At 48.5% G+C, this 270,424-nt stretch overlaps 3 protein-coding genes and 1 pseudogene across 3 annotated transcripts; 1 reads left to right on the top strand and 3 right to left on the bottom strand.

Annotated features, from left to right (window-relative positions):
* Positions 1-126,200: 126,200 nt before the first annotated feature.
* Positions 126,201-249,943, bottom strand: LOC137458933 (zinc finger protein 84-like). The gene is made up of 3 exons (XM_068170217.1): positions 249,323-249,943; positions 126,601-127,157; positions 126,201-126,519 (listed from the first exon to the last, which is right to left on the bottom strand). Exons 1-3 carry the CDS (start codon positions 249,941-249,943, stop codon positions 126,201-126,203), a joined length of 1,497 nt encoding a protein of 498 aa, XP_068026318.1.
* LOC137458934 (zinc finger protein 345-like) lies at positions 142,892-144,434 on the top strand (annotated as a pseudogene).
* On the bottom strand, positions 182,382-183,314 carry LOC137458931 (olfactory receptor 14A16-like). The gene has a single exon (XM_068170215.1). It carries the CDS (start codon positions 183,312-183,314, stop codon positions 182,382-182,384), a length of 933 nt encoding a protein of 310 aa, XP_068026316.1.
* On the bottom strand, positions 237,458-238,360 carry LOC137458932 (olfactory receptor 14J1-like; the record flags this gene model as incomplete). Its single annotated transcript, XM_068170216.1, has 1 exon — positions 237,458-238,360. A coding segment is annotated over exon 1 (903 nt), but the record flags the coding sequence as incomplete, so codon positions are not given.
* Positions 249,944-270,424: the final 20,481 nt, after the last annotated feature.

Here is a 270,424-nt window from a genome sequence, read left to right as displayed (position 1 = left end):
CTCGAAAATCAAGCATTTTACAGCAGGTTGGAGCAGCCTGTATCTCAGCACAGGAATAAGGTAGGGAAGAATTCTAAGGCTCATTTTGACTGCCTCCAGAAGTTAGATCAGATGGCAAATTGGATTTGGTGCTAGGTCTTTCCCTTTAGGTTTTACCCCAACAATGTTTTCATTAGTTTCGCTCACTCTCGAAATCAAGCATTTTACAGCAGGTTGGAGCAGCCTGTATCTCAGCACAGGAATAAGGTAGGGAAGAATTCTAAGGATCATTTTGACTGCCTCCAGAAGTTAGATCAGATGGCAAATTGGATTTGGTGCTAGGTCTTTCCCTTTAGGTTTTACCCCAACAATGTTTTCATTAGTTTCGCTCACTCTCGAAATCAAGCATTTTACAGCAGGTTGGAGCAGCCTGTATCTCAGCACAGGAATAAGGTAGGGAAGAATTCTAAGGATCATTTTGACTGCCTCCAGAAGTTAGATCAGATGGCAAATTGGATTTGGTGCTAGGTCTTTCCCTTTAGGTTTTACCCCAACAATGTTTTCATTAGTTTCGCTCACTCTCGAAATCAAGCATTTTACAGCAGGTTGGAGCAGCCTGTATCTCAGCACAGGAATAAGGTAGGGAAGAATTCAAATACTCATTTTGACTGCCTCCAGAAGTTAGATCAGATGGCAAATTGGATTTGGTGCTAGGTCTTTCCCTTTAGGTTTTACCCCAACAATGTTTTCATTAGTTTCGCTCACTCTCGAAATCAAGCATTTTACAGCAGGTTGGAGCAGCCTGTATCTCAGCACAGGAATAATGTAGGGAAGAATTCAAATACTCATTTTGACTGCCTCCAGAAGTTAGATCAGATGGCAAATTGGATTTGGTGCTAGGTCTTTCCCTTTAGCTTTTACCCCAACAATGTTTTCATTAGTTTCGCTCACTCTCGAAATCAAGCATTTTACAGCAGGTTGGAGCAGCCTGTATCTCAGCACAGGAATAAGGTAGGGAAGAATTCTAAGGATCATTTTGACTGCCTCCAGAAGTTAGATCAGATGGCAAATTGGATTTGGTGCTAGGTCTTTCCCTTTAGGTTTTACCCCAACAATGTTTTCATTAGTTTCGCTCACTCTCGAAATCAAGCATTTTACAGCAGGTTGGAGCAGCCTGTATCTCAGCACAGGAATAAGGTAGGGAAGAATTCTAAGGATCATTTTGACTGCCTCCAGAAGTTAGATCAGATGGCAAATTGGATTTGGTGCTAGGTCTTTCCCTTTAGGTTTTACCCCAACAATGTTTTCATTAGTTTCGCTCACTCTCGAAATCAAGCATTTTACAGCAGGTTGGAGCAGCCTGTATCTCAGCACAGGAATAAGGTAGGGAAGAATTCTAAGGCTCATTTTGACTGCCTCCAGAAGTTAGATCAGATGGCAAATTGGATTTGGTGCTAGGTCTTTCCCTTTAGGTTTTACCCCAACAATGTTTTCATTAGTTTCGCTCACTCTCGAAATCAAGCATTTTACAGCAGGTTGGAGCAGCCTGTATCTCAGCACAGGAATAAGGTAGGGAAGAATTCTAAGGATCATTTTGACTGCCTCCAGAAGTTATATCAGATGGCAAATTGGATTTGGTGCTAGGTCTTTCCCTTTAGGTTTTACCCCAACAATGTTTTCATTAGTTTCGCTCACTCTCGAAATCAAGCATTTTACAGCAGGTTGGAGCAGCCTGTATCTCAGCACAGGAATAAGGTAGGGAAGAATTCAAAGGCTCATTTTGACTGCCTCCAGAAGTTAGATCAGATGGCAAATTGGATTTGGTGCTAGGTCTTTCCCTTTAGGTTTTACCCCAACAATGTTTTCATTAGTTTCGCTCACTCTCGAAATCAAGCATTTTACAGCAGGTTGGAGCAGCCTGTATCTCAGCACAGGAATAAGGTAGGGAAGAATTCAAATACTCATTTTGACTGCCTCCAGAAGTTAGATCAGATGGCAAATTGGATTTGGTGCTAGGTCTTTCCCTTTAGGTTTTACCCCAACAATGTTTTCATTAGTTTCGCTCACTCTCGAAATCAAGCATTTTACAGCAGGTTGGAGCAGCCTGTATCTCAGCACAGGAATAAGGTAGGGAAGAATTCTAAGGATCATTTTGACTGCCTCCAGAAGTTAGATCAGATGGCAAATTGGATTTGGTGCTAGGTCTTTCCCTTTAGGTTTTACCCCAACAATGTTTTCATTAGTTTCGCTCACTCTCGAAATCAAGCATTTTACAGCAGGTTGGAGCAGCCTGTATCTCAGCACAGGAATAAGGTAGGGAAGAATTCTAAGGATCATTTTGACTGCCTCCAGAAGTTAGATCAGATGGCAAATTGGATTTGGTGCTAGGTCTTTCCCTTTAGGTTTTACCCCAACAATGTTTTCATTAGTTTCGCTCACTCTCGAAATCAAGCATTTTACAGCAGGTTGGAGCAGCCTGTATCTCAGCACAGGAATAAGGTAGGGAAGAATTCAAATACTCATTTTGACTGCCTCCAGAAGTTAGATCAGATGGCAAATTGGATTTGGTGCTAGGTCTTTCCCTTTAGGTTTTACCCCAACAATGTTTTCATTAGTTTCGCTCACTCTCGAAATCAAGCATTTTACAGCAGGTTGGAGCAGCCTGTATCTCAGCACAGGAATAAGGTAGGGAAGAATTCTAAGGATCATTTTGACTGCCTCCAGAAGTTAGATCAGATGGCAAATTGGATTTGGTGCTAGGTCTTTCCCTTTAGGTTTTACCCCAACAATGTTTTCATTAGTTTCGCTCACTCTCGAAATCAAGCATTTTACAGCAGGTTGGAGCAGCCTGTATCTCAGCACAGGAATAAGGTAGGGAAGAATTCTAAGGATCATTTTGACTGCCTCCAGAAGTTAGATCAGATGGCAAATTGGATTTGGTGCTAGGTCTTTCCCTTTAGGTTTTACCCCAACAATGTTTTCATTAGTTTCGCTCACTCTCGAAATCAAGCATTTTACAGCAGGTTGGAGCAGCCTGTATCTCAGCACAGGAATAAGGTAGGGAAGAATTCTAAGGATCATTTTGACTGCCTCCAGAAGTTAGATCAGATGGCAAATTGGATTTGGTGCTAGGTCTTTCCCTTTAGGTTTTACCCCAACAATGTTTTCATTAGTTTCGCTCACTCTCGAAATCAAGCATTTTACAGCAGGTTGGAGCAGCCTGTATCTCAGCACAGGAATAAGGTAGGGAAGAATTCTAAGGATCATTTTGACTGCCTCCAGAAGTTAGATCAGATGGCAAATTGGATTTGGTGCTAGGCCTTTCCCTTTAGGTTTTACCCCAACAATGTTTTCATTAGTTTCGCTCACTCTCGAAATCAAGCATTTTACAGCAGGTTGGAGCAGCCTGTATCTCAGCAGAGGAATAAGGTAGGGAAGAATTCTAAGGATCATTTTGACTGCCTCCAGAAGTTAGATCAGATGGCAAATTGGATTTGGTGCTAGGTCTTTCCCTTTAGGTTTTACCCCAACAATGTTTTCATTAGTTTCGCTCACTCTCGAAATCAAGCATTTTACAGCAGGTTGGAGCAGCCTGTATCTCAGCACAGGAATAAGGTAGGGAAGAATTCTAAGGATCATTTTGACTGCCTCCAGAAGTTAGATCAGATGGCAAATTGGATTTGGTGCTAGGTCTTTCCCTTTAGGTTTTACCCCAACAATGTTTTCATTAGTTTCGCTCACTCTCGAAATCAAGCATTTTACAGCAGGTTGGAGCAGCCTGTATCTCAGCACAGGAATAAGGTAGGGAAGAATTCAAATACTCATTTTGACTGCCTCCAGAAGTTAGATCAGATGGCAAATTGGATTTGGTGCTAGGTCTTTCCCTTTAGGTTTTACCCCAACAATGTTTTCATTAGTTTCGCTCACTCTCGAAATCAAGCATTTTACAGCAGGTTGGAGCAGCCTGTATCTCAGCACAGGAATAAGGTAGGGAAGAATTCTAAGGATCATTTTGACTGCCTCCAGAAGTTAGATCAGATGGCAAATTGGATTTGGTGCTAGGTCTTTCCCTTTAGGTTTTACCCCAACAATGTTTTCATTAGTTTCGCTCACTCTCGAAATCAAGCATTTTACAGCAGGTTGGAGCAGCCTGTATCTCAGCACAGGAATAAGGTAGGGAAGAATTCTAAGGATCATTTTGACTGCCTCCAGAAGTTAGATCAGATGGCAAATTGGATTTGGTGCTAGGTCTTTCCCTTTAGGTTTTACCCCAACAATGTTTTCATTAGTTTCGCTCACTCTCGAAATCAAGCATTTTACAGCAGGTTGGAGCAGCCTGTATCTCAGCACAGGAATAAGGTAGGGAAGAATTCAAATACTCATTTTGACTGCCTCCAGAAGTTAGATCAGATGGCAAATTGGATTTGGTGCTAGGTCTTTCCCTTTAGGTTTTACCCCAACAATGTTTTCATTAGTTTCGCTCACTCTCGAAATCAAGCATTTTACAGCAGGTTGGAGCAGCCTGTATCTCAGCACAGGAATAAGGTAGGGAAGAATTCTAAGGATCATTTTGACTGCCTCCAGAAGTTAGATCAGATGGCAAATTGGATTTGGTGCTAGGTCTTTCCCTTTAGGTTTTACCCCAACAATGTTTTCATTAGTTTCGCTCACTCTCGAAATCAAGCATTTTACAGCAGGTTGGAGCAGCCTGTATCTCAGCACAGGAATAAGGTAGGGAAGAATTCTAAGGATCATTTTGACTGCCTCCAGAAGTTAGATCAGATGGCAAATTGGATTTGGTGCTAGGTCTTTCCCTTTAGCTTTTACCCCAACAATGTTTTCATTAGTTTCGCTCACTCTCGAAATCAAGCATTTTACAGCAGGTTGGAGCAGCCTGTATCTCAGCACAGGAATAAGGTAGGGAAGAATTCTAAGGATCATTTTGACTGCCTCCAGAAGTTAGATCTGATGGCAAATTGGATTTGGTGCTAGGTCTTTCCCTTTAGGTTTTACCCCAACAATGTTTTCATTAGTTTCGCTCACTCTCGAAATCAAGCATTTTACAGCAGGTTGGAGCAGCCTGTATCTCAGCACAGGAATAAGGTAGGGAAGAATTCTAAGGATCATTTTGACTGCCTCCAGAAGTTAGATCAGATGGCAAATTGGATTTGGTGCTAGGCCTTTCCCTTTAGGTTTTACCCCAACAATGTTTTCATTAGTTTCGCTCACTCTCGAAATCAAGCATTTTACAGCAGGTTGGAGCAGCCTGTATCTCAGCACAGGAATAAGGTAGGGAAGAATTCTAAGGATCATTTTCACTGCCTCCAGAAGTTAGATCAGATGGCAAATTGGATTTGGTGCTAGGTCTTTCCCTTTAGGTTTTACCCCAACAATGTTTTCATTAGTTTCGCTCACTCTCGAAATCAAGCATTTTACAGCAGGTTGGAGCAGCCTGTATCTCAGCACAGGAATAAGGTAGGGAAGAATTCTAAGGATCATTTTGACTGCCTCCAGAAGTTAGATCAGATGGCAAATTGGATTTGGTGCTAGGTCTTTCCCTTTAGGTTTTACCCCAACAATGTTTTCATTAGTTTCGCTCACTCTCGAAATCAAGCATTTTACAGCAGGTTGGAGCAGCCTGTATCTCAGCACAGGAATAAGGTAGGGAAGAATTCTAAGGATCATTTTGACTGCCTCCAGAAGTTAGATCAGATGGCAAATTGGATTTGGTGCTAGGTCTTTCCCTTTAGGTTTTACCCCAACAATGTTTTCATTAGTTTCGCTCACTCTCGAAATCAAGCATTTTACAGCAGGTTGGAGCAGCCTGTATCTCAGCACAGGAATAAGGTAGGGAAGAATTCTAAGGATCATTTTGACTGCCTCCAGAAGTTAGATCAGATGGCAAATTGGATTTGGTGCTAGGTCTTTCCCTTTAGGTTTTACCCCAACAATGTTTTCATTAGTTTCGCTCACTCTCGAAATCAAGCATTTTACAGCAGGTTGGAGCAGCCTGTATCTCAGCACAGGAATAAGGTAGGGAAGAATTCTAAGGATCATTTTGACTGCCTCCAGAAGTTAGATCAGATGGCAAATTGGATTTGGTGCTAGGTCTTTCCCTTTAGGTTTTACCCCAACAATGTTTTCATTAGTTTCGCTCACTCTCGAAATCAAGCATTTTACAGCAGGTTGGAGCAGCCTGTATCTCAGCACAGGAATAAGGTAGGGAAGAATTCTAAGGATCATTTTGACTGCCTCCAGAAGTTAGATCAGATGGCAAATTGGATTTGGTGCTAGGTCTTTCCCTTTAGCTTTTACCCCAACAATGTTTTCATTAGTTTCGCTCACTCTCGAAATCAAGCATTTTACAGCAGGTTGGAGCAGCCTGTATCTCAGCACAGGAATAAGGTAGGGAAGAATTCAAATACTCATTTTGACTGCCTCCAGAAGTTAGATCAGATGGCAAATTGGATTTGGTGCTAGGTCTTTCCCTTTAGGTTTTACCCCAACAATGTTTTCATTAGTTTCGCTCACTCTCGAAATCAAGCATTTTACAGCAGGTTGGAGCAGCCTGTATCTCAGCACAGGAATAAGGTAGGGAAGAATTCTAAGGATCATTTTGACTGCCTCCAGAAGTTAGATCAGATGGCAAATTGGATTTGGTGCTAGGTCTTTCCCTTTAGGTTTTACCCCAACAATGTTTTCATTAGTTTCGCTCACTCTCGAAATCAAGCATTTTACAGCAGGTTGGAGCAGCCTGTATCTCAGCACAGGAATAAGGTAGGGAAGAATTCTAAGGATCATTTTGACTGCCTCCAGAAGTTAGATCAGATCGCAAATTGGATTTGGTGCTAGGTCTTTCCCTTTAGGTTTTACCCCAACAATGTTTTCATTAGTTTCGCTCACTCTCGAAATCAAGCATTTTACAGCAGGTTGGAGCAGCCTGTATCTCAGCACAGGAATAAGGTAGGGAAGAATTCTAAGGATCATTTTGACTGCCTCCAGAAGTTAGATCAGATGGCAAATTGGATTTGGTGCTAGGTCTTTCCCTTTAGGTTTTACCCCAACAATGTTTTCATTAGTTTCGCTCACTCTCGAAATCAAGCATTTTACAGCAGGTTGGAGCAGCCTGTATCTCAGCACAGGAATAAGGTAGGGAAGAATTCAAATACTCATTTTGACTGCCTCCAGAAGTTAGGTCAGATGGCAAATTGGATTTGGTGCTAGGTCTTTCCCTTTAGGTTTTACCCCAACAATGTTTTCATTAGTTTCGCTCACTCTCGAAATCAAGCATTTTACAGCAGGTTGGAGCAGCCTGTATCTCAGCACAGGAATAAGGTAGGGAAGAATTCTAAGGCTCATTTTGACTGCCTCCAGAAGTTAGATCAGATGGCAAATTGGATTTGGTGCTAGGTCTTTCCCTTTAGGTTTTACCCCAACAATGTTTTCATTAGTTTCGCTCACTCTCGAAATCAAGCATTTTACAGCAGGTTGGAGCAGCCTGTATCTCAGCACAGGAATAAGGTAGGGAAGAATTCTAAGGATCATTTTGACTGCCTCCAGAAGTTAGATCAGATGGCAAATTGGATTTGGTGCTAGGCCTTTCCCTTTAGGTTTTACCCCAACAATGTTTTCATTAGTTTCGCTCACTCTCGAAATCAAGCATTTTACAGCAGGTTGGAGCAGCCTGTATCTCAGCACAGGAATAAGGTAGGGAAGAATTCTAAGGATCATTTTGACTGCCTCCAGAAGTTAGATCAGATGGCAAATTGGATTTGGTGCTAGGTCTTTCCCTTTAGGTTTTACCCCAACAATGTTTTCATTAGTTTCGCTCACTCTCGAAATCAAGCATTTTACAGCAGGTTGGAGCAGCCTGTATCTCAGCACAGGAATAAGGTAGGGAAGAATTCAAATACTCATTTTGACTGCCTCCAGAAGTTAGATCAGATGGCAAATTGGATTTGGTGCTAGGTCTTTCCCTTTAGGTTTTACCCCAACAATGTTTTCATTAGTTTCGCTCACTCTCGAAATCAAGCATTTTACAGCAGGTTGGAGCAGCCTGTATCTCAGCACAGGAATAAGGTAGGGAAGAATTCAAATACTCATTTTGACTGCCTCCAGAAGTTAGATCAGATGGCAAATTGGATTTGGTGCTAGGTCTTTCCCTTTAGGTTTTACCCCAACAATGTTTTCATTAGTTTCGCTCACTCTTGAAATCAAGCATTTTACAGCAGGTTGGAGCAGCCTGTATCTCAGCACAGGAATAAGGTAGGGAAGAATTCTAAGGATCATTTTGACTGCCTCCAGAAGTTAGATCAGATGGCAAATTGGATTTGGTGCTAGGTCTTTCCCTTTAGGTTTTACCCCAACAATGTTTTCATTAGTTTCGCTCACTCTCGAAATCAAGCATTTTACAGCAGGTTGGAGCAGCCTGTATCTCAGCACAGGAATAAGGTAGGGAAGAATTCTAAGGATCATTTTGACTGCCTCCAGAAGTTAGATCAGATCGCAAATTGGATTTGGTGCTAGGTCTTTCCCTTTAGGTTTTACCCCAACAATGTTTTCATTAGTTTCACTCACTCTCGAAATCAAGCATTTTACAGCAGGTTGGAGCAGCCTGTATCTCAGCACAGGAATAAGGTAGGGAAGAATTCTAAGGATCATTTTGACTGCCTCCAGAAGTTAGATCAGATGGCAAATTGGATTTGGTGCTAGGTCTTTCCCTTTAGGTTTTACCCCAACAATGTTTTCATTAGTTTCGCTCACTCTCGAAATCAAGCATTTTACAGCAGGTTGGAGCAGCCTGTATCTCAGCACAGGAATAAGGTAGGGAAGAATTCTAAGGATCATTTTGACTGCCTCCAGAAGTTAGATCAGATGGCAAATTGGATTTGGTGCTAGGTCTTTCCCTTTAGGTTTTACCCCAACAATGTTTTCATTAGTTTCGCTCACTCTCGAAATCAAGCATTTTACAGCAGGTTGGAGCAGCCTGTATCTCAGCACAGGAATAAGGTAGGGAAGAATTCTAAGGATCATTTTGACTGCCTCCAGAAGTTAGATCAGATGGCAAATTGGATTTGGTGCTAGGTCTTTCCCTTTAGGTTTTACCCCAACAATGTTTTCATTAGTTTCGCTCACTCTCGAAATCAAGCATTTTACAGCAGGTTGGAGCAGCCTGTATCTCAGCACAGGAATAAGGTAGGGAAGAATTCTAAGGATCATTTTGACTGCCTCCAGAAGTTAGATCAGATGGCAAATTGGATTTGGTGCTAGGTCTTTCCCTTTAGGTTTTACCCCAACAATGTTTTCATTAGTTTCGCTCACTCTCGAAATCAAGCATTTTACAGCAGGTTGGAGCAGCCTGTATCTCAGCACAGGAATAAGGTAGGGAAGAATTCTAAGGATCATTTTGACTGCCTCCAGAAGTTAGATCAGATGGCAAATTGGATTTGGTGCTAGGTCTTTCCCTTTAGGTTTTACCCCAACAATGTTTTCATTAGTTTCGCTCACTCTCGAAATCAAGCATTTTACAGCAGGTTGGAGCAGCCTGTATCTCAGCACAGGAATAAGGTAGGGAAGAATTCAAATACTCATTTTGACTGCCTCCAGAAGTTAGATCAGATGGCAAATTGGATTTGGTGCTAGGTCTTTCCCTTTAGGTTTTACCCCAACAATGTTTTCATTAGTTTCGCTCACTCTCGAAATCAAGCATTTTACAGCAGGTTGGAGCAGCCTGTATCTCAGCACAGGAATAAGGTAGGGAAGAATTCTAAGGATCATTTTGACTGCCTCCAGAAGTTAGATCAGATGGCAAATTGGATTTGGTGCTAGGTCTTTCCCTTTAGGTTTTACCCCAACAATGTTTTCATTAGTTTCGCTCACTCTCGAAATCAAGCATTTTACAGCAGGTTGGAGCAGCCTGTATCTCAGCACAGGAATAAGGTAGGGAAGAATTCTAAGGATCATTTTGACTGCCTCCAGAAGTTAGATCAGATGGCAAATTGGATTTGGTGCTAGGCCTTTCCCTTTAGGTTTTACCCCAACAATGTTTTCATTAGTTTCGCTCACTCTCGAAATCAAGCATTTTACAGCAGGTTGGAGCAGCCTGTATCTCAGCACAGGAATAAGGTAGGGAAGAATTCAAATACTCATTTTGACTGCCTCCAGAAGTTAGATCAGATGGCAAATTGGATTTGGTGCTAGGTCTTTCCCTTTAGGTTTTACCCCAACAATGTTTTCATTAGTTTCGCTCACTCTCGAAATCAAGCATTTTACAGCAGGTTGGAGCAGCCTGTATCTCAGCACAGGAATAAGGTAGGGAAGAATTCAAATACTCATTTTGACTGCCTCCAGAAGTTAGATCAGATGGCAAATTGGATTTGGTGCTAGGTCTTTCCCTTTAGGTTTTACCCCAACAATGTTTTCATTAGTTTCGCTCACTCTCGAAATCAAGCATTTTACAGCAGGTTGGAGCAGCCTGTATCTCAGCACAGGAATAAGGTAGGGAAGAATTCTAAGGCTCATTTTGACTGCCTCCAGAAGTTAGATCAGATGGCAAATTGGATTTGGTGCTAGGTCTTTCCCTTTAGGTTTTACCCCAACAATGTTTTCATTAGTTTCGCTCACTCTCGAAATCAAGCATTTTACAGCAGGTTGGAGCAGCCTGTATCTCAGCACAGGAATAAGGTAGGGAAGAATTCTAAGGATCATTTTGACTGCCTCCAGAAGTTAGATCAGATGGCCAATGCAATTTGGTGCTAGGTCTTTCCCTTTAGGTTTTACCCCAACAATGTTTTCATTAGTTTCGCTCACTCTCGAAATCAAGCATTTTACAGCAGGTTGGAGCAGCCTGTATCTCAGCACAGGAATAAGGTAGGGAAGAATTCTAAGGATCATTTTGACTGCCTCCAGAAGTTAGATCAGATGGCAAATTGGATTTGGTGCTAGGTCTTTCCCTTTAGGTTTTACCCCAACAATGTTTTCATTAGTTTCGCTCACTCTCGAAATCAAGCATTTTACAGCAGGTTGGAGCAGCCTGTATCTCAGCACAGGAATAAGGTAGGGAAGAATTCAAATACTCATTTTGACTGCCTCCAGAAGTTAGATCAGATGGCCAATGCAATTTGGTGCTAGGCCTTTCCCTTTAGGTTTTACCCCAACAATGTTTTCATTAGTTTCGCTCACTCTCGAAATCAAGCATTTTACAGCAGGTTGGAGCAGCCTGTATCTCAGCACAGGAATAAGGTAGGGAAGAATTCTAAGGATCATTTTGACTGCCTCCAGAAGTTAGATCAGATGGCAAATTGGATTTGGTGCTAGGTCTTACCCTTTAGGTTTTACCCCAACAATGTTTTCATTAGTTTCGCTCACTCTCGAAATCAAGCATTTTACAGCAGGTTGGAGCAGCCTGTATCTCAGCACAGGAATAAGGTAGGGAAGAACTCTAAGGATCATTTTGACTGCCTCCAGAAGTTAGATCAGATGGCAAATTGGATTTGGTGCTAGGTCTTTCCCTTTAGGTTTTACCCCAACAATGTTTTCATTAGTTTCGCTCACTCTCGAAATCAAGCATTTTACAGCAGGTTGGAGCAGCCTGTATCTCAGCAGAGGAATAAGGTAGGGAAGAATTCTAAGGATCATTTTGACTGCCTCCAGAAGTTAGATCAGATGGCAAATTGGATTTGGTGCTAGGTCTTTCCCTTTAGGTTTTACCCCAACAATGTTTTCATTAGTTTCGCTCACTCTCGAAATCAAGCATTTTACAGCAGGTTGGAGCAGCCTGTATCTCAGCACAGGAATAAGGTAGGGAAGAATTCTAAGGATCATTTTGACTGCCTCCAGAAGTTAGATCAGATGGCAAATTGGATTTGGTGCTAGGTCTTTCCCTTTAGGTTTTACCCCAACAATGTTTTCATTAGTTTCGCTCACTCTCGAAATCAAGCATTTTACAGCAGGTTGGAGCAGCCTGTATCTCAGCACAGGAATAAGGTAGGGAAGAATTCTAAGGATCATTTTGACTGCCTCCAGAAGTTAGATCAGATGGCAAATTGGATTTGGTGCTAGGTCTTTCCCTTTAGGTTTTACCCCAACAATGTTTTCATTAGTTTCGCTCACTCTCGAAATCAAGCATTTTACAGCAGGTTGGAGCAGCCTGTATCTCAGCACAGGAATAAGGTAGGGAAGAATTCTAAGGATCATTTTGACTGCCTCCAGAAGTTAGATCAGATGGCAAATTGGATTTGGTGCTAGGTCTTTCCCTTTAGGTTTTACCCCAACAATGTTTTCATTAGTTTCGCTCACTCTCGAAATCAAGCATTTTACAGCAGGTTGGAGCAGCCTGTATCTCAGCACAGGAATAAGGTAGGGAAGAATTCTAAGGATCATTTTGACTGCCCCCAGAAGTTAGATCAGATGGCAAATTGGATTTGGTGCTAGGTCTTTCCCTTTAGGTTTTACCCCAACAATGTTTTCATTAGTTTCGCTCACTCTCGAAATCAAGCATTTTACAGCAGGTTGGAGCAGCCTGTATCTCAGCACAGGAATAAGGTAGGGAAGAATTCTAAGGATCATTTTGACTGCCTCCAGAAGTTAGATCAGATGGCCAATGTAATTTGGTGCTAGGTCTTTCCCTTTAGGTTTTACCCCAACAATGTTTTCATTAGTTTCGCTCACTCTCGAAATCAAGCATTTTACAGCAGGTTGGAGCAGCCTGTATCTCAGCAGAGGAATAAGGTAGGGAAGAATTCTAAGGATCATTTTGACTGCCTCCAGAAGTTAGATCAGATGGCAAATTGGATTTGGTGCTAGGTCTTTCCCTTTAGGTTTTACCCCAACAATGTTTTCATTAGTTTCGCTCACTCTCGAAATCAAGCATTTTACAGCAGGTTGGAGCAGCCTGTATCTCAGCACAGGAATAAGGTAGGGAAGAATTCAAATACTCATTTTGACTGCCTCCAGAAGTTAGATCTGATGGCCAATGCAATTTGGTGCTAGGCCTTTCCCTTTAGGTTTTACCCCAACAATGTTTTCATTAGTTTCGCTCACTCTCGAAATCAAGCATTTTACAGCAGGTTGGAGCAGCCTGTATCTCAGCACAGGAATAAGGTAGGGAAGAATTCAAATACTCATTTTGACTGCCTCCAGAAGTTAGATCAGATGGCAAATTGGATTTGGTGCTAGGTCTTACCCTTTAGGTTTTACCCCAACAATGTTTTCATTAGTTTCGCTCACTCTCGAAATCAAGCATTTTACAGCAGGTTGGAGCAGCCTGTATCTCAGCACAGGAATAAGGTAGGGAAGAATTCTAAGGATCATTTTGACTGCCTCCAGAAGTTAGATCAGATGGCCAATGCAATTTGGTGCTAGGCCTTTCCCTTTAGGTTTTACCCCAACAATGTTTTCATTAGTTTCGCTCACTCTCGAAATCAAGCATTTTACAGCAGGTTGGAGCAGCCTGTATCTCAGCAGAGGAATAAGGTAGGGAAGAATTCTAAGGATCATTTTGACTGCCTCCAGAAGTTAGATCAGATGGCAAATTGGATTTGGTGCTAGGTCTTTCCCTTTAGGTTTTACCCCAACAATGTTGTCATTAGTTTCGCTCACTCTCGAAATCAAGCATTTTACAGCAGGTTGGAGCAGCCTGTATCTCAGCACAGGAATAAGGTAGGGAAGAATTCTAAGGATCATTTTGACTGCCTCCAGAAGTTAGATCAGATGGCAAATTGGATTTGGTGCTAGGTCTTTCCCTTTAGGTTTTACCCCAACAATGTTTTCATTAGTTTCGCTCACTCTCGAAATCAAGCATTTTACAGCAGGTTGGAGCAGCCTGTATCTCAGCACAGGAATAAGGTAGGGAAGAATTCTAAGGATCATTTTGACTGCCTCCAGAAGTTAGATCAGATGGCAAATTGGATTTGGTGCTAGGCCTTTCCCTTTAGGTTTTACCCCAACAATGTTTTCATTAGTTTCGCTCACTCTCGAAATCAAGCATTTTACAGCAGGTTGGAGCAGCCTGTATCTCAGCACAGGAATAAGGTAGGGAAGAATTCAAATACTCATTTTGACTGCCTCCAGAAGTTAGATCAGATGGCCAATGCAATTTGGTGCTAGGTCTTTCCCTTTAGGTTTTACCCCAACAATGTTTTCATTAGTTTCGCTCACTCTCGAAATCAAGCATTTTACAGCAGGTTGGAGCAGCCTGTATCTCAGCACAGGAATAAGGTAGGGAAGAATTCTAAGGATCATTTTGACTGCCCCCAGAAGTTAGATCAGATGGCAAATTGGATTTGGTGCTAGGTCTTTCCCTTTAGGTTTTACCCCAACAATGTTTTCATTAGTTTCGCTCACTCTCGAAATCAAGCATTTTACAGCAGGTTGGAGCAGCCTGTATCTCAGCACAGGAATAAGGTAGGGAAGAATTCTAAGGATCATTTTGACTGCCTCCAGAAGTTAGATCAGATGGCCAATGTAATTTGGTGCTAGGTCTTTCCCTTTAGGTTTTACCCCAACAATGTTTTCATTAGTTTCGCTCACTCTCGAAATCAAGCATTTTACAGCAGGTTGGAGCAGCCTGTATCTCAGCACAGGAATAAGGTAGGGAAGAATTCTAAGGATCATTTTGACTGCCTCCAGAAGTTAGATCAGATGGCAAATTGGATTTGGTGCTAGGTCTTTCCCTTTAGGTTTTACCCCAACAATGTTTTCATTAGTTTCGCTCACTCTCGAAATCAAGCATTTTACAGCAGGTTGGAGCAGCCTGTATCTCAGCACAGGAATAAGGTAGGGAAGAATTCAAATACTCATTTTGACTGCCTCCAGAAGTTAGATCTGATGGCCAATGCAATTTGGTGCTAGGCCTTTCCCTTTAGGTTTTACCCCAACAATGTTTTCATTAGTTTCGCTCACTCTCGAAATCAAGCATTTTACAGCAGGTTGGAGCAGCCTGTATCTCAGCACAGGAATAAGGTAGGGAAGAATTCAAATACTCATTTTGACTGCCTCCAGAAGTTAGATCTGATGGCCAATGCAATTTGGTGCTAGGCCTTTCCCTTTAGGTTTTACCCCAACAATGTTTTCATTAGTTTCGCTCACTCTCGAAATCAAGCATTTTACAGCAGGTTGGAGCAGCCTGTATCTCAGCACAGGAATAAGGTAGGGAAGAATTCAAATACTCATTTTGACTGCCTCCAGAAGTTAGATCAGATGGCAAATTGGATTTGGTGCTAGGTCTTTCCCTTTAGGTTTTACCCCAACAATGTTTTCATTAGTTTCGCTCACTCTCGAAATCAAGCATTTTACAGCAGGTTGGAGCAGCCTGTATCTCAGCACAGGAATAAGGTAGGGAAGAATTCTAAGGATCATTTTGACTGCCTCCAGAAGTTAGATCAGATGGCAAATTGGATTTGGTGCTAGGCCTTTCCCTTTAGGTTTTACCCCAACAATGTTTTCATTAGTTTCGCTCACTCTCGAAATCAAGCATTTTACAGCAGGTTGGAGCAGCCTGTATCTCAGCACAGGAATAAGGTAGGGAAGAATTCAAATACTCATTTTGACTGCCTCCAGAAGTTAGATCAGATGGCAAATTGGATTTGGTGCTAGGTCTTTCCCTTTAGGTTTTACCCCAACAATGTTTTCATTAGTTTCGCTCACTCTCGAAATCAAGCATTTTACAGCAGGTTGGAGCAGCCTGTATCTCAGCAGAGGAATAAGGTAGGGAAGAATTCTAAGGATCATTTTGACTGCCTCCAGAAGTTAGATCAGATGGCCAATGGAATTTGGTGCTAGGCCTTTCCCTTTAGGTTTTACCTCAACAATGTTTTCATTAGTTTCACTCACTCTCGAAATCAAGCATTTTACAGCAGGTTGGAGCAGCCTGTATCTCAGCACAGGAATAAGGTAGGGAAGAATTCTAATACTCATTTTGACTGCCTCCAGAAGTTAGATCAGATGGCAAATTGGATTTGGTGCTAGGTCTTTCCCTTTAGGTTTTACCCCAACAATGTTTTCATTAGTTTCGCTCACTCTCGAAATCAAGCATTTTGCAGCAGGTTGGAGCAGCCTGTATCTCAGCACAGGAATAAGGTAGGGAAGAATTCTAAGGATCATTTTGACTGCCTCCAGAAGTTAGATCAGATGGCCAATGCAATTTGGTGCTAGGCCTTTCCCTTTAGGTTTTACCCCAACAATGTTTTCATTAGTTTCGCTCACTCTCGAAATCAAGCATTTTACAGCAGGTTGGAGCAGCCTGTATCTCAGCACAGGAATAAGGTAGGGAAGAATTCTAAGGATCATTTTGGCTGCCTCCAGAAGTTAGATCAGATGGCAAATTGGATTTGGTGCTAGGTCTTTCCCTTTAGGTTTTACCCCAACAATGTTTTCATTAGTTTCGCTCACTCTCGAAATCAAGCATTTTACAGCAGGTTGGAGCAGCCTGTATCTCAGCACAGGAATAAGGTAGGGAAGAATTCTAAGGATCATTTTGACTGCCTCCAGAAGTTAGATCAGATGGCCAATGGAATTTGGTGCTAGGTCTTTCCCTTTAGGTTTTACCCCAACAATGTTTTCATTAGTTTCGCTCACTCTCGAAATCAAGCATTTTACAGCAGGTTGGAGCAGCCTGTATCTCAGCACAGGAATAAGGTAGGGAAGAATTCTCAGGATCATTTTGACTGCCTCCAGAAGTTAGATCAGATGGCAAATTGGATTTGGTGCTAGGTCTTTCCCTTTAGGTTTTACCCCAACAATGTTTTCATTAGTTTCGCTCACTCTCGAAATCAAGCATTTTACAGCAGGTTGGAGCAGCCTGTATCTCAGCACAGGAATAAGGTAGGGAAGAATTCTAAGGATCATTTTGACTGCCTCCAGAAGTTAGATCAGATGGCCAATGGAATTTGGTGCTAGGTCTTTCCCTTTAGGTTTTACCCCAACAATGTTTTCATTAGTTTCGCTCACTCTCGAAATCAAGCATTTTACAGCAGGTTGGAGCAGCCTGTATCTCAGCACAGGAATAAGGTAGGGAAGAATTCAAATACTCATTTTGACTGCCTCCAGAAGTTAGATCAGATGGCAAATTGGATTTGGTGCTAGGTCTTTCCCTTTAGGTTTTACCCCAACAATGTTTTCATTAGTTTCGCTCACTCTCGAAATCAAGCATTTTACAGCAGGTTGGAGCAGCCTGTATCTCAGCACAGGAATAAGGTAGGGAAGAATTCTAAGGATCATTTTGACTGCCTCCAGAAGTTAGATCAGATGGCAAATTGGATTTGGTGCTAGGTCTTTCCCTTTAGGTTTTACCCCAACAATGTTTTCATTAGTTTCGCTCACTCTCGAAATCAAGCATTTTACAGCAGGTTGGAGCAGCCTGTATCTCAGCACAGGAATAAGGTAGGGAAGAATTCTAAGGATCATTTTGACTGCCTCCAGAAGTTAGATCAGATGGCCAATGCAATTTGGTGCTAGGTCTTTCCCTTTAGGTTTTACCCCAACAATGTTTTCATTAGTTTCGCTCACTCTCGAAATCAAGCATTTTACAGCAGGTTGGAGCAGCCTGTATCTCAGCACAGGAATAAGGTAGGGAAGAATTCTAAGGATCATTTTGACTGCCTCCAGAAGTTAGATCAGATGGCCAATGGAATTTGGTGCTAGGTCTTTCCCTTTAGGTTTTACCCCAACAATGTTTTCATTAGTTTCGCTCACTCTCGAAATCAAGCATTTTACAGCAGGTTGGAGCAGCCTGTATCTCAGCACAGGAATAAGGTAGGGAAGAATTCTAAGGATCATTTTGACTGCCTCCAGAAGTTAGATCAGATGGCAAATTGGATTTGGTGCTAGGTCTTTCCCTTTAGGTTTTACCCCAACAATGTTTTCATTAGTTTCGCTCACTCTCGAAATCAAGCATTTTACAGCAGGTTGGAGCAGCCTGTATCTCAGCACAGGAATAAGGTAGGGAAGAATTCTAAGGATCATTTTGACTGCCTCCAGAAGTTAGATCAGATGGCAAATTGGATTTGGTGCTAGGTCTTTCCCTTTAGGTTTTACCCCAACAATGTTTTCATTAGTTTCGCTCACTCTCGAAATCAAGCATTTTACAGCAGGTTGGAGCAGCCTGTATCTCAGCACAGGAATAAGGTAGGGAAGAATTCTAAGGATCATTTTGACTGCCTCCAGAAGTTAGATCAGATGGCCAATGGAATTTGGTGCTAGGTCTTTCCCTTTAGGTTTTACCCCAACAATGTTTTCATTAGTTTCGCTCACTCTCGAAATCAAGCATTTTACAGCAGGTTGGAGCAGCCTGTATCTCAGCACAGGAATAAGGTAGGGAAGAATTCTAAGGATCTTTTTGACTGCCTCCAGAAGTTAGATCAGATGGCAAATTGGATTTGGTGCTAGGTCTTTCCCTTTAGGTTTTACCCCAACAATGTTTTCATTAGTTTCGCTCACTCTCGAAATCAAGCATTTTACAGCAGGTTGGAGCAGCCTGTATCTCAGCACAGGAATAAGGTAGGGAAGAATTCTAAGGATCATTTTGGCTGCCTCCAGAAGTTAGATCAGATGGCAAATTGGATTTGGTGCTAGGTCTTTCCCTTTAGGTTTTACCCCAACAATGTTTTCATTAGTTTCGCTCACTCTCGAAATCAAGCATTTTACAGCAGGTTGGAGCAGCCTGTATCTCAGCACAGGAATAAGGTAGGGAAGAATTCTAAGGATCATTTTGACTGCCTCCAGAAGTTAGATCAGATGGCCAATGGAATTTGGTGCTAGGTCTTTCCCTTTAGGTTTTACCCCAACAATGTTTTCATTAGTTTCGCTCACTCTCGAAATCAAGCATTTTACAGCAGGTTGGAGCAGCCTGTATCTCAGCACAGGAATAAGGTAGGGAAGAATTCTCAGGATCATTTTGACTGCCTCCAGAAGTTAGATCAGATGGCAAATTGGATTTGGTGCTAGGTCTTTCCCTTTAGGTTTTACCCCAACAATGTTTTCATTAGTTTCGCTCACTCTCGAAATCAAGCATTTTACAGCAGGTTGGAGCAGCCTGTATCTCAGCACAGGAATAAGGTAGGGAAGAATTCTAAGGATCATTTTGACTGCCTCCAGAAGTTAGATCAGATGGCCAATGGAATTTGGTGCTAGGTCTTTCCCTTTAGGTTTTACCCCAACAATGTTTTCATTAGTTTCGCTCACTCTCGAAATCAAGCATTTTACAGCAGGTTGGAGCAGCCTGTATCTCAGCACAGGAATAAGGTAGGGAAGAATTCAAATACTCATTTTGACTGCCTCCAGAAGTTAGATCAGATGGCAAATTGGATTTGGTGCTAGGTCTTTCCCTTTAGGTTTTACCCCAACAATGTTTTCATTAGTTTCGCTCACTCTCGAAATCAAGCATTTTACAGCAGGTTGGAGCAGCCTGTATCTCAGCACAGGAATAAGGTAGGGAAGAATTCAAATACTCATTTTGACTGCCTCCAGAAGTTAGATCAGATGGCAAATTGGATTTGGTGCTAGGTCTTTCCCTTTAGGTTTTACCCCAACAATGTTTTCATTAGTTTCGCTCACTCTCGAAATCAAGCATTTTACAGCAGGTTGGAGCAGCCTGTATCTCAGCACAGGAATAAGGTAGGGAAGAATTCAAATACTCATTTTGACTGCCTCCAGAAGTTAGATCAGATGGCCAATGCAATTTGGTGCTAGGCCTTTCCCTTTAGGTTTTACCCCAACAATGTTTTCATTAGTTTCGCTCACTCTCGAAATCAAGCATTTTACAGCAGGTTGGAGCAGCCTGTATCTCAGCACAGGAATAAGGTAGGGAAGAATTCTAAGGATCATTTTGACTGCCTCCAGAAGTTAGATCAGATGGCCAATGGAATTTGGTGCTAGGTCTTTCCCTTTAGGTTTTACCCCAACAATGTTTTCATTAGTTTCGCTCACTCTCGAAATCAAGCATTTTACAGCAGGTTGGAGCAGCCTGTATCTCAGCACAGGAATAAGGTAGGGAAGAATTCTAAGGATCATTTTGACTGCCTCCAGAAGTTAGATCAGATGGCAAATTGGATTTGGTGCTAGGTCTTTCCCTTTAGGTTTTACCCCAACAATGTTTTCATTAGTTTCGCTCACTCTCGAAATCAAGCATTTTACAGCAGGTTGGAGCAGCCTGTATCTCAGCACAGGAATAAGGTAGGGAAGAATTCTAAGGATCATTTTGACTGCCTCCAGAAGTTAGATCAGATGGCAAATTGGATTTGGTGCTAGGTCTTTCCCTTTAGGTTTTACCCCAACAATGTTTTCATTAGTTTCGCTCACTCTCGAAATCAAGCATTTTACAGCAGGTTGGAGCAGCCTGTATCTCAGCACAGGAATAAGGTAGGGAAGAATTCTAAGGATCATTTTGACTGCCTCCAGAAGTTAGATCAGATGGCCAATGGAATTTGGTGCTAGGTCTTTCCCTTTAGGTTTTACCCCAACAATGTTTTCATTAGTTTCGCTCACTCTCGAAATCAAGCATTTTACAGCAGGTTGGAGCAGCCTGTATCTCAGCACAGGAATAAGGTAGGGAAGAATTCTAAGGATCTTTTTGACTGCCTCCAGAAGTTAGATCAGATGGCAAATTGGATTTGGTGCTAGGTCTTTCCCTTTAGGTTTTACCCCAACAATGTTTTCATTAGTTTCGCTCACTCTCGAAATCAAGCATTTTACAGCAGGTTGGAGCAGCCTGTATCTCAGCACAGGAATAAGGTAGGGAAGAATTCAAATACACATTTTCACTGCCTCCAGAAGTTAGATCAGATGGCAAATTGTATTTGGTGCTAGGTCTTTCCCTTTAGGTTTTACCCCAACAATGTTTTCATTAGTTTCGCTCACTCTCGAAATCAAGCATTTTACAGCAGGTTGGAGCAGCCTGTATCTCAGCACAGGAATAAGGTAGGGAAGAATTCTAAGGATCATTTTGACTGCCTCCAGAAGTTAGATCAGATGGCCAATGGAATTTGGTGCTAGGTCTTTCCCTTTAGGTTTTACCCCAACAATGTTTTCATTAGTTTCGCTCACTCTCGAAATCAAGCATTTTACAGCAGGTTGGAGCAGCCTGTATCTCAGCACAGGAATAAGGTAGGGAAGAATTCTAAGGATCATTTTGACTGCCTCCAGAAGTTAGATCAGATGGCAAATTGGATTTGGTGCTAGGTCTTTCCCTTTAGGTTTTACCCCAACAATGTTTTCATTAGTTTCGCTCACTCTCGAAATCAAGCATTTTACAGCAGGTTGGAGCAGCCTGTATCTCAGCACAGGAATAAGGTAGGGAAGAATTCTAAGGATCATTTTGACTGCCTCCAGAAGTTAGATCAGATGGCCAATGGAATTTGGTGCTAGGTCTTTCCCTTTAGGTTTTACCCCAACAATGTTTTCATTAGTTTCGCTCACTCTCGAAATCAAGCATTTTACAGCAGGTTGGAGCAGCCTGTATCTCAGCACAGGAATAAGGTAGGGAAGAATTCTAAAGATCATTTTGACTGCCTCCAGAAGTTAGATCAGATGGCAAATTGGATTTGGTGCTAGGTCTTTCCCTTTAGGTTTTACCCCAACAATGTTTTCATTAGTTTCGCTCACTCTCGAAATCAAGCATTTTACAGCAGGTTGGAGCAGCCTGTATCTCAGCACAGGAATAAGGTAGGGAAGAATTCTAAGGATCATTTTGACTGCCTCCAGAAGTTAGATCAGATGGCAAATTGGATTTGGTGCTAGGTCTTTCCCTTTAGGTTTTACCCCAACAATGTTTTCATTAGTTTCGCTCACTCTCGAAATCAAGCATTTTACAGCAGGTTGGAGCAGCCTGTATCTCAGCACAGGAATAAGGTAGGGAAGAATTCTAAGGATCATTTTGACTGCCTCCAGAAGTTAGATCAGATGGCCAATGGAATTTGGTGCTAGGTCTTTCCCTTTAGGTTTTACCCCAACAATGTTTTCATTAGTTTCGCTCACTCTCGAAATCAAGCATTTTACAGCAGGTTGGAGCAGCCTGTATCTCAGCACAGGAATAAGGTAGGGAAGAATTCTAAGGATCATTTTGACTGCCTCCAGAAGTTAGATCAGATGGCAAATTGGATTTGGTGCTAGGTCTTTCCCTTTAGGTTTTACCCCAACAATGTTTTCATTAGTTTCGCTCACTCTCGAAATCAAGCATTTTACAGCAGGTTGGAGCAGCCTGTATCTCAGCACAGGAATAAGGTAGGGAAGAATTCTAAGGATCATTTTGACTGCCTCCAGAAGTTAGATCAGATGGCAAATTGGATTTGGTGCTAGGTCTTTCCCTTTAGGTTTTACCCCAACAATGTTTTCATTAGTTTCGCTCACTCTCGAAATCAAGCATTTTACAGCAGGTTGGAGCAGCCTGTATCTCAGCACAGGAATAAGGTAGGGAAGAATTCTAAGGATCATTTTGACTGCCCCCAGAAGTTAGATCAGATGGCAAATTGGATTTGGTGCTAGGTCTTTCCCTTTAGGTTTTACCCCAACAATGTTTTCATTAGTTTCGCTCACTCTCGAAATCAAGCATTTTACAGCAGGTTGGAGCAGCCTGTATCTCAGCACAGGAATAAGGTAGGGAAGAATTCTAAGGATCATTTTGACTGCCTCCAGAAGTTAGATCAGATGGCCAATGCAATTTGGTGCTAGGTCTTTCCCTTTAGGTTTTACCCCAACAATGTTTTCATTAGTTTCGCTCACTCTCGAAATCAAGCATTTTACAGCAGGTTGGAGCAGCCTGTATCTCAGCACAGGAATAAGGTAGGGAAGAATTCTAAGGATCTTTTTGACTGCCTCCAGAAGTTAGATCAGATGGCAAATTGGATTTGGTGCTAGGTCTTTCCCTTTAGGTTTTACCCCAACAATGTTTTCATTAGTTTCGCTCACTCTCGAAATCAAGCATTTTACAGCAGGTTGGAGCAGCCTGTATCTCAGCACAGGAATAAGGTAGGGAAGAATTCAAATACTCATTTTCACTGCCTCCAGAAGTTAGATCAGATGGCAAATTGTATTTAGTGCTAGGTCTTTCCCTTTAGGTTTTACCCCAACAATGTTTTCATTAGTTTCGCTCACTCTCGAAATCAAGCATTTTACAGCAGGTTGGAGCAGCCTGTATCTCAGCACAGGAATAAGGTAGGGAAGAATTCTAAGGATCATTTTGACTGCCTCCAGAAGTTAGATCCGATGGCCAATGGAATTTGGTGCTAGGTCTTTCCCTTTAGGTTTTACCCCAACAATGTTTTCATTAGTTTCGCTCACTCTCGAAATCAAGCATTTTACAGCAGGTTGGAGCAGCCTGTATCTCAGCACAGGAATAAGGTAGGGAAGAATTCTAAGGATCATTTTGACTGCCTCCAGAAGTTAGATCAGATGGCAAATTGGATTTGGTGCTAGGTCTTTCCCTTTAGGTTTTACCCCAACAATGTTTTCATTAGTTTCGCTCACTCTCGAAATCAAGCATTTTACAGCAGGTTGGAGCAGCCTGTATCTCAGCACAGGAATAAGGTAGGGAAGAATTCTAAGGATCATTTTGACTGCCTCCAGAAGTTAGATCAGATGGCCAATGGAATTTGGTGCTAGGTCTTTCCCTTTAGGTTTTACCCCAACAATGTTTTCATTAGTTTCGCTCACTCTCGAAATCAAGCATTTTACAGCAGGTTGGAGCAGCCTGTATCTCAGCACAGGAATAAGGTAGGGAAGAATTCTAAAGATCATTTTGACTGCCTCCAGAAGTTAGATCAGATGGCAAATTGGATTTGGTGCTAGGTCTTTCCCTTTAGGTTTTACCCCAACAATGTTTTCATTAGTTTCGCTCACTCTCGAAATCAAGCATTTTACAGCAGGTTGGAGCAGCCTGTATCTCAGCACAGGAATAAGGTAGGGAAGAATTCTAAGGATCATTTTGACTGCCTCCAGAAGTTAGATCAGATGGCAAATTGGATTTGGTGCTAGGTCTTTCCCTTTAGGTTTTACCCCAACAATGTTTTCATTAGTTTCGCTCACTCTCGAAATCAAGCATTTTACAGCAGGTTGGAGCAGCCTGTATCTCAGCACAGGAATAAGGTAGGGAAGAATTCTAAGGATCATTTTGACTGCCTCCAGAAGTTAGATCAGATGGCCAATGGAATTTGGTGCTAGGTCTTTCCCTTTAGGTTTTACCCCAACAATGTTTTCATTAGTTTCGCTCACTCTCGAAATCAAGCATTTTACAGCAGGTTGGAGCAGCCTGTATCTCAGCACAGGAATAAGGTAGGGAAGAATTCTAAGGATCATTTTGACTGCCTCCAGAAGTTAGATCAGATGGCAAATTGGATTTGGTGCTAGGTCTTTCCCTTTAGGTTTTACCCCAACAATGTTTTCATTAGTTTCGCTCACTCTCGAAATCAAGCATTTTACAGCAGGTTGGAGCAGCCTGTATCTCAGCACAGGAATAAGGTAGGGAAGAATTCTAAGGATCATTTTGACTGCCTCCAGAAGTTAGATCAGATGGCAAATTGGATTTGGTGCTAGGTCTTTCCCTTTAGGTTTTACCCCAACAATGTTTTCATTAGTTTCGCTCACTCTCGAAATCAAGCATTTTACAGCAGGTTGGAGCAGCCTGTATCTCAGCACAGGAATAAGGTAGGGAAGAATTCTAAGGATCATTTTGACTGCCTCCAGAAGTTAGATCAGATGGCCAATGCAATTTGGTGCTAGGTCTTTCCCTTTAGGTTTTACCCCAACAATGTTTTCATTAGTTTCGCTCACTCTCGAAATCAAGCATTTTACAGCAGGTTGGAGCAGCCTGTATCTCAGCACAGGAATAAGGTAGGGAAGAATTCAAATACTCATTTTGACTGCCTCCAGAAGTTAGATCAGATGGCCAATGCAATTTGGTGCTAGGCCTTTCCCTTTAGGTTTTACCCCAACAATGTTTTCATTAGTTTCGCTCACTCTCGAAATCAAGCATTTTACAGCAGGTTGGAGCAGCCTGTATCTCAGCAGAGGAATAAGGTAGGGAAGAATTCTAAGGATCATTTTGACTGCCTCCAGAAGTTAGATCAGATGGCAAATTGGATTTGGTGCTAGGTCTTTCCCTTTAGGTTTTACCCCAACAATGTTTTCATTAGTTTCGCTCACTCTCGAAATCAAGCATTTTACAGCAGGTTGGAGCAGCCTGTATCTCAGCACAGGAATAAGGTAGGGAAGAATTCTAAGGATCATTTTGACTGCCTCCAGAAGTTAGATCAGATGGCAAATTGGATTTGGTGCTAGGTCTTTCCCTTTAGGTTTTACCCCAACAATGTTTTCATTAGTTTCGCTCACTCTCGAAATCAAGCATTTTACAGCAGGTTGGAGCAGCCTGTATCTCAGCACAGGAATAAGGTAGGGAAGAATTCTAAGGATCATTTTGACTGCCTCCAGAAGTTAGATCAGATGGCAAATTGGATTTGGTGCTAGGTCTTTCCCTTTAGGTTTTACCCCAACAATGTTTTCATTAGTTTCGCTCACTCTCGAAATCAAGCATTTTACAGCAGGTTGGAGCAGCCTGTATCTCAGCACAGGAATAAGGTAGGGAAGAATTCTAAGGATCATTTTGACTGCCTCCAGAAGTTAGATCAGATGGCCAATGCAATTTGGTGCTAGGTCTTTCCCTTTAGGTTTTACCCCAACAATGTTTTCATTAGTTTCGCTCACTCTCGAAATCAAGCATTTTACAGCAGGTTGGAGCAGCCTGTATCTCAGCACAGGAATAAGGTAGGGAAGAATTCTAATACTCATTTTGACTGCCTCCAGAAGTTAGATCAGATGGCCAATGCAATTTGGTGCTAGGTCTTTCCCTTTAGGTTTTACCCCAACAATGTTTTCATTAGTTTCGCTCACTCTCGAAATCAAGCATTTTACAGCAGGTTGGAGCAGCCTGTATCTCAGCACAGGAATAAGGTAGGGAAGAATTCTAAGGATCATTTTGACTGCCTCCAGAAGTTAGATCAGATGGCCAATGGAATTTGGTGCTAGGTCTTTCCCTTTAGGTTTTACCCCAACAATGTTTTCATTAGTTTCGCTCACTCTCGAAATCAAGCATTTTACAGCAGGTTGGAGCAGCCTGTATCTCAGCACAGGAATAAGGTAGGGAAGAATTCTAAGGATCATTTTGACTGCCTCCAGAAGTTAGATCAGATGGCAAATTGGATTTGGTGCTAGGTCTTTCCCTTTAGGTTTTACCCCAACAATGTTTTCATTAGTTTCGCTCACTCTCGAAATCAAGCATTTTACAGCAGGTTGGAGCAGCCTGTATCTCAGCACAGGAATAAGGTAGGGAAGAATTCTAAGGATCATTTTGACTGCCTCCAGAAGTTAGATCAGATGGCAAATTGGATTTGGTGCTAGGTCTTTCCCTTTAGGTTTTACCCCAACAATGTTTTCATTAGTTTCGCTCACTCTCGAAATCAAGCATTTTACAGCAGGTTGGAGCAGCCTGTACCTCAGCACAGGAATAAGGTAGGGAAGAATTCTAAGGATCATTTTGACTGCCTCCAGAAGTTAGATCAGATGGCAAATTGGATTTGGTGCTAGGTCTTTCCCTTTAGGTTTTACCCCAACAATGTTTTCATTAGTTTCGCTCACTCTCGAAATCAAGCATTTTACAGCAGGTTGGAGCAGCCTGTATCTCAGCACAGGAATAAGGTAGGGAAGAATTCTAAGGATCATTTTGACTGCCTCCAGAAGTTAGATCAGATGGCAAATTGGATTTGGTGCTAGGTCTTTCCCTTTAGGTTTTACCCCAACAATGTTTTCATTAGTTTCGCTCACTCTCGAAATCAAGCATTTTACAGCAGGTTGGAGCAGCCTGTATCTCAGCACAGGAATAAGGTAGGGAAGAATTCTAAGGATCATTTTGACTGCCTCCAGAAGTTAGATCAGATGGCAAATTGGATTTGGTGCTAGGTCTTTCCCTTTAGGTTTTACCCCAACAATGTTTTCATTAGTTTCGCTCACTCTCGAAATCAAGCATTTTACAGCAGGTTGGAGCAGCCTGTATCTCAGCACAGGAATAAGGTAGGGAAGAATTCTAAGGATCATTTTGACTGCCTCCAGAAGTTAGATCAGATGGCAAATTGGATTTGGTGCTAGGTCTTTCCCTTTAGGTTTTACCCCAACAATGTTTTCATTAGTTTCGCTCACTCTCGAAATCAAGCATTTTACAGCAGGTTGGAGCAGCCTGTATCTCAGCACAGGAATAAGGTAGGGAAGAATTCAAATACTCATTTTGACTGCCTCCAGAAGTTAGATCAGATGGCCAATGGAATTTGGTGCTAGGTCTTTCCCTTTAGGTTTTACCCCAACAATGTTTTCATTAGTTTCGCTCACTCTCGAAATCAAGCATTTTACAGCAGGTTGGAGCAGCCTGTATCTCAGCACAGGAATAAGGTAGGGAAGAATTCAAATACTCATTTTGACTGCCTCCAGAAGTTAGATCAGATGGCCAATGGAATTTGTTGCTAGGTCTTTCCCTTTAGGTTTTACCCCAACAATGTTTTCATTAGTTTCGCTCACTCTCGAAATCAAGCATTTTACAGCAGGTTGGAGCAGCCTGTATCTCAGCACAGGAATAAGGTAGGGAAGAATTCTAAGGATCATTTTGACTGCCTCCAGAAGTTAGATCAGATGGCAAATTGGATTTGGTGCTAGGTCTTTCCCTTTAGGTTTTACCCCAACAATGTTTTCATTAGTTTCGCTCACTCTCGAAATCAAGCATTTTACAGCAGGTTGGAGCAGCCTGTATCTCAGCACAGGAATAAGGTAGGGAAGAATTCTAAGGATCATTTTGACTGCCTCCAGAAGTTAGATCAGATGGCAAATTGGATTTGGTGCTAGGTCTTTCCCTTTAGGTTTTACCCCAACAATGTTTTCATTAGTTTCGCTCACTCTCGAAATCAAGCATTTTACAGCAGGTTGGAGCAGCCTGTATCTCAGCACAGGAATAAGGTAGGGAAGAATTCTAAGGATCATTTTGACTGCCTCCAGAAGGTAGATCAGATGGCCAATGCAATTTGGTGCTAGGTCTTTCCCTTTAGGTTTTACCCCAACAATGTTTTCATTAGTTTCGCTCACTCTCGAAATCAAGCATTTTACAGCAGGTTGGAGCAGCCTGTATCTCAGCACAGGAATAAGGTAGGGAAGAATTCTAAGGCTCATTTTGACTGCCTCCAGAAGTTAGATCAGATGGCAAATTGGATTTGGTGCTAGGTCTTTCCCTTTAGGTTTTACCCCAACAATGTTTTCATTAGTTTCGCTCACTCTCGAAATCAAGCATTTTACAGCAGGTTGGAGCAGCCTGTATCTCAGCACAGGAATAAGGTAGGGAAGAATTCTAAGGATCATTTTGACTGCCTCCAGAAGTTAGATCAGATGGCAAATTGGATTTGGTGCTAGGTCTTTCCCTTTAGGTTTTACCCCAACAATGTTTTCATTAGTTTCGCTCACTCTCGAAATCAAGCATTTTACAGCAGGTTGGAGCAGCCTGTATCTCAGCACAGGAATAAGGTAGGGAAGAATTCTAATACTCATTTTGACTGCCTCCAGAAGTTAGATCAGATGGCCAATGCAATTTGGTGCTAGGTCTTTCCCTTTAGGTTTTACCCCAACAATGTTTTCATTAGTTTCGCTCACTCTCGAAATCAAGCATTTTACAGCAGGTTGGAGCAGCCTGTATCTCAGCACAGGAATAAGGTAGGGAAGAATTCTAAGGATCATTTTGACTGCCTCCAGAAGTTAGATCAGATGGCAAATTGGATTTGGTGCTAGGTCTTTCCCTTTAGGTTTTACCCCAACAATGTTTTCATTAGTTTCGCTCACTCTCGAAATCAAGCATTTTACAGCAGGTTGGAGCAGCCTGTATCTCAGCACAGGAATAAGGTAGGGAAGAATTCTAAGGATCATTTTGACTGCCTCCAGAAGTTAGATCAGATGGCAAATTGGATTTGGTGCTAGGTCTTTCCCTTTAGGTTTTACCCCAACAATGTTTTCATTAGTTTCGCTCACTCTCGAAATCAAGCATTTTACAGCAGGTTGGAGCAGCCTGTATCTCAGCACAGGAATAAGGTAGGGAAGAATTCTAAGGATCATTTTGACTGCCTCCAGAAGTTAGATCAGATGGCAAATTGGATTTGGTGCTAGGTCTTTCCCTTTAGGTTTTACCCCAACAATGTTTTCATTAGTTTCGCTCACTCTCGAAATCAAGCATTTTACAGCAGGTTGGAGCAGCCTGTATCTCAGCACAGGAATAAGGTAGGGAAGAATTCTAAGGCTCATTTTGACTGCCTCCAGAAGTTAGATCAGATGGCAAATTGGATTTGGTGCTAGGTCTTTCCCTTTAGGTTTTACCCCAACAATGTTGTCATTAGTTTCGCTCACTCTCGAAATCAAGCATTTTACAGCAGGTTGGAGCAGCCTGTATCTCAGCACAGGAATAAGGTAGGGAAGAATTCTAAGGATCATTTTGACTGCCTCCAGAAGTTAGATCAGATGGCAAATTGGATTTGGTGCTAGGTCTTTCCCTTTAGGTTTTACCCCAACAATGTTTTCATTAGTTTCGCTCACTCTCGAAATCAAGCATTTTACAGCAGGTTGGAGCAGCCTGTATCTCAGCACAGGAATAAGGTAGGGAAGAATTCTAAGGCTCATTTTGACTGCCTCCAGAAGTTAGATCAGATGGCAAATTGGATTTGGTGCTAGGTCTTTCCCTTTAGGTTTTACCCCAACAATGTTTTCATTAGTTTCGCTCACTCTCGAAATCAAGCATTTTACAGCAGGTTGGAGCAGCCTGTATCTCAGCACAGGAATAAGGTAGGGAAGAATTCTAAGGATCATTTTGACTGCCTCCAGAAGTTAGATCAGATGGCAAATTGGATTTGGTGCTAGGTCTTTCCCTTTAGGTTTTACCCCAACAATGTTTTCATTAGTTTCGCTCACTCTCGAAATCAAGCATTTTACAGCAGGTTGGAGCAGCCTGTATCTCAGCACAGGAATAAGGTAGGGAAGAATTCTAATACTCATTTTGACTGCCTCCAGAAGTTAGATCAGATGGCAAACTGGATTTGGTGCTAGGTCTTTCCCTTTAGGTTTTACCCCAACAATGTTTTCATTAGTTTCGCTCACTCTCGAAATCAAGCATTTTACAGCAGGTTGGAGCAGCCTGTATCTCAGCACAGGAATAAGGTAGGGAAGAATTCTAAGGATCATTTTGACTGCCTCCAGAAGTTAGATCAGATGGCAAATTGGATTTGGTGCTAGGTCTTTCCCTTTAGGTTTTACCCCAACAATGTTTTCATTAGTTTCGCTCACTCTCGAAATCAAGCATTTTACAGCAGGTTGGAGCAGCCTGTATCTCAGCACAGGAATAAGGTAGGGAAGAATTCTAAGGATCATTTTGACTGCCTCCAGAAGTTAGATCAGATGGCAAATTGGATTTGGTGCTAGGTCTTTCCCTTTAGGTTTTACCCCAACAATGTTTTCATTAGTTTCGCTCACTCTCGAAATCAAGCATTTTACAGCAGGTTGGAGCAGCCTGTATCTCAGCACAGGAATAAGGTAGGGAAGAATTCTAAGGATCATTTTGACTGCCTCCAGAAGTTAGATCAGATGGCCAATGCAATTTGGTGCTAGGTCTTTCCCTTTAGGTTTTACCCCAACAATGTTTTCATTAGTTTCGCTCACTCTCGAAATCAAGCATTTTACAGCAGGTTGGAGCAGCCTGTATCTCAGCACAGGAATAAGGTAGGGAAGAATTCAAATACTCATTTTGACTGCCTCCAGAAGTTAGATCAGATGGCAAATTGGATTTGGTGCTAGGTCTTTCCCTTTAGGTTTTACCCCAACAATGTTTTCATTAGTTTCGCTCACTCTCGAAATCAAGCATTTTACAGCAGGTTGGAGCAGCCTGTATCTCAGCACAGGAATAAGGTAGGGAAGAATTCTAAGGATCATTTTGACTGCCTCCAGAAGTTAGATCAGATGGCAAATTGGATTTGGTGCTAGGTCTTTCCCTTTAGGTTTTACCCCAACAATGTTTTCATTAGTTTCGCTCACTCTCGAAATCAAGCATTTTACAGCAGGTTGGAGCAGCCTGTATCTCAGCACAGGAATAAGGTAGGGAAGAATTCTAAGGATCATTTTGACTGCCTCCAGAAGTTAGATCAGATGGCAAATTGGATTTGGTGCTAGGCCTTTCCCTTTAGGTTTTACCCCAACAATGTTTTCATTAGTTTCGCTCACTCTCGAAATCAAGCATTTTACAGCAGGTTGGAGCAGCCTGTATCTCAGCACAGGAATAAGGTAGGGAAGAATTCAAATACTCATTTTGACTGCCTCCAGAAGTTAGATCAGATGGCCAATGGAATTTGGTGCTAGGTCTTTCCCTTTAGGTTTTACCCCAACAATGTTTTCATTAGTTTCGCTCACTCTCGAAATCAAGCATTTTACAGCAGGTTGGAGCAGCCTGTATCTCAGCACAGGAATAAGGTAGGGAAGAATTCAAATACTCATTTTGACTGCCTCCAGAAGTTAGATCAGATGGCCAATGGAATTTGTTGCTAGGTCTTTCCCTTTAGGTTTTACCCCAACAATGTTTTCATTAGTTTCGCTCACTCTCGAAATCAAGCATTTTACAGCAGGTTGGAGCAGCCTGTATCTCAGCACAGGAATAAGGTAGGGAAGAATTCTAAGGATCATTTTGACTGCCTCCAGAAGGTAGATCAGATGGCCAATGCAATTTGGTGCTAGGTCTTTCCCTTTAGGTTTTACCCCAACAATGTTTTCATTAGTTTCGCTCACTCTCGAAATCAAGCATTTTACAGCAGGTTGGAGCAGCCTGTATCTCAGCACAGGAATAAGGTAGGGAAGAATTCTAAGGCTCATTTTGACTGCCTCCAGAAGTTAGATCAGATGGCAAATTGGATTTGGTGCTAGGTCTTTCCCTTTAGGTTTTACCCCAACAATGTTTTCATTAGTTTCGCTCACTCTCGAAATCAAGCATTTTACAGCAGGTTGGAGCAGCCTGTATCTCAGCACAGGAATAAGGTAGGGAAGAATTCTAAGGCTCATTTTGACTGCCTCCAGAAGTTAGATCAGATGGCAAATTGGATTTGGTGCTAGGTCGTTCCCTTTAGGTTTTACCCCAACAATGTTTTCATTAGTTTCGCTCACTCTCGAAATCAAGCATTTTACAGCAGGTTGGAGCAGCCTGTATCTCAGCACAGGAATAAGGTAGGGAAGAATTCTAATACTCATTTTGACTGCCTCCAGAAGTTAGATCAGATGGCCAATGCAATTTGGTGCTAGGTCTTTCCCTTTAGGTTTTACCCCAACAATGTTTTCATTAGTTTCGCTCACTCTCGAAATCAAGCATTTTACAGCAGGTTGGAGCAGCCTGTATCTCAGCACAGGAATAAGGTAGGGAAGAATTCTAAGGATCATTTTGACTGCCTCCAGAAGTTAGATCAGATGGCAAATTGGATTTGGTGCTAGGTCTTTCCCTTTAGGTTTTACCCCAACAATGTTTTCATTAGTTTCGCTCACTCTCGAAATCAAGCATTTTACAGCAGGTTGGAGCAGCCTGTATCTCAGCACAGGAATAAGGTAGGGAAGAATTCTAAGGATCATTTTGACTGCCTCCAGAAGTTAGATCAGATGGCAAATTGGATTTGGTGCTAGGTCTTTCCCTTTAGGTTTTACCCCAACAATGTTTTCATTAGTTTCGCTCACTCTCGAAATCAAGCATTTTACAGCAGGTTGGAGCAGCCTGTATCTCAGCACAGGAATAAGGTAGGGAAGAATTCTAAGGCTCATTTTGACTGCCTCCAGAAGTTAGATCAGATGGCAAATTGGATTTGGTGCTAGGTCTTTCCCTTTAGGTTTTACCCCAACAATGTTTTCATTAGTTTCGCTCACTCTCGAAATCAAGCATTTTACAGCAGGTTGGAGCAGCCTGTATCTCAGCACAGGAATAAGGTAGGGAAGAATTCTAAGGATCATTTTGACTGCCTCCAGAAGTTAGATCAGATGGCCAATGGAATTTGGTGCTAGGTCTTTCCCTTTAGGTTTTACCCCAACAATGTTTTCATTAGTTTCGCTCACTCTCGAAATCAAGCATTTTACAGCAGGTTGGAGCAGCCTGTATCTCAGCACAGGAATAAGGTAGGGAAGAATTCTAAGGATCATTTTGACTGCCTCCAGAAGTTAGATCAGATGGCAAATTGGATTTGGTGCTAGGTCTTTCCCTTTAGGTTTTACCCCAACAATGTTTTCATTAGTTTCGCTCACTCTCGAAATCAAGCATTTTACAGCAGGTTGGAGCAGCCTGTATCTCAGCACAGGAATAAGGTAGGGAAGAATTCTAAGGATCATTTTGACTGCCTCCAGAAGTTAGATCAGATGGCAAATTGGATTTGGTGCTAGGTCTTTCCCTTTAGGTTTTACCCCAACAATGTTTTCATTAGTTTCGCTCACTCTCGAAATCAAGCATTTTACAGCAGGTTGGAGCAGCCTGTATCTCAGCACAGGAATAAGGTAGGGAAGAATTCTAAGGATCATTTTGACTGCCTCCAGAAGTTAGATCAGATGGCAAATTGGATTTGGTGCTAGGTCTTTCCCTTTAGGTTTTACCCCAACAATGTTTTCATTAGTTTCGCTCACTCTCGAAATCAAGCATTTTACAGCAGGTTGGAGCAGCCTGTATCTCAGCACAGGAATAAGGTAGGGAAGAATTCTAAGGATCTTTTTGACTGCCTCCAGAAGTTAGATCAGATGGCAAATTGGATTTGGTGCTAGGTCTTTCCCTTTAGGTTTTACCCCAACAATGTTTTCATTAGTTTCGCTCACTCTCGAAATCAAGCATTTTACAGCAGGTTGGAGCAGCCTGTATCTCAGCACAGGAATAAGGTAGGGAAGAATTCTAAGGATCATTTTGGCTGCCTCCAGAAGTTAGATCAGATGGCAAATTGGATTTGGTGCTAGGTCTTTCCCTTTAGGTTTTACCCCAACAATGTTTTCATTAGTTTCGCTCACTCTCGAAATCAAGCATTTTACAGCAGGTTGGAGCAGCCTGTATCTCAGCACAGGAATAAGGTAGGGAAGAATTCTAAGGATCATTTTGACTGCCTCCAGAAGTTAGATCAGATGGCCAATGGAATTTGGTGCTAGGTCTTTCCCTTTAGGTTTTACCCCAACAATGTTTTCATTAGTTTCGCTCACTCTCGAAATCAAGCATTTTACAGCAGGTTGGAGCAGCCTGTATCTCAGCACAGGAATAAGGTAGGGAAGAATTCTCAGGATCATTTTGACTGCCTCCAGAAGTTAGATCAGATGGCAAATTGGATTTGGTGCTAGGTCTTTCCCTTTAGGTTTTACCCCAACAATGTTTTCATTAGTTTCGCTCACTCTCGAAATCAAGCATTTTACAGCAGGTTGGAGCAGCCTGTATCTCAGCACAGGAATAAGGTAGGGAAGAATTCTAAGGATCATTTTGACTGCCTCCAGAAGTTAGATCAGATGGCCAATGGAATTTGGTGCTAGGTCTTTCCCTTTAGGTTTTACCCCAACAATGTTTTCATTAGTTTCGCTCACTCTCGAAATCAAGCATTTTACAGCAGGTTGGAGCAGCCTGTATCTCAGCACAGGAATAAGGTAGGGAAGAATTCAAATACTCATTTTGACTGCCTCCAGAAGTTAGATCAGATGGCAAATTGGATTTGGTGCTAGGTCTTTCCCTTTAGGTTTTACCCCAACAATGTTTTCATTAGTTTCGCTCACTCTCGAAATCAAGCATTTTACAGCAGGTTGGAGCAGCCTGTATCTCAGCACAGGAATAAGGTAGGGAAGAATTCTAAGGATCATTTTGACTGCCTCCAGAAGTTAGATCAGATGGCAAATTGGATTTGGTGCTAGGTCTTTCCCTTTAGGTTTTACCCCAACAATGTTTTCATTAGTTTCGCTCACTCTCGAAATCAAGCATTTTACAGCAGGTTGGAGCAGCCTGTATCTCAGCACAGGAATAAGGTAGGGAAGAATTCTAAGGATCATTTTGACTGCCTCCAGAAGTTAGATCAGATGGCCAATGCAATTTGGTGCTAGGTCTTTCCCTTTAGGTTTTACCCCAACAATGTTTTCATTAGTTTCGCTCACTCTCGAAATCAAGCATTTTACAGCAGGTTGGAGCAGCCTGTATCTCAGCACAGGAATAAGGTAGGGAAGAATTCTAAGGATCATTTTGACTGCCTCCAGAAGTTAGATCAGATGGCCAATGGAATTTGGTGCTAGGTCTTTCCCTTTAGGTTTTACCCCAACAATGTTTTCATTAGTTTCGCTCACTCTCGAAATCAAGCATTTTACAGCAGGTTGGAGCAGCCTGTATCTCAGCACAGGAATAAGGTAGGGAAGAATTCTAAGGATCATTTTGACTGCCTCCAGAAGTTAGATCAGATGGCAAATTGGATTTGGTGCTAGGTCTTTCCCTTTAGGTTTTACCCCAACAATGTTTTCATTAGTTTCGCTCACTCTCGAAATCAAGCATTTTACAGCAGGTTGGAGCAGCCTGTATCTCAGCACAGGAATAAGGTAGGGAAGAATTCTAAGGATCATTTTGACTGCCTCCAGAAGTTAGATCAGATGGCAAATTGGATTTGGTGCTAGGTCTTTCCCTTTAGGTTTTACCCCAACAATGTTTTCATTAGTTTCGCTCACTCTCGAAATCAAGCATTTTACAGCAGGTTGGAGCAGCCTGTATCTCAGCACAGGAATAAGGTAGGGAAGAATTCTAAGGATCATTTTGACTGCCTCCAGAAGTTAGATCAGATGGCCAATGGAATTTGGTGCTAGGTCTTTCCCTTTAGGTTTTACCCCAACAATGTTTTCATTAGTTTCGCTCACTCTCGAAATCAAGCATTTTACAGCAGGTTGGAGCAGCCTGTATCTCAGCACAGGAATAAGGTAGGGAAGAATTCTAAGGATCTTTTTGACTGCCTCCAGAAGTTAGATCAGATGGCAAATTGGATTTGGTGCTAGGTCTTTCCCTTTAGGTTTTACCCCAACAATGTTTTCATTAGTTTCGCTCACTCTCGAAATCAAGCATTTTACAGCAGGTTGGAGCAGCCTGTATCTCAGCACAGGAATAAGGTAGGGAAGAATTCAAATACACATTTTCACTGCCTCCAGAAGTTAGATCAGATGGCAAATTGTATTTGGTGCTAGGTCTTTCCCTTTAGGTTTTACCCCAACAATGTTTTCATTAGTTTCGCTCACTCTCGAAATCAAGCATTTTACAGCAGGTTGGAGCAGCCTGTATCTCAGCACAGGAATAAGGTAGGGAAGAATTCTAAGGATCATTTTGACTGCCTCCAGAAGTTAGATCAGATGGCCAATGCAATTTGGTGCTAGGTCTTTCCCTTTAGGTTTTACCCCAACAATGTTTTCATTAGTTTCGCTCACTCTCGAAATCAAGCATTTTACAGCAGGTTGGAGCAGCCTGTATCTCAGCACAGGAATAAGGTAGGGAAGAATTCTAAGGATCATTTTGACTGCCTCCAGAAGTTAGATCAGATGGCAAATTGGATTTGGTGCTAGGTCTTTCCCTTTAGGTTTTACCCCAACAATGTTTTCATTAGTTTCGCTCACTCTCGAAATCAAGCATTTTACAGCAGGTTGGAGCAGCCTGTATCTCAGCACAGGAATAAGGTAGGGAAGAATTCTAAGGATCATTTTGACTGCCTCCAGAAGTTAGATCAGATGGCCAATGGAATTTGGTGCTAGGTCTTTCCCTTTAGGTTTTACCCCAACAATGTTTTCATTAGTTTCGCTCACTCTCGAAATCAAGCATTTTACAGCAGGTTGGAGCAGCCTGTATCTCAGCACAGGAATAAGGTAGGGAAGAATTCTAAAGATCATTTTGACTGCCTCCAGAAGTTAGATCAGATGGCAAATTGGATTTGGTGCTAGGTCTTTCCCTTTAGGTTTTACCCCAACAATGTTTTCATTAGTTTCGCTCACTCTCGAAATCAAGCATTTTACAGCAGGTTGGAGCAGCCTGTATCTCAGCACAGGAATAAGGTAGGGAAGAATTCTAAGGATCATTTTGACTGCCTCCAGAAGTTAGATCAGATGGCAAATTGGATTTGGTGCTAGGTCTTTCCCTTTAGGTTTTACCCCAACAATGTTTTCATTAGTTTCGCTCACTCTCGAAATCAAGCATTTTACAGCAGGTTGGAGCAGCCTGTATCTCAGCACAGGAATAAGGTAGGGAAGAATTCTAAGGATCATTTTGACTGCCTCCAGAAGTTAGATCAGATGGCCAATGGAATTTGGTGCTAGGTCTTTCCCTTTAGGTTTTACCCCAACAATGTTTTCATTAGTTTCGCTCACTCTCGAAATCAAGCATTTTACAGCAGGTTGGAGCAGCCTGTATCTCAGCACAGGAATAAGGTAGGGAAGAATTCTAAGGATCATTTTGACTGCCTCCAGAAGTTAGATCAGATGGCAAATTGGATTTGGTGCTAGGTCTTTCCCTTTAGGTTTTACCCCAACAATGTTTTCATTAGTTTCGCTCACTCTCGAAATCAAGCATTTTACAGCAGGTTGGAGCAGCCTGTATCTCAGCACAGGAATAAGGTAGGGAAGAATTCTAAGGATCATTTTGACTGCCTCCAGAAGTTAGATCAGATGGCAAATTGGATTTGGTGCTAGGTCTTTCCCTTTAGGTTTTACCCCAACAATGTTTTCATTAGTTTCGCTCACTCTCGAAATCAAGCATTTTACAGCAGGTTGGAGCAGCCTGTATCTCAGCACAGGAATAAGGTAGGGAAGAATTCTAAGGATCATTTTGACTGCCCCCAGAAGTTAGATCAGATGGCAAATTGGATTTGGTGCTAGGTCTTTCCCTTTAGGTTTTACCCCAACAATGTTTTCATTAGTTTCGCTCACTCTCGAAATCAAGCATTTTACAGCAGGTTGGAGCAGCCTGTATCTCAGCACAGGAATAAGGTAGGGAAGAATTCTAAGGATCATTTTGACTGCCTCCAGAAGTTAGATCAGATGGCCAATGCAATTTGGTGCTAGGTCTTTCCCTTTAGGTTTTACCCCAACAATGTTTTCATTAGTTTCGCTCACTCTCGAAATCAAGCATTTTACAGCAGGTTGGAGCAGCCTGTATCTCAGCACAGGAATAAGGTAGGGAAGAATTCTAAGGATCTTTTTGACTGCCTCCAGAAGTTAGATCAGATGGCAAATTGGATTTGGTGCTAGGTCTTTCCCTTTAGGTTTTACCCCAACAATGTTTTCATTAGTTTCGCTCACTCTCGAAATCAAGCATTTTACAGCAGGTTGGAGCAGCCTGTATCTCAGCACAGGAATAAGGTAGGGAAGAATTCAAATACTCATTTTCACTGCCTCCAGAAGTTAGATCAGATGGCAAATTGTATTTAGTGCTAGGTCTTTCCCTTTAGGTTTTACCCCAACAATGTTTTCATTAGTTTCGCTCACTCTCGAAATCAAGCATTTTACAGCAGGTTGGAGCAGCCTGTATCTCAGCACAGGAATAAGGTAGGGAAGAATTCTAAGGATCATTTTGACTGCCTCCAGAAGTTAGATCAGATGGCCAATGGAATTTGGTGCTAGGTCTTTCCCTTTAGGTTTTACCCCAACAATGTTTTCATTAGTTTCGCTCACTCTCGAAATCAAGCATTTTACAGCAGGTTGGAGCAGCCTGTATCTCAGCACAGGAATAAGGTAGGGAAGAATTCTAAGGATCATTTTGACTGCCTCCAGAAGTTAGATCAGATGGCAAATTGGATTTGGTGCTAGGTCTTTCCCTTTAGGTTTTACCCCAACAATGTTTTCATTAGTTTCGCTCACTCTCGAAATCAAGCATTTTACAGCAGGTTGGAGCAGCCTGTATCTCAGCACAGGAATAAGGTAGGGAAGAATTCTAAGGATCATTTTGACTGCCTCCAGAAGTTAGATCAGATGGCCAATGGAATTTGGTGCTAGGTCTTTCCCTTTAGGTTTTACCCCAACAATGTTTTCATTAGTTTCGCTCACTCTCGAAATCAAGCATTTTACAGCAGGTTGGAGCAGCCTGTATCTCAGCACAGGAATAAGGTAGGGAAGAATTCTAAAGATCATTTTGACTGCCTCCAGAAGTTAGATCAGATGGCAAATTGGATTTGGTGCTAGGTCTTTCCCTTTAGGTTTTACCCCAACAATGTTTTCATTAGTTTCGCTCACTCTCGAAATCAAGCATTTTACAGCAGGTTGGAGCAGCCTGTATCTCAGCACAGGAATAAGGTAGGGAAGAATTCTAAGGATCATTTTGACTGCCTCCAGAAGTTAGATCAGATGGCAAATTGGATTTGGTGCTAGGTCTTTCCCTTTAGGTTTTACCCCAACAATGTTTTCATTAGTTTCGCTCACTCTCGAAATCAAGCATTTTACAGCAGGTTGGAGCAGCCTGTATCTCAGCACAGGAATAAGGTAGGGAAGAATTCTAAGGATCATTTTGACTGCCTCCAGAAGTTAGATCAGATGGCCAATGGAATTTGGTGCTAGGTCTTTCCCTTTAGGTTTTACCCCAACAATGTTTTCATTAGTTTCGCTCACTCTCGAAATCAAGCATTTTACAGCAGGTTGGAGCAGCCTGTATCTCAGCACAGGAATAAGGTAGGGAAGAATTCTAAGGATCATTTTGACTGCCTCCAGAAGTTAGATCAGATGGCAAATTGGATTTGGTGCTAGGTCTTTCCCTTTAGGTTTTACCCCAACAATGTTTTCATTAGTTTCGCTCACTCTCGAAATCAAGCATTTTACAGCAGGTTGGAGCAGCCTGTATCTCAGCACAGGAATAAGGTAGGGAAGAATTCTAAGGATCATTTTGACTGCCTCCAGAAGTTAGATCAGATGGCAAATTGGATTTGGTGCTAGGTCTTTCCCTTTAGGTTTTACCCCAACAATGTTTTCATTAGTTTCGCTCACTCTCGAAATCAAGCATTTTACAGCAGGTTGGAGCAGCCTGTATCTCAGCACAGGAATAAGGTAGGGAAGAATTCTAAGGATCATTTTGACTGCCTCCAGAAGTTAGATCAGATGGCCAATGCAATTTGGTGCTAGGTCTTTCCCTTTAGGTTTTACCCCAACAATGTTTTCATTAGTTTCGCTCACTCTCGAAATCAAGCATTTTACAGCAGGTTGGAGCAGCCTGTATCTCAGCACAGGAATAAGGTAGGGAAGAATTCAAATACTCATTTTGACTGCCTCCAGAAGTTAGATCAGATGGCCAATGCAATTTGGTGCTAGGCCTTTCCCTTTAGGTTTTACCCCAACAATGTTTTCATTAGTTTCGCTCACTCTCGAAATCAAGCATTTTACAGCAGGTTGGAGCAGCCTGTATCTCAGCACAGGAATAAGGTAGGGAAGAATTCTAAGGATCATTTTGACTGCCTCCAGAAGTTAGATCAGATGGCAAATTGGATTTGGTGCTAGGTCTTTCCCTTTAGGTTTTACCCCAACAATGTTTTCATTAGTTTCGCTCACTCTCGAAATCAAGCATTTTACAGCAGGTTGGAGCAGCCTGTATCTCAGCACAGGAATAAGGTAGGGAAGAATTCTAAGGATCATTTTGACTGCCTCCAGAAGTTAGATCAGATGGCAAATTGGATTTGGTGCTAGGTCTTTCCCTTTAGGTTTTACCCCAACAATGTTTTCATTAGTTTCGCTCACTCTCGAAATCAAGCATTTTACAGCAGGTTGGAGCAGCCTGTATCTCAGCACAGGAATAAGGTAGGGAAGAATTCTAAGGATCATTTTGACTGCCTCCAGAAGTTAGATCAGATGGCAAATTGGATTTGGTGCTAGGTCTTTCCCTTTAGGTTTTACCCCAACAATGTTTTCATTAGTTTCGCTCACTCTCGAAATCAAGCATTTTACAGCAGGTTGGAGCAGCCTGTATCTCAGCACAGGAATAAGGTAGGGAAGAATTCTAAGGATCATTTTGACTGCCTCCAGAAGTTAGATCAGATGGCAAATTGGATTTGGTGCTAGGTCTTTCCCTTTAGGTTTTACCCCAACAATGTTTTCATTAGTTTCGCTCACTCTCGAAATCAAGCATTTTACAGCAGGTTGGAGCAGCCTGTATCTCAGCACAGGAATAAGGTAGGGAAGAATTCTAAGGATCATTTTGACTGCCTCCAGAAGTTAGATCAGATGGCAAATTGGATTTGGTGCTAGGTCTTTCCCTTTAGGTTTTACCCCAACAATGTTTTCATTAGTTTCGCTCACTCTCGAAATCAAGCATTTTACAGCAGGTTGGAGCAGCCTGTATCTCAGCACAGGAATAAGGTAGGGAAGAATTCTAAGGATCATTTTGACTGCCTCCAGAAGTTAGATCAGATGGCAAATTGGATTTGGTGCTAGGTCTTTCCCTTTAGGTTTTACCCCAACAATGTTTTCATTAGTTTCGCTCACTCTCGAAATCAAGCATTTTACAGCAGGTTGGAGCAGCCTGTATCTCAGCACAGGAATAAGGTAGGGAAGAATTCTAAGGATCATTTTGACTGCCTCCAGAAGTTAGATCAGATGGCCAATGGAATTTGGTGCTAGGTCTTTCCCTTTAGGTTTTACCCCAACAATGTTTTCATTAGTTTCGCTCACTCTCGAAATCAAGCATTTTACAGCAGGTTGGAGCAGCCTGTATCTCAGCACAGGAATAAGGTAGGGAAGAATTCTAAAGATCATTTTGACTGCCTCCAGAAGTTAGATCAGATGGCAAATTGGATTTGGTGCTAGGTCTTTCCCTTTAGGTTTTACCCCAACAATGTTTTCATTAGTTTCGCTCACTCTCGAAATCAAGCATTTTACAGCAGGTTGGAGCAGCCTGTATCTCAGCACAGGAATAAGGTAGGGAAGAATTCTAAGGATCATTTTGACTGCCTCCAGAAGTTAGATCAGATGGCAAATTGGATTTGGTGCTAGGTCTTTCCCTTTAGGTTTTACCCCAACAATGTTTTCATTAGTTTCGCTCACTCTCGAAATCAAGCATTTTACAGCAGGTTGGAGCAGCCTGTATCTCAGCACAGGAATAAGGTAGGGAAGAATTCTAAGGATCATTTTGACTGCCTCCAGAAGTTAGATCAGATGGCCAATGGAATTTGGTGCTAGGTCTTTCCCTTTAGGTTTTACCCCAACAATGTTTTCATTAGTTTCGCTCACTCTCGAAATCAAGCATTTTACAGCAGGTTGGAGCAGCCTGTATCTCAGCACAGGAATAAGGTAGGGAAGAATTCTAAGGATCATTTTGACTGCCTCCAGAAGTTAGATCAGATGGCAAATTGGATTTGGTGCTAGGTCTTTCCCTTTAGGTTTTACCCCAACAATGTTTTCATTAGTTTCGCTCACTCTCGAAATCAAGCATTTTACAGCAGGTTGGAGCAGCCTGTATCTCAGCACAGGAATAAGGTAGGGAAGAATTCTAAGGATCATTTTGACTGCCTCCAGAAGTTAGATCAGATGGCAAATTGGATTTGGTGCTAGGTCTTTCCCTTTAGGTTTTACCCCAACAATGTTTTCATTAGTTTCGCTCACTCTCGAAATCAAGCATTTTACAGCAGGTTGGAGCAGCCTGTATCTCAGCACAGGAATAAGGTAGGGAAGAATTCTAAGGATCATTTTGACTGCCTCCAGAAGTTAGATCAGATGGCCAATGCAATTTGGTGCTAGGTCTTTCCCTTTAGGTTTTACCCCAACAATGTTTTCATTAGTTTCGCTCACTCTCGAAATCAAGCATTTTACAGCAGGTTGGAGCAGCCTGTATCTCAGCACAGGAATAAGGTAGGGAAGAATTCAAATACTCATTTTGACTGCCTCCAGAAGTTAGATCAGATGGCCAATGCAATTTGGTGCTAGGCCTTTCCCTTTAGGTTTTACCCCAACAATGTTTTCATTAGTTTCGCTCACTCTCGAAATCAAGCATTTTACAGCAGGTTGGAGCAGCCTGTATCTCAGCAGAGGAATAAGGTAGGGAAGAATTCTAAGGATCATTTTGACTGCCTCCAGAAGTTAGATCAGATGGCAAATTGGATTTGGTGCTAGGTCTTTCCCTTTAGGTTTTACCCCAACAATGTTTTCATTAGTTTCGCTCACTCTCGAAATCAAGCATTTTACAGCAGGTTGGAGCAGCCTGTATCTCAGCACAGGAATAAGGTAGGGAAGAATTCTAAGGATCATTTTGACTGCCTCCAGAAGTTAGATCAGATGGCAAATTGGATTTGGTGCTAGGTCTTTCCCTTTAGGTTTTACCCCAACAATGTTTTCATTAGTTTCGCTCACTCTCGAAATCAAGCATTTTACAGCAGGTTGGAGCAGCCTGTATCACAGCACAGGAATAAGGTAGGGAAGAATTCTAAGGATCATTTTGACTGCCTCCAGAAGTTAGATCAGATGGCAAATTGGATTTGGTGCTAGGTCTTTCCCTTTAGGTTTTACCCCAACAATGTTTTCATTAGTTTCGCTCACTCTCGAAATCAAGCATTTTACAGCAGGTTGGAGCAGCCTGTATCTCAGCACAGGAATAAGGTAGGGAAGAATTCTAAGGATCATTTTGACTGCCTCCAGAAGTTAGATCAGATGGCCAATGCAATTTGGTGCTAGGTCTTTCCCTTTAGGTTTTACCCCAACAATGTTTTCATTAGTTTCGCTCACTCTCGAAATCAAGCATTTTACAGCAGGTTGGAGCAGCCTGTATCTCAGCACAGGAATAAGGTAGGGAAGAATTCTAATACTCATTTTGACTGCCTCCAGAAGTTAGATCAGATGGCCAATGCAATTTGGTGCTAGGTCTTTCCCTTTAGGTTTTACCCCAACAATGTTTTCATTAGTTTCGCTCACTCTCGAAATCAAGCATTTTACAGCAGGTTGGAGCAGCCTGTATCTCAGCACAGGAATAAGGTAGGGAAGAATTCTAAGGATCATTTTGACTGCCTCCAGAAGTTAGATCAGATGGCCAATGGAATTTGGTGCTAGGTCTTTCCCTTTAGGTTTTACCCCAACAATGTTTTCATTAGTTTCGCTCACTCTCGAAATCAAGCATTTTACAGCAGGTTGGAGCAGCCTGTATCTCAGCACAGGAATAAGGTAGGGAAGAATTCTAAGGATCATTTTGACTGCCTCCAGAAGTTAGATCAGATGGCAAATTGGATTTGGTGCTAGGTCTTTCCCTTTAGGTTTTACCCCAACAATGTTTTCATTAGTTTCGCTCACTCTCGAAATCAAGCATTTTACAGCAGGTTGGAGCAGCCTGTATCTCAGCACAGTAATAAGGTAGGGAAGAATTCTAAGGATCATTTTGACTGCCTCCAGAAGTTAGATCAGATGGCAAATTGGATTTGGTGCTAGGTCTTTCCCTTTAGGTTTTACCCCAACAATGTTTTCATTAGTTTCGCTCACTCTCGAAATCAAGCATTTTACAGCAGGTTGGAGCAGCCTGTATCTCAGCACAGGAATAAGGTAGGGAAGAATTCTAAGGATCATTTTGACTGCCTCCAGAAGTTAGATCAGATGGCAAATTGGATTTGGTGCTAGGTCTTTCCCTTTAGGTTTTACCCCAACAATGTTTTCATTAGTTTCGCTCACTCTCGAAATCAAGCATTTTACAGCAGGTTGGAGCAGCCTGTATCTCAGCACAGGAATAAGGTAGGGAAGAATTCTAAGGATCATTTTGACTGCCTCCAGAAGTTAGATCAGATGGCAAATTGGATTTGGTGCTAGGTCTTTCCCTTTAGGTTTTACCCCAACAATGTTTTCATTAGTTTCGCTCACTCTCGAAATCAAGCATTTTACAGCAGGTTGGAGCAGCCTGTATCTCAGCACAGGAATAAGGTAGGGAAGAATTCTAAGGATCATTTTGACTGCCTCCAGAAGTTAGATCAGATGGCAAATTGGATTTGGTGCTAGGTCTTTCCCTTTAGGTTTTACCCCAACAATGTTTTCATTAGTTTCGCTCACTCTCGAAATCAAGCATTTTACAGCAGGTTGGAGCAGCCTGTATCTCAGCACAGGAATAAGGTAGGGAAGAATTCTAAGGATCATTTTGACTGCCTCCAGAAGTTAGATCAGATGGCAAATTGGATTTGGTGCTAGGCCTTTCCCTTTAGGTTTTACCCCAACAATGTTTTCATTAGTTTCGCTCACTCTCGAAATCAAGCATTTTACAGCAGGTTGGAGCAGCCTGTATCTCAGCACAGGAATAAGGTAGGGAAGAATTCAAATACTCATTTTGACTGCCTCCAGAAGTTAGATCAGATGGCCAATGGAATTTGGTGCTAGGTCTTTCCCTTTAGGTTTTACCCCAACAATGTTTTCATTAGTTTCGCTCACTCTCGAAATCAAGCATTTTACAGCAGGTTGGAGCAGCCTGTATCTCAGCACAGGAATAAGGTAGGGAAGAATTCAAATACTCATTTTGACTGCCTCCAGAAGTTAGATCAGATGGCCAATGGAATTTGTTGCTAGGTCTTTCCCTTTAGGTTTTACCCCAACAATGTTTTCATTAGTTTCGCTCACTCTCGAAATCAAGCATTTTACAGCAGGTTGGAGCAGCCTGTATCTCAGCACAGGAATAAGGTAGGGAAGAATTCTAAGGATCATTTTGACTGCCTCCAGAAGTTAGATCAGATGGCAAATTGGATTTGGTGCTAGGTCTTTCCCTTTAGGTTTTACCCCAACAATGTTTTCATTAGTTTCGCTCACTCTCGAAATCAAGCATTTTACAGCAGGTTGGAGCAGCCTGTATCTCAGCACAGGAATAAGGTAGGGAAGAATTCTAAGGATCATTTTGACTGCCTCCAGAAGTTAGATCAGATGGCAAATTGGATTTGGTGCTAGGTCTTTCCCTTTAGGTTTTACCCCAACAATGTTTTCATTAGTTTCGCTCACTCTCGAAATCAAGCATTTTACAGCAGGTTGGAGCAGCCTGTATCTCAGCACAGGAATAAGGTAGGGAAGAATTCTAAGGATCATTTTGACTGCCTCCAGAAGGTAGATCAGATGGCCAATGCAATTTGGTGCTAGGTCTTTCCCTTTAGGTTTTACCCCAACAATGTTTTCATTAGTTTCGCTCACTCTCGAAATCAAGCATTTTACAGCAGGTTGGAGCAGCCTGTATCTCAGCACAGGAATAAGGTAGGGAAGAATTCTAAGGCTCATTTTGACTGCCTCCAGAAGTTAGATCAGATGGCAAATTGGATTTGGTGCTAGGTCTTTCCCTTTAGGTTTTACCCCAACAATGTTTTCATTAGTTTCGCTCACTCTCGAAATCAAGCATTTTACAGCAGGTTGGAGCAGCCTGTATCTCAGCACAGGAATAAGGTAGGGAAGAATTCTAAGGATCATTTTGACTGCCTCCAGAAGTTAGATCAGATGGCAAATTGGATTTGGTGCTAGGTCTTTCCCTTTAGGTTTTACCCCAACAATGTTTTCATTAGTTTCGCTCACTCTCGAAATCAAGCATTTTACAGCAGGTTGGAGCAGCCTGTATCTCAGCACAGGAATAAGGTAGGGAAGAATTCTAATACTCATTTTGACTGCCTCCAGAAGTTAGATCAGATGGCCAATGCAATTTGGTGCTAGGTCTTTCCCTTTAGGTTTTACCCCAACAATGTTTTCATTAGTTTCGCTCACTCTCGAAATCAAGCATTTTACAGCAGGTTGGAGCAGCCTGTATCTCAGCACAGGAATAAGGTAGGGAAGAATTCTAAGGATCATTTTGACTGCCTCCAGAAGTTAGATCAGATGGCAAATTGGATTTGGTGCTAGGTCTTTCCCTTTAGGTTTTACCCCAACAATGTTTTCATTAGTTTCGCTCACTCTCGAAATCAAGCATTTTACAGCAGGTTGGAGCAGCCTGTATCTCAGCACAGGAATAAGGTAGGGAAGAATTCTAAGGATCATTTTGACTGCCTCCAGAAGTTAGATCAGATGGCAAATTGGATTTGGTGCTAGGTCTTTCCCTTTAGGTTTTACCCCAACAATGTTTTCATTAGTTTCGCTCACTCTCGAAATCAAGCATTTTACAGCAGGTTGGAGCAGCCTGTATCTCAGCACAGGAATAAGGTAGGGAAGAATTCTAAGGATCATTTTGACTGCCTCCAGAAGTTAGATCAGATGGCAAATTGGATTTGGTGCTAGGTCTTTCCCTTTAGGTTTTACCCCAACAATGTTTTCATTAGTTTCGCTCACTCTCGAAATCAAGCATTTTACAGCAGGTTGGAGCAGCCTGTATCTCAGCACAGGAATAAGGTAGGGAAGAATTCTAAGGCTCATTTTGACTGCCTCCAGAAGTTAGATCAGATGGCAAATTGGATTTGGTGCTAGGTCTTTCCCTTTAGGTTTTACCCCAACAATGTTGTCATTAGTTTCGCTCACTCTCGAAATCAAGCATTTTACAGCAGGTTGGAGCAGCCTGTATCTCAGCACAGGAATAAGGTAGGGAAGAATTCTAAGGATCATTTTGACTGCCTCCAGAAGTTAGATCAGATGGCAAATTGGATTTGGTGCTAGGTCTTTCCCTTTAGGTTTTACCCCAACAATGTTTTCATTAGTTTCGCTCACTCTCGAAATCAAGCATTTTACAGCAGGTTGGAGCAGCCTGTATCTCAGCACAGGAATAAGGTAGGGAAGAATTCTAAGGATCATTTTGACTGCCTCCAGAAGTTAGATCAGATGGCAAATTGGATTTGGTGCTAGGTCTTTCCCTTTAGGTTTTACCCCAACAATGTTTTCATTAGTTTCGCTCACTCTCGAAATCAAGCATTTTACAGCAGGTTGGAGCAGCCTGTATCTCAGCACAGGAATAAGGTAGGGAAGAATTCTAATACTCATTTTGACTGCCTCCAGAAGTTAGATCAGATGGCAAACTGGATTTGGTGCTAGGTCTTTCCCTTTAGGTTTTACCCCAACAATGTTTTCATTAGTTTCGCTCACTCTCGAAATCAAGCATTTTACAGCAGGTTGGAGCAGCCTGTATCTCAGCACAGGAATAAGGTAGGGAAGAATTCTAAGGATCATTTTGACTGCCTCCAGAAGTTAGATCAGATGGCAAATTGGATTTGGTGCTAGGTCTTTCCCTTTAGGTTTTACCCCAACAATGTTTTCATTAGTTTCGCTCACTCTCGAAATCAAGCATTTTACAGCAGGTTGGAGCAGCCTGTATCTCAGCACAGGAATAAGGTAGGGAAGAATTCTAAGGATCATTTTGACTGCCTCCAGAAGTTAGATCAGATGGCAAATTGGATTTGGTGCTAGGTCTTTCCCTTTAGGTTTTACCCCAACAATGTTTTCATTAGTTTCGCTCACTCTCGAAATCAAGCATTTTACAGCAGGTTGGAGCAGCCTGTATCTCAGCACAGGAATAAGGTAGGGAAGAATTCTAAGGATCATTTTGACTGCCTCCAGAAGTTAGATCAGATGGCCAATGCAATTTGGTGCTAGGTCTTTCCCTTTAGGTTTTACCCCAACAATGTTTTCATTAGTTTCGCTCACTCTCGAAATCAAGCATTTTACAGCAGGTTGGAGCAGCCTGTATCTCAGCACAGGAATAAGGTAGGGAAGAATTCAAATACTCATTTTGACTGCCTCCAGAAGTTAGATCAGATGGCAAATTGGATTTGGTGCTAGGTCTTTCCCTTTAGGTTTTACCCCAACAATGTTTTCATTAGTTTCGCTCACTCTCGAAATCAAGCATTTTACAGCAGGTTGGAGCAGCCTGTATCTCAGCACAGGAATAAGGTAGGGAAGAATTCTAAGGATCATTTTGACTGCCTCCAGAAGTTAGATCAGATGGCAAATTGGATTTGGTGCTAGGTCTTTCCCTTTAGGTTTTACCCCAACAATGTTTTCATTAGTTTCGCTCACTCTCGAAATCAAGCATTTTACAGCAGGTTGGAGCAGCCTGTATCTCAGCACAGGAATAAGGTAGGGAAGAATTCTAAGGATCATTTTGACTGCCTCCAGAAGTTAGATCAGATGGCAAATTGGATTTGGTGCTAGGCCTTTCCCTTTAGGTTTTACCCCAACAATGTTTTCATTAGTTTCGCTCACTCTCGAAATCAAGCATTTTACAGCAGGTTGGAGCAGCCTGTATCTCAGCACAGGAATAAGGTAGGGAAGAATTCAAATACTCATTTTGACTGCCTCCAGAAGTTAGATCAGATGGCCAATGGAATTTGGTGCTAGGTCTTTCCCTTTAGGTTTTACCCCAACAATGTTTTCATTAGTTTCGCTCACTCTCGAAATCAAGCATTTTACAGCAGGTTGGAGCAGCCTGTATCTCAGCACAGGAATAAGGTAGGGAAGAATTCAAATACTCATTTTGACTGCCTCCAGAAGTTAGATCAGATGGCCAATGGAATTTGTTGCTAGGTCTTTCCCTTTAGGTTTTACCCCAACAATGTTTTCATTAGTTTCGCTCACTCTCGAAATCAAGCATTTTACAGCAGGTTGGAGCAGCCTGTATCTCAGCACAGGAATAAGGTAGGGAAGAATTCTAAGGATCATTTTGACTGCCTCCAGAAGGTAGATCAGATGGCCAATGCAATTTGGTGCTAGGTCTTTCCCTTTAGGTTTTACCCCAACAATGTTTTCATTAGTTTCGCTCACTCTCGAAATCAAGCATTTTACAGCAGGTTGGAGCAGCCTGTATCTCAGCACAGGAATAAGGTAGGGAAGAATTCTAAGGCTCATTTTGACTGCCTCCAGAAGTTAGATCAGATGGCAAATTGGATTTGGTGCTAGGTCTTTCCCTTTAGGTTTTACCCCAACAATGTTTTCATTAGTTTCGCTCACTCTCGAAATCAAGCATTTTACAGCAGGTTGGAGCAGCCTGTATCTCAGCACAGGAATAAGGTAGGGAAGAATTCTAAGGCTCATTTTGACTGCCTCCAGAAGTTAGATCAGATGGCAAATTGGATTTGGTGCTAGGTCTTTCCCTTTAGGTTTTACCCCAACAATGTTTTCATTAGTTTCGCTCACTCTCGAAATCAAGCATTTTACAGCAGGTTGGAGCAGCCTGTATCTCAGCACAGGAATAAGGTAGGGAAGAATTCTAATACTCATTTTGACTGCCTCCAGAAGTTAGATCAGATGGCCAATGCAATTTGGTGCTAGGTCTTTCCCTTTAGGTTTTACCCCAACAATGTTTTCATTAGTTTCGCTCACTCTCGAAATCAAGCATTTTACAGCAGGTTGGAGCAGCCTGTATCTCAGCACAGGAATAAGGTAGGGAAGAATTCTAAGGATCATTTTGACTGCCTCCAGAAGTTAGATCAGATGGCAAATTGGATTTGGTGCTAGGTCTTTCCCTTTAGGTTTTACCCCAACAATGTTTTCATTAGTTTCGCTCACTCTCGAAATCAAGCATTTTACAGCAGGTTGGAGCAGCCTGTATCTCAGCACAGGAATAAGGTAGGGAAGAATTCTAAGGATCATTTTGACTGCCTCCAGAAGTTAGATCAGATGGCAAATTGGATTTGGTGCTAGGTCTTTCCCTTTAGGTTTTACCCCAACAATGTTTTCATTAGTTTCGCTCACTCTCGAAATCAAGCATTTTACAGCAGGTTGGAGCAGCCTGTATCTCAGCACAGGAATAAGGTAGGGAAGAATTCTAAGGCTCATTTTGACTGCCTCCAGAAGTTAGATCAGATGGCAAATTGGATTTGGTGCTAGGTCTTTCCCTTTAGGTTTTACCCCAACAATGTTTTCATTAGTTTCGCTCACTCTCGAAATCAAGCATTTTACAGCAGGTTGGAGCAGCCTGTATCTCAGCACAGGAATAAGGTAGGGAAGAATTCTAAGGATCATTTTGACTGCCTCCAGAAGTTAGATCAGATGGCCAATGGAATTTGGTGCTAGGTCTTTCCCTTTAGGTTTTACCCCAACAATGTTTTCATTAGTTTCGCTCACTCTCGAAATCAAGCATTTTACAGCAGGTTGGAGCAGCCTGTATCTCAGCACAGGAATAAGGTAGGGAAGAATTCTAAGGATCATTTTGACTGCCTCCAGAAGTTAGATCAGATGGCAAATTGGATTTGGTGCTAGGTCTTTCCCTTTAGGTTTTACCCCAACAATGTTTTCATTAGTTTCGCTCACTCTCGAAATCAAGCATTTTACAGCAGGTTGGAGCAGCCTGTATCTCAGCACAGGAATAAGGTAGGGAAGAATTCTAAGGCTCATTTTGACTGCCTCCAGAAGTTAGATCAGATGGCAAATTGGATTTGGTGCTAGGTCTTTCCCTTTAGGTTTTACCCCAACAATGTTTTCATTAGTTTCGCTCACTCTCGAAATCAAGCATTTTACAGCAGGTTGGAGCAGCCTGTATCTCAGCACAGGAATAAGGTAGGGAAGAATTCTAAGGATCATTTTGACTGCCTCCAGAAGTTAGATCAGATGGCAAATTGGATTTGGTGCTAGGTCTTTCCCTTTAGGTTTTACCCCAACAATGTTTTCATTAGTTTCGCTCACTCTCGAAATCAAGCATTTTACAGCAGGTTGGAGCAGCCTGTATCTCAGCACAGGAATAAGGTAGGGAAGAATTCTAAGGATCATTTTGACTGCCTCCAGAAGTTAGATCAGATGGCAAATTGGATTTGGTGCTAGGTCTTTCCCTTTAGGTTTTACCCCAACAATGTTTTCATTAGTTTCGCTCACTCTCGAAATCAAGCATTTTACAGCAGGTTGGAGCAGCCTGTATCTCAGCACAGGAATAAGGTAGGGAAGAATTCTAAGGATCATTTTGACTGCCTCCAGAAGTTAGATCAGATGGCAAATTGGATTTGGTGCTAGGTCTTTCCCTTTAGGTTTTACCCCAACAATGTTTTCATTAGTTTCGCTCACTCTCGAAATCAAGCATTTTACAGCAGGTTGGAGCAGCCTGTATCTCAGCACAGGAATAAGGTAGGGAAGAATTCTAAGGATCATTTTGACTGCCTCCAGAAGTTAGATCAGATGGCCAATGCAATTTGGTGCTAGGTCGTTCCCTTTAGGTTTTACCCCAACAATGTTTTCATTAGTTTCGCTCACTCTCGAAATCAAGCATTTTACAGCAGGTTGGAGCAGCCTGTATCTCAGCACAGGAATAAGGTAGGGAAGAATTCTAAGGCTCATTTTGACTGCCTCCAGAAGTTAGATCAGATGGCAAATTGGATTTGGTGCTAGGTCTTTCCCTTTAGGTTTTACCCCAACAATGTTTTCATTAGTTTCGCTCACTCTCGAAATCAAGCATTTTACAGCAGGTTGGAGCAGCCTGTATCTCAGCACAGGAATAAGGTAGGGAAGAATTCTAAGGATCATTTTGACTGCCTCCAGAAGTTAGATCAGATGGCAAATTGGATTTGGTGCTAGGTCTTTCCCTTTAGGTTTTACCCCAACAATGTTTTCATTAGTTTCGCTCACTCTCGAAATCAAGCATTTTACAGCAGGTTGGAGCAGCCTGTATCTCAGCACAGGAATAAGGTAGGGAAGAATTCTAAGGATCATTTTGACTGCCTCCAGAAGTTAGATCAGATGGCAAATTGGATTTGGTGCTAGGTCTTTCCCTTTAGGTTTTACCCCAACAATGTTTTCATTAGTTTCGCTCACTCTCGAAATCAAGCATTTTACAGCAGGTTGGAGCAGCCTGTATCTCAGCACAGGAATAAGGTAGGGAAGAATTCTAAGGATCATTTTGACTGCCTCCAGAAGTTAGATCAGATGGCAAATTGGATTTGGTGCTAGGTCTTTCCCTTTAGGTTTTACCCCAACAATGTTTTCATTAGTTTCGCTCACTCTCGAAATCAAGCATTTTACAGCAGGTTGGAGCAGCCTGTATCTCAGCACAGGAATAAGGTAGGGAAGAATTCTAAGGATCATTTTGACTGCCTCCAGAAGTTAGATCAGATGGCAAATTGGATTTGGTGCTAGGTCTTTCCCTTTAGGTTTTACCCCAACAATGTTTTCATTAGTTTCGCTCACTCTCGAAATCAAGCATTTTACAGCAGGTTGGAGCAGCCTGTATCTCAGCACAGGAATAAGGTAGGGAAGAATTCAAATACTCATTTTGACTGCCTCCAGAAGTTAGATCAGATGGCAAATTGGATTTGGTGCTAGGTCTTTCCCTTTAGGTTTTACCCCAACAATGTTTTCATTAGTTTCGCTCACTCTCGAAATCAAGCATTTTACAGCAGGTTGGAGCAGCCTGTATCTCAGCACAGGAATAAGGTAGGGAAGAATTCTAAGGATCATTTTGACTGCCTCCAGAAGTTAGATCAGATGGCAAATTGGATTTGGTGCTAGGTCTTTCCCTTTAGGTTTTACCCCAACAATGTTTTCATTAGTTTCGCTCACTCTCGAAATCAAGCATTTTACAGCAGGTTGGAGCAGCCTGTATCTCAGCACAGGAATAAGGTAGGGAAGAATTCTAAGGCTCATTTTGACTGCCTCCAGAAGTTAGATCAGATGGCCAATGCAATTTGGTGCTAGGTCGTTCCCTTTAGGTTTTACCCCAACAATGTTTTCATTAGTTTCGCTCACTCTCGAAATCAAGCATTTTACAGCAGGTTGGAGCAGCCTGTATCTCAGCACAGGAATAAGGTAGGGAAGAATTCTAAGGATCATTTTGACTGCCTCCAGAAGTTAGATCAGATGGCAAATTGGATTTGGTGCTAGGTCTTTCCCTTTAGGTTTTACCCCAACAATGTTTTCATTAGTTTCGCTCACTCTCGAAATCAAGCATTTTACAGCAGGTTGGAGCAGCCTGTATCTCAGCACAGGAATAAGGTAGGGAAGAATTCTAAGGATCATTTTGACTGCCTCCAGAAGTTAGATCAGATGGCAAATTGGATTTGGTGCTAGGTCTTTCCCTTTAGGTTTTACCCCAACAATGTTTTCATTAGTTTCGCTCACTCTCGAAATCAAGCATTTTACAGCAGGTTGGAGCAGCCTGTATCTCAGCACAGGAATAAGGTAGGGAAGAATTCTAAGGATCATTTTGACTGCCTCCAGAAGTTAGATCAGATGGCAAATTGGATTTGGTGCTAGGTCTTTCCCTTTAGGTTTTACCCCAACAATGTTTTCATTAGTTTCGCTCACTCTCGAAATCAAGCATTTTACAGCAGGTTGGAGCAGCCTGTATCTCAGCACAGGAATAAGGTAGGGAAGAATTCTAATACTCATTTTGACTGCCTCCAGAAGTTAGATCAGATGGCAAATTGGATTTGGTGCTAGGTCTTTCCCTTTAGGTTTTACCCCAACAATGTTTTCATTAGTTTCGCTCACTCTCGAAATCAAGCATTTTACAGCAGGTTGGAGCAGCCTGTATCTCAGCACAGGAATAAGGTAGGGAAGAATTCTAAGGCTCATTTTGACTGCCTCCAGAAGTTAGATCAGATGGCAAATTGGATTTGGTGCTAGGTCTTTCCCTTTAGGTTTTACCCCAACAATGTTTTCATTAGTTTCGCTCACTCTCGAAATCAAGCATTTTACAGCAGGTTGGAGCAGCCTGTATCTCAGCACAGGAATAAGGTAGGGAAGAATTCTAAGGATCATTTTGACTGCCTCCAGAAGTTAGATCAGATGGCAAATTGGATTTGGTGCTAGGTCTTTCCCTTTAGGTTTTACCCCAACAATGTTTTCATTAGTTTCGCTCACTCTCGAAATCAAGCATTTTACAGCAGGTTGGAGCAGCCTGTATCTCAGCACAGGAATAAGGTAGGGAAGAATTCTAAGGCTCATTTTGACTGCCTCCAGAAGTTAGATCAGATGGCAAATTGGATTTGGTGCTAGGTCTTTCCCTTTAGGTTTTACCCCAACAATGTTTTCATTAGTTTCGCTCACTCTCGAAATCAAGCATTTTACAGCAGGTTGGAGCAGCCTGTATCTCAGCACAGGAATAAGGTAGGGAAGAATTCTAAGGATCATTTTGACTGCCTCCAGAAGTTAGATCAGATGGCAAATTGGATTTGGTGCTAGGTCTTTCCCTTTAGGTTTTACCCCAACAATGTTTTCATTAGTTTCGCTCACTCTCGAAATCAAGCATTTTACAGCAGGTTGGAGCAGCCTGTATCTCAGCACAGGAATAAGGTAGGGAAGAATTCAAATACTCATTTTGACTGCCTCCAGAAGTTAGATCAGATGGCAAATTGGATTTGGTGCTAGGTCTTTCCCTTTAGGTTTTACCCCAACAATGTTTTCATTAGTTTCGCTCACTCTCGAAATCAAGCATTTTACAGCAGGTTGGAGCAGCCTGTATCTCAGCACAGGAATAAGGTAGGGAAGAATTCTAAGGCTCATTTTGACTGCCTCCAGAATTTAGATCAGATGGCAAATTGGATTTGGTGCTAGGTCTTTCCCTTTAGGTTTTACCCCAACAATGTTTTCATTAGTTTCGCTCACTCTCGAAATCAAGCATTTTACAGCAGGTTGGAGCAGCCTGTATCTCAGCACAGGAATAAGGTAGGGAAGAATTCTAAGGATCATTTTGACTGCCTCCAGAAGTTAGATCAGATGGCAAATTGGATTTGGTGCTAGGTCTTTCCCTTTAGGTTTTACCCCAACAATGTTTTCATTAGTTTCGCTCACTCTCGAAATCAAGCATTTTACAGCAGGTTGGAGCAGCCTGTATCTCAGCACAGGAATAAGGTAGGGAAGAATTCTAAGGATCATTTTGACTGCCTCCAGAAGTTAGATCAGATGGCCAATGCAATTTGGTGCTAGGTCTTTCCCTTTAGGTTTTACCCCAACAATGTTTTCATTAGTTTCGCTCACTCTCGAAATCAAGCATTTTACAGCAGGTTGGAGCAGCCTGTATCTCAGCACAGGAATAAGGTAGGGAAGAATTCTAAGGCTCATTTTGACTGCCTCCAGAAGTTAGATCAGATGGCAAATTGGATTTGGTGCTAGGTCTTTCCCTTTAGGTTTTACCCCAACAATGTTTTCATTAGTTTCGCTCACTCTCGAAATCAAGCATTTTACAGCAGGTTGGAGCAGCCTGTATCTCAGCACAGGAATAAGGTAGGGAAGAATTCTAAGGCTCATTTTGACTGCCTCCAGAAGTTAGATCAGATGGCAAATTGGATTTGGTGCTAGGTCTTTCCCTTTAGGTTTTACCCCAACAATGTTTTCATTAGTTTCGCTCACTCTCGAAATCAAGCATTTTACAGCAGGTTGGAGCAGCCTGTATCTCAGCACAGGAATAAGGTAGGGAAGAATTCTAAGGATCATTTTGACTGCCTCCAGAAGTTAGATCAGATGGCCAATGGAATTTGGTGCTAGGTCTTTCCCTTTAGGTTTTACCCCAACAATGTTTTCATTAGTTTCGCTCACTCTCGAAATCAAGCATTTTACAGCAGGTTGGAGCAGCCTGTATCTCAGCACAGGAATAAGGTAGGGAAGAATTCAAATACTCATTTTGACTGCCTCCAGAAGTTAGATCAGATGGCCAATGGAATTTGGTGCTAGGTCTTTCCCTTTAGGTTTTACCCCAACAATGTTTTCATTAGTTTCGCTCACTCTCGAAATCAAGCATTTTACAGCAGGTTGGAGCAGCCTGTATCTCAGCACAGGAATAAGGTAGGGAAGAATTCTAATACTCATTTTGACTGCCTCCAGAAGTTAGATCAGATGGCCAATGCAATTTGGTGCTAGGTCTTTCCCTTTAGGTTTTACCCCAACAATGTTTTCATTAGTTTCGCTCACTCTCGAAATCAAGCATTTTACAGCAGGTTGGAGCAGCCTGTATCTCAGCACAGGAATAAGGTAGGGAAGAATTCTAAGGCTCATTTTGACTGCCTCCAGAAGTTAGATCAGATGGCAAATTGGATTTGGTGCTAGGTCTTTCCCTTTAGGTTTTACCCCAACAATGTTTTCATTAGTTTCGCTCACTCTCGAAATCAAGCATTTTACAGCAGGTTGGAGCAGCCTGTATCTCAGCACAGGAATAAGGTAGGGAAGAATTCTAAGGATCATTTTGACTGCCTCCAGAAGTTAGATCAGATGGCAAATTGGATTTGGTGCTAGGTCTTTCCCTTTAGGTTTTACCCCAACAATGTTTTCATTAGTTTTGCTCACTCTCGAAATCAAGCATTTTACAGCAGGTTGGAGCAGCCTGTATCTCAGCACAGGAATAAGGTAGGGAAGAATTCTAAGGCTCATTTTGACTGCCTCCAGAAGTTAGATCAGATGGCAAATTGGATTTGGTGCTAGGTCTTTCCCTTTAGGTTTTACCCCAACAATGTTTTCATTAGTTTCGCTCACTCTCGAAATCAAGCATTTTACAGCAGGTTGGAGCAGCCTGTATCTCAGCACAGGAATAAGGTAGGGAAGAATTCTAAGGATCATTTTGACTGCCTCCAGAAGTTAGATCAGATGGCAAATTGGATTTGGTGCTAGGTCTTTCCCTTTAGGTTTTACCCCAACAATGTTTCCATTAGTTTCGCTCACTCTCGAAATCAAGCATTTTACAGCAGGTTGGAGCAGCCTGTATCTCAGCACAGGAATAAGGTAGGGAAGAATTCTAAGGATCATTTTGACTGCCTCCAGAAGTTAGATCAGATGGCAAATTGGATTTGGTGCTAGGTCTTTCCCTTTAGGTTTTACCCCAACAATGTTTTCATTAGTTTCGCTCACTCTCGAAATCAAGCATTTTACAGCAGGTTGGAGCAGCCTGTATCTCAGCACAGGAATAAGGTAGGGAAGAATTCTAAGGCTCATTTTGACTGCCTCCAGAATTTAGATCAGATGGCAAATTGGATTTGGTGCTAGGTCTTTCCCTTTAGGTTTTACCCCAACAATGTTTTCATTAGTTTCGCTCACTCTCGAAATCAAGCATTTTACAGCAGGTTGGAGCAGCCTGTATCTCAGCACAGGAATAAGGTAGGGAAGAATTCTAAGGATCATTTTGACTGCCTCCAGAAGTTAGATCAGATGGCAAATTGGATTTGGTGCTAGGTCTTTCCCTTTAGGTTTTACCCCAACAATGTTTTCATTAGTTTCGCTCACTCTCGAAATCAAGCATTTTACAGCAGGTTGGAGCAGCCTGTATCTCAGCACAGGAATAAGGTAGGGAAGAATTCTAAGGATCATTTTGACTGCCTCCAGAAGTTAGATCAGATGGCCAATGCAATTTGGTGCTAGGTCTTTCCCTTTAGGTTTTACCCCAACAATGTTTTCATTAGTTTCGCTCACTCTCGAAATCAAGCATTTTACAGCAGGTTGGAGCAGCCTGTATCTCAGCACAGGAATAAGGTAGGGAAGAATTCTAAGGCTCATTTTGACTGCCTCCAGAAGTTAGATCAGATGGCAAATTGGATTTGGTGCTAGGTCTTTCCCTTTAGGTTTTACCCCAACAATGTTTTCATTAGTTTCGCTCACTCTCGAAATCAAGCATTTTACAGCAGGTTGGAGCAGCCTGTATCTCAGCACAGGAATAAGGTAGGGAAGAATTCTAAGGCTCATTTTGACTGCCTCCAGAAGTTAGATCAGATGGCAAATTGGATTTGGTGCTAGGTCTTTCCCTTTAGGTTTTACCCCAACAATGTTTTCATTAGTTTCGCTCACTCTCGAAATCAAGCATTTTACAGCAGGTTGGAGCAGCCTGTATCTCAGCACAGGAATAAGGTAGGGAAGAATTCTAAGGATCATTTTGACTGCCTCCAGAAGTTAGATCAGATGGCAAATTGGATTTGGTGCTAGGTCTTTCCCTTTAGGTTTTACCCCAACAATGTTTTCATTAGTTTCGCTCACTCTCGAAATCAAGCATTTTACAGCAGGTTGGAGCAGCCTGTATCTCAGCACAGGAATAAGGTAGGGAAGAATTCTAAGGATCATTTTGACTGCCTCCAGAAGTTAGATCAGATGGCAAATTGGATTTGGTGCTAGGTCTTTCCCTTTAGGTTTTACCCCAACAATGTTTTCATTAGTTTCGCTCACTCTCGAAATCAAGCATTTTACAGCAGGTTGGAGCAGCCTGTATCTCAGCACAGGAATAAGGTAGGGAAGAATTCTAAGGCTCATTTTGACTGCCTCCAGAAGTTAGATCAGATGGCAAATTGGATTTGGTGCTAGGTCTTTCCCTTTAGGTTTTACCCCAACAATGTTTTCATTAGTTTCGCTCACTCTCGAAATCAAGCATTTTACAGCAGGTTGGAGCAGCCTGTATCTCAGCACAGGAATAAGGTAGGGAAGAATTCTAAGGATCATTTTGACTGCCTCCAGAAGTTAGATCAGATGGCCAATGGAATTTGGTGCTAGGTCTTTCCCTTTAGGTTTTACCCCAACAATGTTTTCATTAGTTTCGCTCACTCTCGAAATCAAGCATTTTACAGCAGGTTGGAGCAGCCTGTATCTCAGCACAGGAATAAGGTAGGGAAGAATTCAAATACTCATTTTGACTGCCTCCAGAAGTTAGATCAGATGGCCAATGGAATTTGGTGCTAGGTCTTTCCCTTTAGGTTTTACCCCAACAATGTTTTCATTAGTTTCGCTCACTCTCGAAATCAAGCATTTTACAGCAGGTTGGAGCAGCCTGTATCTCAGCACAGGAATAAGGTAGGGAAGAATTCTAAGGATCATTTTGACTGCCTCCAGAAGTTAGATCAGATGGCCAATGCAATTTGGTGCTAGGTCTTTCCCTTTAGGTTTTACCCCAACAATGTTTTCATTAGTTTCGCTCACTCTCGAAATCAAGCATTTTACAGCAGGTTGGAGCAGCCTGTATCTCAGCACAGGAATAAGGTAGGGAAGAATTCTAAGGATCATTTTGACTGCCTCCAGAAGTTAGATCAGATGGCAAATTGGATTTGGTGCTAGGTCTTTCCCTTTAGGTTTTACCCCAACAATGTTTTCATTAGTTTCGCTCACTCTCGAAATCAAGCATTTTACAGCAGGTTGGAGCAGCCTGTATCTCAGCACAGGAATAAGGTAGGGAAGAATTCTAAGGATCATTTTGACTGCCTCCAGAAGTTAGATCAGATGGCAAATTGGATTTGGTGCTAGGTCTTTCCCTTTAGGTTTTACCCCAACAATGTTTTCATTAGTTTTGCTCACTCTCGAAATCAAGCATTTTACAGCAGGTTGGAGCAGCCTGTATCTCAGCACAGGAATAAGGTAGGGAAGAATTCTAAGGCTCATTTTGACTGCCTCCAGAAGTTAGATCAGATGGCAAATTGGATTTGGTGCTAGGTCTTTCCCTTTAGGTTTTACCCCAACAATGTTTTCATTAGTTTCGCTCACTCTCGAAATCAAGCATTTTACAGCAGGTTGGAGCAGCCTGTATCTCAGCACAGGAATAAGGTAGGGAAGAATTCTAAGGATCATTTTGACTGCCTCCAGAAGTTAGATCAGATGGCAAATTGGATTTGGTGCTAGGTCTTTCCCTTTAGGTTTTACCCCAACAATGTTTCCATTAGTTTCGCTCACTCTCGAAATCAAGCATTTTACAGCAGGTTGGAGCAGCCTGTATCTCAGCACAGGAATAAGGTAGGGAAGAATTCTAAGGATCATTTTGACTGCCTCCAGAAGTTAGATCAGATGGCAAATTGGATTTGGTGCTAGGTCTTTCCCTTTAGGTTTTACCCCAACAATGTTTTCATTAGTTTCGCTCACTCTCGAAATCAAGCATTTTACAGCAGGTTGGAGCAGCCTGTATCTCAGCACAGGAATAAGGTAGGGAAGAATTCTAAGGATCATTTTGACTGCCTCCAGAAGTTAGATCAGATGGCAAATTGGATTTGGTGCTAGGTCTTTCCCTTTAGGTTTTACCCCAACAATGTTTTCATTAGTTTCGCTCACTCTCGAAATCAAGCATTTTACAGCAGGTTGGAGCAGCCTGTATCTCAGCACAGGAATAAGGTAGGGAAGAATTCTAAGGATCATTTTGACTGCCTCCAGAAGTTAGATCAGATGGCAAATTGGATTTGGTGCTAGGTCTTTCCCTTTAGGTTTTACCCCAACAATGTTTTCATTAGTTTCGCTCACTCTCGAAATCAAGCATTTTACAGCAGGTTGGAGCAGCCTGTATCTCAGCACAGGAATAAGGTAGGGAAGAATTCTAAGGCTCATTTTGACTGCCTCCAGAAGTTAGATCAGATGGCAAATTGGATTTGGTGCTAGGTCTTTCCCTTTAGGTTTTACCCCAACAATGTTTTCATTAGTTTCGCTCACTCTCGAAATCAAGCATTTTACAGCAGGTTGGAGCAGCCTGTATCTCAGCACAGGAATAAGGTAGGGAAGAATTCTAAGGATCATTTTGACTGCCTCCAGAAGTTAGATCAGATGGCCAATGGAATTTGGTGCTAGGTCTTTCCCTTTAGGTTTTACCCCAACAATGTTTTCATTAGTTTCGCTCACTCTCGAAATCAAGCATTTTACAGCAGGTTGGAGCAGCCTGTATCTCAGCACAGGAATAAGGTAGGGAAGAATTCAAATACTCATTTTGACTGCCTCCAGAAGTTAGATCAGATGGCCAATGGAATTTGGTGCTAGGTCTTTCCCTTTAGGTTTTACCCCAACAATGTTTTCATTAGTTTCGCTCACTCTCGAAATCAAGCATTTTACAGCAGGTTGGAGCAGCCTGTATCTCAGCACAGGAATAAGGTAGGGAAGAATTCTAATACTCATTTTGACTGCCTCCAGAAGTTAGATCAGATGGCCAATGCAATTTGGTGCTAGGTCTTTCCCTTTAGGTTTTACCCCAACAATGTTTTCATTAGTTTCGCTCACTCTCGAAATCAAGCATTTTACAGCAGGTTGGAGCAGCCTGTATCTCAGCACAGGAATAAGGTAGGGAAGAATTCTAAGGATCATTTTGACTGCCTCCAGAAGTTAGATCAGATGGCAAATTGGATTTGGTGCTAGGTCTTTCCCTTTAGGTTTTACCCCAACAATGTTTTCATTAGTTTCGCTCACTCTCGAAATCAAGCATTTTACAGCAGGTTGGAGCAGCCTGTATCTCAGCACAGGAATAAGGTAGGGAAGAATTCTAAGGATCATTTTGACTGCCTCCAGAAGTTAGATCAGATGGCAAATTGGATTTGGTGCTAGGTCTTTCCCTTTAGGTTTTACCCCAACAATGTTTTCATTAGTTTTGCTCACTCTCGAAATCAAGCATTTTACAGCAGGTTGGAGCAGCCTGTATCTCAGCACAGGAATAAGGTAGGGAAGAATTCTAAGGCTCATTTTGACTGCCTCCAGAAGTTAGATCAGATGGCAAATTGGATTTGGTGCTAGGTCTTTCCCTTTAGGTTTTACCCCAACAATGTTTTCATTAGTTTCGCTCACTCTCGAAATCAAGCATTTTACAGCAGGTTGGAGCAGCCTGTATCTCAGCACAGGAATAAGGTAGGGAAGAATTCTAAGGATCATTTTGACTGCCTCCAGAAGTTAGATCAGATGGCAAATTGGATTTGGTGCTAGGTCTTTCCCTTTAGGTTTTACCCCAACAATGTTTCCATTAGTTTCGCTCACTCTCGAAATCAAGCATTTTACAGCAGGTTGGAGCAGCCTGTATCTCAGCACAGGAATAAGGTAGGGAAGAATTCTAAGGATCATTTTGACTGCCTCCAGAAGTTAGATCAGATGGCAAATTGGATTTGGTGCTAGGTCTTTCCCTTTAGGTTTTACCCCAACAATGTTTTCATTAGTTTCGCTCACTCTCGAAATCAAGCATTTTACAGCAGGTTGGAGCAGCCTGTATCTCAGCACAGGAATAAGGTAGGGAAGAATTCTAAGGATCATTTTGACTGCCTCCAGAAGTTAGATCAGATGGCAAATTGGATTTGGTGCTAGGTCTTTCCCTTTAGGTTTTACCCCAACAATGTTTTCATTAGTTTCGCTCACTCTCGAAATCAAGCATTTTACAGCAGGTTGGAGCAGCCTGTATCTCAGCACAGGAATAAGGTAGGGAAGAATTCTAAGGATCATTTTGACTGCCTCCAGAAGTTAGATCAGATGGCAAATTGGATTTGGTGCTAGGTCTTTCCCTTTAGGTTTTACCCCAACAATGTTTTCATTAGTTTCGCTCACTCTCGAAATCAAGCATTTTACAGCAGGTTGGAGCAGCCTGTATCTCAGCACAGGAATAAGGTAGGGAAGAATTCTAAGGATCATTTTGACTGCCTCCAGAAGTTAGATCAGATGGCAAATTGGATTTGGTGCTAGGTCTTTCCCTTTAGGTTTTACCCCAACAATGTTTTCATTAGTTTCGCTCACTCTCGAAATCAAGCATTTTACAGCAGGTTGGAGCAGCCTGTATCTCAGCACAGGAATAAGGTAGGGAAGAATTCTAAGGATCATTTTGACTGCCTCCAGAAGTTAGATCAGATGGCAAATTGGATTTGGTGCTAGGTCTTTCCCTTTAGGTTTTACCCCAACAATGTTTTCATTAGTTTCGCTCACTCTCGAAATCAAGCATTTTACAGCAGGTTGGAGCAGCCTGTATCTCAGCACAGGAATAAGGTAGGGAAGAATTCTAAGGATCATTTTGACTGCCTCCAGAAGTTAGATCAGATGGCAAATTGGATTTGGTGCTAGGTCTTTCCCTTTAGGTTTTACCCCAACAATGTTTTCATTAGTTTCGCTCACTCTCGAAATCAAGCATTTTACAGCAGGTTGGAGCAGCCTGTATCTCAGCACAGGAATAAGGTAGGGAAGAATTCTAAGGATCATTTTGACTGCCTCCAGAAGTTAGATCAGATGGCAAATTGGATTTGGTGCTAGGTCTTTCCCTTTAGGTTTTACCCCAACAATGTTTTCATTAGTTTCGCTCACTCTCGAAATCAAGCATTTTACAGCAGGTTGGAGCAGCCTGTATCTCAGCACAGGAATAAGGTAGGGAAGAATTCTAATACTCATTTTGACTGCCTCCAGAAGTTAGATCAGATGGCCAATGCAATTTGGTGCTAGGTCTTTCCCTTTAGGTTTTACCCCAACAATGTTTTCATTAGTTTCGCTCACTCTCGAAATCAAGCATTTTACAGCAGGTTGGAGCAGCCTGTATCTCAGCACAGGAATAAGGTAGGGAAGAATTCTAAGGCTCATTTTGACTGCCTCCAGAAGTTAGATCAGATGGCAAATTGGATTTGGTGCTAGGTCTTTCCCTTTAGGTTTTACCCCAACAATGTTTTCATTAGTTTCGCTCACTCTCGAAATCAAGCATTTTACAGCAGGTTGGAGCAGCCTGTATTTCAGCACAGGAATAAGGTAGGGAAGAATTCTAAGGATCATTTTGACTGCCTCCAGAAGTTAGATCAGATGGCAAATTGGATTTGGTGCTAGGTCTTTCCCTTTAGGTTTTACCCCAACAATGTTTTCATTAGTTTCGCTCACTCTCGAAATCAAGCATTTTACAGCAGGTTGGAGCAGCCTGTATCTCAGCACAGGAATAAGGTAGGGAAGAATTCTAAGGATCATTTTGACTGCCTCCAGAAGTTAGATCAGATGGCCAATGTAATTTGGTGCTAGGTCTTTCCCTTTAGGTTTTACCCCAACAATGTTTTCATTAGTTTCGCTCACTCTCGAAATCAAGCATTTTACAGCAGGTTGGAGCAGCCTGTATCTCAGCACAGGAATAAGGTAGGGAAGAATTCTAAGGATCATTTTGACTGCCTCCAGAAGTTAGATCAGATGGCAAATTGGATTTGGTGCTAGGTCTTTCCCTTTAGGTTTTACCCCAACAATGTTTTCATTAGTTTCGCTCACTCTCGAAATCAAGCATTTTACAGCAGGTTGGAGCAGCCTGTATCTCAGCACAGGAATAAGGTAGGGAAGAATTCTAATACTCATTTTGACTGCCTCCAGAAGTTAGATCAGATGGCCAATGGAATTTGGTGCTAGGTCTTTCCCTTTAGGTTTTACCCCAACAATGTTTTCATTAGTTTCGCTCACTCTCGAAATCAAGCATTTTACAGCAGGTTGGAGCAGCCTGTATCTCAGCACAGGAATAAGGTAGGGAAGAATTCTAAGGATCATTTTGACTGCCTCCAGAAGTTAGATCAGATGGCAAATTGGATTTGGTGCTAGGTCTTTCCCTTTAGGTTTTACCCCAACAATGTTTTCATTAGTTTCGCTCACTCTCGAAATCAAGCATTTTACAGCAGGTTGGAGCAGCCTGTATCTCAGCACAGGAATAAGGTAGGGAAGAATTCTAAGGATCATTTTGACTGCCTCCAGAAGTTAGATCAGATGGCAAATTGGATTTGGTGCTAGGTCTTTCCCTTTAGGTTTTACCCCAACAATGTTTTCATTAGTTTCGCTCACTCTCGAAATCAAGCATTTTACAGCAGGTTGGAGCAGCCTGTATCTCAGCACAGGAATAAGGTAGGGAAGAATTCTAAGGATCATTTTGACTGCCTCCAGAAGTTAGATCAGATGGCAAATTGGATTTGGTGCTAGGTCTTTCCCTTTAGGTTTTACCCCAACAATGTTTTCATTAGTTTCGCTCACTCTCGAAATCAAGCATTTTACAGCAGGTTGGAGCAGCCTGTATCTCAGCACAGGAATAAGGTAGGGAAGAATTCTAAGGATCATTTTGACTGCCTCCAGAAGTTAGATCAGATGGCAAATTGGATTTGGTGCTAGGTGTTTCCCTTTAGGTTTTACCCCAACAATGTTTTCATTAGTTTCGCTCACTCTCGAAATCAAGCATTTTACAGCAGGTTGGAGCAGCCTGTATCTCAGCACAGGAATAAGGTAGGGAAGAATTCTAAGGATCATTTTGACTGCCTCCAGAAGTTAGATCAGATGGCAAATTGGATTTGGTGCTAGGTCTTTCCCTTTAGGTTTTACCCCAACAATGTTTTCATTAGTTTCGCTCACTCTCGAAATCAAGCATTTTACAGCAGGTTGGAGCAGCCTGTATCTCAGCACAGGAATAAGGTAGGGAAGAATTCTAATACTCATTTTGACTGCCTCCAGAAGTTAGATCAGATGGCAAATTGGATTTGGTGCTAGGTCTTTCCCTTTAGGTTTTACCCCAACAATGTTTTCATTAGTTTCGCTCACTCTCGAAATCAAGCATTTTACAGCAGGTTGGAGCAGCCTGTATCTCAGCACAGGAATAAGGTAGGGAAGAATTCTAAGGATCATTTTGACTGCCTCCAGAAGTTAGATCAGATGGCAAATTGGATTTGGTGCTAGGTCTTTCCCTTTAGGTTTTACCCCAACAATGTTTTCATTAGTTTCGCTCACTCTCGAAATCAAGCATTTTACAGCAGGTTGGAGCAGCCTGTATCTCAGCACAGGAATAAGGTAGGGAAGAATTCTAAGGATCATTTTGACTGCCTCCAGAAGTTAGATCAGATGGCAAATTGGATTTGGTGCTAGGTCTTTCCCTTTAGGTTTTACCCCAACAATGTTTCCATTAGTTTCGCTCACTCTCGAAATCAAGCATTTTACAGCAGGTTGGAGCAGCCTGTATCTCAGCACAGGAATAAGGTAGGGAAGAATTCTAAGGCTCATTTTGACTGCCTCCAGAAGTTAGATCAGATGGCAAATTGGATTTGGTGCTAGGTCTTTCCCTTTAGGTTTTACCCCAACAATGTTTTCATTAGTTTCGCTCACTCTCGAAATCAAGCATTTTACAGCAGGTTGGAGCAGCCTGTATCTCAGCACAGGAATAAGGTAGGGAAGAATTCTAAGGATCATTTTGACTGCCTCCAGAAGTTAGATCAGATGGCAAATTGGATTTGGTGCTAGGTCTTTCCCTTTAGGTTTTACCCCAACAATGTTTTCATTAGTTTCGCTCACTCTCGAAATCAAGCATTTTACAGCAGGTTGGAGCAGCCTGTATCTCAGCACAGGAATAAGGTAGGGAAGAATTCAAATACTCATTTTGACTGCCTCCAGAAGTTAGATCAGATGGCAAATTGGATTTGGTGCTAGGTCTTTCCCTTTAGGTTTTACCCCAACAATGTTTTCATTAGTTTCGCTCACTCTCGAAATCAAGCATTTTACAGCAGGTTGGAGCAGCCTGTATCTCAGCACAGGAATAAGGTAGGGAAGAATTCTAAGGATCATTTTGACTGCCTCCAGAAGTTAGATCAGATGGCAAATTGGATTTGGTGCTAGGTCTTTCCCTTTAGGTTTTACCCCAACAATGTTTTCATTAGTTTCGCTCACTCTCGAAATCAAGCATTTTACAGCAGGTTGGAGCAGCCTGTATCTCAGCACAGGAATAAGGTAGGGAAGAATTCTAAGGATCATTTTGACTGCCTCCAGAAGTTAGATCAGATGGCCAATGCAATTTGGTGCTAGGTCTTTCCCTTTAGGTTTTACCCCAACAATGTTTTCATTAGTTTCGCTCACTCTCGAAATCAAGCATTTTACAGCAGGTTGGAGCAGCCTGTATCTCAGCACAGGAATAAGGTAGGGAAGAATTCTAAGGATCATTTTGACTGCCTCCAGAAGTTAGATCAGATGGCAAATTGGATTTGGTGCTAGGTCTTTCCCTTTAGGTTTTACCCCAACAATGTTTTCATTAGTTTCGCTCACTCTCGAAATCAAGCATTTTACAGCAGGTTGGAGCAGCCTGTATCTCAGCACAGGAATAAGGTAGGGAAGAATTCTAAGGATCATTTTGACTGCCTCCAGAAGTTAGATCAGATGGCAAATTGGATTTGGTGCTAGGTCTTTCCCTTTAGGTTTTACCCCAACAATGTTTTCATTAGTTTCGCTCACTCTCGAAATCAAGCATTTTACAGCAGGTTGGAGCAGCCTGTATCTCAGCACAGGAATAAGGTAGGGAAGAATTCTAAGGATCATTTTGACTGCCTCCAGAAGTTAGATCAGATGGCAAATTGGATTTGGTGCTAGGTCTTTCCCTTTAGGTTTTACCCCAACAATGTTTTCATTAGTTTCGCTCACTCTCGAAATCAAGCATTTTACAGCAGGTTGGAGCAGCCTGTATCTCAGCACAGGAATAAGGTAGGGAAGAATTCTAAGGATCATTTTGACTGCCTCCAGAAGTTAGATCAGATGGCAAATTGGATTTGGTGCTAGGTCTTTCCCTTTAGGTTTTACCCCAACAATGTTTTCATTAGTTTCGCTCACTCTCGAAATCAAGCATTTTACAGCAGGTTGGAGCAGCCTGTATCTCAGCACAGGAATAAGGTAGGGAAGAATTCTAAGGATCATTTTGACTGCCTCCAGAAGTTAGATCAGATGGCAAATTGGATTTGGTGCTAGGTCTTTCCCTTTAGGTTTTACCCCAACAATGTTTTCATTAGTTTCGCTCACTCTCGAAATCAAGCATTTTACAGCAGGTTGGAGCAGCCTGTATCTCAGCACAGGAATAAGGTAGGGAAGAATTCAAATACTCATTTTGACTGCCTCCAGAAGTTAGATCAGATGGCAAATTGGATTTGGTGCTAGGTCTTTCCCTTTAGGTTTTACCCCAACAATGTTTTCATTAGTTTCGCTCACTCTCGAAATCAAGCATTTTACAGCAGGTTGGAGCAGCCTGTATCTCAGCACAGGAATAAGGTAGGGAAGAATTCTAAGGATCATTTTGACTGCCTCCAGAAGTTAGATCAGATGGCAAATTGGATTTGGTGCTAGGTCTTTCCCTTTAGGTTTTACCCCAACAATGTTTTCATTAGTTTCGCTCACTCTCGAAATCAAGCATTTTACAGCAGGTTGGAGCATCCTGTATCTCAGCACAGGAATAAGGTAGGGAAGAATTCTAAGGATCATTTTGACTGCCTCCAGAAGTTAGATCAGATGGCAAATTGGATTTGGTGCTAGGTCTTTCCCTTTAGGTTTTACCCCAACAATGTTTTCATTAGTTTCGCTCACTCTCGAAATCAAGCATTTTACAGCAGGTTGGAGCAGCCTGTATCTCAGCACAGGAATAAGGTAGGGAAGAATTCTAAGGATCATTTTGACTGCCCCCAGAAGTTAGATCAGATGGCAAACTGGATTTGGTGCTAGGTCTTTCCCTTTAGGTTTTACCCCAACAATGTTTTCATTAGTTTCGCTCACTCTCGAAATCAAGCATTTTACAGCAGGTTGGAGCAGCCTGTATCTCAGCACAGGAATAAGGTAGGGAAGAATTCTAAGGCTCATTTTGACTGCCTCCAGAAGTTAGATCAGATGGCAAATTGGATTTGGTGCTAGGCCTTTCCCTTTAGGTTTTACCCCAACAATGTTTTCATTAGTTTCGCTCACTCTCGAAATCAAGCATTTTACAGCAGGTTGGAGCAGCCTGTATCTCAGCACAGGAATAAGGTAGGGAAGAATTCTAAGGATCATTTTGACTGCCTCCAGAAGTTAGATCAGATGGCAAATTGGATTTGGTGCTAGGTCTTTCCCTTTAGGTTTTACCCCAACAATGTTTTCATTAGTTTCGCTCACTCTCAAAATCAAGCATTTTACAGCAGGTTGGAGCAGCCTGTATCTCAGCACAGGAATAAGGTAGGGAAGAATTCTAAGGATCATTTTGACTGCCTCCAGAAGTTAGATCAGATGGCAAATTGGATTTGGTGCTAGGTCTTTCCCTTTAGGTTTTACCCCAACAATGTTTTCATTAGTTTCGCTCACTCTCGAAATCAAGCATTTTACAGCAGGTTGGAGCAGCCTGTATCTCAGCACAGGAATAAGGTAGGGAAGAATTCTAAGGATCATTTTGACTGCCTCCAGAAGTTAGATCAGATGGCAAATTGGATTTGGTGCTAGGTCTTTCCCTTTAGGTTTTACCCCAACAATGTTTTCATTAGTTTCGCTCACTCTCGAAATCAAGCATTTTACAGCAGGTTGGAGCAGCCTGTATCTCAGCACAGGAATAAGGTAGGGAAGAATTCTAAGGATCATTTTGACTGCCCCCAGAAGTTAGATCAGATGGCAAACTGGATTTGGTGCTAGGTCTTTCCCTTTAGGTTTTACCCCAACAATGTTTTCATTAGTTTCGCTCACTCTCGAAATCAAGCATTTTACAGCAGGTTGGAGCAGCCTGTATCTCAGCACAGGAATAAGGTAGGGAAGAATTCTAAGGATCATTTTGACTGCCTCCAGAAGTTAGATCAGATGGCAAATTGGACTTGGTGCTAGGCCTTTCCCTTTAGGTTTTACCCCAACAATGTTTTCATTAGTTTCGCTCACTCTCGAAATCAAGCATTTTACAGCAGGTTGGAGCAGCCTGTATCTCAGCACAGGAATAAGGTAGGGAAGAATTCTAATACTCATTTTGACTGCCTCCAGAAGTTAGATCAGATGGCCAATGGAATTTGGTGCTAGGTCTTTCCCTTTAGGTTTTACCCCAACAATGTTTTCATTAGTTTCGCTCACTCTCGAAATCAAGCATTTTACAGCAGGTTGGAGCAGCCTGTATCTCAGCACAGGAATAAGGTAGGGAAGAATTCTAAGGATCATTTTGACTGCCTCCAGAAGTTAGATCAGATGGCCAATGGAATTTGGTGCTAGGTCTTTCCCTTTAGGTTTTACCCCAACAATGTTTTCATTAGTTTCGCTCACTCTCGAAATCAAGCATTTTACAGCAGGTTGGAGCAGCCTGTATCTCAGCACAGGAATAAGGTAGGGAAGAATTCAAATACTCATTTTGACTGCCTCCAGAAGTTAGATCAGATGGCAAATTGGATTTGGTGCTAGGTCTTTCCCTTTAGGTTTTACCCCAACAATGTTTTCATTAGTTTCGCTCACTCTCGAAATCAAGCATTTTACAGCAGGTTGGAGCAGCCTGTATCTCAGCACAGGAATAAGGTAGGGAAGAATTCTAAGGATCATTTTGACTGCCTCCAGAAGTTAGATCAGATGGCAAATTGGATTTGGTGCTAGGTCTTTCCCTTTAGGTTTTACCCCAACAATGTTTTCATTAGTTTCGCTCACTCTCGAAATCAAGCATTTTACAGCAGGTTGGAGCAGCCTGTATCTCAGCACAGGAATAAGGTAGGGAAGAATTCTAAGGCTCATTTTGACTGCCTCCAGAAGTTAGATCAGATGGCAAATTGGATTTGGTGCTAGGTCTTTCCCTTTAGGTTTTACCCCAACAATGTTTTCATTAGTTTCGCTCACTCTCGAAATCAAGCATTTTACAGCAGGTTGGAGCAGCCTGTATCTCAGCACAGGAATAAGGTAGGGAAGAATTCTAAGGATCATTTTGACTGCCTCCAGAAGTTAGATCAGATGGCAAATTGGATTTGGTGCTAGGTCTTTCCCTTTAGGTTTTACCCCAACAATGTTTTCATTAGTTTCGCTCACTCTCGAAATCAAGCATTTTACAGCAGGTTGGAGCAGCCTGTATCTCAGCACAGGAATAAGGTAGGGAAGAATTCTAAGGCTCATTTTGACTGCCTCCAGAAGTTAGATCAGATGGCAAATTGGATTTGGTGCTAGGTCTTTCCCTTTAGGTTTTACCCCAACAATGTTTTCATTAGTTTCGCTCACTCTCGAAATCAAGCATTTTACAGCAGGTTGGAGCAGCCTGTATCTCAGCACAGGAATAAGGTAGGGAAGAATTCTAAGGATCATTTTGACTGCCTCCAGAAGTTAGATCAGATGGCCAATGGAATTTGGTGCTAGGTCTTTCCCTTTAGGTTTTACCCCAACAATGTTTTCATTAGTTTCGCTCACTCTCGAAATCAAGCATTTTACAGCAGGTTGGAGCAGCCTGTATCTCAGCACAGGAATAAGGTAGGGAAGAATTCTAAGGATCATTTTGACTGCCTCCAGAAGTTAGATCAGATGGCAAATTGGATTTGGTGCTAGGTCTTTCCCTTTAGGTTTTACCCCAACAATGTTTTCATTAGTTTCGCTCACTCTCGAAATCAAGCATTTTACAGCAGGTTGGAGCAGCCTGTATCTCAGCACAGGAATAAGGTAGGGAAGAATTCTAAGGATCATTTTGACTGCCTCCAGAAGTTAGATCAGATGGCCAATGCAATTTGGTGCTAGGTCTTTCCCTTTAGGTTTTACCCCAACAATGTTTTCATTAGTTTCGCTCACTCTCGAAATCAAGCATTTTACAGCAGGTTGGAGCAGCCTGTATCTCAGCACAGGAATAAGGTAGGGAAGAATTCTAAGGATCATTTTGACTGCCTCCAGAAGTTAGATCAGATGGCAAATTGGATTTGGTGCTAGGTCTTTCCCTTTAGGTTTTACCCCAACAATGTTTTCATTAGTTTCGCTCACTCTCGAAATCAAGCATTTTACAGCAGGTTGGAGCAGCCTGTATCTCAGCACAGGAATAAGGTAGGGAAGAATTCTAAGGATCATTTTGACTGCCTCCAGAAGTTAGATCAGATGGCAAATTGGATTTGGTGCTAGGTCTTTCCCTTTAGGTTTTACCCCAACAATGTTTTCATTAGTTTCGCTCACTCTCGAAATCAAGCATTTTACAGCAGGTTGGAGCAGCCTGTATCTCAGCACAGGAATAAGGTAGGGAAGAATTCTAAGGCTCATTTTGACTGCCTCCAGAAGTTAGATCAGATGGCAAATTGGATTTGGTGCTAGGTCTTTCCCTTTAGGTTTTACCCCAACAATGTTTTCATTAGTTTCGCTCACTCTCGAAATCAAGCATTTTACAGCAGGTTGGAGCAGCCTGTATCTCAGCACAGGAATAAGGTAGGGAAGAATTCTAAGGATCATTTTGACTGCCTCCAGAAGTTAGATCAGATGGCCAATGGAATTTGGTGCTAGGTCTTTCCCTTTAGGTTTTACCCCAACAATGTTTTCATTAGTTTCGCTCACTCTCGAAATCAAGCATTTTACAGCAGGTTGGAGCAGCCTGTATCTCAGCACAGGAATAAGGTAGGGAAGAATTCTAAGGATCATTTTGACTGCCTCCAGAAGTTAGATCAGATGGCAAATTGGATTTGGTGCTAGGTCTTTCCCTTTAGGTTTTACCCCAACAATGTTTTCATTAGTTTCGCTCACTCTCGAAATCAAGCATTTTACAGCAGGTTGGAGCAGCCTGTATCTCAGCACAGGAATAAGGTAGGGAAGAATTCTAAGGATCATTTTGACTGCCTCCAGAAGTTAGATCAGATGGCCAATGCAATTTGGTGCTAGGTCTTTCCCTTTAGGTTTTACCCCAACAATGTTTTCATTAGTTTCGCTCACTCTCGAAATCAAGCATTTTACAGCAGGTTGGAGCAGCCTGTATCTCAGCACAGGAATAAGGTAGGGAAGAATTCTAAGGATCATTTTGACTGCCTCCAGAAGTTAGATCAGATGGCAAATTGGATTTGGTGCTAGGTCTTTCCCTTTAGGTTTTACCCCAACAATGTTTTCATTAGTTTCGCTCACTCTCGAAATCAAGCATTTTACAGCAGGTTGGAGCAGCCTGTATCTCAGCACAGGAATAAGGTAGGGAAGAATTCTAAGGATCATTTTGACTGCCTCCAGAAGTTAGATCAGATGGCAAATTGGATTTGGTGCTAGGTCTTTCCCTTTAGGTTTTACCCCAACAATGTTTTCATTAGTTTCGCTCACTCTCGAAATCAAGCATTTTACAGCAGGTTGGAGCAGCCTGTATCTCAGCACAGGAATAAGGTAGGGAAGAATTCTAAGGATCATTTTGACTGCCTCCAGAAGTTAGATCAGATGGCAAATTGGATTTGGTGCTAGGTCTTTCCCTTTAGGTTTTACCCCAACAATGTTTTCATTAGTTTCGCTCACTCTCGAAATCAAGCATTTTACAGCAGGTTGGAGCAGCCTGTATCTCAGCACAGGAATAAGGTAGGGAAGAATTCTAAGGATCATTTTGACTGCCTCCAGAAGTTAGATCAGATGGCAAATTGGATTTGGTGCTAGGTCTTTCCCTTTAGGTTTTACCCCAACAATGTTTTCATTAGTTTCGCTCACTCTCGAAATCAAGCATTTTACAGCAGGTTGGAGCAGCCTGTATCTCAGCACAGGAATAAGGTAGGGAAGAATTCTAAGGATCATTTTGACTGCCTCCAGAAGTTAGATCAGATGGCCAATGCAATTTGGTGCTAGGCCTTTCCCTTTAGGTTTTACCCCAACAATGTTTTCATTAGTTTCGCTCACTCTCGAAATCAAGCATTTTACAGCAGGTTGGAGCAGCCTGTATCTCAGCACAGGAATAAGGTAGGGAAGAATTCTAAGGATCATTTTGACTGCCTCCAGAAGTTAGATCAGATGGCAAATTGGATTTGGTGCTAGGTCTTTCCCTTTAGGTTTTACCCCAACAATGTTTTCATTAGTTTCGCTCACTCTCGAAATCAAGCATTTTACAGCAGGTTGGAGCAGCCTGTATCTCAGCACAGGAATAAGGTAGGGAAGAATTCAAATACTCATTTTGACTGCCTCCAGAAGTTAGATCAGATGGCAAATTGGATTTGGTGCTAGGTCTTTCCCTTTAGGTTTTACCCCAACAATGTTTTCATTAGTTTTGCTCACTCTCGAAATCAAGCATTTTACAGCAGGTTGGAGCAGCCTGTATCTCAGCACAGGAATAAGGTAGGGAAGAATTCTAAGGATCATTTTGACTGCCTCCAGAAGTTAGATCAGATGGCAAATTGGATTTGGTGCTAGGTCTTTCCCTTTAGGTTTTACCCCAACAATGTTTTCATTAGTTTCGCTCACTCTCGAAATCAAGCATTTTACAGCAGGTTGGAGCAGCCTGTATCTCAGCACAGGAATAAGGTAGGGAAGAATTCAAATACTCATTTTGACTGCCTCCAGAAGTTAGATCAGATGGCCAATGCAATTTGGTGCTAGGTCTTTCCCTTTAGGTTTTACTCCAACAATGTTTTCATTAGTTTCGCTCACTCTCGAAATCAAGCATTTTACAGCAGGTTGGAGCAGCCTGTATCTCAGCACAGGAATAAGGTAGGGAAGAATTCTAAGGATCATTTTGACTGCCTCCAGAAGTTAGATCAGATGGCAAATTGGATTTGGTGCTAGGTCTTTCCCTTTAGGTTTTACCCCAACAATGTTTTCATTAGTTTCGCTCACTCTCGAAATCAAGCATTTTACAGCAGGTTGGAGCAGGCTGTATCTCAGCACAGGAATAAGGTAGGGAAGAATTCTAAGGCTCATTTTGACTGCCTCCAGAAGTTAGATCAGATGGCAAATTGGATTTGGTGCTAGGTCTTTCCCTTTAGGTTTTACCCCAACAATGTTTTCATTAGTTTCGCTCACTCTCGAAATCAAGCATTTTACAGCAGGTTGGAGCAGCCTGTATCTCAGCACAGGAATAAGGTAGGGAAGAATTCTAAGGATCATTTTGACTGCCTCCAGAAGTTAGATCAGATGGCCAATGGAATTTGGTGCTAGGTCTTTCCCTTTAGGTTTTACCCCAACAATGTTTTCATTAGTTTCGCTCACTCTCGAAATCAAGCATTTTACAGCAGGTTGGAGCAGCCTGTATCTCAGCACAGGAATAAGGTAGGGAAGAATTCTAAGGATCATTTTGACTGCCTCCAGAAGTTAGATCAGATGGCAAATTGGATTTGGTGCTAGGTCTTTCCCTTTAGGTTTTACCCCAACAATGTTTTCATTAGTTTCGCTCACTCTCGAAATCAAGCATTTTACAGCAGGTTGGAGCAGCCTGTATCTCAGCACAGGAATAAGGTAGGGAAGAATTCTAAGGATCATTTTGACTGCCTCCAGAAGTTAGATCAGATGGCCAATGCAATTTGGTGCTAGGTCTTTCCCTTTAGGTTTTACCCCAACAATGTTTTCATTAGTTTCGCTCACTCTCGAAATCAAGCATTTTACAGCAGGTTGGAGCAGCCTGTATCTCAGCACAGGAATAAGGTAGGGAAGAATTCTAAGGATCATTTTGACTGCCTCCAGAAGTTAGATCAGATGGCAAATTGGATTTGGTGCTAGGTCTTTCCCTTTAGGTTTTACCCCAACAATGTTTTCATTAGTTTCGCTCACTCTCGAAATCAAGCATTTTACAGCAGGTTGGAGCAGCCTGTATCTCAGCACAGGAATAAGGTAGGGAAGAATTCTAAGGATCATTTTGACTGCCTCCAGAAGTTAGATCAGATGGCAAATTGGATTTGGTGCTAGGTCTTTCCCTTTAGGTTTTACCCCAACAATGTTTTCATTAGTTTCGCTCACTCTCGAAATCAAGCATTTTACAGCAGGTTGGAGCAGCCTGTATCTCAGCACAGGAATAAGGTAGGGAAGAATTCTAAGGATCATTTTGACTGCCTCCAGAAGTTAGATCAGATGGCCAATGCAATTTGGTGCTAGGCCTTTCCCTTTAGGTTTTACCCCAACAATGTTTTCATTAGTTTCGCTCACTCTCGAAATCAAGCATTTTACAGCAGGTTGGAGCAGCCTGTATCTCAGCACAGGAATAAGGTAGGGAAGAATTCTAAGGATCATTTTGACTGCCTCCAGAAGTTAGATCAGATGGCAAATTGGATTTGGTGCTAGGTCTTTCCCTTTAGGTTTTACCCCAACAATGTTTTCATTAGTTTCGCTCACTCTCGAAATCAAGCATTTTACAGCAGGTTGGAGCAGCCTGTATCTCAGCACAGGAATAAGGTAGGGAAGAATTCAAATACTCATTTTGACTGCCTCCAGAAGTTAGATCAGATGGCAAATTGGATTTGGTGCTAGGTCTTTCCCTTTAGGTTTTACCCCAACAATGTTTTCATTAGTTTTGCTCACTCTCGAAATCAAGCATTTTACAGCAGGTTGGAGCAGCCTGTATCTCAGCACAGGAATAAGGTAGGGAAGAATTCTAAGGATCATTTTGACTGCCTCCAGAAGTTAGATCAGATGGCAAATTGGATTTGGTGCTAGGTCTTTCCCTTTAGGTTTTACCCCAACAATGTTTTCATTAGTTTCGCTCACTCTCGAAATCAAGCATTTTACAGCAGGTTGGAGCAGCCTGTATCTCAGCACAGGAATAAGGTAGGGAAGAATTCAAATACTCATTTTGACTGCCTCCAGAAGTTAGATCAGATGGCCAATGCAATTTGGTGCTAGGCCTTTCCCTTTAGGTTTTACCCCAACAATGTTTTCATTAGTTTCGCTCACTCTCGAAATCAAGCATTTTACAGCAGGTTGGAGCAGCCTGTATCTCAGCACAGGAATAAGGTAGGGAAGAATTCAAATACTCATTTTGACTGCCTCCAGAAGTTAGATCAGATGGCCAATGCAATTTGGTGCTAGGCCTTTCCCTTTAGGTTTTACCCCAACAATGTTTTCATTAGTTTCGCTCACTCTCGAAATCAAGCATTTTACAGCAGGTTGGAGCAGCCTGTATCTCAGCACAGGAATAAGGTAGGGAAGAATTCAAATACTCATTTTGACTGCCTCCAGAAGTTAGATCAGATGGCCAATGCAATTTGGTGCTAGGCCTTTCCCTTTAGGTTTTACCCCAACAATGTTTTCATTAGTTTCGCTCACTCTCGAAATCAAGCATTTTACAGCAGGTTGGAGCAGCCTGTATCTCAGCACAGGAATAAGGTAGGGAAGAATTCAAATACTCATTTTGACTGCCTCCAGAAGTTAGATCAGATGGCCAATGCAATTTGGTGCTAGGCCTTTCCCTTTAGGTTTTACCCCAACAATGTTTTCATTAGTTTCGCTCACTCTCGAAATCAAGCATTTTACAGCAGGTTGGAGCAGCCTGTATCTCAGCACAGGAATAAGGTAGGGAAGAATTCTAAGGATCATTTTGACTGCCTCCAGAAGTTAGATCAGATGGCAAATTGGATTTGGTGCTAGGTCTTTCCCTTTAGGTTTTACCCCAACAATGTTTTCATTAGTTTCGCTCACTCTCGAAATCAAGCATTTTACAGCAGGTTGGAGCAGCCTGTATCTCAGCACAGGAATAAGGTAGGGAAGAATTCTAAGGATCATTTTGACTGCCTCCAGAAGTTAGATCAGATGGCAAATTGGATTTGGTGCTAGGTCTTTCCCTTTAGGTTTTACCCCAACAATGTTTTCATTAGTTTCGCTCACTCTCGAAATCAAGCATTTTACAGCAGGTTGGAGCAGCCTGTATCTCAGCACAGGAATAAGGTAGGGAAGAATTCTAAGGATCATTTTGACTGCCTCCAGAAGTTAGATCAGATGGCAAATTGGATTTGGTGCTCGGTCTTTCCCTTTAGGTTTTACCCCAACAATGTTTTCATTAGTTTCGCTCACTCTCGAAATCAAGCATTTTACAGCAGGTTGGAGCAGCCTGTATCTCAGCACAGGAATAAGGTAGGGAAGAATTCAAATACTCATTTTGACTGCCTCCAGAAGTTAGATCAGATGGCCAATGCAATTTGGTGCTAGGTCTTTCCCTTTAGGTTTTACCCCAACAATGTTTTCATTAGTTTCGCTCACTCTCGAAATCAAGCATTTTACAGCAGGTTGGAGCAGCCTGTATCTCAGCACAGGAATAAGGTAGGGAAGAATTCTAAGGATCATTTTGACTGCCTCCAGAAGTTAGATCAGATGGCAAATTGGATTTGGTGCTAGGTCTTTCCCTTTAGGTTTTACCCCAACAATGTTTTCATTAGTTTCGCTCACTCTCGAAATCAAGCATTTTACAGCAGGTTGGAGCAGCCTGTATCTCAGCACAGGAATAAGGTAGGGAAGAATTCTAAGGATCATTTTGACTGCCTCCAGAAGTTAGATCAGATGGCAAATTGGATTTGGTGCTAGGTCTTTCCCTTTAGGTTTTACCCCAACAATGTTTTCATTAGTTTCGCTCACTCTCGAAATCAAGCATTTTACAGCAGGTTGGAGCAGCCTGTATCTCAGCACAGGAATAAGGTAGGGAAGAATTCTAAGGATCATTTTGACTGCCTCCAGAAGTTAGATCAGATGGCAAATTGGATTTGGTGCTCGGTCTTTCCCTTTAGGTTTTACCCCAACAATGTTTTCATTAGTTTCGCTCACTCTCGAAATCAAGCATTTTACAGCAGGTTGGAGCAGCCTGTATCTCAGCACAGGAATAAGGTAGGGAAGAATTCAAATACTCATTTTGACTGCCTCCAGAAGTTAGATCAGATGGCCAATGGAATTTGGTGCTAGGTCTTTCCCTTTAGGTTTTACCCCAACAATGTTTTCATTAGTTTCGCTCACTCTCGAAATCAAGCATTTTACAGCAGGTTGGAGCAGCCTGTATCTCAGCACAGGAATAAGGTAGGGAAGAATTCTAAGGATCATTTTGACTGCCTCCAGAAGTTAGATCAGATGGCAAATTGGATTTGGTGCTAGGCCTTTCCCTTTAGGTTTTACCCCAACAATGTTTTCATTAGTTTCGCTCACTCTCGAAATCAAGCATTTTACAGCAGGTTGGAGCAGCCTGTATCTCAGCACAGGAATAAGGTAGGGAAGAATTCTAAGGATCATTTTGACTGCCTCCAGAAGTTAGATCAGATGGCAAATTGGATTTGGTGCTAGGTCTTTCCCTTTAGGTTTTACCCCAACAATGTTTTCATTAGTTTCGCTCACTCTCGAAATCAAGCATTTTACAGCAGGTTGGAGCAGCCTGTATCTCAGCACAGGAATAAGGTAGGGAAGAATTCTAAGGATCATTTTGACTGCCTCCAGAAGTTAGATCAGATGGCAAATTGGATTTGGTGCTAGGTGTTTCCCTTTAGGTTTTACCCCAACAATGTTTTCATTAGTTTCGCTCACTCTCGAAATCAAGCATTTTACAGCAGGTTGGAGCAGCCTGTATCTCAGCACAGGAATAAGGTAGGGAAGAATTCTAAGGATCATTTTGACTGCCTCCAGAAGTTAGATCAGATGGCAAATTGGATTTGGTGCTAGGTCTTTCCCTTTAGGTTTTACCCCAACAATGTTTTCATTAGTTTCGCTCACTCTCGAAATCAAGCATTTTACAGCAGGTTGGAGCAGCCTGTATCTCAGCACAGGAATAAGGTAGGGAAGAATTCTAAGGATCATTTTGACTGCCTCCAGAAGTTAGATCAGATGGCCAATGGAATTTGGTGCTAGGTCTTTCCCTTTAGGTTTTACCCCAACAATGTTTTCATTAGTTTCGCTCACTCTCGAAATCAAGCATTTTACAGCAGGTTGGAGCAGCCTGTATCTCAGCACAGGAATAAGGTAGGGAAGAATTCTAAGGATCATTTTGACTGCCTCCAGAAGTTAGATCAGATGGCAAATTGGATTTGGTGCTAGCTCTTTCCCTTTAGGTTTTACCCCAACAATGTTTTCATTAGTTTCGCTCACTCTCGAAATCAAGCATTTTACAGCAGGTTGGAGCAGCCTGTATCTCAGCACAGGAATAAGGTAGGGAAGAATTCAAATACTCATTTTGACTGCCTCCAGAAGTTAGATCAGATGGCAAATTGGATTTGGTGCTAGGTCTTTCCCTTTAGGTTTTACCCCAACAATGTTTTCATTAGTTTCGCTCACTCTCGAAATCAAGCATTTTACAGCAGGTTGGAGCAGCCTGTATCTCAGCACAGGAATAAGGTAGGGAAGAATTCTAAGGATCATTTTGACTGCCTCCAGAAGTTAGATCAGATGGCAAATTGGATTTGGTGCTAGGTCTTTCCCTTTAGGTTTTACCCCAACAATGTTTTCATTAGTTTCGCTCACTCTCGAAATCAAGCATTTTACAGCAGGTTGGAGCAGCCTGTATCTCAGCACAGGAATAAGGTAGGGAAGAATTCTAAGGATCATTTTGACTGCCTCCAGAAGTTAGATCAGATGGCAAATTGGATTTGGTGCTAGGTCTTTCCCTTTAGGTTTTACCCCAACAATGTTTTCATTAGTTTCGCTCACTCTCGAAATCAAGCATTTTACAGCAGGTTGGAGCAGCCTGTATCTCAGCACAGGAATAAGGTAGGGAAGAATTCTAAGGATCATTTTGACTGCCTCCAGAAGTTAGATCAGATGGCAAATTGGATTTGGTGCTAGGTCTTTCCCTTTAGGTTTTACCCCAACAATGTTTTCATTAGTTTCGCTCACTCTCGAAATCAAGCATTTTACAGCAGGTTGGAGCAGCCTGTATCTCAGCACAGGAATAAGGTAGGGAAGAATTCTAAGGATCATTTTGACTGCCTCCAGAAGTTAGATCAGATGGCAAATTGGATTTGGTGCTAGGTCTTTCCCTTTAGGTTTTACCCCAACAATGTTTTCATTAGTTTCGCTCACTCTCGAAATCAAGCATTTTACAGCAGGTTGGAGCAGCCTGTATCTCAGCACAGGAATAAGGTAGGGAAGAATTCTAAGGATCATTGTGACTGCCCCCAGAAGTTAGATCAGATGGCAAATTGGATTTGGTGCTAGGTCTTTCCCTTTAGGTTTTACCCCAACAATGTTTTCATTAGTTTCGCTCACTCTCGAAATCAAGCATTTTACAGCAGGTTGGAGCAGCCTGTATCTCAGCACAGGAATAAGGTAGGGAAGAATTCTAAGGATCATTTTGACTGCCTCCAGAAGTTAGATCAGATGGCAAATTGGATTTGGTGCTAGGTCTTTCCCTTTAGGGTTTACCCCAACAATGTTTTCATTAGTTTCGCTCACTCTCGAAATCAAGCATTTTACAGCAGGTTGGAGCAGCCTGTATCTCAGCACAGGAATAAGGTAGGGAAGAATTCTAAGGCTCATTTTGACTGCCTCCAGAAGTTAGATCAGATGGCAAATTGGATTTGGTGCTAGGTCTTTCCCTTTAGGTTTTACCCCAACAATGTTTTCATTAGTTTTGCTCACTCTCGAAATCAAGCATTTTACAGCAGGTTGGAGCAGCCTGTATCTCAGCACAGGAATAAGGTAGGGAAGAATTCTAAGGCTCATTTTGACTGCCTCCAGAAGTTAGATCAGATGGCAAATTGGATTTGGTGCTAGGTCTTTCCCTTTAGGTTTTACCCCAACAATGTTTTCATTAGTTTCGCTCACTCTCGAAATCAAGCATTTTACAGCAGGTTGGAGCAGCCTGTATCTCAGCACAGGAATAAGGTAGGGAAGAATTCTAAGGATCATTTTGACTGCCTCCAGAAGTTAGATCAGATGGCAAATTGGATTTGGTGCTAGGTCTTTCCCTTTAGGTTTTACCCCAACAATGTTTTCATTAGTTTCGCTCACTCTCGAAATCAAGCATTTTACAGCAGGTTGGAGCAGCCTGTATCTCAGCACAGGAATAAGGTAGGGAAGAATTCTAAGGATCATTTTGACTGCCTCCAGAAGTTAGATCAGATGGCCAATGCAATTTGGTGCTAGGTCTTTCCCTTTAGGTTTTACCCCAACAATGTTTTCATTAGTTTCGCTCACTCTCGAAATCAAGCATTTTACAGCAGGTTGGAGCAGCCTGTATCTCAGCACAGGAATAAGGTAGGGAAGAATTCTAAGGATCATTTTGACTGCCTCCAGAAGTTAGATCAGATGGCAAATTGGATTTGGTGCTAGGTCTTTCCCTTTAGGTTTTACCCCAACAATGTTTTCATTAGTTTCGCTCACTCTCGAAATCAAGCATTTTACAGCAGGTTGGAGCAGCCTGTATCTCAGCACAGGAATAAGGTAGGGAAGAATTCTAAGGCTCATTTTGACTGCCTCCAGAAGTTAGATCAGATGGCAAATTGGATTTGGTGCTAGGTCTTTCCCTTTAGGTTTTACCCCAACAATGTTTTCATTAGTTTCGCTCACTCTCGAAATCAAGCATTTTACAGCAGGTTGGAGCAGCCTGTATCTCAGCACAGGAATAAGGTAGGGAAGAATTCTAAGGATCATTTTGACTGCCTCCAGAAGTTAGATCAGATGGCAAATTGGATTTGGTGCTAGGTCTTTCCCTTTAGGTTTTACCCCAACAATGTTTTCATTAGTTTCGCTCACTCTCAAAATCAAGCATTTTACAGCAGGTTGGAGCAGCCTGTATCTCAGCACAGGAATAAGGTAGGGAAGAATTCTAAGGCTCATTTTGACTGCCTCCAGAAGTTAGATCAGATGGCAAATTGGATTTGGTGCTAGGTCTTTCCCTTTAGGTTTTACCCCAACAATGTTTTCATTAGTTTCGCTCACTCTCGAAATCAAGCATTTTACAGCAGGTTGGAGCAGCCTGTATCTCAGCACAGGAATAAGGTAGGGAAGAATTCTAAGGATCATTTTGACTGCCTCCAGAAGTTAGATCAGATGGCCAATGGAATTTGGTGCTAGGTCTTTCCCTTTAGGTTTTACCCCAACAATGTTTTCATTAGTTTCGCTCACTCTCGAAATCAAGCATTTTACAGCAGGTTGGAGCAGCCTGTATCTCAGCACAGGAATAAGGTAGGGAAGAATTCTAAGGATCATTTTGACTGCCTCCAGAAGTTAGATCAGATGGCAAATTGGATTTGGTGCTAGGTCTTTCCCTTTAGGTTTTACCCCAACAATGTTTTCATTAGTTTCGCTCACTCTCGAAATCAAGCATTTTACAGCAGGTTGGAGCAGCCTGTATCTCAGCACAGGAATAAGGTAGGGAAGAATTCTAAGGATCATTTTGACTGCCTCCAGAAGTTAGATCAGATGGCAAATTGGATTTGGTGCTAGCTCTTTCCCTTTAGGTTTTACCCCAACAATGTTTTCATTAGTTTCGCTCACTCTCGAAATCAAGCATTTTACAGCAGGTTGGAGCAGCCTGTATCTCAGCACAGGAATAAGGTAGGGAAGAATTCAAATACTCATTTTGACTGCCTCCAGAAGTTAGATCAGATGGCCAATGCAATTTGGTGCTAGGTCTTTCCCTTTAGGTTTTACCCCAACAATGTTTTCATTAGTTTCGCTCACTCTCGAAATCAAGCATTTTACAGCAGGTTGGAGCAGCCTGTATCTCAGCACAGGAATAAGGTAGGGAAGAATTCTAAGGCTCATTTTGACTGCCTCCAGAAGTTAGATCAGATGGCAAATTGGATTTGGTGCTAGGTCTTTCCCTTTAGGTTTTACCCCAACAATGTTTTCATTAGTTTCGCTCACTCTCGAAATCAAGCATTTTACAGCAGGTTGGAGCAGCCTGTATCTCAGCAGAGGAATAAGGTAGGGAAGAATTCTAAGGATCATTTTGACTGCCTCCAGAAGTTAGATCAGATGGCAAATTGGATTTGGTGCTAGGTCTTTCCCTTTAGGTTTTACCCCAACAATGTTTTCATTAGTTTCGCTCACTCTCAAAATCAAGCATTTTACAGCAGGTTGGAGCAGCCTGTATCTCAGCACAGGAATAAGGTAGGGAAGAATTCAAATACTCATTTTGACTGCCTCCAGAAGTTAGATCAGATGGCAAATTGGATTTGGTGCTAGGTCTTTCCCTTTAGGTTTTACCCCAACAATGTTTTCATTAGTTTCGCTCACTCTCGAAATCAAGCATTTTACAGCAGGTTGGAGCAGCCTGTATCTCAGCACAGGAATAAGGTAGGGAAGAATTCTAAGGATCATTTTGACTGCCTCCAGAAGTTAGATCAGATGGCAAATTGGATTTGGTGCTAGCTCTTTCCCTTTAGGTTTTACCCCAACAATGTTTTCATTAGTTTCGCTCACTCTCGAAATCAAGCATTTTACAGCAGGTTGGAGCAGCCTGTATCTCAGCACAGGAATAAGGTAGGGAAGAATTCAAATACTCATTTTGACTGCCTCCAGAAGTTAGATCAGATGGCCAATGGAATTTGGTGCTAGGTCTTTCCCTTTAGGTTTTACCCCAACAATGTTTTCATTAGTTTCGCTCACTCTCGAAATCAAGCATTTTAGAGCAGGTTGGAGCAGCCTGTATCTCAGCACAGGAATAAGGTAGGGAAGAATTCTAAGGATCATTTTGACTGCCTCCAGAAGTTAGATCAGATGGCAAATTGGATTTGGTGCTAGGTCTTTCCCTTTAGGTTTTACCCCAACAATGTTTTCATTAGTTTCGCTCACTCTCGAAATCAAGCATTTTACAGCAGGTTGGAGCAGCCTGTATCTCAGCACAGGAATAAGGTAGGGAAGAATTCTAAGGCTCATTTTGACTGCCTCCAGAAGTTAGATCAGATGGCAAATTGGATTTGGTGCTAGGTCTTTCCCTTTAGGTTTTACCCCAACAATGTTTTCATTAGTTTCGCTCACTCTCGAAATCAAGCATTTTACAGCAGGTTGGAGCAGCCTGTATCTCAGCACAGGAATAAGGTAGGGAAGAATTCTAAGGATCATTTTGACTGCCTCCAGAAGTTAGATCAGATGGCCAATGGAATTTGGTGCTAGGTCTTTCCCTTTAGGTTTTACCCCAACAATGTTTTCATTAGTTTCGCTCACTCTCGAAATCAAGCATTTTACAGCAGGTTGGAGCAGCCTGTATCTCAGCACAGGAATAAGGTAGGGAAGAATTCTAAGGATCATTTTGACTGCCTCCAGAAGTTAGATCAGATGGCAAATTGGATTTGGTGCTAGGTCTTTCCCTTTAGGTTTTACCCCAACAATGTTTTCATTAGTTTCGCTCACTCTCGAAATCAAGCATTTTACAGCAGGTTGGAGCAGCCTGTATCTCAGCACAGGAATAAGGTAGGGAAGAATTCAAATACTCATTTTGACTGCCTCCAGAAGTTAGATCAGATGGCCAATGGAATTTGGTGCTAGGTCTTTCCCTTTAGGTTTTACCCCAACAATGTTTTCATTAGTTTCGCTCACTCTCGAAATCAAGCATTTTACAGCAGGTTGGAGCAGCCTGTATCTCAGCACAGGAATAAGGTAGGGAAGAATTCAAATACTCATTTTGACTGCCTCCAGAAGTTAGATCAGATGGGCAATGCAATTTGGTGCTAGGCCTTTCCCTTTAGGTTTTACCCCAACAATGTTTTCATTAGTTTCGCTCACTCTCGAAATCAAGCATTTTACAGCAGGTTGGAGCAGCCTGTATCTCAGCACAGGAATAAGGTAGGGAAGAATTCTAAGGATCATTTTGACTGCCTCCAGAAGTTAGATCAGATGGCAAATTGGATTTGGTGCTAGGTCTTTCCCTTTAGGTTTTACCCCAACAATGTTTTCATTAGTTTCGCTCACTCTCGAAATCAAGCATTTTACAGCAGGTTGGAGCAGCCTGTATCTCAGCACAGGAATAAGGTAGGGAAGAATTCTAAGGATCATTTTGACTGCCTCCAGAAGTTAGATCAGATGGCAAATTGGATTTGGTGCTAGGTCTTTCCCTTTAGGTTTTACCCCAACAATGTTTTCATTAGTTTCGCTCACTCTCGAAATCAAGCATTTTACAGCAGGTTGGAGCAGCCTGTATCTCAGCACAGGAATAAGGTAGGGAAGAATTCTAAGGATCATTTTGACTGCCTCCAGAAGTTAGATCAGATGGCAAATTGGATTTGGTGCTAGGTCTTTCCCTTTAGGTTTTACCCCAACAATGTTTTCATTAGTTTCGCTCACTCTCGAAATCAAGCATTTTACAGCAGGTTGGAGCAGCCTGTATCTCAGCACAGGAATAAGGTAGGGAAGAATTCAAATACTCATTTTGACTGCCTCCAGAAGTTAGATCAGATGGCCAATGGAATTTGGTGCTAGGTCTTTACCTTTAGGTTTTACCCCAACAATGTTTTCATTACTTTCGCTCACTCTCGAAATCAAGCATTTTACAGCAGGTTGGAGCAGCCTGTATCTCAGCACAGGAATAAGGTAGGGAAGAATTCTAAGGATCATTTTGACTGCCTCCAGAAGTTAGATCAGATGGCAAATTGGATTTGGTGCTAGGTCTTTCCCTTTAGGTTTTACCCCAACAATGTTTTCATTAGTTTCGCTCACTCTCGAAATCAAGCATTTTACAGCAGGTTGGAGCAGCCTGTATCTCAGCACAGGAATAAGGTAGGGAAGAATTCTAAGGATCATTTTGACTGCCTCCAGAAGTTAGATCAGATGGCAAATTGGATTTGGTGCTAGGTCTTTCCCTTTAGGTTTTACCCCAACAATGTTTTCATTAGTTTCGCTCACTCTCGAAATCAAGCATTTTACAGCAGGTTGGAGCAGCCTGTATCTCAGCACAGGAATAAGGTAGGGAAGAATTCTAAGGCTCATTTTGACTGCCTCCAGAAGTTAGATCAGATGGCAAATTGGATTTGGTGCTAGGTCTTTCCCTTTAGGTTTTACCCCAACAATGTTTTCATTAGTTTCGCTCACTCTCGAAATCAAGCATTTTACAGCAGGTTGGAGCAGCCTGTATCTCAGCACAGGAATAAGGTAGGGAAGAATTCAAATACTCATTTTGACTGCCTCCAGAAGTTAGATCAGATGGCAAATTGGATTTGGTGCTAGGTCTTTCCCTTTAGGTTTTACCCCAACAATGTTTTCATTAGTTTCGCTCACTCTCGAAATCAAGCATTTTACAGCAGGTTGGAGCAGCCTGTATCTCAGCACAGGAATAAGGTAGGGAAGAATTCAAATACTCATTTTGACTGCCTCCAGAAGTTAGATCAGATGGCCAATGCAATTTGGTGCTAGGCCTTTCCCTTTAGGTTTTACCCCAACAATGTTTTCATTAGTTTCTCTCACTCTCGAAATCAAGCATTTTAGAGCAGGTTGGAGCAGCCTGTATCTCAGCACAGGAATAAGGTAGGGAAGAATTCTAAGGATCATTTTGACTGCCTCCAGAAGTTAGATCAGATGGCAAATTGGATTTGGTGCTAGGTCTTTCCCTTTAGGTTTTACCCCAACAATGTTTTCATTAGTTTCGCTCACTCTCGAAATCAAGCATTTTACAGCAGGTTGGAGCAGCCTGTATCTCAGCACAGGAATAAGGTAGGGAAGAATTCTAAGGATCATTTTGACTGCCTCCAGAAGTTAGATCAGATGGCAAATTGGATTTGGTGCTAGGTCTTTCCCTTTAGGTTTTACCCCAACAATGTTTTCATTAGTTTCGCTCACTCTCGAAATCAAGCATTTTACAGCAGGTTGGAGCAGCCTGTATCTCAGCACAGGAATAAGGTAGGGAAGAATTCTAAGGCTCATTTTGACTGCCTCCAGAAGTTAGATCAGATGGCAAATTGGATTTGGTGCTAGGTCTTTCCCTTTAGGTTTTACCCCAACAATGTTTTCATTAGTTTCGCTCACTCTCGAAATCAAGCATTTTACAGCAGGTTGGAGCAGCCTGTATCTCAGCACAGGAATAAGGTAGGGAAGAATTCAAATACTCATTTTGACTGCCTCCAGAAGTTAGATCAGATGGCCAATGGAATTTGGTGCTAGGCCTTTCCCTTTAGGTTTTACCCCAACAATGTTTTCATTAGTTTCGCTCACTCTCGAAATCAAGCATTTTACAGCAGGTTGGAGCAGCCTGTATCTCAGCACAGGAATAAGGTAGGGAAGAATTCTAAGGATCATTTTGACTGCCTCCAGAAGTTAGATCAGATGGCAAATTGGATTTGGTGCTAGGTCTTTCCCTTTAGGTTTTACCCCAACAATGTTTTCATTAGTTTCGCTCACTCTCGAAATCAAGCATTTTACAGCAGGTTGGAGCAGCCTGTATCTCAGCACAGGAATAAGGTAGGGAAGAATTCTAAGGATCATTTTGACTGCCTCCAGAAGTTAGATCAGATGGCAAATTGGATTTGGTGCTAGGTCTTTCCCTTTAGGTTTTACCCCAACAATGTTTTCATTAGTTTCGCTCACTCTCGAAATCAAGCATTTTACAGCAGGTTGGAGCAGCCTGTATCTCAGCACAGGAATAAGGTAGGGAAGAATTCAAATACTCATTTTGACTGCCTCCAGAAGTTAGATCAGATGGCCAATGCAATTTGGTGCTAGGTCTTTCCCTTTAGGTTTTACCCCAACAATGTTTTCATTAGTTTCGCTCACTCTCGAAATCAAGCATTTTACAGCAGGTTGGAGCAGCCTGTATCTCAGCACAGGAATAAGGTAGGGAAGAATTCAAATACTCATTTTGACTGCCTCCAGAAGTTAGATCAGATGGCCAATGCAATTTGGTGCTAGGCCTTTCCCTTTAGGTTTTACCCCAACAATGTTTTCATTAGTTTCGCTCACTCTCGAAATCAAGCATTTTAGAGCAGGTTGGAGCAGCCTGTATCTCAGCACAGGAATAAGGTAGGGAAGAATTCTAAGGATCATTTTGACTGCCTCCAGAAGTTAGATCAGATGGCAAATTGGATTTGGTGCTAGGTCTTTCCCTTTAGGTTTTACCCCAACAATGTTTTCATTAGTTTCGCTCACTCTCGAAATCAAGCATTTTACAGCAGGTTGGAGCAGCCTGTATCTCAGCACAGGAATAAGGTAGGGAAGAATTCAAATACTCATTTTGACTGCCTCCAGAAGTTAGATCAGATGGCCAATGGAATTTGGTGCTAGGCCTTTCCCTTTAGGTTTTACCCCAACAATGTTTTCATTAGTTTCGCTCACTCTCGAAATCAAGCATTTTACAGCAGGTTGGAGCAGCCTGTATCTCAGCACAGGAATAAGGTAGGGAAGAATTCTAAGGATCATTTTGACTGCCTCCAGAAGTTAGATCAGATGGCAAATTGGATTTGGTGCTAGGTCTTTCCCTTTAGGTTTTACCCCAACAATGTTTTCATTAGTTTCGCTCACTCTCGAAATCAAGCATTTTACAGCAGGTTGGAGCAGCCTGTATCTCAGCACAGGAATAAGGTAGGGAAGAATTCTAAGGATCATTTTGACTGCCTCCAGAAGTTAGATCAGATGGCAAATTGGATTTGGTGCTAGGTCTTTCCCTTTAGGTTTTACCCCAACAATGTTTTCATTAGTTTCGCTCACTCTCGAAATCAAGCATTTTACAGCAGGTTGGAGCAGCCTGTATCTCAGCACAGGAATAAGGTAGGGAAGAATTCAAATACTCATTTTGACTGCCTCCAGAAGTTAGATCAGATGGCCAATGCAATTTGGTGCTAGGTCTTTCCCTTTAGGTTTTACCCCAACAATGTTTTCATTAGTTTCGCTCACTCTCGAAATCAAGCATTTTACAGCAGGTTGGAGCAGCCTGTATCTCAGCACAGGAATAAGGTAGGGAAGAATTCTAAGGATCATTTTGACTGCCTCCAGAAGTTAGATCAGATGGCAAATTGGATTTGGTGCTAGGTCTTTCCCTTTAGGTTTTACCCCAACAATGTTTTCATTAGTTTCGCTCACTCTCGAAATCAAGCATTTTACAGCAGGTTGGAGCAGCCTGTATCTCAGCACAGGAATAAGGTAGGGAAGAATTCAAATACTCATTTTGACTGCCTCCAGAAGTTAGATCAGATGGCAAATTGGATTTGGTGCTAGGTCTTTCCCTTTAGGTTTTACCCCAACAATGTTTTCATTAGTTTTGCTCACTCTCGAAATCAAGCATTTTACAGCAGGTTGGAGCAGCCTGTATCTCAGCACAGGAATAAGGTAGGGAAGAATTCTAAGGATCATTTTGACTGCCTCCAGAAGTTAGATCAGATGGCAAATTGGATTTGGTGCTAGGTCTTTCCCTTTAGGTTTTACCCCAACAATGTTTTCATTAGTTTCGCTCACTCTCGAAATCAAGCATTTTACAGCAGGTTGGAGCAGCCTGTATCTCAGCACAGGAATAAGGTAGGGAAGAATTCTAAGGCTCATTTTGACTGCCTCCAGAAGTTAGATCAGATGGCAAATTGGATTTGGTGCTAGGTCTTTCCCTTTAGGTTTTACCCCAACAATGTTTTCATTAGTTTCGCTCACTCTCGAAATCAAGCATTTTACAGCAGGTTGGAGCAGCCTGTATCTCAGCACAGGAATAAGGTAGGGAAGAATTCTAAGGATCATTTTGACTGCCTCCAGAAGTTAGATCAGATGGCAAATTGGATTTGGTGCTAGGTCTTTCCCTTTAGGTTTTACCCCAACAATGTTTTCATTAGTTTCGCTCACTCTCGAAATCAAGCATTTTACAGCAGGTTGGAGCAGCCTGTATCTCAGCACAGGAATAAGGTAGGGAAGAATTCAAATACTCATTTTGACTGCCTCCAGAAGTTAGATCAGATGGCCAATGCAATTTGGTGCTAGGCCTTTCCCTTTAGGTTTTACCCCAACAATGTTTTCATTAGTTTCGCTCACTCTCGAAATCAAGCATTTTACAGCAGGTTGGAGCAGCCTGTATCTCAGCACAGGAATAAGGTAGGGAAGAATTCTAAGGATCATTTTGACTGCCTCCAGAAGTTAGATCAGATGGCAAATTGGATTTGGTGCTAGGTCTTTCCCTTTAGGTTTTACCCCAACAATGTTTTCATTAGTTTCGCTCACTCTCGAAATCAAGCATTTTACAGCAGGTTGGAGCAGCCTGTATCTCAGCACAGGAATAAGGTAGGGAAGAATTCTAAGGATCATTTGACTGCCTCCAGAAGTTAGATCAGATGGCCAATGGAATTTGGTGCTAGGTCTTTCCCTTTAGGTTTTACCCCAACAATGTTTTCATTAGTTTCGCTCACTCTCGAAATCAAGCATTTTACAGCAGGTTGGAGCAGCCTGTATCTCAGCACAGGAATAAGGTAGGGAAGAATTCAAATACTCATTTTGACTGCCTCCAGAAGTTAGATCAGATGGCCAATGGAATTTGGTGCTAGGTCTTTCCCTTTAGGTTTTACCCCAACAATGTTTTCATTAGTTTCGCTCACTCTCGAAATCAAGCATTTTACAGCAGGTTGGAGCAGCCTGTATCTCAGCACAGGAATAAGGTAGGGAAGAATTCTAAGGATCATTTTGACTGCCTCCAGAAGTTAGATCAGATGGCCAATGGAATTTGGTGCTAGGTCTTTCCCTTTAGGTTTTACCCCAACAATGTTTTCATTAGTTTCGCTCACTCTCGAAATCAAGCATTTTACAGCAGGTTGGAGCAGCCTGTATCTCAGCACAGGAATAAGGTAGGGAAGAATTCTAAGGATCATTTGACTGCCTCCAGAAGTTAGGTCAGATGGCCAATGGAATTTGGTGCTAGGTCTTTCCCTTTAGGTTTTACCCCAACAATGTTTTCATTAGTTTCGCTCACTCTCGAAATCAAGCATTTTACAGCAGGTTGGAGCAGCCTGTATCTCAGCACAGGAATAAGGTAGGGAAGAATTCTAAGGATCATTTTGACTGCCTCCAGAAGTTAGATCAGATGGCAAATTGGATTTGGTGCTAGGTCTTTCCCTTTAGGTTTTACCCCAACAATGTTTTCATTAGTTTCGCTCACTCTCGAAATCAAGCATTTTACAGCAGGTTGGAGCAGCCTGTATCTCAGCACAGGAATAAGGTAGGGAAGAATTCTAAGGATCATTTGACTGCCTCCAGAAGTTAGATCAGATGGCCAATGGAATTTGGTGCTAGGTCTTTCCCTTTAGGTTTTACCCCAACAATGTTTTCATTAGTTTTGCTCACTCTCGAAATCAAGCATTTTACAGCAGGTTGGAGCAGCCTGTATCTCAGCACAGGAATAAGGTAGGGAAGAATTCTAAGGATCATTTTGACTGCCTCCAGAAGTTAGATCAGATGGCCAATGCAATTTGGTGCTAGGCCTTTCCCTTTAGGTTTTACCCCAACAATGTTTTCATTAGTTTCGCTCACTCTCGAAATCAAGCATTTTACAGCAGGTTGGAGCAGCCTGTATCTCAGCACAGGATAAGGTAGGGAAGAATTCTAAGGATCATTTTGACTGCCTCCAGAAGTTAGATCAGATGGCAAATTGGATTTGGTGCTAGGTCTTTCCCTTTAGGTTTTACCCCAACAATGTTTTCATTAGTTTCGCTCACTCTCGAAATCAAGCATTTTACAGCAGGTTGGAGCAGCCTGTATCTCAGCACAGGAATAAGGTAGGGAAGAATTCTAAGGATCATTTTGACTGCCTCCAGAAGTTAGATCAGATGGCAAATTGGATTTGGTGCTAGGTCTTTCCCTTTAGGTTTTACCCCAACAATGTTTTCATTAGTTTCGCTCACTCTCGAAATCAAGCATTTTACAGCAGGTTGGAGCAGCCTGTATCTCAGCACAGGAATAAGGTAGGGAAGAATTCAAATACTCATTTTGACTGCCTCCAGAAGTTAGATCAGATGGCCAATGCAATTTGGTGCTAGGCCTTTCCCTTTAGGTTTTACCCCAACAATGTTTTCATTAGTTTCGCTCACTCTCGAAATCAAGCATTTTACAGCAGGTTGGAGCAGCCTGTATCTCAGCACAGGAATAAGGTCGGGAAGAATTCTAAGGATCATTTTGACTGCCTCCAGAAGTTAGATCAGATGGCCAATGGAATTTGGTGCTAGGTCTTTCCCTTTAGGTTTTACCCCAACAATGTTTTCATTAGTTTCGCTCACTCTCGAAATCAAGCATTTTACAGCAGGTTGGAGCAGCCTGTATCTCAGCACAGGAATAAGGTAGGGAAGAATTCTAAGGATCATTTTGACTGCCTCCAGAAGTTAGATCAGATGGCCAATGCAATTTGGTGCTAGGCCTTTCCCTTTAGGTTTTACCCCAACAATGTTTTCATTAGTTTCGCTCACTCTCGAAATCAAGCATTTTACAGCAGGTTGGAGCAGCCTGTATCTCAGCACAGGAATAAGGTAGGGAAGAATTCTAAGGATCATTTTGACTGCCTCCAGAAGTTAGATCAGATGGCCAATGCAATTTGGTGCTAGGTCTTTCCCTTTAGGTTTTACCCCAACAATGTTTTCATTAGTTTCGCTCACTCTCGAAATCAAGCATTTTACAGCAGGTTGGAGCAGCCTGTATCTCAGCAGAGGAATAAGGTAGGGAAGAATTCAAATACTCATTTTGACTGCCTCCAGAAGTTAGATCAGATGGCCAATGGAATTTGGTGCTAGGTCTTTCCCTTTAGGTTTTACCCCAACAATGTTTTCATTAGTTTCGCTCACTCTCGAAATCAAGCATTTTACAGCAGGTTGGAGCAGCCTGTATCTCAGCACAGGAATAAGGTAGGGAAGAATTCTAAGGATCATTTTGACTGCCTCCAGAAGTTAGATCAGATGGCAAATTGGATTTGGTGCTAGGTCTTTCCCTTTAGGTTTTACCCCAACAATGTTTTCATTAGTTTCGCTCACTCTCGAAATCAAGCATTTTACAGCAGGTTGGAGCAGCCTGTATCTCAGCACAGGAATAAGGTAGGGAAGAATTCTAAGGATCATTTTGACTGCCTCCAGAAGTTAGATCAGATGGCAAATTGGATTTGCTGCTAGGTCTTTCCCTTTAGGTTTTACCCCAACAATGTTTTCATTAGTTTCGCTCACTCTCGAAATCAAGCATTTTACAGCAGGTTGGAGCAGCCTGTATCTCAGCACAGGAATAAGGTAGGGAAGAATTCTAAGGATCATTTTGACTGCCTCCAGAAGTTAGATCAGATGGCAAATTGGATTTGGTGCTAGGTCTTTCCCTTTAGGTTTTACCCCAACAATGTTTTCATTAGTTTCGCTCACTCTCGAAATCAAGCATTTTACAGCAGGTTGGAGCAGCCTGTATCTCAGCACAGGAATAAGGTAGGGAAGAATTCTAAGGCTCATTTTGACTGCCTCCAGAAGTTAGATCAGATGGCAAATTGGATTTGGTGCTAGGTCTTTCCCTTTAGGTTTTACCCCAACAATGTTTTCATTAGTTTCGCTCACTCTCGAAATCAAGCATTTTACAGCAGGTTGGAGCAGCCTGTATCTCAGCACAGGAATAAGGTAGGGAAGAATTCAAATACTCATTTTGACTGCCTCCAGAAGTTAGATCAGATGGCCAATGCAATTTGGTGCTAGGCCTTTCCCTTTAGGTTTTACCCCAACAATGTTTTCATTAGTTTCGCTCACTCTCGAAATCAAGCATTTTACAGCAGGTTGGAGCAGCCTGTATCTCAGCACAGGAATAAGGTAGGGAAGAATTCTAAGGATCATTTTGACTGCCTCCAGAAGTTAGATCAGATGGCAAATTGGATTTGCTGCTAGGTCTTTCCCTTTAGGTTTTACCCCAACAATGTTTTCATTAGTTTCGCTCACTCTCGAAATCAAGCATTTTACAGCAGGTTGGAGCAGCCTGTATCTCAGCACAGGAATAAGGTAAGGAAGAATTCTAAGGATCATTTTGACTGCCTCCAGAAGTTAGATCAGATGGCAAATTGGATTTGGTGCTAGGTCTTTCCCTTTAGGTTTTACCCCAACAATGTTTTCATTAGTTTCGCTCACTCTCGAAATCAAGCATTTTACAGCAGGTTGGAGCAGCCTGTATCTCAGCACAGGAATAAGGTAGGGAAGAATTCTAAGGCTCATTTTGACTGCCTCCAGAAGTTAGATCAGATGGCAAATTGGATTTGGTGCTAGGTCTTTCCCTTTAGGTTTTACCCCAACAATGTTTTCATTAGTTTCGCTCACTCTCGAAATCAAGCATTTTACAGCAGGTTGGAGCAGCCTGTATCTCAGCACAGGAATAAGGTAGGGAAGAATTCAAATACTCATTTTGACTGCCTCTAGAAGTTAGATCAGATGGCCAATGCAATTTGGTGCTAGGCCTTTCCCTTTAGGTTTTACCCCAACAATGTTTTCATTAGTTTCGCTCACTCTCGAAATCAAGCATTTTACAGCAGGTTGGAGCAGCCTGTATCTCAGCACAGGAATAAGGTAGGGAAGAATTCTAAGGATCATTTTGACTGCCTCCAGAAGTTAGATCAGATGGCAAATTGGATTTGGTGCTAGGTCTTTCCCTTTAGGTTTTACCCCAACAATGTTTTCATTAGTTTCGCTCACTCTCGAAATCAAGCATTTTACAGCAGGTTGGAGCAGCCTGTATCTCAGCACAGGAATAAGGTAGGGAAGAATTCAAATACTCATTTTGACTGCCTCCAGAAGTTAGATCAGATGGCCAATGCAATTTGGTGCTAGGCCTTTCCCTTTAGGTTTTACCCCAACAATGTTTTCATTAGTTTCGCTCACTCTCGAAATCAAGCATTTTACAGCAGGTTGGAGCAGCCTGTATCTCAGCACAGGAATAAGGTAGGGAAGAATTCTAAGGATCATTTTGACTGCCTCCAGAAGTTAGATCAGATGGCAAATTGGATTTGGTGCTAGGTCTTTCCCTTTAGGTTTTACCCCAACAATGTTTTCATTAGTTTCGCTCACTCTCGAAATCAAGCATTTTACAGCAGGTTGGAGCAGCCTGTATCTCAGCACAGGAATAAGGTAGGGAAGAATTCAAATACTCATTTTGACTGCCTCCAGAAGTTAGATCAGATGGCCAATGCAATTTGGTGCTAGGCCTTTCCCTTTAGGTTTTACCCCAACAATGTTTTCATTAGTTTCGCTCACTCTCGAAATCAAGCATTTTACAGCAGGTTGGAGCAGCCTGTATCTCAGCACAGGAATAAGGTAGGGAAGAATTCTAAGGATCATTTTGACTGCCTCCAGAAGTTAGATCAGATGGCCAATGGAATATGGTGCTAGGTCTTTCCCTTTAGGTTTTACCCCAACAATGTTTTCATTAGTTTCGCTCACTCTCGAAATCAAGCATTTTACAGCAGGTTGGAGCAGCCTGTATCTCAGCACAGGAATAAGGTAGGGAAGAATTCTAAGGATCATTTGACTGCCTCCAGAAGTTAGATCAGATGGCAAATTGGATTTGGTGCTAGGTCTTTCCCTTTAGGTTTTACCCCAACAATGTTTTCATTAGTTTCGCTCACTCTCGAAATCAAGCATTTTACAGCAGGTTGGAGCAGCCTGTATCTCAGCACAGGAATAAGGTAGGGAAGAATTCAAATACTCATTTTGACTGCCTCCAGAAGTTAGATCAGATGGCCAATGGAATTTGGTGCTAGGTCTTTCCCTTTAGGTTTTACCCCAACAATGTTTTCATTAGTTTCGCTCACTCTCGAAATCAAGCATTTTACAGCAGGTTGGAGCAGCCTGTATCTCAGCACAGGAATAAGGTAGGGAAGAATTCTAAGGATCATTTTGACTGCCTCCAGAAGTTAGATCAGATGGCAAATTGGATTTGGTGCTAGGTCTTTCCCTTTAGGTTTTACCCCAACAATGTTTTCATTAGTTTCGCTCACTCTCGAAATCAAGCATTTTACAGCAGGTTGGAGCAGCCTGTATCTCAGCACAGGAATAAGGTAGGGAAGAATTCTAAGGATCATTTTGACTGCCTCCAGAAGTTAGATCAGATGGCAAATTGGATTTGGTGCTAGGTCTTTCCCTTTAGGTTTTACCCCAACAATGTTTTCATTAGTTTCGCTCACTCTCGAAATCAAGCATTTTACAGCAGGTTGGAGCAGCCTGTATCTCAGCACAGGAATAAGGTAGGGAAGAATTCTAAGGATCATTTTGACTGCCTCCAGAAGTTAGATCAGATGGCAAATTGGATTTGGTGCTAGGTCTTTCCCTTTAGGTTTTACCCCAACAATGTTTTCATTAGTTTCGCTCACTCTCGAAATCAAGCATTTTACAGCAGGTTGGAGCAGCCTGTATCTCAGCACAGGAATAAGGTAGGGAAGAATTCAAATACTCATTTTGACTGCCTCCTGAAATTAGATCAGATGGCCAGTGCAATTTGGTGCTAGGCCTTTCCCTTTAGGTTTTACCCCAACAATGTTTTCATTAGTTTCGCTCACTCTCGAAATCAAGCATTTTACAGCAGGTTGGAGCAGCCTGTATCTCAGCACAGGAATAAGGTAGGGAAGAATTCTAAGGATCATTTTGACTGCCTCCAGAAGTTAGATCAGATGGCAAATTGGATTTGGTGCTAGGTCTTTCCCTTTAGGTTTTACCCCAACAATGTTTTCATTAGTTTCGCTCACTCTCGAAATCAAGCATTTTACAGCAGGTTGGAGCAGCCTGTATCTCAGCACAGGAATAAGGTAGGGAAGAATTCAAATACTCATTTTGACTGCCTCCTGAAATTAGATCAGATGGCCAGTGCAATTTGGTGCTAGGCCTTTCCCTTTAGGTTTTACCCCAACAATGTTTTCATTAGTTTCGCTCACTCTCGAAATCAAGCATTTTACAGCAGGTTGGAGCAGCCTGTATCTCAGCACAGGAATAAGGTAGGGAAGAATTCAAATACTCATTTTGACTGCCTCCAGAAGTTAGATCAGATGGCAAATTGGATTTGGTGCTAGGTCTTTCCCTTTAGGTTTTACCCCAACAATGTTTTCATTAGTTTCGCTCACTCTCGAAATCAAGCATTTTAAAGCAGGTTAGAGCAGCCTGTATCTCAGCACAGGAATAAGGTAGGGAAGAATTCAAATACTCATTTTGACTGCCTCCAGAAGTTAGATCAGATGGCCAATGCAATTTGGTGCTAGGTCTTTCCCTTTAGGTTTTACCCCAACAATGTTTTCATTAGTTTCGCTCACTCTCGAAATCAAGCATTTTACAGCAGGTTGGAGCAGCCTGTATCTCAGCACAGGAATAAGGTAGGGAAGAATTCTAAGGATCATTTGACTGCCTCCAGAAGTTAGATCAGATGGCAAATTGGATTTGGTGCTAGGTCTTTCCCTTTAGGTTTTACCCCAACAATGTTTTCATTAGTTTCGCTCACTCTCGAAATCAAGCATTTTACAGCAGGTTGGAGCAGCCTGTATCTCAGCACAGGAATAAGGTAGGGAAGAATTCAAATACTCATTTTGACTGCCTCCAGAAGTTAGATCAGATGGCCAATGCAATTTGGGGCTAGGCCTTTCTCTTTAGGTTTTACCCCAACAATGTTTTCATTAGTTTCGCTCACTCTCGAAATCAAGCATTTTACAGCAGGTTGGAGCAGCCTGTATCTCAGCACAGGAATAAGGTAGGGAAGAATTCTAAGGATCATTTTGACTGCCTCCAGAAGTTAGATCAGATGGCAAATTGGATTTGGTGCTAGGTCTTTCCCTTTAGGTTTTACCCCAACAATGTTTTCATTAGTTTCGCTCACTCTCGAAATCAAGCATTTTACAGCAGGTTGGAGCAGCCTGTATCTCAGCACAGGAATAAGGTAGGGAAGAATTCAAATACTCATTTTGACTGCCTCCAGAAGTTAGATCAGATGGCAAATTGGATTTGGTGCTAGGCCTTTCCCTTTAGGTTTTACCCCAACAATGTTTTCATTAGTTTCGCTCACTCTCGAAATCAAGCATTTTACAGCAGGTTGGAGCAGCCTGTATCTCAGCACAGGAATAAGGTAGGGAAGAATTCAAATACTCATTTTGACTGCCTCCAGAAGTTAGATCAGATGGCCAATGGAATTTGGTGCTAGGTCTTTCCCTTTAGGTTTTACCCCAACAATGTTTTCATTAGTTTCGCTCACTCTCGAAATCAAGCATTTTACAGCAGGTTGGAGCAGCCTGTATCTCAGCACAGGAATAAGGTAGGGAAGAATTCTAAGGATCATTTTGACTGCCTCCAGAAGTTAGATCAGATGGCAAATTGGATTTGGTGCTAGGTCTTTCCCTTTAGGTTTTACCCCAACAATGTTTTCATTAGTTTCGCTCACTCTCGAAATCAAGCATTTTACAGCAGGTTGGAGCAGCCTGTATCTCAGCACAGGAATAAGGTAGGGAAGAATTCAAATACTCATTTTGACTGCCTCCAGAAGTTAGATCAGATGGCCAATGCAATTTGGTGCTAGGCCTTTCCCTTTAGGTTTTACCCCAACAATGTTTTCATTAGTTTCGCTCACTCTCGAAATCAAGCATTTTACAGCAGGTTGGAGCAGCCTGTATCTCAGCACAGGAATAAGGTAGGGAAGAATTCTAGGGATCATTTTGACTGCCTCCAGAAGTTAGATCAGATGGCAAATTGGATTTGGTGCTAGGCCTTTCCCTTTAGGTTTTACCCCAACAATGTTTTCATTAGTTTCGCTCACTCTCGAAATCAAGCATTTTACAGCAGGTTGGAGCAGCCTGTATCTCAGCACAGGAATAAGGTAGGGAAGAATTCTAAGGATCATTTTGACTGCCTCCAGAAGTTAGATCAGATGGCCAATGCAATTTGGTGCTAGGCCTTTCCCTTTAGGTTTTACCCCAACAATGTTTTCATTAGTTTCGCTCACTCTCGAAATCAAGCATTTTACAGCAGGTTGGAGCAGCCTGTATCTCAGCACAGGAATAAGGTAGGGAAGAATTCTAAGGATCATTTTGACTGCCTCCAGAAGTTAGATCAGATGGCCAATGCAATTTGGTGCTAGGCCTTTCCCTTTAGGTTTTACCCCAACAATGTTTTCATTAGTTTCGCTCACTCTCGAAATCAAGCATTTTACAGCAGGTTGGAGCAGCCTGTATCTCAGCACAGGAATAAGGTAGGGAAGAATTCTAAGGATCATTTTGACTGCCTCCAGAAGTTAGATCAGATGGCAAATTGGATTTGGTGCTAGGTCTTTCCCTTTAGGTTTTACCCCAACAATGTTTTCATTAGTTTCGCTCACTCTCGAAATCAAGCATTTTACAGCAGGTTGGAGCAGCCTGTATCTCAGCACAGGAATAAGGTAGGGAAGAATTCAAATACTCATTTTGACTGCCTCCAGAAGTTAGATCAGATGGCAAATTGGATTTGGTGCTAGGCCTTTCCCTTTAGGTTTTACCCCAACAATGTTTTCATTAGTTTCGCTCACTCTCGAAATCAAGCATTTTACAGCAGGTTGGAGCAGCCTGTATCTCAGCACAGGAATAAGGTAGGGAAGAATTCAAATACTCATTTTGACTGCCTCCAGAAGTTAGATCAGATGGCCAATGGAATTTGGTGCTAGGTCTTTCCCTTTAGGTTTTACCCCAACAATGTTTTCATTAGTTTCGCTCACTCTCGAAATCAAGCATTTTACAGCAGGTTGGAGCAGCCTGTATCTCAGCACAGGAATAAGGTAGGGAAGAATTCTAAGGATCATTTTGACTGCCTCCAGAAGTTAGATCAGATGGCAAATTGGATTTGGTGCTAGGTCTTTCCCTTTAGGTTTTACCCCAACAATGTTTTCATTAGTTTCGCTCACTCTCGAAATCAAGCATTTTACAGCAGGTTGGAGCAGCCTGTATCTCAGCACAGGAATAAGGTAGGGAAGAATTCAAATACTCATTTTGACTGCCTCCAGAAGTTAGATCAGATGGCCAATGCAATTTGGTGCTAGGCCTTTCCCTTTAGGTTTTACCCCAACAATGTTTTCATTAGTTTCGCTCACTCTCGAAATCAAGCATTTTACAGCAGGTTGGAGCAGCCTGTATCTCAGCACAGGAATAAGGTAGGGAAGAATTCTAAGGATCATTTTGACTGCCTCCAGAAGTTAGATCAGATGGCCAATGCAATCTGGTGCTAGGCCTTTCCCTTTAGGTTTTACCCCAACAATGTTTTCATTAGTTTCGCTCACTCTCGAAATCAAGCATTTTACAGCAGGTTGGAGCAGCCTGTATCTCAGCACAGGAATAAGGTAGGGAAGAATTCTAAGGATCATTTTGACTGCCTCCAGAAGTTAGATCAGATGGCCAATGCAATTTGGTGCTAGGCCTTTCCCTTTAGGTTTTACCCCAACAATGTTTTCATTAGTTTCGCTCACTCTCGAAATCAAGCATTTTACAGCAGGTTGGAGCAGCCTGTATCTCAGCACAGGAATAAGGTAGGGAAGAATTCTAAGGATCATTTTGACTGCCTCCAGAAGTTAGATCAGATGGCAAATTGGATTTGGTGCTAGGTCTTTCCCTTTAGGTTTTACCCCAACAATGTTTTCATTAGTTTCGCTCACTCTCGAAATCAAGCATTTTACAGCAGGTTGGAGCAGCCTGTATCTCAGCACAGGAATAAGGTAGGGAAGAATTCAAATACTCATTTTGACTGCCTCCAGAAGTTAGATCAGATGGCAAATTGGATTTGGTGCTAGGCCTTTCCCTTTAGGTTTTACCCCAACAATGTTTTCATTAGTTTCGCTCACTCTCGAAATCAAGCATTTTACAGCAGGTTGGAGCAGCCTGTATCTCAGCACAGGAATAAGGTAGGGAAGAATTCAAATACTCATTTTGACTGCCTCCAGAAGTTAGATCAGATGGCCAATGGAATTTGGTGCTAGGTCTTTCCCTTTAGGTTTTACCCCAACAATGTTTTCATTAGTTTCGCTCACTCTCGAAATCAAGCATTTTACAGCAGGTTGGAGCAGCCTGTATCTCAGCACAGGAATAAGGTAGGGAAGAATTCTAAGGATCATTTTGACTGCCTCCAGAAGTTAGATCAGATGGCAAATTGGATTTGGTGCTAGGTCTTTCCCTTTAGGTTTTACCCCAACAATGTTTTCATTAGTTTCGCTCACTCTCGAAATCAAGCATTTTACAGCAGGTTGGAGCAGCCTGTATCTCAGCACAGGAATAAGGTAGGGAAGAATTCAAATACTCATTTTGACTGCCTCCAGAAGTTAGATCAGATGGCCAATGGAATTTGGTGCTAGGCCTTTCCCTTTAGGTTTTACCCCAACAATGTTTTCATTAGTTTCGCTCACTCTCGAAATCAAGCATTTTACAGCAGGTTGGAGCAGCCTGTATCTCAGCACAGGAATAAGGTAGGGAAGAATTCTAGGGATCATTTTGACTGCCTCCAGAAGTTAGATCAGATGGCAAATTGGATTTGGTGCTAGGCCTTTCCCTTTAGGTTTTACCCCAACAATGTTTTCATTAGTTTCGCTCACTCTCGAAATCAAGCATTTTACAGCAGGTTGGAGCAGCCTGTATCTCAGCACAGGAATAAGGTAGGGAAGAATTCTAAGGATCATTTTGACTGCCTCCAGAAGTTAGATCAGATGGCCAATGCAATTTGGTGCTAGGCCTTTCCCTTTAGGTTTTACCCCAACAATGTTTTCATTAGTTTCGCTCACTCTCAAAATCAAGCATTTTACAGCAGGTTGGAGCAGCCTGTATCTCAGCACAGGAATAAGGTAGGGAAGAATTCTAAGGATCATTTTGACTGCCTCCAGAAGTTAGATCAGATGGCAAATTGGATTTGGTGCTAGGTCTTTCCCTTTAGGTTTTACCCCAACAATGTTTTCATTAGTTTCGCTCACTCTCGAAATCAAGCATTTTACAGCAGGTTGGAGCAGCCTGTATCTCAGCACAGGAATAAGGTAGGGAAGAATTCTAAGGCTCATTTTGACTGCCTCCAGAAGTTAGATCAGATGGCAAATTGGATTTGGTGCTAGGTCTTTCCCTTTAGGTTTTACCCCAACAATGTTTTCATTAGTTTCGCTCACTCTCGAAATCAAGCATTTTACAGCAGGTTGGAGCAGCCTGTATCTCAGCACAGGAATAAGGTAGGGAAGAATTCAAATACTCATTTTGACTGCCTCCAGAAGTTAGATCAGATGGCAAATTGGATTTGGTGCTAGGCCTTTACCTTTAGGTTTTACCCCAACAATGTTTTCATTAGTTTCGCTCACTCTCGAAATCAAGCATTTTACAGCAGGTTGGAGCAGCCTGTATCTCAGCACAGGAATAAGGTAGGGAAGAATTCAAATACTCATTTTGACTGCCTCCAGAAGTTAGATCAGATGGCAAATTGGATTTGGTGCTAGGTCTTTTCCTTCAGGTTTTACCCCAACAATGTTTTCATTAGTTTCGCTCACTCTCGAAATCAAGCATTTTACAGCAGGTTGGAGCAGCCTGTATCTCAGCACAGGAATAAGGTAGGGAAGAATTCTAAGGATCATTTTGACTGCCTCCAGAAGTTAGATCAGATGGCAAATTGGATTTGGTGCTAGGTCTTTCCCTTTAGGTTTTACCCCAACAATGTTTTCATTAGTTTCGCTCACTCTCGAAATCAAGCATTTTACAGCAGGTTGGAGCAGCCTGTATCTCAGCACAGGAATAAGGTAGGGAAGAATTCTAAGGATCATTTTGACTGCCTCCAGAAGTTAGATCAGATGGCAAATTGGATTTGGTGCTAGGTCTTTCCCTTTAGGTTTTACCCCAACAATGTTTTCATTAGTTTCGCTCACTCTCGAAATCAAGCATTTTACAGCAGGTTGGAGCAGCCTGTATCTCAGCACGGGAATAAGGTAGGGGAGAATTCAAATACTCATTTTGACTGCCTCCAGAAGTTAGATCAGATGGCCAATGGAATTTGGTGCTAGGCCTTTCCCTTTAGGTTTTACCCCAACAATGTTTTCATTAGTTTCGCTCACTCTCGAAATCAAGCATTTTACAGCAGGTTGGAGCAGCCTGTATCTCAGCACAGGAATAAGGTAGGGAAGAATTCTAGGGATCATTTTGACTGCCTCCAGAAGTTAGATCAGATGGCAAATTGGATTTGGTGCTAGGCCTTTCCCTTTAGGTTTTACCCCAACAATGTTTTCATTAGTTTCGCTCACTCTCGAAATCAAGCATTTTACAGCAGGTTGGAGCAGCCTGTATCTCAGCACAGGAATAAGGTAGGGAAGAATTCTAAGGATCATTTTGACTGCCTCCAGAAGTTAGATCAGATGGCCAATGCAATTTGGTGCTAGGCCTTTCCCTTTAGGTTTTACCCCAACAATGTTTTCATTAGTTTCGCTCACTCTCGAAATCAAGCATTTTACAGCAGGTTGGAGCAGCCTGTATCTCAGCACAGGAATAAGGTAGGGAAGAATTCTAAGGCTCATTTTGACTGCCTCCAGAAGTTAGATCAGATGGCAAATTGGATTTGGTGCTAGGTCTTTCCCTTTAGGTTTTACCCCAACAATGTTTTCATTAGTTTCGCTCACTCTCGAAATCAAGCATTTTACAGCAGGTTGGAGCAGCCTGTATCTCAGCACAGGAATAAGGTAGGGAAGAATTCTAAGGCTCATTTTGACTGCCTCCAGAAGTTAGATCAGATGGCAAATTGGATTTGGTGCTAGGTCTTTCCCTTTAGGTTTTACCCCAACAATGTTTTCATTAGTTTCGCTCACTCTCGAAATCAAGCATTTTACAGCAGGTTGGAGCAGCCTGTATCTCAGCACAGGAATAAGGTAGGGAAGAATTCAAATACTCATTTTGACTGCCTCCAGAAGTTAGATCAGATGGCAAATTGGATTTGGTGCTAGGCCTTTACGTTTAGGTTTTACCCCAACAATGTTTTCATTAGTTTCGCTCACTCTCGAAATCAAGCATTTTACAGCAGGTTGGAGCAGCCTGTATCTCAGCACAGGAATAAGGTAGGGAAGAATTCAAATACTCATTTTGACTGCCTCCAGAAGTTAGATCAGATGGCAAATTGGATTTGGTGCTAGGCCTTTCCCTTTAGGTTTTACCCCAACAATGTTTTCATTAGTTTCGCTCACTCTCGAAATCAAGCATTTTACAGCAGGTTGGAGCAGCCTGTATCTCAGCACAGGAATAAGGTAGGGAAGAATTCAAATACTCATTTTGACTGCCTCCAGAAGTTAGATCAGATGGCAAATTGGATTTGGTGCTAGGTCTTTCCCTTTAGGTTTTACCCCAACAATGTTTTCATTAGTTTCGCTCACTCTCGAAATCAAGCATTTTACAGCAGGTTGGAGCAGCCTGTATCTCAGCACAGGAATAAGGTAGGGAAGAATTCTAAGGATCATTTTGACTGCCTCCAGAAGTTAGATCAGATGGCAAATTGGATTTGGTGCTAGGTCTTTCCCTTTAGGTTTTACCCCAACAATGTTTTCATTAGTTTCGCTCACTCTCGAAATCAAGCATTTTACAGCAGGTTGGAGCAGCCTGTATCTCAGCACAGGAATAAGGTAGGGAAGAATTCTAAGGATCATTTTGACTGCCTCCAGAAGTTAGATCAGATGGCAAATTGGATTTGGTGCTAGGTCTTTCCCTTTAGGTTTTACCCCAACAATGTTTTCATTAGTTTCGCTCACTCTCGAAATCAAGCATTTTACAGCAGGTTGGAGCAGCCTGTATCTCAGCACAGGAATAAGGTAGGGAAGAATTCTAAGGATCATTTTGACTGCCTCCAGAAGTTAGATCAGATGGCAAATTGGATTTGGTGCTAGGTCTTTCCCTTTAGGTTTTACCCCAACAATGTTTTCATTAGTTTCGCTCACTCTCGAAATCAAGCATTTTACAGCAGGTTGGAGCAGCCTGTATCTCAGCACAGGAATAAGGTAGGGAAGAATTCTAAGGATCATTTTGACTGCCTCCAGAAGTTAGATCAGATGGCAAATTGGATTTGGTGCTAGGTCTTTCCCTTTAGGTTTTACCCCAACAATGTTTTCATTAGTTTCGCTCACTCTCGAAATCAAGCATTTTACAGCAGGTTGGAGCAGCCTGTATCTCAGCACAGGAATAAGGTAGGGAAGAATTTAAAGGATCATTTTGACTGCCTCCAGAAGTTAGATCAGATGGCAAATTGGATTTGGTGCTAGGTCTTTCCCTTTAGGTTTTACCCCAACAATGTTTTCATTAGTTTCGCTCACTCTCGAAATCAAGCATTTTACAGCAGGTTGGAGCAGCCTGTATCTCAGCACAGGAATAAGGTAGGGAAGAATTCTAAGGATCATTTTGACTGCCTCCAGAAGTTAGATCAGATGGCAAATTGGATTTGGTGCTAGGTCTTTCCCTTTAGGTTTTACCCCAACAATGTTTTCATTAGTTTCGCTCACTCTCGAAATCAAGCATTTTACAGCAGGTTGGAGCAGCCTGTATCTCAGCACAGGAATAAGGTAGGGAAGAATTCTAAGGCTCATTTTGACTGCCTCCAGAAGTTAGATCAGATGGCAAATTGGATTTGGTGCTAGGTCTTTCCCTTTAGGTTTTACCCCAACAATGTTTTCATTAGTTTCGCTCACTCTCGAAATCAAGCATTTTACAGCAGGTTGGAGCAGCCTGTATCTCAGCACAGGAATAAGGTAGGGAAGAATTCAAATACTCATTTTGACTGCCTCCAGAAGTTAGATCAGATGGCAAATTGGATTTGGTGCTAGGCCTTTACCTTTAGGTTTTACCCCAACAATGTTTTCATTAGTTTCGCTCACTCTCGAAATCAAGCATTTTACAGCAGGTTGGAGCAGCCTGTATCTCAGCACAGGAATAAGGTAGGGAAGAATTCAAATACTCATTTTGACTGCCTCCAGAAGTTAGATCAGATGGCAAATGGGATTTGGTGCTAGGTCTTTCCCTTTAGGTTTTACCCCAACAATGTTTTCATTAGTTTCGCTCACTCTCGAAATCAAGCATTTTACAGCAGGTTGGAGCAGCCTGTATCTCAGCACAGGAATAAGGTAGGGAAGAATTCTAAGGATCATTTTGACTGCCTCCAGAAGTTAGATCAGATGGCAAATTGGATTTGGTGCTAGGTCTTTCCCTTTAGGTTTTATCCCAACAATGTTTTCATTAGTTTTGCTCACTCTCGAAATCAAGCATTTTACAGCAGGTTGGAGCAGCCTGTATCTCAGCACAGGAATAAGGTAGGGAAGAATTCTAAGGATCATTTTGACTGCCTCCAGAAGTTAGATCAGATGGCAAATTGGATTTGGTGCTAGGTCTTTCCCTTTAGGTTTTACCCCAACAATGTTTTCATTAGTTTCGCTCACTCTCGAAATCAAGCATTTTACAGCAGGTTGGAGCAGCCTGTATCTCAGCACAGGAATAAGGTAGGGAAGAATTCTAAGGATCATTTTGACTGCCTCCAGAAGTTAGATCAGATGGCAAATTGGATTTGGTGCTAGGTCTTTCCCTTTAGGTTTTACCCCAACAATGTTTTCATTAGTTTCGCTCACTCTCGAAATCAAGCATTTTACAGCAGGTTGGAGCAGCCTGTATCTCAGCACAGGAATAAGGTAGGGAAGAATTCTAAGGATCATTTTGACTGCCTCCAGAAGTTAGATCAGATGGCAAATTGGATTTGGTGCTAGGTCTTTCCCTTTAGGTTTTACCCCAACAATGTTTTCATTAGTTTCGCTCACTCTCGAAATCAAGCATTTTACAGCAGGTTGGAGCAGCCTGTATCTCAGCACAGGAATAAGGTAGGGAAGAATTCTAAGGATCATTTTGACTGCCTCCAGAAGTTAGATCAGATGGCCAATGCAATTTGGTGCTAGGCCTTTCCCTTTAGGTTTTACCCCAACAATGTTTTCATTAGTTTCGCTCACTCTCGAAATCAAGCATTTTACAGCAGGTTGGAGCAGCCTGTATCTCAGCACAGGAATAAGGTAGGGAAGAATTCTAAGGATCATTTTGACTGCCTCCAGAAGTTAGATCAGATGGCAAATTGGATTTGGTGCTAGGTCTTTCCCTTTAGGTTTTACCCCAACAATGTTTTCATTAGTTTCGCTCACTCTCGAAATCAAGCATTTTACAGCAGGTTGGAGCAGCCTGTATCTCAGCACAGGAATAAGGTAGGGAAGAATTCTAAGGATCATTTTGACTGCCTCCAGAAGTTAGATCAGATGGCAAATTGGATTTGGTGCTAGGTCTTTCCCTTTAGGTTTTACCCCAACAATGTTTTCATTAGTTTCGCTCACTCTCGAAATCAAGCATTTTACAGCAGGTTGGAGCAGCCTGTATCTCAGCACAGGAATAAGGTAGGGAAGAATTCTAAGGCTCATTTTGACTGCCTCCAGAAGTTAGATCAGATGGCAAATTGGATTTGGTGCTAGGTCTTTCCCTTTAGGTTTTACCCCAACAATGTTTTCATTAGTTTCGCTCACTCTCGAAATCAAGCATTTTACAGCAGGTTGGAGCAGCCTGTATCTCAGCACAGGAATAAGGTAGGGAAGAATTCAAATACTCATTTTGACTGCCTCCAGAAGTTAGATCAGATGGCAAATTGGATTTGGTGCTAGGCCTTTCCCTTTAGGTTTTACCCCAACAATGTTTTCATTAGTTTCGCTCACTCTCGAAATCAAGCATTTTACAGCAGGTTGGAGCAGCCTGTATCTCAGCACAGGAATAAGGTAGGGAAGAATTCAAATACTCATTTTGACTGCCTCCAGAAGTTAGATCAGATGGCAAATTGGATTTGGTGCTAGGTCTTTCCCTTTAGGTTTTACCCCAACAATGTTTTCATTAGTTTCGCTCACTCTCGAAATCAAGCATTTTACAGCAGGTTGGAGCAGCCTGTATCTCAGCACAGGAATAAGGTAGGGAAGAATTCTAAGGATCATTTTGACTGCCTCCAGAAGTTAGATCAGATGGCAAATTGGATTTGGTGCTAGGTCTTTCCCTTTAGGTTTTACCCCAACAATGTTTTCATTAGTTTCGCTCACTCTCGAAATCAAGCATTTTACAGCAGGTTGGAGCAGCCTGTATCTCAGCACAGGAATAAGGTAGGGAAGAATTCTAAGGATCATTTTGACTGCCTCCAGAAGTTAGATCAGATGGCAAATTGGATTTGGTGCTAGGTCTTTCCCTTTAGGTTTTACCCCAACAATGTTTTCATTAGTTTCGCTCACTCTCGAAATCAAGCATTTTACAGCAGGTTGGAGCAGCCTGTATCTCAGCACAGGAATAAGGTAGGGAAGAATTCTAAGGATCATTTTGACTGCCTCCAGAAGTTAGATCAGATGGCAAATTGGATTTGGTGCTAGGTCTTTCCCTTTAGGTTTTACCCCAACAATGTTTTCATTAGTTTCGCTCACTCTCGAAATCAAGCATTTTACAGCAGGTTGGAGCAGCCTGTATCTCAGCACAGGAATAAGGTAGGGAAGAATTCTAAGGATCATTTTGACTGCCTCCAGAAGTTAGATCAGATGGCAAATTGGATTTGGTGCTAGGTCTTTCCCTTTAGGTTTTACCCCAACAATGTTTTCATTAGTTTCGCTCACTCTCGAAATCAAGCATTTTACAGCAGGTTGGAGCAGCCTGTATCTCAGCACAGGAATAAGGTAGGGAAGAATTCTAAGGATCATTTTGACTGCCTCCAGAAGTTAGATCAGATGGCAAATTGGATTTGGTGCTAGGTCTTTCCCTTTAGGTTTTACCCCAACAATGTTTTCATTAGTTTCGCTCACTCTCGAAATCAAGCATTTTACAGCAGGTTGGAGCAGCCTGTATCTCAGCACAGGAATAAGGTAGGGAAGAATTCAAATACTCATTTTGACTGCCTCCAGAAGTTAGATCAGATGGCAAATTGGATTTGGTGCTAGGCCTTTCCCTTTAGGTTTTACCCCAACAATGTTTTCATTAGTTTCGCTCACTCTCGAAATCAAGCATTTTACAGCAGGTTGGAGCAGCCTGTATCTCAGCACAGGAATAAGGTAGGGAAGAATTCAAATACTCATTTTGACTGCCTCCAGAAGTTAGATCAGATGGCAAATGGGATTTGGTGCTAGGTCTTTCCCTTTAGGTTTTACCCCAACAATGTTTTCATTAGTTTCGCTCACTCTCGAAATCAAGCATTTTACAGCAGGTTGGAGCAGCCTGTATCTCAGCACAGGAATAAGGTAGGGAAGAATTCAAAGGATCATTTTGACTGCCTCCAGAAGTTAGATCAGATGGCCAATGGAATTTGGTGCTAGGTCTTTCCCTTTAGGTTTTATCCCAACAATGTTTTCATTAGTTTCGCTCACTCTCGAAATCAAGCATTTTACAGCAGGTTGGAGCAGCCTGTATCTCAGCACAGGAATAAGGTAGGGAAGAATTCTAAGGATCATTTTGACTGCCTCCAGAAGTTAGATCAGATGGCAAATTGGATTTGGTGCTAGGTCTTTCCCTTTAGGTTTTACCCCAACAATGTTTTCATTAGTTTCGCTCACTCTCGAAATCAAGCATTTTACAGCAGGTTGGAGCAGCCTGTATCTCAGCACAGGAATAAGGTAGGGAAGAATTCAAATACTCATTTTGACTGCCTCCAGAAGTTAGATCAGATGGCAAATTGGATTTGGTGCTAGGCCTTTCCCTTTAGGTTTTACCCCAACAATGTTTTCATTAGTTTCGCTCACTCTCGAAATCAAGCATTTTACAGCAGGTTGGAGCAGCCTGTATCTCAGCACAGGAATAAGGTAGGGAAGAATTCAAATACTCATTTTGACTGCCTCCAGAAGTTAGATCAGATGGCAAATGGGATTTGGTGCTAGGTCTTTCCCTTTAGGTTTTACCCCAACAATGTTTTCATTAGTTTCGCTCACTCTCGAAATCAAGCATTTTACAGCAGGTTGGAGCAGCCTGTATCTCAGCACAGGAATAAGGTAGGGAAGAATTCTAAGGATCATTTTGACTGCCTCCAGAAGTTAGATCAGATGGCAAATTGGATTTGGTGCTAGGTCTTTCCCTTTAGGTTTTATCCCAACAATGTTTTCATTAGTTTCGCTCACTCTCGAAATCAAGCATTTTACAGCAGGTTGGAGCAGCCTGTATCTCAGCACAGGAATAAGGTAGGGAAGAATTCTAAGGATCATTTTGACTGCCTCCAGAAGTTAGATCAGATGGCAAATTGGATTTGGTGCTAGGTCTTTCCCTTTAGGTTTTACCCCAACAATGTTTTCATTAGTTTCGCTCACTCTCGAAATCAAGCATTTTACAGCAGGTTGGAGCAGCCTGTATCTCAGCACAGGAATAAGGTAGGGAAGAATTCTAAGGATCATTTTGACTGCCTCCAGAAGTTAGATCAGATGGCAAATTGGATTTGGTGCTAGGTCTTTCCCTTTAGGTTTTACCCCAACAATGTTTTCATTAGTTTCGCTCACTCTCGAAATCAAGCATTTTACAGCAGGTTGGAGCAGCCTGTATCTCAGCACAGGAATAAGGTAGGGAAGAATTCTAAGGATCATTTTGACTGCCTCCAGAAGTTAGATCAGATGGCAAATTGGATTTGGTGCTAGGTCTTTCCCTTTAGGTTTTACCCCAACAATGTTTTCATTAGTTTCGCTCACTCTCGAAATCAAGCATTTTACAGCAGGTTGGAGCAGCCTGTATCTCAGCACAGGAATAAGGTAGGGAAGAATTCAAATACTCATTTTGACTGCCTCCAGAAGTTAGATCAGATGGCAAATTGGATTTGGTGCTAGGCCTTTCCCTTTAGGTTTTACCCCAACAATGTTTTCATTAGTTTCGCTCACTCTCGAAATCAAGCATTTTACAGCAGGTTGGAGCAGCCTGTATCTCAGCACAGGAATAAGGTAGGGAAGAATTCAAATACTCATTTTGACTGCCTCCAGAAGTTAGATCAGATGGCAAATGGGATTTGGTGCTAGGTCTTTCCCTTTAGGTTTTACCCCAACAATGTTTTCATTAGTTTCGCTCACTCTCGAAATCAAGCATTTTACAGCAGGTTGGAGCAGCCTGTATCTCAGCACAGGAATAAGGTAGGGAAGAATTCTAAGGATCATTTTGACTGCCTCCAGAAGTTAGATCAGATGGCAAATTGGATTTGGTGCTAGGTCTTTCCCTTTAGGTTTTATCCCAACAATGTTTTCATTAGTTTCGCTCACTCTCGAAATCAAGCATTTTACAGCAGGTTGGAGCAGCCTGTATCTCAGCACAGGAATAAGGTAGGGAAGAATTCTAAGGATCATTTTGACTGCCTCCAGAAGTTAGATCAGATGGCAAATTGGATTTGGTGCTAGGTCTTTCCCTTTAGGTTTTACCCCAACAATGTTTTCATTAGTTTCGCTCACTCTCGAAATCAAGCATTTTACAGCAGGTTGGAGCAGCCTGTATCTCAGCACAGGAATAAGGTAGGGAAGAATTCAAATACTCATTTTGACTGCCTCCAGAAGTTAGATCAGATGGCAAATTGGATTTGGTGCTAGGCCTTTACCTTTAGGTTTTACCCCAACAATGTTTTCATTAGTTTCGCTCACTCTCGAAATCAAGCATTTTACAGCAGGTTGGAGCAGCCTGTATCTCAGCACAGGAATAAGGTAGGGAAGAATTCAAATACTCATTTTGACTGCCTCCAGAAGTTAGATCAGATGGCAAATGGGATTTGGTGCTAGGTCTTTCCCTTTAGGTTTTACCCCAACAATGTTTTCATTAGTTTCGCTCACTCTCGAAATCAAGCATTTTACAGCAGGTTGGAGCAGCCTGTATCTCAGCACAGGAATAAGGTAGGGAAGAATTCTAAGGATCATTTTGACTGCCTCCAGAAGTTAGATCAGATGGCAAATTGGATTTGGTGCTAGGTCTTTCCCTTTAGGTTTTATCCCAACAATGTTTTCATTAGTTTCGCTCACTCTCGAAATCAAGCATTTTACAGCAGGTTGGAGCAGCCTGTATCTCAGCACAGGAATAAGGTAGGGAAGAATTCTAAGGATCATTTTGACTGCCTCCAGAAGTTAGATCAGATGGCAAATTGGATTTGGTGCTAGGTCTTTCCCTTTAGGTTTTACCCCAACAATGTTTTCATTAGTTTCGCTCACTCTCGAAATCAAGCATTTTACAGCAGGTTGGAGCAGCCTGTATCTCAGCACAGGAATAAGGTAGGGAAGAATTCTAAGGATCATTTTGACTGCCTCCAGAAGTTAGATCAGATGGCAAATTGGATTTGGTGCTAGGTCTTTCCCTTTAGGTTTTACCCCAACAATGTTTTCATTAGTTTCGCTCACTCTCGAAATCAAGCATTTTACAGCAGGTTGGAGCAGCCTGTATCTCAGCACAGGAATAAGGTAGGGAAGAATTCTAAGGATCATTTTGATTGCCTCCAGAAGTTAGATCAGATGGCCAATGCAATTTGGTGCTAGACCTTTCCCTTTAGGTTTTACCCCAACAATGTTTTCATTAGTTTCGCTCACTCTCGAAATCAAGCATTTTACAGCAGGTTGGAGCAGCCTGTATCTCAGCACAGGAATAAGGTAGGGAAGAATTCTAAGGATCATTTTGACTGCCTCCAGAAGTTAGATCAGATGGCAAATTGTATTTGGTGCTAGGTCTTTCCCTTTAGGTTTACCCCCAACAATGTTTTCATTAGTTTCGCTCACTCTCGAAATCAAGCATTTTACAGCAGGTTGGAGCAGCCTGTATCTCAGCACAGGAATAAGGTAGGGAAGAATTCAAATACTCATTTTGACTGCCTCCAGAAGTTAGATCAGATGGCCAATGCAATTTGGTGCTAGGTCTTTCCCTTTAGGTTTTACCCCAACAATGTTTTCATTAGTTTCGCTCACTCTCGAAATCAAGCATTTTACAGCAGGTTGGAGCAGCCTGTATCTCAGCACAGGAATAAGGTAGGGAAGAATTCTAAGGATCATTTTGACTGCCTCCAGAAGTTAGATCAGATGGCAAATTGGATTTGGTGCTAGGTCTTTCCCTTTAGGTTTTACCCCAACAATGTTTTCATTAGTTTCGCTCACTCTCGAAATCAAGCATTTTACAGCAGGTTGGAGCAGCCTGTATCTCAGCACAGGAATAAGGTAGGGAAGAATTCAAATACTCATTTTGACTGCCTCCAGAAGTTAGATCAGATGGCAAATTGGATTTGGTGCTAGGTCTTTCCCTTTAGGTTTTTCGCCAATGTGGCCGGTTGACGTTGCCCCCTTAAGAAAGGGAACATGGTGGACGGAAGTTGGTAAACGGAAGGAATAGTCTAAACTAATTTCATTGGACGAGTGGGAGGAAGCACTTCTGAGCTGGGACTATACTGGACATTTCCAGCACTTCTCCGTCAGTCTTGCTTCCGCCTTTGCATGGTGCAGCAGCTCTGCAGCTAACTCTGTGCTGGGCTTTCTGCCAAGGCCCTGGCCTTGAAAACAAGATACCAGGCCTGTATATTAACTCTTTTCCAATTAACACAAAACTGCTTTTAACTTCTTTCTTTCGCTCTCTCTCTCTCTCTAACCTAATCTGGGGAAAGGGGGGAAAGAGGGGAAAGAGAAGGTGGGGAACCCCCTCTCTGCCGAGAGGGGTTCACTCTCATTTCTGTGTTACTCTGTTGTATATCTTTGTATATATTGTAGATATTGTAAATTTGTAAATATCTCCCTGCAAACCCTACATCGCTTTGTAAATATAGCTCCACTGCTTTGCTAATTCAGCTTGCGAGTTTTTTTTCTTTTCCCTTCAATTTTTTTTCCCTTTTACTTTACAAGGGGGAAGGGAGGAGGCTTCTTGGCCTTGCCCTTCCACCCACCACATTTTTTTTTATTGGCGCCCAACGTGGGGCAGATAATTAGTTTAATTTATTATTTGATTGATTTAGTTTTTTCCAGCTGAATTAGCAAACATGAAGGTATTGTGGTTTGTGGAGCGATTGTTCTTTTCAATTTTTGGGGCTCTGGTTTACAGATATTGTTTGGGTTTGATTTTGGATTACCTGGGTAAATATTTGGTGCGGACAATTTATATGTGGGTTATGTATAGAGTTAAATTATGGTATGGAAAATGTATTAATTTCCTATGGCCAGTGAGATACAGGAATGTTACCTCCACCACTCTCCCAATTGAGATAAAGGGTTTTAAGATTCCGCCTGAGGAGACAGTAACTTTAGGTGATGCCTGGGATCCAAAGGTGATTTATTTCATGTGTATAATTCTGCTGCTGGTGATAACTAATGTGTATTCTCTGTATTCCTGGCGGCGAGAGAGAAAGGTGTCCAGAGCTTGTTTTGTTATTAAAACTAGATCAAAAAGGAAACGCCGTGGCTCTCGATCAGTCCCAGAGTCATCTAGTGATGAGGACTGTGGAGAACCCGTGTCAGTCAAAAAGAAGGCTAAAAAGTTAATTGGTAAAGCAGCTCTAAATGACTTTGCTGATTCTGGCAAGCAGCCAAGGGCATCGGCTGGTATCAACATGGCACCTACTCCTTCTCCCACTCCTTCTTCTTCTTCTCCGTCGGCCATTAACGGAGCAACGTCACTTCCACCCACTCCCTCGGTGGGACCGGAAGTCACTGCCCCAGCAGCTGATTTATCTCAGGACCTGTCAGCTTCCATTAAGGTGGCTGTAAATTCAAACACAGCTCCAGTTAAGGTGGCTCCTTTAAAGACTAGAGCTGGAAAGGGCAAAGATGGAGAAGAAGGGGAGGAGACTGATCCTGGTGAGGGGCCCTCTACTGTAAAAGATCCTGCTCAGGAGGAAGAGAAGGTTTGTTTTAAAGATCTAGCTAACCTAGTGAGATCAAAGCAGGATAGAGATGAAGCTAGGAAAGCAGCTGGCAAAGGTGGTTCTCAGCTTAAAGAGATCCTTAGGAGAATGACAGCAGGATTTTATGGGCAAAGAATTCAGGGAGATGAAGAGGAAGATGATATTACGGACTGTTCTTCACCAAGGGAGGAATTGCGAAATGTCCGTAAAGATTTCACCAGGGCAGATAAGGAGCCAGTTCTAGCTTGGCTTAGTAGATGTTATGATACAGGTGCTTCAGCTCTAACAGTTGGAGACAAGTCAGCAGCTCAGTTAGGAACTCTCTCAAGGGACAATGGAATAGATAGACATCTAGGCGAAGCTCTCGGTAAGGTTAATCTGTGGATACGCCTCTTAATAGCGGTTGCCCTGAGATACCCTTCCCGAGATGATCTTCCATGGAATCCTAAACCCTGGACTACCATAGATGAGGGAATTAAGCGCTTGAGAGAATTCGCTGTTAGAGAGCTACTATATGGTGAACATGAAACTCTGAATCCTGATGACATTCCTGTGGGTATTGGTCTTGCTAAAAAGATCATCAAACTTGCTCCTTCCAATTATGCAAACATTCTGGCAAGCAGAATTGTGTCAAGAAGTTATGGTGGAGCTTCTCCCACGGTTGGCCAATTCAGTGATCAAATGAGACAATTGGAGGATAGCATGACACGTGGTTCTTTGGTTTCAGCCATTGAAACTCTGTCTGGAAAAATTGAGAATTGCATGAAGGATCTGAAAGATTCCATATACCAATTGGCACAAAGGGATAATTTCAATTCTTCCTCCAGGTGGGTACAAGTTTCATCTGTGAGGAATACACGTCCTCCAAGGAGGTCATTCCAAAACAGGACATTCCAAAACAGGTCATTCCAAAACAGACCACCAAGGCAATCACGTAGAACTATTTGGATAACTCTGCGTGATCAGTTTGGTGAGAACATGAACCGCTGGGATGGCCAACCAACTTCTAATCTTTTCAGGAGACTGAGGGAATTGCAAAGTGGCAGAACCCGAGGTAGCAATACCAGAAGGGTAGCTGTTACTTCCACAGTTCCCCAGAACGACTCTTATGGCTCCAACAGTGGCTCCAGTTATAACACGCAAAGTTATAACCCTGCAAACTATGTGCAATGCACATGTGCACATGTTCCCCATAACTAGGGGTGCCCTGCCTCCCGCCAGGGGGAGGAGAGGGATAACAGAGATAATAGAATCTATTGGGATGTGTACATCCAGTGGCCTGGCACTTCACAATTTCGGAAGTACAGGGCCTTGGTTGACACAGGAGCTCAGTGCACCATAATACCATCAAATTATCAGGGAGCAGAGTCTATAACTATTCTGGGAGTCACTGGTGGATCTCAAGAGTTAAGTAAGGTAGAGGTTAATATAAGTTTAACTGGTAAACAATGGAGGAAGCATACAGTTGTGACCGGACCTGATGCACCTTGTATTTTGGGAATTGATTTTCTGAGAGAAGGGCGTTTCAAAGACCCTAGAGGTTACAAATGGGCTTTTGGAGTAGCTTCAATAGAAATTGATGGACAAAAATTGAAGCTATCTGCCAGACCTGAACTTTCTGATGAATCTGCAGTTGTGGGACAACATAAGATACAGGACATTAAATTGCCGGTTGCTTCTCAGACTGTGCATCACAGACAATACAGAACCAACCGTGACTCTTTGTTGCCCATTCAGAATCTGATTCGTCAGTTGGAAAGTCAGAAAGTCATCAGCAAAACTCATTCGCCTTTCAACAGTCCAGTGTGGCCTGTGAGGAAGCAGAATGGAGACTGGCGTCTGACGGTAGACTACCGAGCCCTAAATGAAGTGACACCACCTATGAGTGCAGCAGTACCAGACATGATGGAACTGCAGTATGAGCTGGAATCCAAAGAGGCCAAATGGTATGCTACCATAGACATTGCTAATGCATTTTTCTCTATTCCCATAGCAGAGGAATGCAGGCCTCAGTTTGCTTTCACCTGGAGAGGAATCCAATACACTTTCAACAGGCTGCCAATGGGCTGGATCCACAGCTCAAGCATCTGTCATGCAGTGATCCACGATGCTCTGGAGAAAGGAGGTGCTCCAGAACACATCCAGTTCATCGATGACATCATTGTCTGGGGTAAAACTGCTGAGGAAGTCTTCAAGAAAGGTAACAAAATCATTGACATTCTTCTGAATGCAGGTTTTGCCATCAAACGAGACAAGGTGAAAGGACCTACCACAGAAATTCAGTTTCTGGGAGTGCGATGGCAGGATGGACGCCGACACATTCCAGTGGATGTGGTAAATAGAGTCTCTACCATGGCAAGTCCCACAAACAAGCAAGAGACCCTACGTTTCTTGGGGATAGTGGGATTTTGGAGACTGCACATTCCTGGATACAGTCAGATTGTGAAACCTCTGTATGATGTGACTCGAAAGAGAAACCATTTCCACTGGGGACCTGAACAGCAAGCAGCCTTTGACCAGATAAAGCAAGAGGTGATTCAAGCAATGGGTCTGGGACCTGTCCGAGATGGTCCAGACATTAAGAACATTTTGTACACGGCTGCAAGTGACAATGGTCCAACCTGGTGCTTGTGGCAAAAAGCTCCAGGTGAGACACGTGGACGACCTCTTGGTTTCTGGAGTCGAGGTTACAGAGGTTCAGAGGCTAATTATACTCCAACAGAGAAAGAAATTTTAGCTGCCTATGAAGGAGTAAAAGCATCTTCTGAAGTGATTGGAACTGAATCACAACTTCTCTTAGCTCCCAGATTACCAGTTTTGAATTGGATGTTCAAAGGCAAAGGATCCACACCACATCATGCCACAGACTCAACCTGGTCTAAGTGGATGGCTCTGATAACACAGAGAGCTCGAATGGGAAATCTTGAAAGACCTGGTCTAGTGGAGGTGATCTCAAGTTGGCCTGAAGGCATCAACTGTGCTAAACCTCCAGAGGAGAAAGTAACTCGTGCTGAGGAAGCTCCTCCTTACAATGACCTTTCTGATGATGAAAAGAAAGATGCTTTGTTCACAGACGGTTCCTGTCGTCTTGTTGGAAACAAGCGAAGGTGGAAGTCTGCAGTGTGGAGTCCAACACGCCGAGTTGCAGAGGCGAAAGATGGAGAAGGAGAATCCAGTCAGTTCGCAGAGGTAAAAGCTGTCCAGCTAGCTCTTGACGTAGCTGAACGTGAGAGATGGCCAAAGCTTTATCTCTACACCGACTCATGGATGGTAGCCAATGCTCTATGGGGTTGGCTAAAGAACTGGAAGAAGAGTGGTTGGTAGAGAAAAGGAAAACCCATTTGGGCAGCCAACCTATGGCAGGACATTGCTGATCGAATCGAGAGAATTCCAGTGAAAGTGAGACACATCGATGCTCACATTCCTAAGAGCAAAGCTACTGAGGAACAGCAACACAACCATCAGGCAGATCTAGCTGCAAGAGTTTCTCAAGTAGACATGGACTCTAATCTTGATCTCGACTGGAAACACCGAGGTGAGATATTCTTAGCTCGGTGGGCTCATGATTCGTCAGGACATCAAGGCAGAGATGCAACATACCAATGGGCTCGTGACAGATCCATAGACATTTCCATGGATGCTATCACACAAGTCATCCATGACTGTGACATTTGTGCTGCTATTAAGCAGGCAAAACGACTTAAGCCCTTGTGGTATGGTGACAGATGGTCCAAGTACAAGTATGGTGAAGCTTGGCAGATTGACTACATCACTCTACCACGTTCTCGTTCTGGTAAGCAATACGTGCTTACTATGGTAGAGGCAAACACTGGATGGTTGGAAACTTATCCAGTTCCACATGCAACTGCATGCAACACCATTCTTGGTCTGGAGAGACAAATCCTGTGGAGACACGGAACTCCAGAGAGGATCGAGTCAGACAACGGAACTCATTTCAAAAACAACCTTGTAAAGAGCTGGGCAAAAGAGCACGGTATTGAGTGGATATTCCACATTCCCTACTATGCACCAGCTTCAGGGAAGATTGAACGCTACAACGGTTTGTTGAAGACCACTCTCAAAGCCATGGGAGGTGGAGCTTTGAAAAACTGGGAAAAACATTTAGCACAAGCAACCTGGCTGGTAAATAGTAGAGGTTCAGTGAATCGAGCTGGACCTGCACATTCAGATTTGCTACGAAAAGTAGAAGGTGATAGAGTTCCTGTTGTTAGAGAAAAGAATCTGTTAGGTAAAACTGTTTGGGTATTTTCACCCTCAGGAGAGGCTAAACCTGTCCGAGGGGTGGTTTCAGCTGAAGGTCCAGGTCACACTTATTGGGTAATGCAAGAGAATGGTGAAATTCAGTGTATTCCACAAAGAAATTTAACTTTAGCTGAAAGAGGTTAATTTCAAACTGTTGTACAGCTACATCGCATCCAGAGGAAGAATCAACGAGGAATCTACGGTGCACGAACCCTGAGATCCCTGAGAGCCCTGAGTCAACTAAGAGACCCTGAGAATCCCTGTTTCCCTTTTCTTTGCTTCGTCGGTGAAGAAATGAACTGTTTTCCATTTTTCTCATTTTCTGATTTTCTTGGACTTTTGAATCATCTACATCTGAGCATAGCCGGAATGGACTATGAACTTTACTCACGAACTGTAAATATCGTTTTGGATTGGATGGACAGTATGAACAGCCAATGAAATTGTTTAGAAGGGGTGGACTGTGGCCGGTTGACGTTGCCCCCTTAAGAAAGGGAATATGGTGGACGGAAGTTGGTAAACAGAAGGAATAGTCTAAACTATTTCATTGGTAAAGTGGGAGGAAGCACCCTCTGAACTGGGAGTGTAGGAAAGATATCTTGGGCAGTCCGGCATTTTATTTTCAGTCTTGCTTCCGCCTCTTCTCCGTGCAGCAGCTTTCTGTGCTGGGCTTTCTGCCAAGGCCTCGGCCTTGAAAACCAGATAACAGCCGGTATTAACTCCTTTCCAATTAACACAAACTGCTTCTAACTTTTTTTTCCCCTCTCTTTTCTTTCTCTTTCTATCCCATTCTGGGGAAAGGGGGGGAAGAGAGGGAAGAGCGTAGGTGGGGGACCCCTCTGCCGAGGGGGGTTACTCTCATTTCTGTGTTACTCTGTTGTATATCTTTGTATATATTGTAGATATTGTAAATTTGTAAATATTCCCCTGCATTCCCTACATGGCTTTGTAAATATAGCTCCACTGCTTTGCTAATTCAGCATGCGAGTTTTTTTTTTCCTTTCCCTTCAATTTTTTTTTCCCTTTTACCTTACAAGGGGGAAGGGAGGAGGCTTCTCGGCCTTACCCTTCCACCCACCACATCTTCACAGAGAGAGTTGATAACCATCGGAATGTGCTGCCCAGGGAGGTGGTGTAGTCACCATCCCTGGAGGTGTTCAAGAGGGGATTGGACATGACACTTGGTGTCATGGTCTAGTAGTCATGAGGTCTTGGGTGACAAGTTGGACTTGATGATCTTTGAGGTCTTTTCCAACCTTATTGATTATACGATTCTATGATTCCCTCCTTTCAACTCATTTTTTATTTCTCTTTGGTACAAAGGGAAATGGGGAAGGAGGTTTTGGAGTGGTAGCAAAGCATCTTCCCTGGTTTCTGGGAGAACCAAGAGAGGTGCCAGGGTTTTTATTCAGAAAGCCTGCACAGACTCCCAGTTGGTGGAGCAGGAATTGTTCATTGGCACAGAACAAGCAGTTTGTACAGGAAAAATCCAGCAGGCTAAGCAACTCCCTGACATTCTTCCACCACTGCTGCTCATTGAATTTTCTCCTTCGATATGCAGCTGTCAATCGTTATCTTCATCCCATATCAGGTTGAGCTTCTCCAGCATGGAGGCAAGTGTCCTCCTGTCTCGCATTTCAGGTTGTTTACCGTAGTTAGTTCTTCTTTATCACCAGGCCAGCCTTCCAGTATCAGCAGCCTGTTACTCTTTCTTGTCCTGAAACCTTCCATAGATACTTTCTGCTTTCCTACAACTCCCCATTTTTATATGGTTTAAACCAGCAGCCATCACTTGTGTCCTGACCATCCTCCTGTTCCTGAAGGTTATGATTACAAACACCATGAACACTACAATTACAATGCCAATCACCACAAGGATTCCACCTCTAACCCACACTTGTAGATTCAGACCTGAGAACCAATTGTTTGGATTCAGCCAGCTCAGATCTTTGTTCAGTGCTTGCCATGTTGAATCAATCCTCACCTGGTGTTTATTTGCTAATTGCAGTTCCAGCTGATGCTTCAATGTTTGGACATTATATTTCAAGGAGCAATCAAAGGCCCCATGTAAATGTGACCTGAGTGAGTTCCAATCATGCTGAGAGTCATTCCAAGACAAGGATGTTACACACGTCCTGCTTGTGATATTCCCATCACACTGCAGTATCATATGGGTCTGCAAGGCAGCTTGTTGGTCTCCTAACCAAACAACACTGGCCTCAAGCATGCATAACCTTGCCATTATTTTCTCATCTATAGCTTCCTGCAGCTGCAGATCATTTGTCACATTGGTCAATAAAGTTCTCACTGTGTCTGCAGTTTCTATGCCCTTTGTCAGAGCTGTACCTGAAGCAGCTGGGGATGGTAATATTATCACAGCTGATATTATGGCAAACATTAACCATCCCACAAATCTTTTTGTCCTTTTTCTAGAATCCTTTAGTCCCTGGTCTAATAGCCTGAGAACATGACCCAATCCATTCTCACTCTCCCACCCTCTTGTCATATTCACTGGGATCCATACCTCTGCCCTTCTTCAGAAGGGAATGATCATGCTCCACTGATCAATGTCCTTACTGTAATGGGTTGGGGCAGACCCCTCCCCACCAGGGGCAGAAATAACGACTCAGACAAACGGATTGCAAAAGTGATGGAAAGTTTAAATGGGGAAGCAATAAAAACAACGATGAAAGTTGTACAGAGAACCACAAGCACCGTGACAAAAGAGAGAGATCCCAGAACATACCCAAGAACATCCCATCCCCAAACACCCAAACCCCACAGGGCTCTTTCCTCCCCCCCCAACCCAGCCTTGGGCCTAGGCAGGCCCAAGGGAGGCAGCTCACGCCATTTTACCTAGGCAGCAGCAGGGGACAAAAGAGGAAGTGAAGACCCTGTGTGGATGTTTTATAGGGGGAGCAGGGCATTATGGGAATGCAATACCTGGTTTCCTGTGACCACCCCCCTGGGCTGGGCCCACCCCTTGGGACCTCCCAGGTGTGGTCTGTGCAGTGGCATCTGGGCCAGCGCCCAGCCTAAACCACCACACTTATCAATAATACAAATCTTAAAGGTAATATTGCTACAACTAAGATGATAAATGCTTGATTCGTTATAGATTATACAATCAACAGCTATTCCTAACACCTATGGGTGGGTAGTACACACAGCAGCAAAGGAACTATGAAGTACAGGTTCTACTAAGATGCCTTTACACTTATGAGGTGGTGGAGTCGCCATCACTGGAGGTGTTTAGGGGGAGACTTGATGGAGTGCTTGATGCCATGGTTTAGTTGATTAGATGGTGTTGGATGATAGGTTGGACTCGATGATCTTGAAGATCTCTTCCAACCTGGTCTATTCTATTCTATTCTATTCTATTCTATTCTATTCTATTCTATTCTATTCTATTCTATTCTATTCTATTCTATTCTATTCTATTCTATCCTACCCTACCCTACTCTACTCTACTCTACTCTACTCTATTCTACATAGTTCTCTTTACCAATGGTAAAGCTAACCTCCACGATTGTTTCCTTATCACACTTTCAGTACCATTCCATGATACACAAGATGATTTTATATTTGTGGATTCACATCAAGAGATACAAGAGTTAGCCTCTTACACCACCCTGTCAATCAAAGATAGAAGCAAGAAAGAAAGGAAGGAGGAAAGAAGTTTTAAACAATTTTTACAATAGACATGAGTTTTGATTGGCTAATGGCACCAATCTGTTTTACACCATCATTAAACACCAGTAGCATATTGGACACTACATTTTGAATCAGTTATATAAAATTACACAAGGTAAAAGAGTAACAATGCTGAACCCCATAGCAAATAGGACAAAATTTGTTTCATCCCTGTTCCTGCTGGAAGCCAGGAGAACAAATCCATAACCTACACCCTGCCCCAACAGTCCTTCAGTTGGAACTGAAGTGAGAGCTTCCTTCCAGATTCAAATGTATCTGCAGGGATAGGAGGAAGGTAGAGTCCTTGAAAGATGTCTTCTGTGATGATGCTGTGAGGAAACTTTTTTCCAAGGGTTGCAGTCTGCAAAACTTGAGAGGTCTTTTATATTGTAGCAAGACAAATCCATCTGTCAATACATCAAGGAATCTTCAGCATTCGAGTTTAAATGAGAAACACAACCTTCCAAACATACAAAACTGCTATTGCCAGGTTTCACACACACAGAGAGGTTGTCTGAGCCACCCCCTCAGGTGCTGTCCCTGAAAGAGTTGGCTTAATTGCTTTGAATGGGCCTGTAAGTACCCTTGATTGTTACAACTTCTTTCAAAGCCAAGCTAAACACAAACCCTTTTTCCCAAACCATGTTCCCTGCACACACACATACCCCACCTTATTTTTTGTTTGGAGTCCTTAATGATTCACCCTGAGAACAGGGTGCCCTCTGACCTGACAAATGGACCAACCCCCTGCTGGTATCATGAGATGCCAGAAGGGCAGAGGGTAGAGAACCTCAGGAGTCTGCTCACAAGTCCTTTATTACAGCTTTGCAGAGTCCCCAGCATGACAGATTCTTAGAGTGTCCTTAACATCACAAGGCCCAGGAGCCCTTAACAGAAGAAGTAGCTAAGAGGAGTGGAAGTCCCTAACCCAATCTCTCTTGGCCAAAGTACCTCATTTTGGTAGACTTTCTTCCCTCCCCCATTGAATCATGGCAGCAGTAGAATCCAGCCCTGTGTACAAACTAAAGCATGCTCCAGTCAAAGGGGCCAGTACCTCTGGCTTATGCAGGATCCTGTTCTTGGCTCACACAGGAAAACAACTTTGCAGCTTGGAGTTGGTCAGCAGAGAATCAGAGGCTCTACACATGGCCCAGCAGCTGCCCTTGTTTGCAGAACAGCAGCTGCAGGACAGGAAAGGAGGAGAAGCAGGGAATTCTAAAGCAAGGGATCAGCACCACCTGGCATCCAGCGCTGGCTCACCAGCCCTAAAAGCTTTCTGCAGTGGGGCAGCTCCACACCCCCAAGTTGCTCTCACAGTTTGAGAGTTTCCCAGTCCCACCTGCAGTTGCACTTCCTTAGCTGCTTCCCAGTTCCTTGCCCAAGTGCCCTTCTGGGGTTCTCTGTATGTTGGATAGCTCCAAACTGTGCCTGTGGCAGTTATTTGTGGGGAGAGGTCTCTCCAGCTGAAGACCATGACATTTGCACAGGCACTTTCAGCTCCCAAGGCAGCATCTTGAGCACAGGACTTGTGGATTTGTGCAGCAGCTCAGCCAGCTCCAGCTTGCGTAGCAACAGCTCACGGTTCTGCCAGGCACACTGCTTAGAGCTGCAGAGCTAAGTTCAGATCCAAGTGTAAGACAAACATCCTGGGGGAACATTTCTGGGCACTGTGCTGAGGCACAGCATCCTTTCTTGCCATGATTTCACTCTTTGCACTCTCAAATATCCTGAAAACTCAACACTCAGAGAAATCTCTTCCCACTTCTGTGTGGATGGAAAGGCTGAGGGAAGCCCCAGGTCAGCAGGAATGCATGAGGAACACTGCTGAGCTAGGGAGAAGGCTTTTGGAAGCCCCAGGCCTGCTGGAAAGCAGCAGAGTTCTGTAGTGGAAAGCTGGCAGAAGCTGTCCAAGGGCTTCCAAACACCTCCCTGAGATCCCTTCTGCACCCTCCAAAGATTCTGAAAATGAATTCTAGAACACTCCTGGCCCCCCAAAACACCTAACATTCCTTGACACTATGAAAAAAACACTGAGATGTCCCTGAGAACACTCCCAGCAAGACACTCTCCAGACTCTTCTGAGAATCTCACTTTGACCTCCCTGAACTGGGCACACAGCTCCAGCCCCATTCCTAGAAAGCGAATGCCCTCAGCATTTGGGCATTGTGGGCAGGAATGTCTGAAATAAAAGCAAGCAGACAGGATTTGGGTAACTTTGGCCTTGTAGCGATACAACTGGGCAATGGACAGAGGAATTTTTACCCTTGGGGATGAACCAGAAAAAAACGTGAAGCTCAGCCCAGCTCCAATGGCAGCTCTGGCTATGCAACTCAGCACTGTAATTGTTCTCATCAGCACTAATTGGTGTTCAGAAGGGCAGGAGGTGTTTGTTCCTGCTGGACCCCCAGCCTCTGAGAATTGCAGAGGAAAAAAGAGGTGATTTTGGTGGTGGAAAGGCCTCCTCAGAAGGGTCATGATTATACCAACAGACTCTGGGTGCATCTATTTATGCCTCTTCTTCCTTGCAGGCTGATCTGTGTGTGCGCAGCGGTGCTTGCTGAGATATCCTTTCTGGGTGAAGCTCTTGCCACACTCAGCACAGGTGAAAGGTTTCTCACCAGTGTGCACACGACGGTGTTTGTTGAGGGTGCCGCTATGAGTGAAGCTCTTGCCGCAGGTGACACAACTGTACGGTTTCTCACCGCTGTGGGTGCGTTGGTGCTGGATGAGTATAAAGCCGGCGGTGAAGCTCTTGCCACACTCAGCACAGGTGAAAGGCCTCTCCCCGCTGTGGATGCGGCAGTGGATGGTGAGACTGTCGCTACGTTTGAAGCTCTTGCCGCAGTCCCCGCAGGTGAAGGCCTTAGTGCTGTGCACAGTGCGGTGCTTGTGGAGGAGAGACATCTGTCTGAAGCTCTTGCCGCAGTCCCTGCAGGTGAAGGTCTTCTCAGTGCTGTGCACACTGCGGTGCCTGGTTAGGCTTGCACTCTGAGTGAAGGTCTTGCCACAGTGGGCACAGCTGTAAGGTTTCTCACCACTGTGGATGAGTTGATGCTGGATGAATTCAGTACTCGTGGTGAAGTTCTTGCCGCACTCAGCACAGGGAAAAAGATTCTCTCCAGTGTGGATGCGGCGATGGGTGGTGAGAGTGGAGCTGTGTTTGAAGCTCTTGCCGCAGTCCCTGCAGCTGAAGGCCTTCTCACTGCTGTGGGTGAGGTGGTGTCGCCTCAGATGAGAGCTCTGCCTGAAGAGCTTGCCACAACTATCACAAGAGAAGGGCTTCTCTCCAGTGTGGGTGAGGCAGTGCCAGGTGAGATTAGCGCGATAGGTGAACCTCTGTCCGCAGTCAGCACAGGTGAAAGGTTTCTCTCCAGTGTGGGTGCGGCGGTGCTTGATGAGCTCAGAGTTCCAGCGGAACCTCTTGCCACAGTCACCACAAACGAAGGGCCGGGAGCCAGGCTGTGGGCAGTGGTGCTTCACTAGCTCTGAGCCACCTGGGAAGCTCTGCCCACACTCAAGGCACTGATTCAGCTCTTTGGGTGACACTGAGGGACCTGCTCTGGCTTCATCCTCCTCTTCAAATTCCTTTTCCTCCTCATCCTGATCACCTTCATCCTCATAGTTATCCTCCTCTTCATACTCGTCGGCATTACAGTCATCATTCTCCTCAGCATCACCATCCTCCATCTTGTCCTCTTTCTCCTCCTTCTTCCTCACCCTTCAGGCTGAACTTAGGCTGCTCTAACTTGATCTCTGTGTGCTGCTTCTCCTCCCAGCTTTTGTCTGAGACCTTCTGTGAGGCCATACTGTGGGAGGGAGGGGTCACAGCTGTGCAATAGGGAAGATGGAAGCACCTGAGCCCAGGACCTCAAACCCTCAGATCCTGCCTGGCTCATGACAATCCCTGACTCCCAACACCCAGATGGAGAAGAGAATGCAGAGGGGACCTCAAACCTTCAGTTTCTGCCACAGTGTGGGCTCAGACCTATAATACCTGTACTGAGACCCCAGCTTCCTGTGATCAGTGCCCTGAGGTACCCTGGGGCTTACAAGTGGTCTTGTCCCACTCTCCTCGAGCCTGGTGGAATTGGCAGAGTGGTTCCTGCCCCAGGCCCTGTCCTTTGATCTCTCCTGGCTCACACGATGGAGGCAGCAGCATTGACCAATGAAAGACCAAACCACCTTCAACCTTCTCCCACCACCCTCCATGTGGAAGGTGCCCTGGGAATCTGGGATTCTGGGGGCTGGGGTTCTGCTGTTGCCCCACTCTGGATTTCTTACCTGCTGGGCTGATCCAAGGGGCAGATCTGCAAACTCTGCTCTTCCACAGCACACAGGGGCAGGGATGATGGAGAGAGAGGGACACAGGTCCTGCCACAGAGAAGCAAAGGGCTCAGAAAGGACTGACCTGCAAGGGATGGCTCAGCACTGCCCAGGATCAGGCAGCACAGCTCAGTCTTGCTGGGGGCAGCTCCCAAGCCCAGCAGCACAGCCACAGCACACAGCCAGGGCTGATCAAGATGGGAGACCTCAACAAGTGCAGACTCAGCTCCTTGCCCAGCACACAGACCCCAGCACACAGCTGCAGGCCAGCACCACAACACAGCTGCCTCCACACAGCCTCTCCCAGGCCTTGCCTAAAGTTTCCTCACACTGCCTGCCCTGGCCTCTGCTGCCTGCAGCTGCCTTTGCCATCAAATCTTGCTCTTGCCACAGCTCTCCTCCCTAGCCCTACCCCCATCACACTCACTCTGTGCTCACCTTTGCCCTGAACACACCTCTCTGCTGCTCACTCCCCAAGAAAAGACCACAGCAGCCCTCAGGACACACACAAAGGGAGCTTCATGCTTTCTGGAGGTGCATCGAAGGGGAAAGTGACTTGCTCAGCTTCTTGCTAAACCTCTTTAGCCCTCATTGAGATGCTGGAGGAGTCTCTGGCTCCTGCCCAAACCTCACACCTCCAGCACCCTTCACACACCTGCAGCCCAAAGAGACTCACTGGAAAGAGTTTGGCTTCTTCATTCCCTGACCATTTCTCTCAGCTTGCTCTTTGCAGTTGTCCTGGAGCTGCCACTCCACATCCCCAGAGAAAAATGAGGTTTTGTGGGAGGGCACAGTGCCCATGGGCTGCTGTTCATCTCCCAGCTGACACATGCAGAGCTGCAGCACAATTCACTCCTTTCACCTCCTCAAATGCGACCAGATTCTGCCATTACCTTTCACCTCCTCAAATGCGACCAGATTCTGCCATTCCCTGCACACACATTTGCCACCTGGGCCCTAGATCTTCTCTCCCCTTTTGGGGGCACAAGGCCTAATTCCTGCCTGAGCACACCCAGGCCCCTCTCTCAGTCCCAGCCCATCCATGGCCCTGCTGCCTTGGCTCTCCCATGGCCCTGTGTCCCCAACCTCCACTGCCACTGCAGCTGGAAGGGTGGAGTGGGAAATGCTGTGGCTGAGGAAGCATCTAAGCAACTGGGCTGGAAGCAGCAGCACAAGAATGGAAGGGGCCTGAGACTAAAGGCTGGGATCAGCTGGAGGGCTGAAAGAACAGCACCAAGCCAAGGGGGGGTTACAGATGAGGGCTGGGGAGGGACCCTGCAGACACCTCAGGCAGCAACTGATGAGAGCAAGGGGGACAGAGAGGGAGTAAGACCTCAGGTGACTCCTGCCATGGGGTATGGATGGGATGTGTGGCTAAGAGCCCTGAGTGCCTGCTTGGGCTGGGCTGGATGTCAGAAGGGATCAGGGGATGTCAGGGATGTCAGTCCTGAGCCAGGCAGGGTTTTGGGCTTTGAGCTTCTGGGGTCAGCTGATGCCAGCACCATTGGAGGTAGGAGCCAGGCAGAGCCACACAGCTGCTGAATTAAACCCTCCCACCCCCTGCAGCCTTCACCCTCCATCTCTCCATCCAGTGCTCCATCTCCACTCACTTGCTGCCCTCAGAGTCCCCAGGGTCCCCACAAAATCCCAAGGGATGATTTACATATCCATCATGGCCCAATAGAAGTCCCTGGATGAGAACATGGAGGAGAATCCCTGTGGTGAGTGGAAGGCACTGGGATGTCTCACACCAGCGAGTAGAGACCTCCAGAAGGGACAGTAGAGTCCAGAGCTACACCACAAAGTGTCATCTAGCTTAGTTCATTCCCACAAGGCCTGCACCCACTCTCTACAAAGGAACAGCACAGGATCTCCAACCTCCTTTGCCCTTCCTCTCTGCTCCCAGCAACATCTTCTGGGATCTCTCTCTGCAGAGGAGCTTTGAGGCCTTGGCAATGCTGCCAACTGCGGCCTGCAGTGCCTGGCTCACCTGGGAGCTGCCTACCAGAAGCTGTAACTGCAGCTCTTGGGTATGGGGGAGGAGGGGCAGAGAGGCATGGGGGAGGGGGAAGGCATTTGGGGCCTGGGGTTCTGGACTGCTTTGGTGGAGCTCTGGAGGAAGCTTTGGCCTAGGGAGGTTGCTTGGCTCCCGTGGCCCAGGCGCACTATGGATTGTTGTGGATTGGATGCTTTGCACTGTAGGATGCAGCTCTGAACAGCACAGCCATGGAAACTGCCCAATTCTATCCAACCCTCTGGGCACAGCTTGGCATCAACTCCTTTCACAAGGCTCAAAGAGAGCCTCTCTGGCTCCTGAAACCTAAGACAATACCCTGCAGAACAAGTTGGAGGAGCTCAAGGGGACAAGCTGCAGAGGGGGCCCAGGGCAACCTCCTGAGCTTCAACAAGAGCAAGGGCAGGGTCCTGCCCCTGGCCTGGCACAATCCTCACAATCAGGACACGCTGGGGGAGGAGGGGATAGGAAGCAGCCCTGCAGAAAAGGACTGGGGGGTGCTGCTGGACAAGAAGCTGGACAGGAACAGACAGGGGGAGCCTGCAGCCCACAAGGCCAAGGCCAGCCTGGGCTGCACCAAAAGCAGCATGGCCAGAGATGGACAGAGGCCATCCTGGCACTTTGCCCTGCTCTGCTGAGACTTCACCTGCAGCACTGCAGCCAGCTCTGGAGCCCTCAACACAGGAAGGACAGGGACCTGATGGAGAGGGCCCAGAGGAGGGACACAAAAGTGATCAGGGGCTTGGAGCAGCTCTGCTACCAGGACAGGCTGAGGGAGCTGGGAGTGATCAGCCTGGAGAGGAGAAGAGAAGGCTCTGTGGAGACCTAAGAGTGACCTTCTGGTACCTCAAGGGGACTACAAGAAGGCTGCAGAGGGACTCTTTGCAAAGCCTGCAGGGATAGCACCAGAGGCAATGGCTTCAAACTAGAGCAGAGCAGATTGAGATGGGAGGTGAGGAACAAGTTATGCACCAGGAGGCTGCTGGAACACTGCAACAGGTTGCCCAGGGAAGGGGTTGAGGTCCCAGCCCTGCAGATGTTCAAGGTCAGGCTGGACAGGGCTCTGGGCAACCTGAGCTAGTGCAGGATGTCCCTGCTGACTGCAGTGGGGCTTGGACTGCAGCACCTTTGCAGCTCCCTGACAACCCAAACCACTCCAGGATTCTAGGAGTCTAAGTGCAGCCTCCAGGGATAGCAGGAAAAAGATGAGGCAGAGGAGGACAAGGAAGAGGACAAGGAGGAGGAGAACCAAAATCCCTTCCAAACTCCTCCAAACCTCTGCCAAATTCCTGGAAAGCTCTTCCAGCTCTGCAGAGTTCATTCTCAAGAGAGCTGAGGGAGTTGCTAGGCTCAGGGATGTCTTGCACACTCGGCACAAATGCTCCAGAAGCTTTCCAAGTGCCCTCAAAACCAGCAGCACAGCTCTGCTGCCACACAATGCCAGGCTGCAAGGGACCCCAAGGCTCAGCTGCTCCAACCTTGCCAGCTGACACTGGCCTGGAAAGGAGCTGGCCCAGCCCCCTGCCAAGCTGAGCCTTCCAACTCTGCCCTGCAGGGCAATCCACCACTGCCCTGGGGAGATGATTCCAATGGCTGACTGGCAGGGAAAAGCTTTTGCCTCTGCAGGGCACTGTGCCACTTCAGCTCAACTCTTGCAGCTCAGAGCCAGCCCCCAAGCTCAAGAAGCAGCAACTAAGGCCAGAGCCAGACCCTGAGCCCAGCACCAGCCCCTGAGCTTGAGAACCAGCAGTGAACATCAGAACCACTTCCCAAGCTCAAGTACCAAGCCCAAACCTCAGCACCAGCCCCCAAACTCACACTCAAATCCAACATGCAGATGCAGCTCCTGGGCCTGATCAGAGCCAGCAACTAAGCTCAGAACCACTTCTCAAGCTCAACAACCAGCCCCCAAGCTCAGCACCAGCCCCTGAGCTTGAGAACCAGCAATTAAGGTCAGAAACCCTTCCTAAACTCAACAACCAGTCTCTGAGCTCAGTGGCAGCCCCAGAGATTAAGAACCAACCCCTGAGCCCAGAGCCAGCCCCCAAGCCCAAGAAGCAGCCCTGAGCTCAAGGAACAAGCTCCTGAGCTCAGACCCAGACCCTGAGCACAGAAATAATTCCTGAGCTCAGAGCCGGCCCCTGAGCTCTAGAACCAACCCCCAAGCCCAGAAACATTTCCCAAGCTCAAGAACCAACCCCCAAGCCCAGAGCTGACCCCTGAACCCAAAACCAGCAAGTAAGGTCAGAACCAATTTCCTTAGCTCAAGAGCCACTTCCCAAGCCCAGAACCAGCCTTCAAGCCCAGCACCAGCCTGCAACTTCAAGAACCAGCAGCTAAGGTCAGAACCACTTCCCAAGCTCAGGAACCAGTCCCTGAGATCAGAGCCAGCCCCCAAACTCAAGAATCAGCTCCTGAGCCCAGAGCCTCACCCCTGAGATCAGAGCCAGCCACTAAGGTCAGAACCACTTCCTAAGCTCAAGAACCAGTACCCAAGATCAGACACAGACCCCAAGCCCAGAACCACTTCCAGAGCCCAGCACCAGTACCCCTAGCTCAAGAACCACCAACTAAGGTCAGAAGCCCCCAAGCTCACACTCAAATCAAAAGTGCAGACTCAGCTCCCAGGCTCAGAGCCAGCAACTAAGGTCAGAACCACTTCCCAAGCTCAAGAACCAGCTCCCATGCTCAGAAGCAGCTCCCAAGCTCAAGAATAAGCTGCCAAGCTCAGACCCAGCCCCCGAGCCCGAGAGCCTGCCACTAAGGTCAGAACCACTTCCCAAGCTCAGACCCAGCCCCCGAACCTGAGAGCCTGCCACTAAGGCCAGAACCACTTCCCAAGCTCAGACCCAGCCCCCAAGCCCGAGAGCCTGCCACTAAGGCCAGAACCACTTCCCAAGGTCAGCGCCAGCCCCTGAGTGCAAACACCAGCCCCCAGCTCAGTGCCAGCAACTAAGGTCAGAAACCACATCCCAAGCCCAGAGCCAGCCCCCGAGCCCAGAGCTCAAGAACAGCTCCCTCACCTGCTCCTCACCAGCCCTGCTCTCCAGACCCTTTCCCACCTTTATTGCCCTTCTCTAGGCCTGCTCCAGAACCTCAAAGTCCTTCTTGGAGTCTGGGGCTCAAAACTCACCCCAGCATTCCAGGGGTGGCATCCCCAGGGCTGGAGGACAATCCCTGCCCTGGCCCTGCTGCCCACAGCAGTGCTGAGACTTGCAGAGCACTGCAATTGCTTTGCTCACTTGCAGCAATAATTTCCTTCTCTTCCCAGCTCACTGCACAGCAAAGAGCAGCAAGGGAATTGTTTTGTCTTCTGCTGAAGCTCCTCCAAGGAAGCTGCAGGAATTCTCACCAACAAAACCATCAAGAACAGGCTGCCCCCAGGCCAAGCCAAACCTTTCAGTCCAAGTCAATGCACTTCCTCAGCCACAAACAGACACTCAACAGCTCAGCCTCATTTGGTTGCCTGCAGTCTGCTTCTGACCATGCTTCCTGCCAGCACAGCTGACAAAAAGCTCTGCACAGCTCTCAGCCTGCAGCCACACAGCAAAAGCTCCTCCTGCCCTGAGCCTTTCTGTGCTCAGGAGGCCTGCAGAGAAACTGAGAATCACTCTGCAACCCCCCAGGGAATCTTTGTGCCTCAAGAGATTGCAGAGCACAGAGGCCTTGGATGCCACCACCCCCAGCACAGCCAAACTGCCCCACAGCTGACACCAGCCCCAGGTGCTCCCAAGCTCAGGCTCAGCACAGCACCCACGCCTGACACCCCCACGGCACCCAGCACACAGCCTGCCCACAGCTCCCCCCCGCGCCTGGCCCTCAGCCCAGCCGCTGCCCTTCAGCACAGCAGCCGCCCGGCACCTGCCAGCACAAAGCCTCCAAACCCCCAGGGCTCCCCCACACACCCCCACAGCAGCCTCTGCTGCAAGCCACACCCCACGCTCACCACCACCTCTCCTGCACACAGCAGCCCCCACAGCGCCGCTGCCACCTCAGCTCTGCTGCCAGCCCAGCCCCCAGCACAGGGACACAGGGACACAGGGCCAGGGACAGCCCCTGCAGCCCACCAATGGCTCCGCCTGCAACACAGCAGCAGCCAAAGGGGGCCTGCAGCTGCCCCCACCAGGGGGAGGCAGCAGCACAAGGAACCCCACAGAGCCCCCACCCCAACCCCACCCGTGGCCCCACACCCGCACAGACCCCTCCCAGAACAGCACAGACGACGCTCACCGACCCTGCATATCAGAGCTCCAAAGCTCAGATGCAGCTCCCAAGCGCAAGCAGCAGCGCAAAAGTGCAGACCCAGCCCTCAGGCTCAGACCCAGATCAAAATCCAGACCCAGAACCCAACCTCTCACATTTTAAATTCAAGGCAGGTGAAAAGCTCACACTCAGCTCCTATGCTCACCACCTGCTCCCATGCTCACAACAGCTTCCCGAGCTCACAGCCAGCCCCCAAGCTCAAGAACGAGATCAAAAGTGAGACCCAGCTCCCAAGCTCACACTCAGCCAAGCTGAGCCAGCCCCCAAGATCAAAAACCAGCAACAAAGGTCAGAATCACCTCCCAAGCTCAAGGACCACCTCTTGAGCCCAGAGCCTGCCCCTAAGATCCAGAACCAAGATCACAAGTGCAGACCCAGCTCCTAAGCTCAGACCCAGCTCCCAAGCCGAAGAACCAGCTGCAAGCTCAGATCCAGTCCCCAAGCTCAAGAACCAGCAGCTAAGGTCAAAAGCAGATCCCAAGCTCAAATTCAAGGACTCAGAGAATCCATGGAAAACCACCTCCTAGCAGGGGGAGTCAGCAGCACAAGGAACCCCACCGAGCCCCCACCCCAACCCCACCCGGGGACCCACAACCGCACAGACCCCTCCCAGAACAGCACAGACGACGCTCACCAACCCTGCACACCTCTGCCCTACCCCACAGCCCCCCCCACGACAACCCCCAACACCGCGGACCCCCACAGCTGCACAGAGGTCCCCACAATCACAGCGACCCCCCCCCCAAACCGCACAGGCCCCAAGCGCCAAGCTTGCAGAGCTCCCCCGGACCTCACAGACCCACCCCCACCCCGTACCCCACGGATCTCCCCTGGATCCCACGGACCCCCAAGCACATATCCACAGAAGTCCCCAACCAAACCCCACCGATTCTCCCTAGATCCCCGCAGAGGCTCCCCGCCCCAGTCCCCAGGACCCCTGCCCCACAATCCCTTCCCTCACCCAAGTGACCCTCCCAACCCCTCCCAGCCCCCCAGAGAGCATTCCCTGATCCCCATCCCATGACTCCCAACTCAGCCCCACAGACTCCCTCACCCCACCTGGACCCCGGGACAAGGGGGAAGCAGAACAGCAGAAGGAGGAGGAGGAAGAGCTCAGCGCACAGGGAGCCGGAGGCTCCGGCAGGCTGCTGGCGAGCACAGAGCGCTGGGAGGGAGACCCCGGCCCGGCCCCTCCGGCTGCTGCGGCCACGTGTGACGGGGAGCGGAAGCAGGGAGCAGGCTGGAACAGAAGCCCCGCCCACGAGCGGAAGGCTACAGCCAATCAGAAGCGCCGACCGAACGGCAGCTCCTCCCCCTGGGTGCTGCCGAGGCACAGCCAGGAGCTGCCCCTGCCGGCCGCGGCCGCCATTGTTGCTGCCCCGTGGGGAGCGGCAGCGGGGCCGGAGCGCGGGAGAAGTGCCGGAGGTGCTGGCGGGCGAGCGGCAGCTGCCAGCTGGTGAGCTGCGGCGGGGCGGGAGGGGCTGAGGGGGCCGGGGAGCGCTGAGGGCGGCGGCAGCGCAGCGGGGAAGGCTCTGGCTGCGTGGGGCTGCCGGGGGCGTGTGTGGAGTTGGGGGTCGGGAGGGGCGCGGGGGGCAGGGGGCTCCGTGGGGCTGGGGCAGGGTTGGGGAGTGAGAGGAATTGTTCTGTTTGGCTTTGGCCAGGGGCAGGGGGGTGCCGGCGGTGCTGGGGGCCGCGGGGTTCGCTCCTGAAGCTCTTGGCTGTTTGCAGTCTGTGCTGTGCAGGATGTGCATTGGGACAGCAATGGGGGGGGGGGGCGGTGAGGTGTCAGAGAGCGGCCGGGAGGGACGGGGTCCAGAGTGCAACTCTCATCCCAGCCCTGCTGCCCGCACTCAGCACCAGGCGGGGCTGGCACTGGGGGTGGGAGTGTGCTGGGGCGATGCAAAGGGCTCCGTGGGGATATTGATGGCTATGGATCAGCTTCACCTCTCTCTGAGCTGTACAACTCCCCCCAGAGCCAAGAGAGCCAACTGCAGTGCCCAAGGGAGCGGCAGCGGTGCCGGAGCGCTGCGGGCGGCGGCAGCGGAGCGGGGAAGGGTCTGGGCGGGCCCCGGGGCATGCTGAGAGCCGGAGAGCATTGAGCTGCTGGGCCGCGGCGCTGCGCGGGGCGTGCAGATCTCAGCCTTGTGGTTTTCTTTCCTTCCTTCGTGTTGGAGTCCCCAGGTTCCTACTGCCTGCTGCGGAACATCTTGGGGCTGCCTCCAGCCCTCGCAGCAGCCTCTCTCGGGTTGCACTCAGATTGGTTTGGTCTCAGGTTGGCTTTGAGCTTTTTCCCTTAGGCTGTGAGCTGAACGCAGCTCAGGAAGAAAGTTCTGACTGCAGGCTGGAGACAGAGGACTTGGGGCCGCAGGAGGAAGTTTGAAGGAGGGGTTTGGAGGAGCCCACAGCGCTTGTGCAGGGCAGAGACACAAATAGGTTCCTGAGCCATAGCCGCCCCCAGCGCTCCCCGGCCCCGCAGCCCCTCCCGCCCCGCCACACCTCTCGACCCCGCAGCTCTATCGCGACAGCGCTGTCTGCGCGCACAGCCCAGGCACTGCTCCAGCGCTCCACAGCCTCTTGCCAGGAGGCAGCCACAATAGCGGCCGCGGCCGGCAGTGGCAGGTCCTGGCTGTGCCTCGGCAGCGCCCAGGGGGAGGAGCTGCCGCGCTCCCACCGCCTCTCATTGGCTAAGGCTGCCCGGCCGTGGGCGGGGCTTCTGTTCCAGACTGCTCCCTGCTTCCGCTACCTGTCACACGTGGCCACAGCAGCCGGAGGGGCCGGGCCGGGGTCTCCCTCCCAGCGCTCTCTGCTCGCCAGCAGCCTGCTGGGGCTGGCGGCTCCCTGTGCGCTGAGCTCTTTCTCCTCCTCCTTCTCCTTCTCTGCTTCGCTCTTGTCCCCGGATCCAGGTGGGGTGAGGGAGTCTGTGGGACTGAGTTGGGGGTCGTGGGGTGGGGATCAGGGCATGCTGCTTGGGGGGCTGCGAGGGGTCGGGAGGGTCACTTGTGTTGTGGAAGGGTTTGTTGGGTATGAGTCTGTGGGGCTGGGGCGGGGAGCCTCTGCGGGGATCTAGGGGGAATTGGTGGGGTTTGTTTGGGGGTCTTCTGGGGATATGTGGTTTGGGTCCGTGGGATACGGGGGAGATATGTGGGGTATGGGGTGGGGGTGGGTCTGTGAGGTCCGGATTTGCTCTGCAAGCTTGGCGCTTGGGGCCTGTGCAGTTTGGGGGGGTGTTGCTGTGATTGTGGGGACCTCTGTGTGGCTGTGGGGGTCTGCGGTGTTGGGGGTAAATCGTGGGGGGGGCTGTGGGGTAGGGCAGAGGTGTGCAGGGTCGGTGAGCGTCGTCTGTGCTGTTCTGGGAGGGGTGTGTGTGGTTGCGGGGCCGCAGGTGGGGTTGAGGTGGGGGGTTGGTGGGGTTCCTTGTGCTGCTGAATCCCCCTGCTGGGGGCAGCTGCAGACTCCCTTTGGTGTGGTGGAAGGTGTCTGTGGGCATGGCAGGGGTTTGGAGCTGTCTGCTCTTTGGGGTCCCTTCCAGCCCAAAGCATTCTCTGAATGCTTCAATTTGGACACTTAGCAGAAGTGCAATGAAGGGAACTTGAAATAAGCAAAGTTGTGGAACTGGCTCTGAGCCTGGGGGCTGGGTCTGAGCCTATTTGCTGGTTCTTAGCTGGTTCTTGCTGGTAGCCGCATCTGAGCTTGGGATCAGTTTCTGCACTTTAGATCTGCTTGTGAGCTGGGGGGCTGGCTGTGAGCTTTGGAAGTGGGTCTGAGTTTGTCTTCTTGAGCTTGGTAGCTGTGTCTGAGCTTGAGATCTGGGTCTGCATTTTGATCTGAGTGAGACTGGGGACTGGGCCTGATCTTGATGGCCTGGTCTGAGCTTTGGAGCTGCTTCTGAACATGGGAGCTGGGTCTGAGCTTGAGAAATGGTTCTGAGCTTATTTGCTGGCTCTAGAGCTTGGGGGCTGGCTCTGAGTTTGGGGGCTGGTCCTGGACTCTTGATCTGGGTCTGAGCTTGGGAGCTGAGTCTTAGATTAGGAGGTGGCTCTGACCTTGGGAGCTGCTTCTGATCTTGGGAAGTGGTTCTGAGCTTATTTGCTACTGGTTCTTGATCATGGTGACTGCATCTGAGCTTTGGAGCTGGTTCTACCCTTTTGATCTGGCTCTGAGATTTGGATGTTCTCAACTTAGTTGCTGGCTCTGAGCATGGGGGCTGGGTGTGAACTTGTGGGCTGGGTGTGAGCTTGACCCCTGCTTTAAATTTAAAATGAGAGAGTTCAGCCAGTTGGAAGTTGAAGCTGAGCTGCTTTGCACTGCAGTGCTTCAGAGTTTGTGATGCTCCAAAGGCAGATCTCAAAGAGCTGCTGCAAGAGTTGAGCTGAAGTGGCACAGTGCCCTGCAGAGGCAAAAGCTTTTCCCTGCCAGTCAGCCATTGGAATCATCTCCCCAGGGCAGTGGTGGATTGCCCTGCAGGGCAGAGTTGGAAGGCTCAGCTTGGCAGGGGGCTGGGCCAGCTCCTTTCCAGGCCAGTGTCAGGGGTAAGGTTGGAGCAGCTGAGCGTTGGGGTCCCTTGCAGCCTGGCATTGTGTGGCAGCAGAGCTGTGCTGCTGGTTTTGAGGGCACTTGGAAAGCTTCTGGAGCATTTGTGCCGAGTGTGCAAGACATCCCTGAGCCTAGCAACTCCCTCAGCTCTCTTGAGAATGAACTCTGCAGAGCTGGAAGAGCTTTCCAGGAATTTGGCAGAGGTTTGGAGGAGTTTGGAAGGGATTTTGGTTCTCCTCCTCCTCTGCCTCATCTTTTTCCTGCTATCCCTGGAGGCTGCCCTTAGACTCCTAGAATCCTGGAGTGGTTTGGGTTGTCAGGGAGCTGCAAAGGTGCTGCAGTCCAAGCCCCTCTGCAGTCAGCAGGGACATCCTGCACTAGCTCAGGTTGCCCAGAGCCCTGTCCAGCCTGACCTTGAACATCTGCAGGGCTGGGACCTCAAGCCCCTCCCTGGGCAACCTGTTGCAGTGTTCCAGCAGCCTCCTGGTGCATAACTTGTTCCTCACCTCCCATCTCAATCTGCTCTGCTCTAGTTTGAAGCCATTGCCTCTGGTGCTGTCCCTGCAGCCTTCTTGTAGTCCCCTTAAGGTACTAGAAGGTCACTCCTAGGTCTCCACAGAGCCTTCTCTTCTCCTCTCCAGGCTGATCACTCCCAGCTCCCTCAGCCTGTCCTGGTAGCAGAGCTGCTCCAAGCCCCTGATCACTTTTGTGTCCCTCCTCTAGGCCTTCTCCATCAAGTCCCTGTCCTTCCTGTGTTGAGGGCTCCAGAGCTGGCTGCAGTGCTGCTGGTGAAGTCTCAGCAGAGCAGAGGCAAGTGCCAGGATGGCCTCTGTCCATCTCTGGCCATGCTGCTTTTGGTGCAGCCCAGGCTGGCCTTGGCCTTGTGGGCTGCAGGCTCCCCCTGTCTGTTCCTGTCCAGCTTCTTGTCCAGCAGCACCCCCCAGTCCTTTTCTGCAGGGCTGCTTCCTATCCCCTCCTCCCCCAGCCTGTCCTGATTGTGAGGATTGTGCCAGGCCAGGGGCAGGACCCTGCCCTTGCTCTTGTTGAAGCTCAGGAGGTTGCCCTGGGCCCCCTCTGCAGCTTGTCCCCTTGAGCTTCTCCAACTTGTTCTGCAGGGTATTGCCTTAGGTTTCAGGAGCCAGAGAGGCTCTCTTTGAGCCTTGTGAAAGGAGTTGATGCCAAGCTGTGCCCAGAGGGTTGGATGGAATTGGGCAGTTTCCATGGCTGTGCTGTTCAGAGCTGCATCCTACAGTGCAAAGCATCAAATCCACAACAATCCATAGTGCGCCTGGGCCACGGGAGCCAAGCAACCTCCCTAGGCCAAAGCTTCCTCCAGACCTCCACCAAAGCAGGCCAGAAGCCCAGGCCCCAAATGCCTTCCCCCTCCCCCATGCCTCTCTGCCCCTCCTCCCCCCATACCCAAGAGCTGCAGTTACAGATTCTGGTAGGCAGCTCCCAGGTGAGCCAGGCCGCTGCAGGCCGCAGTTGGCAGCACTGCCAAGGCCTCAAAGCTCCTCTGCAGAGAGAGATCCCAGAAGCTGTTCCTGGGAGCAGAGAGGAAGGGCAAAGGAAGTTGGAGATCCTGTGCTGTTCCTTTGTAGAGAGTGGGTGCAGGCCTTGTGGGAATGAACTAAGCTAGATGACACTTTGTGGTGTCCCTCTGGACTCTGCTGTCCCTGCTGGCAGTCTCTGATCTCTGGTGTAAGACATCCCAGTGCCTTCCACCCACAACAAGGATCCTCATCCATGCTCTCATCCAGAGGCTTCTGTTGGGCCCTGATGGATGTGTAGATCAGCCCTGGAGACTTGGTGTGGGCCTGGGGACTCTGAGAGGGCACCAAGTGAGTGGAGATGGAGCAATGGATGGAGAGATGGAGGGTGAAGGCTGCAGGGGGTGGGAGAGCTTAGTTCAGCAGCTGTGTGGCTCTGCCTGGCTCCTACCTCCAATGGTGCTGGCATCAGCTGACCCCAGAAGCTCAAAGCTGCAAACCCTGCCTGGCTCAGGACAGTCCTCTGACCCCTCCTGACATCCAGCCCAGCCCAAGTAGGCACTCAGGGCTCCTAGCCACACACCCCAGCCATCTCCTATGGCAGGAGTCAGCTGAGATCTTACTCCCTCTCTGTCCCCCTTGCTCTCATCAGTTGCTGCCTGAGGTGTCTGCAGGGTCCCTCCCCAGCCCTCATCTGTAACCCCCCCTTGGCTTGGTGCTGTTTTTTCAGCCCTCCAGCAGATCCCAGCCTTTAGTCTCAGGCCCCTTCCATTCTTGTGCTGCTGCTTCCAGCCCAGTTGCTTAGATGCTTCCTCAGCCACAGCATTTCCCACCCCACCCTTCCAGCTGCAATGGCAGTGGAGGTTGGGGACACAGGGCCATGGGAGAGCCAAGGCAGCAGGGCCATGGATGGGCTGGGACTGAGAGAGGGGCCTGGGAGTGTTCAGGCAGGAATTAGGCCTTGTCCCCCAGAAAGGGGAGAGGATGCAGGGCCCAGGTGGCAAATGAGTGTGCAGGGAATGGCAGAATCTGGTAGCATTTGAGGAGCTGAAAGGAGTGAATTGTGCTGCAGCTCTGCATGTGTCAGCTGGGAGATGAACAGCAGCCCATGGGCACTGTGCCCTCCCACCAAACCTCATTTTCTTGTGGGGATGTGGAGTGGCAGCTCCAGGAGAACTACAAAGAGCAAGCTGAGAGAAATGGTCAGGGAGAGAAGGAAGTCAAACCCTTTCCAGTGAGTCTTTTTGGGTTGCAGGTGTGTGAAGGGTGCTGGAGGTGTGAGATTTGGGCAGGAGTCAGAGACTCCTCCAGCATCCCAGTGAGGACTGAAGAGGTTTAGCAAGAAGCTGCCCAAGTCCCTTCCCCCTTTGCTGCATCTGCAGAGAGCATGAAGCTCCATTTGTGTGTGTCCTGAGCGCTACTGTGATCTTTTCTTGGGGAGTGGGCAGCAGAGAGGTGTGTGCAGGGCAGAGGTGAGCACAGAGTGTGTGTGGTGGGGGCAGAGTCAGGGAGGAGAGCTGGGACCACAGCAAGATCTGCTGTCAAAGGCAGCTGCAGGCATCAGAGGCCTGGGCAGGCAGTGGGAGGAAGCTTTCGGCAAGGCCTGGGAGAGGCTGTGTGGAGGCAGCTGTGTTGTGGTGCTGGCCTGCAGCTGTGTGCTGGGGTCTGTGTGCTGGGCAAGGAGTTGAGTCTGCACTTATTGAGGCCTCCCATATTGATCAGCCCTGGCTGTGTGCTGTGGCTGTGCTGCTGGGCTTGGGAGCTGCCCCCAGCAAGACTGAGCTGTGCTGCCCGATCCTGGGCAGTGCTGAGCCATCCCTTGCAGGTCAGTGCTCTCCTTTGAGCCCTTTGCTTCTCTGTGGTAGGAGTTGTGTCCCTCTCTCTCTCATCATCCCTGCCCCTGTGTGCTGTGGAAGAGCAGAGTTTGCAGATCTGCCCCTTGGAGCAGCCCAGCAGGTAAGGAACCCAGAGTGGGGCAACAGCAGGACCCCAGCCCCCAGAATCCCAGAGTCCCAGGACACCTCCCAGCCTCCTCCACCTCCTCCTGCCCACATTTCACCCCTCCAGGGGCTGAGGCACATCAGGTGTTAGAGTTTGGGAACTCTCCAGGCTTGTGGGCGTCAGTTGTGTGCAGGAGATGATGTTTGAGGTTGGGGTGTGGAGGGTGCTGGGAGAAGGTTGGAGGTGGTTTGTTGTTCCTTGGTCAGTGCTGCTGCCTCCATTGCCTGAGCCAGGAGAGATCAAAGGGCAGGGCCTGGGCCAGGATCCCCCCTGCCAATGCCACCAGGCTCGAGGAGTGTGGGACAAGACCACTTGTAAGCCCCAAGATACTTCAGGGCACTGATCACAGGAAGTTGGGCTCTCAGCACAGGTATTAGAGGTGTGTGCCCACACTGTGGCAGAAACTGAAGGTTTGAGGTCCCCTCTGCATTTTCTCCTGCACCTGGGTGTTAGGAGGTGTTGGGAGTCAGGGAGTGTCATGAGCCAGGCAGGATCTGAGGGTTTGAGGTCCTGGGCTCAGGTGCTTCCATCCTCCCTATTGCAGAGCTGTAACCCCTTCCTGCCACAGTATGGCCTCACAGAAGTACCCAGACAAGAGCTGGGAGGAGATGCAGCACCCAGAGATCAAGTTGGAGCAGCCAGAGTGCAGACCCAAGGGAGAGGAGGAGGGGGAGGAGAAGGAAAAAGATGATTCTGAGGAGAATGATGACTGTGACAATCATAAGTATGAAGAGGAGGATAATGATGATAAGGGTGAGGATGAGGAATGTACGGAGGAGGATGAAGCCAGAGCCGGTCCCTCAGTGCCACCCAAGCAGCTGAATCAGTGTTCTGAGTGTGGGCAGAACTTCCCACCTGGCTCAGAGCCACTGAAGCACCAGTGCCCCCACCCTGGCATGCCCTTTGTCTGTGGCGACTGTGGCAAGAGGTTTAGTAGGTGCTTTCACCTCATCCAGCACCACCGCACCCACACTGGAGAGAAAGCCTTCACTTGTGACAGCTGTGGCAAGAGGTTCAGACAGCTTGCTCATCTTAGGTGACACCACCTCAGCCACACCACTGAGAAGACCTTCACCTGCAGGGACTGCGGCAAGAGGTTCAAAACCAGCTCCTACCTCACCATCCACCTCCGCATCCACACTTGGGAGAATCGCTTCCCCTGTGCTGAGTGCGGCGAGAGCTTCACCACGAGCACTGCACTCATCCAGCATCAACTCATCCATAGTGGTGAGAAACCTTACAGCTGTGCCCACTGTGGCAAGAGCTTTAGTCATAAGTCTGCCCTCAATGACCACTGCTCTGTGCACAGCACTGAGAAGTCCTTCACCTGCAGGGACTGCGGCAAGAACTTCAAACACAGCAAGAGCCTAACCATCCACCGCCGCATCCACACCGGGGAGAATCTGTTCCCCTGTGCTGTGCGGCAAGAACTTCACCAGGAGCACTGAATTCATAAAGCATCAACTCATCCACAGCGGTGAGAAACCGTACAGATGTGCCGACTGCGGCAAGAGCGTCACTCAGAATGGGGATCTAACCAAGCACCGCACTGTGCACAGCACTGTGCACAGCACTGAGAAGGCCTTCACCTGCAGGGACTGCGGCAAGAGCTTCAAACGCATCAAGACCCTAACCATCCACCGCCGCATCCACACCGGGGAGAGGCCTGTCACCTGTGCTGAGTGTGGCAAGAGTTTCACCTTGAGCACGAGGCTCATCCAGCACCAACTCATCCACAGCGGTGAGAGGCCGTACAGCTGTGCTGACTGAGGAAAGAGCTTCAGACAGCTCTCTGTCCTCCACCAGCACCGCACTGTGCACAGCACTGAGAAGGCCTTCACCTGCAGGGACTGCGGCAAGAACTTCAAACGCAGCAAGGGCCTAACCATCCACCGCCTCATCCAGAGCGGTGAGAAACCGTACAGCTGTGTCAACTGCGGCAAGAGTGTCACTCATCGCAGCAGTCTCACCATGCACTGTCGTGTGCACACTGGTGAGAAACCTTTCACCTGTGCTGAGTGTGGCAAGAGCTTCAACGAGAAAGGAAATCTCAGCAAGCACCGCCGCACACCCACGGGAGATCAGCCCGCAAGGAAGGGGAGGCATAAATAGATGCACCTAGGGTCTGTTGGGATAATCATGGTCCTTCTGAGGGGGCCTTTCCACCACCAAAATCACCTCTTTTTTCCTCTGCAATTCTTAGAGGCTGGGGGTCCAGCAGGAACAAACACCTTCTGCCCTTCTGAACACCAATTAGTGCTGATGGGAACAATTACAGTTCTGAGTTGGCATAGCCAGAGCTGCCATTGGAGCTGGGCTGAGCGTCACAAGGTTTTTTCTGGTTTATCCCCAATTTGTGCCTTCATGGGGTAAAAATCCCTCTGTCCATTGCCCAGTTGTATTGCTACAAGGCCAAAGTTACCCAAATCCTGTCCGTTTGCTTTTATTTCAGACATTCCTGCCCACAATGCCCAAATGCTGAGGGCATTCGCTTTCTAGGAATGGGATTGGGGCTGTGTGCCCAGTTCAGGGAGGTCAAAGTGAGATTCCCAGGGACATCTCAGTGTTTTTTTCATTGTGTCAAGGGATGTTAGGTGTTTTGGGGGGGCCTGGAGGGTTCTAGAATTGATTTTCAGAATCTTTGGAGGGTGCAGAAGGGATCTCGGGGAGATGTTTGGAAGCCCTTGGACAACTTCTGCCAGCTTTCCACTACAGAACTCTGCTGCTTTCCAGCAGGCCTGGGGCTTCCAAAAGCCTTCTCCCTAGCTCAGCAGTGTTCCTCATGCATTCCTGCTGACCTGGGGCTTCCCTCAGCCTTTCCATCCACACAGAAGTGGGAAGAGATTTCTCTGAGTGTTGAGTTTTCAGGATATTTGAGAGTGCAAAGAGTGAAATCATGGCAAGAAAGGATGCTGTGCCTCAGCACAGTGCCCAGAAATGTTCCCCCAGGATGTTTGTCTTACACTTGGATCTGAACTTAGCTCTGCAGCTCTAAGCAGTGTGCCTGGCAGAACCGTGAGCTGTTGCTACGCAAGCTGGAGCTGGCTGAGTGGCTGCACAAATCCACAAGCCCTGTGCTCAAGATGCTGCCTTGGGAGCTGAAAGTGCCTGTGCAAATGTCATGGTCTTCAGCTGGAGAGACCTCTCCCCACAAATAACTGCCACAGGCACAGTTTGGAGCTATCCAACGTGCAGAGAACCCCAGAAGGGCACTTGGGCAGGGAACTGAGAAGCAGCTACGGAAGTGCAACTGAAGGTGGGACTGGGAAACTCTCAAACTGTGAGAGCAACTTAGGGGTGTGGAGCTGCCCCACTGCAGGAAGCCTTTAGGGCTGGTGAGACAGTGCTGGATGCCAGGTGGTGCTGATCCCTTGCTTTAGAATTCCCTGCTTCTCCTCCTTTCCTGTCCTGCAGCTGCTGTTCTGCAAACAAGGGCAGCTGCTGGGCCGTGTGTAGAGCCTCTGATTCTCTGCTGACCAACTCCAAGCTGCAAAGTTGTTTTCCTGTGTGAGCCAAGAACAGGATCCTGCATGAGCCAGAGGTGATGATACCTTTGATTGGAGCATGCTTTAGTTTGTACACAGGGCTGGATTCTACTGCTGCCATGAATCAATGGGAGAGGGAAGAAAGTCTACCAAAATGAGGTACTTTGGCCAAGAGAGATTGGGTTAGGGACTTCCACTCCTCTTAGCTACTTCTTCTGTTAAGGGCTCCTGGGCCTTGTGATGTTAAGGACACTCTAAGAATCTGTCATGCTGGGGACTCTGCAATGCTGTAATAAAGGACTTGTGAGCAGACTCCTGAGGTTCTCTACCCTCTGCCCTTCTGGCATCTCATGATACCAGCAGGGGGTTGGTCCATTTGTCAGATCAGAGGGCACCCTGTTCTCAGGGTGAATCATTAAGGACTCCAAACAAAAAATAAGGTGGGGTATGTGTGTGTGCAGGGAACATGGTTTGGGAAAAAGGGTTTGTGTTTAGCTTGGCTTTGAAAGAAGTTGTAACAATCAAGGGTACTTACAGGCCCAGTCAAAGCAATTAAGCCAACTCTTTCAGGGACAGCACCTGAGGGGGTGGCTCAGAGAACCTCTGTGCCTGTGTGTAAAACCTGGCAATAGCAGTTTTGTATGTTTTGAGGTTGTGTTTCTCATTTAAACTCGAATGCTGAAGATTCCTTGATGCATTGACAGATGGATTTGTCTTGCTACAATATAAAAGACCTCTCAAGTTTTGCAGGCTGCAACCCTTGGAAAAAAGTTTCCTCACAGCATCATCACAGAAGACATCTTTCAAGGACTCTACCTTCCTGGTGTCCCTGCAGATCCATTTGAATCTGGAAGGAAGCTCTCACTTCAGTTCCAACTGAAGGACTGTCGGGGCAGGGTGTAGGTTATGGATTTGTTCTCCTGCTTCCAGGAGGAACAGGGATGAAACTAATTTTGTCCTGTTTGCTATGGGGTTCAGCATTGTTACTCTTTTACCTTTTGTAGTTTTGCATAACTGATTCAAAATGTAGTGTCCAACATGCTACTGGTGTCTAATGATGGTGTAAAACAGATTGGTGCCATTAGCCAATCAAAACTCATGTCTGTTGTAAAAACTGTTTGAAACTTCTTTCCTTCCTTTCTTTCTTTCTTGCTTCTATCTTTGATTGACAGGGTGGTGTAAGAGGCTAACTCTTGTATCTCTTGATGTGAATCCACAAATATAAAATCACCTTGTGTATCATGGGAAGGCCCTGTGTCACAGCTCTCATGGAATGGTACTGAAAGTGTGATAAGGAAACAGTTGTGGAGGTTAGCTTTGCCATTGGTAAAGAGAACTATTTAGAATAGAGTAGAGTAGAGTAGAATAGAATAGAATAGAATAGAATAGAATAGAATAGAATAGAATAGAATAGAATAGAATAGAATAGAATAGAATAGAATAGAATAGACCAAGTTGGAAGAGATCTTCAAGATCATCGAGTCCAACCTATCATCCAACACTATCTAATCAACTAAACCATGGCATCAAGCACTCCATCAAGTCTCCCCCTAAACACCTCCAGTGATGGTGACTCCACCACCTCGTAGGTGTAAAGGCATCTTAGTAGAACCTGTACTTCATAGTTCCTTTGCTACTGTGTGTACTACCCACCCATAGGTGTTAGGAATAGCTGTTGATTGTATAATCTATAACGAATCAAGCATTTATCATCTTAGTTGTAGCAATATTACTTTTAAGACTTGTATTATTGCTAAGTGTGGTGGTTTAGGCTGGGTGCTGGCCCAGATGCCACTGCACAGACCACACCTGGGAGGTCCCAAGGGGTGGGCCTAGCCCAGGGGGGTGGTCACAGGAAACCAGGTATTGCATTCCCATAATGCCCTGCTCCCCTATAAAACATCCACATGGGGTCTTCACTTCCTCTTTTGTCCCCTGCTGCTGCCTAGGTAAAATGGCATGAGCTGCCTCCCTTGGGCCTGCCTAGGCCCAAGGCTGGGTTGCGGGGGGAGGAAAGAGCCCTGGGGGGGTTTGGGTGTACCCCCAGGTGGGGATGGGATGTTCTTGGGTATGTTCTGGGATCTCTCTCTTTTGTCACGGTGCTTGTGGTTCTCTGTACAACTTTCATTGCTGATTTTATTGTTTTTTTGTTTAAACTTTCCATCACTTTTGCAATCCCTTTGTCTGAGTCGTTATTTCTGCCCCTGGTGGGGAGGGGTCTGCCCCAACCCATTACAGTAAGGACATTGATCAGTGGAGCATGGTCATTCCCTTTCAAAGAAGGGCAGAGGCATGGATCCCAGTGAATATGACAAGAGGGTGGGAGAGTGAGAATGGATTGGATCATGTTCTCAGGCTATTAGACCAGGGACTAAAAGATTCTGGACAAAGGACAAAAAGATTTGTGGGATGGTTAATGTTTGCTATAATATCAGCTGTGATAATATTAGCATCCCCAGCTGCTTCAGTTACAGCTCTGACAAAGGCATACAAACTGTGGACACAGTGAGAACTTTATTAACCAATGTGACAAATGATTTACAGCTGCAGGAAGCTATAGATGAGGAAATAATGGCAAGGTTATGCATGCTTGAGGCCAGCGTTGTTTGGTTAGGAGACCAACAAGCTGCCTTGCAGACCCATATAATGCTGCAGTGTGATGGGAATATCACAAGCAGGAAATGTGTGTAACATCCTTGTCTTGGAGTGACTCTCAGCATGATTGGAACTCACTCAGGTCACATTTACAAGGGGCCTTTGATAGCTCCTTGAAACATAATGTCCAAACATTGAAGCATCAGCTGGAACTGCAATTAGCAAATACACAACAGGTGAGGATGGATTCAACATGGCAAGCACTGAACAAAGATCTCAGCTGCTTGAATCCAAACAATTGGTTCTCAGGTCTGAATCTACAAGTGTGGGTTAGAGGTGAAATCCTTGTGGTGATTTGCATTGTAATTGTAGTGTTCATGGCAGTGGTGCAAGAATGTCAGGGAGTTGCTTAGCCTGCTGGATTTTTCCTGTATAAACTGCTTGTTCTGTGCCAATAAACAATTCCTGCTCCACCAACTGGGAGTCTGTGCAGGTTTTCAGACAGAGAATCTGAGGGACCTGGGCTGCTTCAGACTGGTGAATGTGGTTCAGAGCACTGCCATAGCAGTGTGCACATGGCTGAAGGGTGGTTTCAGAGCACTGCCATAGCAGTGTGCACATGGCTGAAGGGTGGTTTCAGAGAGGATGGAGCTCTCCTTGTGTGTGTTACGAGACCAAAACCTCCACAAAGTGCAGCTTGAAAGGTTCAGAGTGGAGAAGAAGCCAAAGAAATGTCCCTGAAAGGGCAGAGCTGCTATGCATGAGGCCATCCAGAGGTGTTGGGAAATAACAGGGAGAGCTGAGACAGCTCAGGGAAGGGATGGAAGTGGCAGGGGCAGAGCTGGGTTGGGAAGAAAGATTGGTGTCAGCAGCCTAAAGGGAAAGAGCTGCAGGCATGGGACAATGTAGGAGAGGCTGCAGTAGGGATGGCCAAGGGCTCTGGCAAGGCTGAGAGGCCAAACAGGACCAACGTCTTTGTGCCCTTGGCTCTGGCAGTTGCCTCTGCCACCAAGGCCTGTGAGGAGAAACTTTGCTTTGAGGCTTTGAGGTTCTTCTATTGCAAGGGCAGTGGTCAGGGCTTGGCCTTTCTGCTTCCTAGACCAAAGGCAAGTTTTTCTGCCCTGTACTTTGCTTTTGTCTCCCTGCAATCCTGGCCTCTAACAAGCTGCTCTAACGAGTCCCTGGGGAGCCTTTGTCAGTAACAAGCCTCAGTGAGGCCAATCAGTGCTTCAAGGTACTTTGGAGTTTCCTTCTGCCTTGGACTTCTTGAGAGGCTTCTTGGCAGTACCTTGGCAGAGTCTCCTGGCAGTACCTAAGGATGATGTAATCAGCCCCAAATACTCCATGGGGCTCATTAAATACTGCTGAAGCTCTTATTATTGCCAAGGTTTCTGCAGATAATTGGAGAGGATTTCATTGCACAAAGCATCTGATAAAAATTATTTCACAGGGTGAATCAGAGACCTGAGCCACAGGTGAGGGACAGGATGTGCCTTGCCAGGGGCTGAGGGTCAGGGCTTGGCCCTTTGGATCAATGATACCCCTCCAGGTTTCCTCAGCAGCAGAGCCACCTTGAGCTGCTTGTCCTGACCTGTCAGCACTGCCTCAGTTCTCTGCTCTTACCAGACCGTGAAGACACTTTCCTTGTAGTGTCCCCCAGTGGAACCTATTAACACTACAAGAAACTTCAGAGTTTGACTCTAACTTTGACTTCTGGAGAGGTTTCACCAGCCTTCTCTCAGTCCCTGAGGTTTACCTGGCACCAAAGCCACCACAGGGCTCCTTTAAATGCCCTGGGCTGACCATAGAGCTGGGCCTGGCTTCTGGGCTGCATGGAGCTCTGGCCAGGAGCAGCTTCTCTGCACCACATAGCAGGTCTGAGGGCACTGCCAGGGCATCTCAGGGAGATGAAGAAGGCAGAGAGAGCTTCAAGGCAGCCAAGACTGAAGATGCTGAGAGCTCACTGGAGAAGAAGCCACTACATTTGCTGACAGGGTGAGTCTGTAGTTGCAGGGCAGTGCAGCTGCAGTTCCTGGAGGCACCTCCTAAAGCTGGGGCTGTGTGCTGGGGCAGGGACTCTGCTGCATGCCAGGCTCAGCTCTCAAGCACCCCAGGGAGCTCTTCATGTTGCTTTGGGGAGAAACTCTGGTTGGAAGGAGCCACCCTTGGCAGGGTAAGGCAGTGCAGTGCAGGGTCCTTCTGTTGTGGAGGGGCTGTTGTGTGGGCCAGGGCTGCTCTCAGCTCCAGTTCATTTCCAGATCATTTCCAGTGGCATTTTCCATGACTATGTTCAGGTCAGGGGTTCCTGACCCAGTCTCTCCTCTCCTGAATTTTTGCTTCCACTGTCTCTGACCTGGCTGGTGAGGAGGGAAACTCAGCTGTGCCTTTAGAGCAGGGGCTGAGGCTCTTAAACCATCACACAGAGCTTTACTGGGAACCTCACCAAGTGCCTACATTCCTCACCTGAAGGCATTCCTGAGTGTCTGTCTGTCCCTCTCCTTGCCTGCCTCAGATGCTCTTTGTGTTGCTGATGGCTCTCTGGGCATGGAAGCTTCAGCTGCAGAGTCAGGCACAGACACTGAGATCTCCTGTGCAGGTGGAGCCACAGCAATGAGGTGTCCCAGCTGTCCTGCAGCCTGGGAAGCTCTGGGCAGTGCAGGCTGTGAGGCTGGCAATGACCTGACTGCAAGAGCACCCATGGTCATGCCTTGGCTGTATCCTTGAGGTGTCCATCCAGGCTGTGCTGCCTTCCAAGGGACACTGAGCCAAGTGTCTCCTGGACTACAAGTGGGATGCTGAGACCCTGAGACACTGAGTGCTGTGTGGTGGATCCCTCTGCACTCAGCAGTGTCTGGTGGCTTCTCAGGGTGACATGGGAGCATGGTCACCCTCCAGCTGAGGTGCAGAGCAGGTGACTTAGAATCCATGGGAGCTCTCCCACTCTTGCCTTTTACCCTAAACCAGGATCAAGCAGTGCTCCAGCCTTGGAGCTGAAGGAAGAGTCCCCAAGAAGAAGCAGCAGCAGGAGTCTGTGTGACAGGGGGGGTCTGGGGCCTTTGGTTGTACTGAGAGAATGCTCTTCTGACTTGTCACTGCCTTCTTCTCCTTTGACAGGGCCTCATGACCAGAGACAGGGAATGTCCAACAGCAGCTCCAGCACCCACTTCCTCCTCCTGCCATTCTCAGGCACAAGGCAGCTGCAGCTCCTGCACTTCTGCCTCTTCCTGGCCATCTACCTGGCTGCCCTGCTGGGCAATGGCCTCATCATCACCACCATAGCCTGGGACCACCACCTCCACACCCCCATGTACTTCTTCCTCCTCAACCTTGCCCTCACAGACCTGGGTGCCATCTCCACCACTGTGCCAAAATCCATGGCCAATTCCCTGAGGGACACCAGGGACATCTCCTATGCAGGATGTGTTCTCCAGCTCTTCTTTTTCATATTCCTAATTGCTGCAGAGTATTTTCTCCTCACTGTCATGTCCTATGATCGCTATGTTGCCATCTGCAGACCTCTGCACTATGAGACCCTTCTGGGCAGCAGAGTTTGTGTCCACCTGGCAGCAGCTGCCTGGGCCTCTGGCTTTCTTCATGCTCTGTTGCACACAGCCAATACATTTTCCCTGCCCCTCTGCCAGGGCAATGCTCTGGAGCAGTTCTTCTGTGAAATCCCCCAGATCCTCAAGCTCTCCTGCTCCACATCCTACCTCAGGGAACTTTGGCTTATTGTGGTCAGTGCCTGTTTTGGTTTTTTCTGTTTTGTGTTCATTGTGGTGTCCTATGTGCAGATCTTCAGGGCAGTGCTGAGGATCCCCTCTCAGCAGGGACGCCACAAATCTTTTGCCATCTGCCTCCCTCACCTGGCTGTGGTCTCCCTGTTTATCAGCACTGCCATCTTTGCAACCCTGAAGCCCTCCTCCATCTCCTCCCATCCCAGAACTTGGTTGTTTCAGTTCTGTACTCAGTGGTGCCTCCAGCAGTGAACCCTCTCATCTACAGCCTGAGGAACCAGGAGCTCAAGGCTGCCCTCAGCCAACTGATCCCTGGATGCTTTCAGAAGCAATAAACTCTTTGTCTTCTCCTGCAGAGCAGTTCTGATGTCACTCAATACAGGCTTAGCCTGGCTGCTGGAGTTCTGGCTGCTGCTGGGGCTGTGCCCCTTGTGAGAATGTTGTTCCCACAAAAATGTCTTTCTTCAGACTATTTCTGGTTCAGTGTTGTCCTGTCTGGTGTGACTCAGAGGCTGCAGACATGAGGAGCTGTGCTCCCTGTGTGTGCTCAACACAATAAAAGATGTTGCAGGGAGTTGTTTCTCTGAGTTCCTTCCTCCAAGGCTACTCTGGAGCTGCAGGACAATGTCTGTGTGTAGAGGTGGTGGGGCAGAGTCCCAACACAGCAGCAGTGCCAGGGAGCCCCAGAGCTTGGGCTGTCCTCAGCTGCTCTTTCTGCCCTTCCACCCCCTCCTGCTGAGCCTCTGTGCTGGGGCAAGGCCTGAGTGCTCTGGCAGCTTGGGCACTGTGCTGCTGTGTGGCAGTTCTAGGATTGCAGGCAGGGACAGGCCAGGTCTGCTTGTGGGACAGAGCTGTGCTCCAGAGCAGCACTGCCATCAGAACAGGAGGTCTCTTCATGCCTTCATACCCCACCCCCTCCCATTACAGACTGCACCTACTCGGAGTCCAAACTGGATACCCTGACTCCCTTCCAGTATAGACTCAGTCTAACCATGGTTCCTTTAACCCCTCCCAGTACAGATGTGGCCTCATCCCAGTACAAACTGGATCCTACTATCCTCTAGAACTGCAGCCTGGGTCCTGACCCATTTCCAGTATAAGCTATGTTATTGTCCCCATATATTACAAAGTTCATCCTTTTAACAGATTCCAGCTCAAACCGGATCATCTTTGTCCCTTCCCAATACTTTCTGCATCCCTTCAAATATTGCCTCATGTGTAGTCTGGTCCTACCCAGTACAGTCTGGGCTTCCTCACAGTACAAACTGCATCTCCTGATCTCCTGCCAGTACATACAGTGTCTCATCCCAGGGCAAAGTTGGAGCCCTGGCTCCCTCTCACTACCAACTCCTTCCCTGCCAGTGCAAACCAGATATCAGGACTCCTTCCCAGTACAGACTGTGCCTGCCCCTGGGAAAAGCTGCACCACCTGAAGCCTTGCCAGGACCAGATTAGGACCCCTCCCTGTACAAACTGAACCCATTTACCCCCTCCCAGGCAGACTGGGAACCATCCCAGTACAACCTGAGTGCCCTGGCCAAATCCCAGTACAGTCTGGGACTCATCCCAGTACATATTGGGGTCCTTAATACCCTCCCACCACTAGCTGGGCCCTGTCACAGTCACAACTCCATACCCTAATCACACCAGAGTCCAGTCTGGGCCATCTCCCAGTTCAGACTGGGTCCCTTTAACATCTCCAAGTACAGTGCAGGCCTTGTCCCAGTACAAATTGATTCCACTCATCCCACCCTGTCCTGTTTGATATTTTTATCAGTGCTATAGACAGAGGGATGGAGACACCATCAGCAAGTGTGCAGATGCCACCAAGCTGATGGTGCTGTTGAGATGCCAGAGGGGCAGGATGGCATCCAGAGGCACCTGGACAAGCTGGAGAGGTGGTGCCCAGGTAACCCTCATGAGGTTCAACAAGAGCAAGAGCAGGATCCTGCAGCTGGGCTGGAGCAATCCTCACTATCAATACAGGCTGGGAGAGAAGGTGATAGAAAGCAGCCCTGAGGAGAAGGTCTTGGGGGTGCTGGGGGGGGAGAAGCTGGCCAGGAGCAGGCAGTGTGAGCTTGCATCCCAGAAGGCCAATGGGAGCCTGGGCTGTATGCTAAGCAGCATGGCCTGAAATGGAGAGAGAGGATCCTGCCTCTTTGCTCTGGTAAGACCTCCCCTGAAGCCCTCAACACAGGAAGAACATGGAGCTGATGGAGAGCATCCACAGGAAGGCCACAGAAATGATCAGGGGCTTGCAGCAGCTCTGCTGTGAGGACAGGCTGAGGGAACTGGGGGTGTTCAGCCTGAAGAGGAGGAGGCTCTGGGGAGACCTAATAGCAGCCTTCTAGTACCTGAATAGGGATACAAGAAGGATGGAGAGAGACTGATTGCAGAGGCCTGCAGGGACAGGATGAGAGGCAATGGCATCAAACTAGAGAAAAATAGATTCAAATTGGATATGAGGAAGAACTCCTTCATTATGAGGGGGGCAGAACACTGGAATGGGTGGCCCAGGGAGGTGATTGAGGCCTCTTCCTAGAGGTATTCAAGGTGAGGCTCCCAGTTCAGACTTCCTGTGCTCTGACCCTCATCTGCATCCCCTCCCACCCCTGACTGATCCTTGCACCTGGCACAGGGCAGGGGCTGGGAGCTGCCAGAAGAAGAGGAGTAGGAGGTGGCCTGTGGCTTAGAAGCTCATGGACACCAGGAGCAGGTGAGTGGCAATGCCATGGGCAGCTCAGCTATGCCTCAGGACCTCCTGCACAGCAACAGCCACAAGGCTGGGCAGGGCTGGGAGGTCACTGATGGCTCAGCAGCTGAGAGGGCAGCAGCAGGGAGAGGGCAGGAAAGGGACTGGGAGGTCACTTCTTGCTGCAGCAGCTGAGAGGGCAGCCCCTGACTCTTCCCTGGCCTCTGTGCTTTGGGGATCCCAGCTGCCAGAGTTGCCAGCAGGCCAACAGAAGGCATGTGGAGGGCAAGGGACTTGTGTGACTCCCTGCCCCTAAGCACCTGGCGGCCCCTGCAGGAAGAGCTTTGGAGCTGGGTTGTCACCTCCCTGCAACCTGAGGGCCTGATGGGACAGCAGCAGGGACAGGACTTGGCTGTGGCTGCTGGAGAAGCTGAGAGGCAGCAGCAGGGACCTGCCTTGGAAGGCCAGGGAAAGGTTTCTTGTGCCTGTGAGCTGCCAGGCCACATGCAGGCTGAGGCCTTGGGCCAGCATTGGGACATCAGGGATGGCTGAGAAGCTCCTAGGGCAGGAGGAGGCACATAGTCAGGAGGTGAGTGTGAGGTCACTGCAAACTCCAATCCCTTTGTATCATTGGCCAGCAGCAGGCCCAGGGCTGGGCTGGGGAATGTGCCATCCCTTGTGCCTGCCATGCTGAGAGACAGCAGCAGGGAGGTGCCTTGGCTGTTGCTTTGGAGATGGAGACTCTGCTCAGTGCCCAGGCAGAAAAGCCTGGGCACTGGCCTGGGATGAAGCAGAGCCTCAGCAGAGTGTAGAAGGCCAAGTGCAGCTGGGCTGTGGTAGCAGGAGTGTGGCCACCCAGACACAGAGGTTGTCTTCCCCATGCACTCAGCACTGCTGTGACCACATCTGCAATGTTGGTGTCTGGCTGTGGAGTTCCTTAGTCTGGAGGAATGGAGAGATACTGCAGAACCTCCCTAGGAGATCTGCCTGGATGGAGTTTGGAGTCTCCATATAGAACCTGAGGCTGCTGAGCTTCTTTAGCCTGGTGAAGTGAAGGCTCAGGGGTGATGCGCACCTGCTTGAAGGGGGGTGTCAGGTGATGGAGCTTTTCTTGGTTGTGGACACAGAAGGAAGCCTTCAGAAAGTGCAACTTAAAGGTTCAGAGTGGAGGCCAGGACAAAGAAATGTCACTCAAAGTGTAGAGCTGTGGTGCAAGTGGTGACCCAGAAGGAGTCTGGAGATCCTTTGTGTGTCAAGGAACAGGCAGCAAGAGTGGAGAGCCCTGAGTGAAGTTGTGGAAATGTCAGGGAGAGAGCTGGCTGGGGAAGCCAGATGGATGTCAACAGCCTGAAGGGAAAAAGCTGCAGGCATGGGAGAGTGTAGCACAGCCTGCAGGAGGGATGGCCAAGGGCTCTGGCAGGGCTGAAAGGCTCAACAGGAACAAGGTCTTGATCCTCTTCCTTCTGGCAGCGGCTTCTGCCACCATGGCTGCTGAGAGGAAGTTTTAGTTGGAGGCTCTCAGGATCTGCCTTTCCATGGCCTGAGGGTCAGAGCTTGGCCTCCCTGTTTCATAAACCAAGGCCAGGGTTTGTTCAGCTGCACTTTGCCTTTGTCTGCCTTCAATCACAGCCTCCATTGAGCTTCTCTGACAACCCTTGGGAGGCATTGTTGCTAATGGCCCTCAGTGAGGCCAATTAATATTTGTATTGTTATGCTTCTGACTTCTTGAGCAGATTCCTTCAGTCTCCTCTCAGTGTGTGAGGCTCAGGCAATGATCCCCAAGTGTCCTAAGAGCTATTTGTGTCTTTGCAGTTTTCTTCAGGATTTCAAAGTGCTCATCACAAAGCTCCTTTATTATTTATTTTTTTCAGCCACCTAATGACAGAGTGGATAAGGACAAGGCTGACCCTGACTGACTGCAAGAGATCCTGGATTCAAATCTATTTCTATGGCTGTGCCTGGATGCAACCACAAAGCACGCAGACACAGAGACAGAGCTGGCTGGGTCCAGTGTAAGATAGAAACCATGACCCTGGTGACAGCAAAGGTGTCTGTCCAAAGACACAGAGAGGTGGTGAGGTAGCTGGCAGAGAGGCTGCCCTGGAGTTCAGTTCCTTTCTGCTGGAGCTCAGGGCAAACCCTCACAAAGCTTCAACATTCTCAGAGGATGAGAACTGAACCTGGAGTAGTCTGACTTGGTGCTGACCCTTGGTGCAGGTTGTGCCTGAGAGATGTCTGACTGGGGGAGATGCTGGACACAGCTGCTGTGACCCAGGAGAGCTCCAAGACTCTGACTTTAGGGTCACTGTTTTTAGAGGTGGAGATCATTGACTTTCATCAGGTGTTTCTCTGATCAGGTGAACCTTGGATGATGAATCATCCTGGGATCTTCTGCCACTTGCACAGACCCTGAAGGTTTTGACCTCCAGAGTTTTCTATCACCTCCCTGTTGGCTGTGATCCAAGCACAGATGCACTGAGCTGGCAGGAGGTGACAAACACCCAAGCCATAGGAAGAGCAGTGCAAGGCTGAGAGAGTGAGGGTGCAGCACACCAAGGACACCTCTCGGTGCTCTATTTCTGTCTGTCCTGATCTACACCTGGCTTACCCTGGGCTAGTTCACGACCTAGGCAAGGGGGGAGGGGCAATCCCATCAGGTCTTGAGTAGGTTTCCAGTGACACTGGGACTGTGCCACCACAATCTGCTCTGTGACTTGAGTATATTTCTCTCAGCCAGAGAGTGGCTGTGAGGTTGCCTCTTGTCTCTCTGCCTCTCAACAGAGAATGTCATCATCCAATCAGAATGGGAAGGAAATGTGGTGGTTCCTTGGCCTCCAAAGTCTTCTTCAATGCCATTCAGTGACACAAAGCACACAGGAAACACTGATGATGGGAAATGTCTGCAGCAGTGTGACTTGCTTGGCCATCCTCCTAACTCTAACTACAAACCAATGTTGAGTAGCAAGCACAGAGCAGAGCAGGCAGGAAAATCACAGTGGCTGTGACACCAGGGGCAGTGTCCCAGCTGCTGCTGGACACCAACCAAACAGCACTTCCCACCAGCAGTGTTCTTCATTCCTCTTGATTACTTGTAGCACACAATGGATTTCTTCAGTGTCATGGTGGACTCTGGGCAGAGTCTTTTGTCCTGCTTCTCTTGGTTGTTGTAGCAGGCTGATGGAATCAGGGTGCTGCAGGAGTTGTTGGGTTGCAGTGAAATTCTTTCCAATGGGTGTAGGGTGTAGCTAACCATACAACATGTGAGCAAAGACACATCCTGGTGAGGAGGTATTGGCACAGAGAATTTCCAATCACAGCCAATGATTACAGAGACATCACATAGACAGAAACTGAACTGAATGCTGTGGTGGTGTTCAAGACCTGTGACAAATATTGTGGTGCAGGCCCAGCTGGTTCCAGCACCATGAGCTGAGATACAAACTAACAGAGCAGTTGAGAGCAGGACCAGGGCTGCAAGGGGAGCCAAGGGGCCCAGACCTGCAGAACCTGTGGCTCCCTCTTCAGGCATAGGTGAATGTTGCAATTCCCCTTTCCCACAGCCTATCCCCACTCAGCTCCCTGTTGCATCTTGATTTGAACAGGGGCTCTTCTCCCCACTTGCCTTTTCCATCTGTTTCAAGGATGCAGCACTTGGTTCTTTTTCCCTCCCATCCTTTCTCACATGGTTTGGTTGCACGTCTCATCACCTCTATGGCCTCACACAGACATGAAGGCCATGTGAACATTTCATTACCATTCCCTTTTTGGGTTCTTATAGATTGATTCAATTGGAAACTATGTCATTGATCAACATGGATCTACAGGCTGCAGCCCAGGCTCTGGTTGTCTCTCTGGGCTGCAAGTGCTCACTGCTGGTGCCTGTTGAGCTTCTCATCCACCAGCACCCCCAAGGCCTTTTCTTCATGGCTGCTCTCAAACCAGTCCCTGCTCAGCCTATATCAGGATCCATGTACATAGTCTCTGTGCACAGTGTCCTGTGGGGTGCATGGGGATTGTTTTTAGGACTGTCCATGGAATCCCAAATACAAAACCTATTTATGGGTTTGGGCAGGGTGAAGTTACACCAACAACCTGAATTTGGTTGGGCTGTTGTGTTACAATCTTTGTGCTCTGGGTTGGTAAAATCTCATTTCATTTGGTTCCTGGTGAGTAGATCCATTGATTCCCTGCATCCAGTCTGCATTTTCTCTTCTGTCATGGATTGCAGTTGAGCCACCTGAGGAGAGCTGCCCCTGCCCCAGGCAGGTTTGCTGTCCTTTCATGTCCATGGAAAACAAGCGAGAGCTTAGCCTGCCTTGTTCTGTGGTGTTTCAGCACTTCCAGTGGATCTGAGCAGTACCTGGTCCCAAGGAGCTTGTGCTTGGGCCATGGTGAGTGTCCTTACTGCAAGGAGGAGGAAGAGAGGAGTGGGCAAGTGGTGTACATCATACACAGAGTTTCCACTGGTGTCTGCCCAGCTGATCCATGCAGTGAGGACAGAGTCTGCTCTCAGCACTGCCTGGGTAACAAATCCAAAACACAGCACCCTTAACAGCATGCTCCTCATCTGTATCTTCAACTGGAGTCAGTGTTCACCCAGGCACTGGTTCTGGGGCTGGGTCAGAATTCCTCCAAAATGTAATCTCAGAGACTTGATCAGGGAGAGAAGGAAACAACACCCCTTGAAATGAGGCTCTTTAGCCTTCATGTGTATCAATGGGATGTGCACATCCCCTTCTTTGTCTCCTTAGGTCTTCTCTCATCTTCTCTTGAGGAGTGGACAGCACAGAGTCACCCTTGGGCAGAGCCCTGTGGCAGGAGATGCTTGCAGGGCAGAGCTGAGCACTCAGTGGGTGGGGTGGGTACTGTGAGCAGGGTGAGGGAGGATACCAGGGACCAGAGCAGTAGAGTTGCCAATAGAATTGCAGGCAGCAGAGCTCTGAGCAGCAAATGGGAGGAACCTGCAGGCACTAGGAGGAATCAGCAGCCAAGGCCTGGGAGAGGCTGCCTGCAGGCTTCTCACTTGTGCAGATTTGTGCTCTTGGTTGTCTGCTGGGCAAGGAGCTGAGTCTCCACAGAAGACCTTCTATCTTCAGGAGCCCTGCCTGATCTCCTGTAGAACCCTGGTCAACACTGAGCTATTCCTTGCAGTTCAGTCCTCTTCTCTGAGCCCTTTGCTTCTCTCTGACTGGGGCCATACCTTCTCTTTATCAGCCCTGAATCTCTGGGCTAGGCAAGAGCAGAGTTTGCAAATCTGCCCCCTGGAACTGCCCAGAGAGTAAGGAACCCAACTTTGGGACAGCAGCAAGACCCCAGTCTCTGGCTGACCCCTGAGCACCTCTCAATCCCCCCAGACCCTCCTCTCCACCACATGTCACCTCTTGTGGGGTTTTGAGGGTCATTGTCTGTGTTGGGAATTTAGGGGGTCAACCCCCCGAGCTCTAGGTGGTCAAGGGTCAGTTGCATGGCCAGAGGGGGGTGGTTAGGTAGCAGGGGGTGTCATCCCCATCAGCATTACAGCCAGAGGACTCAGCACAGGAGTTAGGGGTCAGATGCCTCCATTGCAAGAAGTCACACAGAGTCTCCTTACATCTCTGTCACTCAGAAGCAGCTGCACCTCTGAGCTGCCTGAGGCAAGGGCATCACCCAGATGGTCACCCTCAGCCAGCACTGCTGCACCCACACCAGTGACAGCCCTTCACTTGCACAGGCTGCAGCAAGGGCTTCAGCTGCAGCTTCTACCTCACTTGCATATTCACCCCCATGCCGGTAACCAGTGGGCACCAGGGGATACAGAAATACACCAACCCTGGCACTGTCAGGCCAAACGTGACCCCCTTGGGTGGCCTTTTCCAGCTCCACCAAGCTCAATGGTTCCTTTCTTTATGGCTGAAAGCTACTCTAACGAGTGGGAAAATTTCTAACAGTTAGAATGAGTGTCCTTCATTCATGTCCTGCTGAGAGTGCTGGGCAGTGCTCAGGTGAGGCCCAGCTCTGAGGGGCAGGGATTGTGTTGGGGCTAGGTTGAGGCCTGGGGTTAAGATCAAAGGACAAATGTCAAGGGTAAAGGCTGGGGCCAAGATGAGTAATGGGGGCAGAGTCAGGGTCAGGAGTGGGTTTGGGAAGGAGATGAGCTGTAAGACGTGAGGTGCAGGAGGGGTTGAGCTCCACTGTGTTAGAGCAGGGGACTGAGTAGAGAGGATGGGAGGGGCCCAGTCTGTACTGTGAGGTGTGGTATTTTCAATTCAGACCCCAGGAAGACTCCCCCACTGCAGGGAACTGGGTGGGAAGAGAGGGAGACACTTCCCATTCTATGAGCCCACCAAGAGGGGGTTAGGCATTCCACCTTCCAAATGCCAAGGTTCAGGACAAGAGATTAAATGTCTTGGTGTGATGAAGAGGTTATTAATTTATGAATATGCAATATGAATTATATAAATAATATTTTGCATTAATTATTAAAATTATCACTAACCAATGAATCACTATTTTATATCCATGTCCTAGTGCAGGATTATGAAATACATCCCAGAAGTGGTTCAGTATTGATCATTTGGACTCAATTAGAATATTTACAGAATTAATTTCTATTAATATAACTCAGGCGACGAGACACTGGCAGCTGCTTAACTCTATACAGAGGTATTACAATGTGTCAGAGGCTAGAACTAGATATGTGCTGCTAGGCACAGGTGCTTTGAACTGAACGTAAGTGAGTGGGAATCAGGTGGAAGATACACTGTGCCCTTTGTTTGTAGCAAGGTTAGGTTCTGGCAGGCTGCTGTCACTGGGGCTGGCTCCTGGGCTGGTCTGGACGGTGACAGTGGAGGCAACCTTCTCCCTCCTGGGGCAGCAGAGAGAGGATGGAACGTTGGCTAGCTGGTTGGCAGGCTCCCTTCACAGGACTCAGGCGACTCTCTCTGGATGGCAGAGAGTGGTCCTGTGGGGTCGGCCTGGCAGGGCTGGTAGGGCTGGTCCTGGGACAGGGTTAGCCCTGCTTAACTATAGACAGAGGTATTACAATGCATTAAAGTCTGAAACTAGAAATGTGCTGCTAGACACAAGTGCTTTGAACTGAGGCCAAGAAGGTCAATGGCATCCTGGCCTGCATCAAGAATAGTGTGGCCAGCAGGAGGAGGGAAGTCATTCTGCCCCTGTACTCAGCACTGGTTAGGCCACACCTTGAGTACTGTGTCCAGTTCTGGGCCCCTCAGTTTAAGAGGGACATCGAGAGTCTTGGACATGTCCACAGAAGGGCAATGAGGCTGGGGAGAGGCCTCGAGCACAAGCCCTACAAGGAGAGACTGAGGAAGCTAGGATTGTTTAGCCTGGAAAAGAGGAGGCTCAGGTAAGACCTCATTGCTCTCTACAACTACCTGAAAGGTGATTGAAGCCAGGAGGGGGTTGGTCTCAACCAGCAGCAGAACAAGAGGACACAGTCTTAAGCTGCACCAGGGGAAGTTAAGGCTTGAGGTGAGGAGAAAGTTCTTCACAGTGAGAGTTGTTAGCCATTGGAATGTGCTACCAAGGGAGGTGGTGGAGTCACCGTTCCTGGAGGTGTTCAAGAGGGGATTGGATGTGGCACTTGGTTTAGTAGTCATGAGGTCTGTGGTGACAGGTTGGACTTGATGATCTTTGAGGTCTCTTCCAACCTTGGTGATACTGTGAAGTGCAGACTCAGCTCCTTGCTCAGTGCACAGCCCTCAGCACAGAGCTGCAGGGCAGCACCACAACATTCTATGTGATTCTATGATTCTGTGACATAGGCAGCTCCCTCTGGACAGCAGGGAGTGGTCCTGTGGGGTCGGCCTGGTTGGGCTGGTAGGGCTGGTCCTGGGACAGGGTTGGCCCTCATGGCAATGACCTTTGGGGCCGGTGAGGGCAGCCCCAGGGAAGAGGCACAGCTGCACGAAGTGGCAACTTCCCCTTTGCTTGGCTTGAAGGAGCAGGCAGGACCCTATCAGAGCGGTCCTGGCTTTGGAGCACAGGGCATGAACGGTGCTCTGGATTCCCCTGGGGTTCACAGGACACAGAGCAGTGGAAGTGGCAACTCCTCTTCTCTCCCGCACTAGCAGGGTCATGCAGGCATATAGTTAAGCACTGCTCCTGCTCTGTGTGAGTGGGTACAGACTCTTGGTGGTTCATGTCTGCTCCTTAAGCCTGAGGCAGACGTTTGCACTGCCAGACTCAGCTAAGTCCCTTCCCCAGCAACTGGGCAGATCTTACCCTTGGGGGTCCAGTCCTCTTGAAGGCACAGCAGGCTCTTCCAACTGGTGAGGCTGACAATGCAACACTGTAGCTTCTCAGGCTCTCACTGTTGGTCTCTCTTCTGGAGATCCTCTCAGGGCTGAGGCTCAATGGACCTGCCTGGCTGCAGGCTTAATAGCAAAGGCTATGGCACAAGCTCAGTCTCAAGCAAGGAGAGAGAACCAAGTGAAAGAGGGCAACGTATTGACAAGCTGGGGTAATACTAATAGGTTTCTGGAGGCTGGATGTGGCCAATGGGCACTCTGGTAAACAACCAGCTGCAGCCTATGGGAGGTGTGAAGCTGGAATTATGCCATGCTTGGTATCAGCACCAGCATCCCATGCCATGGGTGTGTGCAGGGGTCTGTGCTGCCCTGGCCTTTGTTCCCCTCATGAAAGGAGGGGGAACTTGTCCACATGCTGGGACAGGTTTCAGTATCTGGGCAGAATGTGCCTTCAGCACAACTGGGAGGGCTCAAAGAGATTGAGTTTGTACAGGGAGGAAGCCCAGTCTGAACTGGGATGGCATCAGGGTCTGCAGGGGATCTGCTTTGTACACATCAGTACTGGGAGGGGATCAGAGGATCCAGTTTGAGCTGAGAGGCAGCCAGGGCTGTACTGGGAGGGCCTAAAAGGATCAAGATTGTGCTGGGACTTTGGGAATGGGGCCACAGGATCCAGCTGGTATTGGAACAGGGCCCAGACTGTGCTGGGAGGGTGTCTGGGTGTCCAGTATCACAGTATCACCAAGGTTGGAAGAGACCTCAAAGATCATCGAATCCAACCTGTCACCACAGACCTCATGACTAGAACATGGCACCAAGTGCCACATCCAATCCCCTCTTGAACACCTCCAGGGATGGTGACTCCACCACCTCCCTGGGCAGCCCATTCCAATGACAAACGACTCGCTCAGTGAAGAACTTTCTCCTCACCTTGAGCCTAAACTTCCTCTGGCACACCTTGACACTGTGTCCTCTTGTTCTGGTGATGGTTGCTAGAGAGAAGAGACCAACCCCTTCCTTCCACTTTGTGCTGGGATGGATGTGGTTGTTCCTGGGAGAGGCTCAGGCTGTCCACACTCTGTCCTGGGACAGAGTCGACACAAAGGCCCTGGCCAAGAGCTTCCAGGGAGAGACTCTCCTGATGCTGCAGAAGTGTTGCTCTAGAGGGAGCCTCAGCCTCTGGCTCCAGCCTGCTGCCTCTTGTCCTTGTGTCTTGTGCCATGGCCATGAGCCTGCCCCACTCTGCTGGAATCAGAGCCCTGCTGCTGCCTGTTGCCCCAGCAGCTGCTGCTCTGCAGGCAGGACAAGCCCAGCTCCCTCAGCTCTGGTCACAGCCAAGGCCTTGAGCCTCTGCTCAGTTCTGCTGGCACAGGCTGCCCCTGCAGAGGCCATGACACCTGTGAGCCTTCCAAGTCAGCTCTGTGCCAGGCTCTGCCAGGGTGTGTGCCAAGAGAGAGGCTGGGCAGGGCTGGCTGTTCCCTGCCACAGGCCCTGGGCCCAGTAGGAGGATGGAGATGTGAGGGCTGTGAGCAACAGTGCAGGGTCTAGTTGGAAGCCTGTGGCCAGTGGTGTTCCCCAGGGGTCAGTGCTGGCTCCAGTCCTGTTCAGCATCTTCATCAAGGAGCTGGATGAAGGAGCAGAGTGGAGCCTCAGCAGGTTTGCTGGTGACACAACCTGGGAGGAGTGGCTGAGCCCTGCCAGGCTGTGCTGCCACGCAGTGACACCTGGAGAGGCTGCAGAGCTGGGCAGAGGAGAACCTCATGGAGTTGAAGCAGGACAAGCTTAGAGTCTTGCCCCTGTGAAGAAGCAATGCCCTGCACCAGTGCAGGTGAGCAGCTCCCTTGCTGGACAGGAGCTCTGTGTGGAAGGACCTGGCAGTGATGGTGGAGAAGTTCCCCATGAGGCAGCAATGTGCCCTCGTGTCCAAGTAGGCCAAGGGATTGCAAGGGAGGTTGTCCTTCCCCTTTAACTCTGCCCCAGTGAGGCCTCTTCTGGACTATTGGGTCCAGTGATGGGCTCCCCAGTACAAGCAGGACAGGGAACTACTGGAGAGACTCCAGTGGTAGGACACAAGGATGCTGAGGGGACTGGAGCAGCTCTGTTCCAAGGGGAAGCTGAGAGCCCTGGGGCTGTTTAGGCTGGAGAAGAGCAGCCTGAGAGGGGATCTGAGCAGTGCATGGAATATCTAAAGGGTGGAGGTCATGAGCACAGGACTGGGATCATTTCATTGGTGGGCAGTGACAGGACAAGGGGCTACAGGTACAAACTAGAGCACAGGAGGCTTCACTTGAACTTAAGGAGGAACTTCTTTCCTGTGAGGGTGCTGGAGCCCTGGAACAGGCTGCCCAGAGAGGCTGTGGACTCTCCTCTGGGGGCTTTCAAAACCCTCTTGGTCATGTTCCTGGGTAGCTACTGCTTGAAATGATCACTGAAAGACAGGGTGGAGAGACAAATACCCTGTGGCACCATCTCATTCTGTTCATGTCTCCAAGGGCAGGGACCAGGCTCCTCTCTTTTGCACCTCCATGTCTTTGTTCCCTTCCATCAGCCCTGGCTCTGCACCACAAACCTTTCTCTGAGCCCTCACCCCACATGCCCATGCCATAGGTGTTGCTCACAGAGGAGTTTCTCTTCTATCACTTCTCAGTCCAGCTCAGCTCCCTCCAAGCTCTCCCACCTCCCCTGCCCTCTATCCAGAGCCAATGTCCTCTCCCCAGCACAGCCCAGTCTGGTCTGCCCCCACAGCAGTGCCCACCCCTGCAGTGTGCTCAGGGCAGTCCCACCACAGCCTCAGCCACTCTGAAAGGCACAGAAGCTGCTGGGAGTCAGAGGGAGGTAAGTGACAGATGAGAGGCATCCATGGCACAAGGGAAAGTCACCCTGTGTGCTCTGCTCTGTTCTCCAGGAGATCCTGAGAGGTCTTCAGACCCTTCATGCCACCCCATGTACCCAAACCACAGCAAGAACCCCAGCCCCAGGGGTTCTCAGGCTGCTTCTGCAGCCACACTGACAGAGCCATCCCAGGGGTATTCAGGCACAAAGATGTTTTCATTCCCCACTCCTTCCTGCCCTGCTGAGGGTGGATCTCAGACAGGAAACTGTGCGTTCCTTTATTGTGGTTAAACAGACACAGAGCCTGGCTGGTCTTGAACATAGAGTCTCTGGGTAACACAAGGTGCAGTGGTACTCTAGTAGGTGGGAAAGAGCAAGTAGATTTCTGTGCAGAGGAGAACATCACAGATGGAAAAAGGTTAAAACAGTGTAAAAAGGAAAGACAACAATGAACACTCCTGACACACATGGGGAGACGCTTGCAGAGAAAGATTGAAAGTCTCTTGCTGCTTAAAAATGTCCAAACAGCTTCTTCAGGGCAGCCTTCAGCTCTTGGTTCTTCAGGCTGTAGATGAGAGGGTTCACTGCTGGAGGCACCACTGAGTACAGAACTGACACCACTAGGTCCATGGATGGGGAAGAGAAGGAGGAGGGCTTCAGGTAGGCAAAGAAGGCAGTGCTGATAAACAGGGAGACCACAGCCAAGTGAGGGAGGCAGGTGGCAAAGGCTTTGTGGCGTCCCTGCTGAGAGGGGATCCTCAGCACTGCCCTGCAGATCTGCACATAGGACACCGCAATGAACACAAAACAGAGAGATGTTAAACAGACACTGACCACAAGAAGCCAAATTTCTCTGAGGTAGGATGTGGAGCAGGAGAGCTTGAGGATCGGGGGGATTTCACAAAAGAACTGGTGCAGAGCAATGCCCTGGCAGAGGGGCAGGGAAAATGTATTGGCTGTGTGCAGCAGAGCATAGAGAAAGCCACAGGCCCAGACAGCTGCTGCCAGGTGGACACAAACTCTGCTGCCCAGGAGGGTCTCATAGTGCAGGGGTCTGCAGATGGCAACGTAGCGATCGTAGGACATGGTGGTGAGGAGGAAATATCTGCTGAAGTGAAAAAGAAAAGCAGAAATACTTGTGCAGCACATCCTGCATAGGAGATGTCCCTTGTGTCCCACAGGGAATTGTCCATGGATTTTGGCACAGTGGTGGAGATGGTACCCAGGTCAAGGAGGGCAAGGTTGAGGAGGAAGAAGTACATGGGGGTGTGGAGGTGGTGGTCCCAGGCTATGGTGGTGCCCAGCAGGGCAGCCAGGTAGATGGCCAGGAAGAGCCAGAAGTGCAGGAGCTGCAGCTGCCTTGTGCCTGGGAATGGCAGGAGGAGGAAGTGGGTGATGGAGCTGCTGTTGGCCATCTGCTGCCTCTGGCCATGGAGACCTGTCCAAGGAGGGAAAGACAGTGACAAGTTAGGGAACACTTCTCCCAGGCTCATTGTAACTCCTGTTGCCGGGCTGCATGAGGAATAGGTCAGATCGGGCCCTCACTACCAACCCATGATATAGTTCATCACAGCCTCAAACACAGGAAGTTTTTCTGCCCTGTACTTTGCCTTTGTCTCCCTGCAATCCTGGCCTCTAACAAGCTGCTCTAACGAGTCCCTGGGGAGCCTTTGTCAGTAACAAGCCTCAGTGAGGCCAATCAGTGCTTCAAGGTACTTTGGAGTTTGCTTCTGCCTTGGACTTCTTGAGAGTCTTCCTGGCAGTACCTTGGCTGAGTCTCCTGGCAGTACCTGAGGATGATGTAATCAGCCCCAAGTACTCCATGGGGCTCATTAAATACTGCTGAACCTCTAATTATTGCCAAGGTTTCTGCAGCTAATTGGAGAGGTTTTTATTGCACAAAGCATCTGATAAAAAGTATTTTTAAAGGTACATTTCATTCCTTTTCAGCAGGAGTTGTCTCTTTGCAAGCAAACCACAGCAAACCCTGACAAGGTCCTCCCTTGGCCACTGCTCACCCTCACTCCCCACTGCCCCCAGCAGAGCCCAGAGCCACAGGTGAGGGACAGGATCTGCCTTGCCAGGGGCTGGGGGTCAGGGCTTGGCCCTTTGGATCAATGAAACCCCTCCAGGTTTCCTCAGCAGCAGAGCCACCTTGAGCTGCTTGTCCTGACCTGTCAGCACTGCCTCAGTTCTCTGCTCTCACCACAGCCTGGAGATGCTTCAGTGACTCCAGTGATGCTTCCCTTGCATCCACTGTCTCCTTCTGCTCTAACCAGACCCTGGGGACCCTTTCCCAGTATGCTTCACTGGGACCCATTAAGAGTAGAAGAAACTTCAGAGTTTGAATCCAACTTTGACTTGTGGAGAGGTTTCATCAGCTTCTCAGTCTCTGAGGTTCATGGACTCAACACCAAAGCCGCCAGAGGGCTCCTATAAATGCCTTGGGCTGGTCCTGAGCTGCTGAGCCATGCCAGGCTCCTGGGTTGGATGTTGCTGTTGGCAAGAAGGCAGTGCTGCAGGAGAGAGCTCTGGCCAGGAGCAGCTCCTCTGCACAGCACAGCAGGGCTGAGGGCACTGCCAGAGGGTTTCAGGGAGATGAGGAAGACAGAGAGAGCTTCAAGGTGGCCAGGACTGGGAGGATGCTGAGAGCTTACTGGAGGAGAACTCACCGCAGTCACAGACATGGTGAGGCTGTGGGTGCAGGACACTACAGCTGTAGCTCCTGGAGGCATCTCCATCTCAGCAGTGGATGCTCAGCTGAAGGCTCCTGGAGAGTGCACACAGAAGGAGGACCAAAGATCTTCAGTTCCATCATGTCAGAAGCAGTGAGCAGAGCTGGGTAAGAAGGCTTTACCCCCATCCCCTCTGCCTTTCTCTCTTCCCTTCACTGTCTCTGCAGCACTGCAGGCCTGCTCCCTGTTTCTCCACCTCTCCATGGGTGTGGTGGTTTTAGGCAATGCCTTTAAAATTACAGATTTTGAGCAGAAAAGTAGAAACAAAATAAATAGATCACTCTTGGGTGTGAAAAGGAAAAGAAAAGATTATTCTAAACAGATTCATTGGATAAATATCTGGAACCAGAGGAGCTGTACCATAACAATTCTCTCTCTTCTCTTCTGATCTCAGCTCTTTTGCTTCACTCAGGAGAGATCACCTGCTTTGGCTAGCCTTGGCTAAGTCTAACCCACTGGTTTTTTTCTCTCTCCACTCCTCCTTTCTTTCTTGGAACAGGGGCTTAGAGGGTAGGGGCAGTGGGACAGCTTCCCTGGTCTCTGACCAGGGAGGTTTCATGCCATTTGGTACCTATCTAATATTGTCACTCCTGTATGTTTTGCACTTGTAGAGTGTAGCTCTTGCTTGTCAATACAGCTTCATTTGCTTCTAACTGAGCTGCTCTGGCAAATGTAATGCTGGGGGGATATTTCAACCCACCACAATGGGACTCTGATTCCCTAGGACTGGGCTGTTGGTCACTTTCTGTTCTGACTCCAGAGGAATCTTCATAGCAATTTTGGGTCCCTGCTGCATTTGAAGCTGTGATGAACTCTGCCATGGGTTGGTAGTGATGGGACTGAGCTGATCCATTCCTCATGCAGCTCAGGGACAGGGATTACAATGAGGCTGAGAGAAGTGTGCCCTAACTTGTCACTGTCTTTCCCTCCTCGGACAGGTCTCCATGGCCAGAGGCAGCAGATGGCCAACAGCAGCTCCAGCACCCACTTCCTCCTCCTGCCATTCCCAGGCACAAGGCAGCTGCAGCTCCTGCACTTCTGCCTCTTCCTGGCCATCTACCTGGCTGCCCTGCTGGGCAATGGCCTCATCATCACCACCATAGCCTGGGACCACCACCTCCACACCCCCATGTACTTCTTCCTCCTCAACCTCGCCCTTCTTGACCTGGGTGCCATCTCCACCACTGTGCCTAAGTCCATGGCCAATTCCCTGAGGGACACCAGGGACATCTCCTATGCAGGATGTGTATTTCAGCTCTTCTTTTTTGTATTCTTAATTGATGCAGAGTATTTTCTCCTCACCATCATGTCCTACGATCGCTACGTTGCCATCTGCAGACCCCTGCACTATGAGACCCTCCTGGGCAGCAGAGTTTGTCTCTACCTGGCAGCAGCTGCCTGGACCTGTGGGTTTCTCACTGCTCTGCTGCACACAGCTAACATATTTTCCCTGCCCTTCTGCCAGGGCAATGCTCTCAAACAGTTCTTCTGTGAAATCCCCCAGATCCTCAAGCTCTCCTGCTCCACATCCTACCTCAGGGAACTTTGGGTTCTTGTGGCCAGTGCCTGTCTAGTCTTTTTCTGTTTTGTGTTCATTGTGGTGTCCTATGTGCAGATCTTCAGGGCAGTGCTGAGGATCCCCTCTCAGCAGGGACGCCATAAAGCCTTTGCCACCTGCCTCCCTCACCTGGCTGTGGTCTCCCTGTTTATCAGCACTGCCATCTTTGCAAACCTGAAGCCCTCCTCCATCTCCTCCCCATCCCTCGACCTGGTGGTGTCAGTTCTGTACTCAGTGGTTCCTCCAGCAGTGAACCCTCTCATCTACAGCCTGAGGAACCAGGAGCTCAAGGCTGCCCTAAGCCAACTGATCACTGGGTGCTTTCACAAGCAATAAACTCTTTGTCTTCTCCTGCAGAGCAGTTCTGATGTCACTCAGTGCAGGCCCAGCCTGGCTGCTGGAGTTCTGGCTGCTGCTGGTGCTGTTGCCCTTGTGAGAATGTTGTTCCCACACAAATGTCTTTCTTCAGACCATTTCTGGTTCAGTGTTGTCCTGTCTGGTGTGACCCAGAGGCTGCAGACATGAGGAGCTGTGCTCCCTGTGTGTTCAACACAATAAAGGACCCTGCAAGGAGTTGTTTCTCTGAGCTCATTCCTCAGTTCTTCTGTGTAGCTGCAGGTTCCTTCCTCCAAGGCTTCTGTGGAGCTGCAGGGCAGTGCCTGTGTGCAAAGGTGGAGGGGCAGAGTCCCAGCACAGCAACAGTGCCAGGGAGCCCCAGAGCTTGGGCTGTCCTCAGCTGCTCTTTCTTCCCTTCCACGCTCTCCTGTTGAGCCTCTGTGCTGGGGCAAGGCCTGAGTGCTCTGTCATGTTGGGCACTGTGCTGCTGTGTGGCAGTGCTGGGACTGCAGGCAGAGACAGTTCATGGCAGCTTCTGGGAGAGAGCTGTGCTCCAGAGCAGCTGTGTCATCAGAACAGGAGATCTCCTCATGCCTTCATATCCCAACTCACTCCAATTACAGACTGCACCTACTTAGAATCCATGCTGGATACCCTGACCCTCTTCCAGTACAGACTCAGTCCAAATATGGTTCTTTTAACCCCTCCCAGTACAGATGTGGCCTCATCCCATTGCAAACTGGATCCTACTGTCCTCTAGCACTGCAGCCTGTGTCCCATCCCAGCACAGAATGTATCCCCTGGCTCCCTTCCCAGTACTGAATGCATCCATCCCAGTACAAACTGCACACCCTCATGCCCTCCCAGTACAGTCTGGGCCCTGTCCCAGTCCAAACAGTATCCCTTTAATCCCTCCAAGTACACATTGAGCCTTGTCCCAGTAAAAACTGTATCTCCTTATGCTCTCCCTGTACAGCCTGGACCCTGTTCCAGTACAAGCTGCATTCCCTGACCATATTCTAGGTAATTCTGGGCCCTGCACAGCACAGTTTGGAATCCTTTTAATGCTTCCAGGTACAGACCTGCCCACTTCTCAGTACAAACTACATCTCCTGAACCCCTCCCAGCTCAGATGTGCTCTTATCCCAGGACAAACTGCATCACTTTGCCAGCTCCCATACAGTTTCCTCTGCCAGTACAAAGTGCATCCCTTGGACCCCTTCCCATTCCCAGCTGCACCCAGCACAGCACAAAGTGGATATCCTGATCCCAGGGCAGCTGTGGCCTGATCCTGGTACAAATTGGATCCCATTGCCATCTCCCAGCACAGTCTGAGTCTCATCCTAGTACAAAGTGCATCTCCTGAAACCTGCTTCCATCCCAGCACAGACCAGGACCCATCCCTGCATACTGATCCCCTGATGCCATCCCAGTTCAGACTGGGGCCCCCTCCAGGTACAAACTGAACCTCTCTGAGCTCTCCCAGTACAGACTGGGCCTTGTTCCAATTACAAACTTGTGCCCTGATCCCATCCCAGAAATTGGAGAGAGAGGATCCTTCTACTTTATTCTTGGGGGTGCTGGCTGGGTGAAATTGCCCAAAGAATGGTGCTCAGTGGAGTTCAATCCAGCTGATGGCAGATAGTCACAAGTGGTGTTCTTCAGGGCTCAGTGCTGGGACCACTTCTGTTTAACATCTTTATTGATGACTTTGATGAAGACACAGAGTGTGTCAGCAGTGAGTCAGCAGATGACACCAAGTTAGGTGGCAGAGTTGATCTGCATGAGGATAGGGAGGCTCTGCAGAGGGACTTGGATAGATTGGATCCATGGCCCACGTTCCCAGGAGGAGCTTCAAGAAGGCCAAGTGCCAGGTCCTGCACTTGGGGTACAACAACCCCAAGCAATGCTCCAGGGGCAGTGTGGCTGGAGAGCTGCTGTCTGGCAGAAAGGGACCTGGAGGTTCTGATGGACAAGAAGCAGAATAGGAGCCAGCAGTGTGCCCAGGTGGCCAAGAAAGCCAAAGGCATCCTGGCTGGGATCAGCAATGCTGTGTCCAGCAGGAGCAGGGAGGTGACTGTCCCCTGGGACTCAGCTCTGGGGAGGCCACACCTTGAGTGTTGTGTCCAGTTTTGAGCACCTCCATCCAAGAGAGATGTGGAGGTGCTGGAGCCAGGGCAGAGGAGGGCAAGGAGCTGGGGAAGGGCCTGGAGAATAAATCTGATGAAGAGCAACTGAAGGAGCTGGGGATGGTTAGTTTGGAGAAGAGGAGGCTGAGGGGAGACTTCATGGCTCTTTACAACTACCTGAAAGGAGGTTGTGGAGAGGCTGCTGCTGGTCTCTTCTCACAGGTCATTAGTGACAGAACAAGAGGGAATGGCCTCTAGCTAGGACTGGGTAGGTTCAGACTGGACAGTAGGAAATAAATTTTCCCATCCAGAGTGGTCAGGGAGTGGAAGGTGCTGCTCAAAGAGGTGGCGGAGTCACCAAGCCTGGAGGTGTTTCAAGGTGGTTTGGATGTGGTGCTTGGGCATAAGGCTTAGGGGTGGCCCTTGTAGGGTAGGGTTAATGGTTGGACTTGGGGATCCTGAGGGTCTTCCCCAACCTGAATGTTTCTGTGATTCTGTGAAGGGCTGAGAGCCCTAGGGCTGTTTAGTCTGGAGAGGAGAAGCCTGAGAGGGGAATCTGATCAATGTCTATGAGTATCAGAGGGGGGTGTCAGATGAAGATGCCAGGCTCTTGGCAGTGGTGCCCAGTAATAGGACAAGTGGCAATGGGTGCAAGATGGAATAAGCAAGCTCCACCTCACCATGAAGAGACTCTCCTGTGCTGTGAGGGTGCTGGAGGCCTGGAGCAGGTGGCCAGAGAGGTTGTGGAGTCTCCTTCTGTGGAGACTTTCAAACCTGCCTGGATGTGTCCCTGTATGACCTGTCCTGGTTGATCCTTCTCTGGCAGTGGGGTTGGACTGGATGATCTCTGGAGGTCCCTTCCAACCCCTCATATTCTGTGACTCTGTGATATAAGCCCTTGCAGTTCAGACTAGGCTCATCAGGACACCAGAGTCTCACCTCAGCCCTGGTCTGAGCCCCTGCCCTCGCAGCCATCTCAGAACCCTCTGCACTCCCCTGGACACTTCATCCCCAAACCTCCTTCCTGTGCTCTGACCCCTCTTTCGTATCCCTTCCTACCCTTGAGTGACTCTGCTTGGCCCCTGGCTCAGGGTAGGGCCTGGCAGCTCCCAGAGCAACCTCATGGCCTTGGAAGAGGAGCAGGAGATGGTCTGTGGCTGAGCAGCTCATGGACACCAGGAGCAGATGGGTGGCAATGCCATGGGCAGCTCAGCTGTGCCTCAGGATCTCCTGTACAGCAGCTGGCACAAAGCTGGGCAGCAGCTGGGAGGTCACTGTTGGCTCAGCAGCTGTTAGGGCAGCAGCAGGAAGAAGGCAGGAAAGGGACTGGGAGGTCACTTCTTGCTGCAGCAGCTGAAAGGGCAGCCCCTGACTCCTGCCTGGCCTCTTTGCTTTTGGCCTCTCAGATGCCAGAGGCCCCAGCAGGCCAGAGGAAGGCCTGTGGTGGGCAAGGGACTTGTGTGACTCCCTGTCCCTAAGCACCTGGAGGCCCCTGCAGGAAGAGCCTTGGAGCTGGGTTGTCACCTCCCTGCTGCCTGAGGGCCTGAGGGGACAGCAGCAGGGACAGGGCTTGGCTGTGACTGCTGGAGAAGCTGAGAGGCAGCAGCAGGGACCTGCCTTGGAAGGCCCTGGAGAGGTTTCTTGTGCCTGCTCAGTTGCCAGGCCACAAGCAGGCTGAGACCTTGGACCAGCATTGGGACATCAGGGATGGCAGAGGAGCTCCTAGGGCACGAGGAGCCACATGGCCATGAGGTGAGTGTGAGGTCACTGCAAACTCCAATCCCTTTGTGTCATTGGCCAGCAGCTGGCCCAGGGCTGAGCTGGGGACTGTGCCATCCCTTGTGCCTGCCAAGCTGGGAGGCAGCAGCAGGAAGGTGCCTTGGGTGCTGGTTTAGAGCGGGAGGTTCTGCTGTGTCCCCAGGCAGAAAGGCCTCTTTCAGGGACCATTCCCAATGGCCTGGGCTGGAGCAGAGCCTGAGCAGAGTGAAGAAGGCCAAGTGCAGCTTGGCTGTGGCAGGAGTGTGGCCACCCAGACACAGGGGTTGTCCTCCCCTGCACTCAGCCCTGCTGTGGCCACATCTGGATTCTTGGTGTCTGGCTTTGGGACTTCTGCTCTGAAGGAGTTTTGAAGAGCCTGAGAAGCTTCAGAGGATATCTGCAAGGATTAGGGTGGAGAGCCTGAGGGACTGGGGCTTTGTTAACCTGGTGAAGTCCTAGTTCAGGGCACTACAGATGCCATGTACACCTGCTTGCAATCTGATGATGATGGAGCATCTGGTGGTTGTGGGAAGAGAAGAAAACCTCCATAGAGTGCAAATTTTAGGGTTCAGAGCGGAGTTGAGGAGAATGAAAAGTCACTCAAAGGGGATCCTTGTGCTCCAAGAGGCACTCATTCTGTTTCAAGAAATGGCCATGGAAAGCAGAGACAGAACAGGGAGGGTACAGAAGTGTCATGGTGAGAGCTGCTAGGAATGCAAGATGGGTGTCAAGAGCATGAAGGGAAAGAGCTGCAGGCATGGGGCAGTGTAGCACCACCTGCAAGGCTGACAGCTCAACAGGACTGAGGTCTTTCTCCTCCTGTCTGTGGCATTTGCCTCTCCCACCAAGGCCAGGGAGGTGAAACTTTAGCTTGAGCCTCTCTGCATCTGACTGCCCAGGCTCTGTGGTCAGGGCTTGGCCTTTCTGCTGCAGAAACCAAACCCAGTGTGGGGGACAGTGTAGGACAACCTGTGGTGGGGATGGCAATGGGCACTGGCAAGGCTGGAAGTCATCAGGAGAACCCAAGGCTTTGCCTTCTTGGCTGTGGAAATCATCCACCACCAAGGGCTGTGAGGAGACTTCCTAAGGCACCAGTGCTTCCTCAAACACCCCCAGGAAGGCTGGGGACTGTCATCCCATTGTCCTTCACTCAGCATCACAAACCCCACAGCCCACAGCACCTGAGGAGCCCTGACCCATACATGAGGGACAGGATCTGCCTGCCCAGGCACTGTGGTCAGGGTTTGGCCGTTCTGCTCCATAAACCAAACCCAGAGTTTGCTCTCCTGCACTTTGCCTTTGTCTGCTGCAGTCATGGCCTCCACTGAGCTGCTCTAAGGAACCCTTGGGAGGCTTTGTTGGTAATGCCCCTCAGTGGGGCCAATCAGTGCTTCAAGGCACTTTGTGTATTCCTCCTGACTTCTTAAGAAGTTTCTTCAGTCTTCTCTCATAGTTTCATAATTTCATAGTTTCATTCAGGGTTGGAAGGGACCACAAGGATCATCTAGTTCCAGCCCCCCTGCCATGGGCAGGGACACCCCACACTAGATCAGCCTGGCCAGAGCCTCATCCAGCCTGCTCTTAAACACCCCCAGGGACGGGGCCTCGACCACCTCCCTGGACAACCCATTCCAGGGTCTCACCACTCTCATGGTGAAGAACCTCCTCCTCACATCTAGCCTGAATCTCCCCACCTCCAGCTTCATTCCATTCCCCCTAGTCCTATCACTACCTGAGATCCTGAGATCCTGAGAAGTCCTTCCCCAGCCTTCCTGTAGGCCCCTTTCAGATACTGGAAGGCGACAATTAGGTCACCTCGGAGCCTTCTCTTCTGCAGACTGAACAGCCCCAACTCCTTCAGTCTGTCCTCATAGGAGAGGTGCTCCAGCCCTCTGATCATCCTTGTGGCCCTTCTCTGGACACGTTCCAGCACCTCCACATCCCTCTTGTAATAGGGGCTCCAGAACTGGACACAGTACTCCAGGTGGGGTCTCACCAGGGCTGAGTAGAGGGGGAGGATCACCTCCCTTGACCTGCTGGCCACACTTCTCCTGATGCAGCCCAGGATCTGATTGGCTTTGCGGGCTGCAAGTGCACACTGAGAGCTCCTGTTGAGCTTTTTGTCCACCAGCACCCCCAAGTCTCTCTCCACAGGGCTACTTTCCAGCCAGTCACTGCCCAGCCTGTATTTGTGCCTGGGATTGCCTCGACCCAGATGCAGGACCCTGCACTTGCTCTTATTGAACTTCATGAGGTTGGCCTGTGCCCACCTCTCCAGCCTGTCAAGGTCCCTCTGGATGGCCTCCCTTCCCTCCAGCATGTCTGCTGCACCACACAGCTTGGTGTCATCAGCAAACTTGCTGAGGGTGCACTCAATGCCACTGTCCATGTCCCCCACAAAGATGTTGAATAAGACAGGTCCCAGGACTGATCCCTGAGGGACTCCACTTGTCACTGGCCTCCACTGGGACATGGAGCCATTGACAGCCACTCTTTGGGTGCGGCCATCAAGCCAGTTCCTTATCCATCTAGTGGTCCACCCATCAAACCCATGTGTCACCAGTTTGGAGACCAGGATGTGGTGTGGGACAGTGTCAAAGGCTTTGCTCAGGTCCAGGTAAACGACATCAGTTGCTCGCCCCTCATCTATTAATTTTGTCACCTGCTCATAGAAGGCCACCAGGTTGGTCAGGCAGGATTTGCCCTTGGCAAAGCCATGCTGACTGTTCCCAATCACCTCTTCACTATTCTTTTGAGCGAGTAGTGACTCCAGGAGGATCTGTTCCATGATCTTTCCAGGCACAGAGGTGAGACTGACTGGCCTGTAGTTCCCTGGTTCCTCCTTCTTGCCCTTTTTGAAGATGGGGGCAATGTTTCCCCTTTTCCAGTCTGTGGGGACTTCACCAGACTGCCAGGACTTTTGAAATATAATAGAGAGGGGTTTAGCAACCTCATCTGCCAGTTCTCTCAGTACCCGTGGGTGTAACCCGTCGGGTCCCATGGACTTGTTCTGCTATATCCAGGGCCAGCTGGACAGCTTTTTCCCTCTGTGTACTGACTGGATTAGCCTTCTCCATCCCTTGCTTCCGCCACTTGCCTTGTTGGGCTCCAGACAGCTGCCTTCCATCTCCGCTTGCTTCCTACAAGCTGGCAGGACCCATCTGTAAATAGAGCATAGCCCTTCTCATGGTCAGGGAGATCATTGTATGGGGGAGCCTCCTCAGCACGGCTCACTGTCTGCTCTAGTGACATTCCCAAGCCAGCACCCTCTGGCCAGTTGGGGATCACTTCTACTATGCCAGGGTATTCGAAGCTTCCCATCTGTAATGGGTTGGGGCAAATCCCCTCCCCACCATGGGCAGAAATAACAACTCAGACAAACAGATTGCAAAAGAATGGTGGAAAGTTTCAATGAGAAAACAAAAACAACAATGAAAGTTTTACAGAGAACCACAAGCACTGTGACAAAAAAGAGAGATTCCAGAACATGCCCAAGAACGTCCCATCCCCACCTGGGGGTACACCCAAAACCCCCAGGGCTATTTCCTCCCCCCCCCAACCCATCCTTGGGCCTGGGCAGGCCCAAGGGAGGCAGCTCATGCCATTTTACCTAGGCAGCAGCAGGGGACAAAAGAGAGAAGTGGCATCCCCGTGCTGATCTATTATAGGGGAGCAGGGCATTATGGGAATAAAATACTTGGTTTCCTGTGACCACCCCCTATGCTGGGCCCACCCCTTGGGACCCTTGGGACCCTTGGGTCTGTGCAGTGGCATCCTGGCCAGCACCCAGCCTAAACCACCACACCATCCAAGCTCGCTGAGTTATCAGGGTCATCCACTTCCTCCAGTTGGTATCTGTAGCATGATGTGGGGTTGAGCCTCTCCCTTTGAATATCCAGTTCAGGACTGGAAGCATTTGAACTGAAGAGAATCATCAGGAAAGAAAAACTTCATCAGGAAAGAAAAAGCTCAGCATGGTCACTGCTCAGGATTTCTATTTTTCAACTACTAACATTTGAGCTAGAAAGAGAGGGGACTCAGTCCCAGTTACCTGAGAGGCAGCCCAGACACCCTCACAGGCAGCTAGGATTTCCTTCTCTGTCACGGTGTAGTTGGCCTCACAGTATCACAGTATCACAGTATCACTTAGGTTGGAAAGGACCTCGAGGATCATCGAGTCCAACCTATCAACACAGACCCCATGACTAGACCACGGCACCAAGTGCCACGTCCAATCTCCCCTTGAATGCCTCCAGGGTCGATGACTCAACCACCTCCCTGGGCAACCCGTTCCAATGACGAATGACTCGCTCGGTGAAGAACTTCCTCCTCACCTCGAGTCTGAACCTCCCCTGGCGCAGCTTGAGACTGTGTCCCCTTGTTCTGGTGCTGGTTGCCTGGGAGAAGAGGCCAACCCCTTCCTGGCTACAACCACCTTTCAGGTAGTTGTAGAGGGCAATGAGGTCACCCCTGAGCCTCCTCTTCTCCAGGCTAAACAATCCCAGCTCCCTCAGCCTCTCCTCATAGGGCTTGTGTTCAAGGCCTCTCCCCAGCCTTGTTGCCCTTCTCTGGACACGCTCAAGTGTTTTGATGTCCTTCTTAAACTGAGGGGCCCAGAACTGGACACAGTACTCAAGGTGCGGCCTAACCAGAGCAGAGTACAGGGGCACTATGACCTCCCTGCTCCTGCTGGCCACACTATTCCTAATGCAGGCCAGGATGCCATTGGCCCTCCTGGCCACCTGGGCACACTGCTGGCTCATATTCAGGTGGCTGTCGATCAGCACCCCCAGGTCCCTCTCTGTTTGGCAGCTCTCCAGCCACTCCGACCCCAGCCTATAGCTCTGCATGGGATTGCCATAGCCAAAGTGCAGCACTCGGCACTTGGACTTGTTGAATGCCATCCCATTGGACTCTGCCCATCTGTCCAGTCGGTTGAGGTCCCTCTGCAGAGCCTTTCTACCCTCTAACTGACTAACATCTGCCCCTAACTTTGTGTCATCTGCAAACTTGCTGATGACTGACTCTACCCCTTCATCCAGATCATCAACGAATATGATGAAGAGGACAGGGCCCAGCACTGATCCCTGGGGAACACCACTGGTGACTGGCCGCCAGCTGGATGTGGCACCATTCACTACCACTCTCTGGGCCCGGCCCTCCAGCCAGTTCCTAACCCAGCACAGAGTGTAGTGGTCCAAGCCACGGGCTGACAGCTTAGTCAGCAGTTTGCTGTGGGGGACGATGTCAAAGGCCTTGCTGAAGTCCAGGTAGACCACATCCACAGGCCTCCCCACATCCACCAGACGGGTCACCTGATCATAGAAGGAGATCAGGTTGGAGAGGCAGGGTCTGCCCCTCCTAAATCCATGCTGGCTGGACCTGAGCCCTTGGCCATCCTTCAGGTGCGCAGTTATTGCTGCCAGGATAATCTGCTCCATCACTTTCCCTGGCACTGAGGTCAGGCTGACTGGCCTGGAGTTACCAGGTTCCTCCATCCGACCCTTCTTGTGGATGGGGACCACGTTGGCCAGTTTCCAGTCATCTGGGACCTCACCGGTGAGCCAGGACTGGAGGAAAATGATGGAGAGTGGCCTAGCTAGCACATCCACCAGCTCTCTCAGCACCCTAGGATGGATCCCATCCGGTCCCATGGACTTGTGGATATCCAAGTGGCTCAGCAGGTCCCGAACTAACTCCTCATGGATTTCCAGGGTATTACTCTGCTCCCCGACCCCAACGCCCAGCTCCGGAGACCACTCGTCCTGAACTCCTGCCTTGCTGTTAAACACTGAGGCAAAGAAGGTGTTCAGGACCTCAGCTTTATCCTCATCCTCAGTAACTGTGTTCCCCTTCAGGTCCACTAGGGAGTTCAGGTTCTTCCTGCCCCTCTTCTTATTGTTAATATATTTATAAAAATGCTTTTTATTGTCTTTGACTGAGGTGGCCAGCTTCAGTTCCAGCTGGGCCTTAGCCTCCCTAATTTTATTCCTACATAATCTAATAGCTTCCTTGAACATACCTCGAGAAGCCTTCCCCTCCTTCCAAAGGTGATACAGCCTCTTCTTCCCCCTTAAATCCTCCAGGAGCTGCTTGCTCATCCAGGCCGGTCGCCTTCCCTGCCGTCTTGTCTTTCGGCACATGGGAACTGCCAATTCCTGTGCCTTGAAGAGTTCCTGTTTGAAGTAGGCCCAACCCTCCTGAACCCCTCTGTTCTTGAGGGCTGGTACCCAGGGGACTTTACAGATAAGTCTCTTAAACAGGCTGAAGTCCAAGGTGGAGGTTCTGTTGGTGCTCCTCCCTATCTCCCTGCATATTGAAAACTTCACTATCTCGTGGTCACTGCACCCTAGGCAGCCTCCCACGATCACATCTCCCACCAGCCCTTCCCTATTGGAGAACAGCAGGTCAAGCAGAGCCTGTCCCCTGGTAGGCTCGCTTAACAGCTGTGTCAGGAAGCTGTTAAGCGAGCCTACCAGGGGACAGGCTCCCAACATAAAACATCCCCAGACAGGTTTGATGATCTCTCTCTTGGCCTGCAGATGGCTGCAGGAATGTCTGACCTATCACTTTTGACCCAGCACCATGACTGTTCTGAGGGTGACCAGCCTGGAGTTTGCCCCAGCCTCCTTCTTGGCCTTCCTGAAGATGCCTTTCCCAAGGAACAAGAACCTCTCTCAGGGCTCTATTCACATTTCAGGGCACAGCCCAGGAAGGGTGATGTGAGCAGACAGCAACATTTGCAATGAGCCTGTGCAGGACACCTGAGAGGAATCTCCCTGGGGCAGTGAGGTTTGTGCTGCAGTCACACACAGAAATGTCAGAGCTCTGTCAGGTGTCCACACCTGAGCTGGCCTCATGAACTGCTTCTAACCCTCAGGATGTTTACAGACAGAGTCTTTCCCCATCCCTCACACAGGCTCTGCACTGCAGCAGGCAGAGTGTTCCTGGTCTCCTGCTGCCCCTGTCAGAGCCTGGGAGGCTCCTCAACACCTCCATTGCCTTTGTACCCAGCCTCAGCTGATGGTGTTTGTGCTCACTCAGGTTCCTCTCACCCCACACACCATAGCCATGCTTGCATTTCATCTGTGCAATGCCAGCAGCCATTGCTGACCTCATGATGCTGTGACCTGCAACTGGGGGACAAAGAAACTCTCCAATCTGTGGTGAAAGCCCAGTGCTGCAAACAGTGGCGGTGAGTGGCTAGTCCAGGTTGATTGCCCTGGGACAACTTCCCCAGAGTGTGCAGTGAACAGAGACACAGATCAGAGCCTGCTCTGCTGCTCCTTCAGGCCTCTTGCAGGAGGCCTGTCTGTGTCAGGACACTGCTGTGTGTCCCAGCCCTGCACACTCACACTGTAGCTGTTCCCTGCTGTTTGCATCCCTGGGACACTTTCTTGTGCCTGCTCTGGAGAGAAACTTTGGATGAAGCCCTAAGCCTTCAGACTCTGCCCTGAGCAGATCATCTGTCTTTGTGAAACTGCTCTTGGGGGCCAGCTCAATCAGAGTAGTTCCCATGGCCTGTCCCTGCCTGTGCTCACAGGATTGGCAGGCAGCAGAACAATGACCAATCTGCCACAGCACTCAGGCCTTGCACTGACTCAGGAGAGGGTGGAAGTGGAAAGGAAACAGCTCTGGAAGTCTAGGTGCTGGTGTTCCACGGCAGTACTTGGACATCCTCCTACCCCTAGTCTGCACAGGACCTGGCCCTGAAGCTCCAGAGAAGTCCTGGAGGAAGGATCTCAGGAAGGAAAAGGTTAATGAAAGGTTCTTTATTTTTCAACCAAACAAAGAGCAGAGGCCCTGCTGCACAAACTCTTGGTCAGCAAAGCAGAGAATGTGTTAGAAAAGGGATGACAGTTTGATAAAGAGTAAAACACCACCACTACCACAAAGTGCAGAAGCCAGGCTGGGCCTGCACTGAATGACATCAGAACTGCTCTGCAGAAAAGTCTATTGCTTCTGAAACCAGCGAGTAATCAGTTTGCTCAGGGCAGCCTTCAGGTCCTGGTTCCTCAGGCTGTAGATGAGAGGGTTCACTGCTGGAGGCACTACTGAGTACACAACTGCCACCAACAGATCCAGGGATGGGGAAGAGACAAAGGGAGGCTTCAGGTAGGCAAAGATGCCAGTGGTGATAAACAGGGAGACTACAGCCAGGTGAGGCAGGCAGGTGGCAAAGGCTTTGTGGCGTCCCTGCTGAGAGGGGATCCTCAGCACTGCCCTGAAGATCTGCACATAGGACACCACAATGAACACAAAACAGACAGATGAAAAACAGACACTGGCCACAAGAAGACAAAGTTCCCTGAGGTAGGATGTGGAGCAGGAGAGCTTGAGGATCTGGGGGATTTCACAGAAGAACTGGTGCACAGCATTGCCCTGGCAGAGGGGCAGGGAAAATGTATTGGCTGTGTGCAGCAGAGCAGTGAGAAAGCCAGAGGCCCAGGCAGCTGCTGCCAGGTGGACACAGACTCTGTTGCCCAGGAGGGTCTCATAGTGCAGGGGTCTGCAGATGGCAACGTAGCGATCGTAGGACATGACTGTGAGAAGGAAATATTCACCTACAATAAAGAGGAGAAAGAAAAAGACCTGCACAGCGCATCCTGCATAGGAGATGTCCCTGGTGTCCCTCAGGGAATTTGCCATGGACTTGGGGACAGTGGTAGAGATGGCACCCAGGTCAAGGAGGGAGAGGTTGAGGAGGAAGAAGTACATGGGGGTGTGGAGGTGGTGGTCCCAGGCTATGGTGGTGATGATGAGGCCATTGCCCAGCAGGGCAGCCAGGTAGATGGCCAGGAAGAGGTAGAAGTGCAGGAGCTGCAGTTGCCTTGTGCCTGAGAATGGCAGGAGGAGGAAGTGGGTGATGGAGCTGCTGTTGGACATTTGTGCCCCTTGTGCACAGTGCAGTAGCCAAAAGGCAAAGGCAGTCACAAGTCAATGGAGCACAACCAAAGCCATTTCTCAGCCCCTGATACAGAGACTGAAGTTTTCTCTTTGAGGAGACCTCCCTCCAGCTCTGTTGCTGGACTCTTTTGTGATGACTGAGCATGCAGAGGAGAGCAGAGACTCCTCCTGCTTCCTGCTGCTGAGTCAGTCCTGCTCTGCAACAGGGGAGTGGTGGAGGCAGCAGCAAGCTCTGGTGTCCACTTCCAGAAGAAAGAGTCCCAAAGCAGAAAGGCTTCTCAGCATCTCCCAGTGCTAAGGAGAGAGGGTAGAAAAAGGCAGTTCCTGAATCTTTTAGGCTTTTTTACTCCAGCTGCCCACATCTCACCCCCAGAGTGTTCATGGCTGTCACAAGCTCTCATACACAGCATTTCTGCTGCCCTCAGGGGCAACAGAGAGAGCAGAAGCCTGCAAAGCAAGAGGCTGCCTGTGGCTCAGAGCAGAGTGAGGGGAGCTGCTCTGGCCCTGCTGCTACTTCCCCACTTCTCTGGGCTTGTGCCCTGCTGAGCTGGGGGTGATCACACTCCCATATCCCCCTGAAAAGCCACCAGACCCTGCTGAGAGCAGAGGGATCCCCCACAGACCACTCAGTGTCTCAGCCTCTCTCAAGGTCTCAGCACCACACTTCCAGCCCAGCACACTCAGGGCTCATTGCAACACCCAATGGCATTTCCTCTGCCTCTGCTGCAGCTCTGGCTGCAGAGGAGGTGCTTCACACCTTGGAGCCCACAACCCTGAGGCTTTTCGGGTTGTTCGGGAAGAGGAGGCCAAGGGCCTTGCTCAGAGGCAGGTTCTGGCCTGGAGCAGATCAGATGGAGATGTCTGAATGTTCCCTCCCACAACATTGCTGGGTTCAGTTTCCTCCCCTGATCAGATCCCTGCTGCCTGGAGGTTCTCACCCTGGCAGGGGTGTGCTGGGTGATGGATTTGCCCTGCTCACACAGCCCAGCCCAGCCCCTGTGCACTCACCTACAGAAACCTGCCTGTTTGCAGGGCACTGGCTGGAGGCATCCTGATGAGTGCAGCCAGGGTGCTGCTGCTGCTGTCCACAGGCAGAGGCTGAAGGCTCTTTAGGAAGCTCCCTGCAGGCCTCCTGACCACTCCAACATACACCTCCCCAATTTCAAGGACTTGGATGGTCTTTTTCTACCTCTCTTTCACTCCTCACTTGCTCTTGTCCTCAGAATAGGAAACTGCAAACAGACTCAGGAACTCTTCTCTCTTTAGAGCAGACCCTGCTTGGACCTTGTCCTTGAAACATCCCTTTGGAAGTTCCCTGGTGATGAGCTGCATCTATGAGAATCCCTGACCCACACAGCAGCCTCTCCATAGAAGAAGGGCCCTGCCCCACCCTGCCCTGCTCTGCACTGCCAGGGGTGGCTTCTGCCACCCACAGTTTCCCCCCACAGCCAGCAACAGCTGTGGCTGTGCCAGCTTCAGGAGGTGCCTCCCAGAACTGCACCTGAACCACCCTGCACTCACAGCCTCACTGTGTCAGTGACTGCAGTGACTTCTCCAGTGAGCTCTCAGTCACGCTTTCAGTCCTGTCCACCTCGAAGCTCTCTCTGCCTTCTTCATTGCCATGAGATCCTCTGGTAGTGTCCTCAGCCCTGCTGTGCTGTGCAGAGGAGCTGTTCGTGGCCAGAGCTGTCTCCTGCAGTGCTGCCTGCTTGCCAGCAGCTCCCTCCAGTCCAGGAGCCTGGCCCAGCTCAGCAGCTCAGGACCAGCCCAAAGCATTTAAAGGAACCCTCTGGTGGCTTTGGTGCCATGTCCATGAACGTCAGAGACTGAGAAGCTGATGAAACCTCTCAAGAAGTCAAAGTCAGATTCAAACTCCGAAGTTTCTTCTACTGCTAATACGTCCCAGTGAAGCATACTTGGAAAGGGTCCCCAGGGTCTGGTCAGAACAGGAGACAGTGGATGCAAGGGAAGCATCACTGGAGGCACTGAAGCAACTCCAGGCTGTGGTGAGAGCAGAGAACTGAGGCAGTGCTGACAGGTCAGGACAAGCAGCTCAAGGTGGCTCTGCTGCTGAGGAAACCCGGAGGGGTTTCATTGATCCAAAGGGCCAAGCCTTGACCCTCAGCCCCTGGCAAGGCAGATCCTGTCCCTCACCTGTGGCTCTGGGCTCTGCTGGGGGCAGTGGGGAGTGAGGATGAGCAGTGAGCAGGGTAGGACCTTGTCAGGTTTTGCTGTGGTTTGCTTGCAAAGAGACAACTCCTGCTGAAAAGGAATGAAATGTACCTTTAAATATAATTTCTATCAGATACTTTGTGCAATAAAAACCTCTCCAATGAGCTGCAGAAACCTTGGCAATAATTAGATGTTCAGCAGTATTTAATGAGCCCCATGGAGTATTTGGGGCTGATTACATCATCCTTAGGTACTGCCAGGAGACTCTGTCAAGGTACTGCCAAGAAGCCTCTCAAGAAGTCCAAGTCAGAAGAAAACTCCAAAGTACCTTGAAGCACTGATTGGCCTCACTGAGGCTTGTTACTGACAAAGGCTCCCCAGGGACTCGTTAGAGCAGCTTGTTAGAGGCCAGGATTGCAGGGAGACAAAGGCAAAGTACAGGGCAGAAAAGTATGCCTTTGGTCTGTGAAGTAGAAAGGCCAAGCCCTGACCACTGCCCTTGGAGTAGAAGAACCTCAAAGCCTCAAAGCCAAGTTTCTCCTCACAGGCCTTGGTGGCAGAGGCAACAGACCTTGGTCCTGTTGGGCCTCCCAGCCTTGCCAGAGCCTTTGGCCATCTCTACAGCAGCCTGTCCTGCACTGTCCCATGCCTGCAGCTCTTTCCCTTCAGGCTGCTGACACCAATCTTTCTTCCCCTCCCAGCTCTCCCCCTGCCATTTCCATCCCTACCCTGAGCTGTCTCATATCTCTTCGCTATTTCCTGACACCTCTGGATGGCCTCATGCATAGCTGCTCTGCCCTTTGAGGGACATTTCTTTAGCCTCATCTCCACTCTGAACCTTTCAAGCTGCCCTTTGTGAAGGTTTTGGTCTCTTCCCACACCCCAGGAGAGCTCCATCCTCTCTGAAACCACCCTTCAGCCATGTGCACACTGCTCTGGCAGTGCCCTGAGCCTCCATTCAGCAGGCTGAAGCAGCCCAGGCCCCTCAGCCTCTCCAGAGAGATGTGAAATCCCATCCTGGCAGATCTCCTCTGCAGCCTCCCCAGTTCTTCCCTTCTCCATAAGACTGCAGAACCCCACACTCTGTCACCAAGAATCCAGATTTGGCCACAGCAGTGCTGAGTGCAGGTGAGGAAAGTTCTTGTGTCTGGGTGGCCACACTCCTCCTGCCACAGCCCAGCTGCAGTTGGCCTTCTTCACTGTGTGAAGAGTTTACTCTATCCCAGGGCACATGGAATCACAGTATCACAGTATCACCAAGGTTGGAAGAGATCTCAAAAATCATCAAGTCCAACCTCTCACCCAAGACCTCATAACTAGACCATGGCACCGAGTGCCACATCCAGTCCCATCTTGAACACATCCAGGGATGGTGACTCCACCACCTCCCTGGGCAGCACATCCCAATGGCAAATGACTCTCTTGGTGAAGAACTTTCTTTTTACCTCAAGCCTAAACTTCCCCTGGTACAGCTTGAGACTGTGTCCTCTTATTCTGGTGCTGGTTGCCTGGGAGAAGAGACCAACCCCCTCCGGGCTACAACCACCCTTCAGGTAGTTGTAGAGAGCAATGAGGTCAACCCTGAGCCTCCTATTCTCCAGGCTAAGCAACCCCAGCTCCCTCAGCCTCTCCTTGTAGGGCTTGTGTTCAAGGCCTCTCCCCTGCCTTGTTGCCCTTCTCTGGACACACTCAAGCGTCTCGATGTCCTTCTTAAACTGAGGGGCTCAGTGCTTTTGTGACTGGGAATAGGACACACCAGAACATCCAGCTCCAAGTGTGAACTGGGATGGGGCTTAGCCTGTCAGGGAGTGGGAAAGGGGATTTAGATTATACTGGGAGGAGTCCCAGAAGAGGTGTTGGAGTGCTTCAGGTGGTGTAGCCTTTTCTGGGAGTGAGCAGAATCTGTACTGGAAAGGAGTCCGGTTGTGGTTGTTATTAATAGTTAATAATTGGCTGCACCAGGGGAAGTTTAGGCTGGAGGTGAGGAGAAAGTTCTTCCAAGAAAGAGGAATTTGCCACTGGAATGTGCTGCCCAGGGTGTTGTCGGACAAGAGGGGACATGGGTCCCAGGAACACCTGTGCAATTCAGGCCTTGAAGAATTCTCTGTTGATAATATAGTGGCGGAGTAGGAGATGTGAGAAAGTGCTGATTGCTTGGTATGCTGAAGTCCAGCTGCCCCTGAGATGGGAGGCAAGCAAGATAAGGAGGAGGCGAGATCTGGGAAAGAGAGCAATTAGGCCGGATAGAAGAATTCCACAGAGTTGTGAAAACAATGATGTAACCTGTTAGAGAGCAACCAATAGTATGTTGCCAAGTGGGCATAATTATAGCAAACTGTATATAAGATGTGTCTGATGCTCAATAAAGTGGAATCCGCTGATCAAATTGGTCGTTAAAGCGGCCCCCTTCTTGCAGTAAGTGGCGCTCGAACACGGGACCCTAATGAAGACAAACGTTAGGGTTTAAGAAGTTCTTCGGGACGTTGGGAGATTCGCAGTAAGCCGGGAGGCAAGAAGATGGCCGGCCCGGGATAGCAGTACCGGAGGCTGCAAGAAAAGGGAAGACAGCCTTGAAGCCGAAGACGCTGTAGAGCCGGAAACTGCTTAAACGAGGACTGTGCGCACGGGTATTAACGTTTAAATACGGACATGGATAGGCAGGCAGCGTATGATTTATTTATATGCTTTTTAGAAAAGCGACAGTGTAAGTTAAATTTTACAAAGGAGTTGGTGCCGCTGTTAAGCTATGCAGGAGAGTTAGGATATTTTAAGGACCCAAATGAGGTGTTTGAAAAATTGCAGTGGAAAAAGTCTGGACAAGACTTGTGGCTGCATGGCTTAGATGATGAAAAACGAGCAAAGGAGTGTGGAAAATGGTGGAAGATGGTTATGACAGCATTGGATCAGCATCGTGCTGAGCAAATGGCAGCTTATCAAGCCAGGGTACGATTAGATTATACGGACCCAAATGGAGCAAGTGTTACACATGCTGGGTTGCCTTTGTCAGAAGAGGTTCAGGATTATTTAAGAAAGGAGAAGGCTGCGTGTGTAAAAGGGTTAGGTAGCAGAGTCGAATTACAATCTGTAACAAAGGACTCTGCTGAGGAGCCTTCCCCGTCTCTTTTAGCTGAGCAAATTGTACAGGACAAGAAAGTAGGTAAGGGAGAGAAGACAAACAGGGCGATAGATCCTGGAGGTGGTGTTAAAGATCATGCAAGAAAGCACGCAGAGTATTGGCGAAAGGTTGCAGAACACTTAAACGCCGAAGGAGATCAGGAAGGGCTTAGCCGGCTGGCTGCTTCACATCAAGCTTTTCTGGTGATGTATACACAGGTCCCTGGGGAGCAGAATGTTTTTCAGGCTGATGTAACCCAATTGCCATGGAAATTGTTATCTCAATTAAGACAAGCTGCGAGTCAGTTTGGGGTTCAATCTGAACCAGCTAGACAGATGATTGATTTTATTTACATGAACTATAATATGTTACCTAGAGATTCTTATAATGTTATGAACCTGATCCTAACAGCATCTCAATTTATGACATTTTTGAATGAGTGGGAACACCTAGCTAGACAATCAGCTGGAGTACAAAGACAGCAAAACGATCCATTATTTGGTGTAACAGTAGATCAGTTGTGTGGAACGGGACAGTATGAGAGACCAGAGTTACAGGCAGTTTTACAGCCGCCTGTTTTGCAAGCATCAGCCCAGATAGTAAGGAGGGCTTTTGACAAGCAGAAGGATGGAAATGCAAATCCTCACTATATGGGAATTAAGCAAGGTAGACAGGAACCTCTTGGTGAATTTGTGGATAAGTTGCTTGCCGCACTTAGAGCAGCAAGCGTAGGAGAAGGTATCCGAGAGGCAATTTTAAGGCAGTGTTTAATGCAGAATGGGAACCAGCAGACGCAGCAGCTTATTACATCAGCAGATCCTAGATGGACGGTAGCCGAATTGTTGCAGAGGGCTCAGGACTTGCCAAGCAATCCGATGGCCATGTTGACGGAGGTGATTGATAAGGGATTACAAAAACAGGCTGAGGTGTTGTCAATGACAATGACAAAACAGCTTGAGCATAGTCAACAGGTTATGGCAGCCTTAGTACCTTTGCGCACAAACTCGAAAGGGCAAGGCCGACCCTATAAGCAGTCATCAGACGAAATACAGTGTCATCGAAAAGCGTAAGGCGGAGATATTGTCTAAAGTAATGCCTGGACTTTTGGCCCATAGATCCGCTTTAGGGCATTTCCCTAGCGGAGATAGTTATTTTGATGAAGCTTGTTGGAGAGAATACAGGAACAAGTTGTGGGACTTGGTTATAGATGGTGATAAAACTGCTATAAAGCTGCAAAAGTCGTGGCGAGAATGCATGAACTGTGTTAAAACCTACGAACTGAAACAGCGAATGGCTGCTGCAGTTAGAGCAACTTTGTCAGGACGAGATGCAGCGCCAGGTGTATCTGAGTTGCAGCTGAAAGATGTGTCTGAGAACTGTCGACCGATCGACCGGGGCCGCCCCCGATACATCTTGCGGCGACCACACCGCGTTTACCAGCCGTCACCACTGCCGTTTGCACACAGCGGGGAACCTTCCTCTGACATCGCCAGCGACGGCTCGGATTCGGAAGACAATACCGGCAGCGAGGAATTCAAACAGCGCCGACTTTGCTTTACGGCCCCTCTTAGAAAAAATGGAGCGCTTGGAGGCTCGCGGTTACAGCGTTCCTGCCACCGCACTCCTCCCGCGAGCCCTGCCGGCCCCCGCGGATACCGACGGCTCCGACCAAGGCGGTACCGGCTGACGCACCACCGACACCGACAGCGCCGACAGTAGCAGCGGAGCAGCTGCCACGGCAGCAGCCCCTACCCCTTTCCCCCGCAGCGGCTTTAGCCGCACTACTCTGTTTTGATTTAAAGCAACAGTACTCATTTTGTCATTTCTGATTGTAACGTCTTTCAGAGATTTGTTATTTAGAGTTTTGTTAAGTTTTTCTAATAAGCATAATGAATAAGTAAGCATTTGGTATTTATAAGTACTTAGTACATAGTAATTGCAGTAAGGTGTATGCACTTAGTTAAGAGTTCAAATTGTAAGATTTTCTTTTGGTTCGAACCTTCTTAGTTGTCTGCCTAGGCATTTCAAAGGAGCTCCATGTAATATAGTTAAGGAATGTATAAACAGGTTTTAATTTTGGAAAGTGTTTTTTAGTTAATGTACCAATTTTATTTCTTTTTAGACACTGATTTGATGGATTAATTTTAACATAGTTTTTTAAGGTTTTAAGGATTTTTAGTATTAGCATAAGTTAAGGTTTGTAGTAAATAGGTATTAATTTTAACAACTATTCCTTCACTAATGTGCAGAAGAACCAAGACTAAGAGGAAACAGCATTTCCCATGAAGTCGAACATCGATCACAATAACTGTTATGATAATCTGGGGTCAAAAGCATCAATCAAAAAATATTTTGTCCTGAATGCTGAATTTGAAAATAGGCAGTTTGGGCTGGTAAATACAGAAAACCTATTTTGTGGTGAGGAAAAGGATTTAAATCCCCATGGAAAATTATTGAAAGGGATTGGCATAAGTGGGAAATAAAGACTAGAGAAATTTTAGTTGGGAAATCTCAGGAATAATTAAAAGGATTAGTAAAAGGAAAAGTAAGAGACATAAGATTTTGAAGGAAGAGGAATTGAAATAACAAAAGCACAATGGGAAATGGTAAACGAACTAACCAAGGAAATAGAGAAGAGACTCCAAATGGAATTTTGAAGTGGGTTAAGGAGTTAAAAAATCTGTAGGGCTCCTGAAGAATGTAACTGCTGCCGAGAAGAAAATACACCCGGCTGCTGGTTGCACCCCAGCAGGCCGAGGAGGCAGAGTTCACATATACTTGGTGGAGCCTAATTTTGATCCTAACCCTATTTGTACATAAGTAGTCCAATCGAAATCAAAAACCACGTTCCCATGTGTGGAATCTTGATCAGACCAGAGAGAAAAGACTTGAACTTGAAAAAGCAATAGTAAATTTTTCTGCTACAGTTGAAATCATGATGAATGCAAGCACAGATGCAATAAAAGTGCAGCAAATTGAAATCAATAGTCTCTCGAAAATATCTACTCAGAATAGATTAGCTTTGGATTTTTCATATGTAAAGGAAGGGGGTGTATGTGTAGTCATAAATGTAAGTTGTTGTAGTTATGTTAATCTAGATAAACGAGTGAAAACAGATTTACAGGCGATTGTAAACCACAATCAGATATTACATCAGATTTCTTTAGATGATACTTCTTGTGGATTTAAAGAAATATGGGATAAGTTAACTTTCTGGTTACCAAACCTAAATTGGCTTAAACATTTGTTTGTAATATTGTTGGAATAATTGTAATATTGCTATGCATAATACTCTGCACTTGTTGTTACAAAATACTAAGACCTTTAAGTAAGATTGCTCATGTCAATGAGTTACAAGTAAGAATTATGATCAGAATGTGATCAGAACAGATGAACTTAATTATGATCCAATTAAGAAGGTTCTGAAATATCTGGAAATTTTAACACAAATCAATGGTGACAAAAAAAAAAAAAAAAAAAGGGGAAATTGTGATGAATATACTGGTGATTCGTGTTAAAATTGTAAGACTTAGAGTGCACTGGGATTAAGGGTCAGGATCTTGTGAGGCCTGTTTAGAGGATAAAGAGAAAGAAACCTATCTTGCAGACTTGCAAGGACACTGTCTGGTTAATTGGAGACATCACGGCTGAGAAGGAGCTGTCTTAAAGATAAACATTCAGAACTGGGAATTTGTTTTCTTCAGATAAGAAGCCTGCACAATTGAGCATGTGTGAAAGTGGATGCTCTGACCCTTACCACACTGAATGTAGGGAGAAGGGATTTGACCACCTATTCTAAGACTATCATATGCCTCCCTTCTATTTAGCATAAGTTTGCTTATATAGATGATGAAACTATATAAGATGAAGAAAACTATTGTAAGGTTGCTTTTTGGGTGAAGTTGGTACCAATAAGAGATCAGTATTACTAGGATGACCAAAAACACATTATTATGGGTAATTTTATATTGGGCAAAGCAATGAAGCTCTTTTGCTCTTGCTGATTGCCTGCAAGTTTTCTGTCTGTGAAGCTAGAGCCTGGCCAGATCTACCTTTACAGATTAAAGAAATCTTGCTACCATTAAACAAATTATGCTTTTTGACCATCCTAGAGAAAATAAAGATGCAACATAACAGGTAATAATGAATTGATTGAACTTTTTCAGACATGTCTGATAGGGATACCCAGACTTAATGTTCATATGTTTGTTAACTGTTAAGGAGTCCGGTTGTGGTTGTTATTAATAGTTAATAATTGGCTGCACCAGGGGAAGTTTAGGCTGGAGGTGAGGAGAAAGTTCTTCCAAGAAAGAGGAATTTGCCACTGGAATGTGCTGCCCAGGGTGTTGTCGGACAAGAGGGGACATGGGTCCCAGGAACACCTGTGCAATTCAGGCCTTGAAGAATTCTCTGTTGATAATATAGTGGCGGAGTAGGAGATGTGAGAAAGTGCTGATTGCTTGGTATGCTGAAGTCCAGCTGCCCCTGAGATGGGAGGCAAGCAAGATAAGGAGGAGGCGAGATCTGGGAAAGAGAGCAATTAGGCGGGATGGAAGAATTCCACAGAGTTGTGAAAACAATGATGTAACCTTTTAGAGAGCAACCAATAATATGTTGCCAAGTGGGCATAATTATAGCAAACTGTATATAAGATGTGTCTGATGCTCAATAAAGGGGAATCCGCTGATCAAATTGGTCGTTAAAGCGGCCCCCTTCTTGCAGTAGGCTGGGGCCAAGTCTGGGGCCGGGGCTGGGGCCGGGGCAGGGGCAGGGCTGGGGCAGGGCTTGAACTGGGGCTGGGCTGGGGCCAAGGATGGGGTTGGGGCTGGGGCTGGGCTGGTGGGGAGGGTGGGGCTGGGGCTGGGGCTGGGGCTGCGGACAGGGCTGGGGCTAGGGCTGAGGTAGGGGTAGGGCTGGGGCTGGATTGGGGCCAGGGCTGGGGCAGGACCAGGCTTGAGGCTGGGCCTTGGGCTGGGGCTGGGTTGGCGCAGGGGTGGGGCTGGGGCTGGAGCCAGGGTTGGGGAAGGAGCCAGGGCTGGGGCAGGAGCCAGGGTTGGGTCAGGGCTGAGGTCAGGCCTGGGGCTGGGGCTGGGGCAGGGCTGGGGCTAGGCTGGGGCTGGGCCTGGGACTGGGCTATGGCTGGGGCTGGGGCCAGGGCTGGAGCCAGGCTGGGTCTGGGTCTGTGCTGGGGGCAGGTGTGGGGCTGGGGGCTGGGATGGGGCAGGACTGGGACTGGGGCAGGGGCACGGGCCGAGGCTGGGGACAGGGCTAGGGCTGGAGCTAGGGTTGGGACTGGGGCCAGGCTGCGGATGGGTTCGGCTCAGGGCTGGGGCTTGGTCCAGGGCTGTGGCTGTGCTAGGGCAGGGGCTTGGGGTGGGGCTGGGCTGGGGCTGACGGTGGGGCTGTGGCTGGGCTGTGGCTGGGCTGGGCTGTGGCAGGGCTGGGGCGAGGCTGGTCTGGGGCTGGGCCGGGGCAGGGCTGGGCTGGGGCAGGGCTGGGGCCAGGCTGGGGCTGAGTTCGGCTCAGGGCTGGGGCATGGTCCAGGGCTGGGGGTGGGCTAGGGCAGGGCTGGGGCTGGGGCTGGGGCTGGGCTGGGGCTGGGCCAGGGCTTGGGGTCAGGGCTGGGGCTGGGCGGTGGTGGAGCTGGGCTTGGGCTGGGCTGGGGCTGGGACTGGGTCCAGGGCTGGGGCTGGGTTGGGGCTGGGGCAGGGTCAAGGGTGGGGCTGTGTCCAGAGCTGGGGCAGGATTGGGTCCGGGCTGGCGCTGGGGCTGGGCGGAGGGCAGGGCTGGGGCAGGGCTGGGGCTGGGCTGGGGCTGGGGCTGGGACCAGGGCTGTGGCTGGGCTGTGGATGGAGCTGGGCTGGGGCTGAGGTCAGGCCTGGGGCTGCGGCTGGGGCAGGGCTGGGGCTGGGGCTGGGCCTGGGGCTGGGGCCGGGGCCAGGGCTGGGGCCAGGCTGGGTCTGGGTCTGGGCTGAGGGCAGGGCTGGGGCTGGGGGCTGGGATGGGACAGGACTGGGACTGGGGCAGGGGCACGGGCCGGGGCTGGGGACAGGGCTAGGGTTGGAGCTAGGGCTGGGGCTGGGGCCAGGCTGGGGCTGAGTTCGGCTCAGGGCTGGGGCATGGTCCAGGGCTGGGGCTGGGCTAGGGCAGGGCTGGGGCTGGGGCTGGTCTGGGGCTGGGCCAGGGCTTGGGCTGGGCTGGGACCGGGGCTGGGCTGGGGCTGATGGTGGGGCCGGGGCTGCGACTGGGGCTGGGTCCAGGGCAGGGGCTGGGCTGGGGCTGGGCTGGTGCAGGGCTGGGGCTGGGGCTGGGCTTGGGGTCAGGGCTGGGGCTGGGCGGTGGCTGGGGCTGGGCTTGGGCTGGGCTGGGGCTGGGACTGGGTCCAGGGCTGGGGCTGGGCTGGGGCTGGGGCTGGGTCCAGGGTGGGGCTGTGTCCAGGGCTGGGGCAGGACTGGGTCCGGGCTGGGGCTGGGGCTGGGCTGAGGGCAGGGCAGGGGCAGGGCTGGGGCTGGGCTGGGGCTGGGTCCAGGGCTGTGGCTGGGCTGTGGCTGGAGCTGGGCTGGGGCTGAGGGTGGGGCTGGGGCTGGGCTAGGTCTGGGCTGTGGCTGGGGCTGGGCTGGGGCAGGGGCTGGGCTGGGGCCGAGGGTGGGGCTGGGGCTGGGGCTGGGGACAGGGCTGGGGCCAGAGCTGGGGCAGGGCTGGATCCAGGCTGGGGCTGGGCTCGGTGCAGGGCTGGGGCTGGGCAGGGCGGGGGCCGGGGGCAGGGCTGTGCTATGGCTGGGCTGGGACCGGGGATGGGTCCCGGGGTGGGGCTGGGGCTGGGGCAGGGCTGGGCCTGGGCTTGGGATGAGGGTGGGGTGGGGGCAAGGATGGGTCTGGGGCAGGGCTGGGGCAAGGTCTGAGGTAGGGGTAGGGCTGGGGCTGGATTGGGGGCAGGGCTGGGGCAGGACTAGGCTTGAGGCTGGGCCTTGGGCTGGGGCTGAGTTGGTGCAGGGCTGGGGCTGGTGCTGGGGCTGGGTCCAGGGCTGGGGCTGGGCTGCGGCTGGGGCTGGGATGGGGCAGGACTGGGACTGGGGCAGGGGCACGGGCCGAGGCTGGGGACAGGGCTAGGGCTGGAGCTAGGGCAGGGCTGGAGCCAGGCTGGCACTGGGTACGGCTCAGGGTTGGGGCTTGGTCCAGGGCAGGGGCTGGGCTAGGGCAGGGCTGGGGCTGGGGCTGGGCTGGGGCTGGGTCCAGGGCTGTGGCTGGACTGTGGCTGGAGCTGGGCTGGGGCTGAGGGTGGGGCCGGGGCTGGGCTAGGGCTCGGCTGGGGCAAGGGCTGCGACTGGGGCTGGGGCCAGGGCTGGGGCTGGGCTGGGGCTGGGGCTGGGCTGGGGCAGACCTGGGGCTGGGCCGGGGCAGGGCTGGGCTGGGGCAGGGCTGGAGCCAGGCTGGGGCTGGGTTCGGTGCAGGGCTGGGGCTGGGGCAGGGCTGGGCTGTGGCCGGGGATGGGGCCGTGGGTGGGGCTTGGCTGGGGCCGGGGCTGGGGCTGGGCTGGGGCAGGGCTGGGCTGGGCCGGGGCAAGGCTGGGCTGGGGCAGGGCTGGGCTGGGGCCAGGGTTGGGGCCGTCAGTGGGGCTTGGCTGGGGCTGCGGCTGGGGCTGGGGCAGGGGCTCGGTCTGGGGCTGGGGCTGGGGCGGGGACTGGGAGAGGGCTGGGGCTGGGGCTGGGTCCAGGGCTGGGGCTGGGCGGTGGCTGGGGCTGGGCTGGGGCCGGGCTGGGCCTGGGCTGGGGATGAGGCTGGGGTGGGGCTGGGGCTGGGCTTGGGCTGGGCTGGGGCCTGGGCTGCGACTGGGGCTGGGTCCAGGGCTGGGGCTGGGCTGTGGCTGGAGCTGGGCCGGGGCAGGGCTGGGGCAGGGGCTGGGCTGGGGCCGAGGGTGGGGCTGGGGATGGGGCTGGGTCCGGGCTGGGGCTGGGCTCGGTGCAGGGCTGGGACTGGGCAGGGCGGGGCCTGGGGCAGGGCTGTGCTACGGCTGGGCTGGGACCGGGGATGGGTCCCGGGGTGGGGCTGGGGCTGGGGCAGGGCTGGGCCTGGGCTGGGGGTGAGGCTGGGGTGGGGCTGGGGCTGGATTGGGGCCAGGGCTGGGGCAGGACCAGGCTTGAGGCTGGGCCTTGGGCTGGGGCTGGGTGGCGCAGGGCTGGGGCTGGGACTGGAGCCAAGGCACGGGTAGGGCTGGGGCTGGGGCTGGAGCCAGGGTTGGGGCAGGAGCCAGGGCTGGGGCAGGGCTGAGGTCAGGCCTGGGGCTGGGGCTGGGGACAGGGCTGGGGCCAGGCTGCGTCTGGGGCTGGGCTGGGGGCAGGGGTGGGGCTGGGGGCTGGGATGGGGCAGGACTGGGACTGGGGCAGGGGCACGGGCCGAGGCTGGGGACAGGGCTAGGGCTGGAGCTAGGGCTGGGCCTGGGGCTAGGCAGCGGCTGGGTTCGGCTCAGGGCTGGGGCTTGGTCCAGGGCTGTGGCTGGGCTGTGGCTGGAGCTGGGCTGGGGCTGAGGGTGGGGCTGTGGCTGGGCTGTGGCTGGAGCTGGGCTGGGGCTGAGGGTGGGGCTGGGGCTGGGCTAGGGCTGGGACTGAGGTTGGGGCCGGGGCTGGGGCTGGAGTAGTCTGGAGGCTGGGCCTTGGGCTGGGGCTGGGGGCAGGTCTGGGCTGGGGGCATGGCTGGGGCTGGGTTGGGGGCAGGGCTGGGGCTGGGGCTGGGGCCAGGGCTGGGGCAGGACTGAGGCTGGGGCAGGGGCACGGGCCGGGGCTGGGGACAGGGCTAGGACTGGAGCTAGGGCAGGGCTGGGGCCAGGCTGGGGCTGGGTTCGGCTCAGGGCTGGGGCTTGGTCCAGGGCTGGGGCTGGGCTAGGGCAGGGCTGGGGCTGGGGCTGGGCTGGGGCTGGGTCCAGGGCTGTGGCTGGGCTGTGGCTGGAGCTGGGCTGGGGCTGATGGTGGGGCCGGGGCTGCGACTGGAGCTGGGTCCAGGGCAGGGGCTGGGTCCGGGCTGGGCTGGTGCAGGGCGGTGGCTGGGGCTGGGATTGGGCTGGGGTGGGGCTGGGACTGGTCCCGGGCTGGGGCTGGGCTGGGGCTGGGGCTGGGCTTGGGCTAGGCTGGGGCTGGGACTGGGTCCAGGGCTGGGGCTGGGCTGGGGCTGGGGCTGGGTCCAGGGTGGGGCTGTGTCCAGGGCTGGGGCAGGACTGGGTCTGGGCTGGAACTGGGGCTGGGCTGAGGGCAGGGCTGGGGCAGGGCTGGGGCTGGGCTGGGGCTGGTTCCAGGGCTGTGGCTGGGCTGTGGCTGGAGCTGGGGTGGGGCTGGGGCTGGGCTAGTGCTGGGCTGGGGCCTGGGCTGCGACTGGGGCTGGGCCCAGGGCTGGGGCTCGGCTGTGGCTGTGGGTGGGCTGGGACTGGGTCCAGGGCTGGGTCTGGGCTGGGGCTGGGGCAAGGCTGGGCTGGGGCAGGGCTGGGCTGGGGCCGGGGTTGGGGCCGTCAGTGGGGCTTGGCTGGGGCTGCGGCCGGGGCTGGGGCCGGGGCTGGGGCAGGACTGAGGCTGGGGCAGGGCTGGGGCTGGGGCTGGGGCTGTGGCTGGGGCTGGGGCTGGGGCAGGTCTGGGGCTGGGCATGGACCGTGACTGGGCAGGTGTAGGGCTGGGGCTGGGGCTGGAGCAGGGCTGGGGCTGGGGCTGAGCCTGGGGCAGGGACTAGGGCAGGGCTTGGGCTGGGGCTGGGGCTGGGGCCGGGCTAGGGCTGGGCTGGGGGCAAGGATGGGGCTGGGGCAGGGCTGGGGCAAGGTCTGAGGTAGGGGTAGGGCTGGGGCTAGGCTGGGTCTGGGGCTGGGCTGAGGGCAGGGCTGGGGCTGGGGCCTGGGATGGGGCTGGGGCTGGGGCCAGGCTGGGTCTGGGGCTGGGCTAGGGCAGGGCTGGGGATGGGGCTGGATCCAGGGCTGGGGCTGGGCTGTGGCTGGGGCTGGGCTGGGGCTGGGTCCAAGGCTGGGTCTGGGCTGGGCTGGGCCGGAGCAGGGCTGGGGCAGAGGCTGGGCTGGGGCCGAGGGTGGGACCGGGGCTGGGGCTGGGGCCGGGCTGGGGCTGGGCTCGGTGCAGGGCTGGGGCTGGGCAGGGCGGGGGTTGGGGCGGGGATCGGCTACGGCTGGGCTGGGACCGGGGATGGGTCTGGGGGAGGGGCTGGGGCTGGGGCTGGGGCAGGGCTGGGCCTGGGCTGGGGATGAGGCTGGGGTGGGGCTGGGGCTGGGTCCAGGGCTGGGGCTGGGCTGGGGCTGGGACTGGGGCAGGGTTAGGGCTGGGCTGGGGCCGGGGCTGCGACTGGGGCTGGATCCGGGGCTGTGGCTGGGCTGGGGCTGGGGCAGGGCTGGGCCTGGGCTGGGGATGAGGCTGGGGTGGGGCTGGGGCTGGGTCCAGGGCTGGGGCTGGGCTGGGGCTGGGACTGGGGCAGGGCTAGGGCTGGGCTGGGACCGGGGCTGGGCTGGGGTAGGGCTGGCACAGGGCTAGGCCTGGGGCTGGGCTGGGGCCGAGTCTGGGACCGGGGCTGGGGCCGGGGCAGGGGCAGGGCTGGGGCAGGGCTTGAACTGGGGCTGGGCTGGGGCCAAGGTTGGGGCTGGGGCTGGGCTGGTGGCGAGGGTGGGGCTGGGGCTGGAGCCAGTGTTGGGGCAGGAGCCAGGGCTGGGGCAGGGCTGAGGTCAGGCCTGGGGCTGCGGCTGGGGCAGGGCTGGGGCTGGGCCTGGGGCTGGGGCTGGGGCCAGGACTGGGGCCAGGCTGGGTCTGGAGCTGGGCTGAGGGCAGGGCTAGGGCTGGGGGCTGGGATGGGGCAGGACTGGGACTGGGGCAGGGGCACGGGCCGAGGCTGGGGACAGGGCTAGGGCTGGAGCTAGGGCAGGGCTGGGGCCAGGCTGGCACTGGGTTCGGCTCAAGGCTGGGGCTTGGTCCAGTGCTGGGGCTGGGCTAGGGCAGGGCTGGGGCTGGGGCTGGGCTGGGGCTGGGTCCAGGGCTGTGGCTGGGGTGTGGCTGGAGCTGGGCTGGGGCTGAGGGTGGGGCTGGGGCTGGGCTGTGGCTGGGCTGGGGCCGGGGCTGCGACTGGGGCTGGGTCCAGGGCAGGGGCTGGGCTGGGGCTGGGCTGGTGCAGGGCTGGGGCTGGGGCTGGGGCTGGGCTTGGGGTCAGGGCTGGGGCTGGGCTTGGGCTGGGGTGGGGCTGGGACTGGGTCCCAGGCTGGGGCTGGGCTGGGGCTGGGGCTGGGTCCAGGGTGTGGCTGTGTCCAGGGCTGGGGCAGGACTGGGTCTGGGCTGTGGCTGGGGCTGGGCTGAGGGTGGGGCTGGGGCTGGGCTAGGGCTGGGCTGTGGCTGGGGCTGGGCCGGGGCAGGGCTGGGGCAGGGGCTGGGCTGGGGCCGAGGGTGGGGCTGGCGCTGTGGCTGGGGACAGGGCTGGGGCCAGAGCTGGGGCAGGGCTGGGTCCGGGCTGGGGCTGGGTTCAGTGCAGGGCTGGGGCTGGGGAGGGCGGGGCCTGGGGCAGGGCTGTGCTATGGCTGGGCTGGGACCGGGAATGGGTCCCGGGGTGGGGCTGGGGCTGGGGCAGGGCTGGGCCTGGGCTGGGGATGAGGGTGGGGTCGGGCTGGGGCTGGGTCCAGGGCTGGGGCTGGGCTGGGGCTGGATTGGGGCAGGGCTGGGAGGTGGGCTGGGGCTGGGGCAGGACTGGGACTGGGGCAGGGCTGGGCTAGAGCTGGGGTGGGGCCGGGGATGGGGCCATGAGTGGGGCTTGGCTGGGGCCTGGGCTGGGGCCGGGGGGGGGGGCTGGGGCTGGGGCAGGGCTGGGCCTGGGCTGGGGATGAGGCTGGGTTGGGGCTGGGGCTGGGTCCAGGGCAGGGCTGGGGCTGGGGCTGGGGCTAGGCTGGGGCAGGGCTGGGGCAGGGCTGGGGCTGGGGCTGGGTCCAGGGTGGGGCTGGGGCTGGGCAGGGGCAGGTCTGGGGCTGGGCGGTGGCTGGGGTTGGGCTGGGGCTGAGGCTGTGTCCAATGTGGGGCTGTGGCCGGGGCTGGGGCAGGACTGGGGCCGGGCTGGGGCTGGGGCTGGGTCCAGGGCAGGGGCTGGACTGGGGCTGGGACTAGGCTGGGGCAGGGCTGGGGCTGGGCTGGGGCTGGGGCTGGGTCCAAGGTGGGGCTGCGGCTGGGGTTGGGACAGGACTGGGGCCGGGCTGGGGCTGGGGCTGGGGCTCGGCTGAGGGTAGGGCTGGGGCAGGGCTGGGGATGGGGGCTGGGATTGGGCTGGGACTGGGGACAGGGCTGGGGCCAGGCTAGGGCTGGGGCCAGGCTGGGTCTGGGGCTGGGCTAGGGCAGGGCTGGGGATGGGGCTGGGCTGGGGCTGGGTCCAGGGCTGTGGCTGGGCTGGGCTGGGCCGGGGCAGGGCTGGGGCAGAGGCTGGGCTGGGGCCGAGGGTGGGGCCGGGGCTGGGGCTGGGGCCAGGCTGGGGCTGGGCTCGGTGCAGGGCTGGGGCTGGGCAGGGCGGGGGCTGGGGCGGGGATCGGCTACGGCTGGGCTGGGACCGGGGATGGGTCCGGGGGTGGGGCTGGGGCTGGGGCGGGGCTGGGCCTGGGCTGGGTATGAGGCTGGGGTGGGGCTGGGGCTGGGTCCAGGGCTGGGGCTGGGCTGGGGCTGGGACTGGGGCAGGGCTAGGGCTGGGCTGGGGCCGGGGCTGCGACTGGGGCTGGATCCAGCGCTGTGGCTGGGCTGTGGCTGGGGCTGGGCTGTGGCAGGGCTGTGGCTGGGCTGGGGCTGGGCCGGGGCAAGTCTGGGCTGGGGTAGGGGTGGGCTGGGGCCAAGGTTGGGGCCGTGAGTGGGGCTTGGCTGGGGCCGGGGCTGGGGCAGGGGCTGGGGCTGGGGTTGGGGATGAGGCTGGGGTGGGGCTGGGTGGTGGCTGGGGCTGGGCTGGGCAGGGCTGGGGCTGGGGATGGGCTGGGGGCAGGGATGGGGATGGGGCTGGGCTGGGCCGGGGCAGGGCTGGGCCTGGGCTGGGGATGAGGCTGGGTTGGGGCTGGGGCTGGGTCCACGGCACGGGCTGGGCTGGGCCTGGGGCTAGGCTGGGGCAGGGCTGGTGCAGGGCTGGGGCAGGGCTGGGGCTGGGGCTGGGCTTGGGGTCGGGGCTGGGGCTGGGCGGTGGCTGGGGCTGGGCTTGGGCTGGGCTGGGGCTGGGACTAGGTCCAGTGCTGGGGCTGGTCTGGGGCTGGGGCTGGGTCAAGGGTGGGGCTGTGTCCAGGGCTGGGGCATGATTGGGTCCGGGCTGGGGCTCGGGCTGGGGCTGGGCTCAGTGCAGGGCTGGGGCTGGGCAGGGCGGGGGCTGGGGCGGGGATCGGCTACGGCTGGGCTGGGACCGGGGATGGGTCCGGGGGTGGGGCTGGGGCTGGGGCGGGGCTGGGCCTGGGCTGGGTATGAGGCTGGGGTGGGGCTGGGGCTGGGTCCAGGGCTGGGGCTGGGCTGGGGCTGGGGCTAGGCTGGGGCAGGGCTAGGGATGAGGCTGGGGCTGGGCTGGGGTTGGGTCCAGGGCTGTGGCTGGATTGGGTCCGGGCTGGGGCTGGGGCTGGGCTGAGGGCAGGGCTGGGGCAGGGCTGGGGCTGGGCTGGGGCTGGGTCCAGGGCTGTGGCTGGGCTGTGGCTGGAGCTGGGCTGGGGCTGAGGGTGGGGCTGGGGCTGGGCTAGGGCTGGGCTGGGGCCGGGGCTGCGACTGGGGCTGGATCCAGGGCTGGGGCTGGGCTGTGGCTGGGGCTGGGCTGGGGCTGGGTCCAGGGCTGGGGCTGGGCTGGGGCTGGGGCTGGGCCGGGGCAGGGCTGGGGCAGAGGCTGGGCTGGGGCCGAGGGTGGGACCGGGGCTGGGGCTGGGTCCGGGCTGGGGCTGGGCTCGGTGCAGGGCTGGGGCTGGGCAGGGCGGGGGCTGGGGCGGGGATCAGCTACGGCTGGGCTGGGACCGGGGATGGGTCTGGGGGTGGGGCTGGGGCTAGGGGTGGGGCCAGGCTGTGTCTGGGCTGGTTATGAGGCTGGGGTGGGGCTGGGGCTGGGTCCAGGGCTGGGGCTGGGCTGGGGCTGGGACTGGGGCAGGGCTAGTGCTGGGCTGGGGGCAAGAATGGGGTTTGGGCTGGGGCTGGGCCAGGGCTTAGGCTGGACTGGGACCGGGGCTGGGCTGGGGTAGGGCTGGCACAGGGCTAGGCCTGTGGCTGGGCTGGGGCCGAGTCTGGGGCCGGGGCTGGGGCCGGGGCAGGGGCAGGGCTGGGGCAGGTCTTGAACTGGGGCTGGGCTGGGGCCAAGGTTGGGGCTGGGGCTGGGCTGGTGGCGAGGGTGTGGCTGGGGCTGGAGCCAGGGTTGGGGCAGGAGCCAGGGCTGGGGCAGGGCTGAGGTCACGCCTGGGGCTGTGGCTGGGGCAGGGCTGGGGCTGGGGCTGGGGCTGGGCCTGGGGCTGGGGCCAGGGCTGGGTATGGTCTGGGGCTGGGGCCGGGCTGGGTCTGGGGCTGGGCTGAGGGCAGGGCTGGGGCTGGGGGCTGGGATGGGGCAGGACTGGGACTGGGGCAGGGGCACGGGCCGAGGCTGGGGCTAGGGCTAGGGCTGGAGCTAGGGCAGGGCTGGGGCCAGGCTGGGGCTGGGTTTGGCTCAGGGCTGGGGCTTGGTCCAGGGCTGGGGCTGGGGTAGGGCAGGGCTGGGGCTGGGGCTGGTCTGGGGCTGGGTCCAGGGCTGTGGCTGGGCTGTGGCTGGAGCTGGGCTGGGGCTGAGGGTGGGGCTGGGGCTGGGCTAGGGCTGGGCTGGGGCCGGGGCTGCGACTGGGGCTGGGTCCAGGGCAGGGACTGGGCTGGGGCTGGGCTGGTGCAGGGCTCGGGCTGGGGCTGGGCTTGGGGTCTGGGCTGGGGCTCGGCGGTGGCTGGGGCTGGGCTTGGGCTGGGCTGGGGCTGGGACTGGGTCCCGGGCTGGTGCTGGGCTGGGGCTGGGGCTGGGTCCAGGGTGGGGCTGTGTCCAGGGCTGGGGCAGGACTGGGTCCGGTCTGTGGCTGGGGCTGGGCTGAGGGCAGGGCTGGGGCAGGGCTGGGGCTGGGCTGGGGCTGGGTCCAGGGCTGTGGCTGGGCTGTGGCTGGGGCTGGGCTGGGGCTGGGTCCAGGGCTGGGGCAGGGGCTGGGCTGGGGCCGAGGGTGGGGCTGGGGCTGGGACTGGGGACAGGGCTGGGGCCAGAGCTGGGGCAGGGCTGGGTCCGGGCTGGGGCTGGGCTCGGTGCAGGGCTGGGGCTGGGCAGGGTGGGGCCTGGGGCAGGGCTGTGCTATGGCTGGGCTGGGACCGGGGATGGGTCCCGGGGTGGGGCTGGGGCTGGGGCAGGGCTGGGCCTGGGCTTGGGATGCGGGTGGGGTGGGGCTGGGGCTGGGTCCAGGGCTGGGGCTGGGACTGGGGCAGGGCTAGGGCTGGGCTGGGGGCAAGGATGGGGTTTGGGCTGGGGCTGGGCCAGGGCTTGGGCTGGGCTGGGACCGGGGCTGGGCTGGGGTAGGGCTGGCACAGGGCTAGGCCTGGGCCTGGGCTGGGGCCGGGGCCGGGGCAGGGGCAGGGCTGGGGCAGGGCTTGAACTGTGGCTGGGCTGGGGCCAAGGTTGGGGCTGGGGCTGGGCCGGGGCAGGGCTGGGCCTGGGCTGGGGATGAGGCTGTGGTGGGGCTGGGGCTGGGTCCAGGGCTGTGGCTGGGCTGGGGCTGGGCTGGGTCTAGGGCTGGGGCTGTGCTGGTGCTCTGCTGGCGGTGGGCTGGGTACTGGGGCTGGGGCAGGGCTGATGCAGGTCTGGGGCTGGGCTGGGGGCAGGGGCTGGGGCCTGGGGTAAGGCTGGGACTGTGGTTGGGGCCGGGGCTGGGGCTGGAGTAGGCTGGAGGCTGGGCCTTGGGCTGGGGCTGTGGGCAGGTCTGGGCTGGGGGCATGGCTGGGGCTGGGTTGGGGGCAGGGCTGGGGCTGGGGCTGGGGCCGGGGCTGGGGCAGGACTGAGGCTGGGGCAGGGCTGGTGTCAAGGTCCGGAGACATTAGATGTCTCGGTCCGGAGACACAGTTCTTTTAAATATTCCCGTGTTGTGAAATTAAAGGCACAAACGAGCACAAAGTATCAACAGCTAGACTATTTATTACATAAATAAAGTGGACATAAGAAAGGAAGAGGGAGAAAATAGCAAAAGTGGACATAAGAAGGGAAAGGGAGAAAAGAGAGAGAGAGAGAGAGAGGGACGAGAGATACAAGAGGAAAGGAATTATATTACCCCACCCCTCATCCTCCCCAAGATAAAGTCTGTGGAGGAAAGGTGCTGCAGGAGATGTTGGGTTTGTAGAGAAACCGTGGTGAGGCTTTTGCTGGAGAACAGCTGTGGTCCTCTGGGGATATGTTGGGTTGATACAGAAACAGTGCTGAGGCTCCTCTGGGCAGCCTGGGTCTGTAGAGAAGGGGTGCTGAGGATTTGGCTGGAGCTGTGGTCCTCCGGGCAGCTTCTTTTCTCCGGAGCAGCATCGTCCCGGCTTTCTCTTCTCAGCGGCCTGGCCCGTCTCCTGTGTTTTCCTTCATCTCCGTTTTTCTCCCCGTTTTTCTCCTCTGTTTCTCTCCTCTGTTTCTCTCTACAAACCAGCAGTTGCTCAAGTCTTTTATACAGTTTTTTAGTCCTCAGGCAGGTGTTGGTATGTCAGGTATTCCAGAGGCAAGGAAATAATCCAGGTATCTGTTCCCCCGGAAATCTTTCTGTGTATTGCTGTGTATGTGGGCAAGATTTTGGATGGAGGCGAGAGGGGAATCTCCGTCTACCCCATCTCCATCCAGACAAGTCCTCCCATACTGCAAGAAGGGGGCCGCTTTAACGACCAATTTGATCAGTGGATTCCCCTTTATTGAGCATCAGACACATCTTATATACAGTTTGCTATAATTATGCCCACTTGGCAACATACTATTGGTTGCTCTCTAAAAGGTTACATCATTGTTTTCACAACTCTGTGGAATTCTTCCATCCGGCCTAATTGCTCTCTTTCCCAGATCTCGCCTCCTCCTTATCTTGCTTGCCTCCCATCTCAGGGGCAGCTGGGTTTCAGCATACCAAGCAATCAGCACTTTCTCACATCTCTTACGGCGCCACTATATTATCAACAGAGAATTCTTCAAGGCCTGAATTGCACAGGTGTTCCTGGGACCCATGTCCCCTCTTGCCCGACAACAATTCCCCCGTTTTTCTTTTGTGCAAGTAAGGCCTTGGAAGTTATTCTTTGAACACTTTGCATAATACAATTATAAACAAGTTTAACAATAATCAAAATGAGTACAATAATACCTAAGAACCTTAAAACTTACTACTATAATTAACAAACATATGAACATTAAGTCTGGGTATCCCTATCAGACATGTCTGAAAAAGTTCAATCAATTCATTATTACCTCTTATGTTGCATCTTTGTTTTCTCTAGGATGGTCAAAAAATCATAATTTGTTTAATGGTAGCAAGATTTCTTTAATCTGTAAAGGCAGATCTGGCCAGGCTCTAGCTTCACAGACAGAAAACTTGCAGGCAATCAGCAAGAGCAAAAGAGCTTCATTGCTTTGCCCAATATAAAATTACCCATAATAATGTGTTTTTGGTCATCCTAGTAATACTAATCTCTTATTGGTACCAACTTCACCCAAAAAGCAACCTTACAATAGTTTTCTTCATCTTATATAGTTTCATCATCTATATAAGCAAACTTATGCTAAATAGAAGGGAGGCATATGATAGTCTTAGAATAGGTGGTCAAATCCCTTCTCCCTACATTCAGTGTGGTAAGGGTCAAAGCATCCACTTTCACACATGCTCAATTGTGCAGGCTTCTTATCTGAAGAAAACAAATTCCCAGTTCTGAATGTTTATCTCTAAGACAGCTCCTTCGCAGCCGCGGTGTCTCCAATTAACCAGACAGTGTCCTTGCAAGTCTGCAAGAGAGGTTTCTTTCTCTTTACCCTCTAAACAGGCCTCACAAGATCCTGACCCTTAATCCCAGTGCACTCTAAGTCTTACAATTTTAACACGAATCACCAGTATATTCATCACAATTCCCCCCCTTTTTTTTTTTTTTTTTTGTCACCATTGATTTGTGTTAAAATTTCCAGATATTTCAGAACCTTCTTAATTGGATCATAATTAAGTTCATCTGTTCTGATCACATTCTGATCATAATTCTCTACTTGTAACTCATTGACATGAGCAATCTTACTTAAAGGTCTTAGTATTTTGCAACAACAATTGCAGAGTATTATGCATAGCAATATTACAATTATTCCAACAATATTACAAACAAATGTTTAAGCCAATTTAGGTTTGGTAACCAGAAAGTTAACTTATCCCATATTTCTTTAAATCCACAAGAAGTATCATCTAAAGAAATCTGATGTAATATCTGATTGTGGTTTACAATCGCCTGTAAATCTGCTTTCACTCGTTTATCTAGATTAACATAACTACAACAACTTACATTTATGACTACACATACACCCCCTTCCTTAACATATAAAAAATCCAAAGCTAATCTATTCTGAGTAGATATTTTCGAGAGACTATTGATTTCAATTTGCTGTGCTTTTATTGCATCTGTGCTTGCATTCATCATGATTTCAACTGTAGCAGAAAAATTTACCATTGCTTTTTCAAGTTCAAGTCTTTTCTCTCCGGTCTGATCAAGATTCCACATATTTGCTTCTCCATAACTAATAAATTGGGAATACTTTGAATATTGCCCTATAAAAATTACATCTCCACATCCAGGGTCAGTTCTATTTCCCCCTTTACTCTTGTCTATAGTTATTTGCCAACATCGCTGGACACAAGGTACTGGCATATTCGCATGTAAAGGTTCCTCAAATTGTAATTTCCACCTTAACTGAGATTGTGGGATCTCCACATGATCCTCATGCTTATGATTTTGGAATACTTTTGTATTTCTGTTACATTAGGAAAGGCTGTTCCTATTAAAGGAAGCCCATGGGCTGAATTTTTAGGTAGCCGGGAACAGATCCAACAATCAGTCAAATTATAACTATTCACTATCCCTTTCAATAGATGCAGATAAGTGTTTTGTTCCCTTGACCTTACTTCAAATGGTGCTATCATCAATATGATTAATGGGGTTATGATCTTAGCTCCTTTTAATCAGTATATCATTACTGATGTTGAAAGAGAATTCATCCACACATGGGAACGTGGTTTTTGATCTCAATTGGACTCCTTATGTGCAAATAGGGTTGGGATCAAAATTAGGCTCCACCAGTATATGTTAACTCTGCCTCCTCGGCCTGCTGGGGTGCAACCAGCAGCTGGGTGTATTTTCTTCTCGGCAGCAGTTACATTCTTCAGGAGCCCTACAGATTTTAACTCCTTAACCCACTTCAAAATCCCATTTGGAGTCTCTTCTCTACTTCCTTGGTTATTTCGTTTACCATTTCCCATTGTGCTTTTGTTATTTCAATTCCTCTTCCTTCAAAATTTTATGTCTCTTACTTTTCCTTTTACTAATCCTTTTAATTATTCCTGATATTTCCCAACTAAAATTTCTCTAGTCTTTATTTCCCACTTATGCCAATCCCTTTCAATAATTTTCCATGGGGATTTAAATCCTTTTCCTCACCACAAAATAGGTTTTCTGTATTTACCAGCCCAAACTGCCTATTTTCAGATTCAGCATTCAGGACAAAATATTTTTTTGATTATGAGAAATATAAAACCATTTCTTACAACAATTAAAACATTTACAAGTCACCCATCCCTCATAAGTTCTATGATGTTTTATACACGGAATGGAATGAGGATGTTCTTCAGTGTTTTCGTGCTGTGCAGATTCAAGATCACATGCTACGGCATATACTTTAGAAGATGGGGTTGTCTCGTATGCTCCAGAGCCTCCGACTGTGGTGCTATGTCTATTCGAATGTTTATCTGGTCTGTCGGCACTCACTGCAATCGTGGAGGTACTTCAAACAATTTGTGTAGGTGGCGTGGAAGTCGTACTGATGACAGTTTCACTTTCTCCGCCGAGTCACTTTTATCTCTCCAGGCTCAGGGGTTCCGTTCATTCCTGAACTGGTCCTTTTACTCTTGAAACATGCGTCCACCCTTTTTCGGCAGTCCGGACAGCCGTATCTGTGGTTAATAAAACAAGAGAAGGTCCCTCCCAAAGGGGAAACAATGATTTCTCTTTCCATGATTTTATCAACACTTTATCCCCAGCTTTAATTTCATGTATAGCGAATCCCAAAGGTGGGGTCTGAGATAATATACCCATTTTCCGTAACTCATTCAGTCTTTTCCCAATTTGGATGACATATTGCTTTATATTCCAATCTTCAATTAAATTATCTTTAAGGGGCATCCCCTGGATGTAGGGCATTCCATATAGCAGTTCATAGGGGGAAAGACCCATATCCCCATGGGGTTTGGTTCGAGTGTTCAACAATGCCAATGGTAAAAATTTCATCCAAGACATTCGTGTCTCCACCATCAATTTCATTAACTGCTGTTTTATGGTCTGATTCATCCTCTCCACCCGTCCGGAACTCTGAGGGTGCCACGGAGTATGGTATTTCCACCTAGTTCCCAAGGCTTGCATTAATAATTTCACAACCTTAGAAGTAAAGTGTGTCCCTTGATCTGAGTCAATTACTTGGATTATTCCATATCTTGGAATCACTTCTTCTAATAACACTTTTGCTACAGTCTGTGCTGTAGCCCTTGCTGTAGGGAAAGCCTCCACCCACCGGGTGAGGTGATCTATTATTACTAACAAATACTTAATTCTCCCTATTTTAGGTAATTCAGTAAAATCTACTTGTATCTTTTCAAATGGTCTTACAGCCACTTGCCTTCCTCCCATTGCTGCCTGTCTGAATGTTTTTCTGTTTATCTTCTGACATGTCAAGCACCCCTGTGTTACTTGTCTCGCTATCTCGTATACTCCAATGCAGGCATACTGCTTAAGGAAGGCCTCTCCCAAGGCCTTAGAACCCCAATGAGTATGAGCATGCAACCTATTCATAATTACCCTAGCATAAGCTTTGGGTAATACTTCCTTTCCATCTGGAAGATTCCACTTTCCCTCCTTCAGTATGGCCCCCATTTCTTTTATTTTGTTCAATTCTTCCTCTTGATAAACCTTTAATTCAGCTTTTTCTGGGTTTTCTTGTTCTAAGTGTAAAATCTTCAGATCTCTTCCCTGATTCCTTAAGGCAGCACTCCTTGCTTCACTATCTGCAGCATTGTTTCCACGAATGTGATATTCTAATCCCCTTTGATGTTCCTTTGTGTGAACCACTGCAATATTTTTAGGACCCCTTAAGGCTTTAAGGACTTTTACCACTAACTCCTGATGTATAAGCCCCTTTCCCTGAGTATTTATTAATCCTCTTTCCTCCCAAAGTTTTCCAAAGGTATGCACTACCCCATATGCATATTTAGAGTCGGTATAGATAGTCCCTGATTTGTTCTTTAACAACTCTAATGCTCGAAGTAGAGCATACAGTTCACAGGCTTGGGCTGACCAGCTGGCACTTAAAGGACCTGATTCAACTATCCTCATTTCTCCATCTACCATGGCATATCCTGATTTTCTTTTTCCCTCCACTATCCTGGAAGACCCATCTATAAATAGTCGCTCTCCATCATCCAACTCAAAGTCCTTTAAGTCTGGTCTTATTTTAGTTTGTAACTCAATTATCTCTATACAGTCATGCTGTAAGTCTTCTGGTGGTTCTCCGAACAGAAACTGTGAAGGATTCTGAGCTTTGGTAGTCCTAAGCTCAAGTTCCTGTGATTCCATTAAAATGGCCTCATATTTCAAAATTCTGCTATCTGTTAGCTATTTTTCTGCCTTTTGTTGCAGCACCCCCCTTATGTTATGTGGAGTGTATACTCTCAAAGGAGCATGAAAACTTATTTTCTGTGCTTCTTCTACTAATAATGCTGTTGCCACTAAGGCTTGTAAACAAGCTGGCCATCCCCTACTTACAGGATCTAACAACTTGGAACAATACCCTACAGGTTTCTTACTTCCAGCCCAATCCTGGGCTAACACTCCATATGCGGTGTGGTTAGATGTGCTTACGAAAAGGTCAAATGGTTTCTCCACGTCAGGCAGATTTAAAACAGGGGCTTCAATCAACATTCTTTTTATGTTATCCAGTCGCTCATCATCCTCTGGACTCCACTTGATATTACTAAGGGTCAATTTCTCATACAGGAATTTCACCTTTTCGCTGTATCCCTCTATCCATGATCGACAGTACCCCAGAAGTCCAAGCAGCTGCCTGATTTCTTTTTTACACTCAGGAGCCCTTAAAGCTAATATTCCTGACACCCTTTCAGGGTCCAACCTCTTTTTACCCTTACTTAACCAATGTCCCAGATATTTCACCTCCTGCTCTACAAACTGCAGTTTTGATTTTGAAACCTTAAGCCCGTTCTCCCCCAAAAAGTTTAGCAGCTGTATTGTGGCCGACCGAGTTTCTTCCTCATCTCTTCCTGCTATCAACAGATCATCCACATACTGCAGGAGTTTAATATTTGCTGGAATTTCCCAACCTTGTAATAGTTTTTCTAAAGTCTGTCCAAATAAATTTGGTGATTCGGTGAACCCCTGAGGCAACACAGTCCACCTTAACTGCTATTTTCTTCCTGTTTCAGGATCTTCCCACTGAAAGGCAAATAAATCCCTTGAGTCCTTGTCTAAGGGGCAAGCCCAAAAAGCATCTTTCAAATCTATTACACTATACTAAGTGTATTCTGGGGTCAAATGACTCAACAATGTATATGGATTTGTTACTACAGGAAATTTAGTTAATGTTCTCTGATTTACTGCTCTTAAATCCTGTACTAAACAATAAGTTCCATCTGATTTCTTTATCGGTAAGATTGGGGTATTGTGAGGAGACATACAGGGTTCTAGTGTTCCTTTGTTTATTAATTCATCTATAATAGGTTTCAAACCTTTTCTCCCTTCTAATGGTATAGGATATTGCTTTATACGTATAGGATTACTTGAGTCTACTATTTGAATTTTAATTGGATCCATATGAATTTTTCCTCTACTCCCATATTCATACCAAACTTCTGGACTTATATCCTTTTCATCCTTTGCAGTTAACTTATATAATTGAACACTCAAACCATCTTCTTGACTCTCTAAATTCAATTTCAATTTTATGATTAAATCTCTTCCCAAGAGATTGTATTCAGCCTCTGGAACAACTAACAAATCATTTAGACAAATCCTTTTTTCCGATTCTATTTCTATATTTTCAAGCAGTGACACCTTAAAAGGTTCCCCTTTAGCTCCAATTACTATTGCTGCTTTTTTTCCTTCCTCAACCCCCTTAGGAATCTTCTGTATAGTCAATTTTTCTGCTCCTGTATCTACCAAAAAGGTCACCTCCTCCTTCTGGGGACCTACTAGTAACTTTATCAAGGGCTCGTTTGATGTTCTTGTCCCCAAAATATACAGCCCCTGACACCCCTAATCTTCCTTAAACATTTTCTCATCTTTCTCCTTTTGTCTACATCTTTTCTGAATATGTCCCTTCTTTTTGCAGTAATGACAAGTAGGGACTTCGTTTTTCTGAACCCTGTTATCCCATTTCCACTCCCGTGTTATTTCCTGTGGTTTCTGACTTTCTCTTACAGCAGTTAGAAACAGCTTAGCTTTTGTTTTTTGTTTAACTTCATCTTTCCTCACATATACCTTCTGAGCTTCCCGTAGTAACTCTTCTAATCCCCTGTCTTGCCAGTCCTCGATTTTTTCCAACTTCTTCCTAATATCTCCCCATGATTTTGCTACAAACTGTGTCCTGATAAGGGTCACTCCAACTGCAGAATTGGGGTCTATTCCAGAATACATCTGCAAACTTCTCTTCAATCTTTCCATCCACTCAGTAGGAGATTCATCTTTCCTCTGTTGTTCACTAAAAGCTTTATCAAAATTCTGTCCTCTAGGAACAGCTTCTCTAATTCCTTGTATTATTATAGTTCTCAGGTCACTCATATTCTGTCTCCCTTGGGGCTGCTGACCGTCCCACCCACAGTCTTGATTAGGCCACTTTTGATCTCCTGGTGCCCCCCCCGATTCTGCCTTTCCCATATTCTCATACCAGCCTGTCTAATCATGTTTCTTTCCTCTGCAGTGAATAGAATACTCAAAATAGACTGCATCTCTTTCCAAGTATATGTATTGGGACCCAAAAATTGGTCCAGTCTCTCAGCTACACCTAAGGGATCATCCAGCAAGGTACCCATCTCTTTCTTAAAACTGCGGACATCTGAGGTACTGAGAGGTACAGTCACAAACCCTATTCCTCCTTGCTGCCCCCCCATAGGTACTTCCCTGAGTGGATGTAATCCTACCATGTCTCCCTCTTGTTCATTCCTGTCATTCTTAGCCCTACCTCTTGTTTGGGGAGATGAAGTAGGGGGAGGAGGAGGATTTGGGGGATTCCGACGACCCCTATCCTGGCGATAAGGTGATGGTAAGTTGTCCAAGGGTTCCCATTTTTCCTCCTCCTTTTCTTTGCTCTTATCCTTATCCTCAGCTTTTAATGCCAGTATTGGAACAGGAGAAGGCCGTGAAGCCCTAATCCAAATGTCAGCATACTCACTCTCTTCTTGATTAAAAGGCTTTTTAGAGTTCACATGTAAGTTTAAGGCTTGACAAATCCAATCCTCAGAAGATCCAAAAATAGGCCAAAACACATGTGGTCTTAATGGTTCTTTTGGCCATACCTCCATACAGTAGTGAATCATTCTTTCCTTTGATTTCCCTTTTCTCTGACCATCATCCTCCCAATATTGAATGAGCAGCCCTAATGGACTCTCTGGAGGAATAGAAGGTAAAGCCTTCTCTCCACCCTGCTTTGATGACTTACTCTTCTTTTGTCCCATTTTCTCCTGACTACCACAAATCTTACAAATAATAAACAAATAAAATAAAACTAAAATAAAATAAAACTAAAATAAAAAACTAAAAAAATGCAAAGAATTCCAAATACTCATGCGAGTGGAACAGTCTAAACAATTCCTACTCACGAATACAATTCCTGGCTACCACAAAAACTCATGCAAGTGGAACAGCCTAAACTGTTCCTACTCACGAATACAATTCCTGGCTACCACAAATACTTAGGCAAGTGGAACAAACCACAGATACTCATTCAAGTGGAACAATACCACAAATAATCATGCAAGCGGAATAACCAAAACAATTCCTACTCACGAATACCCCTCTTCTTTACCAGCCAGAGCCACCGCACCAGATCCACCGTACCTCCCCCCTTGCAGAACCTGAAACAGCGGACTCAAACACTCAAACTATGGTAGCCGAATACAAATGTAGCCGAATCCTTCCCCCCCCAAGCGGTATTCTCACCACCGTGGTTGTCGTCGCTTGGATCTCATATACAAAGTTTTACGGGGTCCACGTCCTCAAATTGGACATCAAACAACAACAAAAAAAAAAAACACCAAAAAAGAAAAAAAGGAAAATAAAAGAAAAAAGAAAAAAAATTAAAAGAAAAAATTAAAAATTTCTTTGCTTGCCTTTATTGAGTTCTGATCGTGCTGACCTTTCAGTCTTTGGACTACAATGAAGCCACAGAAAATGCTGTGGGGCGCCCCTTCATTTGCAGTTCAAAAGATGTGAAGGTTCAGACGATTCCCGGCCAACTCACCATTTGTTATAGATGACTCCAGGTAAAAGGTTTTGGTAACTGATTTATTGGCACTAAAAGGTTGTAAAAAGGCAATAAAAGCAATATCAGCAAGCAAAGCAGCGCGCTGGGCTTGGGAGGGGTCAAAACTTCACCTCCACAGCAGCCTTACAATAGTTTTTCTTCATCTTATATAGTTATATCATCTACATAGGCAATCTTATGCTAAATAGAAGGCAGGCATATGATAATGAGTCTTAGAATAGGTGGTCAAATCCCTTCTCCCTACATTCAGTGTGGTAAGGGTCAAAGCATCCACTTTCACGCACACCCAATTGTGCAGGCTTCTTATCTGAAGAAAACAAATTCCTAGTTCTGAATATTTATCTTTAAGACAGCTCCTTCTCAGCCGTGGTGTCCCCAATTAACCAGACAGTGTCCTTGCAAGTCTGCAAGATAGGTTTCTTTCCCTTTACCCTCTAAACAGGCCTCACAAGATCCTGACCCTTAATCCCAGTGCACTCTAAGTCTTATAATTTTGACACAAATCACCAGTATATTCATCACAGAGACACTGAGGCTGCCGCAAGAATCGTGGCTCCTGTACTGTATGCAGGAAGAGGGGGTAACCCTCAATGGGAGGCTTTGTCCTTCCCAGTAACTAAATAACTCTGTCATACTACTGCTGAGCATGGGCTCTCTTCTCCTTATTTCACTAATCTTTTAACATCTACATTCAACAATCATGTAATGACACTGTACGACTTAAGATCTCTAGCACAACTGTTGCTAACCACAGGAATCTTATATGCAATTCATAGACAGGCTTAAAGTGCTTTTAGAATGCCAAATTGACAGTGGGGAGGCCCCTCAGTTTAGGAAAGATGTTGAGTTGCTGGAACATGTCCAGAGAAGGGCAACAAAGTTGGTGAGGGGTTTGGAACACAAGCCCTATGAGGAGAGGCTGAGGGAGCTGGAGTTGCTTATCCTGAAGGAGGCTCAGGGGAGACCTTATTGGTCTCTACAACTACCTAAAGGGTGATTGTAGACAGGTGGGGACTGGTCCCTTCTCTCAGGCAACCAGCACCAGAACAAGAGGACACAGGCTCAAGCTGTGCCAGGGGAGGTTTAGACTGGAAACTAGGAAAAAATCCTTCACAGAGAGAGTGATTGCCCATTGGAGTGGGCTGCCCAGGGAGGTGGTGGAGTCACCATCATTGGAGATGTTTAGGAGGAGACTTGATGGAGTGCTTGGTTGCATGGTTTAGTTGACTAGGTGGTGTTGGATGATAGGTTGGATGCGATGATCTTGAAGATCTCTTCCATCCTGGTCTATTCTATTCTATTCTATTCTATTCTATTCTATTCTATTCTATTCTATTCTTTATTAGAATAAACCAAACCAGGTTGGAAGAGACCTTCAAGATCATCGTGTCCAACCCATCAAGCAATCCAACCCACCCAAACAGCTAACCCATGGCACCAAGCACCCCATCAAGTCTCCTCCTGAACACCTTCAATGATGGCGACTCCACCACCTCCCCGGGCAACCCATTCCATAGCTCAATCACTCTTTCTGTATAGAACTTCTTCCTAACATCCAACCTGAACCTCCCCTGGCACAGCCTGAGACTGTGTCCTCTTGTTCTGGTACTGGGTGCCTGGGAGAAGAGACCATCATCAGCCTGTCTACAACCTCCCTTCAGGTAGTTGTAGAGTGATAAGGTCACCCTTGAGTCTCCTCTTCTCCAGGCTGAGCAACTCCAGCTCCCTCAGCCTCTCCTCATAGGGCTTGTGTTCCAAACCCCTCACCACCTTTGTTGCTCTTCTCTGGACTCATTCCAGCAAGTCAACATCCTTCCTAAACTGAGGGGCCCAGAACTGGACACAGTACTCGAGGTGTGTCCTAACCAGTGCAGTGTACAGGGGCAGAATGACCTCCCTGCTCCTGCTGGCCACACTGTCCTTGATGCAGGCCAGGATGCCATTGGCCCTCTTGGCTGCCTGGGCACACTGCAGGCTCATGTTCAGCCTACCATCAACCAGCACCCCCAGGTCCCTCTCTGCCTGGCTGCTCTCCAGCCACTCTGACCCCCGCCTGTAGCACTGCATGGGGTTGTTGTGGCCAATGTGCAGAACCCGGCACTTGGATGTGTTAAATCTCCTGCCCTTGGACTCTGATCATCTGTCCAGTCTGTCGAGGTCCCTCTGCAGAGCCTCTCTACCCTCCAGCAGATCAACTCTTGCCCCCAGCTTGGTGTCGTCAGCAAATTTACTGATGATGGACTCAATGCCCTCATCCAGATCATCAATAAAGATGTTAAAGAGCACAGGGCCCAGCACTGATCCTTGGGGCACACCACTAGCGACTGGCTGCCAGCTGGATGTGGCACCATTCACCACCACTCTCTGGGCTCGGCCCTCCAGCCAGTTCCTAACCCATCGCAGTGTGCTCCCGTCCAAGCCATGGGCTGACAGCTTGGCCAGCAGTTTGCTGTGGGGGATGGTGTCAAAGGCCTTGCTGAGATCCAGGTAGACTACATCAACAGGCCTCCCCACATCCACCAGGCGGGTCACCTGATCATGGAAGGAGCTCAGGTTGGTCAGGCAGGACCTGCCCTTCCTAAATCCATGCTGGCTAGGCCTGATCCCTTGGCCGTCCTGTAAGTGCTGTGTTATTGCACTCAGGATGACCTGTTCCATGTTCTATTCTATTCCTGTTGAAATTGGCTGTGGAAAATGCAAATGCAGATTGTAAGAAGCTGTTAAAATCTTTGCCTAATCAAAACCCCACCTTGCTAGAAATGATTGAGGCATGTAATAAGGTAGGTATGATGGAACATCAGTATGAAGCTATGGCTGCAGCTTTTGCAGCTATGAATGGTCCAATGAATACAGGAGTTTGTTATGGCTGTGGGAAACCGGGTCATCTCAGGAAGAATTGTTTGGTAGCTAATACTGGAGCCAAACCTAAGGCACCCGGGATTTGCCCTAAGTGCCAGAAGGGGAGGCATTATGCTAACCAGTGTCGATCTAAGTATAATTCTCAAGGGCAGCCTGTGCAGGGAAACTGGGTGCAGAGCGCGGGACAGTGCTGTGTGCAGACACAAATCATCCAGCCGTCACCGGCCAGCCAGATGCCACAGCACGCATGTCTCTGACCTCCGCCCAGCAACAGCAGGCAGCGCAGGACTGGACCTGGCAACCTCTGACACAGTAACTTTACTTGATATCACGGTACATTTATTGCCAACAGGTGTGTCAGGTCCTCTTTCAGTTAAAACTCAGGCATTAATATTAGGTAGATCATCAACAACAATATCAGGACTTTTTGTGCTTCCTGGGGTTGTTGGTTCTGACAGCACAGATAAAATTCAGATCATGGCAAGGACTCCGCTTCCTCCCTGCACAGTACCAAAGGGAAGTTGTATTGCACAGCTATTGTTTCTTCCCTTGGGATCCCCCTGTAAAGGGACTTTTAAGAAATAAAGGAGGATTCAGGTCTACTGGGGATCCACAGATTCTGTGGGTACAGACTATCTCTCAAAAATGTCCTATCTGTCAATGTGTCCTGAGGTATGATCAGCAGAAAATAGTGCTTAGTGGTATTATTGATACTGGAACAGATGTCACAGTGATTTCTAAAGCTAAATGGCCCCCCTGCTGGCCTGTAGCTAGTGCATCTCAGGTGCTGGCAGGCATAGGGGGAGCTGGAGAAAGTCATCAGAGCCTGAATTTCATTCAGATTCAGGGACCAGAGGGACATATAGCTTCTGTGAAACCTTTTGTTTTATCTGTGCCTATGGTGCTATGGGGTTGTGATGTGCTTTCACAATGGGGGGTGACCATGAACACCCATTTTTAGAGGGGGGCATTGTGGTGCACGACACCCTCCAGTTAACGTGGAAAACAAATCCCCCTGTCTGGGTGGATCAATGGCCCCTACCATTGGAAAAGCTTTGCACACTCCAAGAACTAGTCACAGAGCAACTGGGGAAAGGGCATATTGTACCCTCCACGAGTCCATGGAACTCTCCTATTTGTGTCATCCAAAAACAAACCGGCAAGTGGCACTTAATCCATGATCTCAGAAAGATTAATGATGTTATGGAAGATATGGGGAGCCTTCAACCAGGGCTACCCTCACCCACAATGATACCACGATATTGGCATTTAACTGTTATTGATCTGAAAGATTGCTTCTTTATCATTTGTTTACATCCAAATGATGCTCCTAAATTTGCTTTTTCAGTTCCAGACATCAACATGCAACAATCTTTGCAGAGATATCATTGGGTTGTGCTTCCACAAGGAATGAAAAATAGTTCCACAATTTGTCAGTGGTATGTGGCAAAAAATCTCAGTCAAGAGGCATTTCCTAATGTTCTGAATTATCATTACATGGGTGACATTCTAGTGGCAGCACAAAGCCCCGAGCTCATGGAGAAAGCTGTAGACCTTACTGTATCTACTGTGACTAAAGTGGGTTTTTGTGTAGCACCTGAGAAAATTCAGAATGTATCACCTTGGAAATATTTAGGGTGGAGGATTTGGACCCAAACAATTGTTCCACAGTCTTTACAGATCAATGTACAGGTGAAAACACTTCATGATGTTCAGAAATTGCTTGGAATCATAATTTTCCTTCATCTTTTAAATTGCTTGCTAATTGGGAAATTTTTCTCTGGCTTTGTAGTTTTCTTAGAAAAATTATGTATGCTTTTACTGCTTTATTCTTTTTGTTATTTTTACTTTGTTTATTGTAATGTTTATAGAGTTTGATTAATAGCTTTGTTAAGGGGATTCTTGTTATATAACAGAAGGGGGAAATGAAGGGTTAAATCTTGGAGAGCCAAGCTCCAAGCACTGCTGGACTGATAAGAAGGAGACAGTGTTGGCCTTGATGGCTTGTGAACTATGGGAACTCAGTGCAGCAGTGCTGCTGGAGGAGGGCAGATATTTGATTACGTGTGGTTGTTATGACCTGAGAGGGTCAATCTTCAGACATACAGAAGAAGGATGTAACAGAGTCCCTGTTCCTGTTGTAAACGGCTTCTGCGCTGTATTAGTTTTATAAAGAAGAATTCTGTATAATAAAGCAGACACCTGGCCTGCATCAGGCTGCGTCCCGTCTATTAATCGCGGCAGTCACACACAGTGTCCTTACTTCTCAGTCACTTTGTCCTCAAGGATTTGCCCAAGAGCACACTGGTGACCATTCCTCTCAGCAGCATGGCCTCCCATAAGGACCTGGACAAGATCTTGGAGGAGAAGAATCACCTGAAGAATAATTTGGAGGAGCCAAAGCTCAGCCTTTTGGGAATAGCAGAAGTGGTTGATGAAGATATGGATGAGGACAGGAAGGATAAAGTATGTGAGGATTAGGAGGAGAAGGAGGAAGAAAAAGGTGATAATGGGGAAGAAGAGTAGGATATGGAATAGGAGAAGAATGAACCAAAGGAGGAGGAAGATGAAGAGCAGGAAGAGAGCAGACTCATATCAGCCCCTCTGTGCCACCCAAGCAGCCACATCAGTGCCCTGAGGGTGGACAAAGCTTCCCACCCAGCTTGGAGTTTCTGAAGCCCCACTGCCCCTAGCCCAGTGCCCAGCCCTCTGTCTGTGGGGACTACGACAAGAGCTTCACCTTCACCTCATCCGGCACTCTGCGTCCACAGCCAGAAGCAGCTGCGCCTCTGAGCTGAGCAAGAGCTCCACCCAGATGGCCATCCTTCGCCGGCACCGCTGCACCCACACCGGTGCCAGCCCTTTACCGGCGCGGGCTGAGGCAAGGGTTTCATCCACAGCTCCTCCCTCACCTGGCATATTCACCTCAAGGTGGTGACCAGTGTGCCCCAGGGGACACAGCAATACACCGACCCCAGCACTGCCAGGCCAAACGTGACCCCTCCTTGGGGAGCCTTTTCCAGTAGGTTGAACTGCAATCTCCTCTTTTACACCTTCTTTCCTCAGAAGCAAATGTGCCCCTGCCCTTCTCAGCACCAGCCAGTGCTGAGGAGAGTAATGACAGTGCTGAGTCAGCACAGCCACTGCCACCACTGCAGCTAGGCTGGGATTTGGCCAGTGTTTGTTCCCCAACACTTTGGGGTTCCTGGAGGGAAAAGAAAAACCTCATCCCAAGGATAATGCCTCATTAGAATGGAAACCCCAACCCTAATAAAAATTCGGGTTTGGTTGGTTTTTCTTTGACATTTCTTTCCCAAAAGGCCACTTTTGGGGGCATTTCTTCCCCAGGGCCAGGGATGAAGCCATGTGCCCACTTCAGGGAGGTGTCCTTGAGGGGTCTTGGGAGGGTCTTGATACTGAAGTGAGGAAATCAAACTCAGTGCCTCCCATAGCCATTCAGCAGTTCCTTCAATAACCTGCATAGACATGGAATGATAGCTCCAAAATGTACCTGTGCTGAAAAGGTTAACCATGGTCCTCATCTAGGACTCAGTAACACACAGGCATTAGAAAGATAAAATCTTATTTGATAAAGTCCTTCCATGTCTTGGTCTTTGCTCCCACCTCCTCTCCTTTTAGCAACATTGCAGTCCCCATGTCATCTGTCATGTATTTTTCCTGTTGGTCCTCTGCCAATCCCACAGAACTGTCCTTCTCTTGTTAGTGAGGCCCAGGGGTGTGAGAACCCAGCCTGCTTTCCAGACTCAGCCTCATTTCTCTCTCTGTCTGGAGCTGCCATCTGCTGCTCTATCTCCATTTGCTCTCCCAATTTCCAGGTTTACTTTATTGATGTCAGAAAGCTAAGCTCTGAACTAGTGGGAGAGTTTCTAACAGTTAGTGAGAAAGTTAAGAAGTTTCCTTCCCTCAGATGTCCTGCTGAGTGTTCTGGGAAGGGCTCAGCTGAGGGCCAGTTCTGAGAGGCAGAGGTTGGGTTGTGGCTGGGTTGAGGCCCAAGGGTCAATGCCAAGGGTAAAAGCTGGAGCCAGAATGAGCAATGGGGGCAGAGTCAGGGTCAGTGGTGGATATGGGAGGGGCTGAGGTGTAAGGGGTGAGGTGAGGGATTGGCTCAGCTCCACTGCATTTGAGCAGGGGACTGAGTAGAGAGGATGGGATGTGCCCAGGCTGTACTGGGAGGGCATCCTAGGATCCAGCCTGTACTGAGAGCTGATAAAAGTATTCAATCTGTGATGGGAGGTGTGAAGACTTAATAGGGATGAGTTTAACAGCAAAGACTGTGGCATGTAGGCAACAAGCTTAGCAGCTCAGGCAAGGAGAAAGGGGACAAAGAGAAAGAGGGCAACTTATTTACAAGTTGGGGTAATACTTGCAAGTTCCTTGAGGCCGGATGTGGCCAATGGGCACTCTTGTAAACAACCAGCTTCAGCCTATAGGAAGCCTGAAGCTATCATTATGCCATGCTTGGTATCAGCACCAGCATCCCATGCCAGGGGTGTGTGCAGTTGTTTGTGCTGCCTGGCTAACACTTTGGCCTTTATTCCCCCCAGGAAAGGAGGGGAATGTGTCCACACATCCTGGGACAAGTTTCAGTATCTGGGGCATAACTCTGGGCATAATGTGCCTTCACCACATCCACAAGAGCCATCAAACAAAGGAGGCAGTAAAGTACTCACTGAGCTGCACCCAAGCAGGGGTGGGAGGCTGCTGTATACTAGCTGGTAAGGCTTGGGTCGCTGGCTGCTCTGGCTGCAGCACAACAGCAGGCAGCTCTGGAAGCTTCTTCCCAGTCTCCAGATTGTCCTGGGGCTTTGCAAAGCGGCATTGGGACTGGTAGCAACTTCTCACTGCCAGGGGACAGTTCCTGGGGTCTTGGCTCATTCAGGATTTGTCCCTCTGCCCAGCAAGACACTGCTCCCTGTTAGCATGGAACCTAAGGAATTTCACTTCCTCCTCTCTGGTCTTCAGGGAGTGTAGTTTCTGGCTATCCCTGGGAGATTTTCCCTTTTCTAAGTGAGCTGGGGCAAGATTTGGTTTATCTTTCCTAACACTGAAATGCTCCAAAGATTTCTGATTTGATGATATGTTTGGATACAGGGATTATGGTATGAAATAAGGGGTGGCATGTAGCAGTTTGTGCTAGGTGCCCTCTGCTGTGCTCATACGAGGTGTATTTCCTGTGTCCAAAACTCCAGCCCAGTGGGTGGACACAGGAAACCAGGTATTTCATACCATTTCCTGTGCCACTATAAATCTCAGCAGGGCTCCTGGTGCTTCCTCTTTCTCTCCTCGCCACCACCTGGTAACTGGGGGGAGATGTCTCCTGGCCTTGGGCCTGGCTAGGCCTGAGGCCAGGGGGATGGGCAGTCTCAGATCTGGCCAGCTGAGACTAGCCTAGCAGTGGAGTGGGGCAGAGGGGGGAAGAAGGAGCTCTAGGGGTCTTGGGTGTACCTCAGGTGGGGATGGGATGTTTCTGGATCTGCTTTGGGATCTCTTTTGTCACTGTGCTCCTGGCTCTCTGCAAACATTCAGCGCTTCTCATTTAAACTTTCCATCACTTTTGTAATCCGTTTGTTTGAGTTGTTATTTTTGCCCATGGTGGGGAGGGGGTCTGCCTCCACCCATCACGCCCTGGGAGATTTTCCCTTTTCTAAGTGAGCTGGGGCAAGTTTTGTTTCATCTTTCATAGTTTCATAGTTTCATAGTTTCATTCAGGGTTGGAAGGGACCACAAGGATCATCTAGTTCCAACCCCCCTGCCATGGGCAACATTTCCCAACACTGGAATGCTATAAATAATTTGGTAGTCTAAGCAGCTGAATAACAGAACTTCCCCAGCTGACAATCCAATTGGTCATTTGATTCTATTGGCAGGGGAGCAGATTGCATTGTAATAGAGCAGAGGTTTGCTGTTTTATAACTCTCCTGCCTGCTCTCTCTTCTTTGTGACAGGGAGACAGTGTCAAAGGCTTCACTAAAGTCCAGGCAGACAGTGTCCATGGCCCGTCCCTCACCCCCTAGCCAGGTCACCTTACTGTAGAAGGAGATCAAATTAGTCAGGCAGGACCTGCCTTTCATAAACCCCTGCTGACTGGGCCTGGTCACCTGGTTATATTGTAAGTGCAGCGTGACCTGCTCCATAACCTTTCCTAGCAGCAAGGTGTGACAAAGAGGTTATTAATGAATATGAAATATGAATTACATAAATATTAGAATAGAATCTGCCAGGATGGGGGTTGACATCTCTGTGGAGAAGCTGAGGGACCTGGGCTGCTTCAGCCTGCTGAAGGGAGGCTCAGGGCACTGCCACAGCAGTGTGCACATGGCTGAAGGGTGGTTTAAGAGAGGATGGAGCTCTCCTGGGGAGTGGGGGGAGACCAAAACGTCTACAAAGTGCAGCTTGGAAGGTTCAGACTGAAGAGGAGGGCAAAGACCTGTTCCTCAAAGGGCAGAGCTGCTATGCATGAGGCCACCCAGAGGTGTAAGGAAATGGCAGGCAGAGCTGAGACAGCTCAGGGAAGGGATGGAAAAGCCAAGGGAAGAGCTGGATGGGGAAGCAAGATTGGTGTCAGCAGCCTGAAGGGAAAGAGCTGCAGGCAGGGGACAGTGTAGGAGAGGCTGCAGTAGGAATGGCCAAGGCCTCTGGCAAGGCTGAGAGGCACAACAGGACCAAGGTCTTTGTACCCTTGGATCTGGCAGTTACCTCTGCCACCAAGGCCTGTGAGGAGAAACTTGGCTTTGAGGCTTTGAGGTTCTTCTATTCCAAGGGCAGTGGTCAGGGCTTGGCCTTTCTGCTTCCTAGACCAAAGGCAAGTTTTTCTCCCTTGTACTTTGCCTTTGTCTCCCTGCAATCCTGGCCTCTAACAAGCTGCTCTAACGAGTCCCTGGGGAGCCTTTGTCAGTAACAAGCCTCAGTGAGGCCAATCAGTGCTTCAAGATACTTTGGAGTTTTCTTCTGCCTTGGACTTCTTGAGAGGCTTCTTGGCAGTACCTTGGCAGAGTCTCCTGGCAGTACCTAAGGATGATGTAATCAGCCCCAAATACTCCATGGGGCTCATTAAATACTGCTGAACCTCTAATTATTGCCAAGGTTTCTGCAGCTAATTGGAGAGGTTTTTATTGCACAAAGCATCTGGTAAAAATTATTTTTAAAGGTACATTTCATTCCTCTTCAGCAGGAGTTGTCTCTTCGCAAGCAAACCACAGCAAAATCTGACAAGGTCCTACCCTGCTCACTGCTCATCCTCACTCCCCACTGCCCCCAGCAGAGTCCAGAGCCACAGGTGAGGGACACAATCTGCCTTGCCAGGGGCTGGGGTCAGGGCTTGGCCCTTTGGATCAATGAAACCCCTCCAGGTTTCCTCAGCGGCAGAGCCACCTTGAGCTGCTTGTCCCAACCTGGCAGCTCTGCCTCAGTTCTCTGCTCTCACCACAAACTGGAGATGCTTCAGTGCCTCCAGTGATGCTTCCCTTGCATCCACTGTCTCCTTCTGCTCTAACCAGACCCTAGGGACCCTTTCCCAGTATGCTTCACTGGGACCCATTAAGAGTAGAAGAAACTTCAGAGTTTGACTCTGACGTTGACTTCTGGAGAGGTTTCATCAGATTCTCAGCCTCTGAGGTTCATGGACTTGGCACCAAAACCACCAGAGGGCTCCTTTAAATGCCTTGCGCAGGCCCACTGCTGCTGAGCCGGGCCAGGCTCCTGGGCTGGACAAAGCTTCTGGCAAGCAGACAGCGCTGCAGAGAGACAGCTCTGGCCAGGAGCAGCTCCTCTGCACAGCACAGCAGGGCTGAGGACACTGTCAGACGATATCAGTGATATAAAGAAGGCAGAAACAACTTTGAGGTGGCCAGGACTGGGAGGATGCTGAGAGCTCACTAGAAAAGTCGCTGCAGTCACAGACACAGTGAGGCTGTGGGGTGCAGGACACTGCAGCTGTAGCTCCTGGAGGCATCTCCATCTCAGCATCTGATGCTCAGCTGAAGGCTCCTGGAGTGTGCTCACAGATGGTGGACCAAAGCCCTTCAGTTCCAGCCTGTGAGCAGCAGTGAGCAGAGCTGGGTAAGGAGAAGGCTTCACTTGAGCCCCTCTGCCATTATCTCTTCCCTTCTCTGTCTCTGCAGTACTGCAGGCCTGCTCCCTGTTTTTCCACCTCTCCATGGGACTCTTGTTCCCTGGGATTGGGGTGTTGGTCACTTTCTGTTCTGACAGCAGAGGAATCTTATTGGCAATTTGGTGTCCTTGCTGCATTTGAAGCTGTGAAAAACTCTGTCATTGGGTGGTAGTGATGGGACTGAGCTTATCCATCCCTCAGGGTGCACAGGAAGGGAGCTTACAATGAGGCTGAGAGAAGTGTGCCCTAACTTGTCACTGCCTTTCCCTCCTTGCACAGGTTTCCATGGTCAGAGGCAGCAGATGGCCAACAGCAGCTCCATCACCCACTTCCTCCTCCTGCCATTCCCAGGCACAAGGCAGCTGCAGCTCCTGCACTTCTGCCTCTTCCTGGCCATCTACCTGGCTGCCCTGCTGGGCAATGGCCTCATCATCACCACCATAGCCTGGGACCACCACCTCCACACCCCCATGTACTTCTTCCTCCTCAATCTTGCCCTCCTTGACTTGGGTGCCATTTCAATCACAGTCCCCAAATCCATGGCCAATTCCCTGAGGGATACAAGAGACATCTCCTATGCAGGATGTGTTCTCCAACTGTTCTTTATAGTATTCCTAATTTCAGCAGAGTATTTTCTCCTCACCACCATGTCCTATGATCACTATGTTGCCATCGGCAGACCCCTGCACTATGAGACCCTCCTGGGCAGCAGAGTTTGTCTCCACATGGCAGCAGCTGCCTGGGGCTGTGGGGTTCTCTATGCTTTGCTGCCCACAGCCAATACATTTTCCTTGCCCCTGTGCCAGGGCAATGCTCTGGATCAGTTCTTCTGTGAAATCCCCCAGATCCTCAAGCTCTCCTGCTCAACATCCTACCTCAGGGAACTTTGGCTTATTGTGGTCGGTGTTTGTTTATTCTTTGTCTGTTTTGTGTTGATTGTGGTGTCCTATGTGCAGATGTTCAAGGCAGTGCTGAGGATCCCCTCTCAGCAGGGATGCCACAAAGCCTTCACCACCTGCCTCCCTCACTTGGCTGTGGTCTTCCTGGTTACAAGCACTGGCATGTTTGCCTACCTGAAGCCCCCGTCTATCACCTCCCCATCCCTGGACCTGGTGGTTTCTGTTCTGTACTCAGTGGTGCCTCCAGCAGTGAACCCTCTCATCTACAGCCTGAGGAACCAGGAGCTCAAGGCTGCCCTCAGCCAACTGATCCCTGGATGCTTTCAGAAGCAATAAATTCTTTGTCTTCTCCTGGAGAGCAGTTCTGATGTCACTCAGTGCAGGCCCAGCCTGGCTGCTGGAGATCTGGCTGCTGCTGGTGCTGTTCTCCTTGGGAGAATGTTGTTCCCACACAAATGTCTTTCTTCAGAGCATTTCTGGTTCAGTGTTGTCCTGTCTGGTGTGACCCAGAGGCTGCAGACATCAGGAGCTGTGTTCCCTGTGTGTTCAACACAATAAAGGACCCTGCAGGGAGTTGTTTCTCTGAGTTCCTTCCTGCAAGGTTTCTGTGGAGCTCCAGGGCAGTGCCTATGTGCAGAGGTGCAGGGGCAGAGTCCCAGAACAGCAGCAGTGCCAGGGAGGCCCAGAGCTTGGGCTGTCCTCAGCTGCTCTTTCTGCCCTTCCACCCTCTCCTGCTTAGCCTCTGTGCTGGGGTATGACCTGAGTGCTCTGGCAGCTTGGGCACTGTGCTGTTGCTTTGAGGAAGTGTTGGGACTGAAGTCAGTCCATGGCTGCTTGTGGGACAGAGCTGTGCTCCAGAGCAGCACTGTCATCAGAACAGGAGGTCTCCTCATATCTTCATCCCCCAACTCCCTCCCACTACAGACTACACCTACTCAGAGTCCAAACTGGATACCCTGATCCCTGTCCAGTAGAGACTCAGCCAAAACATGGTTCCTGTAACCCCTCCTGGGCAGACTGGGCCCCATCCCAGTACAACCTGAGCCCCCTGGCCACATCCCAGTATGGTCTGGGACTCAGCCCAGTACATACTGGATTCTTTTAAACCCTCCCACCACATGCTGGGCTCTGTCACAGTCACAACTCCATACCCTAATCACACCAGAGTCCAGTCTGGGCCATCTCCCATTTCAAACTGACTCCCATTAACATCTCCAAGTACAGCCCAGGCCTTGTTCCAGTAAAAAGTGATTCCACTCATCCCATTATGTGCTGTTTAATATTTTTATCAGTGCTATAGACAGAGGGATGGAGACACCATCAGCAAGTGTGCTGATGACACCAAGATGAGTGGTGCTCTTGACATGACACAGGGAAGGGACAGCATTGAGAGGGCCCTGGACAAGTTGGAGGGGTAATGCCCAGTTGACCCTCATGAGGTTCAAGAAGAGGAAGAGCAGGGCCCTGCAGCTGGGCTGGAACAATCCTCACTATCAATACAGGCTGGGGGAGGAGGTGATAGAAAGCAGCACTGAGGTGACTTGGGGGTGCTGGTGGGGGAGAAGCTGGCCAGGAGCAGGCAGTGTGAGATTGCATCCCAGAAGGCCAAGGGCAGCCTGGGCTGCATCCAAAGCAACATGGCCAGAGATGGAGAGAGGAGATCCTGGCACTACTCTGCTCTGGTGAGACCTCCCCTGGAGCACTGCATCCAGCTCTGGTCTCAACACAGGAAGGACATGGAGCTGATGGAGATGGTCCAGAGGAGGGTCACAAAAATGATCAGGGGCTTGAAGCAGCTCTGCTATGGGGACAGGCTGAGGGAGTTGGGGTTGATCAGACTGAAGAAGAGAAGGCTCTGGGGAGACCTGGAAGCTTCTTTCCAGTGCCTGAAGTGTACTGGATAGAGAGAGACTGTTTGCAAATCCTGCAGGGCCAGCTCCAGAGGCAGTGGCTTCAAACTAGAGCAGAACAGATTGAGATTGGATGAAGAACAAGTTCTGCACCGTGAGGGTGGTGGAACACTGCAACAGGTTTCCCAGGGAGGTGTTTAAGGCCCCATCCCTGCAGATATTCAGGGTGAGGCTCAACAGGGCTCTGGGCAACCTGACCTAGTTGAGGATGTCCCTTTCTGTCTGCAAGGGGTTGGACTGGATGACTTTTGGAGGTCCCTTCCAACCCAGACCACTCTATGATTCTATGATCCCAGTACAGATTTGGCCTCGAGGAAGTAAAACTGGATCCCCTCACCCCCTCCCAGTACTGCCTGGATCTCTCCCAGTGCAAAGTGGATGCTCTGTACCCCTCCCAGGACAGACTGAACTCCCTCTCTGTAGCAATCATAGCAATAAGTGGTGTGAGTAATCTGGCAGTATAGGCTTAGAGCCTGACATGGTGGTAGGCCATGCTCAGCATAAGCACAGTAGTAACTAGCAGTTTAGCAAAAGAGTGCTGTGCCTGCAGCATGTAACTAAAGCAGGGCACTGGTAGCTATAAACACAGAGAGTTATCTGGGAATAACAGGATGCACACCTGCATCAACAGCCTTGCATGTTATTAGTAGTTTGACCAATAATCTATAACAGTACGATGGGTGGTCACTCGTGGGGAACCAATGAAGCTATGCCAATGATGCTCTCCGAGTCTATATAAGCTGTAGAGGTTCCCTTAATAAACGAACAATACTTGATCATATTGGTCATCCGTACTGATTCCGTTCTCCATTGCCGACAGTGCCACTCATTGAGACTTGGACAGGCTGAGAGCTGGGTAGGGAGAAATTTGGTGAAGTTCAACAAGGGCAACTGTAGAGTATTACACCTGGGAAGGAACAGCTCCATGGACCAGGATAAATTGGAGACTGACCTGCTGAATAGCAGTGTTGGTGAAAAGCACATAGGGGTCCTGGCGGATGGAAGGATGACCATGAGCCAGCAATGTGCTCTTGTGGCCAGGAAGGCCAATTCCATTGTGGGGTGGATTAGAAGGAGTGTGATGAGTAGGTCAAGAGAGGTTCTCCTCCTCCTCTACTCCATCCTGGTGAGGCTGCATCTCGAATATTGTGTCTGGTTCTGGGCCCCTCAGTTCAAGGAAGACAGTGAGCTGCTTGAAAGAGTCCAGTGAAGAGGTATGAGTATGATTAAGGGAGTGTGGCAATGCCAGCGACGAGCAGTGTGAGCAATCTGGCAGTGTAGGCTTAGAGCCTGACATGGTGGTAGGCCATGCTCAGCATAAATGCAGAAGTGGCTAGCAGTGTAGCAAAACAGTGCTGTGCCTGCAGCATGTAACTAAAGCAGGACACTGGTAGCTATAAACACAGAGAGTTATCTGGGAATAACAGGATGCACACCTGCATCAACAACCTCACGTGTTATTAGTAGTTTGACCAATAATCTATAACAGTACAATGTGTGGTCACTCGTGGGGAACCAATGAAGCTATGCCAATGATGCTCTCTGAGTCTAGATAAGCTGTAGAAGTTCCATTAATGAAGGACCAACACTAGATCACATTGGTCGTTCATATTGACTCCATCCTCTGTCGCTGACATCTGGCGCCCGAACTCATGATGGGATCCTTGGACTGCGATGCTGCTCAACTCAGCATAAGAGGTACGCTCCGAGTGATACGGAAAGCCGCTCGAACCAGCACTGCCCTGGTGCTGACAACATAAGCAGATCACTCTCAGAAAAGGAAGCGAATCACACTAGGGCCTGGTGAGCGGACAGGGAGAGGCACGGGGAAGCACTCCACAAAACAGAAGAGGCTGTGCTAAAAGCCCTCCAAGGTATCCTCTCCATGAGAGGTATTGCTTACGATTCTGGGATTTTAAAAGGGCTATTAGCCTGGGCCCAGGATCATGATTTTATCCCCACAGCAACTGAAGCTTTCACTTCTGAAGCATGGGACAAAATTGGAGCCCAGCTGTGGGATGAGGTGCCTAAAGGCTCAAAAAGAAGCTTTTCGCTATAGCACCGTGTGGCACATTGTCACATACACTGCAATCTATAACAGCAGAGCAGTCTACTCTCGATTCAGCTGCTGTGACATTGGTTCTAACCCAGACGAAAAAGGGAGATTCGGAAGGCTCTGCACCCTCTGCCCCCCTCCCTTCCAGCATCATCTGCCGCTTCATCAGCATCCTTGCCACCATTCCTATTTCAATCACCCACTATCCCTCCTCCTACGCGAATCACAGCTCCCTATTACCGTCCTGTTCCAAGAAAAAATCTCTTGCCGCTGCCTCAGTAGCGACAGAGGCAAATTCTGACCTGCCTGAGGAGATGTTAACAGAAAAAATGGAGGCCACAACGCATGAAAATTCAATGCAAGAAGACGTCACACCCGCCATAGAATAGAATAGAATAGAATAAACCAGGTTGGAAGACACCTTCAAGATCATCACATCCAACCTATCACCCAACACCACCTAATCAACTAACCCATGTAACCAAGCACCCTGTCAAGTCTCCTCCTGAACACCTCCAGTGACGGCGACTCCACCACCTCCCCGGGCAGTCCATTCCAATGGGCAATCACTCTCTCTGTGTAAAACTTCCTCCTGACCTCCAGCCTGAACTTCCCCTGGCGCAGCCTGAGACTGTGTCCTCTTGTTCTGGTGCTGGCTGCCTGGGAGAAGAGACCAACCTCTGCCTGTTTACAACCCCCCTTCAGGTAGTTGTAGAGAGCAATAAGGTCACCCCTGAGTCTCCTCCTCTCCAGGCTAAGCAGCCCCAGCTCCCTCAGTCTCTCCTCATAGGGCTTGTGTTCCAAGCCCCTCACTAACTTCGTTGCCCTTCTCTGGACTCGTTCCAGCAAGTCAACATCCTTCCTAAACTGAGGGGCCCAGAATTGGACACAGTACTCGAGGTGTGGCCTAACCAGTGCAGTGTACAGGGGCAGAATGACCTCCCTGCTCCTGCTGGCCACACTGTTCTTAATGCAAGCCAGGATGCCATTGGCCCTCTTGGCTGCCTGGGCACATTGCAGGCTCATGTTCATCCTACCATCAACCAGCACCCCCAGGTCCCTCTCTGTCTGGCTGCTCTCCAGCCACTCTGACCCCAGCCTGTAGCACTGCATGGGGTTGTTGTGGCCAATGTGCAGAACCCGGCACTTGGATGTGTTAAATCTCATGCCGTTGGATTCTGCCCATCTGTCCAGCCTGTCGAGGTCCCTCTGCAGAGCCTCTCTACCCTCCAGCAGATCAACTCTTGCCCCCAGCTTGGTGTTGTCAGCAAATTTACTGATGATGGACTCAATGCCCTCATCCAGATCATCAATAAAGATGTTAAAGAGCACAGGGCCCAGCACTGATCCTTGGGGCACACCACTAGTGACTGGCTGCCAGCTGGATGTGGCACCATTCACCACCACTCTCTGGGCTCGGCCCTCCAGCCAGTTCCTAACCCATCGCAGTGTGCTCCCGTCCAAGCCATGGGCTGACAGCTTGGCCAGCAGTTTGCTGTGGGGGACGGTGTCAAAGGCCTTGCTGAGGTCCAGGTAGACTACATCCACAGGCCTCCCTGTTGAACAAGACAGGTCCCAGGACTGATCCCTGAGGGACTCCGCTTGTCCCTGGCCTCCACTGGGACATGGAGCCATTGACAGCCACTCTTTGGGTGCGGCCATCAAGCCAGTTCCTTATCCATCTAGTGGTCCACCCATCAAACCCATGTGTCACCAGTTTGGAGACCAGGATGTGGTGCGGGACAGTGTCGAAGGCTTTGCTCAGGTCCAGGTAAACGACATCAGTTGCTCGCCCCTCATCTATTAATTTTGTCACCTGCTCATAGAAGGCCACCAGGTTGGTCAGGCAGGATTTGCCCTTGGCAAAGCCATGCTGACTGTTCCCAATCACCTCTTCACTATTCTTTTCACCAGACATCATGGCTGCTGTTTGTCCCAAGCAGAAGAAAAGCAATAAAAAGGTAGTGAAACCTGTGGTTCAGTGTCTTCGATCCCCTCCATCAACATCTTCCTCTAATAACGACAGCGATGGCTTGGATTCAGAAGATGAAAACAACTACTCTAAGAAATCTAACAGCACTGACTCTGTTTTGCACCTCCTATTAGGAAAAATGGAACACTTGGAGGCTCATGATTATGGCATCTTTATGCCCAGACCCCTGTCGTGAGCCCCAGCGGCCGCAGCGGCCTTGACCAAGGCAGCCTGGACTAACACACCACTGACACTGGCAGCACAGACACCGGCAACAGTCCCCCCAGTGGTGGCCCCCCCAGCGGTGGCCCCCCCATCAGTGGCCCCCCCAGTGGCTCCAGCTCTGCTACCCTCCTTGCCCCTTAGATCCCAGGCATTATCAGCAGATGATATCACTGCGATGGAGGCTACAATCGAATTATGAAGGGACAATAGTGTAAGGGATCGAGAGGTGGGAGGGACAGGGAGATGCTCCGCTGCACCGATGGAAAGGCATTGTGAGAAATGCAGTAATAGATGGAGAATCTGTAAATTTTCCTGTACATGCATCTCCTGTGGTATTAGAAGGTCAACAAAGAATATGGCAATCTCTGGACTGGAAAATGTGAAAAGAAGCTAAACAAGCTATAATTACCTATGGGTTAAAGTCAGGATACACAACTGTTATAACTGATCATTTGTTTTCAGCACGCTTGTTAACCCCGTATGACACACACATGGTGACAAATACTCTGTTAATACCACATCAGAGCTTGCAATTTCTACGCTACAAGTTGTTAAGACCCTAGTGCAGGAACAATTGCAATTAGAACACACCTTTATGCCAGCCTCCCTCCATCCCCCACCCCTCCCTTTTCAGGTAAGACTCTAGTCTACCAAAGATCTGCTCTGATTTAAAGCAACAGTGGTAATTTCATCATTTCTGATTGTAATGTCTATCAGAGATTTGTTATTTAGAGTTTTGCTAAGTCTTCCTGGTAAGCATAATGAATAGTAAGCATTTGGTATTTACAGGTGCTTAGTACGTAATAATTGTAGTAAGGTGTAAGTACTTAGCAATGAGTTCAAATTGTAAGATTTTCTTCTTGTTCGAACCTTCTTAGTTGTGCATCTGGGCATTTCAAAGGGGGTCCATGTAATATAGTTAAGGTTTGTAATAAATAGGTATTCATTTTTAAAAGTATTCCTTAGATAATGAAACGTCTTTCTATTTCCTTCTTAGACATTGACTAGAAAAAAATAAAAAAATACAAAAAAATACAAAAAGCAAAAAACCAATATAAAAAAATTGTAAAATTAAAAAAAAACAAGCAAATTTGATTAAAAAAACATAAAAAATAACTAAATGACAAAAAAATTAGATACAAAAAATAAAGTACAAAATAACAAAATAATAATAATAATAATTTTAAAAAATTAAAAAGGAATATATTAAAAATTATAAATAATTAAACAAAATAATAGTTCAAAAACAAAAAAACCATAAGGATTACTAACAAAAAATAACTATAAACAAAACCCGTAAGGATTATTAGCAAAAAAAATTATAAGGATTATTAAGATAGGGATTACTAGATTAAAACTATATATATATATTATATATATATAAATATATATAAATTAAAAAATTTAAATGAAAAATAAGGACAAAAAATTAAATGGAAAAAAAAGTTTTAAAAAATATTAAAAAAGGGAAAAACTAAAATAAAAAACAATTTAAAATATTTTTTAAATTAAATTAAAAAAATAATTAAAAAGTTAGATTACAAAATAAAATACCATAAAAAAATAATTAATAAAAATTAAATTATATTAAATAAAAATCAAGGCATAAATAAATAAATAAATAATAGATTAAAAAAATAAAATTACAAAAAAAATTATTAAAAATTATAGAACAAAAAATACATATAATGACAAAAGAAAAATATTTAAATGGCATATTAAAAAAATAGTTAAATTAAAAATTAGATTTAAAAAATAAATTAAAAACTAATTAAAATAAAAATTAAAAAATAATTAAAAATAACATTAAAATAAAAATAAAAACAATAAAAAAATAAAATTAAAATTATATTTGAAACATAAAATAAAAATAACAAAAACAAAACAAAATTTAAAAATAAAAAATTAATTAAATAACAAAATAAGAAATTTCAGAAATTGGTTAATTTTTTTTTAAATTGCAATAAAAACTATTACATTTTTTTAAAAAATAGGGTAAACAAAACAAACATACAAAAAAAATTAAAATACTTTTTTAAAATATAAGATCAAAAAAGAAAAATAAAAAATAATAATTAAATATAAAATTGGATTAAAAAATAAATGTGTTTTTAATTTTTTTTTAAATTAAAATTAATAAAAATGCTAAAATAAATTAAAAAATAATTTAAAAATAAATTAAATTAAAAAATTAAAATAATAAAAAAATAGTTAAAAATATGTCAAGGAAAAAAAGTAACAAAAAAAAGAAGAGGATACATGTTGTATAGCTAAGGGGGTTTAGTGATAGCAGCCAGAGATAACTAACTGCACGTCAGCTGCAATCACCGCAATAAACAAGGGCAGAAGAATCAAGAATATGAAGGAACAGCATTTCCCATGCAGCCGAACATCCATCACAATAACTGTTAGGATAATCTGGGATCAAAAGCATCAATCAGAAGAAAGTACCAAAACAATCAGACATCTGCATTAGGACTGAACATTATGGTGGTTTGATTGTTGTGTGATTAGAGGAAATGTTCACATGGATTTATTTGTCACCTCACCGGTTTGCCATAATCTTAGATAGTTAAAGGGAAAGTCAAAATTAATTGTAACACAGCATACATTTTCATCTTAGGTAAGAAACAACAATGGTGCTGTAGATGCTCTGCTCCATGCCCTGCCCTGCTACCCAGCTCACACTGCCAGCTCTATAGTTTCCTGGATCCTCCTTTCTTCCTTTCTTGGAGCTGGGTGTCACATTTGCTCCTCTCTAATGCCCTGGGACCTCTCCAGTGAGCCAGGACTCCAGGTCAATAATGGATAGTGGATTGGCCACAGAGATGTTCAAGTCCCTTCCTCATCCTCCTACCCTCTGTTGGACTCTCTCCAGCAGATCTCTGTCTCTCTTGACCTGGGGAGCCCCAAACTGCAGGGATCCAGTTTGGACAGGAAGGGCCCAGGCTGTACTGGGAGAGGATTAGGGTTTCAGAGTGTCCTGGTATAAGGCCCAGTGTTACTGGGAGAGGCCATGGGGTCAGCTTTTACAGGGAAGTGTCCAAGACTTTACTAGGGGCTCCTGTTAGTACTGGGAGGGAGCCCAGTCTGTACTGGGAGTGGGACAGGGGTGCAAGTTAGTAGTGGGAGAGAGCCAAGTCTGAACTGGGAGGGGCAAAAGCAAAGCAGTTTGTATTGGCACATGGCCCAGTCTAGACTGGGAGGGGACCATGAGATCTGATTTCTACAAGAAGAGGTTGCAGAGTGAACTGGGATGGGTCCAGTTTGTGCTGGGAGAGAGCACAGTGTGTGCTGACAGGAGGTCTGTGGATGCATTCTGCACTGGGAGGGAGTTCAGTCTGTCCTGCACCCATTTGGCACTGGGAGAGATCCAGGTGGTGCTGAGAGGGGGTGAGGGGATCCAGTTGTACTTCATTGAGGCCCAATCTGTACTGGAATCATAGAATCATAGAATGGTTTGGGTTGAAAGGGACCTCCAAAAGTCATCTAGTCCAACCTCCTGCAGTCAGCAAAGGACATCCTCAACTAGATCAGGTTGCCCATAGTCCTGTCCAGCCTGACTTTGAATATCTGCAGAGAAAGAGCTGCAACCACCTCCTTGGGCAACCTGTTGCAGTGTTCCACCACCTTCATGATAAAAAACTTCTCCACATCCAATCTAAATCTGCTCTGCTTTATTTTGATGCCATTGCCTCTGTCTCTGTCCCTCTCCCTGCAGACATTTGCTGCAGGACTCTGCTCTTGCTCTTGTGGAACCTCATGAGGGTCACCTGGGCACCACCTCTCCAGCTTGTCCAGGGCCCTCTGGATGCCATCCTGTCCCTCTGGTGTCTCAACAGCACCACTCAGCTTGGTGCCATCTGCACACTTGCTGATGGTGTCTCCATCCCTCTGTCTATAGCACTGATAAAAATATTAAACAGCACAGGATGGGATGAGTGGAATCAGTTTGTACTGGGACAGGGCTGGGGCTGATCTTGGAGATGTTAATGGGAGCCAGTTTGAACTGGGAGATGGCCCAGCCTGGACTCTGGTGTGATTAGGGTATGGAGTTGTGACTGTGACAGGGCCCAGTCTGCACCAGGAGTGCATAAAGGGACTTAGGTTTTGCTGAGAAAAAGCCCAATGTACATTTGGAGGGATGAAAGGGATCCTGTTTGGACTGGGACAGGGTGCAGGCTGTAATGGGAGGGCATGAGGGTGTGAAGTTTGTACTAGGATGGATGCAGATGGTACTGGGAAGGGAGCCAGGGGATACATTCTGTGCTGGGATGGGACACAGACTGTAGAGGAAGAAGAAAATATGAGCTAGCTTGTCCTGGCCACATCTGTACTGGGAGGGGAAAAAGGAACCATGTTTCAACTGAGTCTATACTGGAAGGGGGTCAGGGTATCCAGTTTTGACTCTGAGTAGGTGCAGTCTGTAATGGGAGGAGGTTGGGGTATGAAGGCGTGAGGAGACCTCCTGTTCTGATGGCAGTGCTGCTCTAGAGCACAGCTCTGTCCCACAAGCAGACCTGGCCTGTCCCTGACTGCAATCCCAGCACTGCCACACAGCAGCACAGTGCCCAAGCTGCCAGAGCACTTAGGCCTTGCCCCAGCACAGAGGCTCATCAGGAGAGGGTGGAAGGGCAGAAAGAGCAGCTGAGGACAGCCCAAGCTCTGGGGCTCCCTGGCACTGCTGCTGTGCTGGGACTCTGCCCCTCCACCTCTGCACACAGGCACTACCTGGCAGCTCCACAGAAGCCTGGAGGAAGGAGCTTAAAGAAACAACTCCCTGCAGGGTCCTTTATTATGTTGAACACAAAGAGAGCACAGCTCCTCATGTCTGCAATCTCTGGGTCGCACCAGACAGGACAACACTGAACCAGAAATGGTCTGAGGAAAGATATTTGTGTGGGAACAACATTCTCACAAGGGGAACAGCACCAGCAGCAGCCAGAACTCCAGCAGCCAGGCTGGGCCTGCACTGAGTACACCAGAACTGCTCTGCAGGGGAAGACAAAGAGTTTATTGCTTCTGAAACCATCCAGGGATCAGTTGGCTCAGGGCAGCCTTCAGTTCCTGGTTCCTCAGGCTGTAGATGAGAGGGTTCACTGCTGGAGGCACCACTGAGTACAAAACTGACATCCCCAGATCCAGGGATGGGGAGGAGATGGAGGAAGGTTTCAAGTAGGCAAAGAAGGCAGTGGTGAGAAAGAGGGAGACCACAGCCAGGTGAGGGAGGCAGGTGGCAAAGGCTTTGTGGCGTCCCTGCTGAGAGGGGATCCTCAGCACTGCCCTGAAGATCTGCACATAGGACACCACAATGAACACAAAACAGACAAATGCTAAGGAGACACTAAGCATAAGAAGCCAAAGTTCCCTGAGGTAGGAAGTGGAGCAGAAGAGCTTGAGGATCTGGGGGATTTCACAGAAGAACTGCTCCACAGCATTGCCCTGGCAGAGGGGCAGGGAAAATGTATTGGCTGTGTGCAGCAGAGCATTGAGAGCTCCACAGGCCCAGGCAGCTGCTGCCATGTGGAGACAAACTCTGCTGCCCAGGAGGGTCTCATAGTGCAGGGGTCTGCAGATGGCAACATAGCGATCGTAGGACATGGTGGTGAGGAGAAAATACTCTGCATCAATTAGGAACATGAAAAAGAAGACCTGGAGAACACATCCTGCATAGGAGATGTCCCTGGAGTCCCTCAGAGAATTGATGATGGATTTTGGCACAGTGGTGGAGATAGCACCCAGGTCAAGGAGGGCGAGGTTGAGGAGGAAGAAGTACATGGGGGTGTGGAGGTGGTGGTCCCAGGCTATGGTGGTGATGATGAGGCTATTGCCCAGCAGGGCAGCCAGGTAGAGGGCCAGGAAGAGGCAGAAGTGCAGGAGCTGCAGCTGCCTTGTGCCTGGGAATGGCAGGAGGAGGAAGTGGGTGATGGAGCTGCTGTTGGCCATCTGCTGCCTCTGACCCTGGAGACCTGTCCAAGGAGGGAAAGGCAGTGACAAGTTAGGGCACACTTCTCTCAGCCTCATTGTAACTGCTGTCCCTGAGTTGCAGGAGGAATGGATCAGCTCATTCCCCACCACACTAAACCTATGGGAAAGTGACCAACAGCCTAATCCCAGGGAATGAGAGTCCCACGGAGAGGTGGAGAAACAGGGACCAGGCCTGCAGTGCTGCAGAGACAGTGAAGGGAAGAGAGAAAGGCAGAGGGGATGGGGGTGAAGAGTTCTCCTTACCCAGCTCTGCTCACTGCTGCTCACAGGATGGAACTGAAGGGCTTTGGTCCTCCTTCTGTGTGCACACTCCAGGAGACTTCAGCTGAATGTCAGCTGCTGAGATGGAGATGCCTCCAGGAGCTACAGCTGCAGTGTCCTGCACCCACAGCCTCACTGTGTCAGTGACTGCAGTGACGTCTCCTCCAGTGAGCTCTCAGCATCCTCCCAGTCCTGGCCACGTTGAAGCTGTCTCTGCCTTCCTCATCTCCCTGAGATCCTCTGGCAGTGTCCTCAGCCCTGCTGTGCTGTGCAGAGGAGCTGCTCCTGGCCAGATCTGTCTCCTGCAGCACTGCCTGCTTGCCAGAAGCTCCCTACAGCCCAGGAGTCTGGCCCAGCTCAGCAGCAGAGGACCAGCCCAAGGCATTTAAAGAACTTCTCTGCTGGCTTTGCTGCCAAGTCCATGAACCTCAGAGACTGAGAAGCTGATGAAATCTTTCCAGAAGTCAAAGTCAGATTCAAACTCTGAAGTTTCTTCTACTCGTAATGGGTCCCAGTGAAGCATACTGGGAAAGGGTCCCCAGGGTCTGGTTAGAGCAGAAGGAGACAGTGGATGCAAGGGAAACATCACTGGAGGCACTGAAGCATCTCCAGGTGCTGGGGAGAGCAGTGAACTGAGGCAGTGCTGACAGGTCAGGACAAGCAGCTAAAGGTGGCTCTGCTGCTAAGCAAACCTGGAGGGGTTTCATTGATCCAAAGGGCCAAGCCCTGACCCCTAGCCCCTGGCAAGGCAGATCCTGTCCCTCACCTGTGGCTCTGGGCTCTGCTGGGGGCAGTGGGGAGTGTGGATGAGCAGTGACCAGGGTAGGACCTTGTCAGGTTTTGCTGTGGTTTGCTTGCAAAGAGACAACTCCTGCTGAAAAGGAATTAAATGTACCCTTAAAAGATGCTTTGTTCAATAAAACCCTCTCCAATTAGCTGCAGAAACCTTGGCAATAATTAGAGGTCCAGCAGTATTTAATGAGCCCCATGGAGTATTTGGGGATGATTACATCATCCTTAGGTACTACAGGAGACTCTGCCAAGCTACTGCCAAGAAGCCTCTCAACAAGTCCAAGTCAGAAGCAAACTCCAAAGTACCTTGAAGCACTGATTGGCCTCACTGAGGCTTGTTACTGACAAAGGCTCCCCAGGGACTCATTAGAGCAGCTTGTTAGAGGCCATGATTGCAGGGAGACAAAGGCAAAGTACAGGGCATAAAAACTTGCCTTTGGTCTAGGAAGCAGAAAGGCCAAGCCCTGACCACTGCCCTTGGACTAGAAGAACCTCAAAGCCTCAAAGCCAAGTTTCTCCTCACAGGCCTTGGTGGCAGAGGGAACTGCCAGAGCTAAGGGGACAAAGACCAAGGACAAAGACCAAGGCCTCTCAGCCTTGCCAGAGCCCTTGGCCATCCCTACTGCAGCCTGTCCTACACTGTCCCATGCCTGCAGCTCTTTCCCTTCAGTCTGCTGACACCAATCCTGCTTCCCCATCCAGCTCTGCCCCTGCTATTTCCATCCCTTCCTTGAGCTGTCTCAGCTCTCCCTGCCGTTTCCTGACACCTCTGGATGGCCTCATGCATAGCAGCTCTGCCCTTTCAGGGACATTTCTTTGGCCTCATCTCCACTCTGAACCTTCCAAGCTGCACTGTGTGGAGGTTTTGTTCTCTTCCCACTCCCCAGGACAGCTCCATCCTCTCTGAATTCACCTTTCAGCCATGTGCACATTGCTCTGGCAGTGCCCTGATCCTCCATTCAGCAGGCTGATGCAGCCCAGGTCTCTCAGGCTCTCCACAGTGATGTCAACCCCATCATAGTAGATCTCCTCTGCAGACTCTGCAGTTCCTCTCCATTCCTTCAGTCTGGACATTCCCAAAGCCAGACACCAAGCATCCAGATGTGGCCACAGCAGTGCTGAGTCTGAGGGAGGACAACATCTGAGTCTGTGTGGCCATACTTCCTGCCACAGCCCAACTGCAGTTGGCCTTCTTCCCTGTGTGCAGGGTTTGCTTGACCCCAGTGCATTTGGAATGGTTCCTCCCAGATGCTGTGGTGCCTTTCTGACTGGGGATAGGACACACCAGAAACTCCATCTCTGAAGAACAGTCAGACAGTTTGTACTGTGATGGGGCCCAGTCTGTCAGGGAGTGGGTAAGGGGATATGGTTTGTACTGGGAGGAGTCCTAGAGGAGTGGTTAGAGGGCTTCAGGTGGGGTAGCCTTTCCTGGTTGTGGGCACAATCTGTACTGGGAAGGAGTCCTGTTACAGTTTTATAGTTGGCTGCACCAGGGGAAGTTTTGGCTGGAGGTGAGGGAAAGTTCTTCCCAGAAAGAGGAATTGGCCACTGGAATGCGCTGCCCTGGGAGGGTGGAGTCACTGTCCCTAGAGTGTTCAAAAAATATTGGATGTGGCACTTGGAGCCATGGTTTAAGTGTCAGGGGGTGTTGGGTAATAGATTGGACTTGATCTCTGAGGTCTTTTCCAACCTGGCTGATTCTGTGTTTCTGTGATTACAAGGTGAAGGAAAAAGCTTGAACACAGCTGGTGACCAAACCAGTGTCTGGTGACAAACCCAAGAGATTCCAAAACACATAGTGAAAGGTGAGGAGAACATCTCCTACCCAGCTGATGGAATGAGAAACTCAAGAGTCTCCCAAAAGCAACAGAAAGAAGGGAAAAGAACCTCAGGAAAGTCTTGCTCAGTATTGCTCTATGAACTGCAGACAGGCCTTAGGCCTGGTCCTTGCAATGGGAGCTTAGGAGAACACAGAGGCTTAGGGCCTGCTCTTTAAGGTGACATTTGCCCCAGCTCTTCCCAGAGAGGTCCTTGCTGTCCCCTGTTCTGCTCCCTCAAGCAGACCAGCACTCACACATGCCCTGCACTCTAACAGCCATGCAAACAAAGGGGAACAAGCTCAGGGTTATTGCTCCAACCAACTTCTTGAGACTGAAGTCCAAGGCAGGAATCCACAACCATAGCCAGGCCCAGAGCTCTGAGAAGCCCCAGGTGGTGTCTTCCTTTTGCACTTCATGCAGAATCTGCTGGGTTCCCATATCTCACTGATCACAGAATGGGCTGGGCTGGAAGGGACCTCCAGAGGTTATCTTGTCCAACCTTCCCAGGGTCATACTCAAGTAGATCAGGTTGCCCAGAGCCCTGTCAAGCCTCACCTTCAATACCTCCAGGGATAGGCACCCCAACCCCCTCCCTGGACAACCTGTTCTAGTGTCCCACTACCCCCATGGTGCAGAACTGGTGCTGGCTCCTCCTTCCTGCACAATCCTGCTTTGTTCCCATCTCTCACCCATGTCTATGGATGTCCTTCCTCTCTGATCCATGGAAACACAACAGCTTGTGTTCAGTGCTGTGCCCACTCCTCCTTCTGAGGCAAAGACCATGCCTGGAGCCATTCCCTCCTGAGCAGCTATTTCTGCAACCTGTTTCACTCCTCCCTGGGAAGCTGATCCTGCACCTGCAGTCCTATTCCAGAGGACTGGAAGAGCAGAGATCTTCACCATGGCCTTTTCTGCTTCACTTTCTCCTGAGCAAGGCAGAAAGCATCAGGCCAAGCTGTGCCAAGCAGAGGCCCTTTCCTTTGCAGCATTGTTTCATTTGTGCCATTTCACATCTCCTTGGACCCAACTTTGAGCCTCTTACTGATCAGCCACAGTTGTATTTGGGAGCACTGCCCCAGGGGCACAGATTCCTGACCAGCTGAGGGGTAATCTTTTCCTGCCTTTACTGCCACATCTCCAATACTTTCCCTTTCCTCCTGGTGCTGCCCACCCTGTGTGTTTGTTCCTTATTACGGGATGGCAACAGCCTGGATGGATGCACAGCCTGAGTGTTTTTCCCACAGAGGTGCCTTGACTTCAGGCAGTCAATGTTTGCTAATCAGTTAGGTTGCATCTCTGGACACATTTGGAATATCTCTTCTTTGGATCAGGAGCCTCTTCCATCCCCATCCTGTGCTTCTAATTCTGGATTATCCTTCAGGGAAGTGTTCATCCACAAGCTCAACAGGAGCCACCAGTGTGCACTTGCAGCCCAGAGAGCCAATTGTATCCTGGGCTGTAACAAGAGAAATGTGGCCAGCAGGGCCAGGGAGGTGATTCTCCCACTCCCCACCTGGAGCTCTGTGTCCAGTTCTGGACATCTATTACAAGAAGGATCTGGAAGTGCTGGAAGGTGTTCAGAGAAGGGCCATGAGGATAAGCATAGGGCTGGAGCTGCTCTGCTAATGGACAGACTGAGAGAGTTGGGGTTGTTCAGTCTGGAGAAGAGAAAGCTCCAAGGAATCCTTCTTGTGGCCTTCCAATATCTGAAGGAGGCTACAAGAAAACTGGGGAGGGACTTTTTAGGGTGTTGGGTAGGGATAGGACTGGGGGGAATGGAGCAAAACTAGAAGTGGGGAGATTCAGATTGGATGTTAGGAAGAAATTCTTCCCCATGAGGGTGGAGAGACTCTGGAACAGGTTGCTCAGGGAGGTGGTGGAAGTCTCATCCCTGGAGGCTTTGAAGGCCAGGCTGGATATTGCTGTGAGCAACCTGCTCTGGTGCGAGGTGTCCCTGCCCATGGCAGGGGGCTTGGAGCTGGATGATCCTTGAGGTCCCTTCCAACCCTGACAATTCTGTGATTCTCAGTATGTCCAGAGGTATTGTCACATATTGGAATTCCAGTGAATGCCCTCCCCCCTCCAGCCCTTCCTTAGGGTTCTCAGGGCACCCCCAGCCATTGCTGTCATCAGCTCTCTGTGTTGTGTTCTGTATCAATCCAGAATGGACATTTGCTACCAAGGGCTTTCTTTCTAGATTCAGGTGATGAGATTTTCAGTTCCCTTTCTCCTTCTCTTCAGTCTGCTGTTCCTTCTCCTGCACTAGTGCCTGCTGGGACAGGATCCATGTGATTAAGAGGAACCCACTGGCAATTTCTGGGGAGCCTCAGATTCACTGGAGGTGATCTGCACCATGCAATGTCCAGAGCAATGTGAACCCTACAGCACTCAAGGGAACAAATAGTTAGAGAGCAGCCCCATGGAGGACCTGGGAGTTCTGGTGGACAGCAAGTTTTGCATGGGACAGCAATGTGCCCTGGTGGCCAAGAAGGCCAATGGGATCCTGGGATGCATTTGGAAGAGTGTGGCCAGCAGATCCAAGGAGGTTCTCCTCTCCCTCTACTCTGCCCTGGGGAGGCCCCACCTGGAATATTGCATCCAGCTCTGGGCTCCCCAGTTCAAGAGGGACAGGGTTCTGCTACAGAGGCTGTGAGGATGCTGAAGGGACTGCAGCACTGCCTGATGAGGAGAGGCTGAGAGGCCTGGGGCTGTTTGGTCTGGAGAGGAAAAGGCTGAGAGGGGATCTGATCAATGTCTATCAATATCTGAGGGCTGGGGGTCAGGAAGCAAGAGGCAGGGACAGCCTCTGCTCACTTGTGCCCTGGGATAGGACAAGGGGCAATGAATGGAAACTGCAGCACAGGAAGTTCCACTTCAACAGGAGGAAGAACTTCTTGACTGTAAGGGTGACAGAGCCCAGGAACAGGCTGCCCACAGAGGCTGTGGTGTCTCCTTCTCTGGAGACTTGCCAGCCCTGTCTGGATGTGTTCCTGTGAGACCTGCACTGGATTCTATGGTCCTGCTCTGGCAGAGGGACTCAGAGATCTCCAGAGGTCCCTCCCAACCCCTAACATCCTGTCACCTGTGACTCTGTGAATTGTCACAGGTCTCTGAATCCAAAGGAGATCCCAGCAGGAAATACCAAGGTTCCAGCTACAAATCATGAAGTCTGTTTGAGCTTCATCTTCAAGGATCCTTCTGAAGTCACCTTCCACTGCCCCTTTGGGCTCTTCTGGGTTCTCAGCTAATGCATCCATGTGGCAAGTCCAGCTGCCTTCAAAGCAGTGTAAGTTGTTCACAGAAGCTGAGAGGCTCTTTCCGTTTCACTTAGAGGGGCTCCTGATTGTCATGGGTTAAGTTTACTCTGCTGCTGTTATCCAGACCATGCTGCAGCCATGACAGCCTCAGAAATGAAAGTGCTGGCTGGAGCAAAGGATTGTGGGGCTTGAAGTTCAGGTTGCAGCATGGGAAGCTCCCTGTTCCAGTTGCTGCTTCTGGGTTCTGGGATTTTTTGGGTGTTGGCTGCTCTGCTGGGATGGCAGTGGGACAGGGAGGGGTAGGGGAGCAGCTCCCTGGTTTGGGCTTTTGCCTTGCTTGCTGCTGCTTGCTGCTGCTTTCCACTGTGCCTTTTCTGCACACAGGCTGAGGTCACTGTACTTTTGCATTCTGATGATCTGATTTGCTCAGGAAACTCTTCTCTCATTTGTTTCTGTATCCACACAAAGAGGTTTTGTGTGGTGTTCTTTTCCCCTCAGTTCTGTGTTGGGGGAGGCAGAGAGGTTAGGCTGCTGGTTCAGCTGAACCCAGTACATTCCTTTTCTGATGCCCAACATGGGGCAGGAAAGCAGCTGCCTTAATGAGGACAGATTTTGGCAGGAGACAAAAGGATTGTGGTAACAAAAAGAAATAAGAAGATGATTCAGTTAAGGCTTGAGGCTTGTCAACAGAGTTTGACAGAAGTTTTCTTACCTGTAGTGTGTTCACTATGTTGATGGATTGGCTTTCGGGGTCTGACGAGCTGTAGTCCTGTTTGTGCTGCTGATGGTGCTCAGTGTTAGCTTAGGGCAATGACTCAGAGATGTGCTCCCCACTGCCGGGCAGCTTACTCTGATTTCATCCAGAGCAATACAGGACACTCCCAAGGAAACCACTGTGAGATCTGCCCAGATGCTGGATACTGAGGAGTGGCAGGGGTTGGGGGGAGAGAAGGGGCAAATTCTTAGGCTGCTGGTCACCTCTGGTGCTTTGGAATTTCACCCCTGAGCAAGTGCAAAATCCTCCCCAGCTGGGGAGAGGTTTGGGAAAAGTCTGTTGTCAGCCTGGGAGTTCCTGAGAGACAGAAATCACTGCAATGTGCTTGGGCCTAGCCCATGCTTCTCAATGCCTGGCCCATGCTTCTCGATGCATTCTCATCTCTGTGCAGAGGGCTCAGGGGCAAGAGAAGGTCTCTGGACCTACAGACAGTGCCACAGGCATGGCAGCTGTGTCAGAATCAGCCTGTGACAGGATCAGCTGCCCCTCGTAGTGAATGGTGCTTATGACCAGGATTGTGCCCCAAATATTACCAGAACATGCTTCTGTGTGTGTGACTCAGACCCCCTTGGTCCCCCCTCCCTTCTAGAGTTAGTGGGGGTGGACCTTGGCCCCACTGAGTCCAGGTCAACAATCTGCCTGGGCATGTTTCCACCCCTGCGGCAAACAAGGCCCAGGCTACATGTTTGTTTGCCCTGTTTACAGCGTGTGCTTATGCTCATTTGGCAAAGTATCAGTTGATTGGTTAATCATTGTGTTAGCAGTGGGTGCTGACTGGAGCAGTATTCTTTGGGGCAAATGGTAAATAGGAGTTGTTTGGTAAACAAGTGCCCCCCACGCTGGTGCCCGTGCCTATGCCTGCGTGCGTCTCTGTGCCGCTACGATCTGCCTCGCCCAGGACTTGAAGCAGCTCCAGAAGGCCTCGCTGCACACTGCCACTGTTGCCCAGCTGGGGGCAGTGCCGTGGAGCGTGGGGTCAACTGCCGCATGAGCCATCGCCACGGGAGGAAACCATGGCAGCCCCTGTGCACCACCGGTCCTGAAGCGCTACAGCCCCCAGAGCGGGGAACCTTTGCCAGGTGCTGCGCTTCGTGGAGCCAGCGGCAAAAGCCTCTGAAGCTTCCCCTGGGAGGCTCCAGGAACTTTGTGCTCTGGGAGAAGCAGCAACCCCGCGGCACAGCCACGCGATCGGCGCCGTTCTCTAGTTCCTCATGAGGGCACAGCCGTGCCACGCTGTCAGGACTCTAAACACATCACCAAGGAAAGATTTCATGAGGTTCTCAGCTCGTGAGGAAGCCAAACCTTTGCTTTATAGAATTTGGGTTCAGGTAGTGCTGAAACTGTCCTGGGTTGAGGGTTTGCCGGTCACCGACCAACCCCTCCCCCACTGCTTTTCCAATCAGTTTCAACTCTAAATTCTATAACTCATTTGGTTCCTCTGAAGTGCCCAGGCACAAACGTTCTGCAGAGGTGGTTCCACCAACCCAATACTGCTACCTGTGAATAGAAACTAAATCCCCTGCTGCATAGTTTGTATATCAATAGACTACCAATATATCTGTTCATTGATATCCTTGCTGCTCATTCCTGAGGGCACATCTACAACACTCCTGTAGGGATAAAGAAGCCTACAAGGAAAGCAGCTGATCCTGCAAAGGACCAGGAGGGATCAGGGTTCCCATGGGAACAAGAGAGAGAGCCTGGGCTGCTGGCTTGGTTCTTATCTCTGGCTTTGGAAGATGGCCAAGGACAAACAGTGGATGAAACAAGCAGCAGGCCCCAGCAAGGCAAAGGAAATCTCTGCTTCTCTGTCCAGGGCTGTGTTTCAGCTGTGAAGGAATTGTCCCAGGAGTTCCATCAGCTCCAGAAGAAGCTTTTATTCCCCACCTGTACAGTCCTGTGTTTCAGCCATGAGAAGCAGCTGCTCCCCTGTCCAAGGGAGAGAATTAGGGAGGCACACACCACAACACACCCTCTGCTTTACTTGTGTGACCATGGGGAGGACATGAGGAAGTGGAAAGGAAAATCCAATCCAGTCCTGGCTGCAGGAGTCTGTGACTTACAGGGGAATTGTCCCCCCAGAGATGCTGCCTCAGCGTCCACTGGGAAATGACCTAAGAAGAGCAGGGAAGCTGAAACTGCTTCTGGTCCTCCTGAAGGGACTCCCAAAGCATCTTCACAAGATACAAGGGACCCAAGGCAGAATTAGAGGGGCTCTGCCTGCAACCAGATGGAAGGGAGAGACAAATTGGTTTGTTGGACCACACAGAACCAATGGTCTGGCAAGCTGAACCCATGAGAGGACAAAGCTTTAGTAGATACAGGTGCCCAGAGTGCTCTGACACCATCAAACCACAAGGGGTGGAACCCATCTGTGTTTCTGGTGTGACAGGAGGATCCCCACACCTGGATGTGTTGGAAGCTGAGTACTGGGATGCAAGCCAGAGTTTGCTTTCACTTGGAGGCATGGAAGGAGTCACTGGACTCGATTGTCCCAGAGGTGGCCCTCTGGGTACTGCAAAGCAACCTCCTGTGGAGTGAGAATGGACAGTGCCTGAGGTGTGCTGCTGATTGCTGCTGGGCATGGTGCAGGTGGCACAGTATGAGGGCTTGGGAATATCAAAGGTTAAGTTGAAAATTTGCTGCCACTACTCCATCCTGCCTCATGCCACCTTCACAGGGACAGTGCTGGCTGGAGCAAAGTACTACAGGGCTTGAAGTTCAGATGGCAACATGAGAGGCTTCCTGTTCTGTTTGCTGCTGTTGGGTTCTGGCTCTCAGGTGCTGGCTCTTTGCTGAGGGGGAGGGCTGAAGGGATTTAACTCCTGTCTGCTGCTGCTGACTGCTGTGCTTCTTTCTGCAAACAGCCTCAGGTCAGTGTGCATTATGGGATCTCCTTTGGATTCAACTCTTTTGGTCTTATCTCAAGTCCTTATCTCAACCCAGAGGGTTTTTTGGTTCCTGTGTCTGTTATTTTTCCCTCACTTCTGTTTTGGGGGGGAACAGGCAGCTTAACATCTTCTCAGCTCTTCAACCTGTTCCAGCCCCAGAGTGGAAAGCTAACAGAAGCTTTCTGAGTTCTTCCAAAGATCTCCATCAGCTTCCCCCTACACCCTCCAAAGATCCCAAGAGTCAGTCCTAGGACCATCCAAATCCCAAACATGTAAGATCACCTGAAAGCCCCTGCAGAATGCCTCTGAGATGCTCCTCAAGACTCCTCTGAGAACCTCATTTTCCCCTCCCTGAACTGGGCACACAGCTCCACCCCATCCCTTGGGAGCAAATGCCCCCAAAATTCAGGCATTGTGGCAGGGATATCTGAAATAAAAGCAAACAGACAGGATTTGGGTAACTTTTGGGTTTTATTGAGACAATTGGTCAACGGACAGAGGATTTCTTACCCCAGGGAGACACAAAGCATAAGAGAAGAACCAGACAGACCCTGGCAAAGCCCTGCCCATCTCCACTGGGAGCTCCAGCTGTGCTGACTCAGGACTGTAACTGTTCTCATTAGCAATAATTGGTGTTCAGAAGGGCAGAAGGTGTTGGTTGCTGCTGGTATCCCCAGTCCCTGAGAATTGCAAAGGAAAAAGGGATGATTTTGGTGCTGGAAAGGCCCTCTCAGAGGGGTCACGATTACCCAACAGATTCTAGGTGGATTTATGCCTCCCCTCCAGTGCAGGCTGCTCTCAGTTGTGGGTGCTGCGGTGCTTGTTGAGGTACCCCTTCTGGGTGAAGCTCATACCTCACGCCGCAAAACTGAAAGGTTTCTCACAGGTGTCGGTGCGGCAGTGGCAAATGAGAGAGCCCCTCTTGCTGAAGCTCTTCCCACAGTGACCACAGGTGAACGGCTTCTCACCAATATGGGTGCAGCGGTGACCAACGAGCGTGCCCTGGTGGCGGAAGCTCTTGCCACAATCTGCACAGTTGTAGGGCTTCTCACCGGTGTGGGTGCGGCGGTGAACAATGAGATTGCTCCTGTTTCTAAAGCTCTTGCCACAGTCAGGACAGGTACCGGCTTCTCTCCAGTGTGGGTGCGGCGGTGATCAATGAGCGTGCCCCTCTGGCTGAAGCTCTTGCCACAGTCAGCACAGGTGAACGGCTTCTCACCAGTGTGGGTGCGGTGGTGCTGAATGAGCGTGCCCCAATGTCGGAATGCCTTGCCGCACTCAGCACAGCTGAAAGACTTTTCGCCAGCGTGCACACGCCGGTGCTCTGTGAGGTGTCCCCTCTGGGTGAAGCTCTTGCCGCAGTCCGTACAGCTGTAAGGTTTCTCACCATTATGGATGAGTCGGTGCTGGATTAATGTGGTACTCGTGAAGTTCTTGCCGCACTCAGCACAGGGGAACAGATGCTCTCCAGTGTGGATGCGGCGATGGATGGTGAGAGTGGCGCTCTGTTTGAAGCTTTTGCCGCAGTCCCTGCAGGTGAAGGCCTTCTCCCTGGTGTGGGTGAGGTGGTGTTGCCTAAGAGTAAAGATCTGCCTGAAGCGCTTGCCACAGCGGTGACAAGAGAAGGGCGTCTCTCCAGTGTGGGTGAGGCGGTGCCGGATGAGGCTGGAGCGCCGGGTGAAGCGCTGTCCGCAGTCAGCGCAGGTGAAAGGTTTCTCTCCAGTGTGGGTGCGGAGGTACTGCATGAGCTCCGAGTTGCAGCGGAACCTCTTGCCACAGTCACCACAAACGAAGGGCCGGGAGCCAGGCTGCGGGCAGTGGTGCTTCGCTAGCTCTGAGCCACCTGGGAAACTCTGCCCACACTCAAGGCACTGATTCAGCTCTTTGGGTGACACTGAGGGACCTGCTCTGGCTTCATCCTCCTCCACACATTCCTCCCCCTCATTCTGGTCACCTTCACCATCATCATTATCCTCCTCTTCATAGTTGTCATTCTCAGCATCATCCTCCATCTTGTCCTCTTTTTCCTCCTCATCCTCCTCTCCCTTGGGACTGCATATTGGCTTCTCCAACTTGATCTCTGGGTGCTGCTTCTCCTCCCAACTCTTGTCTGGATCCTTCTGTGAGGCCATACTGTGGGAGGGAGGAGTCACAGCTCTGCAATAGGGAAGATGAAAGCACCTGAGCCCAGGACCTCAAACCTTCAGATCTTACCTGGATCATGACAGTCCCTGACTCCCAACACCCAGCTGGAGGAGAGAATGCAGAGGGGACCTCAAACCTTCAGTTTCTGCCACAGTGTGGGCACAGACCTCTAATACCTGTGCTGAGAACCCAGGTTCCTGTGATCAGTGCCCTGAAGTACCCTGGGGCTTACAAGTGGTCTTGTCCTGCTCTCCTCAAGCCTGGTGGCATTGGCAGCATGGTTCCTGGCCCAGGCCCTGTCCTTTGATCTCTCCTGGCTCAGGCAATGGAGACAGCAGCACTGACCCACAAAGACCAAACCACCTCCAACCTTCTCCCACCACCCTCCAAATCCCAACCCCAAACATCATCTCCTGCACACAACTGACCCCCACAAGCCTGGGGAGTTTCCAAATTCCAACACCTGATGTGCCTCAGCCCCTGGAGTGGTGAAATGTAGTGGGCAGGAGGAGGCGGAAGAGGCTGGGAGGTGCCCTGGGACTCTGGGATGCTGGGAGCTGGGGTCCTGCTGTTGCCCCTGTGGTGGGTTAACACCTTTTTCTGAAAACAAAAGAAGAAAGCAGGGTGGAGGGCTTGCGGGTACTTTACACTCCCTGAAGGGCGTCTCCCCCCTGGGAAAGCTGAGTCTGTTCCACTCCCCCCTCCCTGCCCAGCAAGGGTATAAAAAGCAGGACCTCATAGCTGTTGGATCTCCTTTTTGGCTCCTGCCTCTGCTGGATGAGAGCTACTGCAGCTGCTCCCCTGATCCTCAGCCACGTGGCTGGACCTGATCCTTCTCCCTGCTGCCTCTGCGCCTCTTCAGAGACAGACTGGTTTTCTATTATTTTTTTTCTATTCCCCTCCCATCCATTCTTGTTCCTTGCCCTTGTGAACCTTATTCCCTGTTATTGCTATATATATATATTTGAAGAAAAAAAATTATTTGCCTCTCTACTTCCAAGCTGACTCCAGATTGTTGATTAGTGGATTTGCTCCTTACCTTTTTTTTTCCCTCCTCTCCCTGTTTGGAGGGAGGAGGTGGGGGGGAAGTGGGGAAGAGATTCTCAGCCTTTTCCCCATTTGAGCTTTTAACTCTCAGTTAAGGCTCAAACCACTACAATTTTTGGCGCCTCCAACGTGGGGCTTGGAAATTGATCTTGTATTGGGAAAGCAATACCTTTTTTTTTTTTCTGAAAAAGTAGCTTGAAGTAGAAATGGCAATTTTAAAGAACCTGATGGTCCAAGCCTTTTCATGGGCTTTTGGCTGGATCTTTTGGACCCACATCTACAAATTAATAACTTACCACGTGGTGTGGTTAATGATAGAGATGCTGATCAAGTGGATAAAAACTTTACCAATTAAGTTAGGCATGTATCTCTTGAATTCATTGAATTTCACTGTCAGTGGTAACTTTTCTAACATAGGAAACTTTCCTGAAGCAAGTTATGAAACCAATGGTGTAGATAAAAGTGCCTGTGATGGAAAATTGCTCTACGTTGCAATATGCTCCATATGCCTAAATGTAATCCTTATAGTGGCATTTGCTGGGACCATGTTGGGTGGAGGACTAGCTAACCCATTAAGAGCTGTTTGGAGGGTGGTAACACACTCCTTTGTGCTCTTTAATGACTGGGGGCGTGTCTGCTGTGGGCATTGTAAGCACTCTGTAGACACAAAGAGGGAGGGGTCGGGTTGTAATGACTGTGCCAGCTCTCAGCCTGAGCCCCAGGCACAAGGGTTTGCCCCACCACCAGCAGTCCCACAGTTGACCCCTGATGCTCCTGCCAATGCAGTCTCTCTAGCACCGGTCACCACACGCAGGAAAAGAAATCAAAAATCATCGCCAAGCACGGATGGTGAGGAAGGAACCTCAGCAGGCCCCAGCAGCTCACAGAACCCAGCGGCGGATGAAGATGATTCAGACCAGGAAATAACTGTTACATCGCTGCCCAGAAAGGAACTAAGGCAAACTCGTCTGGACTACGCCAGGAAAGAGGGTGAGCCAATACTAAGCTGGGCCCTGAGATGCTGGGATGAGGGGGTGGACACAGTGGACCTGGATAAGAGGGAGGCAAAGCTTTTAGGCTCCCTGACTCGTGATGCTGGTCTGGACAAGGAGTTAGCCAAACTTGATGGAATACACACTCTCTGGGCCCGGATTCTGAACGCCATCAAGAGCCGGTACCGCTCAAGAGATGACCTGCCCTGGGCCCCAGTTAGATGGACAACTATGGAACAGGGCATTCGGTATCTGAGGCAGATGGCCGTGATGGAAATAATTTATGGGGATGGCCAGCTCCCTTCGGACCCAGATGAGGTGCCCATGAGATGGCCCTTCGTAAAGAAACTCACCCAGGGTGCTCCTCAGAAATATGCTCACACATTAGGAGGGATACTCTTGACTGGACAGGATGGAAGTCCTAAAACTGTCTGTGAGTTTGCCAATGATTTAAGGGAATATGAGGACAGCGTAAATCAGAAACCCCTGATCTCAGCCATAGAAACTATGGCTAAAGACATTGTCAAAGAGATCAAGACCTCCATGTCTGAACTGAAAAAGGGGAGCGATGCCTCTTTTTCCCCTTCTCCTTCAGAATGGGTCCAGGTTTCAGGTTCAGGAACAGGCGACCTTCCCCTAGGAGATCACCCCAAGCCAATCGGGGAATGTCAAGGGGGTCTCTGTGGAGGTTCCTCTGTGACCATGGAGAGGACATGGACACCTGGCATGGCCAACCCACCTCTGCCCTCTGGAACAGGGTGCGGGAACTGCAAGGTGGGCACCACGGGGATAACTCATCTAGGAGAAGAGCTGCCCCAGTTTCCTGGAGTGGTCCCTCTCGCTCAAGAGACCCTTCCCCTAGTAACACAGAACCATGTGACAAGTGTGGACATTGCCACCAGCATTAGAGGTGCCCTACCTCCAGCCAGGTGGAGGCCAGGGATAACAGAGTATACTGGGATGTGTACGTGAAATGGCCTGGCACTTCAGAAGCCCTGAAGTACCGAGCTCTGGTGGACACAGGGGCCCAATGCACCCTGATACCATCGGGGTACAAAGGGGCTGAGTCCATAAGCATTCAAGGAGTCACAGGAGGCTCACAAGACTTGACTGTACTGCAAGCTGAGATAAGCCTGACCGGGAATGAATGGGGAAAGCACGACATAGTGACTGGTCCAGATGCACCTTGCATTCTTGGCATTGACTTTCTGTGGGAGGGATGCTTCAAGGACCCTAGGGGGCACAAGTGGGCGTTTGGGGTGGCAGCTGTGGAGACTGCAGGCAAAGAACAGCTGTCCACCATGCCCGAGCTTTCAGATGATCCCTCCGTAGTGGGCAGCCATAAGGTGCAGGATTTGAAGTTACCTATTGCCTCTCGCATAGTACATGGCAGGCAATACAGGACCAACAGAGACTCTCTGCACCCCATACACCAACTGATTCGACGACTGGAGAGCCAGAAGGTGATCAGCAAGGCTCACTCCCCCTTCAACAGCCCGATATGGCCAGTGTGGAAGGCAAATGGGGAATGGAGACTGACTGTGGACTACCGTGGCCTGAATGAAGTGACTCCTCCGATCAGCGCTGCCGTGCCGGACATGCTGGAGCTCCAGTACGAGCTGGAATCGAAGGCGGCCAAGTGGTATGCCACAATTGACATTGCTAATGCCTTTTTCTCCATTCCCATTGCAGAAGAATGCCGGCCACAGTTTGCTTTCACCTGGAGGGGAGTACAGTATCAATGGAATCGGTTACCTCAGGGCTGGGTCCATAGCTCAACCATCTGCCATGAGGTGATCCAGACTGCCTTGGAGAAAGGTGGAGCTCCTGAGCATCTGCAGTTCATTGATGACATCATTGTATGGGGTGAGACAGCAGAGGAAGTTTACCAGAAGGGTAAGAGGATAATTGACATCCTGCTGGAGGCTGGCTTTGCCATCAAGAGAAGCAAGGTGAAAGGGCCTGCCAGGGAGATCCAGTTCCTGGGTGTTCAATGGCAGGATGGCCGTCACCACATCCCTCAGGAGGTGGTGAACAGGGTAGCCACTATGGTGCAGCCCACGAACAAGAAAGAGACACAGTCATTTTTGGGGCTTGCGGGCTTCTGGAAAATGCACATTCCCGGGTACAGTCAAATTGTGAAGCCTCTCTTCCATGTAACAAGGAAGAAAAATGATTTTGTGTGGGGACCTGAGCAGCAGGTGGCGTTTGACCAGATCAAACGAGAGGTGGTCCAGGCTATGGCTCTGGGACCTGTTCAAACTGGGCCAGAGATCAGGAATGTGCTGTACACTGCGGCTGGTGAGAATGGTCCTACATGGAGCTTGTGGCAGAAGGCTCCTGGTGAAACCAGGGGCAGGCCCCTAGGTTTCTGGAGTAAGGGGTACAAAGGCTCTGAGGCCAACTACACTGCGACAGAGAAGGAAATCCTAGCTGCCTATGAGGGCGTCCGGGCTGCCTCTGAGGTAATTGGGACTGAGTCACCTCTATTTCTAGCTCCAAGACTTCCAGTCCTGACCTGGATGTTCAAAGGGAGAGGCTCAACCCCACATCATGCCACAGATGCTACCTGGAGTAAGTGGATGGCCCTGATAACTCAGCGAGCTCGGATAGGGAACTTCGAACACCCTGGCATAGTGGAAGTGATCACCAACTGGCCAGAGGGTGCTGACTTTGGAATGCCAGCAGAGCAGACAGTGACCCGTGCTGAGGAGGCTCCCCCATACAACGATCTCCCTGACAACGAGAAGGGCTATGCTCTCTTTACAGATGGGTCCTGCCGGCTTGTAGGAAGCAAGCGGAGATGGAAGGCAGCTGTCTGGAGCCCAACAAGGCAAGTGGCAGAAGCAAGGGATGGAGAAGGTGAATCCAGTCAGTACACAGAGGGAAAAGCTGTCCAGCTGGCCCTGGATATAGCAGAACGAGAGAACTGGCCAGTGCTGTACCTCTACACGGACTCCTGGATGGCAGCCAATGCCTTGTGGGGGTGGCTGAAGGAATGGAGGAGGAACGGGTGGCAGAGAAAAGGGAAGCCTGTTTGGGCCGCTGACCTGTGGCAAGACATCGCCGCCCGCCTGGACAGGCTGCCAACCAAGGTACGGCACATCGATGCACACATCCCCAAGAGCAGAGCCACAGAGGAGCACAAGCACAACCACCAAGCAGACCTAGCTACTAAGATCTCCCATATAGACTTGGACTGGGAACACAAGGGTGAGCTGTTCTTAGCTCGCTGGGCCCATGACACTTCTGGCCACCAAGGGAGAGATGCCACATACCGGTGGGCTCGGGACAGATCAGTGGACATCTCTATGGAGGCCATCTCACAGGTCATCCATGAGTGTGACATCTGTGCTGCCATCAAGCAGGCCAAGCGCATGAAGCCTCTGTGGTATGGGGGGAGATGGTCGAAATATAAATATGGAGAAGCCTGGCAGATCGACTACATCACCCTTCCTCGGTCTCACAGTGGCAAGCAGTACGTACTGACCATGGTGGAGGCAAGTACAGGGTGGCTGGAGACCTATCCAGTTCCTCATGCCACTGCTCGCAACACCATCCTGGGCCTAGAGAGACATATCCTGTGGAGACACGGCACCCCCGGGAGGATTGAATCAGACAATGGAACCCACTTCAGGAACCATCTCATAAAGGACTGGGCAAAGGAACATGGGATTGAGTGGATTTACCACATCCCATACCATGCACCAGCTGCAGGGAAGGTCGAGCGCTACAATGGCTTGCTAAAGACCACCCTAAAAGCTATGGGGGGTGGAACCTTCAGGAACTGGGAAAAGCACCTAGCTCAAGCCACTTGGTTAGTGAACAGCAGAGGATCTGTGAACCGAGCTGGTCCTGCCCAGTCCGACCTGCTGCAAACAGTGGATGGAGATGGAGTTCCCGTGATTGCTGAGAAGAACCTGCTGGGGCAGTCATTGTGGGTTTTCCCTGCTGCTGGTGGGGGCAAACCAACCCGAGGGGTGGTCTCGGCTGAGGGGCCTGGTCACACGTACTGGGTTATGTTAGAAACTGGGGACATTCAGTGTATCCCACAGCAGAACGTGACTCTGGCTGAGAGAGGATGAACTCAGAGGAGGCAACACTCATCAATGTAATTGTGTGAATAGTTATAAGTTGTTCTAAGTTTCTCCATCCTAGTTTAATACCAGCCCAGCATCCAGGACCCAACGTACCCACTGCACACCAACCCAAAGAGCATCATCTCACCTGTACCCGTTCCTGATGTCCCTACAGCAATGGACTGTTCCCTATGTCCATACAGCAACAGACTGTTCCTGACCTTTTCCTTTCCCTTTAAAAGACAGACTGATTCCTGATTCTTCTCCACATGCCTGCCCAGTTCAAGCACCACCTACAGTGACCATCAGCAGAGAGAGAGACAGCCCTGGGAGAGAGCAAGCCGGGATAGCAAGAGACTTGCACCAAGGATTCAAATACCATGTGTCAAAATCACATGAAGGGGCTGTGGCAGGAGAGAGGAAGTGGAACAGAGGGGTGGATTGTGGTGGGTTAACACCTTTTTCTGAAAACAAAAGAAGAAAGCAGGGTGGAGGGCTTGCAGGTACTTTACACTCCCTGAAGGGCGTCTCCCCCCTGGGAAAGCTGAGTCTGTTCCACTCCCCCCTCCCTGCCCAGCAAGGGTATAAAAAGCAGGACCTCATAGCTGTTGGATCTCCTTTTTGGCTCCTGCCTCTGCTGGATGAGAGCTACTGCAGCTGCTCCCCTGATCCTCAGCCACGTGGCTGGACCTGATCCTTCTCCCTGCTGCCTCTGCGCCTCTTCAGAGACAGACTGGTTTTCTATTATTTTTTTTCTATTCCACTCCCATCCATTCTTGTTCCTTGCCCTTGTGAACCTTATTCCCTGTTATTGCTATATATATATATATATTTGAAGAAAAAAAAATTATTTGCTTCTCTACTTCCAAGCTGACTCCAGATTGTTGATTAGTGGATTTGCTCCTTAACTTTTTTTTCCCTCCTCTCCCTGTTTGGAGGGAGGAGGTGGGGGGGAAGTGGGGAAGAGATTCTCAGCCTTTTCCCCATTTGAGCTTTTAACTCTCAGTTAAGGCTCAAACCACTACAGCCCCACTCTGGGTTTCTTATCTGCAGGGCTGCTCCAAGGGACAGATCTGCAAACTCTGCTCTTCCACAGCACACAGGGGCAGGGATGATGGAGAGAGAGGGACACAACTCCTGCCACAGAGAAGCAAAGGTCTCAGAGAGCACTGACCTGCAAGGGATGACTCAGCACTGCCCAGGACCAGGCAGCACAGCTTAGCCTTGCTGGAGGCAGCTCCCAAGCCCAGCAGCACAGCCACAGCACACAGCCAGGGCTGATCAAGATGGGAGGCCTCAATAAGTGCAGACTCAGCTCCTTGCCCAGCACACAGCCCCCAGCACACAGCTGCAGGCCAGCACCACAACACAGCTGCCTCCACACAGCCTCTCCCAGGCCTTGCCTAAAGCTTTCTCCCACTGCCTGCCCAGGGCTCTGCTGCCTGCAACTGCCTTTGACAGCAGATCTTGCTCTGGACCCAGCTCTCCTCCCTGGCTCTGCCCCCACCCCACACACTCTGTGCTCAGCTCTGCCCTGCACACACCTCTCTGCTGCCCACTGTCCAAGAGAAGATCACAGCAGCCCTCAGGACACACACAAAGGAAGCTTCATGATCTCTGCAGATGCAGCAAAGGGGGAAGGGACTTGGGCAGCTTCTTGCTAAACCTGTTCAGCCCTCACTGGGATGCTGGAGGAGTCTCTGGCTCCTGCCCAAACCTCACACCTCCAGCACCCTTCACACACCTGCAGCCCAAAGAGACTCAGTGGAAAGAGTTTGCCTTCCTTCTCTCCCTGACCATTTCTCTCAGCTTGCTCTTTGCAGTTCCCTGGAGCTGCCACTCCACATCCCCAAGAGAAAAGGTTTGGTGGGAGGGCACAGTGCCCATGGGCTGCTGTTCATCTCCCAGCTGACACAGGCAGAGCTGCAGCACAATTCACTCCTTTCACCTCCTCAAATGCTGCCAGATTCTGCCATTTCCTGCACACTCATTTGCCACCTGGGCCCTGCATCCTCTCCCCTTTTTTGGGGGACAAGGCCTAATTCCTGCCTGACCATTCTCAGGCCTTTCCCTCATTCCCAGCTCATCCATGTCCCTACTGCCTTGGCTGTCCCATGGCCCTGTGTCCCCCATCTCCACTGCCACTGCAGCTGGAAGGGTGGAGTGGGAAATGCTGTGGCTGAGGAAGCATCTAAGGAACTGGGCTGAAAGCAGCAGCACAAGGAAGGAAGGGGCCTGAGACTAAAGGCTGGGATCAGCTGGAGGGCTGAAAGAACAGCACCAAGCCAAGGGGGGGTTACAGATGAGGGCTGGGGAGGGACCCTGCAGACACCTCAGGCAGCAACTGATGAGAGCAAGGGGGACAGAGAGGGAGTGAGACCTCAGGTGACTCCTGCCATGGGAGATGGCTGGGCTGTGTGGCTAGGAGCCCTGAGTGCCTGCTTGGGCTGTGCTGCATGTCAGGAGGGGTCAGGGGACTGTCCTGAGCCAGGCAGGGTTTGGGGCTTTGAGCTTCTGGGGTCAGCTGCTGCCAGCACCATTGGAGGCAGGAGCCAGGCAGAGCCACACAGCTGCTGAACTAAGCTCTCCCACCCCCTGCAGCCTTCACCCTCCATCTCTCCATCCATTGCTCCATCTCCACTCACTTGCTGCCCTCTCAAAATCCCCACGACCCCACCAAGTCCCCAGGGCTGATCTTCACAGCCAGTAGGGCCCTACAGAAACCCCTGGATGAGAGCGTGGAGGAGAATCCCTGTGGTGGGTGGAAGGCACTGGGATGTCTTACACCAGAGAGTAGAGACCTCCAGAAGGGACAGCAGAGTCCACAGCTACACCACAAAGTGTCATCTAGCTTAGTTCATTCCCACAAGGCCTGCACCCACTCTCTACAAAGGAACAGCACAGGCTCTCCAGTCTCCTTTGCCCTTCCTCTCTGCTCCCAGCAACATCTTCTGGGATCTCTCTCTGCAGAGGAGCTTTGAGGCCTTGGCAATGCTGCCAACTGCAGTCTGCAGCAGCCTGGCTCACCTGGGAGCTGCCTACCAGAATCTGTAACTGCAGCTCTTGGGTATGGGGGGAGGAGGGGCAGAGAGGCATGGGGGAGGGGGAAGGCATTTGGGGCCTGGGCTTCTGGCCTGCTTTGGTGGAGCTCTGGAGGAAGCTTTGGCCTAGGGAGGTTGCTTGGCTCCCTTGGCCCAGGCGCACTATGGATTGTTGTGGATTTGATGCTTTGCACTGTAGGATGCAGCTCTGAACAGCACAGCCATGGAAACTGCCCAATTCTATCCAACCCTCTGGCCACAGCTTGGCATCAACTCCTTTCACAAGGCTCAAAGAGAGCCTCTCTGCCTCCTGAAACCTAAGACAATACCCTGCAGAACAAGTTGGAGGAGCTCAAGGGGACAAGCTGCAGAGGGGGCCCAGGGCAACCTCCTGAGCTTCAACAAGAGCAAGGGCAGGGTCCTGCCCCTGGCCTGGCACAATAGAAGCTGGACAGGAACAGACAGGGGGAGCCTGCAGCCCACAAGGCCAAGGGCAGCACCAAAAGCAGCATAGCCAGAGATGGACAGAGGCCATCCTGGCACTTGGCTCTGCTGAGACTTCACCTGCAGCACTGCAGCCAGCTCTGTAGCCATCAACACAGGAAGGACAGAGACCTGATGGAGAGGGCCCAGAGGAGGGACACAAAAATGATCAGGGGCTTGGAGCAGCTCTGCTACCAGGACAGGCTGAGGGAGCTGGGGGTGTTCAGCCTGGAGAAGAGAAGAGAAGGCTCTGGGGAGAGATAAGAGTGACCTTCTGGTACCTGAAGGGGACTACAAGAGGGCTGCAGAGGGACTCTTTGCAAAGCCTGCAGGGACAGCACCAGAGGCAATGGCTTCAAACTAGAGCAGAGCAGATTGAGATTGGAGGTGAGGAATAAATTCTGCACCAGGAGGCTGCTGGAACACTGCAACAGGTTGCCCAGGGAGGGGCTTGAGGTCCCAGCCCTGGAGAGGTTCAAGGTCAGGCTGGACAGGGCTCTGGGCAACCTGAGCTAGTGCAGGATGTCCCTGCTGACTGCAGAGGGGCTTCGACTGCAGCACCTTTGCAGCTCCCTGACAACCCAAACCACTCTAGGATTCTAGGAGTCTAAGTGCAGCCTCCAGGGAGAGGAGGAAAAAGATGAGGCAGAGGAGGACAAGGAAGAGGACAAGGAGGAGGAGAACCAAAATCCCTTCCAAACTCCTCCAAACCTCTGCCAAATTCCTGGAAAGCTCTTCCAGCTCTGCAGAGTTCATTCTGAAGAGAGCTGAGGGAGTTGCTAGGCTCAGGGATGTCTTGCACACTCTGCACAAATGCTCCAGAAGCTTTCCAAGTGCCCTCAAAACCAGCAGCACAGCTCTGCTGCCACACAATGCCAGGCTGCAAGGGACCCCAAGGCTCAGCTGCTCCAACCTTGCCAGCTGACACTGGACTGGAAAGGAGCTGGCCCAGCCCCCTGCCAAGCTGAGCCTTCCAACTCTGCCCTGCAGGGCAATCCACCACTGCCCTGGGGAGATGATTCCAATGGCTGACTGGCAGGGAAAAGCTTTTGCCTCTGCAGGGCACTGTGCCACTTCAGCTCAACTCTTGCACCTCAGAGCCAGCCCCTAAGCTCTAGAACCAGTTCCCAAGCCCAGAGCCTGACCCCCGAGCTCAAGAAGCAGCCCCCGAGCCCAGAGCCAGCCCCTGAGCCCAGCACCAGCCCCTGAGCTCGAGAACCAGCAGCGAACATCAGAACCACTTCCCAAGCTCAAGTACCAAGCCCAAAGCTCAGTGCCAGCCCCCAAACTCACACTCAAATCTAACGTGCAGACTCAGCTCCTGGGCTCAGAGTGAGGAACTAAGCTCAGAACCACTTCCCAAGCTCAACAACCAGACCCCAAGCTCAGCACCAGCCCCTCAGCTTGAGAACCAGCAATTAAGGTCAGAAACCCTTCCCAAGTTCAAAGCCAGCTCCCAAGCTCAGCGCCAGCAACTAAGGTCACAACCACTTCCCAAGCTCGAGAACCAATCTCCAAGCTCAGTGGCAGCCCCAGAGATTAAAAACCATCCCCTGAGCCCAGAGCCAGCCCCCAAACCCAAGAAGCAGCCCTGAGCTTAGGGAACAAGTTCCTGAGCTCAGACCCAGACCCCAAGCTCTCGAACCAGCAAGCAAAGTTAGAACTACTTCCCAAGCTCAAGAACCAACCCCCAAGCCCAGAGCCTGACCCCTGAACCCAAAACCAGCAAGTAAGGTCAGAACCAATTTCCTTAGCTCAAGAACCACTTCCCAAGCTCAGAACCAGCCTTCAAGCCCAGCACCAGCCTGCAACCTCAAGAGCCAGCAACTAAGGTCAGAACCACTTCCCAGCTCAAGAGCCAGCAACTAAGGTCAGAACAACTTCTCCAGATCAAGAACCAGCCCACCAGCCCCCAAGCTCACACTCAAATCTAACATGCAGACTCAGCTCCTGGGCTCAGAGGCAGCAACTAAGCTCAGATCCACTTCCCAAGCTCAACAGCCAGCCCCTGAGCTCAGTGCCAGCCCCCAAGCTTAAGAACCAGCACCTAAGGTCAGAACTACTTCCCAAGCTCAGAACTAGCCCCTGAGCTCTAGAGCCAGCCACTAAGGGCAGAAGCACTTCCCAAGCTTGAGAACGAGCCCCCGAGCCCAGAGCCAGTCCCCAAGCCCAAGAAGCAGCCCTGAGCTTAGGGAACAATCTCCTGAGCTCAGACCCAGACCCCAAGCCCAGAACTACTTCCTGAGCTCAGAGCCAGCCCCTGAGCTCTAAAACCAGCAACCAAGGTCAGAACTACTTCCCAAGCTCAAGAACCAACCCCCAAGCCCAGAACCACTTCCTGAGCTCAGATGCAGGTCCCAAGCCCAGCGCCTGACCCCCAAGCTCAAGAGCCAGTAACTAAGGTCAGAACCAACCCCCAAGTTCAGAACCAATTTCCTTAGCTCAAGAACCACTTCCCAAGCCCAGAGCCAGCCCTCAAGCCCAGAACCAGCCTGTGAGCTCAAGAGCCAGCAACTAAGGTCAGAAGCACTTCCCAGCTTGAGAACCAGCCCCTGAGCTCAGTGCCAGGCCCTGAGCTCAGGAGCCAGCCCCTGAGCCAAGAGCCTGATCCCTGAGCTCAAGAAACAGACCCCAAGCTCAGGGCCAGCTCCTAAGCTCTAGAACCAGCAATTAAGGTCAGAAAAACTTCTCCAGATCAAGAACCAGCCCGCCAGCCCCCAAGCTCACACTCAAATCTAACATGCAGACTCAGCTCCTGGGCTCAAAGCCAGCAACTAAGGTCAGAACCACTTCCCAAGCTCAAGAACCAGCTCCCATGCTCAGAAGCTGCCCCCTAGCTCAAGAATAAGCCACCAAGCTCAGACCCAGCCCCCGAGCCCGAGAGCCTGCCACTAAGGCCAGAACCACTTCCCAAGGTCACAGCCAGTCCCTGAGTGCAAACACCAGCCCCCAGCTCAGTGCCAGCAACTAAGGTCAGAACCACATCCCAAGCCCAGAGCCAGCCCCCGAGCCTAGAGCTCAAGAACAACATCCCGAGCCCAGCCCCAGGCCCTGAGCTTGAGAACCAGCAACTAAGGTCAGAAGTCATTCCCAAGGTCAGAGCCTGCCCCCAAGCCCAGAACCACTTCCCTAGCCCAGAGCCAGCCCCCAAGCCCAAGAACCAGCAACTAAGACCCGAACCACTTCTCGAGCTTAACAACCAGACCCCGAGCTCACACTCAAATAAAAAGTGCAGACTCAGCTCCCAAGCTCAGAATCAGCTCCCAAGCTCAGGAATCATCAGCCAACACCACACCCAGCCCCCAAACTCAGACCCACACCCAAGCTCAAGACCCAGCTCCCAAGCTCTTGGGGGCACCAGAGCTGCACACAGCACTCCAGCAGCTCCAAAGTTCAGAACAGGTCCTCAAGGTCAGGCCCAGATCAAAAGTGCAGACCCAGATCCCAAGCTCAGATGCAGCTCCCAAGCAAAGAACCAGCAAACAACCTCAAACCCAGGTCCCAGGCTCAGAGCCAGTTTCACAACTTTGCTTATTTCAAGTTCCCTTCATTGCACTTCTGCTAAGTGTCCATATTGAAGCAGTCAGAGAATGCTTTGGCCTAGAAGGGACCCCAAAGATCAGACAGCTCCAACCCCCTGCCATGCCCACAGACACCTTCCACCACACCAGGCTGCTCAAGCCCTCATCCAACCTCACCCTCAGCACTTCCAGGGAGGGGGCAGCCAGCACCTCCCTGGCCAACCTGCTCCAGGCTCTCACCACCCCAGCTCCAAACTATTTCCTCCCAAGCTCCACTCCAAATCTGCCTTCCTCAACATTAAATCCAGTCCCCCTCAGCCCATCACTCCCAGCCCCTCACCAAAGTCCCTCCACAGCTCCCCTGCAGACCCCAACAGCTACCACAAGGCTGCTCCAACCTCTCCCCACAGCCTTCTCCTCTCCACCCTCCACAGACACAAGACTCGCAGACCACCCCCACAGGGGAGCTGCCACAGCCCTCCCACCACCCCCATGACCTCCTACACACCCCCTCCAATAGCTCAACCTCCTGCCCCTCTTGGGGGCACCACAGCTGCACACAGCACTCCAGCTGGCAGCACACAATGCTGCCAGCACAAAAACCATTGCAGCAAAAGCCTCAAGCTGTGCTCAGCTGCCAAAACCAAAGGGACCTCAACTTGGCCACAAGAGAAAGGACCAAACTCAGCCAAGACACTGATCCAACACCCAAGGCTGCACAAAACAACCAGCAACAGCTTCCAGCAACAGCACACCTGCAGCTGGGCTGCAAAGCTCTGCAGAAGAAAACCACTCCAGAAGGGCTCCAGGGCCCCAGGGATTGCAAAGCCCAGGCTCTCACTCTCCTCCTGCACAAGGAAAGCTTCACTTGCCCACAAGAAGCCAAACACTTCCCCACACCAAGCCATCCACACCACTTGACTTTCAACCTCCTTCAAGCCCTTGCCTGGCAGCAGCACTTCCTCAGCCCACAGCTCCAGCAACACCACAAGGCCTTGAAGGCTCTCCTGCACTCCACACCTCTCAGCCACACCCACACCCCTTGGCCACCCACAACCCAACAAGCTTCCTGCTCACCACTTCTCTTCCCAAGCCTCACCTCCCTTGGGCCCTCTCAGCACACCACCAACTAACCCCAAAAGGCTCCAGCTGACAGCACTGCTTGCAAGAATCCCAGGCACTTCCAAGGGCAGACTATGAGCCCAGAGGCAAAACCCAAACCTTTCCCCTCTCCACAGGACTCTCTCCCATTTCCCATTCTTCCCAGCACCTCCAGCACCTAAGATGCATTTGCTCTGGGGCAGCTTCCTCACACAGCCACACAATTGCCTGGCCTGCAAAAGACCTCTCTCAGCACTGAGGCCAACTGCCAGCCCCAACACCACCAGGGACACCAAACCATGGCCCCATGGCCACACCTTGCTGCAACACCTCCAGCCATGGCCACTCCACTGCCTCCCTGGGCAGCCTTTGCCAGGCCCTGACCACTCTGGCACCAAACTCATTCCTCCTCCTCTCCAACCTGAGCCTCCCCTGCCACAATTTCAGGCCAATTGCTCTCCTCCTAGCGCCTAAGACTAGGCACAAGAGCCCAACCCCCACCTCACTGCAGCCTCCTTGCAGGAAACTCCAGAGGCCAAGGAGGGCTCCCCTCAGCCTCCTCTTCTCCACACTAAACACCCACAGCTCCCTCACCTGCTCCTCACCAGCCCTGCTCTCCAGACCCTTCCCCACCTTTATTGCCCTTCTCTGCACCTGCTCCAGACCCTCAAAGTCCTTCTTCGAGTCAGGGGCACAAAACTGACCCCAGCATTCCAGGGGTGGCATCCCCAGGGCCCAGGACAGGAGGACAATCCCTGCCCTGGCCCTGCTGGACACAGCAGTGCTGAGACTTGCAGAGCACTGCAATTGCTTTGCTCACTTGCAGCAATCATTTCCTTCCCTTCCCAGCTCATTGCACAGCAAAGAGCAGCAAGGGAATTGCTTTGTCTGCTGCTGAAGCTCCTGCAAGGAAGCTGCAGGACTTCTCACCACCAAAACCATCAACAACAGGCTGCCCCCAGCCCAAGCCAAACCTTTCAGTCCAATTCAATGCAGTTCCTCAGCCACAGGCAGACACTCAACAGCTCAGCCTCATTTGGCTGCCTGCCAGCAAGCATTTCCCCAGGGGCAGAGCAGCTGCAGCACAGCAGTCTGCTTCTGACCATGCTTCCTGCCAGCACAGCTGATAAAAGCTCTGCACAGCTCTCAGCCTGCAGCCACACAGCAAAAGCTCCTCCTGCCCTGAGCCTTTCTGTGCTCAGGAGGCCTGCAGAGAAACTGAGAATCACTCTGCAACCCCCCAGGGAATCTTTGTGCCTCAAGAGATTGCAGAGCACAGAGGCCTTGGATGCCACCACCCCCAGCACAGCCAAACCGCCCCACAGCTGACACCAGCCCCAGGCGCTCCCAAGCTCAGGCTCAGCACAGCACCCACGCCTGACACCCCCACGGCACCCAGCACACAGCCTGCCCACAGCTCCCCCCCGCGCCTGGCCCTCAGCCCAGCCGCTGCCCTTCAGCACAGCAGCCGCCCGGCACCTGCCACCACAAAGCCTCCAAACCCCCAGGGCTCCCCCACACACCCCCATAGCAGCCTCTGCTGCAAGCCACACCCCACGCTCACCACCACCTCTCCTGCACACAGCAGCCCCCACAGCGCCGCTGCCACCTCAGCTCTGCTGCCAAGCCCAGCCCCCAGCACAGGGACACAGGGACACAGGGCCAGGGACAGCCCCTGCAGCCCACCAATGGCTCCGCCTGCAACACAGCAGCAGCCAAAGGGGGCCTGCAGCTGCCCCCACCAGGGGGAGGCAGCAGCACAGCACCACAACGAACCCCCAAACACACCCACCCCGACCCAGACCCACACACAGCTCCCCACAACCGCACCCACCCCCTCGCACCACCCCACCACTCCCCACTCCAAGCCTCACCACCCCGACCCACACCACACCCACACACAGCCTCCCCCAGCACCACCAACTCCTACCCCCAAACCCACACAGCCCCACGGGCTCCTCACCAGCCCCTCACACGCCCCTCTCCGACCCCAAGCCCCCCACCCAACCTCACACACGCCCCCACAACTCCACAGCCCCCAACAACCACCCCCCACAGCCCCACCCACACCAGCCCCACACCTCACCGAGCCCTCCTCAAGCCCAGCTCCAGGACACAGCCCTCAGCCCCACCGCAGCCCAATGCCAACCCCACCAGCCGCTCCCCCAAGCCCCAAGGGATCCCCACCCCAGCAGCCCCCACTCTGCCCCGCGCCTGCCCACACCTACCCCACAGCCCAGGCCAAAGGGGCGCACAGCAGCAGGAAGAGGAAGGACGAAGAGCTCGGAGCAGAGGCAGCTGCCGACTGCCGTCCCCTGCAGCCTCCTGGCAGCCTGAGCGAGCAGAGAGCGATGCAATGGAGGCCCCGAACCGCCCACGTTGCAGCCCAGCCCAGGCGGGGGCTGGGGCCGCAGACGAAGCCCCGCCCACGGCCGGGCAGCCTTAGCCAATGAGAGGCGGCGGGAGCGCGGCAGCTCCTCCCCCTGGGCGCTGCCGAGGCCCAGCCAGGAGCTGCCCCTGCCGGCCGCGGCCGCCATTGTTGCTGCCCCGTGGGGAGCGGCAGCGGGGCCGGAGCGTGGGAGAAGTGCCGGAGGTGCTGGCGGGCGAGCGGCAGCTGCCGGCTGGTGAGCTGCGGCGGGGCGGGAGGGGCCGGGGGGGCCGGGGAGCGCTGAGGGCGGCGGCAGCGCAGCGGGGAAGGCTCTGGCTGCGGGGGGCTGCCGGGGGCGTGTGTGGAGTTGGGGGTCGGGAGGGGCGCGGGGGGCAGGGGGCTCCGTGGGGCTGGGGCAGGCTCGGGGAGGGTGAGGAATTGTTCTGTTTGGCTTTGGCCAGGGGCAGGGGGGTGCCGGCGGGGCTGGGGGCCGCGGGGTTGGCTCCTGAAGCTCTTGGCTGTTTGCAGTCTGTGCTGTGCAGGATGTGCATTGGGACAGCAATGGGGGGGGGCGGTGAGGTGTCAGAGAGCGGCCGGGAGGGACGGGGTCCAGAGTGCAACTCTCATCCCAGCCCTGCTGCCCGCACTCAGCACCAGGCGGGGCTGGCACTGGCACTGGGGGTGGAGCACAGCCCTGGGAGGAGAGGCTGAGGCAGCTCTGGGGTTGCTGAGCCTGGAGAAGAGGAGGCTCAGGGCAGACCTCATTGCTGTCTGCAGCTCCCTGAAGGGAGGCTGGAGCCAGGTGGGGGTTGGTCTCTTCTCCCAGGCAAGCAGCACCAGAACAAGAGGACACAGTCTCAAGCTGTGCCAGGGGAGGTTTAGGCTGGATGTTAGGAAGAAGTTCTTCATAGAGAGAGAGATTGGCCATGGGAATGTGCTGCCCAGGGAGGTGGTGGAGTCTCCATCCCTGGAGGTGCTTAGGAAGAGCCTGGATGAGGCACTTGGTGCCATGGTTTAGTTGATCAGATGGTGCTGGGTGAGAGGTTGGACTTGATGATCTCAAAGGGCTCTTCCAACCTGGTTAATCCTCTCCTCTCCCTCTCCTCTCCCTCTCCCTCTCCTCTCCCTCTCCCTCTCCCTCTCCTCTCCCTCTCCCTCTCCCTCTCCTCTCCCTCTCCCTCTCCTCTCCCTCTCCCTCTCCTCTCCCTCTCCCTCTCCTCTCCCTCTCCCTCTCCTCTCCCTCTCCCTCTCCTCTCCCTCTCCCTCTCCCTCTCCTCTCCCCTCTCCCTCTCCTCTCCCTCTCCCTCTCCTCTCCCTCTCCCTCTCCTCTCCCTCTCCCTCTCCCCTCCCTCTCCCCTCCCTCTCCCCTCCTCTCCCCCCTCCTCTCCCCCCTCCCTCCCCCCTCCCTCTCCCCTCCCTCCCCCCTCCCTCTCCCCTCCTCTCCCCTCCCTCTCCCCTCCCTCTCCCCTCCCTCTCCCCTCCCTCTCCCCTCCCTCTCCCCTCCCTCTCCCCTCCCTCTCCCCTCCCTCTCCCCCTCCCTCTCCCCTGGAGAGCCAGCAGCTGCCACCCAGCCAGGGGAGAGGTGAGGGAGCAGAGGGGAGGAGCTGACTGTGCATTCTGCTTCCAGCGCAGCTGCAGGGATTATGGGATGGCAGAACAATTCACCATGGCCTCTGGCCCACCCTCTGGCCACTGCCCAGCCCCTTGCTGCTCTCTGGCACTGCTGGAGGAATCTTCTCTCTGGTCCTCAGCCCACAGCAAAATACTATTGACCAAAGGACCTCCTCAGCTCTGGCACAGTGCCAGGGTCAGGGCATGGCTGACCTGCACCTGAAAGGTCTTCTCCAGCCACAGGCACTCTCTGATTCTTACTCCTTTAGGCTGGGAAGGGCCAGGCCTGGAAAAACATCCAGCTGGCTGTCCAAGAAGGTGGTGCCAGGCTCTCTGGAATGGTGTCCTGGGACAGGACAATGAGGCAATGGATCCAGGCTGGGACACAGCAAGCTCCACCTCACCATGGGGAGAAAACTTCTTGGCTGGAAGGGTGCTGGAGCCCTGCAGCAGGCTGCCCAGAGAGGCCCTGCAGTGCCCCTTGCCGGAGAGCTTCCAGAGCCATCCGGATGCGTTCCTGTGGGACCTGCCCCAGGGGATCCTGCTCTGGCAGGGGGATTGAACCTCCTCTCCAGAGCTCCTTTCCAGCCCCTACCATCCCAGCAGTCTATGATGCAATGATCCCAAGCTGTCTGACACCAAGCTGTGTGGTGCAGCAGACAGCTGGAGGGAAGGGAGGCCATCCAGAGGGACCTGGACAGGCTGGAGAGGTGGGCACAAGCCAACCTCAGGAGGTTCAACAAGAGCAAGGGCAGGGTCCTGCATCTGGGTCGAGGCAATCCCAGGCACAAATACAGGCTGGGCAGTGACTGGCTGGAAAGCAGCCCTGAGGAGAGAGACTTGGGGGTGCTGGGGGAGGAGAAGCTCAACAGGAGCTCTCAGTGTGCACTTGCAGCCCGCAAAGCCAATCAGCTCCTGGGCTGCAGCAGGAGAAGTGTGGCCAGCAGGGCAAGGGAGGTGATCCTCCCCCTCTGCTCAGCTCTGGGGAGACCCCACCTGGAGTACTGTGTCCAGTTCTGGAGCCCCTATGACAAGAGGGATCTGGAGGTGCTGGAAGGTGTCCAGAGCAGGGCCAGGAGGATGAGCAGAGGGCTGGAGCACCTCTCCTATGAGGACAGACTGAAGGAGTTGGGGCTGTTCAGTCTGGAGAAGAGAAGGCTCTGAGGTGACCTCATTGTGGCCTTCCAGGATCTGAAGGGGGCTGCAGGAAGGCTGGGGAGGGACTGCTCAGGATCTCAGGTAGTGATAGGACTAGGGGGAATGGAATGAAGCTGGAGGTGGGGAGATTGAGGCTGGAGGTGAGGAGGAAGTTCTTCCCCATGAGAGTGGTGAAGCCCTGGAATGGGTTGTCCAGGGAGGTGGTTGGGGCCCTGTCCCTGGAGGTGTTTAAGGCCCAGGCTGGCTGAGGCTCTGGCCAGGCTGATCTAGTGTGGGGTGTCCCTGCCCATGGCAGGGGGGCTGGAACTAGATGATCCTTGTGGTCCCTTCCAACCCTGACTGATACTATGATACTATGATGCTATGACCACAGCCATGGGCTGGACCTAGTCAGTGCTGAGCAGCAGATATTTGTCTCCCTCACCTCCCTGCCAAGGCAAAGCACAGAGCTCCCAGAACCGATTCTATGGTTGCTCATGGAAACATTTGAAACCCAGGGTGGCTATAACTCAGCTGGAGTTTTAATGCTCACCTTAGTGTTTGTTAGGTGTGCTCTTGTTGGTTTGGGTTTTTTTTCCCCCTGGTCTGTATTTTCTAAGCCTTTCAATGCTCACCAGACAAACCCTGATGGTGGTGGTACTTCAAGTGATTTCTGACTGCATCTTCTGCCACATAAACAG

Source organism: Melanerpes formicivorus, unplaced genomic scaffold (genome assembly GCF_026170545.1).
Source record: "Melanerpes formicivorus ecotype bairdi unplaced genomic scaffold, bMelFor1.0.p_v2 SCAF_295, whole genome shotgun sequence".
In the NCBI taxonomy this organism is placed as follows: domain Eukaryota; kingdom Metazoa; phylum Chordata; class Aves; order Piciformes; family Picidae; genus Melanerpes; species Melanerpes formicivorus.
This window is presented reverse-complemented; position numbering and strand designations above follow the sequence as displayed.

Coding starts and splice junctions, on each gene's coding strand:
- LOC137458933 (XM_068170217.1), bottom strand. CDS start 249,943: ATGCAGTACCTCCGCACCCACACTGGAGAGAAACCTTTCACCTGCGCT. Junction 127,158..249,322: donor CCCACACTGGAGAGAAGCCG/GTACCTGTCCTG, acceptor CACTGCCCACAG/CCTGGCTCCCGGCCCTTCGT. Junction 126,520..126,600: donor GGCAAGAGCTTCAGACAGAT/GTCTCTCCTCCA, acceptor CTTCAAACGTAG/CGACAGTCTCACCATCCACT.
- LOC137458931 (XM_068170215.1), bottom strand. CDS start 183,314: ATGTCCAACAGCAGCTCCATCACCCACTTCCTCCTCCTGCCATTCTCA.